Source organism: Talpa occidentalis, unplaced genomic scaffold, assembly GCF_014898055.3.
Source record: "Talpa occidentalis isolate TD23 unplaced genomic scaffold, MPIMG_talOcc4v2.1 talOcc4.4, whole genome shotgun sequence".
NCBI lineage: Eukaryota > Metazoa > Chordata > Mammalia > Eulipotyphla > Talpidae > Talpa > Talpa occidentalis.
Window position 1 is genome coordinate 52,800,648 of NW_023604295.1, and position 288,358 is coordinate 53,089,005.

Sequence of the window (288,358 nt, forward strand, 5' to 3'; positions counted from 1 at the left end):
GGTGGCCACCATACTTGTCACACAATATAAGAATTAACAAAAAATATTGTTTGGACATTTTCAGAAAGGTAAGTAGGCAGATTCCTGCCCTAGACAAACATGCTTAGAATATATCTGATTATAACTCATAAAAGCTTTTATTAATAAATGATGTGGAAATATTAAACCATAGATTAGATAAGAACAATTACTAAAAGCAATTAGCAAATTAAACTATTTTTGTATTCGTATCTGTGATTTCAACTTCCTTTTATTTAACCCATGACCACATTCTTTATTTAAGGAATGCTAAAATAGTTGAGTTTTGTTGAGACAAGCCATAGGTGCATTGTGTCTAACTACTGTTCTGTCCTCAAAAGTAACCAAAGTTAAATAACTTTGCTATTTAAAATGTGCAAAGTACCCAGTGGGGATAAACCCAGTGATTTGAGGTTTGATGTTGTCAACACAGTTTTGCTAAGACTTCAACCATCCGCTGATGGTTTTCAGCTAAAGATTCCACTCTATCCTGATATCTAGTCCTTCATTAACTTGCTGTTTTTAGCAAAATTCTTTCACCAGGAAGCCTAACTTTGACCTTTGATCTGGATTCTTTCAAGTTCAAAGGGAGGCATGTGTGGAAGCAAGAGATACTGTAGGAGATGTAATATGGGTCTAGAGGCTTAGGGGAAAACTATGGAGACAAGTCAACATAATCAGTGATTCAAATCCTGGTTCTATCTTTTCCTCATTCTGTGACCTTCCGCATGTAAATTGGAAGCTTAGTTTTTTGACCCATTCAGTGGAGGATTATATCTAACGTATCATCTGCCATAGACCTTGAATAAATGATATCAAAAGAGCAAAAGGAAACAAAACTCTTTAGGATGCATGGAGAAAAATAATGTGCTGATGTGTCTCAAGACGCAGGGTCATCTGGTAGACTTCAGAAAAGCAGAAATACAAAATGGCCGGGTTCTATATTAGAGTCGTTTACTTGGAAATTGGTCCATCGTGGAAGTTGATTTAAATGTACAACATGGTATTTGTTCAGATCTTATCCTATGGATGTACTGCCTGTCACAAATAGTATATGCTGTTTGTCAGGAACATGTTAAATATAAATTTTTAGCCAAAGAATGTTGTTGTCTTATAATGAAATTTAGAGGGGTTATGAAAGGGAATTGTTTAATAGCAAGAGAGGCTTGGGGGGGGGCTTTGAAGTGCTTAATATTTCTGTATATAATGCTGACCAATTTTTCCACAGATTTCAGGATTACTGATGAAAGTTTGTGTCCCCGCTTCACAGAAAATGCACATCTACCTTCCCCTGCTCCCCCAAGCACACACACACACATTATTTGTACACAATTTCAAGGTGTTGCAGATGCTAACTTTCAGTTTGAGAATCCCTATTCTTCATAAAGAAACTGAGGTTGAGCACTTAAATTGCTCCCTCAAGTCATAAATAAGATTAAAAAAAAAAAAAAAACTCCCCTCCCCTGTGCTGGTCTAAAACCCGTCCATAGCCAAAGTTCACAGAGGCACATTTTACGCGCCACTGCAGGCTCTGTGGTTTCCGTTTCACGTTCATACTAGCACCTATAAATAATCCCTTAGTCAGTAAATAAATCTTATTTAGAACTGAAAACTACCAAAAAAGGGCAAGCCTAGGTCAGGAAAATCTACAGTTAACAACAAATTTGAATGTCATGCTTGTAGGACACCTGGTGTGGCAGGTGCATCAAATATCCTCAGGGGTGGAAGGGCACAGGTAGACAGGCACCATGTGTCACCGGGGCTCCACAGGAATCTGCAGAGAAAAGGAGAGTCTGTTTACATTCATTCAACTCTATTCCTGTCCAAGCCAGCCTCTTGCCTTCAGAAAGCTGTTCGAAAGCCACTTGATTTAAGCATACGTTGGTTCTGCCAACTGTCAAATGGGTCAGTGAGAGTTCCCCCTTTTCCTAGAGAGGGCGACAGGGAAGCAGTGAGTGTCATTATCATCCCCAGAGACTCTCTACAATCTAATGATGCACCTCTCAACTCATCTCTTGGCCCTCACCACTTGTGACCTTGTGGACTCCCACAAATCTGCCCAGCATGAGCTGAGCATGCCCCTGGGATGCCCACCAGGTAGGAGGCCATGGGTGGTGCATGTCCAGTGGGCTAAGAATTGCTCCCCAGAAATGTGGAATCTAGGCTGTTGTTCCACATCCTCAGAGCTAGGCTTCCTAAGTCTAAGACAAAGGGGCTGCCTTCTGATGCTAAAAGTACATAATCTCTCAGAAAAGAAGTAAATGAAGTCCGCGAATGCAACTGCTAGCAATGCAGTTTAAATGTGAATTAATTTGTAAAACAGTATTGGGAACAGAGAAGGGAAAACAGATTTCTCCCACTTTTCTCAGCACTGATCAGATTCTTCATGTCCATATCTAGAGTCCACATCTAAGGGGAAGGAGAGAATGGAGCCTCCTCCTCCTAAGAGATGTGTTAAGGAAGGTAAAACTGTATTCAAATCTCACCATAGGCTCTGGGTTCAGCTTGAGTCCCATGTCCTAGGCACAGCTTCTCCATTACACTATAAAGACCACTGCTTTCTGACCCCCCACAACCTTACAGTTTCTCTTTATCCACTTTAACACCTAGGTTTTTTTTGTTTGTTTGTTTGTTTTGTTTTTACCTGTTTCATCTGTGTTGATCCCTCCCCAGCTTGACTCCATAATGAAGTGACAAGCTGCTTCGCTTTTTATTACAGTCTTTGTCTTCATCGGTCTCTCCTGCAAACACATCATTAGAAAATCTATGAAACTAAACAGACAGGCAATGAAGAGTTGGGCCAGTTTACAGACAGGGCTCAGGTTGGGAAGTTTTATGCTTTCTGTGCATATATAAGTCACTTCCAGAAAAGAGCAGTTTTTCTTCTCAAATCCTTCATTATTTCACGGATGTGTTGAAGCCTTATTACGCAGCTGGCATGCTGCTCATTGTCCAGATGTGTGACCACCAGCAAATCCCTCCCACAGCACAGCCAAGAGCATAGTCTGCTCTTCAGTTTTATTTTCCAGTTCAGTTCTGCACGGTCAATGTGGTCCTCAAATATTACATACAATAGGATATTTTGAGAAGCCACATGTTATTATACCATTTTGCTGTAATTGTTTTATTTTATTATTGTTGTAAATTTTGCCTACTCTACACAGGTAGGGGTATATGTATATATATGTATATATAGGGGAAAACACCTATATAGGGTTCAGTGCTATCTGTGGCCTCAGGAACCCCATGGATAACGGGCGACTGCTGCCTATGCAAGCGCTATCTTTCCCCCAAACCTCAAAATGCTTTGATCACAAAGTTCAGTTCTTTCCACATCACTAGGGCAGAAGGTCAAACCTATAGAAAATCCCCTCTGTGACTTGGAATGGTCAAAACTCCAGGAATTACTTGCACCTTGGTGTTTTCCAAGTGAAAAGCAAAGAGCAAACCCAAACCTGTCCCACCTCCAGAAAGGAGCCAGCCCTTCTCCCAACCCCAAACCCTTTAGACAACGGATTCTGTCAGGGAGAGCGCCAGAGGAAGTGCAAGGAGAGGGGTCTCCCTACTCTCAGTGGAATACAGAAGAAGACTGTCCACCCAACCCGCCCACTCCGGTTCAATCTTATTCACTCAAAAAGGGAAGCTGGCCTCAGGAAAATGGAAAAAAAATCACTTCCAACATCATTTACTACCAGAAAACACCAGCCCAGTTCACAACCCTGGAGAACCAATACTTACGAAGCAAATGTGAATACAACAATGTGGATGCAAAAATAATTTATTGTAAATATTTTTAAATCTTTCTCCATAAAAGTCTTATACTCTGTTCAGCAACGTGCAAACACTATGGTAACATTTCACATGTAAAAAATAAAGAGGAAGAAGGGAATTTCACCTGCTTTGCTAGTTTGAGGAACTATGCATAAATGCATAAAATGAGACGCCAGCTTACAATAAATTTGTCTTTAAGTTAAATAAGAAAGGAAATTCACATTATGCAGAGTCCTGGGTCACAGAGAATTCAAGTCCTGCCCAGCCAGAGACACACTCTCGGGCACATCCCACGCGTGCCTGCCCCTCATACATGTCCTACCAGAGACATAAGTATTAGGGCGGTGGCTCTCACTACATGACCACAAAACTCTCTCCCCTGTAAAATTTCCAGAAAAACAATTTTTACAACAAAACAAATACTCTGTTCCCTGATGATAGGAAATTAGATATCTGTAGATGACAAGTATAGTTACCAACATTTTCCCCATTCCCCCCCCCAAAATTGGCATTAAGCTTCTAATAGTTTATTTCAGACAGAGTAGTTCTTCCTATTTCACAGCCATCCTCAGTAAGACACACGACTGATGCCTGAGGAATCTGACAGGAGGCTGGCAGCCCCAGACAGTATAAATTCAGTGGGCGAGAGCCACAGCAGATGGTCAGCAGAATTAACGATACTCTCATGGAAGCATGTGAAAATACAAACAGGGGAACTATCCTAAATCATCAGAGACTGTTCCGAACTCATAAGGAACTTTCCAAATGAGGCATTCAAGAGAAGAGGGAACAATGTGGAGAGGCAAAATGAGTAAGAAATGCACCTTATTTCTCTAACTGTATCTACCACCATGACATTGCCTGCCAGTCACGTATCTATCGGGAGTGTAGGTATAGGACAATGCTGGTCGGGTCTTGAAAAGTGCCTTCCTTGTCCTCACAGCTTCCCTTAGAGGTAGATCAAAGATAATGGTGTGAGGAAGGCGAGTGGGGGATTTTAGTGGACAGTTGGCTCCATTCTCCCTCACCCGGCTGCCTGACTCCTCCTGTTCTCTTCTCTTCCCCAGCACAGGTTAACAGGATTCAGTGTGAAAGGCACTAAAGAGAATGTCCTCATGTGGGTGGAGACAGGTAGTCGGCAAAGACAGTGGTGACCTCCTGTGCACCCACCCTCTGGGTCACCGTGTCCCATGCGGCTTCCTGCCTTTGCCAAGACTGGCCCCAACTGAGGCAGCACACGCTTGTCCCTTCCTGGACATAGAGCCAGACTTGGTAAGCGTAGAATCATGAGGAAAAGGGCAGTCTACCCCTGTAGTCACTGCTGAGTCCTTCTGCGTGAATGCACAGATTTTTTTCTGTAAAATGAAGGGAATTCTCCTCTCCAAAACTCAGCAGGCTCTGCTTTCAGTCACAGAGCAACTCGAGCACTCATTCTGAAAAGAAAGTAAAGGCAAAAGTCACTCATTTTTTTGGTAATCATGATTAAACATTTATGTTTTTATTTGATTTCACTAGGTTCTAATAGAAACTCTATTTAAAATTGAATTAGTTGTAAATTCCTAACAGAGAAAACTGACCGTCCCTTCAACACCCACACACAGCTCGAAAACTTACAGAGAGGCACAGGGTGTGAGTGCTCTGTCTCTGCCTGTGCTCTTGGCAGCTGTGTTAAACAGGCAGAGTATCTCCATATTAGAGAATGAGAAAAACAAACAAAATTCCTCAGGAATCCAAACTACAACTATTTTAAGGTTTTGACTCCCTATAGATAGACAGAGAGAGAGACAATGATAGATGAATAGATCTGACTCACATCCATACATGTAAACCCCAGAGAATACATGGAATTCTTGAAATTGTAAAATTTAGTGTAGGGGGAGAAGAAATATGTGTATTTTTTCCTGGGCAGAAGGTACAGGCTATCTTTAAGCTTCCTGCTGGGGATATGAACCCAACAATTTTTAGATTCTCTGCTCTCTGAAGAATTAAAACATTATGTTTGTGGAAAACTGAGATGCCTAGTTCATCACGGGGAGTGAGGTTACCCGCCAAACCCACGCTGACATGGGAAACTGGCCTAACACCCACTGGGTTCCACTGGGTCCCTCCCCAAGGCCTCTGCCTATCCCTCCACATCCAGTTCTTCCTACTCTTTGTGTAACAGAGGATGCCAACGAAAAGGGGAGGGCCCAGGGTCCCTGCCCCACCCAATGAGGGCCAGAGCTGACAACCAGGTGAGGATATAGAACACTTGGAGGACACAGCAGGGGAGACACGTGGGGCAGAGCGGCATGTGGAGGAGGGTGTGCTTGCTTCTCAGCTGTGGACATGCATCAGGGACTTGGGGGACTTGGAGAGATGCACAGAGTTGGAAACATGTAGAGACACTTGCAAGAGACGTGGCGAGAGACACACAAGGAGACTGACAATGGCACTTTATCTTGATTTTTACTTTTTCCTCCTCTCATCCCACACTTGCCTGGCCCCTTTTGCTCCTTTCCTATGGTTCCCTGACAGAAGGTGCCTCAGACTTGTGGCAAGCTTTTGGGCCTCAGCAGCCCCACTTTGGCCAACTCTAGCCTGGCATTTACTCACAAGGGGATAGGTTATTTGGGGTGTTTCATTGGGAAACTCTATCCTTTCTCTTCCCTCTGTACACAATCCTCTTATGAAAGATCTTCCACACTAAGAGCACGCTTTGTCTTTAAGTGGTGGGTGGCAGAATCCCTTGAGTATGCAGGTTTGGGAGTCCTGTGGTGCCCTTCCGACTACCTTTACTGTTTGGAGTTTGCCCCAGACCTTGCAGCTCCCTGGTCTGCCTATCTTCTCTGGGTCTCTCTTCTTCCTTCCTCACTTCCTTACCCTTCCATTTGATTGGTGCTCATGCTCCTGAAAATATCAGATGTCTCAGTGCCACAAATTCATGCTCTGGAAAGTGGGACTCGGGTCATAGAAAGCTACCCCGGAAGAAACATCTGGGACAGTGTGCAGTCTTCTGAGGAGCAGAAACCATGTTTCTCTCAGGGCTGCATCCCTGGAAGGCCTCGGCTCTGTGTCAGACCCTGGTGACAGGTTCTTGTGCTGTTTGGTTGAGCTCCAGGTCTTCTCAGATCTCCTCCTCAAGCCCCATAAAAACATGCCCTTTATGCTGCTCTTTACAGCTTTTCCAACCTCTTATCCTCTTACACCTTTCTCACCCCCTTACCCCATATGGAAAGAGCTGCTAAACACCACTACAAAGGGGGATGGAGACCAGTACACCACAGAAGCCGCACCCTACGCCATGGTGCAGGCCCACCTCCCTGTTCTCACCAGCTCACACAGGAGAGTTGCTTTTTCTTTCTTTCTTTTTACAATTCCCATTGAGGGGGCAGAACCTCTTTAACACCACACATGTGTACTGTCTGCCTGGCCCAAGATACACTTTATTTATTCAGAAGCTCTGTAGGGAAACTATTCATTTATGACTCATTCCCAGTGATCTAAAAGTGGGCCTTCTAAATGTCACTCTTTTTATTCATTTGGGGGAAGAAAACTTGAATAACCACTTTATATAATTCTCTGACTTCTTAGGTGGCTATCAGTCTACTTCCACCACCTGTCATCAAGAACTGAGCGCCCTCCTACCAAGGCCTCCTCCGAGCCTGTGGGGAGACACCTGTGCCCTGTAATCTCTCTGTTCACTCCACAGAGGCTGGGGGAAGGGGCTGGCTCTGTGCCTGCTGCTAACCACAGCTCTAAATTTGCATGTGTTATTCATTCAGCTAGTATTGACTGCTCATTCATGTGCAGAAAGGGCCTCTGATGGATTGTGGATGCAAAAATATTATGTCCAAGATGGCCAGTATTCTGGACTACCAGATCAGAGCATCTCCGTGAGGAAGCAGAAGTGAGACAGGAGGAGATATGGGAAGTGAAGGCCAAGGCTTCTGTGCAGATAGAAGAACAGGTGGGTGTTTCAAAGAACGTGTGGGTGTTTCAAAGAAGGGGTGGATGTTTCAAAGCTTGAGGTCATTTCATCTCCCACCTTCCATTTTGCCAGGTTTCTGCAAAGCATTAAAAGTTCTCAGAGCCTGAAAAGTCAGGCATCTTCTAGGCTTATTTAATAATACCAATTTGCTCATTCTGGTCTTCATTTTTAAGATATCTGCATAAATTTATTACCACTTTCTCAGGAAACAGACGAATTTGCCTTTTTATGCCACTCTATTAATTCCTTAAGGAACCTAGTGGCCTTGGACAGAAAAAGAAATCAGTTCTCCATGTTGAGATCATCTTTCTACAATTTTGCTGTGTCATTTATTTCACGTTCTTCAACACTGGCTTATCCTGTGATACCAAGTGTTTTCAGGCACCATGGGACACCAGGCTGAGAATGTGGGTGCACTATAGCCAGGAAACAGCCATCCTCATATTTGTGGTTTAATTATTTTTTTCCATGCTTTTCCGCCCAACTACTCTGTCTACTCCTGGAGGGAGGGGGCTGTATAACAGCCACAGAGCATGGAGTCTCACCTGCACCAAAATCAAATGAACCTGCTGCCCGCAGGCTGGTTCACCCGTTCAACACCACAACTCAGGCTTCTTGACGAGATCGACTCACCATAGGGGAAGAGGGACGTGGGATCAAGTCCCAGGGCCTCACAACCAGGCACGTTCTGATCATGGAAATCCTGTCGCAAGATGCTCAGCACCACCTCATCACTCATCATGTACTGCATGAAACGCTCGTCTCCGGATGGCACCCCAAACAGCAGGTGGTAGGTTATCGTGGCATTTTCACCACTGAAAGTAATGCAAGCAGAGACAGTAAGCAGGTAGAAGCACACTCAGGAAATGGACGTGAGAGTGAACATTTTTTCCTTCTGCTTTTTCCCTAGGCTACCGTCCTAAAAGAACCTTCTTCCATAGGTCCTCATGCAAAGTTGAGGTGATCCTAAGCTCCTCCTTCCACCAAGAACCCCTAGCCCAGGGAGAAGCTGTGGAAGGGAGCCACGTGACCCTGGATGGTGGAGGGTACAAGCTCCTGCCATCTCCCAAAGAAGGTCCATGGCCCAGACCAGTCTTCCCTCACCTCAGGCAGGCCGGGCAAGCCCTTTTCTCCTCACCTACCCCCTTTCCCTTGTTCTCTCACTACCCCCTCTGCTTGCCCCCATCAGCCAAGTTGGAGCTGTTTGCTTGAACTAGGTCATAAATTAACCTATAAAAAGTCTAAGGCAGAGCCAAAAGCTGACTGGTTAGCCCGGTGCAGCTGTCCTGAGCCATCCCAGATGGCCCTGTGTGCAGGCAGCAAATCCTGCTGTCCTGTCCTGTCCCCAAAGTGAGAAACCGTTTCTGTCCCACTTTCACTGCCCAAGGCTCCCAATTTGGCAACTCACAGTAAGAGATCTAAGAAAAGGGAGTTTTCATCTTGCTAGAACATGTTTTTCTCATTTTCAAAATAAAAATAATCACAGGGCTGTCCAGTTAATTAGTAGCTTATACAACTTGTTAAATGCTACCTCAACATTTAGGTTTTCACAGTTACTCTTTGGTTCAAGAAGGCCCAGATTAAGAGTCAGCAATATAGTAATTAAGATTTGGCCACATTTGAGATTCTCATCCCAGGGCAAGTTTTAGAGATGCCAATTAAAGGACATGTAAAGTGCGCCCTCTTGTGGCCAGAGGTGACTTGGCCCATATTCTAACAATAAAAAGTAGGTGACAATTCACTTTATAAACTCAAGCTAGAAGTATGCCAAACCCTGTGCCTTAAATGAATAAAACACATCAGGACTCTGGAGAAACTCATGGTTTTAAGAATGCCACTACACGCAGCAGTTGAGCGCTGGGTTGCGAAGCTGCCCGCAGCCTGTGCAGCGCCAGTTCGATCCCCGGCTGTTCCCCGGCCACCGGAGGAGGGTCCCACATGGCGCACAGACCTCTCCTGCCGCCCGCTGCTCCTCTCAGCAGTGTACTTCGGTCCTTCTGCCTGCTCTGCTCCCCGCTCTGGCTCTGGTGAATTCTCTCACCCTCCCGCGCTTCTGACTGTACCCAGTGCTTGTATAAATCAATCAATCAATCAATCAATCAATCAATCAATCAATCTTTAAAAAAAAAAAAGAATGCCACTACAAACATACTGAAAAATGCACTTTCAAACTCTAAACCTGCTACTCTGGTTTGTAGGTTTCATTACCTCTGCTTCACCTTCTAATTACTGCAGATGGTGGTCACCCAACAAGCAGCCACCCTGCACCCCCACCGGCAAGGACTGGGATGGTGGCCCAGAGGCTAACTTGCAGAAGAACTGAGTGAGAGGATTGGGCTGCCTAACTCAGACTGGCCAGCCCATCCTAGACCCACCAAGTCAGGTCACAGGGCGAATTTACGTCACACAAATTCCATGGGGAGAGAAGGATTTTCAGGGAAGCAGAGAACCCTGTGGCCTTTGCCTCAGTTGCCCCCTACTAGGATAGCTCTAGCATTTGACAAACTTGGCATTTTCCTAGGCTCCTGTTGGTTCCTGCATGGCACTGAGGTCAGTAACCCCTGGCACACAAATGCCTCTACCAGGATCTAGCCCTCTCCTGAGCCCTTTTGGAAGTAATGGCTTTTCTGAACTTAGCATTGGAGAAATTCTGACTGGAATTGTTTTTAATGAAAAACAAAAATGCTTCCAGACCGTATTTCTTTAATCAAAATACTAAAATTCCTGGGTCTTTCTTTCAAATAACTTCAAAAAATAAAACAACAGATACTCTAACATCAAGTCTTCAGATTTAATTTCACATTTCACTCAGTTTCCTGAAAGGTTTTCCCAGCCCCTGTGCAATTCCACCTCCCCAAAGTCCATAATATGGGGCTGGATTCCTGGGAAATTCTTGAAGTCCAGCAGCTTTCCTTTCTCAACACTGTCTTTGAATTGCAAATTGGAAAGCACACAGATGAAAGGGAGCTGGATCTACTGACATTTTAATGCCAGTAACTTCTGATTAAAACAACGATGTCATGCCGCTGTCCAAGATGTCACCAGGTGTTAATGGTGTTCATCGGAGGCCCATAAAGGAAGTGGAATAGGGCTGTGTTTTCAAAATTGAGGTCCATTTGCCCCATTTGCTTCCACCTGCTTTAGAAGTTTCCCTTCCCAGATGGACTAGTATCATGGTTTGGGAAATTTAGGGTTCAAGAGGGGTAACTTCCATATAATGACTATGTGTATGGAGGTGATTAACACATGCAGCATTCAAGGGTGATGGGGAAGGCGGAGGGAGAAGGGAGATTTGTCCTTAGTATATATACATCTTTACATTCTTAGTGTTATTGTATTACTTGTGATCCTCAAAAGCAAAACCATCACATGGACCTCACTTGATTCACACCACTGAGAACTACTTATACTTCGACCCATAGCCTATTTGAGCATCTGCTGTTAAACAGGAATGAGGTACCTGGAGTGGTCATCCTTTCTTCCCTGGCACCTTGTGGAATAATAAATAATCTGGGCTTAATTTTTTTTCCTTTGTAGAATAAGGAGTTGAGCTTGTTGCTCTCCTAACACCTCCCAGCACCAGCACCCCATGATTCTGTCTGTCCTTGGTTCCCTTAATGCCTTGAGACTCAAGAAGTCTTTCTAGGTAAATAGTGATGGGAATTGCTTTCCAGACTAAAAAGAATAACACTTAAGGTTCATGTTCTTACCTGATGTCTGCTATTTCAACTGACATAAAGTAACGACTCAGCAATGGTGATGAATTGTATACATTTGTGAGCTAAAGCAAAGAAACAAGAACAAACAAAACAGCCATACATTATTGCTGGGTCATATTGCCGCTTACCTGACATTTTACCACATTTAGTTCAACTCTTTAAGTAGCAAAACAAAGCTAAAGCTACTCCTCCACACTGTTCTGCTTCTCCTCCCTCTTGCCCCCTGACTGACCTTGTGCTGAAGCTGAGAGGTATGTTTTCTTGCATGTTTTAACAAACTTAATACTTCTTGTGTAGTCATAAAATCTACCATTGCATTTATATTTTAATTATTCTTTGAATATTTAAACAGGAAATATGTTTAAGTACTCTTAGCTATGTTTCCATATTCTACATCATCTTCTATCTTGCTTTTTTTCCACTCAAAATTGCCTCTGAGGGGCCTACCCGGTGGTGCAGCGGGTTGAGCGCAGCGCTGTGAAGCTGTCTGCAGCCTCTGCAGCACAGGTTCAATCCTGGCCAGCAAGAGTTCCACATGGCATGGCAGATCTCTCCTGTTGTGCCCACTGCTCCCCTCGGCATTGTGTTTCGGTCCTTCTGCCTGTTCTGCTCTCTGCTCTGTCTCTGGTGAATTCTCTCAACCTCCCGCACCTCTGGCCTGCACCCCAGTGCTTGTATAAATAAATAAATCTTTTAAAAAAAATTGCCTCTGAGACTTACGTATATGGTACATCTAGATAGAGGTTATCTAATCTGGCTCCTTAACTCCTGCAGATTCCAATGCTCCAACTTATTCATTCCCCTGTTGATGTCCCGGGCACTGTTTCCAACTTTCACCTCTTACAGACTATGCTGAATAATTTTTCTGGAGCATCTCTTGAGCCTCTCCTCCTGGGCGTGCATGTCAAAATTCCCCATGGGGATATGTCAAGAAATGGGCTCGCCGGGTCTATGAGCAGGTGCATCACTAACTCACCTAAATCTTTCTAAATTGATCTGTTTTACTCCCCCAACAATGTGTAAGTAGTCCATTCTCCACAGCTTTGCTGATATTTAGCATTAACAAGGATTCTGACCTGTGCCAATCTGAAGGGTATGACATTGGGTTTCACAGTGTTTTAACTCGCACTGTCCTGCTCGCTGGTGAGGCTGAATGTGTCTTCATGCATTTGTTTAACTCTAGGATTTCTCAGCCTTGAATTGCCTACCACTTTCATTTCCCTCTCTGTCTGAAGTGATTGGTGTTATTCCAGATACTAGTTGTTGGTTTTACATTACAAATATCTTCTCCCAGTCCTTGATTTGTCTTGTCATTATGTTTCAGAGATGTGAATCCTAACCTCACAGCTCTCAGGAACATGAGGCTGAATGTATCTAGTTACACTGCCTTGCTTTGCAGTTCACAATGGAGGGTTATTGTACTTTGTTCTTCAGCCTTTTGATGGGTTCCAGCATAAACTAGGATGGCTCTGGGATCTGGTCACAGTCCCCAGGATGGAGAGCTGGGCTAGAAGGAGCCCACGGCTAGATCTGAGAGATCAGACACTCTCCTTCCTGGCCTGAAGTCTCAGCCCTGATACTGTTCTGGAAACTTCACAGGCAACCAAGGACACCCTTGTGCTAGCCCAGCCATGTCCATTTTGCCTTAGTACCCCATAACTTATCCAGCAGTAAGCAAAACAGACCCAAAAGAGCACTATCCAGAAGGGAGCTCTGTCCAGCTTGGCACCCACCTAATTCCAGAAATGTGTCTCAAGCTGGTGCCCATTTAAATCACTGGGTGACAGTGCAGCCTCGTAAACGTAGAATAGGGAGTCTTAGTGTACCTCCAGTTTATACTCCTCTAATCTTATTATTGCTGTGATCTTTATAAGAACCTGACGTAATGATCTCTCCCTTTTTTAGCTGATAAAGAAAGCAGCACCCAAAAGGTGATAAAACTTTCCCCAGGTCACTCTACTAGGAAATAATTCAATCCTAGGTGTGACAGGCATAAAACCCACCTTCTTCGATTTGACCACACTACTCAGGGAGGAGGAAGCAATGAAGGGAAATGTCTCCTGAATATCCAGGATGAAAGAGGCATAAAGTGCCTAGTAAACAACAGGGTCACTCTTTAGTTCTGAGCCCCAGAGAAGAAAACATTGCCAGTGGGCCATAGTCAGTTAAGAAAACTAGCAAAGTGGCTTTCACAGAGCTACTCAGAACAGGGAGGAGGAGGATACTACAGAAGGGACCTCTTCTCAAGCAATAATGACAATAATGCCAAGTAAATTAGCCAGCAGGAGAAAGACAGATACCAGGCAGTTTCACTTACCTGTGGAAGATAGAGACATAAGCAAGAGTCAGACAACACCAAACCAACACCGAGGTCTAGAAATCTGACCGTAAAGCTGAGGCTACCAGAAGAGGAAGGATGGGCCAGGAAGGAGGGAGGGGGCACAGTGGACTCTGGTGAAGGACTATGGGTGCCTTGGCAGTGGGCACTGGTGTGGTGACATATACATGAAGTAGTAGAATCCTGTATTTATGAATCACATACAGTGTTGTCAACCAAAGTTGCAGTAATAAGAAAATTAAAAATAAACGATAATGATGATGATGACGAGCACGTCCCTGTCTTCCTTTTAGGTTGTTTTGTATGACGCGGATTACGTATGTCCTTCCTCCCAACCTTCCTTCCATCCTTCTTTAATCGTTAGGGCACAGCACTGTGTTTTTATTTTTGTTTTTTATTGGGTTAACATTGGTTTACAATACTGTATGTAATTTAGAGTTTTAGGGTCACACCTTTTAGGTGCATGTTCCACACCCCACCCACCACGTCACCTACAGTTCTCTGTCATAGACCACTGTTTTGTACATAGCAGTACAGTACATCAGTTTAGTGCCTTCCTGTAAGTTCTTTTTTGGTGGCATGGTGCCTGCTATAATTGAACATATTAACATATTTGGAAGCTGTTAATCTACTCTTGGCCCAAGGAAGTAAAATGGGGAAGGTGCTCCTCACCCCTTGTTCTGGTGTACCCCACACTGTGCAGGTGAGGTTGGAGGCACACAGGAGCCAGTCTGCTGATTTCCAGAATGGAGAAATCAGTTTCCAGAGTAAGAGACACTATCCCTGCATTCTCAGAGGTGCCACCACTGACTCCTGAATCAAGCACACCTAGGGCTACACACATGTCTAAAAAGCTGGCTTAGGCAAAGAAAGGACCCGAATCTGAAGAGACGAAAACTCGAGCAGTGAGCTAGGAGAAGGGCTAGGAAATCTGTTTTAAAACAAAAGCAAAACAATGATGGAAAAGAGGGGAACAGTGTTCCAATATCTACACCATTGCCTCCCATATCCAGAAACTTCAAGAAACTGGCTAAGTTCCTCATTTTTGTTCCTGAACATATCTGGTTGGGAAACTGTAGGATAGTCATCTCTTACTTTACTGAGCCTTATCTTTATCACCTGTAAATACGACAATTCTTTTTAAAAAAATATTTTGCACAGTTCTTTGGCTGCATTTCAAATGAACCTGTAAGTATACAGGGAAAGCACAGCGATTTCCATTTATCAGAGGAGGAACCAGCTCAAATAAGCTTGTGAATTTGCCCCTGGAATGACAACCAGCCCTAGCTCCTTTACCCCTAACAAGGCGATGAGTAAAAATACTTGCAGAATCTGTTCACATCTGACCGAAAGCAAGAGATAAGGCTCTTATGTGAAAGATCATATCATTTCCCTGTGACCCAGAAAGTCCAAGCTGTAACATGTGACTCATGTGGGCACTGACTCGTTTCGTTTCAGCTTGACACATGCAAAACCTCCAATGACAAAAGCAAGCAAAAGGAAAGCACCATGAGGCGATTTACTCAGCTATGTGCTCTGAAAGGAAAAAGAGAAAATAGGAACAGCTAGTAAGAAGGAACAAGGAAAAGGAGGAGGATGTGAAACCCTGAAAATCACCCCAGAGTGACCAAAGGCATGGGTGACCTAGAGGGAGCGTCTAGCCTTCTTCAGGAGCTTTTGGATGAATCGAATGGAAGATGGATAAAGAGGTCTCACCACATTCCATCAACTGCAGAGAACTGCGTAACGGATGGCAGGCTGGTGCTGCTTAGAATTTCTTATCAAAAACCTTTGAGGGTGTGGCTATGAGTCAACCTGTTTTTTTTGTTTTGTTTTGTTTTGTTTTTAAATTTATTTATTTATTTATACAAGCACTGGGTACAGTCAGAAGTGCGGGAGGGTGAGAGAATTCACCAGAGCCAGAGCGGGGAGCAGAACAGGCAGACTGACGAAGTACACTGCTGAGGGGAGCAGCGGGCGGCAGGAGAGGTCTGCGCGCCATGTGGGACCCTCACCGGCAGCCAGGTATCGAACTGGCGCTGCAGAGGCTGTGAGCAGCTTTGCAGCCCAGCGCTCAACCACTGCGCCAACGGGGAGGCCCAAGTCAACCTGTTTTTGACAGTCTGACCAGAGCCTCATATCAATAGAGGACATTTACCTTCCAGGAGGATGTGAACATTGACCCATGCGGCCACCCAACCAGGAGCCTGAAGTCACAGTCACGTTCTCCTGCAAACCTACATCCAGCCAGCCATTAGGTCCCAGTAAGGGAGAAGACCTTTGAAGTCTCACTTGAATTTTCTTATTCCCTCTGACACAGTCCTAGTCTGAATCCCCCTTGCTTATCACCTGGACTAAGCTGTCAGCCTCCAGTGTTTCTCCACCACCACACAAAAAGGCTAGAATGGAAAGATGACCCTGGGGACATGCAGATCACAATCTTCAATGCCTTGACAAAGAGGAGGAAAATCTTCATGACCTGACCCCTCCCCTCCTGTTCAGTGTCATCTCTGCCAATCCTCACCACACCGTGCACAGAAGCCATAGGACACGGAGCAGAACCTCCAGTGTCCTCTGCTCCTCGATTTACAACACCTGTCCTCCAGGAGGCCTGCCGCTCCCTATAGATCAGATGTTCCTCCTTCATGGTTATAAAACTATCTCAAAGATGGAACACAGCCCCCTCTGTCATAGTTATCTATATATTGCCCCCTCGCCTTGGACTGTGAGTCCCCAGCAAGGACACAGACTGTGGCCCTAGCACCTGACGTGCTGTTCAGCACATCACAGACCCTCAGTGAAACTACACGTTGAATAAAATATGGGTTGCTTAATGGTGTTTTGGTCAACAATGGACCTCATATATGACAGAGGTCCCAACAGGCTCTCCTATACAGCCTCGGTGTACAGGAGGCTGTCGTATCTGAGTGTGTGTAATTACACTCCGTGACCTTTGCACAACAACTAAATCACCTAGCCACAGGCTTTGCAGGACATACCCCATCGTTAAGCCTCATGTTGTTAAGGTCTTTATAAGGTCAGTGTCAAGAAACAAAACACCTCCCTCCAAGAGGCATAAGCTGGAGGCTGGAGCTCTTTGCCATCACTTTGTACTACAGAAAACACATTACTCAGCATCATTGTCTGCCAAAATCCAGAGAAAGAATTCCAGTTTGGATCTACCTGCTCTTGAAACTACCTGGCAGGTGCAGAGACCACCTCTGCCGACCCTGGCAGCAGGATTCCCAGCCTCGTGTCAGGAACTCAGACCAAAGCATAAGACAGCTTACTCTTTTAGTGAGCAGGTGAGATAACTCCTCTTCAGTTACACACTCATCTGGAATCTTCAGCATGACCAAGAATGTTTTATTGGAGGATAACTCAGGTATTTCGTTTTCATCTTCATCTATATATGTTACTAGAAAGTAGGGGGAATAAAAGAAAAAGTAAAAGTAAACACATGCACAAAGTAATACATGTATTTATTAATTTAGCTGCTATACTTTAAAAGGCAAACAACAAGCATTCATCAAGAATAAAGCCTGGACACAGTTCAAAGAATAAACAGAAAACACTTCTCTCTGTTAGAACAAATAAAGACAGGGCTTACCTCAAATGATACAAATTTAGTTTCTTGGTTTTATTTTAGGGTCCACAGAATATATATTGGGGGAGGGCTGATGACAAGGAGTGGGAAGAGCGTGAATTTCTTTATTACACTGAATCTGCACACTGGCATCAGGAGAGTGCTGGTCGGCAGTCTGGGGTGAACCATCGGTGATGGGGGACAGAGCACAGGTACAGGTAACTTCTCTGAGTCACCTTCAATTCTGTGCACCCGATGAGGAAGTGACCGCCTCTGTCAGAACAGAGCTGGGACTGGCAAACCATGGAAGGAGCGAGACAGGACACGTGGGACGTCATTGCAGGACTATGGCTCATGGAGAGGAATGTTGACACACTATTTGCAGTAGGGAAACCAAACCACACTCTAAGCCCAGAGCACTCCGCTATGTACATTCAGAGACAATGAGTTCTGTGTGTGGCTCTTTGTGTTTCAACAACTGTGAGCTAATTGATTTTTAAGCAATTAGAATTAAAGGAAAAACATGCCAAAGTCAGGGCCAGGAGCTAGAAGCTGGCACTAGCGGTATTAATTACGTTTGCGCCCTTGGCCTTCCGCCAGCCCCAAGAGCTGGCCTGCGCAGAGACCACCTCTTCAGCCCTGAGAAAGGCGTGGGTGGGCAGAACCACACCTTTTCTCTCACCTCTCATGCTTCAGCTATAACATGCTCAGCCCTTTTTTAACTGGACTTTGAAAAAACAGTGGAATCAATTCAAAGCTTTGGATGGCAGAGCAGGTGAGAAGAGCGAATTCTGGTACTTGTTCGCTGAGGAAGTCTGGGAATGTGAGGCTCGAGGGGCAGGCTTGAGGCTGCCAGCTTAGATCTTGTTTTGCCCTTGATCTTAGCCAAAAGTCTGAGAAGCAATGAGAGACCTTATTTTGTTTGACAGTAAAACTTAAGCCTTCATAGTAGAAAACAAGGAAGGTATAGGAAATTGTAGTAAAGAAAGACAAATATATGAGTATTCTTTAATCAGATTCTTCCCCCCACCCCCCATATTGTGTATGTTTGCAGTCGTAATGGGTAGGTAATTTGTATCCGGCATTTTGTAATTTGTTGCTGTCGTTGCTTATTTGTCTTGATTCTTTCATTTTAACACATCAAAAACTCTTCCTCATATTTTAAAGGCTGCATAATGTTCATAGTTGGATCATCTAATTTCTTAAATCTTATAGTCAATGCTACAGTTTTTCACTGTTACGAATAAAGCTGCAATGTATATTGTCGAGCTCCACATCCACCATGTACATTTCTATAGCAGGTATTCACAGTTTTGGAAGGAACAGGGGATACCAGATGATGGATAGAGGATTTGCATAACTCCTGAATACAAGAGCACTGAGAAGAGATGCCAAGTCTGAAAAGCGGTCTCCAACAATATCTCTAATGGCATCTACTTTTTTTTTTTAAGATTTATTTATTTATTTATACACGCACTGGGTACAGTCAGAAGCATGGGAGGGTGAGAGAATTCACCAGAGCCAGAGGGGAGAGCAGAAGGCAGATTGACGAAGTACTCTGCTAAGGGGAGCAGCAGGCGGCAGGAGAGGTCTGCGCGCCATGCGGGACCCTCGCCGGTGGCCAGGGACCGAACCGGCGCTGCAGAGGCTGCGAGCAGCTTCGCAACCCAGCACTCAACCGCTGTGCCACCGGGGAGGCCCCTAATGGCATCTACTTTAACTTTTATCTTCCAAATAATGAATCTGTACCAAGATCTCCCTAAATAGTTTTGTTGGTTAAAGTAACAACAGGTTTACTCAGTCAGCAGAGTGTTCATGTCACTGAGGAAGCTTCTTCAGAGCAACACTTTCCATTTAGAGATGTTGTATTTAAAAAGTTCACACACACAAAGCATACACAGTATAGGGGAGGTGCTCAAGAATACTTCTGTGGGGTCTTCCTGGGGTTAACGTCTCAGCACTATCAAGCAATCACCAGCCACTGTGGCATGAGTTCCATCTCTGGCCAGCGAGGTGACCCACATGGCTCAGCAGACCTCTCCTATCTCACCTGCCCCTCAGCAGTGTATTTCAGTAGATCTGCCTGTTCTCCTCCCCACGCTGTCTCTGGTGAATCTTCTCACCTCCCCCTGCCCTACATCCCAGTTCTTATATGCATAAATAAATAAAAATAAACCTTTTTTTTTTAAATGTAGAGTTCTGTGGATGGAATATAAGAAATGAGACCGGAAAAGGTGGTCTTAAATGCCAGGTATGTTCAGGAGGCAATGGAGGTTGTTAATTGTTTCCCAGGAAGGAAGTGGAGGTAGATCTGTGGTGATGGATGGGATAAAACGGGGCTGGGGGAAACTGAAGACAGAGAGTCACAAGGCACATGATTGTGAGAGACAGAGTTTGAGTGACAGTGGTGGAAGGAAGGACAAAGTCCAGTATAGTTGGTTTTAAAGATAATCATACTTTATTTGAACCATGACAACTCACTTAAATTTCGGAAAGTGCAACACCTATATTGTAGATGATGGCAGAAAGCACCAACATGCTTTCTGTTACCCAGCAGAGTCCTGGCAACAAATGGGTAGCAAGTGATGGAAGTTCCTATCAGGACACTACCCAGGGATGACTGATAAAATCTGCATATTACCAAGATACAGAAGAGATACAACATCACAATGGTTCGAAGAAACATGGTTCCTCACAAAAGGAAGAATAACTTCTACTGTCATGAGCACTACTTACAGATTCTCTGCTATGCGACTGTAGATATTAGCCTCTTGTGACCCTCACATCAACTTTATGAGTAAGATATTCCTATTTTCATTTTAAAATGAGGACACTGAGTCTTAAAGAAAATGCATTAGATGATTAACCTGGGACAAATCCAGGCCTTCTGATTCATCAGGTCCCCGAAATTGGCCATGTTGAAAAGATTTCTTTGTCTACCATGAACCTGATAGACTGCTAGCTTCTCTTCCATGGGGTGTAGGTAGCCCTGGCTCAGTGCCTTAAGCCTGGATTTGCCAGCACTCCAGTGGCACGCCAAGGGCAGAAGGAGGGAGGACACAGTTCAGGTGCAGGCAAAAATAACTTGATATAGCAAGTAACAAAGATAGGAATCTTCTAGAGACTTCTGTTTCAGAGCCAATTTATATTTTACAAATATAGAAACTGAGGCCAAGAGTGTAGAAGAATTTGCCTAATTGGATGGTGGCAAATCCAAGAAAGGAAAGCTGCCATCTTGAAAATAAATGAGGTTGCCAAGGGAACAAAAGGAAAAATGTGAAAAACAAAAAAGTCAGATGATCAGTCCATGCACCATAATATGGAGGCAAAAGCAGAAATAGCTAAAAACCTAAATTCTAGGAGTTCTGCAGACATAGAAGAATATAACACCTTTGACAGAACTGAAGGCTGCAAAAGGAGCAGAAGACAGGAGAGAGGCCACTGGGTTTCATGACCAAGTAGCTTCTAGTGACCTCAGGACAAACACTTTGGGCCCAATGGTGCAAGCATTGAAGGCAAGATCTGAATGCACACCTCCCATTCTAGAAGATTGCTGGTGAAAGAAAAGAGGAAGAAATACCTAAATGAAGTAGCAAGTTTCGGGTAACTGATTGTTCTGGAAGAGTCGATGCCAGCACAGCTGAATAGGTCTACAGTGTGATGAGGCGGAGGATGCTTAGAGAAGAAAGAACATCAGAGGTAGAACAAGCTGGAGAGGTGTTCCAGGGAAAGCACAGTTGACTATGTCGATTTGGGGAAGGTAGAGAAACATGATTTGAGGGAAAAGAGAAACAAGTAAAAATGCAAAAATAAATTTTCAAGGGTCTAGGCCTACACAGTTGCTATTATGTTCTCTTGCCCCAGGAGCTTGGTAGCTTATTACTCACTACGCTGTCTGCTTAGGACATTCCCATGAGTCACACTAAAACCAGGGCATACTGCCCTGTGCAACCCGTCTGTCTGCCAGGACGGTGTGATGTCATAAGATGTGGTGCTAATTCCCAACTCAAAGACAAAATAAATCTATTCAATACAGCAGCGTCAATTAGGAAGTCCAGACTGCATCTCAGTACCAGAGGACTCAAGAATGTCTTTATGTTAAGAGAGCAAAGGGAATCCAGGAATCTATAATGCCAGGGAATACCATATAAGGGTCCTTAGAGCGTTAAAACTGATGATCTTTAAGTCATATTTCTAAGTACCTACCTACTTGTCACAGTGTGATTTTTGCATCATTTAAAATAATTTGCCCAATCCAAGGAGGAGTTTCATTAGTAAGGTGGTTTGGGTAAAAGAGCGAAGAAAGCAGAATCCCTGAAGATTATTAACTGATCTTCCACATTATTCAGAATGAAAATGACTCAGAGAGTGGAGGCTTTTTTCCCTTACCCTTCACTCTGGGAATTTATATGTCCTTAGGGAGAAGGATCCATTAATACCATGTCCTTAGGGAGAAGAATCCATTAATACCATGTCCTAAAGAGCTGGTACAAAACCAGGCCTTCTCACTCCTTGCATCCCCCAAAATGGCCATGTTGAAGAGATTTTCCTTGTCTACTATGAAGCTAGGAGAGTGCTAGTCTCTCTCTCATAGGGCACACGTAGCTCTGGCTCAGTGCCTTGCTCAGTGCCATGGTCCTCAATTTGCCATTGTGAGGACCCTGCCCAAGTGCAGGCAACAACGGGTGCACAGCCTGTAGGGAATTAATACTACAAAATCTACCCCACGTTAATCTGCTTGTATTATCATGTGATGATCCATCTGAACAATGCCACTGATGAGCTACACCTCTCAACCTGGTAGTACGCAATCCCCTCTTCAACTAGCTGCCCTTTCTGTTCTGGCTTATATTACTGTCCCCTTCTATGCCTACTCCAGCTCCATGTTATTAGCTCCTCTCCCTCCGAGCTTCGGTCTGGGAACTAGATGGAGTTCTAAGCCAGGAGGTTAAGGATCTGGGAGGGAGGGAGGACCAAAAGGAAAGAAGGAAGTAAATGCACATGTAGTTCCTCAAGAACCTCACTTCTTCATGAATCCACATGTGCTCAGAAGTTCTACAGATATCTGTTTTGTAACAATGAACTGGCAATTAGGCAGTGCCCAGTTATTGCAGACTGTCATCCCAGAAGTGCCTACAGAGCTGCTTTAGGTGAGGCTGGGACTGTCACAGCATAGGCCCTGACCCCGCCTCTTCTTACCCCCTGCACGCAGGCACAGCCTACCTGACTCTGCACAGGCTCAAATCCCCAAAGGCTGAGGTGCAAAATAGACCACAAGTATTGCCCTGATATTAAAAAAAAAAGTTTGAAAAATCTCTTACAGAATTAACATTTTTTAAAGTACAACTTGATTGCCAACTTGAAAATCAAGTCTGTACTACAAGTGTTACAAAGTTCTCCCCTGAATATTTCCTATAAACTTTCACATTGTTCTGAGAAACTGCTGAAGGAAATACAGTCCCCTTCCTCGGCAGGCAGCTTTGTGAATGAAGAGGTCTGATAACTTTTTGAAAATGAAAACAACTCTTGGTGCTTATGCTTTATAATGCTGCATATTTAACCAACCAGATCTGTTGCATCATCCTTCCTTATAGGCTCCAAATGCAGACAGATAGGTCAGCTTTCAGGATAGCGCCAACTAGTGTGATAGGATAAGACTGTGTGACTCAATCTCAGTTTCAACATCCACATGTGGGAGTTGATGGGAAGAGGGAGTATGACTGTTCATACCATAACTGCTGTCCTCTGCTCGGTGCAGGAGCCGCAACACCTCTAATTAACTTCTCCTACCTCAAAACCAGCCTATGGCCTCAAAGAGTCACCCATCCCACCTCAGCACCACCCTAAGTAACTAAATAAACATGGCACCCGCCTGAGAAGCATCCGTGTCCTCATGGGAGTTATCTGTTCCTGTTTCCCTATCCCTTCAGGAACTATAAAATGTGGAGACAGGAGATAAATGGGTCAGAATGAGGAAGAAAAGGAGGTAAATGGCAAATGTAGATGCTGAGGAAAGTTCCCAGGAACCCTTTGAGAGACTCAGGGGTCCCCGTCCTAGCTCTCATCCTATGACTGGGTTTACTTATAAAAAGCCTAACAACCCAAATCCTTCTCGAGACCTGAATACCCTCAAGAGTATCCCAATTCCCCCTCCCAAAACAAGAGCATCCCAGATTCCCATCACTCCATCACTCCCAGATATAAACAGAATCAATTTTCTTCTTTCTGACTTTGAAATTGAAATGATTGCCCTCTGGATGATATTATATTTATTCATCATGAAAAATAATAGCGATAATTATAAACATTTGGTGACCACCTAAAAAGTTTTTAAATCATGTGGAAGGCTATATTATGCAGTTATTTTTTAAAAAAAGGTGTTCACAAATAATTTTTAATGAATTGCAAAATGATCTCAATATAACATTGAAATCCTAAAGATAGGCCACAGACTATGAAAGGATCTGACCTCAAATGACTTTAGAAATGAAAATGAAAAAAACTAGACTATAACAAAATATTAAATAACATGGATGGATTTTATCGGTAACTGCACATGTATTCTTATATTTATAATAAATAATAAAATATAAAATATGTAGCTAGCACCATGTAAGTATTTGATTTGTATATACATACAACATAAATACAATAATTTTCAAAATGAGTTTAAGTAATGATAACTTACAGATACATGTTTCTATAAAGTTTTTAAAACTTTCAAATATACATCATTCTATCATTATCATAACATACCAGGTATATCAGCTGAAACACAGTAATTATTTTTCCCAAACAAATTATAATGAAAAAAACCTCAAACAAGCAGGTGTTGAGATAGACCTGAATGAAATATAAATGTACATTTAAGTAAGTTAAATATGTAAGAAATCATCATGATCCAATGATCAGAGTTTAAAGTAAAACATTGGTCTCCACCCCTCTTGCAGAATTTACAAAACAAACAAAGAAAATAAAACTAAAAACAAGAATCATATGTATATATGATATTTTATTTATATATATATCTCTCCCACCCAGTTTTAAGTTCGTATTATTTATAAATAATTATAATAATTTATATAATTACGTTTCTATAGATGTTTATGTTTAAATAGCAAATAGTAAGTAGAAAATAATGGGTACATCTTCCATTTCAGTGTATGTCATAAACATTAAACAAATTCTTAAAATGTATGAGCTCAATCATGTTTAAATTCTCTTACCTCTAATAAGACATAAGCTTATGATGATCAGTATAATAAGACCTACGAAAATAGAGGCGATAGCCATCCACAGTCTGCAATTTCCAATCAAAATTCTATTACAGGAGCTCCAGAGGCCTTCCTTTTTAGTCTGGAAAGCAGAGAAAGGCTGTGAGGCAGTCATCTGGCAGCTTTTCTGAAAGCTCGCAGTGGGCTGTCAATACATAACCAGGTAGCAGGATCCTGACCTCAAGGGGCTACCCTCACTGAGTCAAGGTCACTGATAGGCATAACAAGGGACAGAATGGAAACTCACAAGGTGAGGAAGTAAAGTTCTAGGGGCAGCAGGAGGGCAGTGGGGGCTCTGAGGTAGGGAAGGGGAGGAGAGGTAGGACTTTGAACAGCAGAAGAAAAGCAAGAGCATCCCAAACCCTGAGAAAGCACACTTAGTGCCTACTCAGAATGGAGCTGACACAGTGATTCGCCTGATTGGAATGTGAGTTTCAGAGAGTTCAGATTAGATAGAGGGAAATGAGTTCTAGAGCGTTTTGAATGCTGCCACAGAGGTTTGGATTTGATTTGATTTGGTGTGACCTGGGGACTTGCGGAGAGTTAGGAACACAAAACCTGAGTTAAGGAAAAGAGAAAAAAAGAGAGTAGACACAGAAAAAGCTAAGTGGCTACCAGACTCTAGGTAATGAGGGCCTGCGGAGGAAAATGAGGGGAAGGACGCAGAGGAAGTCAGAGGCAGTGGGTATAATGAGGCATGTGGGGTCACAGTGAATAATTACACCTGTATGGTTTACTGATCCCCAAGTTGGCTTCATCCTGACAGCTCTTCCACGCAGGCATCAGCCCATTTCAGAGATACAGTCAGAGTGATCAGCCAGGAGTAGTCCCTGCTGTGTCACTGCGGAGCTCACATGCTGCCTTTCTATTTACCGCCCCCTGGGTCACCCTGCAGACCTCCAGCCACTCCCTCCCACCCCCCACCAGCTGCCACCGCGGTGCTCTGCTCTCAATGCTGCCACCAGCCTGCGAAGTCTGCTTGACTCTTCTACTTCCCCCTAAGCCACCAGGTAATTCCTACATGAAAATCACGGGAAGCAATGGAATAAGACAGGGGGAGGAAAGCATGTTTCTTTATCAGGAATCCAACCCCAATTACACAGCCTAAAGCCTGGGTCAAGATCAGCAAGACTGAAAGTCACTCACCCCAGTGTCCTCAACAGAAACATATTAATATATAAACTAGCTCACGGGACTGTGATAAAAACTAGAGATAATGGGCATGCAGCACTTGCTAAATAAATATTATGTACAAATGGGAGTGATCATTGCCAGTGTTCCCTACTCCCATGGAGTAGCAGGCACTGTGGGGTGCCTCCTGGATCCACTCCTTGTGTTGACTTACTTGATCTCCCAGAGTGATAGTGAGGAGGCCTCCAGAAGAGAACTGCTTGTCCGTATTAGGATCACAGTTCAAACTTTCTCAAAGAGAGGTTTCCAAACCTGATGCCCATCAGAATTGTCTGGGAGGAATTTAAACTACACATACTAGGTCCTCCCTAGACCTAAAGGACCAGATTATAGAGAAGGTGGGTCTCAGCCTGATAAAGTGACTGATCATTTTGGGAGGTGCAGTGTTCCAGCCTGGGGCCTGGGGCCTGCTGGAATCTACACCTCCCAAAGGAATCAGTCACTTTACCAGGCTGAGACCGCTGGTTAAAACCTCCTCACTCTTCAAGAGTCAGGTCTCCTTTCGTGGAGCCTCGCTAACACCTCACAGAGAGAAATCCCTCAGGAGCATGTGCTGTCCACACAGCTCACTGCCACAGCCATGGCCTGCTTTGTCTAGTTTCATGTTCAACTATACACAGATACGGGCCTTATCTCCCTAGGTAAACTACAACCACATAGAGGGCGGGTGGTTCTTAAACTTCCCTGTTCTCATATCTGTACTACTGCCTCTTTCAGGTAGGAGGCATTTCATAAATGTGTGCTCCTTAGCTACAGAGGATGCTGACATTTTTGAAGAATGTGCTTTGAGAAACTCTAGAGTTTCTTACAGTTTGGGGCTCAGCCTTTGGACCCCCTGAATGCATTTTACTGTGACTCTTCGGGTCAGACCTGAGGGGAGCAGTAAGGGTCCTGGTCTATATGGACAGAACAAAACCCTCTTAAAGTATTACCAGAAGTGAAGAAGAGAGCCCCTTCGAACCCCGCCAGAAGAATGAGAACTGTTCCCAAGCCACCAAAGTCAGGAGCATGGGGAAAAGAAGTCCCGGTGCAAGGGACTTTTTCCCCCTTAGGGGACAGGGACATACCTGGCACTCCTGAGACCAAAATGACCTGTGCCATTTTCAGTCCTTTGTATTAGCAGCAGTGGGGGCCCTACAGTTCAGTACAAAATGAAATGGCCCAGCGTCTCAACTGAGCCACAGAATGAGTGTCAACACACCTCTTTGGCCTCTTATGCCTTCACTTCTGCTGTCCCTTGGAGATCCAAAACCAGGACCCTAGTGGTTTGAGGAGACCCCCCACTCTGCAACTTCGTGGGGAATTTAGTTTAGAATTATACAGCTGTTATGTGTGGGAAAAGCCTCTTTCTGTCCAGTCCAGAGCCTTCATCCTACAGCCTGCCCCCCTTTACTGTCCTATCTCAGCCCTAAGGGAAAGACCATTATCCCCTGCATGATTAATATTCACAGATTTTAAGTAATTATCAAACAGTCTGTCAGTCACTCCCCAAGCCACAAATAGAGTGCTTTTCAGTTGCTTGCCCAATGCAACAATTAGAATTTTTTTGATGTGCCCCAGGTGATCCTGGGGTAAAGTGTGATACAATCTGTAGGTATGTGCTACCTGTGCTGAGTCTCCCCTCAAAACTGGATCGTGCAGACACACTGCCTCATTCAGTGGCTTCTTCATTCACTCTTGCTCAAATTCTAGGTCATGAGGAAAGGCCACAGGCAGGTTCTTCTGAGCATGCCTCCAAGAGAATTTTGCAAACTATATCTTACATTCCAAATGTGCATGATATGGTTCAAGAATCTGTGTGGCTTTCCTCCAAACATTCCTCCAGATACTCACATCCCTCTTCACACAAGGGTCCAAATACATGGCACAGGGGCCTGCAACAGTGACTCCTGATATCTTAGAGACAAGAAATTTCCCTCTGGTTGACACCATCAGCAGACTGTATATAAATCTGGGAAAATTTTCTGAGCACATAGGAAAATATGTACTTTGTAATCTTCATTGTAAGATTTAATCTGGGCCTCCCTGGTGGCACAGGTGGTTGAGCATAGCGCTGTGAAGCTGTCCACAGCCTCTGCAGTGCCGGTTTGATCCCCAGACGTGGAGCAACCCACATGGCACAGCAGACCTCTCCTGTCTCGCCTGCTGCTCCCCTCAGCAGTGTATTTCAGTCAGTCTGCCTGTTCTGTTCCCCACTCTGTCTCTGGTGAATCCTCTCACCCTCCTGTACATCTGGCCTATATCCCGGTGCTTGTATAAATAAATAAATCTTTAAAAAAAAAAAAAGATTTAATCTACTTGTTGATCCAAGCACAGAGGAGTCCGTTGATTCTTGTCTTAAATTCTAAGCAGTGTGTAGCAATGGGACTGATTTTTAGCTAGCCCACTCATAAAAGGTTTGACTGCCTCAGAACTGTCAATTATTATTATTTTGAATATGTTACATCCCTTAAAATGTCTCTGAGACTTTCATTTGGAAACCAAGTCGAAGTCCATATTATGAGCCATAAAAAACCAGTCTCAATCTATTCCCACTTGTTTCTTTTCATTTTTAATCTGACCACAGTCACACTGACAGTGACAGCAGGCAAAAGGAAGCACGATGGTTTACTTCCTTACCTCCAAGCCTCAAATCCAGATAAAAAAGGGAACAAAGTTCTTTTTACTAACTATGAGTATATAAATTCTAAGGTCATGAAAAGGTTCTTGGAAACTGCAATTTTAAGTGAAACAACACATAAGAAAGCAAGTGTTGGGATAATGTTGCTTTAGGTCATGTTGGCCTCAATTTTTGTTTTCTCATGAATGTTATAATGAAACGATTTTGAATGAAATGACATTATTGGAGGACCAGGATACTGTCCCAGATTAGCCCTTCCAAGTAGGGAGATACTCAGAATATGGGCTGTCTTCTTCCCAATGACCCCAAACCTATTTTCTACTTCTCCATCTACTCACCTCCTTCAACTCCTCATATTCCACTGAAATTCTTTGCCCTACGGGAATTATAAAACTGTAATTTATGCAATTATACATGAATATAAATTATATATCATATGCACATATTTAGATTAAATGTAATATATAGATACCTATAGGTAAAATAAATCAACAAAATTAGCCAATGTTTGAGATTTAAAAAGACTTGAAATTCGAATGTCAGCACCACCCCTGAGTGAACTTTTGGAAATTCCTCTGGGTCTCAGGTTCTTCTCGCAGTTTCTTCAGCTGTCAAATCAGAATACTGAAACCTTCCTCTTAAATTTGTTGTGATAACTATATTTATGTATCAGAAGTACTGGGAACTTAACAGGTACAAAATAAAAGGTTAATAAAAATATATGGACTTAAACTGTTTCAAGACTGGAAATCATAAGGACGCCTCCACATAAAATTTTTAGAGTCTAGATCCTATGTCTACGTCAGTCAAATTTTACAAAACTCTACACCAACTGACTTCAATTTCAAATACACTTTGACTTAATCTATAGAACCAAAGAGAATGACTAACACATTTTAGATGAGTTTTTCTCCTTTCCTAAAGTTTTGCCAGACGAAGCATTTTGAGAATTCCCCCAAAGTGCTCTTTTAACCCTTCACCATCACGCCATCCTGACTCTCACCAAGCTCTGATTCCATGACCTACAAAGCTAATTCACAAGGAAGTCTAAGCTACCTGTGTACACCTGACCAACAAGTAAGTCATTAGACCGTGAAAAAGCAATTTCTACTGGGTAGGTTCTAGATTATTATAAAGTACTGATACCACAGTGCATGTCTTACTACTCAACCAATTTCAGCAAGGCATTCCCAGACCTCACAAAACAGGTTAGTCACATTATCACCGGTTGATAGCTGGAGAAATACAAACCTAGTCCCTTGCCCCAGGACACACCTTTCAGTGGTAAAGAACTCTGACCTTGGATTTGGTCCTTAACCACAGAGGCTCTGCAGGGTTCTGGGTCTAACACAAGCCAAGTGTTCCAAATTCCCATTCATAGACTCTTCCTTGGAGGCTTGATATAGGAGTCCACTCCTGGCCACTTAACAAGGGACTAACTTCGATATTTCTGTGGTGTTCATCTTTCATTCTAATATAAAGTACCAAACTGTTCTCCAGGGTACTACAGAGATCTATAAAGACAGCTACAGGGTATTTCCAGAAATCAATGCAAAAGCAAAAGCAGTGCTTTCAATGTTTGCATTTCCTGCTCATCGATGAAATCAACCCTTGAGCAGTCAAAGGAGTGGGGATGGAGGACCTGGGACCTACAATGTCCCAACCATGTGAGTGAGTGAGTGTGGGGAGAGGGGTGTGGCAGGGAGCACCCCATGTACTCAATAAACCTCAACAGTCTAAGGGGTTAATCAAAAGGTAGAAGGCTCAGAATTCAAAGTCTCTGCTGTTTTACAAGCATATGATGAGAATGAATAATGTTCATCACTGCTAGGCATGAATCAGAAAAGAGCTCAATCTAAATAAACAACTGAAGGACTCCCTTAAGGACTGCAATGAGGCAAAAGCAATTGAGGCAGAATCTAGCCCTATGGTTCAAGAACCTTGAAATGACTTCCTCCTTTTAAGCAGGGTAAATTCATTCACCACCCCTTTTTATTCTCCCCTCTCCAACTCTCTCCTGCGAAATTAAGTGGCCAAATTAGCAAACAATAGAAGGTGTGTGCCTGGGGATGGTGAGCTGAGACGGGGGGTGGCAGAAGAAGAGAGGGTTAGTGAGCGAGTGAAGGTGGATGGAAGTGGAAGGCGGTGAAGAAGAGAGGAAGTGAGATTCTAAAGAAAAGAGAGCAATCACTCCAGTTCTCCCTACTGAAGGAGAAAAACAAAACAAAACAAAAATACGTTACAGAACTCTTTGAAACCATCTCTATCTCAAGATTCTCTCGGAAGAAAGGCGCAGTGGCACACCTCACAGGTAGGTCTCCGCAAATCCCACGGGGCTCGACGGCTGTGGGTGAGCTCCAGGGGTCTCGGCGAGCTCAGGCTGGAGTTGATTCCCATGTCCTCTCCAGAGAGAACGTTCTGGAGCACACCGCCCGCGCTTGGCACCTGTAGGGCCGGGAGAGCTGGCTGGAAACCCGAAAAGCTGTCGGTGTCCGCCCGGGACCTGGCCGGCAGCCCGGCCCGAGCGCGATCAGGTAACACCGCCAGCGCCCTGGGGATCTCACCTGGGCTGGGCTGGGCTCCTCGGCGGAGGGAGGCTCGCTCTGGTCTCCCGCATTGAGAGGCGTCGCTTCTTCGGGCTGCTGCACCTGGAGCTCCAAGAGCTCCATCGCCTGTGAAGTCCGTAGCAACTCGGCCTCCTCCACGGCCAGGCAGAGAAGGGTTTCCCAGCCCGTCCGGAAGCAGGATGCGCTCGCCGCACCCCAGGGTGCGGAGTCCAAAGTGCGAGCTCGCCCTGGCGGGCGGGGGCAGGGGTGACCTCCCGCAGCGGGGGCGGGGCGGGGCGGGGCGGGGCGCGGGGCTCCAGCTGCAGGCACTCGGGCGCCCGGCGCCCCGCGCTCCCGCTGGCTGCAGCTGCAGGCCGTGCCGTGGGCTCCCGAGCAGAGGAGGGCTGTTTTTCTGGTTTGTTCAGGGCGCTGTCTGCTCTGCCTTTCCCTGTCGGAGCCGATGCAAACCAGAAGCCGAGCGGAGAGCCTGCTTGGATGGTAGGCTGGGAAATGAATGGGCCCGCGAGCGCCGAGCTAGGAAGAAAGTTGGCATTCTACCCGAAGAGCTGCAGTTGCCAGCGCTTGCCCCAGCTTTCGCTGCTTAACAAAAAAGTTCATTCATTTACTCACCAAGCAATGATGAAGCCTCTCCAGCGTGCCAGGCACGGTGCTATGAGCTGAGCATCTGAAGGAGAACAACCACGAACACACTCGTACAAGGTCTGACTCTGGACATGTTCTCCAAGAACTGAAGCCTGAAATCGCCTTCCCTCTCCTCTCCCCTTCCACCCACATCATAAAACTACTGTTTGCTGTCACAGGCACATCTAAACCAGATCTCCCAAAGCCTGCTAACGTTTGTGGTATTCTCTAATCTAGACTCAGAGGCATTTTCAGAATTCCAACAGCCTGGTCCTTGTACATAGTTGACAAACCTGTGGTCGCACAGTTTCTGGAGATGTTTTAGTTTCTGCATCTTTTTAGGTAAGGTGTTTTAATGTCCATGAACTTCCTTCTTTAATGTAAAATGATTCCTCTCAGTTGAATTAGGAGGATTATGTAATTATATAAAGCATTCATTCCTGTGCCAGACCAACAGCAGTCTCTGTAATGCACCCTTATTTTCCATGTTTAACTTTCTTTATTGCTAATACCACTCACACCCAACTCTTAGCACTGGCAATAATCCTTGATCAGGATATAATCTTTTGATACTGACTTTTGTCATGTACTGTCATATTTTCTTGATGCTGACTCTTGCCTGTGTCTCACCTGGAACTAATTTCTTCATCTCCAGACAGCTGACCTAGAATGCACGCCAGTGTCCCACCCCCTACTTGAGGAATTTTTCTTCCCGGCAGTCAGTCTGATTCTGTAAATTCAGAATGAGTTAGAATTCAGACAATGAATTCAGAATGAGTTAGAAAGAAGTGTTCCTCCCTGTAGGTCGACCAAGTTTAACTTAATTCTTGATGAAAGTTAAGGAATGAAGACCCAATTCTACCTATGAAATTTCTTCAGAATCCATATCTATGTTGGTAGCCTTTTCAAACTGCATTTTACTTTCATAAATAGTTCTCTTTGCTTCTTTTTAATGTACTATTCTTACATAAATAGCATTTTTTCATATAATTTGAAATTGTTGCTTTAATTTGTTCAAGGACTCATTTAAATAGCATTAAAAATAAAAACTGACTTTTTATGAAGTATGCATTGCATGGCTGACCAGTATAAAATTTTTAATTTTGCTTTTTTTTAATTTTTTTTTATTTTTATTTTTAAGATTTATTTATTATTTATACAAGCATTGGGTACAGTCAGAAGCGCGGGAGGGTGAGAGAATTCACCAGAGCCAGAGCGGGGAGCAGAACAGGCAGAAGGACCGAAGTACACTGCTGAGGGGAGCAGCGGGCAGCAGGAGAGGTCTGTGCGCCATGTGGGACCCTCCCCTGGTGGCCGGGGAGCAGCCGGGGATCGAACTGGCGCTACAGAGGCCGCGGGCAGCTTCGCAACCCAGCGCTCAACCGCTGCGCCACCGGGGAGGCCCTAATTTTGCTTTTTGTCATAATACTTTGTTCTCCCTTCTTCTTTCCCTAATGGTTATCTTATAACCCAAAATATAAAGTAACATCATCAAGGTGCAGTCACCAAAGTATCTCAACACTTTCAAGTAGATTTGTGCCTCTGAAAGCATAATATTTTATGCCCATAGTTGGCCACAGTACTACTTGAACATCAGCAATTGGGCCAGCCACTCAGGTTAACCAAGTAGGAAACAACTGAGAAATAGTAGGTTGGCTTGTGATGTTTCACTTTGTAGTTTTCAAGGCACTATGAAGGAGGGGGTGAGTTCAAGTTTTCACCCACTGATGCATAGAAATGCTCCAGTCTTGGTTTATAGTTGCCATTACACTCTGCAGGCTAAACCAGTCTTAGGACTTGTCTCTACCCACACCTCTGCAAGAATGAAATGAATATTCCCATATCATTCAGATTGTAATATTGGCATGATAGCCAAATAATTTTGTGAAACACCAAATAGGTTGGTGTTTCTTAACCTTTCCTTTCCCCCACCTCCTGCCTGCACTACTGCAGAACATGGTACACTCACATGAGCATCTGCATGGCTAAGAGTGGTAGTTGGTATATGCTTGAAGAACTCCTTCGATGAATGTGACCAATCATACCAGCCCTCCTCTAAGTCCTAATTGAGATCACAAAGTTATGTAAAGGTTTTGATGTGTTTTCTTGAATAGCAGTTTTTCACCTTAGAAATGACCATAAATAAAAAGTACAATTCACCTTATGCCTAGGTCACAGCCCAGAAAAAAAGTAAACCTAGGTTATATAAAACTATCAGTCTAATTTTCTCTTCTGTACAATCTTTCTTTGAATTCAGTGGTACAAGTGACCCTCCAAATTACACATAGCTTATTTACTAATTCTTGAATGATGTATTTAGAAAGGTATTAATAAAATATTTTATGATTTTTCTAAGGTAATCAATCTCTTGGCAAATCAATATATGTTCTGTGAAATGGAAAATATTCATTACCTTAGGAAAATCATATTCAAGATTTTAGTCTGTTAGCTCTGGAGTTTGACACTGCTTGCTCTCTCTTCTTTTGTTGTTACATTAAAATTTTCCAAGGTCTACAAAAACTATTTTCAATATTCTGGGCCCTACTTTAAAACAGTATTGTTAAAAAAGTAGTATATTACTCCTTTGATTTTGTCACAGGAAAAACAAATTATATCATCCTTCTTCTCCCTGCTCTTTGACCTGTTTGGTGGTGGTATTAAGTCTGGTCTGTTAATGAAAGTATTACTGTGAGAAAGTCAAACTGTCTAAATCAAGACAAAATAAATGCATAACTATGAATTGAGCATGTATAACAAAGCCCTGAAAATAAAACAAAGTCTTGGTTACTGGAGTTTTATTATTAAAAAAAAAACCCAGAAACCAAATGATAATATTTCAAAAAAAATTTACTTTAAAAGAAATTACCAAAATATTTCCTTGCCTTTCAACTGCTGACCAGCTTTACCACAATTCCCTTAAATCCCCAACTATTGGGACTCTCCATTCTATCATTTTAGTGAAGATTACTGTCAGTTTGGTTGGTTGGTTGATACCTTTGCCTATGCACAATATTACCAGGTGCCTGGTCTAAAGAAAATCCACTATGGTGTGATTAGACAAAACTGGATTGGAAAGCAATAATAATCCCTAGTAATTAACTTTATCTTTATTTGCATTTGTGGAAATATTTTTATGCATTTCATTTCATGAGAACCTAGGATCAGGCATGATTTTTAATGTAATTTCTTAATTCAATAAATCACACTTTCCTAAATCCTAATAAATATCTGTACCTTGAATGGGAATATGATATATGGATATGTGAGTATCTCATCTTACTTTAGAGACATGGTTCATGATAGTAGTTTAGGCTCCTTTCATTCCTGAAGCAATGACCATTTAATAAAAATCAATTTAAGGCTATTTACAAGTGAATACAGCTACATAATTGAGGAATTTCTATGGAATAAATACATATTAATTTCTGTCTTTCAATAAAAACCCTATTTATGTAATTTGAAATTTCCAGAAGAAAAAAATTAAATGTCTTATTTCATTGATAATTACGTCATTCTTTTTTAAAGACTCTATCACATAAAATATAATCGAAAGTCCAACTTGTATGATCACAAAAGAGAAGGGACATATTTATGAATCCAGGGAACAAAGTTTGACACCCTTGTGTAAACACCAGGAAAGTTCGGTCTTCCGCATCCATGTCCCCAGCTAACTATACCAGTCAAAATCCATCTTCCATCACTTTTTCTTCGACAAGATAAAGGTCCACCAGAATCTCCCTATACAAGAAGACAATGTCAGTATGAAGTACAGTTACTTTGTCACTAATGTATCTATTGGATTGCTTTCAGAACGCCCATTCTGATGGATTTTGTTTGGCTAATTACTATGCAATCTGGGGAAATCTCAAGAAATAATGTGAAATTCCTAATATCATAATTGTAAAATCATTCTTCCTAAAATCATAAGACTGCATTTACCAAAGAAACTTGATTCATTAGAAGAAGAATAACATTAGAATATTCTTGGAGGGCAAACAACTCTCACACACACAAAGAACACACCTCAAATAGTAATAATCATAAGTGTTAGCATTGAGTTATTGCAAGCTGTGCACTAAGCACAGTGTGGGATCCCTTAGCCTTCACATAACCTCATAAGGCAGGGCTATGCTGGAAGGTCCTCTCTCCCTGGGCCATGCAACTTCAGCTTTATGTTCATAGCCCGGAGGGAGGAAGATGAAGAGACCCTTCTAAATAGCCAAGTCCCAAGAAGCAGCCTAAAGGGTTACTAACCAACAACTGTCACAGACAAATCTCCCTCACTTGAGAGTTCCTACTGATACCTCACCTCCACAAAGCAAAGTCACAAATCGCAAAGTTTACAAATAACTCCTACTGTATTTCTTCTTTACATTGTAATGTCTGGGTTTTGTTTTCCTCTTTGGGAGGATAGGTAAGCTGCATGTACTCAGAGGCAAAGATTTAAAAAGCCTTCCAAATTTGCCCCAAGCCCCCACCCCCACATTTCTAAACTGAGCTAGGTAAATTCAGGCGAGTAGAGAAACTGGGATCTTTTTCATTGTTGCCATGCCAACTCTGCCAACACTAATTTAACCTGTTAACCCTGGTGACTATGGGACAAGACTATGTGAATGATATACTTCAGAAAGCACCCAAAACTTAGTGATGGGCTAGCATTAGAGATATAAGTTTCAAATCCCAGCTTACTATGTGACCTTGGATAACTGGCTTACCCTCTCTTGCCCCAATTTCCTCTTCTATAAAATGGGAATGAAAAAAGGATTTGAATGAATGTACATAAGGAACTTAGCACAGGGCTTGTCACAATGCGGGAGCTCAGAAGATAGAAGTCACCGTATGAGTTTTGAGAGAGGCCACCCAAGGTAGTGGAAAGCTGTGGAACAACTCTTACCGTGTTCCTCATCCTAAGTAATTTGTTCCTTTTATAGGGATCCTATGATAACTTCATATACTAAAATCTGAAGGAACCCCCCAATGTACTATGATCAGAAGGCCCAGAGGCATATACATGAGTGGACTCTCACCCCTCTCATCTCTTCCCTGTCCTCCAGCCTACATGTCAAAGGAGAAAGTGAGTAAAACCTTTGTTATTTCAGAAGATATATGGCTGCCACTAAAAAAGAAAAGGCAATATTCCTGTAACAATGTGTGTGTGTGTGTGTGTGTGTGTGTGTGTAGGTGTGTGTGTTGACTGGCGTTATAATAAAACCATGGAGAATGACAAATGCTTACCTCTTTTTCTAAATGTTGGAGAAAAATGCACAGGCACTAGAAAACAGATTCTATAAATTTAATTTTTTTAACCACATTTCTCTGATTTTAAATAATGGGTTTCAACTAATATCTAAATGCAGGGAACCCCCAGGCCTAGTTATTTCCCAGTGCTGTGAAGATTAAATGTGCCTGCATTTGTGAAGAATAGACCAAGTCAGAGGAGGAAAAGGCAGGATGACTTACTCTGCATGCGTCTCTCTGGCCTGACATGGCGCCCGCGCAGAGCATGCGCGAAGTGATGACGCCATAGGTGGACACACAGAGGGTTTGGTCCATGAGCTCCACCTCTGCTTGCTGCAGAACAGGGGAGCCTTTGTTATCTGGAAAACACATTGGAAATAGAAATCACAGTGATGACTTTACTTATTCAGGGCTTTATCAAACAATTTACTCACATTATCCTCTTTTATCCTGGTAGCAATTTGTTGAAGTAAAGTCTAATAAGGTCCCTATTTTGCTGGTGCAGAAATGGAGGTTTAAAAGTTAAACTCTCCACTGGCACACAACTAGAATTAACAGAGCAGTATTCCAACTCAAGGTCTGATTTGATCATCTGAGCACTGCACCAGATATTTGGCCATAAAGGAATGTGAGGCAGGAAATTATTACAAAATTCACTAGTCTAGGGGACTCCCAGGTAGAGAAGCATAACTGATGTATGGCATGGCTTGGAACTATAAAAACATAACCACTTGGATATAATCTTTTCATTTCCTTTTTTAATCTATCTGGTTCAGATGATTCAGAAAAATAACATGCACGCACATACTCATGTTTATGAAAACAATGCCTCATGATAAGTCAGTTGAGCAGAACCTTTCCTTTTGTGACATAAGATGAAATCATCAAAACTCTTGTAACAGGGAAACCCCCAGGAAAGGGGAGTTTCCAGGTTCCTTGCCCAACTGAAAGGAAGTGTGGAGATGGGCAAGGAGGAGAAGCTAGAAGAGACTGGAAGAGAAAGGAAGACTGGCGGAGGCACATGAAGCAGAGGGAAATGTGAAAAAGCTGTGATTGCTTCTTGTCCTTGGATTTTACCAGGGATTTGGGTGACATGGAAAGAGACACTTGAAAAAGACAGATGTGGGTGAGAGACTGGTGGGGAGGCTGACAATGGTTGCCTTTATTCTTGCCTGACCCCTTCTGCTCCTTTCCTATGTGCCCACCAGAAGATGCCTTAGACTTGTGGCAAGATTTCGGACCTCAATGGCCCTGCTTTGAGCTAACCCTGTTTGACTTGGCATTTACCCATATGGGGGATGAGTAACTTTGGGTGCTTGATTTGGAAATCATATTCCTTTTCTTTCTCTCCTCTCTATTGCACACTAATTATTGTGCACTCTATGTATTAAAGTTCTTTTCCATTGAAGGTCTTATGCACTGGAGTATGTTTGTCTTTATGCAGTGGATGGAAGAGCAGGCAAGTACCCCTCATTCTGCCCTGTAACATTCTAACAGTCAGATGTTCATGTAGGTAGGTTGCCTTCCCTTGTCGGAACCCTGAGATCTCAGCAGACTCAAGCTGCTGGTGAATATTACAACTTCGATAACTAGATGAAGCCAGCAAGCTCTGGAGAAGCCACCCACTGTAAATTTTTAGAACGTCGAAGTGAGACAAGGGTAAGATCAAGATTACGGGGATCTTTCCTAAATGCTTGGACATGACTGAGCAATGAAGGAAAAGGAAGATATCCACAAAACTTTGGATTCTTCCCCTCGCTATATATTTAGAATTGCCCATGAATCCTAGATCATGGAAAATCTTGGCAGGGCATATGTAGCAGCTTTTCCACAATATGGTCTGACCTTGGTGCACATTGAAAGAGATGCCCCTTCTGGGTGGAAGTCTTATAAAAAGGCATCCACTCTGGGTGGACTAATACCAGGCTGGTAGAATTTCCAAGCCTGAGATTACAGTCTGGGAGCTAAGGACAGGCTGCATCCCAGCTCTCACTCTCATTGTGTGGCCACTGCCCTGGGGCAGGACATACGTTGCACAATCCTCTAGATAATTATCAATGAGTTGACATGGTAGGGTATATGTGCCCACACAAGCAAGTGTGTGTGTGTGTGTGTGTGGTGTACCCTTTATAAAAATAAATCACTTTTTTGAATGAAAAGAACCTAAAACAAGGAGGAGATGCTCTTCTATAGCAGAAAGCCTAAAAAACCCCTACAGGAAGAGGGTGGGGAGAAAACAGCCAAGTGGGGGTGGGGAAAGAGAGCACAAAGAACTATGGTGGAGGATTATGGGTTCTTTAGTAGTGGGAGAACTATGGCGACCACACCTGAGGGGAGAAATATATTGTGAAAAATTTATATATATATGTACATATATATAATGTATACGTATGTATGTATATACAAATACATATTTTATATGTAAAAAACCTAGCATTAGTCCACCCAGAGGGGATGTCCGATTTTGAAAAGGGTACATACTATCTCTCCAGTCCTGCTTTACTCATAGACACCCCCCTGAGGAGGGTCCTGTTAGGGGAGAGCATCCTAAAACAGGATGATAACACTCTCCTCCATTCTACTGCTCAAAGCTGGCAGAGGCTCAATGAGATCATGTACACAATCCCTCTCCAGGAAGCCCAAAGCATGACATCAACACAAATGATCCTCTGGAGGGGAAGGGAATTGCTGCCCATTCTAACACACACCTGTTTCATGCCTTCGCCCCCAGCCAGTCACCCAGCACTTCTCCCCACTGCGCACTTTCTGGCTGGCAGGAGGAATGCATATTGGCTGAATGAGCTGTTTCAGGGTCTCAGGCCAGGCCACGCTGAGTTGTAGCAAGGCAATGTCATAGTCAAAGGTCTGGCTGTTATAGTACTCGTGGACAACAATCCTTCTCAATGGGGAGACGAACTTAGAATTGCCCTGCACATACATCCCAAGGTGAGCAGTCCACGGTGTGGGGTCTGACAGCCTGGTGAAAAAGGAGTGAAGCACAGAGTCAGGATGTGAAGGAACCCTACAAGTCCTCTACAGAGACGAGGCTAAGGAAAGACAGGCCTGACTTTTCAGTCCCTATTGTCTTTGCTGACTCTGTCTACAACTTCTCTGAGCCCCCAGCTTGTGTCCTTAGTAAAACCAGACATGAAGTAAGGCAAAGTGAGGATGGCAAATGATATGTTCCAGAACATTCCCAACAATATCTTAAGATAATGCTGAAAATATTCTTGCCACTGGTTTTCATGAACCACACACAGATGAAGACTATCAGTAACTGGAATAAATCTGTTACATTCTTCTTAGTTACACTGACCTTGGTATTTGATGGAGACTGGCAGGGCCAGGAAGACTGTGGTCTGGGAATCCTTTTGCCAAATTCAAATGATACTTGGTATGAATACTAAGATAGACTCAAAACGTTATTTGTCAACAAGAATGTAATGAAATTCTTTCTTGCGAAATACCAGAGCCTTAAGATCACAGCTCTAATAGCTCAAGCATGACCATTCACAGGCACCACTCCCTCTTAGTCCTTCCAGAATTCTCAACTTGACCCCTGGCCTTGCACTGAGTCCAAAGGTCTTGAAGTCTCCATGTGAAGTTTCCATTTCCACCTGCACAACAGCCTTGTTCTGGTGAGGTGAAGAGAATATGAAAGCTTTGGAGGAAAAATAAGGACAGAGGCCACAAAGTGTCACTACTAACCTGTTTAGCTGATGTTTTGTGAATGACACTGAGGAGCCAGGGAGAGTTAAGGTTAACATATTACTCGGGGCTGTTTCACAGTATAAAAAGCTAATGATAAAATGGAAGCACTGCTATTTTAATCATTTATATAAATCCTATCATTTCCAGGAGAAGCAAATACTTTGAAGGCCTCTACTTTAAAATATTAACGATAAAAAGATAAATATTTGGAAGAGCATCTGTTCTTCCCATTAATAAAGGCAGCCAGAGCCTTTCCAGGGCCAAATCTAATGGACTTTTCTGGGATTAGCCTCGAACTCTAAACAGGGATCCCCATACCCCAGTAATCCTCCAATGCCCACTCTTCTCCATATTATCCAAACATTTCATAGATTTATTTCCTCTGACTTGAAAGTCTTACCAAATTTTCTCAACCTAGTAAAAACTTTTCACCCTTGATGTTCTCTGTGTTTTTTTTTTCCTATTATCAAAAAATGTTGAACACAATGTTTTCAAAAGGAAAAGAAAAGTCATCGATTGGATTGACTGAATGCCTGCAACAGGGTGGTTTTTCCTGCAACTCGAGGTCTGTGGTCAGTGTGTGCTACTTCCGGTAAGGATTGATGTGCCTTACCTGTTTCCATGGAAACAGTGAGCTGCAGAGAGAAGCCACTCCCTGGAGATGACTGAAGCTCCACAGTAGGCAGATCCCACAAAGTGGAGGCTGACTTGCCATGGCCACCCCCCCTCCTGGGTGTCAGTGCCCCCGATGATACGGATGAGGGTGGAGGAACTCCTGCTGCAGCCTTAAGGAGGAGAAAGTCACGTGATTTAAAGATGGATTTGGCAAAACACAGCAAAAACAATTCATAGACTTAGTGAAAAAAATAAATACTGGTTACCAGAGGAACAGGGGTGGGAGGAGGAGCCAGGGGAATGGAACAGGACATTTAATAGAGGGTGAATAAAGCATGTACACATGTCGAGGAATAAAAATGTGAGCCTAAAGTTATAGAGATATGTAAACAATGGCCAAATTAAAAAATATAAATTAATTAAATGAATTTTAAAATAAAAGCATATTTGGAAGAAAACCTGAAAATCAAGTTGTGTTTAGAGCTCAATTAAGAATTGACTAACTAGGGCCTCCCTGGTGGCGCAGCGATTGAGCGCTGGGTTGCGAAGCTGCCCGCAGCCTCTGCAGCGCCGGTTCGATCCCCAGCTGCAGGGGAGGGTTCCACATGGCTCGCAGACCTCTCCTGCTGCCCACTGCTCCCTTCAGCAGTGTACTTCATCGGTTTGCCTGTTCTATTCCCCACTCTGGCTCTGGTGAATTCTCTCACCCTCCCGCGCGTTTCTGACTGTACCCAGTGCGGGCGGGCGGGCAGGCGTGGGGAGAGAAAGAAAGGAAGAATTGACTAACAAGATGAACAATTGGAAACTTGCTGCTTATCTATAGACGAGATAATACATGGGTCTGTCTGAAAGCACCTCCTAAAGAGGTCTGGTCACAATAGTGACATGTCTCAGTCTGGTCACAATAATGACATGAGGGGAAGAGGGGACACTACAGACCCATCAGCTTATGGGGTTCGGGCTGTTGGACAGAGAGGAAAAGATAAATTCCAAATTCAACAGAATTAAGAGTTTTTGTAGTGATAATTTTAAAGAAAGCATTTAAGAGAGAATTTCTAAGTCCAAGCCAAATGATAATCTGTTTAAAAACTAATTATCAGAGCAATTATTTTCCAGGGTAAAGGTAAAAAGTATTGATAAGGATATATAATTAACATATTGCCACATGGTCAATTAGAGATCACATGTGGCAGATTACAGTTCTCAGGTCATGATTAAAGAGAGAAACAGCACTTGAGAGTGACCATAGTTCCAAAGTCATTTCTCACCCAGGTTTTTTTTATTACAGAGCTCTCCTGATTAGAGCTATTAAAAAGTAAAAGTTCTCATTACAAATACCTCATCCATTCATGCTTGTTAGCAAGAAAGAAAACAAAATCCACTCTGGAGATTTTATCTCTAAAAAATGATTTCAGGCTCAGTTCACTGATATTTTATCATTCCTCTCTGGGTCTTCGGCAACCTCTGCCAGGGTGGTTACAGCAAAAAGAGAATGAAAATGAAAAACTGACCAAGAGGGACTACAAAGACTCAGAAGGAGGCCATTTCTACTCACTGCAGTCTTCTTCATCGCTTCCATCTGAACAATCCACAGTCCCGTCACATTGTGCATTTTGTTTCCTGAAGCAAATCTCATTGCCACACTTAAAAGTTCTGTTGTTGCAGGGAATGCCTACAAATCAACAAAGAAGAAAGCTTTTCCTAGCCCAGCTGAATGAGTGACAATGAACTCTGCCAGGGATGGCTTAGCCATGGATGGTGTTTGCTGTCCCGGAACCATGGCGGAGAGAAATGAAGCCAGCCCGCAGCCCCATCCGTCACCTCAGCAGAGCCACTGGGAGGCAGGCAGGCAGCCACACCTGTTGGTATCAACCCCAAAGCCTCTCCTTTCTCCCACTATAGGTGAGATGAAAAGCCATATGGGTGACTTTAGACCATGGCCTCGTCATTATTGTCTTATTCTCAAAGAAAATTTTTAAACAAAAATGACCATTACACTCAGTCTGCTTATACATTTAGGATAACAAATGCATAGACTGTGGATTAATGCACCTTGTTCACATCCCTGGTGGTGTGTGTTTTTGCTGTGGCTAGAGTAGACATGCCCCACCCCAGTCAGTGCCTGGCATGTCCCTTGTTATCAAGTCCTCAGTACCCCACAGTCTTAAGCAGAATTATAAATAAGTGAAACATGAAAATATTCCAGTACACACACACACACACACACACACGGAGATGCACACACACACATACACACATCACTCCACTTGAGTTAGAGGAACCAATTGTCCTGTCCTGTCCAAGACTAGTTTCAGGACATGGGGTTTTCAAAACTAAAACTGGAAAAGACCTGGAAAAATTGAGTCAAGTGGATTGTTCTAACCCACAAAAGGAGTTTCAATTGCTTTGGGATAGTTTCATGGGAAAGGCAGCAGGATGCAAGGGCTCCATTCTCACTCTCAGTGCAGTTCTGCTCATCACTGCCATCCTCACAGTCTCTGAAGCCATCACAGACCAGAGGGCTATGCTGTCTGAAGTTGCTGGCATTGCAGACAGGTTTATGGGTCACTGGAATGAGAAGAGACAGGAAGCTTAGGAGCTTGACTTTAGCTGGATTCTCTGATGACCAGAAGTTCTCCCTAAAGTATAATATTTAAGATGATTTAAATAAAATAGAAAGTGTGTTTTCCTCAAAACTGACATCTCTATGAGGCAAAGCACATGTTTAAACTTTGGTGTAATTTCTAATACCTTGAGTTTGTTAGGCCTGATTTTTGCTTCTGTAGAAATATGTTAAACTCTGGAGGGTTGTTTATTTATTTATTTTTAATATATTTTATTTTATATAAATCTAACATCATTTTTCATCTTTGTACAATGTATGCATTTTCATTTTGGTTATACTCCCCATACAATTACACCCCCCCCACTTATTTTGACTCTAGTTCTTCCTCTCCCTGCCCCATCCTCTTCCCCCCTGCCCCATAGTGTCTCTGGTTTATGGTTGGCTTGTTGATTTTGATTATTACTTAGTATTGATTAGTCTTTTTCCTGATTTCTTATTTAGGTTTTCTAAATTCCTGCTATGAGTGAGACCATCCGGTATTTTTCTTTTTCTTTCTGGCTTATTTCGCTGAGCATGATCCCTTCCAGCGCCATCCATGTTGCTGCAAATTGCATGTGCTTATCTTTTTTGAATGCTGAGTAATATTCCATGGTGTATATGTACCACATCTTCTTGATCCAGTCATCTATTTTTGGGCATTTGGGTTGTTTCCAAAGCTTAGCTATTGTAAATAGTGCTGCTATGTGGTGCCCTTTGGAATTACTGTTTCTGTGTCATTTGGGCAAATACCGAGGAGTGGAATTGCTGAATCATATGGAAGCTCTATGTTTAGTAGGTCAAGAAATCTCCACACAGCTTGGAGAGTTGTTTATTTAATCAGAATTAAATAATATTTTTGAAAGAAACTAAAATTTGTAAGCTGTGATCTAAATTGAACTTGTCTACCTGTCTAAACAAAGTGGAATTGTCCTGAGGATGGGGATTTTGTCTCCCTCCTCACTGTATTTCTTATAGGTGTTCACGAAAGTTTTGTTGAATGAATTAATAAATGTGGGATCTTAGTGGACAACAGACTTGTAATCTATTTGCAAGGAAAATTCCCTTAAAAATGACTGTATCCTCAAGGAACATACCTCAACATCATAAATGCCGTATATGACAAGCCCATAGCCAATATCATTCTCAATGGTGAAAAATCGAAAGCAATTCTATTAAGATCTTTTACAAGACAAGGATGTCCACTCTCACCACTGCTTTTCAATATAATACTGGGAGTCCTAGTCAGAGCAATAAGACAAGAGAAAGACATACAAGGAATCCAAATAGGGAAGGAAGAAGTAAAACTATCACTATTCACAGATGATATAATATACATAGAGAACTCCACAAACTCCACAGAAAAACTAATCAAACTAATCAATCAGTTCAGTAAAGTGGCAGGATACAAAATCAACACAGAAAAATCAGTAGCCTTCCTATACACAAAAATAATTCTAAAAAAGAAGTAATCAAGAATACTATCCCTTTTATTTTTGAAACCAAAAAAATCAAATACTTGGGAATAATCCTAACAAAAGAGATAAAGGACCTATACAAAGAAAATTATAAAACACTGTTGAAAGAAATAGAAGACACAAAGAAATGGGAAGATATTCCCTGCTCATGGATTGGAAGAATTAGCATTATCAAAATGGCCATCCTACCAAAAGCAATTTACAGATTCAATGCTATTCCAATAAAAATTTCAATGACATTCTTCGAAGAAATTGAACAAATATTGATGAAATTCATATGGAGCCACCAAAAACCCCAAATAGCCAAAGCTCTCCTGAAAAAAAAGAGAAGGGAATGGAGGTATCACACTCCCAGACTTCAAACTATACTACAAAGCCATAATAATCAAAACTGCATGGTAATGGAACAAGAACAGACACATGGACCAATGGAATCAAACAGAAAATCCAGAAATAAACCCACAGATTTATGGTCAACTAATCTTTGACAAAGGAGCAAAGCCTATGCAATGGAGCAAAGAAAGTCTGTTCAATAAATGGTGCTGGGAAAACTGGGACACTACATGCAAAAGAATGAAGCTTGACTACTACCTCATACCATGCATAAAAACCAACTCAAAATGGATTTAAGAACTAGACATAAGACCTGAAAACATAAAATATATAGAAGGATATATAGGTGAAACACTACATGACATATACCTAAGTAACATCTTTAAAGACACATCACCCCAAGCAGTAATAGTGAAGGCAAAGATAAACAGCTGGGACTACATCAAATTAAAGAGTTTCTGCACATCCAAAGAGACAGTAACCAAAACAAAGAGACACCCCACTGATTGGGAGAAAATTTTTGCACACATCACTAATGATAAAGGACTGATTACAAAAATCTACAAAGAGCTGATGAGACTCAACAAAAACAAAGAAAATAATCCAGTCAAAAAATGGGCAGAAGAGCTAAAAAGAAACTTCTCCAAAGAGAAATGCAAATGGCCAACAGACATATGAAAAAATGTTCAACATCACTTGTAATCAGGGAAATGCAAATCAAAACTACCATGGGATACCATCTTACACTAGTGAGAATGGCACATATTAAAAAAACTAGCAACAACAAATGTTGGCGAGGATGTGGAGAAAAATGAACTCTCCTTCACTGTTGGTGGGAGTGAAAACTGGTTCAACTACTATGGAGAGCTGTGTGGAGATTCCTCAATCTGCTAAAGATGGAGCTTCCATATGATCCAGCAATTCTACTCTGTGTACCCAAAGGACACAGAAACGTTAATTCAAAAGGGCACCTGCACCCCTATGTTTATAGTGGCACTGTTTACAATAGCTAAGCTATGGAAACAACCCAAATGCCCAAAAATAGATGACTGGATCAAGAAGATGTGGTACATATACACCATGGAATATTACTCAGCAATCAAAAAAGATAAACTCATGCAATTTGCAGCAACATGGATGAAGCTAGAAGGGATCATGCTCAGCAAAATAACATAGAAAGATAAAGAAAAACACCGGATGGTCTCACTCATAGCAGGAATTTAGAGAATCTAAATAAGGAACCAGGAAAAAGACTAATCATAATAAAGTAAAAATCAAAATCAACAAACAACTATAAACCAGAGACACACTACGGGGGCGTGGGGGAAGAAGAAAGGAGTAGGATCAAAACAAGGGGGGTAGAAATTGTATGGGTACTATAACCAAGATGAAAATGTATACATTGTGCAAAAATGAAAAATGATGTAAAAATATACAAAATAAAATTAAAAAAATGAAAATTAATAAAAATAAAATGACTGTATCCTGCTTCCTGAATTAGGAAATGCCAGTGTAAACCTATCACAATTTTTCTTTTTTGGAATATTTTCATGAATTACCTTTAGATTAGTGGTGAGTACAGCAGAGTAGCAGGCCCTCAGAAGGCATGGATCTTTAGACATTTCTGATTTTGTGAAAAATTATCATTTTTGTTATCAGTCTTACTTTTCCAGAGGCATCTCTTATGAGTTACAGGGTTAAGACATGGCTACCCTGAAATAGTTTTGACTTAAGTACAGAACTTAAGTTTCTGACTCCTAGAGAATAGCATTCAAAATGGCACAATAAGAAATAATGATCACCAAAAGCAGTCCTTATCATAAAGCAACAATAACCCCTTCTGTTTGGAGCATCATAGTAGGGAATAATAATTTTATTAAAAAACAACCTCAATCATTACATAATGATCAATATTTTCTTAAGAAATAGAAGGTTTTACCCTATGTTTTTTGCAACACTATTTGTAATAGATAAGATAGAGGGAAATAACCTAAGTGCTCATGGAGAGATGAATAAAGATGTGTATATAAACAATGGAACACCAGTCTGCCATAAAAATGAAATCTTGTTAAGTTGTAATCAGTTGTTTGTAGATCTTGGATATTAACCCCTTATTGAATGTATGATGTGCAATTATTTTCTCCCATTGGTTGGGTGTATTTTTTTTAAATATTTATTTATTTATTTATACAAGCACTGGGTACAGTCAGAAGCGCGGGAGGGTGAGAGGATTCACCAGAGCCAGAGCAGGGAGCAGAGCAGGCAGAAGGACCGAAGTACACTGCTGAGGGGAGCAGCAGGTGGCAGAAGAGGTCTGCGTGCCATGTGGGACCCTCCTCCGGTGGCCAGGGAGCAGCCGGGGATCGAACCGGCGCTGCAGAGGCTGCGGGCAGCTTCACAACCCAGCGATCAATCGCTGCACTACCAGGGAGGCCCTATTTGTTTTAATTATAGTTTCCTTTGCTGTGGGGAAGCATTTCAGTTCAATGTAATTCCATTTGTCTATTTTTGCTTTTGTTTCCCTTGCTTTGGTGGTGGGTGTATTGGTATAACATACACCTGAAGAGGTGTGAATAAATAAATCTAAATCACACAGTGCTGTAAGCCAACATTACCTCAATAAAATATATGTACATACATATAGATACTCTCAAACAAAAAAAAATAAATAAAAGGTCTTATACAGTCAATAAACCATAAAAGGGTTTTGTTTTGTTGTGTTGATTTTAAAAAAGATATTGCCATAGATTACTTTTCATAAATAAATGTTTTTTCACATGTACTTATATTGATTACAATATTTTTCCAAGCATATGACAGAAATTAAATAGCTCCATTAACACAATTGCATTTGAATTAAACACTCAATCTTTCGAAGCAAGTGTGGTGAATGGTGTCACATTGTCCAGTGAACTATTCTCTCCATATCACTCCATGAAAGTGGAGATAAATTCAGGAATAAGGTACAAAAAGCAATAAAAAACCAAGACAAAGGTTCTCCACCCAAAATAGGAACATCCAAGACCCTAGCCCTTAGTCACCATCAATATGATGTCAATGCAAACCATATGGGTTAAGAAAAAAATATCTCTTTATTCACAATACCTGTGCTCCATAAATGAGATTCTGAGTTTACGTCTCTGCAATTTTTGAGCTCCTCTCTAGATGCAGGATCTGTGCTTTAAATAGAACTGGTGTCTTTAAGACTGGTGTTGATTAAGTTATTGGCTATAAAACACTATTTACAGTAGCTAAGCTATGGAAACAACAGAAATGCCCAAAAATAGATGACTGGATCAAGAAGAGGTGGTACATAACACAATGGAATATTACTCAGCAATCAAAAAAGATAAACACATGCAGTTTGCAGAAACATGGATGAAGCTAGAAAGGATCATGCTCAGCAAAATAAGTCAGAAAGAAAAAGAAAAATACCAGATGGTCTCACTCATAGCAGTGATTTAGAAAACCTAAATAAGGGACAGAAAAAGACTAATCAATACAAAGTAAAAATCAAAATCAACAAGCAACTATAAACCAGAGACACACTAGGGGGGGAGGGATGGGGAGAGGAAGGATTAGAGTCAAAATAAGGGGGGTGCAATTGTATGGGGAATATAACCAAAATGAAAATGCACACATTGTGCAAAAATGAAAAATGATGTAAGAATTATAGGAAAAAAAAAGTTATTGGCTATAAAGCCTCACTCCCAGCGGCAGTATTTGTATCCCCACTCTTGCCATGGCCCCAAAGTATGCAAAGTAAACTTCCTGCCCCTTGGCCATGACCTCAACAACTATATCACTTGCCTTGACTAATGGATTAGGACTCAAGCAATGGTGTGCCAGTTCCAAGTTCACAGTTTAAGAGAAACCAAGTGTTTTTGATCTCCTATCCTTTGCATCTGCCACTTCCATGGCTCACCCACTAGCTCAATGAAGAAAAGAGCTAGAAGAGTACGCCTGACCCCATCTGGGGAAGAACCAAGCTCAGAAGGACATACTGCTTGAAGCAGAGCCACCCAGCCAAGCCCAAAGTGGATCAGACATAGCCAAGATGAACTGTGAATACAATGGAAAAGATGGAAAATAAATGATTGTTGGAAGTTTCTGAGTTCAGAGGCAGCTTGTTTTACACCACTAGATAATATCACAAAGACCCAGGATATAAACCAGCAGCAACAATGGTCCTGATCAGTTATTTATTCATAAGAAAGTCATAGTAAAACCTTGAATACCCACCACAGAACAGTTCATCGCTTTCATCAAAGCAGTCATTTACGCCATCACACCGCTGGACTTGAGGCACACACAATCCAGAGGAGCATCTAAAAGTTCCAATGGGGCAGGCTAAAGACAATAAAAAATAGAAAATTGTGTGTGGGTTCCCAAACGTTAGTAGACCACACTAACAATAAAATGTAAAGTGTTAAGCTGTTAAGGAGTTGGCAGTGTAACAATAGCATGCTTTAGATGGTAACTAAAAGTCCAAATTACTGAACTAAGAACAAAGAAAGCAAACTCATCTACCAGGAGTTCTGAGTCACCACTGCATCTGGATTGCATGTACAGTCAAACTTCTACTATCTACATCCTTGACTCAGCTCTTTGGTTTTATCATAAACTGGAAGAAAGGGAAAGCTGGAAGTTACTGTAGAGAATGTGGCACCCTTAGTGTGCAGTCTTTAGATTCCCCAAGGAATTAAAAATGGAATTTCCTGTCTGAGTCCTCTACGGCGGGATGCATTATTCTGAAAGAGTCAGTGCCTTTAATTACAGAGAGATTTCTGACTGTCCTCAAAACTCAGAATTCCTACCCCCTACCTTCCAATCCATTTCAGCCAGTCTATTCATCAAAGATCCATTCCCTTGCCCGGCCAGGCCTCAGTAATCCTGGACTTGGAGCTAAATAAGGTTTGTAGCTATATAGAAATAATAGATCCTTTATCCTGTTACAGTTTAATGTTTGTGTCCCCCCTAAATCCATATGTTGAAATTGCAATGCCCATTGCAATGGTATTACGAGGTGGAGCTTTGGGGAGGTCACAAGGGTGGAGTCCACTTGAATAAGATGAATGCCTGCAAGAAACCCTAGGGAGTTCCCTCTCTCTTTCTACCTTGTGAGACTACAAATCCACAAATCGAAGAGGGACCCCACTCAAACATGCTGGCACCCTGATCTAAAGTTTCCAGACTCTGAAACTGTGCAAAATTTCTGTTTTTTATAAGCTACCCAGTTTGTGCTATTTTGTTCTAGCAGTCCAAACAAATTAAGTCACTTGTACAACAGGATAGAGAAGGCTGCATGGTCAGGTCAACACTGTATCATTGGAACACAACATAGAGGGTGCGTTCCTAGAAAATCTTCATAGCTTGAACAAACAATGAAAAATAAGACAGCTTACTATTTACCAGAGTCCTTGTTGGAAATTATAATATTTTGATGTTTAGGGGTACATTATTCTGAATCCAGCAGCAGCTACACTGCAGGAGTAGCAAAGAAGGACATGGTCTAAAGAAGCATTCTCTCAAGTCTTATCTTTATGGACTCCTAAGTGACTAGCCCTTACTTTTTCCCCTTTTAAAAATGGTTGAGAATTTCCTGAGCAAGTCAGTATCTACTCTCTCCAGCACTAATGACTTTCCTATACATAGCCTTTTCTACTGACTGCTTCCTGGCCACAGGTCTGACAGTTCTCAGTGGGAAATTCTCCTGTTGGGCTGATAATTGACTCTCTTTGATCAACCAGCTCTCTCTATACATCACAGGCCAAAGGGAGTCACAGCTGTTGGTGTCCGATCCATAAATGTTGGTTATAAACATCACATTTATAAATAATTATGATAAGAACAAAAAAAAAAAAAAAAGGGGCCTCCCTGGTGGCACAAGGAATTAAGAAGCAACCTATGAAGCAGTCCGCAGCCACTGCAGCACGAGTTTGATCCCAGGCCAGCTAGGGAGCATCCCACATGGCCTAGCAGACCTCTCCTAACTCGCCCGCTGCTCCTCTCAGCAGTGGATTTCAGTCGATCTGTGTGTTCTGTTCCCTACTCTGTCTCTGGTAAATCCTCACCCCCCATACCTCTGGTCTGTACCCCAGTTTTTGTATGCATAAATAAATAAATCTTTAAAAAAAGAACAAATAAAAAATGGTCTTATAGATAAACAATAATGTGAGAAAATATTCTTCAATACAAGTTGATGATAACAAACAGCTCTATTATTTCTTCTCTAATTTAAATATAGCAATATATTTTTAAATATATTTATAGTGCAATATACAATATATATACTTATATACTGCTATATTAAAATATAGCAGTAATATCTCCCCAAAGCTCCACCTCCTAACATTCATATTATTATATATTGTTTATATTATGTATTTATACTTTTGTTATTAAAAACAATTAAAAAATAGTAGAGATAAAACATTTTTCCTTCCTTTTAAGTCTCGAAGTTTAGAGTTATAAAGGATTAGCCTCCCTTTAACCATTTTTCAGTTTTTCTAAGGAGCTGACCCCATTCTTACGTTGACTGATGTTGTAACTGCCATATTCCACCAGAAGTGGTTTGTCTGAAAGCCTTGAACTGCACTGAAACTGAATGTGGACCACAGGGCTGGGCACTCGGAAAATCGTCTGGTGATCCATGTAGGAGCCGCAGTACCTGAGGGGACAGAGTCGGGACACATGGCTTGAAGGCCTGTCTAGGTCATTCCTGCTGATGTTGAAGTCACTAATACTTTGGTCTTTGGGTTCAAAAGCACAGATGCTTGTGAAGGAGCTAACAGTGGCATCCATTTCATGCATTCTGTGCTAAGTGACTATGAATAATTTCCAAGTCTTGATTGATTTTCTCCTCTCCTAACAACAGCAGCACTATCTGCTCTGCTATTCCTCATCTTTCTCAGCAACATTTCTAACCAGAAGAGCTAGGGTTTACTTCTCCTAATCCCTTCTCTTTTTTCAGTGTAAATAACCAGGTAACAATTGCCTGCTTTTGCCCTCATGTCTCTCATAGAGAAGAGTGGAATCCATGAGCTCATGTAGAAATTATGCATGCAAAAATATCCTAGCATACTTCATGCTGAAGACAACAAAATGATTTCATTCTAAACTGAAATCTGATGTTTATTTCTGAGCTTGTCTTTAACAAAAAGTAATGTCTACCTGCAATATTTACCTACTTCGATTTTTCATGCTTTCATAACTTAGACAAAATGTCTCTCCTGTCAGTAATTCTTATATGAGCACTGTGGTTAGTGGAACATGAGATACTATTACACAGGGTCCTGACAAGTGAGGCCTCTGCTTGTGTGGCAAGACTCTCCCAGAGTGAAACCTGCAAGGTTTCCAGGGAACAGCAGACACAAGTCTTGAGGGGGGAGGTCCTCCACTGGAATATGTGAATGCCAATCACTCCAGGACCCCAAAGTACTTGGGAACCACAAACCTTCAATGCATCAGACACCAGTATTCTGTGGGAGGAGCACAGAGGTAACCTGTGATTTTAAAGTTCAAAGAAAGGAGGCATTCATATACATTCTGGAATAATCTTTTTAATTGGCTGAAGTTCAAGACCTGATAGGCCAATTCCTAGAATACAAGGAAGAGAACAGAGCTGCCTGTAGCCACCTGACAAGAGGGAGCCAGGATGAGAGAGGCATCTGAAAACTGAGTGAAGCTTCTGCGGCCAGAGCCGCATCAGAATGCTGTGTTCTAAAAACATGGTTATTGTTACCTGGTCTCAGAGTGATTTCATTCTTGTTCTCCATTCACATCAACTAGAATTTTCCTGTGAAGATGAGTCTCCCTCAGATATTGAGGAGGAATCCAGAGGAAAGAATTTAGAGGGGAACAGCAGGCAATGAGTCATGATGGTGGTTTATGGAACAAAAAATTAAAAAAAAAAAAAAACATTGGAGAAACCCAACAGATTTTGGTTCATAGGGGCAGACCCCTGCAGGTAAGGAAACAGACGAAGTTTGTGGAGCAATTTGTTAAAGTTCAAATAGCCAGTAAGTACAAGCAGGCTCTGGACACAGTCTGCCTGATACTATATGTCTGCACTTTCTAGTGCAATCTGTACTCTGCTAACGGTTTGTGGGAAGGCTATTTGTTCCTTAGGGTTGACATGCAGCACTCTAGTTGTGCTGGGCATATATAAGCACCTCCCTGTTCTTTGAACTTAAGATCACAAGGCTTCCCAGTTATAGACCCAAAACCTTTAGGCTAACTTCTCAGCAAGGTGTCAAAAACTAGTTTAATTAAAGACTTTCCATTTTAAATGAAAAAGACTGATATGGGAAGGGCCGGAATTGTAACTCCACAGAGAACAAGAAGCATCCAAAGTATCTGATAGGATTTCAGCCAGTCCACAAGACAAAGTAAAGAACTGGTCCTTCAGGAAAAGTATTTAGGGCAGAGAGCTTTCCTGGCATTACTTGAGAGGAGGCCCTGGCTTACTTCGGCATCACTATGTGGTGGGTGGTGGGGGTTGTTACTTAAGGAAAAAGTAGCATTCCATTTTCAAAGCACAGCTGTACCTTACCTTTATAAAACAATAGTAAAGATTTGTTTTCCAGGCCTTTAATTAAATATCAAAATTCAGCTTTCCTAAAGCCTTGGGGCATATTCAGTAGCATTTATCTATCCAATTTTATTTCCAAAGCAATCTTATTAATCACAATAATAGCTAATATTTTTTGGTGTGTGGTATGCATTATTTCATTGAATGCTTACCCAAAACCCACCATATTAAGTAGGAATACCTCATTTCACAGACTAAAAATCACAAAGGTTAAACAAGTTGTCCTAGTTAATGTAGTCACTAAAGAATAAGGCTACAATTTGAACCCAAGTCTTCTACTTCCTGAATAACAGACTCTTGGTTCAAAAATATTCCCAAAAGGAGTATAAGTCACATCCTAATAACAGATCAAAGAATGCCTTTAAATCGGATAGGTCCTGTTCTACAGAAGACAGAACCAAACACTGTTTAGCAAGTAATCTGAGTCCAAAGGAGATGAAAGATTGTTCAGGAAAATCTTTTACAAAGATGGACTAACAATGAGCAAGAAATTGGCAAATAACTCCCTTAGGCTAACTTCACAAAGATTCTTATCTCAAAGTAAACAAAGAAGCTAGTCTGCTACTAAAACAGGCATCTTCTATACTTTTAATGTGAAACCTATTAAAATTTCAGATACAAATAAATAATATCAACAAGTAAAGGACAAATTAAGGGTGAGAGCAAGGACCTCCTAAGCTGGCAGAGGAAGCCCAAGCATCTAGATGTCTCTCAGCCTCTTTCTGATAAACCTCAACTCATGTCTGGCCTCAGCATACAGCCAAGCCAACTGGACCTCTCCTACTGCACAGATCTGGCAAATGTTTCTAACGTTTATACCACCAAACTCCTATGTATGATTTTCCTTGATGACTCTGTAGTTTGAAAGACTATCTGCCAGACTATTGAAAAGTATAGAGCATGCACACCAGAGCCCCAAAGCATAGAGCATTGGTGGGCAGGGAGTTGGAAAGTGAAAATTCCTTGGGACAACAAATTCAAGACTTTGAACCTCTGGGCAAGACCATCCATCAAATTTCTAATATATGGAAACCACTTACATGTGTTCATTAATTTCCCACCATCCATGGTCACAGCTTTTCACACTCTTCTTGGCTATTGAATAATTATGGAATTTCAGTGCCACACCAAGAATTGACAGGGGAGTCTGTGGAAAACGTAAGTCAGAAACATGCTTACTTGAAGAATATGTTTCAGACGAAGATTTCCTTACCAAAAACTCATTCCTTTGGCTTGATGCTTGGTTAGTGAGAAAGGGATCTAATAATCTCATTTATACCCTGACTACACTTGATCACAGCAAAGTTAGGGGATTTTCATTTTAAGTTTTATGGCATTTATGGGGTCAATTTTATGTTATGTCAAAAGAATTCCAAACACTTAATAAAGAATGGGAATGGGCCTTTCTTTTTCTGGATATTCTTAAAAAGAGAAATCTACATTTTGGAGAGAAAGAAGAGACAGGTTTGATGTCTTTCTGACTTCCATCCTCAACCCTCCTCTCCTCTTCACTTTCTCTCCCTTTCTGTCCAACACTTAGAGTGGCTAGTCACCCAGGCCTCTGAGATTCTGCTGCATAGAGGCCTTAAGGGTCTAGCAGTGAGCATAAGTCCATCGCCTTTACATTTTAATAATTTTGAAGTGTTTGCAATGACAATAAAAGATCACTTAAAATACATGCTACAGGACATTGACACCATTACAGACTTGGCTGTAATAAAACTGTTAAAATATCTAACTCTGTGTGTCCCAACCATCTATGATGCAGCCAGCACACTCCTGCTTCAGGACCTTTGCCTTAGCTGCTGCCTTTGCCAGCAACACCCTTATCCTAGGTATGTGCCAGTTAGTGCCTCATCTCTCAGATTTCTGTACAACATCCCCATACATTGAGACTTTCCCTGTGGTTCAATTTAAGGTGATAAATCCCTGACTTTCTGCTCTTCACTCCCTACAACCCACTCAGCTACAGAGTCCCCTTCCCTCTTGATTCTTCTGCATAGCATTGTATCACCATGGAACTTACTGTCTACCTTTTATTTCTTTGTCTGTCACATGTCTTTCCCTACTGTCCAGTAAGTTCCTTGAGATTTGTGTGTGTGTGTGTGTGTGTGTGGTGTCTTATAGATCCCAGTATCTACAATGCAGCCAGGCATATAACAGACATTCAATAATAACATACTAAAATGTTGAATGAACAAAAATTATATACTACTTGTCTCTTATAGTTAATTTTCATGCCACACAATAATGATATACACATATATGAGAGGTAATGAGCTATGTAGCTATATATGTTATCTATTTTATATTCCACTATATTATAGATAGTTATACAGATATACTGAAGAAACAAAGTGAAAACTTGTCCTCTCTCTCTTCATGTAGTTACCATTAGAGGAAAAAAATAATACTTTACAGACTAAGATTTTAAAAAAGAAGAAAAGCAGGAATTTTCTGTCTAGCACTAGAGGGAGAGGTATATATTTCATATAAATTTACTCTGGCTTACTTGTACAGAATATATATTGCCTAATCCAATTTATTATTTTGTATTATTCCTATTTAATGTTGATAGTCACCAAAAAATAATAAATGAGCTTCATCATAATAAAATAGACTGTTTGATTCCATAAGATTGCCTTTGCATTTTAAAAATACAAACAAAATAATAAATTAGAAAAATAAGCCCAGTCTGCAAATAAGCAGTACAAGTTGAGATTACAGAGAATTTTTATGTTCCAGATAATGCATTTCAATAAGGTTTAAATACTACCTCAAATTAATATTTTTATAATTTAAAAAAGAACTAATTAAAATTCAAAAATAAATTGCCACTAAAAATAGAATAACAATATTTTTCTAAGATATAGTGGTGAAACTAGGTTACCTGAAATTTCCAGGTACACATGCACTTTGGAGGATAGTAGCTTGGATAATATGGACTTGAAATTTTCCCCTCAAAGCCGGTAGTTTCTTTGACCAGCATTGTGTTTTCACACTCTGAAAAAAAAATACCCAATAACACACAATGATTCTCGGTTGTGAGATTATGGGAAACATGCTACATATATTTCTTTAAATACAAAATGCACACTTTCCAGATCAACAAGCTTATATATATTTTAATTCATTTTTTTAAAGAAAGAAGTAGTTTCCTGCAAGTAGTATCCTGCTAACATACTTGTTTAAATTCTATAATTATTTTCAAATCAAATTTTTTGGCCATATGATGCTATTACTCACTATAAAAATGTAACTAAAATATTTTTAAAAGCTTTCAAGTTATTTTTTTTCAATTGAGTATAGATTTGTTGCTGCAGAAATATATCCAATTTACATAACATTTTGTTCCTTTTAAATAAAACCATCTAAATGTCAATTCTATTGATGTGTTCCTTCTTCTGTTACAACGTAAGTTCCTGGAGAGTAGTGATTTTTGTCTATTTTATTTATTTATTGCTTTTCCCTTTAGATCTAGAATTATTCCTGGAATATAATAGATTATCAATAAATATTTGTTGAATGAATAGACAAATTTCACTGCACTACTTCTGAGGTAGTCATATTTTTAACCTTTGGAGTCAATCACATCTCAAATGTTAGAGTTTTGTTCAATAAATCAATTTTACATTTTGTTTTATAAAACTTGAAGGAGAAAAATCTATCAAAATAAGTCATTGTCCTAATATGTAGAACTTAGAGCTACCACCATCTGTTTAAGCCAAGTCCTCCTCCCTCCCAACCGTATCTCCCATTCTGATCCCTTTGGCTTTGTTGAGACTGATTAAGAAGTTACCAGACACAGCCTGTACCATCTGCCCAGTTGCCAGGCAACAGAAACTACAAAAGACTAGAGTTTTAGTGAAGGCTCATTTTGTTTTGCTGCACTCCATCCATCCAAGTCAAAAGAGAAGAACGAAGGGAGGTTGCTCTTTGCTCACTGTCTACAATAGAAAAATCCTTTAAATCCTCTCAGTTTTGCTTTACAGGCAAATTCTAGGATAGCATACACATGCAATAACTCTAAGTTAAAATTCACCAAAAAACATCTAGCAAGCTAGTTAGTGAGCCATTTCTCTCCACTCCAAACCCACCCTACTCTGTTCTGGAATGCTAGGGCTGGGACTCTGCAAACACTTTCCCTCCTATACCACTTGGCTTCCTGACAAGACATGCCAGTAGAGGGCATTAAAGTCAGGCTAGAGGGCTGGAGGAGGGAAAAAGCCACTTTCTGTCTCTCTCCTCTTTCTGAGAGTGTCACTTTGGGAGGCGTCTTAACCCCTGAAGTGACACTTCCTTTCTAGAGCAGAGTTGTAGCATTTCCCTTCAATTTCTACTTTATCGAATCTTCCTCAAAGATACCGCCCTCAGCAGTCTGGTATCCCCTCTTCAAATATCTGGGTCCCAAGTCCTTAGCAGCTCCCTCTGAACTCAGAGACACAACCCCTTCTCAGAGGTCTGAGCTTCAGTCCTCAAACCCCCACTCCAAGCTCTAAAATTTAATTATTCTAGCACATTCCTATGTTGCCCCAGACCTACATTACCTACATTACATGCTCCTATACATTACATTCATGAAAACTTACAGCTTTCATTTTGCCTTTTGAGTTACCTAAATAACACCTTCATACTGAATTAACAGTTCTTTACATTAAATTCTGTTAGAAAATTATGATCTCTGTTTTGACTGGACTCTGAGCTAGGGTCTCTGAACCAATGCAATTTGTATGACCACATAGCCTCAGGAGAAATCAGATTGCAGCATCAGAATAAATATTTGTAGAAGTAACATTTTTTCCAGTTGGGGATAACTTACTTTGTTCTGGGATGACCTCAAAATATGCCCGGATTCCCAATAGCCTCCGTGTCTGCAGAGACTTAAATGTCACCAACATGAGATTATTGGTGGAAACAAATGACATCAATGTTCTGGTGGGTTCACAAATTCTGAAACCACATAACAAAATAAAAATACATATCTAACAGGTAATTGAGGAATGCACTTCTTCCACCACTAATTCCACACATTTCCCAGACCATCCACATGGTCCCCGTGGTTCAGACTGCCAGCCAGGACTTCACAATCGGTGACCACAGAACACTATAGATGGAGGGATGCTGATAAAGGTACAGAAATTTTTGTGCAGTAGCCATCTAAGAATTCTCCTGCACGGCCATCACTGGGCCCTGCTTGAGAGTACACAAGATATAAAGTTATAGGTTCAGCTCTAAGGAAAACTGGGCTCAAAATACAGCTCCACCGATTAACTGGCTGGCAGAATCTGGGCAATGAAATCACTAAATCTTCATATACATCAGTTTCCTGACTATGAAATGGCAGTAATAATAAGTATATTCCTCATAACATTGTGGTGAGGGTTAAATAAGACAATTAAATATATTTGGAAGGATGAAGAGAAACCAATATCAATGATTGAGGAAAAGAAGTGAGTGACAAACTTACTTTTCACTGCATGGCCTTATATTATTTATGAATTTTTAACATATGCATTGATGCCAAAATATAAATGCCTACATACCCAACAGCAATCCATACATACATAAGCACTATTAAGAACAATAACGTAATTCATGTACTTGTTCAGCACACTGGGTAACAGATAGTAAATTCTTTATGAAATCTAACTTGTTTTTATTTTTAGGTTATCACAATATTGAGCATTATAAGGTTATCAAAATACTAAGCACTCATAAAAATGACTACAAGTCAATAAAAAATATTAAGATATGTATATGAATATGTGAGTATAATTACAAACATTTGAATCCATCCGTAAGGATGGATGCAAAAATATAACAGACATTTGTTTTGGGTAATGGGATTGTGAAATAATTGTTAATGTTCTCTGACCTCATTTTCTAGGATGAACATTGCATTACCTTCATAATAAGGAATTATTTTTTAATTGTGTCACAAAAGCTATGTAATCAGCATAGACTATCTACTATATCGCACTCTATTACAACTATAGATGTTGGGCCTCCCTGGTGGTGCATGGGATTAAGTCTCAGCACTGTGAAGCTATCAGCAGCCACTGCAGCAAGAGTTCTATCCCTAGCCGGGGAGCTACCCACACGGCGCGCAGACCTCTCCTGTCTCACCCGCTGTTCCCCTCAGCAGTTTATTTCAGTCAATCCACCTGTGCTCCCCACTCTGGCTCTGGTGAATTCTCTCACCCTCCTGGACCTCTGGCCTACACCCAGCTCTATACAAATAAGTACATAAAATAAATACTAAAAAAACTATGGATATTATGGTGATGCAATAAAAGTAAAATTAAACCAAAAAACCCTTATATTCCAGAAATACTGACTGCAGATTCTGATGCACTGATTTTTAACTCTTTTCTGCTACCCATGAAAAGCAAGCACTGAGTCTGATAGACTCTGGCTGATATAACGGGTACTATATATGGCATGTATCAATCTTTGATCATATGCATGTACACAAAAATGGTTAAAACAAATCCAGAAGAACCAAACATTACAAAAGATTGTTGTAAAGATCTTTTCACTCCTCAACCAGCACGCCTGCATAAATACCTATATAAGACAGTGCTCCGGATGGGCAAGAGGGAGTCGTAAATAATCAAGGAGTCAGTGACACAGTTGTCAGCTTCAATCTGGATAGACTCGATGGAAAGACGGATCAGATAGCCCACGACAGCCACCAGCTTGAAGTGGCACATCAGCCTCCCTGAGGTTGCAGAGATCTCCAGAGGGTAGCGGAGAGAAGGTTGATCTGCATAGAAGTACTGAGAGCAGCCTCTGTCTGTGGAGACAGCACTTTTGTTCTAAGAATATGACTTCTCTAGAGACCGTTATAAAAGAGTAAAGAGCGGGCCTCCCTGGTGGCACAGCGAGTTGAGCACTGCACTGTGAAGATGTCCTCAGCCTCTGCAGGGTGGGTTCGATTACCAGCCGGCCAGGGAAAAACCTACATGGTGCGGCAGACCTCTTGTGTCTCGCCCACTGCTCCCCTCAGCAGTGTCTTCAGTCCGTCTGCCTGTTCTGCTCCCCACTCTGTCTCTGGTGAATTCTCTCACCCTCCTGTGTCTCTGACCTGTACCCCAGTTCATGTATAAATAAATAAATCTTTAAAAATAAAATTAAAAAAAAAAAAGAGTAAAGAGCAAAAGAGGCATATGGAGGTCGCCAGCTGTCTTTACCAGCCAGGAGTCCATTTCCCTGGCAACAGCACCTAGATTTTACTTTGAGAAACTGTCTCTACCCTTTCTATATGGTTTGGGTGGGGTTAAACTCACCACTAGGCTTAAGATCAAGCATAAGACCCCAATTGGCTGATAGGAGTCAAAGAAGCTGATTTAGGGAGGGCAAGTCCATCAATGCAAGACAATGAGAGACAGATCCAGGACTTCTGTGGGAACTATTAGGAAATGTGTGTGGGGTTTATTCCAGTATGGTTTCTAAATTGATAAACGATAAGCTTTGATCTGCTGGTGACCATTAACACCACCATATTAGAAGGGCATTAGAAGTCTCAACAGAGGAAAGCAAAGATGCAGTGTGCTGATGATATTTCACTTTATAATCAAGTCCAACCATGCCTGAAGCCAGCACACTGCATGTAGTTATAGGAGTCCACCAAGTTTCTTTTGTGCTTAAGCCAGTTTGAGTATATTTTTGTCACTTGCAATTAAAGGATGTAGTGAAAAATATCATCATTTGAAAAGGAAAACTATAGCCGAAAAGGATACATAGTGAATTGGCATACCGGAGGGGGGAAATACACATGACATAATTTACCAGGTCCTATGGTTGAAGAATAGTCTGACCGAAGTCCAGCTGCAATGAAAACATACATTAAAAGAGAGTCTGTTAGTCCCAGCACTTAATTTTGTTGGAATTTTGCTTAGTAAAAACATATTCCTTCCAATAAAAGAAATCCAACATGTCTGGAATATGCTTTAAAATAATCCAGTGAGGACAAAAAGATTGTTTAAGTATTTAGAGCTCAAATAGAATAGCCATGAGTTAATAGTTACTGAAAAAAAAGGATATATGAGAGTTCATTATACTATTCTCTTTACTTGTATATGCTTTAAATAATTTATAGTAACACTTTTAAAACACACTTAAAGGTTAAAAAACAAACCAAACATGATTGTAATTAGCCCTATATCCAAAATAGTATATGTAGTACAGAATTTTCCACTAGAGATTTTCATTCATTCATTTAATAAGTTCTTTGCAACAACCTACTATATGCCTAGCATATATATAAAATTTAAATAAAAAGATAAAGCTATATAATTTTTGGCTTACACAATAAACCATTTTACTGTGAAATGAGATGAAATATGCATTTTGACAGGACTGTGGAGTAGACTGGAGCATTAGGCAATACCAAATAACATGTGCAGTTGTCTGGACATCTAAATGAGATAAACCTCAGCAAAATTCTCTCTTCACTGGGTCTTTGCTCCTTGGAGCCTTCATTTGAAGAGGCATGAAGACAAATTAAATACAGGGAAGGGTGTACTTCAATAAATTCAATTTCATCTATATTGACCCCAATTCTATTGTTCAATCACCATATATGACATGTAGCAATTTCCTTTATTAATGTGCTCCACTCTTCAACTAATCCTGTGCCACTGAAATTGTGCAAGAGAATACTTCATCACAATATTGACTATGATGGCAGCATTATCAGCAGTGCTGCAGAAAGGAACACTAAAAGGAGAATGACCCAACAATCACCATTTAGTACCACAGAGTCCATGTCCACATCCAGGCCCTGCAAGGTCCCCACAGAGGTCCGGTTTATGATGCTTGTCTGGATGGAGTCCTTCAAGATGGCGGCCACACAGTCCTCACAGAAGATATGGCCCTTGGCATGTGGCATGACAAACACAATCCAAAAGTGGATAAGGAGTCCACCTTTGTTGTTGCTGCTATAGTGAAAAGAGAGAAATGTTCAAGGATACCTCTTAGGAGTAAACTTTCACAGGGAACCAGTGACCAGTTGGCAGACTCCAGAGAAGGCAAATAAGCACATCCTTCAACAGAACTTGACTTCCTTTGTTAGGAAGTCATAGCTCCAATTATGGGGGTTGGGAAGGAAAAGCATCATGGGTATGCCTTTGTAGGGTAAATGGTTTTTCAGGCTTTTCTGCCCTCCCACCGTTAGGATTGCCCTATCTAATGGGGGGGTACCTGCAGTTGATACATTGTTTCAAACTGTCTTATTTACTTCTGTGGGCCATGGGCGGATACTGGGATAGCCACCAAGAGAAGCAGAAGCAGAAGAGGTAGGAGAGAGAAAGGAAGAGAGAGGGAGAAGCCCAGAGTGAAGACTTGCCTACTGGCCTGCCCCCCGCCTGCTGTGTACCTGTTTGCCACACTACATGTAGAGCCTAATAAAAGCCTGAGAAAGCCACCAGGGCTCTAAGACTCTCCTTCATGCAGTCTACCAGATCATAGATAACCTGCTCAGTGCCCACCCTGCCCCTACTGCCTTCTTGTATTTGGTGCAAATCTACAACCATTACTGAATCTCTATGGAGAATCTATGGAAAATCTACTATTTCTATGGCCAATAATCAATATTCACAGTTCTAACAAATAACAGCAGTTGTAATTTTTGATACCTCACCATTCCAGGCATTGTGCAAAATCTGCTTTATCCCATTTCATTTAGTGAGGATAGTCATTATTGTGAATATTATTATTATTATTCCAGTTTTACAGATTAGGAATTTAATTCCAACTATGAGTCAAACAGCTAGTAAAAGCAGCAAATCCAGGAATCAAGCCCAATTTGGTTTTCAGTCTGACCCTGGAGTATTAGCTACTAACTGCACAAATATTGTCAGGTTTTATGAGAGGAACATAAGATGGTGCTGTGCAGTAAATAAGTTGGGAGCTGAAAGTAAACAAAACTTACTCTCAGACTCTTCAGCACCTTTAATATACTGAATGGATTATGGATCTCAACACATCTATTAGGGTTGAGGCAGAGTGGGATACAGTTCATGGTACACAATTTCCTTTATGGTTATTTAACAGTGAGATTTTTTTTTCTCCCTCAGATCGCCAATGACCAATTTTTGGCTAAGCATGTTCTAAGAAATGCTGGTTTGTGTTTTACTTTTGCCCTCACGTAGCCTTTTTGTTTGGTGGTATTATTGCCAGGGCCCAGGATCCGGGTTACGGGGGAAGGGCAAGGTTTAGTAAATGAAGAGAAAAACTCAGTCTGGAAGCAGAACAAAGAGTTGGGTCTCTGCTTGTGCTAAAAGGGTATTGACTCACAAGTGCCCCCCAAAAGTTACTTCAGAATGGTGATATCTTAGCTCTTCCACAGCCTTCAGAGGAGTTTACAGCAGTGACTGTAGAAATCCCAAAGCAAGCAGCAATCATTACCTCACATCTGCAACAACAGACTGCTTGTAAAATTTGGAGAAGGCAGATGTTGTATAAACCAAGTTTACCTGAAAAAGAAGGATGTGTCAACAGTGGCTTCCTCTTGTGGTATCTGATGTGCAGTAGGTCTTAGTTACCGAGGAGAAAAGCAAGGTTCAAACTAAAGACCGCTAACTCCAAATGCAGACACTATTGCTTGAATTCAAATAAATTCTGATTTCTATAGCAGTCAAACTCCTCTAAGCACATTTTCAAAGTGCTGGGTTGAATCTCCATTTTATGTCAATGCAGGTACTGAAAATGTATTATTCTTAAAGACACTTTCCTACAGTAGCCACTAGGTGGCAGATGTGCCCACAGCCAGGTCTACCATCCCCCATCACATCTCTCCTATCTCCAAGGAAGCACCCACCCCTTTCAAAATTCCCTAACTGGATCTCTAAAGAGAGCTATTTCAATCAGTTTACCTTCTCTGCCCTCGCTTAGCATTTCTAAAACCAAACGGACTCTGCTGCCAGTTTACCTCCTCCTCTATTCCCCTCCATACATAGTAGCAAAATCACCCACCTAATTGCATGGGAGAGGGAAAAAAAATTAGAAATAATATTGCATTAAAAAAATATAAGCTGTGGAGTTGCAGCACAGAACACTTTACCTAAACCTACTGAGCCTCCATTTTTGGTTTTTCTTTTCCTTCCTTTTTAAAAAAAATTTGTGCTGGGCTAATTTGAGGAATAATTGGTACATATTAAATGTAAAGAGATTAGCAACATACTTATAGATAGCAGGGCTTCAGTAAACAAGAGGCAGTGCTCTCCTCTTGCCTTCCTGCTCTCTCCCTCTCACAGCCTCCCTCATTTGCCTGGCAGCCCGCCTGTCACTGCAGCAGAGTCCCTGCTGTGCCTGCCTGCCTCTCCACTCTGCACAAGGTGGCAGAGACCTTCTGGTTGGCCACATGTACCACGAGCCATGACTCTAGGCGTTTCTATTTGACCAGGTATACTTTTAGGAAATCACCTAGGGAAGTAATCAGAGACACACTCTGCATGTGGCAGTTTTACTGCAGCACTGTCTAAAGAGCTACATTTGAAAACAGCATAAATATCCAAGGAAAAGGGATTTGCCAACTTTTTAGCCATTAAAACTTGTGGTTTTCAATGCCATTTACTTGCATAGATACTTAAAACCTAATGTGAAGAGGAAATGATCTGATTGTAACTGTCAATATCCACTAGTAGCCCAATAATGTTCTATCTCCTGTGTCTAGGTGGTCGAGAATAAAAGAGGTTCTACCTCTGATGATATTAAAGATTGTTTTCTTTCTTTTTCATACTTTTCTGAATTTTATAAATTTTCACAATAAATATATATTAGTTCTATATGAGAAAGTGTTTTTTTTTCCAGTGAAGAAAAGTCAGTGCATTAAGGTTGAATTAAATATGTATAGATCACAGAATCAATCAGTATACATGTCAGTTCTGGAAGACATTTCACTTCCTTTATTTTACACCTATTTCAATACTTAATCACCTGTTTTAGATCCTTTATATTACAGATAAACATTCAGAGAATCATTTCTATTTGTTTTCAGCAGAGAAACACATAAATAAGAAATTCTGTCTGATAGCCAAGATGAGCTGAGTCCCAAGTTTCTTCTGACTGCTCCTCCATCCACCCTGCTCACCAGTGACACTTGTGACCTCTGAATCCTACCTACCCTTCACCCCCTGAAGCCACCCTCCACATCTGCTCACTTCCCCCATCACCTCACCACGCGCTGCACAGTCCGTGCCACTGACAGAAATTCCCTGGACTCCTTCTGTTGGTGTTCAGGAAGAAACTCAATGTTGGTGATACGAAACATTCCAACAAAGTAAAAGGCATCTCTGCTTTCTGTTTTACCTGGGAGATGGAGAGGAAACAGTTAGGAGGCTACCCCTCTGGTTCACAGCCTGTGAAGCTCTGAATACAGTCGATAGCATCTCTTTCATCAGCAGCACATCATCTTGTCCCTTAGAATCCACTATTCTTTCTCTCAGGTTCTGGCAAATACTTAAAAACAGGATCAAAAAAGTGAAAGATAAACCTCTTTGATTTTCCACATATCATAGAGTCAGTCAGGAGCCAAAAAGAACATAAACAATTTTCATGGCTCCCAAGACTGTGTAAGTAAGGTGATAAAAGCTTTACCTCCAGGCTCTGAGGTAAAGTGGGTACAGTGAAGGGCCCCATGCACCTTGGCTGAGTTCCCCCATTATAAACATGTGGCTGGTGCTGAGGAAGCAGGCTGGTCCCCAGCCCTGGGAAGAGTACAAATTCATCCTGCTGATGAGCCAGAGTGTGGACCTCAGTCCAGCGTCAGGACACTACTGCTCAAATACTCTGCACAGTGAGAACTGTGGGAGCTGATGTCAGGTCTGCCCAGAAACTTCTGACGAGACAGACAGAGAAACTGCTGGGTCCAGGTGCCTTTGGGCACCTGAGAATAGCACAGGAGAGATGAAGGAGTCTTTTTTACCTTTTCTTTTTGTTACCAAGGTCTTCATCCTGTGTGGCACCATCCCCTAGGCTCCTGGGAACCCTGGTACATTTATCTCCTGTAGCACCTGCCCCGCTGACTTGTAATTTCTGCCTCTCTGTCCTTCAAGACTGATAATGACTTCCTTTTGACCCTCAGCTCATCAATGTTTGTGGAAAGGAAGGAAGGGAAGAAGAAGGTATGGAAGAGAGAGAGAGAATAGTCTCTCCTAGCACAATGCCCAGCACATGGAATTGCTAAGTAAGTGGTGGCTGAATTAAAAAAGAAAGCACAACCTATGTGAATGACATAGGTTTTCTTTGTATGATGCATCCAAGTCACGTTAGCCCCAAGTAGTGGAGTGTGGCTGTGGAGTTACATCAAAGGGCAAGAGGCCTGAACTCCTGTCCTAGATTGTTCTTTCAAGTTACCTGGCTGTGGAATTGATCACATTGCTCCACATTGCTCCATATAAAACAGTTATTTTTGTTTCTGATTTTGTCAGGGTAGTGCTTCTTAGATTTTTGTTGTTAATCCAGACTTTATAAAGATTGAGTAAAAGCTTTGCCTTCTATGTAGAAGCTTGCACATTCTTCTCATATCAGTAAGTACTCAAGAGCCAGGATAACAACAATGCCAGGGAGACCCAGTTAGCCTTGAACCAGATTACATTTATCTAATTCTTTAGTTCAGCCTGACGTGAGCCCACTTGGCATCCAGATGAGCAGGCCACCTCTGTGCCCAAATTTCACATATCAGACCTAACCTCTATTATTTGTTGAAAAAAATCTTGTTTGTTCATGCCAGTTACCCTTTGCATCTTCCTGAAATTCCCTTCTGCTTCTACACAATTATGTGCAAAAACTTTACACAAAAATGCTAGGGTGATTCAAATTTATCAGTTAGGACTGGCAGAGAACTGATGGGAAGTCAGTCAGCTTGCTCTGGCTTGGGGATGTGTGTGTTGTTTGTCTTGAATCATCCTTGGGCATGACTTTCTGCACTAGTCTAGAAGTTCCTTGAGGACAGATTGTTTTCTTGTCTACTACTCTGTGCCCATGCCTGTCGCAATGCCAGCTCAGACTGGGCACTCCTAAGATGTAGCAAATGAATTTTCATGAAACCTTCATGACAATCAGTTCATGAAACCTTTGGAGTTCATCCCTGGGCATGTTGGATTCCTCTCTTCTGTGATTATAAAGCAATTGCTTAAGAAAAAAAAAATCATCTCACACTCCCTCTTCAGCACTGAACTGTGAGTTTTTTGAAAGAAGAAAATATATCCGTGAGCTTTTGGAAGAGAGTGATATATACTGATATGCTTGTCTTACATGATGCCACACAAATTATGGGTGACTGATTTGAAGATATATAAGTGACCTGAACTGTTCAAAACATTATTCATTCATTCTTTGCCCATCAATCTTGCTTTCTAAACTAGTTGTAATACCCCTGAGAGCACACATAGCTTGCATCAAATATATTCACAAGTATAGGATGGGAAGTCCAGGATAAGTGAGTAAATGCTATAATTACTGAGTTGCATGGTAAGACACTTAGAAGAGAGCTTAATTATTACTCCAGCCAAAACCAATCCATCTAATGGATAACAACGTAACCAATCAGATCAATAAAAACAGAAGAGAAAGATGCCTGAGTAGAATGATGCTCTTGGGGCTGGAAATGTAAGGTTGCCTGGAAACAGGCGGTGGGTGGAATAAGGAAGTGAAGCAGCGTGGCATTGCATTCATTTTTTAAAAGCTGTAAGTGCACTGCATTTCTGAGCTGCCAGAAGCTCCCTCAGCTCTTCTCACCCAACCCCCATCTCTCATCCTCTTGTTGTTCTCCTTTGGGAGGAAAACAGTGGTGGTAAAAGAAGAAATAGAGAAAACAATTCTGGCTGGTTTCTCCTTAAAACACCAACAATTTTGGAAATGGCTACTCTCTAGGTGTAGGGTAAAATGGTTTGGTAAATGGTTTTCAGGCTTTTCTGCCCTCCCACCATTAGGATTGCCCTGCCTGATGGGGCACCTGCAGTTGTTACATTATTGCAAACTGTCTTATTTACTTCTGTGGGCCAGGGGAGCAGTATTGATACAGTCACCTAGCGGAGCAGAAGCAGGAGACAAGCAGGAGAGAGAAGGGGCGAAAAGAAGCCAGAGAAGGGCGGTTGAGCACTGGGTTGCGAAGCTGCCCGCTGCCTCTGCAGCGCCGGGTCCCACATGCCACGCAGACCTCTCCTGCCGCCCGCTGCTCCCCTCTGCAGTGTACTTCGGTCCTTCTGCCTGCTCTGCTCCCCGCTCTGGCTCTGGTGAATTCTCTCACCCTCCCCGCGCTTCTGACTGTACCCAGTGCTTGTATAAATAAACAAACAAACAAACAAAAAGCCAGAGACCCCAGAGTGAAGACTTGCTGGGGCTTGGAGGCCTGCCAGCCTCCTGCCCTCCCTCCCCCCGCACCCCTGCTTGCCATGTAACTGGTTGCTGCTCTGTATGTAACAGCTCAATAAAAGCCTGAGAAACCCACCAAAGGCTCCAAGACTCTTTCCTCATTTACCCGTCTGCCGGATCATAGAAAACCTGCTCAGTGCCTATCCTGCCTCTACACTAGGAAATAGGAAAATTTTATCAGAAACACTCATGAGGCAAGCCTAAAACCAGAGGAAGACAGATTTTTCACTCACTGATGTAGAGCCACAGAAGTGTCCAGGCTATGACAGCTAGGATAAATAAAAATACTGTGAAGAGAACGATTTTGTTTTGGACATTCCAAAAAGGAGTTTTCTTCTTGCATTGTTTCTTGGGTCTGACTTTGCTGATGGGCCTTCGTGGTGGTCGCCTCCCTGGCAGCTTCCCTTGGGCACTGACCACCTGAACTGAAATGCTGGATATCTTAAAAAAAAAAAATGTATTAGCAATTACAAGTAGTCTAGAGCCAAAATGGAACCATCCAGTCAGAGGAGCTTGGTGCCAAAAAATCTAAATACACCAAATTATTTACATAAGCATAATAAATTAACTTGCATTAAATCACACAGTTATGATCAGAAACACCAGGCACTGATAGAACACTAGTGCAATGGTTCCCAGGGTCTTGCTCCAAGTCTTTAATTCTGCTAAACTGATCCTGCAGAAGATAGACCTGAATCTATGTAGAGGAGCTGAGGATCAGGAGGTGGGGGATATACTAAGTCACTTCATGGATAGGCAGCTGTAGGAATTTGTTTTTGTAATGTTTGTATTACATTGCTTTTCTTCCACAACTAATTGCTCTAGGCTTAGATAGGATCCAAAGTAAGAATACAAGTGAGTTCTTCGCAGACACTACTGATTTCCTATTAATGGCTTCGTGACTGAGTGTAGGAAGAAAAAGTTATGGGTGATGTTCTGGTTTGGGCAGGATTGTAGGATAGGAATCAACGTGCTTATTTTACCACTGTTTTACATATGTGCACATTTAAGACTGCCAGTGAATTAATCACGAGTCAGTTTCTCAATCATAAATGAAAAATGTTTTATGGAGGTGGGTGTGGAGTGGTAACATGCATCTGCAGAGGTGTGAATAGCAGCCCTGAATCATACACGATGTTGTAAGCCAATGTTACCGCAATTAAAAAAAAAAAAAAACAATAAATAAATAAATAGAAATCAAAGAATTAGTGGGCTCCTATTAAATTATAAAATTATTGCTTTTAGTATAGTGATGTGCAAAGTGTTATATGTAAGAGGAAAAAATACATTATTTGTTTTTTTTCCCCTCCTCTACCCTCTGTCATTTGATGCTGTAAATTCATTAATAGTGCATGTGAGAGTTTAGCTTCTTTGAAGGAGAGATTTATACATGTCAGGTTAACTAAACTCCAGTGGTGACATATTAGCCACACATTCTTTTAGAGGCAGCAGTCGAGAACACCAACTCCAAAGAAATAATCTCAAGTTCTTGTAAGAGTTTTATCATTTTCTGTTATTGTCCCTTACTCTTCCCTTCAGAGTACATGTTTTCCTGTCTTTAATCCTACCAGTTGGAGGGACAATATGTGGCTAAGTACATTCTGAATTATTCATGGCTATCTCATTCTTTTTGCCAAACACCCTTGTCAACCCCCCTTGTTAATCCCTGGAGTGAAATGTAGCATATTCCGTCCTGGTGAAATTGAACTAGACAAGACCTCATTTAATGGGGTATCCTACAGGACAGAAGATGGTGTTTCTAAAGAGAAAAACATTCTATTGTAGGATGAGTTGACCATGGTGTCAAACTACTTTAAATATTCCTGCAAAGAAGATGAAAACACACCCAAATGCTGGCTCATGTGGACTTGACAAGGGCTAGGTTGTGTCTTAACTGCGGAACACATTATAGGCAGCTCAGTTGGCACTGATTAAATTTTAAAATGGAATTTGTATAGAGATCAGTACAATTTTCCTAGAGTTTTAGAAAAACAGCTTCAAATCAATTGCCAAGTACAGCACTTTAAAAAAACAAGGTCACATTTGTAAAATCCATTAAAGTATCATAGGAGGATAAAGCATTTTGTTATTGTTCTCCTTATTCTTATAAGGAAACATGGTCTTATTTTACTAACAAGGTCAATAATAAGTGGCATTCAAGTAAGAGAGAAGGCTTTCCACACTCTACTTACATCCACATCAGCAGGTTTGGGTGAAGCATCACTCTTTTCTTTGTCCATTTTTAGGTGTTTGTATGTGACCATACAGAGGTATCTCAGAGCCGGTTTTCAACTCCTTTCATTCTCGCTTGAGAAGAACTGGTTGCTGCCTTCAAGCTAGCTTTCAGAGGAAAGGCATCAATTTACATGCACCAGGTCCGGTTCAGAAACTGAAGCTGCCTCATGGCTATATTGTCTGAGTTAAAGGGATCGAGCGGTCAGCTTTGTAACCAAACTAACAGTTTCTAAATATAACTCTAGTATGAGCCAGGCCCCTCAGAGCCTATCCTCAAGGCCTGCTGCTTGCCTCACAAGGCCACAGTCCAACAATCTAAAAATATTTGGGGCCTTCCTGGTGGTGCAGGGGTTAAAGACAGCACTATGGGGCCTCCCTGGTGGCACAAGGGGTTAAGACACAGCACTATGAAGCTAGCCACAGCCACTGCAGCACGAGTTCAATCCCTGACCAGAGAGCTACCCACATGGCACAGCAGACCTCTCCTGACTCACCCGCTGCTCCCCTTAGCAGTGTATTTCAGTAGATCTGCCTGTTCTGCTCCCCATTCCATCTCTGGCAAATTCTCTCACCCCCCACACCTCTGGCTTGTACCCTAGTTCTTGTATGCATAAATAAATCTTAAAAAAACAATAAAGACAGCACTATCAAGCTATTGCCAGCTACTGTAACACAAGTTCGATCCCCCGCAAGGGAGCTAACCTATATGGTACGGCAGACCTCTCCTGACTCATCCACTGCTCCCCTCAGCAGTATATTTCATTAGATCTGCATGTTCTGCTCCCCACTCTCTCCGGTGAATCCTCTCATCCCCCACTACCCCCACCTCTGGCTTACGTCTCAGTTCTTATATGCAAAAATAAAGAAATATTTAAAACAAATAAAAATATTTACAGAATTTAACTTTTTTGCCTGCATCTACTAATCATTAAGAGATCGAATTTAGCCCTTCAGTGCCACTTCTTAGAACTCTCCACGTCTTTTCCCTTGCTCGCATCACAAGCCCCCTCCTGAAACCTCGCTCTCTAAGAGAGTAGCTCAAGAGTGAGGTATTTTTTTCCCCTCCTTTTGCTGTCCTCAGTAAACCCTGGCACTTTCAAGTAAAAACCCTGTTACCATCCTCCCCATTCTTCTCCACATCAATCTGAATCAGGCTCACGTTTGGGAAGAGAAGGCTAGTCCTGAGGCGCATGGTCAGAATTCCCTCTGCATCAAGGACATGGTTTCCACCTGAGCACAGCTTGAATCTATGACAGACTTGCTTCCTGAGGGTACCAGGTGGCAAGAGAAAGCTCATCAGTCACCCTGCAAAGGAAAAACCGCTCTCCAGATCTGAACACAAACTCACCTATAGTAAGAAAACCAGTGAAAAACTGCCTGGTGAAAGCATCAAAGATTAGCTGAATAAAATCAGATTGACAAATTGTGTCATGTTGTACAAGTTGGCTTCACAGCTTTTGTTTATTCATAGCTGATGAAATAACTAATGATGCTTTGTGTTTTCTAATTATAAGATTGGGAAATTTTAAAAAGAAGTCCTCTTTGGAAATGCAGATGGCCAACAGGCATATGGAAAAATGTTCAACATCACTTGTAATCAGGGAAATGCAAATCAAAACTACCATGAGATACCATCTTACACCAGTGAGAATGGCACATATTAAAAAAACTAGCAACAACAAATGCTGACGTGGATGTGGAGAAAAAGGAACTCTCCTGCACTGTTGGTGGGAGTGCAGACTGGTCCAACCACTATGGAGAGCTGTGTGGAGATTCCTTAACCTACTAAAGATAGAGCTTCCATATGATCCAGCAATTCCACTCCTAGGTATTTACCCAAAGGACACAGAAACATCAATTCCAAAGAACACCTGCACCCCTATGTTTATAGCAGCACTATTTATAATAGCTAAGCTTTGGAAACAGCCCAAATGCCCAAAAATAGATGACTGGATCAAGAAGATGTGGTACATATACACCATGGAATATTACTCAGCATTCAAAAAAGATAAACACATGCAATTTGCAGCAACATGGATAGCACTGGAAGGGATCATGCTCAGCGCAATAAGCCAAAAAGAAAAAGAAAAATACCGGATGGTCTCACTCATAGCAGGAATCTAGAAAACTTAAATAAGGGACCAGGAAAATGAATAACTATAAGAAAGTGAAAATGAAAATCAACAAACAACTATGAACCAGAGACAGTCTATGGAGGGTGGGGGGTGGGGAGGGGAGGGATTGGGGTCAAAATAAGGGTGTTGCAATTGTATGGGGAATATAAAAATAAAATTTATTTAAAAAAAAAAAAGAAGTCCTCTTTAATTGGCCATACTTTGTTGTTTTCCTGGTTTCTAGAACTTTCTCATTTCACCTGTATAACTTATGTCCCGAGCACTGGTCCCTGACCAAAGACTCTCCTTGAGAGTCAAACGTCAGACAGGTTGACTGACACTGCGTTCAGCTTGGTTTCATTCTCCAGCTCTGTCCTTGGCCTGCCCAGTTCACTTGTAGCAAGAATCCTGCTCTGCTCATTAGCTGCAAATCACCAGGTCTCTTTGCCAAGGCTGGAATTGAGCTCAGTTCTATTCTGAAGTCTCTTTCCTCTATTGCAATAGTACCAAATAAAATCTATCTTTATAACCTTTCACTACTGTCTGCCTCTGTCTCTTTGACACCACCAAGAATGAGAAGGAACAGTACATCATAAAAGGTTGCACTATATGTATAGAATTTTTTAAAAATCATCAATACAACTACTGGTTGCTTTTTTAATTAATCCCATAGCCCCCTTTTGTAAACAATGTCAGTGATAAATCACTCCTTGAAAAAAAATCTTTGACTTGTGTTAGTTCAAAGCAATTGCTGCCATTACAACTGAGTTTTGATAATATCTATGTAAGCTTAGAGTGAGTGCTTTTTTTTTTTTAAAGATTTTTATTTATTTATTTATACAAGCACTGGGTACAGGTCAGAAGTGCGGGAGGGTGAGAGAATTCACCAGAGCCAGAGCAGGGAACAGAACAGGCAGACTGACGAAATACACTGCTGAGGGGAGCAGCGGGGGGGGCAGGAGAGGTCTGCGCGCCATGTGGGACCCTCGCCGGTGGCTGGGGATCAAACCGGTGCTGCAGAGGCTGCAGGCAGCTTTGCAGCCCAGGGCTCAACCGCTGCGCCACCAGGGGAGGCCCTATGAGTGCATTTTTATTGCAGATCTTTTAATAAATAATGAAAGTCCTATAGAAGTTTACTGGAGAGTTCCCATTCTACAATTGGTCTCAAACACAAGAGAATTTTGACATGTGACATTAAACGAGTAATTTCTAACTGTTAGAATCATTTGAGCTTACTTGAGGCAGATCCCAGTCTTCAACCATCCCTAGAGGACTACATATGCCTGCATTTAAACAGAGGATTCAAAGTAAATAATAAAAGCACAATAATTGTAAAGATAACATCATTATTTAATTTCTGTTATCCTACATAACCACTTGGAGTTCATTTATATTGCAAAATATATTTTCATACATAATATTTTATATGTAATGTTTACTTTGTGAATTTTATTTTTCCTAGCATAATCATACAAACAATTTGAGAGTTTTTCACTGATTTTTCTAGCTATTAATATTCATTTTATTTCAAGATTATTACTGAAAATATTATCATTGTGAAGAAAAGGCTATCAAAAAATAATCCCTCTAGATTATTAATGGTAGAATCTCTGTGTGTGGGTTATGGGTATTTATATTGTAAAATTATTTCAGCTGAAATTTTGAAATTGTTTTTGATAAAGTATTGAGGGGAAATGATCATATCCAGGAATCAAATACTTTAAATAAGTGGTTTTGAGAAACAGTGCCAAAGAAAGTTGGGGTACATGATAAAAGTCTAGGTGACCAAGCATGCTTGTTGTTTTACTGGCATGGAAGTTCTGGTCAGAGCCCATTTGATCCCAAAAACAAGCACAATAGGCTGGTGTTTCTCATTAGAAACAGCTTGACAGACAGTGATGAAAATAGTATAATACTCAGTAATCAAAAAAGACAAACTCATGCCACTTGTGGCAACATGGATGGAGATGGAAGGGATTATGCTGAGTGAAATAAGTCAGAAGGGAAAATGGCAAATATCAGAAACTTTCACTTATATGTGGAATAGAGAGAAACCAAACAGAAGGTCAAAAAAAGACAAAACTTACAAGCTGTCAATAGGTCTGAGGCCCCCAACAGGGGATGGGGCAAAAGGGGTCAAAACAGGGGAGGGAAGAGCACAAGGGACGTGGGAGATGGATCACAGGTGACATGGTGGGAGAGCTACCGGGACTACACCTGAGGGGAGAAACCAATTATTGTGCAAAAATGAACAATGATGTGGGCCTCCCCTGCTGGTGCGGTTGAGCGCTGGGCTGCGAGGCTGCCAGCAGCCTCTGCAGCGCCGGTTTGATCCCCGGCCACTGGCTAGGGTCCCACATGGCATGCAGACCTCTCCTGCTGCCCGCTGCTCCCCTCAGCAGTGTACTTCGGTCCTTCTGCCTGCTCTGCTCCCCGCTCTGGCTCTGGTGAATTCTCTCACCCTCCCGCGCTTCTGACTGTACCCAGTGCTTATATAAATAAATAAATCTTTAAAAAAAAAAATGAACAATGATGTAAGAAAATAAATTGTCAAAAAATTAAAAAGACAGTGAAGAGGTTTCTGTTCCTTTCCCAGGAACAAAAGCCCCTGTGCTGAGGGGAGTGGGGATGTGGGGCAGATGCCTGCTGACCAGTTGAGCAGACAGTGAGCACTGACCTGGACAGAAAGAGAAACATCTCCCCATGGGTTTCAGCAGTGGCCACGGGGAGCACATAACTGACCCAAAACATGAATTCAACACACAAAAATATTGTAAATGTTTCAACCTTCTGTCCCAGTGATGAGGTCTAGAAATTGGGCTAAGTCACCTATCTACCCTGTGCCAGGTTCTGAGGTCTTGGCACAGCAGGTGCTGAGCAGTGGGAATGATACTTCCACCCTTACCAGCTCTCTAGCAACTGACAATTCCATTTCTGCCACTTAGGATCCACTTCTCTCTGCTGTGATAAATGACCATGTGCAAAGTTGCCATCTGATCACCACTCATCACTGAGCTTCTGCAGAGGGGAGTGAATCCTGAGGAATCCCAAGGTCGCACAGAAGGCTGGGAAGCCAGCCAATCACGTATCACCATCCATCTTAGTGCCCTGTAATAATGTGACTCGACAGAGATCCTGGCTTCTCTTTTCCTGCTGACTCACAAGGAGCATGATTCTAATCCTTTGTGTCACATCACGTGGATCTTGCAATAACTGGTAGTGGGCGTCTCAGAGAACCCCTAGATCTGGACAATCGTGGTGTCTCCTTAGCTGGTTTTCCTCCTCTTGGCTCATCCTTTGTGCACTCATCAAGACTAAATAAATCTTAAAATACCTCTCTAAAGTCACCTCTCTCCTTGGCAAATGGCAACCTAGACTCCTTTCTAGTCTCCCCACCTGGACATTCAAGTTCTTCCCCATGGTGGCACCAGGCTTCAAACTGTCCTCCTGTCGCATATACTCAATCTACTCTGTAAATTACACATTTTCAAGCTTTATTCATCCATGTATTCACCCATCCATCTATTGACTCAATGACAACTGCATGCCTGCTAGGTGACAGATGCCTAATATTTTAACAATAAATAAAACTTACCACTGCCCTTAAAAAGTTCTCCACAGAGAGGCCTCCCTAGTGGCGCAGCGGGTTGAGCTCAGCGCTGTGAAGCTGTCCGCAGCCGCTGCAGCGCGAGTTCCTTTCCCGGCCGGCCAGGGAGATTCCCACATGGTGCAGCAGACCTCTCCTGCCTCACCTGCTGCTCCTCTCAGCAGTGTACTTAAGTCTGTCTGCCTGTTCTGCTCCCCTCTCTGTCTCTGGTGAATTCTCTCACCCTCTCGCGCGTCTGACCTGTACCCTAGTTCTTGTGTAAATAAACAAATCTTCAAAAAAAACCATTGTCCGCAGATACAGCAAATATGCAGACTACTGACACACATTATGTAATACACACTGTCAAAGAGTTCTCAACAAAATGCTAGAATCCCAGAAGAGGCTAATATTAACAACCTTCTCCCCAAATACTGTGCTCTCACTACACATTACTATTCAAACTCCAGCCATTCTCAACACCCAACTAGTAACTACACTACAAGCTTTTCTACCCATTCCACAGCAATTTCTTCTTCCCCCTAACTCAAAACTTTTATTGTACATGTAGCACTTGAGACAAAGAGTGTTATATTAATCCTGCAAACACTCCTCATGGCACCTCATGTTGTCTTGCTGGTTATTTAGCTTGTGTGTATATCCTACCTCCAAGCTTCTTGAAGACAAAGTCCCTGTATTAGCCTTTTCAATGTGATAAACTTCAAAAACTAATTGCATCTTATTTACAAGTTAATTTACAAGTTAATAAGTTAGCCTGTTACTATGTCCTAGATGGTGGTAGAAGACATGAGATTCATAGCTCAGCAAGCAGCATGATTGCATTGGTTCTGTTTTCCTGACAAGTCCCCATCGGGGTGATACAAAATGATGCAGATGAATGCAGTGAGCTTATATCACAGTTGAGGAATACTAAACTTGGAGAAGCCACCATTTTTTTTCTTTTGGAGACTATTGTTTATTAAATTATTAAATTATTCTTCTACATAGTAATCATACAGCAGGGAAAACTCTAGCTTCAGTGATGACAACATTAAAAGGTATTAGTGTCAGCACTGCTTTTCAGAATTTTTATGAGTTTTCTAGCATGTGAATGCCTGTGAGCCCATGTTCTATTTACCAAATGAACAAAAAGCAAACCCATTTTCTTAAGGAATTAGAAAATTTCAAAATAAGATTACTGCATGTTTTTATGTGAAAGAAAGGTATTCCAAAATTTCCAACTTCTCAAAGTAGTTAGGCAGATTTGATAGATGATAGATTGAGACATCAAAAATAGATATAAACACACAGAAGCCACCATTTTTATAGCAAGCAATAATCAATCTGCTCATTGTCTAAGATGGAAACATAACTTCATCCTTGAAGGTGCAACCTGAAAACACACCTGGAGAAATGAATAGAGGAGCAGCCAGGACACTGCATCTTTGGCAAACACAGGGTATTCGTTTCCTGCACCTGCTACATCTAATCCCCACCAACTGATGGGTTTCAAACAACAGGCATGTATTGTCTCACAGTTCTAGAGACTGGAATTCCAAGATCCAGGTGTCAGCTGGGCCACAGTCTCTCTGAAATATGTAGGGTAGAATCCTTCTTTTCCTCTTCCTAGCTTCTAGGTAGCTGGTACTCATTGGTGCTCATTGGGTTTCAGCTGGAGGACATGAGTCTCTGGCCCTTATCACATGGGACTCTCTCCTCCTGTGTCTCTTCTCTTCTTGTAAGGACACCAGCCATGTTGAGTTAGGGCCCCGCATTGCTTGGGGATGATCTCATGTTAACCAATTACATCTGCTATGAGACTATTTCCAAATACAGTCATATTCTGAAGCAGTAAGAGAGCACTTAAACTTATCTTTGGGGGCGACACAGTTTTAAGCACATTTCACCCAATAATGTAGACCACTGTGACTGTTGAAGGATTGCCCCTCTATACAGAGTGAATTTGCTTCCAGTGGACAGCACTGCCAAAAATCTAGAGCCTAGTCATAGGCTAGAGCAGTTGCAAGGGCATGAAACCCACCAGACTCTTCTGATAACATCTCCTTCTGTGATGAGGAGGGCGGATGCGATTGTATAACTGAGCCATAGTCCAGGAGGAGTATTTAGCACATCATCCATGATCAGTCACATCAACAGCAAGGATCAAATGTTCAGATGAGATTATCCTACATTAGACCAGGGAGAATAAGGAGATGGATGACTGATGCCTTTCCCCCTTTTGTTCAGTGAGTCCATTACAAAGAGCTCTTTGCTCTTTTTAAGTGTCTGTTATACAGGGTGCTGGTTTCAGTATAAACTGTGGTTGGGATAAACTAGTAAACTAGTCCAGAAGCTATTCTGCAACATACCCCTAACCTAAAACCAAAGGGGTCCAGATTGGTCCAAGTTGGTAAACTCAAAAAGCTAGCATCCTACTGAGCTAGCACAGCATCTGGCTCATGGTAGGAGCTAAATCAGAACATTGCTGAATGAAAGAATATATCTGCTCTACTAAAAATTATTGACCTTGGAAATTATACAAAAGTCTCTAGACTATAAAAGAATACATTTTTAAAAACCAACTCAATTAATCAGATTGAAAGGAGAAGTCTGGCAAAATAACAAGATGAAAAAAGTGAGAACACTTTTGATAGGAAAGATGAAATAATTGGCACAGAGAGGCATCGAGAAAAAGAAAAAAATAAAAACAAGAGGCAGCGAAGACAAAAGGAACAGGGCTAGCTGAGTCCTTTTAAAATGTGTATTAAATTGACCTCGAGGGCAGGGCACTTGTTACAGATTCAAGCCCCACCCTGCTCTGCAGTCAGCTTCTCCACCTACCCCATCTCCATTTGTCTGTGTTGTGCTCCAAGCTTCTGCAGAGTTTAGTGCCTTGTCATGTCAACTTCCCCACAGGTTATATGCATAATCCAGAATCTGAAATAAATACTATTCGACTGTTTGCTCATTATCCTATATCACCCCCTATTAGAGGCCCCAGCAGCTTTGATATAATTTTACAAATGGCAGACAAGATTCAGATGCTTAGGAGCACATTGAAATCCAAATAAAAACATCAGAGATGTGGAACCGAAAATCCTGCTCTCCCCAACCCATTCCCCCCACAGAAGAGAGAAGTGTTTCAAAATTAGACCCTTTACTACTAAAAAATTGCCTTACCTAGTAAGAGAAGCTATATAATGCAGAATTAAGGCTGGTTGGGCAAGAGCAGGATCCTTTTCTTTCTTCAGTTGTAAACCACTTGTAGATTCTGGTTTTGTTCCAACTAACATATAATATCTGTATGGTTTCTACAGCATTAGCTACTAAATTATTTCTTACTCAGTTTACCCCACATCTCTATTTGATTAAGGTTTACCTAAAATCTCAAGGTATCAGAGATAGGTAATTTATTGGTCATCTGGCTGTTACTTTATTATTGATCTCACTTGAGAATTCTAAAATATGCTTGGCCACGCTCATAGGCTCCCATCAGGATGCAGAAGCCTCCGGTGGACTGTATTGTTTTCCCAGCAGGCAGAGCGCATCTGACTTACTGAGGGCGAAGCTGCTGGCCTCCTGCTTTCTCATCAAGCATAAAGGGCGTGTGAGAGGATTCTCTGCTAAGTGATCACTCAGCGCATCAGTTTGCTCCAATGGTCTGGAAAGAGTTTTATCTTAAGTGGTATTTTTGCACTTCTTTCACAAGTTGAATGTCACTAGAAATCCTTGCTATCTCAAACTGACAGTTACCCGCAGCTACTAAATCCCTTTCTCGAGATCTAGGCTCTTCGACATCACTGATAAAATGCCTGAGTCTCTTAGCAAATAGCAAAGGGTGGAATCTATCCATGGGACTGTATCAGACTGTGAGTTACTATAATCAGGATTCTGCTTCCTGACTCTCCTTGTCATAAACCCACATCAGCTGACTATTCCTTAAGAATTCCTAATGGTAGCATGGGGGCTGATATCCAGCACATGCCCCAGAAATCTTGGCTACAGTTTTAATTATTAATAATATCTATTAATTATTATGAATTAATGAATATGACATTGCCAAAAACTTAGTTTCCCTAGCCTTATTCCCTTTGCCACAGAGGGGAATATGATAGATTTGCTTGTGTCTCAAAATTAACTTTGTACCCAACAACAATGCCTCATTCATCTTATACCTTAATCCTGATACTAAAAGATTCCAGAGAAAAGTAAAGGATTTCCATAATAGTTGCATAGCTTTGCAGGAATAATTCTGATAAGAATCATATGCTAAACATTCGTATGTGAAATAAGCTACCTTAAGTATTGCTCACTTCTATATGCCAGGGTACTCTAAACTCAGGATGGAATTAAACACATCCTTTGAACTGGGTGCAGAAAATCATACACATATATGCTTTCCTAAACAATACACAGGTGAGCTCTTCACTGAGTTACTACCAGGGAGTGAGTGATTGAGTGCTAGCTGAATTCAGGGGCCACATATTTACCTGTGTTTACCCAGAGCACAGCACTGTGTCTAAGGTGTAGCAGTTAAGTACAGTGGAACTCATAAAATTCTGGAATGATAATGTTCAAATTCCAGTTCTCTCTCTTACTGACTGTGAAAACGTGGCACACCTACTTCTCTAGCCCTTACTTTCTTTACCTGGAAAATTACATGAATGCTCATCTCACAGAATTATCATAAGCTTTGGAGAAAATGGGTTGTATGGACTACCTGACACTTAGTAAGTGCTTAATAAATATCTTTCAAGTGAAACTCCCTTAGGTCATTGTAGGGGCAGGAAGGGGCCACTGAGCAGGTTTTCTATGATCCCAGCGGGGGGGGGGGGGTGGTGGGGGGGGTGTGGGGTGTGGGAGGGCTGGTAAGGGAGGAGTCAGAGTCCTGGAACCCACAGTGGCTTTTGCAGGCTTTCATTGGCATTTACCAGATACACAGCAGGGTATCTGGGGGACCGGGAGGCTGGCAGGCCTCTCAGCCCCCAGCAAGTCTTCACTCTATCTGGGCTCTCCAGCGTTCTCTGGTGGTCTCTGCTGCTCAGCCTTGTCTTCTCTCGGCTTCTGTTCTGCTTCTCTGATTCTCTTCTCTCGGCTTCTGCTGGCATCCCCGTGATGCCGCCCTTATATACTCAGTCTCTCAGCCCAAGTGTACACTTCAGGTGTCTGCCAGCAGGCATGCACAGGGTTCCCTCATCTATCCTAATGGCAGGAGGGCAGAAAAGCCTGATACTTATACCTTACCCTACAGTCATTATCTCTCCCTTCAATTTTTCTGAAGCAGGATTAGCTCATTATACAATCTATGGGAGTCAGTCTCATCCCATCATAAGACTGATGCATTGTTCTTGCAAAGCAGTATTGATTCAAGAGTGTAGAACCCAAATGCATCTTTAAATTTATCCTACAGAAGGCCATTCAATATCTGTTTCATTAAAATAAAGGTTAGTAGGGCAATATTCATCCTAAACACATTTAAACTACAGAAAGATTTATCCTTGCCCTTTAAAATATCTTCACATTCTCAGTTCAGGGTCATAAAATTTGACTTATTTATTTTGAGACTATATAATGGGCTTCTTGCCACATGAGATGTTTGCTTTCAGGGTGCCAAATCAATTTACCACGTTTCTCCTTCGTTCTCTTGCTTAAGACATTCAAGTTGAATTCTGAATACTATAATTTCTGTTCTATTCCCATATTTTACATTTTTTTCCAGTTACCCTTTTGTCTTTCCTAATCCTGTGTACTTCATAGTCATTAATAAGCATGAACAGCACACAGATTTAATGTTCTCTCTGGCAGAGGTGAAAAATGCTGGGATTTAGGACAAGGACCCAGTAATCATAAAATTCTTTCACAGCTGCACAGGAAGAACACCAAGTTCCATTAACATGCTCATCTGCAGATGGTATCTTTCAAAATATTCACAAATATGTTTTTGAAGTGATAATGCTGCTGAGGATGTGGAGAAGAGGCCACATATTTTGCAAGTAAGACTGTAAACTTTTACTGTGGAAGCTAATTTAGCATCTAGGAAATCATTTTACAGGTAGCTCTAAAATCAATGCGTAATACATTGATTTTAATGGTGATTTTTAGAAACATTCTAAAATTCAACAGTAGAATTAATTAAATGAAATATGAAACATCCACTCAGTGGATTACCAATGAAAAATTATTCAGTCATTTCCATTTAGAAGAGCTTCCTCTTCCTTCTTGTTGAGGCATCCTCGTAAGTCACATCTTCCTGTTTCCTAAGAAAATTTCTATCCCCCAGTTTCTATAAAGCTCTAGTAGTAGTGCTATTAACAGGCTGTAACTAAGAGAAAATAGCTTATTGCCAAGGGACAAAAAAGATGGAGACTTTCTAAAAGTGTTATAATGACTACACATGTATTTTAATATTTTATGATATGCACTAAGTTGTGGAAAATGGTTTGCTCAGATTATGGGATTTAAAAAGGATTTTTCACATCCCTGTATTATTTTAATATTTTACAAAGTTTTATTAGGGGAAGAACTTATTTTGAAATGTATAAAGGATAAATCAACCTGATGGTCCAATGCAAATACCTTACAACTAGAGCATATTAAACATTAAGATCTGTATTATTAATAAGGCAGTAGCAAAATATAAAATAGCTACAAATCAACATCTAGAATCACTGTGTGCTTCCAAGGAGTATTACCTCTGAGACTCATCCACTATGGATTATGTCACAAGCACTTCTTGAATTACAAGGCAACCTTGAATTATCATATACTGCAAAAATGCCTAATGTTAGAAAGTATTCAATTATCTTTCTGTTTGTTTGTTGGGTACACATAATGGCAAAGAATTGTCCTGATATGAAAATGCCCATTTCTACAACTTACAGCATGTCACATCACATGGATAAAAGCTAACACCAGAAACTTAGAAGAATCCAACTCAGTTAGTCCCTAAGCAGTGGTTTTAATGGCTTAGTAGTGTCCCCAAGGAGACACAGGTTTACATAATGACTATCTAGAGTTAACTTTCCCTCAATCACCACAGCTTGTAATTAGAAAGAATACATAACATGCTAAGTAGATCTCTAATTTGAGTGAAGCAAAGACTGCTCTTTTTTTTTTTTTTTTTTGGAAAAAAAAAAAAGGACTTGACATTACTCTGGATCTAATCAAACCAGAAGATTTTATGGAGCTGAAATGGGTAATAAACTATCATGGATCGGTACCTATTTGAAGAGTTTCTTAAACAATGTTTGGGAATAGAGAATCTTACTTTACTCAGGAGATGTAGTAACCTCAAATTTATTTATCATCTGTACAATGTGGGGCATTACCAAACCAGAGATGGCCTTGAACCTACTTCATTAAACAAGCAGCCCCCATAGCCTGTTTAATTGGGAAAATTGAAACTTCAAAATGTCCAAAGGAGCTAGGCATATAAAACAGCTCACAAGAATTATGTGTTCATTTCTGCCAATAATGCTAGAATGATTTAAAATTCTATCTTTGTGCTTTACAGTTACCATAGCAGTGAAAGATTCGTAGTCAACAAGATTATTTCCATTTCAATGACTGGTAAAATTAGCAGTTTTGCTAATTTGAAGCCATGGCAATTAAATTTACTATCAACAATAGTGCTGCAATCTATTATGTCATTAAAACTTTCTGTGCATGATAACTACAATGGCAGCATGCCTGGGAATAAGAAACAAGACATTATGAAGAGTGAGCTTTGTGTTTCCATTGACATAACCCAGCTTCAGTCACAGTTGCTGGTGAAAGGGATAAAAGGGAAAATAAAGAACTCTGGCCTAGTTAGTGTCTCTGGAGTCAGATTTTGCTTAATTCATCTTTTTTTTTTCTTTCTTTGATTTATCAGAGTACCAGGAACAGGACATGTATTCACACTGGTGCCCAGTACATGCCTATCAATGGCGTGTGTAGCTATGTCACTATCCCTCAGCAGGTCTTTTGTTTCTGTCACCTTCAGGAGCCTTGATCTTGGCTCCTGACTTGAGACAAAATATCTGTGAAGTAGAAAATTGAGTATCTTGATTCTGAAACCATTATGGAAAGTTTTGTGCATTCAAATTAAGCCTTTGATACAAACACTGACTGAATTGGGCCATTTGAAAATGACTAAAGAAATGTATGCTCTTCTTGAAGATCCTGAAGTTTTATCTGACCTCCTAGTGGTACCAGATGGAATGAGACTACCAGGTGTGGGTGCTACAAGTATTTCTCAAACCATTATAGTCCTTGCTTACCTGGAAATCCAAGCAACTTCCTTGTTTAAACCCAGTAGGGTTATGTAGGATGTGTGGTACAAGCAGTCAGATACTTGCTCATGATGGCTCAAGTCAAAGGTTCTTAAGTCTAGCCTCTTCTAACAAACATTACCCTAACATCCCAGACCAGAGAAATGTTCCTTCAGAAGATCTTAGTGAACATCACCATCATCTGACCTTAAACTTAAATAGGCAGCTAATGAATAAGGAGTTACATGGTATATTCTGTTTGCTCAACTCAACTACAAATTCATTCAGTGAAAGGTCATGTCCATATTTCTTTGACTCTCCCTTAAATACTTTAGGGAATCCATACATTTTTGTTGGTTGGGAGGGAAAGTTTTATAGTCATTTTCATATCTTGAGCACATTGATAGGTTTTACTAAATACCAGGACAGCCTTTGAATAAGTAAATAAATGAAGCAACAGAATGCAATACTAGGACATTATTAGTTAATAAGAAGTATGAGCAAGACAAAATTAGTGGGGAGTGAAATAGAAAATAATGTGTACTGCTCTGGAAATGTAAGCAAAAAGACTTAAATCCTCTTCCCAAAATCAACATTCTAAATGATGTTGTGGATGTTGTATCACCTTTGTTCTCCAGTATTATTCTACATAAAATACAGAGATTAGAACAAGTGACTTCCCATTTCAATGATGTCAGAGGAGGAAAAGGCAAGGAATAGAACATGGGTTAAGTTGTACTCCTGACTGGATCTGTAAGCTGTCCTCAAAGTGCCCATCTGGTTCAAAAAAAGAGAATAATCTCAAAAAGAGAAAATAGGTCATTTTAACAGACTTTTAAAATCCATTGCTGAAGTTACTTAGATATTTTATTTAGAATTTCTCACATCTGTGTTCCCAGGTGAAATTGGTCTACAATTTTCTCTTCTTACCCGACCTGGGTTTTGAAATCAGTGTTAAACTAAGCCTCAGGAAATGAGTTGAACCTAGTATGTTTATCTTTTTCTAATTTCTTAAACTCATCAATGTCTCTATGTCACTTCCAGACACTTTCCTTATCATGCTCTCAACTACTCCTTTTCTCTGGACCTCTCCAGTCATGTCACACCCATTGGTGGTGTCTGGAATTTTAGTTTTGGATCATTAAAGATGTATTTGTTCTCTTTACTTTTTATTTCTTATTTATTTAAACAAGAATGAAAATTTCTAATTTAATTTACTTACCTTCGCTTTACATGACACATAGCATTTTCCTGGAAATACACTTTTCTTACTGGCATACTTTATTGTTTTTGAAAAGGGTCTTTGTTGATATTTTTGCTTCCCTTTTGGACTTAAAAATTAGCTGTAAAAATGTTTAATGATTTTTGTCCTTTAGCACCTTGAAAATAGTAATTACCTTGTATCATCTAAGTTTACTGTTGAGAAATCCAATGTCAATCCGATTCTTCATTATTTTATGCAATACAGTGGTAATAACATTTCATTTTTAAAGGAACATTGTAGGGCCTCCCCAGTGACCCAGCAGTTGAGCGCTGGGTTGCGAAGCTGCCAGCAGCCTCTGCAGTGCCGGTTCAATCCCCAGACACCTGGCGAGGGTCCCACATGGCACACAGACCTCTCCTGCCACCCGCTGCTCCCCTCAGCAGTGTACTTTGTCAGTCTGCCTGTTCTGGTCTCCGCTCTGGCTCTGGTGAATTCTCTCACCCTCCCACGCTTCTGACTGCACCCCAGTGCTTGTATAAATAAATAAATCTTTTTTTAAAAAAAGGAACATTGTATTATATAGGTTATTATATATTATATAACATTATAGAGGTTTCAGTTATGCATGTTATATATAACTCAATATCTGTATATAAAACATTATGCTTACCACTAAAAATCTGATTCTGTTGTTCACTATTAATGTTTTTTATCCTATTTACCCACACCCTTCTCTTCCTTTCTGAAAACCACAAATTTGGTCTTACATTCTAAAAGTTTATTTCTGCTTTACTTGGTGCATTCATTTTGTCTCTCTTCTACATAACAAGTAAAATCATAAGGTGCTTGTCTTTCTGTCTGACTAAGCACAATAACCTCTAGCTTTTCCTGCCCACGCTTATCCTGAGGTCTGCCAGTTGCTGGCCACGAGCTCACTTTCGTTGACATATCTGCTACCTTGACTGCAAATGCAAAGTGGAAAAAGCACCTCAGGCCCTAGCTTGGACAGCTCCCGATGAGTTTGGGGAACTGGACTATATTGAGGCAGATAGGAATTCCAAATTAGGCTCTCATTCTCTGCTTGTCCAGGTAAACCTCTGCCCTGTGAATTTTTCAGCAGTCTCATCTCCAGATTGTTATGATGATGGGAATGAAGAAATGAGAGCCTAAGTGGGTGGGTGGGAGGGGGAGATGTCCAGGTGCTGGCAAATTACCGGCATTTTTTTACCTGCCCCCCTCTCCGGCTGGCTCCAGTGTTGCCTGAGATTTGGCAGGTTATTTCTTTCTGACTCTGAGACAATTGTAATGTTTTCTGTTCATTCCTTGAACCATTTATCATCCCTACCCCATTCAATAAGATCATCGATCCATTAGATACTAGCTGCACATCTATAGAGAGCATCTTAAAAATGGGGGTTCTGACCTGCTCATTTCTTTGCTCCCCTCAGGGTCCAGAATAATAAGCACAAATTAGCTACTGAAAAATTAAGGTGGGTCAAAGACCTTGTTCTTGAGCTCACAGCTTTGGGCTCTGAGTAGACAAACTCTTCCAAACCTTTCTACTACTAATCCAATTGTATTAGTACAACACATTAGTAAATAACCCAATTGCCAATATGAACAACACAGCCTTGTAAGACCTACCTCAAAGCCAACCTATGTCTACAATACAGCTTAGGCTTAATCCCATTTACTGGCCTTATAAACAGAGTAGAAACCAGCCCTGCCTGCCAAGTCTCTATCACAGCAAAGGAACTTGACACTTGAAGACACAAGACTAATCTGTTTATTCGGTGCGATCGTTACGTTGAGGAGGGAAATTTTTGGCAAATAAATAAATAAATAATCAGACAAACGGAGACTTTTAGGCCAAAGAAGGAGCTCAGGAAGAGGAAGGAAGCGGAGTCTTTGCATAGTTCTAAGGAACCGAAGGTGGCAGCAGTAGGCAACGCGGATTCTCAGCAGAAATGCAGCACTTGCAAAAACCAGGGACAGGAGGCGTTGAGAAAGAGAAGGTCAGAAGGTGACTAACTATTTCTTTATCATAGAGACTGTGGTGTGGAACATTCATCCTCTCTACTGGGGTTGGGAGGTGGCGTCTCACATGATCTGCCTGGGCATCCCATACCCGGTCATGCCCGCCTGGGAGGCACCCTTGTTGCTGCCCATCTGCAGACCTATAACGTTCTGTCCCTGGCGAAGCTGCTCCTCTGAAAATCCTCTCCGATTCTGCTGTGCTTTCCTGGGAAGAGGGAGTAAGTTAAAATATGTCATTCTGATCAGCATACTGTTAACCTTTCCCAAGAGCTGCAGATAGACAGGCTCTACTGGGGTCACCTAGTAGAAGATCAGGTCCTATCATGGACTAGGCTCCTACCCTGAGCTACAAGCCTACTATGAGCTGGGCCCTACTATGAGCTGTGGCTCTTCTACGAACTATTTTCTTACCCTGAGCTATGGGCCTACCATGAGATTGGTTCTATTATGGCTTATTGCCCCACTCTAAGCTGTGACCCTACTATGAGCTATGTCCCTACCTTGAGCTGTGGTCCTACCATGAGCTCTCACCCAATTCTGAGCTGTGGTCCCACCCTGAGCTGTGACTCTAACCGGAGAGATGACTCTGCCATGATACATGAACTCTTTACGCCATAGAACCCCCGAGTTTTCTAGAATTTCAACAAAGAATCAGTGGCAACTTCTCTGGGGATTTCACTCCCAGAGTTTCCTTCTCACTCTCTCCCACAGTTACCTGAAGCCCTTGTGAAAATTAAAATCAGCTCTTACAAAGCATGTCATTAATACCAATCTATCCTTCCCAGCATAGAGCCAAGGATTATGTTTCATTTTGGAGCTGAAGGGCCTGTGAGTTAAGGAAGGGAAATGTGTTATTCTAGCCCAGAAATCAGCAAACTTCAGTAAGGAACCACATAGTAAATAATCTTATGGGTCAGAGAGATCACAGTAAGTCATTAATAAAACTAAAACCAGGGTTTCAAGTATCTAGGATATTTTCAGACCAGGTTCACCTAAAACGAGACAAGCTGTACCTTTTTATAACTGTCAAGAAGAAAAGGGAATTAGGGAACCTAATCATTAATTATCTACCACAACGTTACTCTTTTCATCTCCTGCTTGAACTATTGGGTGGAATTGAAACTCCCTGGCTATTCCGGCCCTTTCCCCACGATAAACAACAAAAGCAAATCACTTTAGGAAGAGACCCGTTACTGACATGACCATTTAATTTAATACTGAGGTCAGGCCACTTCTGAGAGGGAAAGAGAGAGCTTAATAAACACATCAGAACATTTTTCATTCATTAAGTATAAAAGTAAGCAAATTAGTAAAAAAAAGTTGGTTGATTCAGGGCTAGTTGGATCATAATAAAACCAAATTCAGACATCATGCCAGCTCTGAGAAAAGCCACTGGGTCAGTTGAGTCCCAAGAGAAACAATGTGAGCAAAGGCAAAGCAGGCAGGATCTGTAGGTCTGGTGGGTCTGACTAGCAGTTTAAGTCTTTCCTTGTTCCCGGACTCGAGCTGGGGGCTAGGAATGCTTGCTCTGAGAGGTATTGTGTGTAAAATACCCTGAGGAGCTAGAAGGCTTTTCACCCTCCCTCTTGTTAAAATCACCCTCTGCTCCTGGGTGCGGGAAAGAAAATCTTTACCTGTGAAACCAGGAAGGCTCTCCCCGGTAGCAGCCGTCATCCTTGGTGACAGCCACACTCCCTAGAGCCATCAGGGTCCTTTGCACTGCCGCCATGTCCTTCCCTGGAAGCCAAAGAAGAGATTAAAGCCAAGCTTGAGGCAGAGCCAAGTTGTCTGGAAGACTGGACCTCCAAGAGGAAGCTCTGATAGGAAACTGCAGAGAGCACCTTCAAGGCAGGGGGACAGCAAACACTTCTCAAAGTTGCCAAACTTCTCGGAAAGACAAAAAATCACCTGGCTAATCACTGTCTGCTGTTAGATAACACAGGCACTCAGTTTCCAATCTGCTCGTCATTGCTGTATGAACAAAACTTTCTAAATACACAGCAGCTCAGATATAGGTAGTTTCCTGCCCTGAGCAGAAGACCTTGTCTAGAGGGTTCTATAAGCTGTGGTGAGGGGGCTCCTGTGGGCTGGCTGATGTGGCAGTCTTCAAAGGAATTTCCTCAATTCCTTGGAATTGAATGGAAACTGGAGAAAATCTGGTTGGATGGATTAGCTACGTCAAATTGTTAGGGGGAAAAGGATGTCCCAAAGCAAATTCCATATAGGCTTTGTGGACTCCACCCCCACCCCAGGTCAAAGCCAAAGACACTGGGAACTCCAAATCCCATCAGCACCAAAGGGAAGGTGGCTGGGACCTGAGGGTGGGGTTAAGCAGCCAGGTGGATACAAAAGGCAGACACGTGGGCTTTGGGGAGCCCCCATTTTGGCTCTCCACCAGCTCGCAGTGTCCGGCCAGCTCTGAGAGTGACTTTGGGTTTCCAGGTCGTCGGATCGGGTAGGACGCATTAAAGACTTTATTTCCCTATTTTCTCCCTGAGTTGTACATTTTCCTTATTTCTTTTTCTCTTGTAAATAAACCTTTTATTAACCCTTTTGTGTGTGTCTGTAGTAGAGTATTCATAAGTCCCTTTAAAGCGCGCGGGTGAGGACCCACAGCCAGGAACCCGTTTAATATCGGGGTTGCTCTATAACAAAACCAGTAGCTTCTTTCTTATACTTGATCTGGGGTAAAAGGGTCTACAATCAACCATGTACATAAACTGAATACTCAGCTATTTGGGTTAAAGGCCTGTCAAATAAAGAAAAGCAAACCAACACAGAAAACACTCAAAATGAAACATGATAGGCCCTTTATGTAGTGCTGCTTGGAAGGAGAGAAATGGTGGCAATAAGTAAACGGCATGTATGTGAGTAGGGGACGGGTAGGGAGAGGATTTGCCCTGAGATTTAGTCCACACAAAGCACTAGTGTGGAGGGCAAAAGCTAAAGGCACAAGGTCACAAAGAAAGGCAGGACTCAGCCTAGAGGAGACTGTGAAAGTCAAGGGCAAACATTAAAAGGCCTCTTTAGACCAAGGGAATCATCTGTGGTTTCTCCAGCCTGGCTGCTGTAGCTCAGTCCCTGGGGACTACCGAATGCCAGGGGAAAGCGGGTGGAAAGTGAGAATGGAGTCTAACTCTAATAAGCCATTTAGGCCCACAGAGGATGTCCATTTATTCAAAGAGGAGAGACAGCAGACTCTCTTCCCTCATCGCTCTTCTGCACCACCTCCCATATTAACCTCAGAGCCATTTCATGTATCCTGCGGGAATGTGGGGTTGGTGGATGGATTGCAGGATGAAATGTTCTCAATGCAAAGGTGCCCCCCAGATTTGATTCAAGGAACAGCTGGGGTGCTGAAGAATGGAGATGGGACAGTGGAGGGCACAAGGAATACTGAGAATTAAGAGAAAGGAAACACAGAGGTGGTTGTTAGAATGTTTTTTTCTGATGAAAAGTATTTCTGTAATCGTCAATGAATAACATGATCCATATTTTCCCCAATAGAACTGAAGTGATGATATTCTGAAGGATCACTCTGGAAAGAGATATGGGAGAGTTTATACTTAAGCAGGGAGCCATTAAAAAGAACCTAGAGACACAATGAAGTAGGAAGGCTGAGGAAGGGGAGGGTCTATCACTTCTCTGTACAAAGAGCAGACAGGAAATCTGTTTCTCTTATCTAGCGGTATCTGGTTGAAAGTGTGGGTCTGGTATTTTCAGGATCTGGTGAACTGTGGAGCCTGACACCCAGCAACTCAGCTATAGATACTACCCTGAGCCATGAGTACCAAAGCAAGCACACCCTCCTTTCACAATGAATTTGCCACATGAACCCAGAAAGAGGGGACTACGTTGGGTAACAGAACTGTCAATACCACCCCACCCTCATCCCAGGAGAGTAGACTAGGAAGCAAATGCATAATGGGGGCAGAGGAAGCTGGGGAAGGGGGCATTATTTGGAGAAGTTTTCCTTACTAAAGGTCCCAAGGCCAGAGATAAGTTATATTGCCTACATACTTTTATTATTCATGACATCAACCCCATGGAATTGATGTTATTCCTCTCAATGTGTGAATAAGGAAACTTATTCTGGGAGGATAACTAATGTATCCAGAGTCACCCAAAATGTAAACCAAGGCCCAGATTTAGCTCAGGTGCCTCAAGCAAAGCCCACCAGCAAAGACCATGAGGCACACTGCCATGTGCTACGTCTCCCTCCTCCCACATTGTAGGCTGGCTGGGCAGGCACGTTCCTCAGTGATCAGGGATGATTCAAAGATAAGGCCGTGATGCATCAGTACCAGGCCAGATAGATACTCAGGGAATCAAAGTGGGGCACAGCTCTTGGGCCCCACTGGGTCAAGGGCACCAATCCCAAATGGCCAAGTGCCACTGGGTAGAAGGGGGCCATTTATAGAGGCTGATTCCTGACCATTGAATTTAATATTGAGGTCCTGAAACTGAGGGTAAAAAATATTTATTAAATGTCTAAAGGCACAGTACAGGAAGAACTGTGAGGTATGCTAGGTATAAAGCAACAAAAGCTAAACTGTGTGAGTTACCACCAAACGTAACATTGGCCTGCCTGAGAGCAGAGCTTCTTGGACTAGTTATGGGATTAAATTAAGAAGAAATATTTTAAAATACGAATTTTGAGGTCATTCCCTGGATAAATTGATTCAGCAGGCCTGAGATAGGGCTGGGAATTTGTTTTTCATAAGGATTCCAGGTGATTCATACCACCAGGAAAGTTTTCACCCAGTAATCCCACACTTGAGTGATCATGAGAATTACCTAAGAATCTAAAAAGTCAGATTCTGGGACCATCTGCCGAGATGATTCTAATGCAGCCAGTTGGATAGGCAAGCACTGCTTTGATACTTTGATTTTTTAAGAATCACACTATCTGACATGTGTTAAATCCTAAATACATCTTCGTAAGCAATGCCACCTTCTTCAGAGATAGCTTCCACAATGTCAAACAGTAAAGGGCTTGGACCCAAGGTGGGGGCCAGGTGAGAGCCTGGGGGCTGGGAATCACTTGGCTCCCTGAAAGCTAGCCCTCAGCACCTAGGCAAAACAGCTTGAAAACTGCTGCTCAAGGCTATTCCAAAGAAGAAAAAAATGTCCTAAAAGAATCACCAGCAATGCCTAGAGAGCAGAAATCAGACTAAGTCGAGGTAATGATGCAAGGAGACCACCAGGCCAACGTGTAGATGAATGAAGAGGAGCCAAATTTACACCAACAACCGTCCAGAATTTCATTCGGGAGATCTGGTCTCTTCTAACCCCCGTCAGGGGAGGAGGTAATACTACCCTTGTGGTTATAGAAAGAGGTGGTAAGGTAGTAGCTTTCCTTGCTTTCCTGGAAAAACGTTTCAGATGGTCTCAGAGATCAAATGCCGCTTCTACTTGTGATTAAGGCTTCCCTCTTTGCTGCATTATCACAACATAAGGTGTCTGCAAATGCAGTCTCACACCCACACTACTTGGCAATCATGTCTGCGGAGTGAAGCCTGCGCTCCTGCATGTGGGGACCCACCACACCAACCAGGGGGTTCTTCTGTGGGCTAACACCATAAAGATACTCAAGCAGGATTTTGTTCTCCTAAAATTTTCATTACTCTTATGATACCTTTTACAGATCTTTGGAAATAGAAAAATAATGAGAAAGGTAAAGAGAAAGAAAAGGGTCAGAGAGAAGTCAATGGGTGTGTGAAGTTAGACTGGACACTCTCATTCCAATACTAAAGCTATGACTACAGTCAAACTCTGCTTCAGTGCTGCTTCCATTTTATATCAGTTTTACCTCATCCTTGTGACTCCTGGAATACTGGCTCTTTTCATCTCTCTGAGACTTACAGAAAGACAACCAGTGAATGAAGAAACCATTTCCTGTTTTCCTGTGTAATAACTTAGGCATCCCCCTGCCCCCTCCCCCAACCCCAGTTCTCCAAAGTAGAAAAAATACTGGCAGAGTCAAGGGAGAAATATCAGCAGAAAAGGTGGGAATCTCTCTGTGGGATTTATGAGTATTTTGTGGCTTGTTTCTCTGGAGCAACTCTGTAGCTGTGGTTCTCAAAGTGGGGTTCCCAGTCCAGTAGAATCAGCATCACCTGTGCAGCTGGAGGAATGCAAATTCCTAGGCCCTACCCCAGACTTTCTACTTCAGAAACTTGGGGGCTGATGTCCAGCAACGTGTGTTTTAACAAGACTTCTGGGTGATTCTCAGGTATACTGGAGTCTGAGAACCACTGCTGACAGAAACAGTTGCCAGCAGCATGTGGTATAAATGTGGTAAAGGCTGTTCTGACAGAAACGCAGGCTTCAAACAGCAGGCATTTGTGATGACTCACATCACCGCAGGTACCTCACAATATCCCAAAATATCCTTCAAACTGGGTGAACTATCTCTTTTGCTCCTGCCGTTGAGGAACGACACATACAGTGATACCTCCCCAGAGAATATATTTGGTACTTCTAGGCACTCCACACCTCCCTGACTCCCACTCATCAAGCAGAGGGAGTGGGGGGCACGACAAACCAATTGTCCTGGATCCTCATCAGTAGGATTACTGAGAAGAATAATCAGAGTTGGTAGATCCAGAATGTCCTGCCTGACATTCTAGAATTTTACACTGGCTGTTTGGTTATGGAAAGGAACCAGAAATGTCAGTTGCTGGTGGACTTTATAATTGGGGAAAGCAGCTCACACTTGTTCAGTGTCTATTAGCCAGGCACTGTGCTAGACATTTACACACTGGGTTGTTCTAAGAACTCTCCAAGGGAGATGCTGGACCTATTTATCTTGAAGGGAATTGGGGCTCTGAGTTGCTAAGCAGCCGCACAGAGGTCACACAACTAGGATACAGTGACCTTACTCCAAAACTTCTTGCTCTTTTGACTCCACCAAATTCTTTTGGGTCTGGAATTAACAGAGCAATATATTATGGGGAAAGGTATCAAGAGGGTAATGACCCAGAGATGGAAGAAGACAATAAAGTGCCTGGAAAAGCTGGTTCTTCTCTACTGGTCGATCACCGATGAGGTGAAGGCACCGCTGATGACAGAGAGGGCAAAGGTCAACCTTACCAGCATCTGTGTCAAGCCATTAATGAAGTGAAGTCCCTTTGTTCCAAAGCAAAAAATACACCTTCCCAGACTTGCCTCTTCCCCCACCCTCATTTTCTATTAGTCTCAAAAAGCACAGAGTGACGACAGTGGTAATTTCTACACTGCCAGCATTTACTCTACTCTGCCATGACCGGCAATATGCTGAGTACGCCTAATGCACCATCTCACTTATTCCTTGTGTCAAACCTGTGGAATAGACACTATTTTCCCCATTTCACAGCTGTGAAAAACCAAAGCTGAGAAAAGCTAACTTGTAAGTGGTGGAAAAGGGATTTGAACTGGGTGGTCTAACTTCTGACTCAGAAATCTGAACTCTTATCACTTTCCAGGAAAAGCTTTCTGGTCCTTCTGACCAGCACTCTCGTTGGCTCTCAAACATTCTCTCTCTTACACACACACACACACACACACACACACTCACTCACCCTGTCCTTTTTCTCCTCTCTCCAGTACACTCTGCTCTGAGTCACAGCTGAGATACCCCACCCCTGCCCTTTCCAGAAATCCATAGAAAATCCCAAAGGAAGCTGCCAAGCATTCGCCTTCTCTTCTCTTCTCTTCTCTCACCTCCCCAGTTCCCTTCCACTGCTCCAAGCTGCCCTCTCCTCTTCCCCATCAGTGAAAAGAACAGGTCACCCTCAGCTTCCTCTCAGTTCCATGGCTGCATTTTCTGGGCTATATAACCCTGGGTAATGCGACCTAACTCCCAAACTCCAAAACTCTTACTCTTTTGACTCCACCAAATTCTTTTGGGTCTGGAATTAACAGAGCAATGTATTATGCACAAGAGGTTCCATTTTAAAACGCTGACTCTTTTATTCTTGTTGCCTCTGAGTCCATTCCACATAAACCACCTCACATCTAAAAGGGGTTTCAGGATAGTGGGAACACCTGGGGCCACTTCCTTTCTAAATCACAAAGTCTTAATGAGAAGGCACTTGGCAAGTGTGGCTCCTGCAGCTTTACCTGTCTATGACATAAACACAACACGGAGTCGCCAGGGCAGCTGTGCCAGGCAAAGCTCTCCGTGGAAGATGTCAAGGAAGGGAGATGACAGATGGAGAGCTACTGAGACTAAAATCCTGCACAAGAGGAAGAGAAGCACCCAGGCTGGGAGGGCTGGACAGCAGCCACAGCCACAAGCATCGGGAATGAATGTGAATACACAGAAATGTGAGGAAAGCATCACCACCACGGTCAGGTATAGAATAGTTGGGAGAAAACGGGACTAAGCTAAACAAAAGGCTAGCCCAATAGCTGTGTACACAAACATGACACCTTCACATGCACACAGATATGCCCGACCCTGCCTTGTGGCATGGCTTTGATTAGAACGCATACATCCCCAGAGCTCATGAGTGACAACCAGCTCTTGCAACACGGCCTTGGGCTGGGCATGGTCGATCTGTCCACACTGTCATACTGTGGGTCTCACCACTGGCCTCACACAAGACCAGCTCTGCCCCTGGCCCTTTCTCTGCTCATAGCAACTCACTTTCCCACCTCTTGCTCTGTGGCATGGTAACAAGTTTTGGCCTGAGCATCAGACAGTATTTCTGGGGGATATCAAGAATCCCCTCCAATGTTTACGTGAATCTCCCTAAACCTCAGTTTTGACCAATTTCTCCACCAAGGCAGCTACCAGGCCCTGGGGCTTCTAGAGGCATTTTGCAAACTCCCAAGCCTCTGCTTTCCTATTGCCAGCTACACTCCCTATTGCAAGCCCATCTATGCCTACACTGTTCCCATGAAGTGGGTCTCCTTCGTCATTTCCTGTGAAGCTCCATCCTTCTGCCCTAGGGATAACGTCCCTCAATGCCTGTGTTGTTCTATTTCTCTAGGAGCATTATCCTGCCCTGGAGCCCAGCTGTCTTCTACCTCTCTCAGGCTATTGCAGTCACTCTTCTCTTCTCTTCCCTAAGAGGCATCTAACATACAGGGCTGGGGAAGGTGTTTATCAGAGAGCATCACTCACTCCCTGCTCTCCCGCTACTGTCCTTACCTCCTCAGTGTAAGATTCATCTGCGTGGTTTTTGGGGAAAAAATGAAAAGCAAGTGAAAGCATCATCAGCAAAGTAGAACCAGGAAAGCACAACTGGGATGCCCTCTTCTCACAGATCTTTCAGTTTCTTCCTTCTACACATTTTCTGTCCCTGGGGAGCCTCACTAGAGCCCATTGTATAGACAAGGCCCTTAGTACAGGAGCTTTAGGTTTCTCTCCTCAGTCACCGTTATGACTCAACAGCACACTCCTGGTGTCACTAAGAGAAACTAAGCTTCTTGGTCAAAGTCTGACAAGGCAGACTCGTGAAGGGCCTATTCTCTGGCATCAGAGAGACTAGGTTTAATTACAAGTCTGTTTATTAGTAGGCGTGTGATGTGCACAAGCTATCAGGGGCAAGCTTCGGCTTCAGCTTCATCATTCATGAAATGGAGAAACTAATAACACCTACCTCATAGAATTGTTAAGAGAAATAACTGGCATTAGGCTGTAAAACACTTGTACTGTGCCCAGCATATAGGATATTTTTAATAAGGTACAGCTGTCTTTATTAGTTTTATTAGCCACCTTTATTAGGGGGAAATCACCCTTGTTTTGATGCTCTACACCTCAACTGAGATATTACATGGAGATCTGGAGACTAGGATCCATGAAGGCCAAAGGCCTGGACTCTAACTTTGAATATGTGAATTTCCAAGTAATGGCAAAACACAAGAAAAATGTCTGCATTTTAAGATTTTAACAAATCATCTATGGAAGAGAAAAGAAATGCCAGCTCTCTGCCTGACATAGGAGGAGTATGAAGAATAAAGAGGTAATTGTTTCTAAGTTTTATAGAAGGTCCTCTGCTAGGAGTCTGTTTTAGCCATCATCTGAAAAGCGCTTAAAATATCACTATCTCAGATCATAGGAAAGTTACCCCATCGTCACTGTCGGCAGAGCCATCTGGGTCACGCCCTTGCTGTCCTATCAGTTGGCTGCTGATGACAGCCAGAGGCTGTGAGCATGAGCACAGCCAGCCCGGCAGCCGCTTGGCTGGTCTCTACCTCCTGTGCCTCCGGCAGGCCTGGTGTGGAGCAGCTGCATGAGCAGGCCTGCACCTGCAGGCGTAGGGGGACTCTACGCACAGGGACTCTAGGTCCCACGTTCTCTGGAAGTGTCTCCATTCATGTCATTTCCCCCTAAAGTGGTCTTAAATATGTCCAAGAATGTGATTTGATTTTATGCCTCCAAGATATCTTAATCAAGTCAATTCACAAACATGAAAGCCAGCAATCCTATGCATGCTCTGAACAGAACACATCATCTGGAAGGTATAGTCAACAAGCTCTCAGATAATCGTTTAATAAAAGGTTGGAGAGCTATTTATTTCTCAGGGTGAATGACAACATCGAACCAGGCGGCTTTGTCTATAAGCTTGCAGCTGATGAGTCAGCGCAGCGCCCACTGCTCCCAGTAGCTGTCATTTGTTTGGAGAGAGAGTAGTAGGAGGGGGAGCAGGAATGGAAGGCATCCATATAACCATCAGCTTCCTCTCCAGGAGAAGGCTTCTGTTTACTGGTTAGTTTGCTTAAGACCCTGCTGTGCCCTGGGATGTGTGTTCCCTTGAAAGAGGGTAACCCTTTTAATAGAACATCACAAAGGGGAAGGTTAACTATGTCCTCCCTATGACAGCTGATACCCTCCCCCCTGATACCCACCCCTCACGCACACACACCCAGACCCAGGGAAGAAGACTAAGCAGGTTTCACAAAGAGATGGGCAAAGGAGAGGGGGAGGGGAGGCATGTGGGGCTGTTTACCTTCCCACAGATCCACTGTCTGAAAAATGTCAGTTGTCCTGACACCGTAAATCTCTGCTGCTTTTAGGAACTGGGAGATTTGCTCCATCTGCTTAAAAGCCATCTTTGACTCTGAGATCTTGGGAATGGGCTCTTGTCCTGGTGGGTATAGACTGTTTATCAGCTTACAAAGGACCTGAAGGGGGCAAAGGCAAAAAAGAAGTCAACGTTTCCCTTTGTATATACCAGTCACTTAATGCAAAGTAAATCCTTCCTCTCTCACCCCCAGATACTCCCTCTGGTGCCCCTGAGTGGCACAGCTCACAGGTTTGGACACAGGTAAACACTGCCCCATGATGGCATGGGCTCAGGGCCCAGGTTTCCACACCAAACCCCAAAGACCCAAAAGACCCCATTCCTCTTTGCAGAGTTGCTAGCGACTGCAGTAAATCCAGTGGTCTGGGATTCCCTTCCTTTCTGTCCCTCTCTGCTCTTCTTGTCTTTTTTCTGGGTGAGGGAAAGAATGTTGACAGAAAGGGAATGATGGGTGGTGATGAGGCCATGATTCCAGACTTTCCATGGAGGAGCGAATTAGTAGCTTCAGGAGAGGTCAAATGTTAAGACTCTAATATTCTCTCAAAAGGCAGATCAGAATCAGGTTTCAACAACTGGTCCCCTATGTGCTAATGATGTATCAAAGAACTGACTGGGTAGCTTCCTCCCAGATACATATAACCCAAATTCTGGGGGAGCCCAACAGAAGGGTGGAATAGCAGTTACATAACAGTAAATCACAGCCTGCAGGGAAAAGATGGGCTTGTTTGAATCAGCAGAGCCCTCACCCTCCAAAGCCAGGGAGCATCCCTGTTTTTAACTGTTACCAGGTAAGGATTCCCTTCAGCTTCCTAAAAACCCACCCATTCAGCACAGACATTGAGCACCCCCAAGGAGCATGGCTGCCAAGAAGGTTGGGCAGGTGGTTAACCCCCCTCCCCCCAATTCCTTTGTTTTACTATGTTACCACCCCATTCTCCAGAGGAAGGAATGGCGCCAGAAGATCTGAAACACCTAAAGGCTGGACACATCTCAATGAAATACTTATCTCTATTCTCAGTGGGAAAAGCAAAAGAGATTGGAATTTGCCAACTCAGAGGGAAGCTGCCAGGTCCAGGATGGTGGGGAATCCCCTAAGCTAGCTAGGGTATTGTTCAGGGAGCCCTGAGCTTCCCACCCTGAAGATATCGGGCATTCCCTCTCCCTTCCCATGAGATTAAGGGCTTGGCGGCGGCAGCTCCTCCCGCAGCCTCACTTTAAAAGAGAAGACTCTAGAGGGTTCCCTGCCTGACGCCCCAACACCAGGATCGCTGCCAGCCGGCCTTACCGTCCCGTCCATTAACCATTTCTGAAAATGGGCCCTGCCGGGGGGCGGGTGCTCTATGTCCTCTGCGCACTGCAGGATGATCCAGTCCACCAGCTTGTTCTCCAGGTCCGCGTCGTACTTCTGCTCGATCTTCTCCTGCACCTCTCGGCTTAAGCCGTAGCTCGGGCCCCGGTTAGCCATCTCTGCAAGAGAAGAGCGGACACGCGCCGCGCGGCATCCACACAATAGCAGCAGCAGCCCCCGCGCCCCGCGACCGCGGCTGGGATGAGGCTGGGCGGCCTGGCCCAGCAGCTGCAAAGCGGGCAGAAAGCCGGGCGTGGTTTAAATCAAGGAGCCAATGAAGCCCATGGGTTTCACCTACAAACGGCAAAGGAAAGCGTAGCCACGCGCCAGTGACTCCAGAATAAAGTCCCTGCCCGCGGGGGGGTGGGGTGGGGCGCCGGAACGCCCCTCTCGGTCCCGCCTATCGATGAAACGAGGTGATGCCCAGGGACTCACAGTCACGGCCGAACTCCCAGGCAGCGAGGGGGGCTGGTGGTGGTCGCTTCTTGAGCACTTGGCCACGGCTGGTACCCCGAGATGGGAGCGAGCAGGTAATTAACAGGCTGGGAGGAAGACCGCCTCAACGTCCAGCAGCTGCTGCTGCATCGCGGCCGGGAGACTGGTACACTGATTTGATTTTCTCCTCGCTGAGGAGGGTCAAACCAGGGCCGTTGCTAAGGGCCGTCCAAAAAGGCTGCCTTCTCCTGTGTCACTCAAGCCTGCCCCCCTCCCTCCCTGCCTCCCTCCCTCTGGCCGAAAGCTTCTTTCTAGGCTGCACAATTCTTTCTCCTCTGGGGAGACAGCTGATTGTCTACGGAGCCCGCATCCAGCTGCCAGGAGATGGGCGGGGGTGGGGCCTGTGGGAGGGTCCGCTCTGTCAGCTGTCCATCTGTCAGGGGCTGCCAAACAGTTTCCCCATGCCCCGAGGTAACAGTTGTCAGGCAGCACTGGAGGGGAGGGACTGAGCGCTATAACCACTAATTTATTCAGTTGCCAGCCAGAAACATCCAGAAACATCCATTCTGGTGGATAATTGTGGTGCCTCAGTTTGACTAATTCAAGGAATTTAGCTTTTTAATGCTATTTTTCATCGAAAGAACTAAAGAGCAAGTTTTATAAATTAAACAGAGACCAATGTACTAAGAACTCTTAGAGTGAACGATTTTGATGTAAATGTTTCATCTGCTTATATTAATTAAGGACCATGAAGGCATAGCTGACATATTATCAGTGGTAACTGAGTATTTGGTAGTAAGCAAAGAAGACCTCAGGAGAAGTCGCTTGATCTAAGTTGTACTGACATTTTTACAACTGCTAAAGAGCTTGGCATTTTGTTTTCTAGACTATGAGACACTTGGGGGTAAAGAGTGAATCTTGGCATTATGTAAATCGCTGGATACTTTTCATGAGACAGGCACCCCCCAAATTTTCTCGTTGGTTCACTCAACAAATATTTTTGGAGTGCTTACTTTTGACAAGTACTGTACGGGGAAAGAATAAAGTATAATTCTTACCTTTAGAACAGATTGACTAATTAGCTTAGGCACATTAGAGAAAGCAATTCTAGTACATGTGATGGTGATCTTTGTCCCTGTGGGAAATTGATTAGGAGCTTTGCAGGAAGTGACTCCTCAAATAATACTTGTGTGGAGAAAAATCTCTTGCCAGCTGGAGCCTGAGCTAGTGTAAATGCAATTACTTCATAGATATGTGGGTGGTTTGCTTGAGAAAAGACTTAGTGGTCAGTAGCTGAAGGCCTGGGGAGAGAATTCTGAAAAACAAAGGAGTATGAGAAAGTCAGGAGCTGTTATGAGAGCAGCAGGTTTAGAAAAAGGAGCAAAATGGGCCAACAAACGCAGGTCTTGATACTCACGGGATCTTCAGTGTTCTAAAGAAGAAGTTCTAAATACAAAACAGAACTGTCCTCAGAGAATTGGAACTTAGGAGACTAGTTCGGAGCAAAGAAACTGTTCAGCAGAAATTTGGAAGGCACTGAGTTGCATCTTGGGTGGCAGCAATATAGTCAATTCCAACCTGGGATTAAGGGAACAGAGGCCCAAACAGCAAGCATGTTATTTTCTTCATGGTTGGATTTGCTCTGAGGAAGATGGTGGTTTGTTATATAAAACTGGAAGCAATTCTTAAAAATGTACATTTGCCTTTCCCTCCTGCCCTTCCCTCCTATCTCTTCCTTTTTTCCCCAGAGTGTGTTGTAAATCTTTGTACTCAAAGATTGATTTCCTCCCATTGTAACAAGTATCTGGGGTGCCTTAAGTGAATAACTGAACTCACAGTTTTGGAGAGGATTCAGTGTCAAAAAGGGGGAGGTCACAGCAAGACACAGATCAGAAGTGTCCAGAAATCCATAAGAAGTTTTAGAGACAAAATACTTTATCTCCTGGGGACCAACAATGGAAATCAGCTTAACCCTACATTTACTGAGTACCTATAAGATTATAGTGAATTTTTCAATACCTCTTTTATAAAGGTCTGTGTATCTGAAATTCAAAAATGAATGAGATATAGCAATATGGTCTAGTAGCAAAGTTAAACTTGTAAACAATAAATGTCAGCCAGTGGTGGTGATAAAAATATGTGATAAGAACAAGGGCCTCAGATACAATTATATCTAGAAGAAGGAGGTGAGGGGGTTAGGAGAAAGTTTATAAAAGAAATAAATTTAAGTCTTGAGAGATGAGTATATGTTTGTCAGGTGAAAGGGGTGAGGTGTTTGCCAGATAGATGGGGAGAGGCAGGAGGGCTTCTGGAATATTGCTGGCAGAAGCAGCTTATTTAAGAAGGCTATAAATTCAGGCAGCCTTCGTGTTATAAAGCAGTATGCTTGCAAGTAACATAGTTAAATTTTCCATAATTTTGAGAGCCAGTTGTTAAACTCAGCCATTATAAGCAATTGCTGAAGTAAGTTTACACTTAAATTATATTACAAAGCTTAAATACTCAAAATGGATTGCTTCCTGATTTATTCTGCTACATTTTACCATTCCCAATGTTTTTGAGGATATTTGTGTTTATTGTGTCTATTTTGTGTAAATACCACATAGCAGGATGCTACCGGTCATTTCTCCCCAGCTTACATTCAGTGAGGTCACAGCCATAACTTGAAACCACCTATAATGGGAAAAATTATGCCGGGAGCCATAGCATACACTACTGAGGTGTTTTCTTTTTTTTTTTTTTTTAATCTTTCAAAAGGTAGGTGTTATATATTTACCAGCTTTGCCACTGGACTTATATGCAAGAGTTTGAGAGTTTTCTTTTTTCTTTTCTTTTTTTTTTTGTGGGACCCGCTCCGGGGAACTAACTGGCGCTGCAGAGGCTGCGGGCAGCCGCACAGCCCAGCGCTCAACTGCTGCGCCACCAGGGGAGGCCCAAGTTTGAGAGTTTTCACAGGGAAAGAGAACCATCAGACTGATTTGGGTGAAGGCAAAGGAGGTGGGCCAAATGACTCAAATTTGGCTTGTATCACAGGGGTGGTAGTGGCCATTTATTGCAAGAGGGCTTGTAGATGAGAGGGATACATAAAGTGGGAAAGGTAATAAAGTTTGGATTTTCTGCACTTGGGAGGCTTATGGTCTGTCCTATTTCATTCGGAAGTTTGTTTTATGGGTTTGGAGCTCATCTGGGATGGAGAAATACACTTGAATCATCTGTATGCATGTGGTAGTTAAAACCAGGAACTTGGGACGCTTCCTTGGCACTGCCTGTGGAGGTGAGTGCCATCTTTTACTAGGCATCTTGGCCAGACCCTCATAATGCCCAAGATCATCAGAAAGGGCCAAGAAGTTCGTCCAGACCAATAAGTCAAAATTCAGTGTAACTGGTAGAGATCCAGAGCGTTGACAACAGGGTGTGCGGAAATTCAAGGGCTAGATCTCGATGCCCAACTTTGCATCTGAAAGAAACAAGGAAACAAAACATGTGCTGCCCAGTGACTTCTGGAAGTTCCTGGTCCATTGTGTCAAGGACCAGGAAGTGCTGCCGATGTGCCACACATCTCACTGTGCTGAGACTATCGCTGGGTCTGCGCAAAGCCTCCATAGAATGAGCAGCACAGGCAATCATCAGAATCACCCATCTCAACATCAGGGTGCACAGCAAAGAAAAGGACTAGATGGTTCACATTGTATTGTATTCATAAAGCCAAAAAAAGAACAAAAACAAAAACAGGCACACAGGTGAGGTTGCTCAGTGTGAGTGAGTAAGCAGTGTGAGAAGAAAGCTAGGGTCAGAACAAGAGGAAATTAACATCCTAAGGTGAGTGAGTGGGGAGGAGCTGATGGGTGTGGTCAGAGATTCAAGGAGGGCAGCATTAACAATGTGCAAACAAAACTCCTGACCTCAGGGGTCTTTTGAGAGAGGGTTCTCAAAGTAAACTTGTATTTCAAAATATTAAGTTTTATCAAAAAAGGAGAGAACATAATACTGTTCACGAAAAAGCACTGAGTACCCAGCAACAAACTTCTTGGAAACAGAGATGAAGATAAGTAAGGAAGGCTTCACTGAGAAGCTGATGTTTGAGTATTTTTTTTTTAAAGATGTATTTATTTTTGCATACAAGAACTGGGGTACAGGCCAGAGGTGAGGGGTGCAAGGATTCACCAGAGACAGAGTGGGGAACAGAACAGGCAGACAGACTGAAATACACTGCTGAGAGGAGCGGCCTGCAAGACAAGAGAGGCCTGCTGTGCCATGTGGGTATCTCCCTGGCAAGGGATCTAATGTGTGCTGCAGTGGCTACGCATAGCTTTATAGTGCTGTGCTTATTAACCCCTTGCAACACCAGGGAGGACCTGCTTGAGCTTTTTTAATAGAAGTTTATGTCAGCAAAAATCTGGAAGTCAACAAAAGGGATAGCCCACATGAGAAAGGATCATTTCCTCAAAAGATAGATTTGGTTTTAAAAAAGTTAGCTGCATGTTTCCAGGTATGTTCTCTAAATATACCAAAGCATCCCCTTGTTTCAAGTAATGCATACCACGTCTGTTTCAAGCTGAAAAACTTGCTTTAGATCTGTATTTATAGGGAATCTTAAAAGAGTTCTTGGTAGGTTGTTTTTGTCTTTGTGCAGTTACAAATTTAATGAAAACTTGACATATTCCCTTTGGGCACTGCCCTGGGAATGGTTATGTGGCATGTCATTTTCTCCTTGCTCTATCTCCCTCCCTGCTTTATAGAACTCAGCATCCCCCCAAGCTCTTTTCCTCCTCTCCACACAGACCTCTCTATTGGCTACTCAGAGAACAGCATACTGTTTAGATTTGTCTGGAAATGCCTTCAAGCTTAATAGATGCAGCAAAAGCAAATACATTGTGTGGCCTCTCTCAGCCTCTCTCACTGGTATTTGCCTTCTCCTTTTCCACTGCATGTGCTGAGCTTGTTTAGAGAGGTCATGCAGCCTTTAAAATAATGCAGGGCTTTCAGGGGCTGCTGGCTCTCCAAATATTTCCCATGTCACTGAATACATGGCATGGAGTGACTTTAGGGGGAAAAAAAGATCTTTGGGGCAAAATAGGAAAAAAAAACAACAATGTACTAGAATACACTAAACTTCATTTTAAAAAATATTTTGGAATTTGTAATGTTAATTACTTCAAAGCTAAATTAAATTTTAAAACACCGTGTTCTACCTTTAGATAGTGAAGTTTTCTCCCCCTCACCTTTTTCTAACTATTGAACATTTAAAGGATACCATACAACTAACATTTCACTATGGTTTGCTGAGCTCTAGAAGGTCCAATCCAGTTCAGCTTGCAAAGCCCTACTCATCCCTTGCCTCCGCTTACCTTTCTTGGCCCCCACAGATCATGTCCACCAGTGTCTCCCTGGACTATGCTCTGTACACAGTACAAATAAAAAGTGAAAAGCTAGTGGCTTCTAAGTGTCATAGTTCTGGGTGTGTTTTGCTTATTTAATCCTTACCCCTTGTCTAAGTTTATATCATTTAAGAGTTTAACTGTTCAAACTCACAATAAATAGTGATACAGGGTTTAAACCCAAGCTCTGGTCTCTATCCTTAATCACTATGCTATACTGCCTCTACATAGATATTATGAATATCTAAGCATGTTATTTTTATTATATTTAATCCTAGAAAACTCTGATGGGCAGGGGACCCTTTCCTTTTCATCTTTCTTTTCTTTTTTTAAAGATTTATTTATTTATACAAGCACTGGGTACAGTCAGAAGCGCGGGAGGGTGAGAGAATTCACCAGAGCCAGAGCGGGGAGCAGAACAGGCAGAAGGACCTAAGTACACTGCTGAGGGGAGCAGCGGGCGGCAGGAGAGGTTTGCACACCATGTAGGACCCTCCTCCGGTGGCCGGGGAGCAGCCGGGGATGGAACCGGCGCTGAGAGGCTGCGGGCAGCTTCGCAACCCAGCGCTCAACTGCTGAGCCACCGGGGAGGCCCTCCTTTTCAGCTTTCTGATCCTCATGCCCAACATTGTCTGGACAGAGTGGGGTCTACTGCCTCATACCAACCAACACTAGCACTGGGCACCATATGCACACAAAATGATTTGTATATTTTTAATCTGTAAATGACTTCTGTCCAGTATAGACGATAACTCAGATTGTAGTTTAATTGCCCTGTAGGACATTAACCTGTTTTGTGTCAAGGGTCCTCAAGACTACCCCAGATTCAATGATTTGTTAGGACTCACAGGACCCATCGTTGCACTGCTACTCAGCTATAATTTACTACAATGAAGGGCTATAGAGCAAATCAGCAAAGAAAAAGCAGCATGTGTGGTGAACATCAGAAAAGTGCAAACTTCCAAGAATTCTCCCTGAGTAGAGTCACACAGGATGAGCTTAACTCCCCCAGCAACAAGTTGTAACAGCACATGGGAGAGACTGCCCACCAGAGAAACTTGAGACTCAGGACTGAGATTTACTGGGAACTGGTAAGTTAGGATGTCTCTGCTTAACACCCATGAAAATTCCAGACTCCCAGAAGGAGAGCAGGTGCTCAGCACAAACCACACTGTTTGTTCAGACTAGGCAGAGCAAGTCACTCTGATCAGTTGTGGGAGCGATGGAACTCTCCTAAGATCCAAGTTTCTGGCTACCATCCAAGGCTAACCTTGTAAGCAGGTCTCTGTGAGGATAAACAATCATTCCTGCTATGCTAGCTCTTTTAGGCTCTAGAATTTTATCCTAACATTCTCTCTTCAATACCTATAATGTTTCTTGAATTGTCATTTGAACCAGGCTTACGATCTGCTGCTTCCTTCATTAGTTAAATAAATCTTTGACATAAGCTCCTTATACATACATACACACATGCACACACACATATATACATACATATAGTCATGTTGTCAAATTAATACAAATTTTACTTTGACACACATAATCTAAGCAGGCCATATAAAGTCTAGTCAAAACTTAAAAGCCAATAAAACACCAACTCAGTAATATCAAGGCTGACTACTGCATAAGTGCACTTTAGTTGTAATTTTTCTAAATTTGCATTTCATTTTTCTTACTAACACTACATTTCAGATACTCATTTAATTTAGAGGGCAATCAGCTTTTGTACTTAAGATACATATTAAAAAAGTAATGTTTCTCAACCCAAATGCCCAAAAATAGATGACTGGATCAAGATGTGGTACATATACACCATGGAATATTACTCAGCATTCAAAAGAGATAAACACATGCAATTTGCAGCAACATGGATAGCACTGGAAGGGATCATGCTCAGCGAAATAAGCCAGAAAGAAAAAGAAAAATACCGGATGGTCTCACTCATAGCAGGAATCTAGAAAACTTAAATAAGGGACCAGGAAAATGAATAACTATAAGAAAGTGAAAATCAAAATCAACAAAAAACTATGAACCAGAGACACTCTATGGGGGATGGGAGACGGGGAGGGGAGGGATTGGGGTCAAAATAAGGGGGTTGCAATTGTATGGGGAATATAAAAATAAAATTTATTTAAAAAAAAGATAGTTTCTGTAGGTAGGCAATAATATATAAAAATAAATTTCCTCTAGAGGCCTCCCCTGGTGGCACAGGGGGTTGAGTGCAGCGCTGTGGAGCTGTCTGCAGCCTCTGCAGCACTGGTTTGATCCCAGCCTGACAGCGAGGGTCCCACATGGCACGGCGGACCTCTCCTGTCTCGCCCGCTGCTTCCCTCAGCAGTGTATTTCGTCAGTCAACTTGTTCTGTTCACCACTCTGTCTCTGGTAAATCCTCTCACCCTCCCGCAGATCGGGCCTGTACCCCAGTTCTTGTATAAAAAAATAAATCTTTAAAAAAAAATTTTCCTCTTTAGAATATCAAAGTGCTACATTATCAAACGCCCCATTGAAATATATGACTATAAGACAAAATTTAGAAATGCCCTAAATCCTTTATATCACTGTAAAGTTTTTTTTTTTTTTAAGATTTTTTTTTTTTTAATTTATTTATACAAGCACTGGGTACAGTCAGAAGCGGGGAGGGTGAGAGAATTCACCAGAGCCAGAGCGGGGAGCAGAGCAGACAGAAGGACCGAAGTACACTGCTGAGGGGAGCAGCGGGTGGCAGGAGAGGTCTGCGCGCCATGTGGGACCCTCCTCTGGGGAGTAGCTGGGGATAGAACCCTCACTGCAGAGGCCGCGGGCAGCTTCGCAACCCAGCAATCAACCGCTGCGCCACCAGGGAGGCCCTATCACTGTAAAGTTTTAAGCCTTTAAAAGATAACCTTAATTTCAAGCTCAAATAGAACATGAAGAATATAATATATAAAGAAATAGCCTTATTTTTAACTCTATTATGTTTCAGACTTTTCACTAATTACTTTAGATTTCAATAAGCATTTTTCTTTACTTTGTGAACTGCATTTTAATAACAAGTTATTTTACAAATCTCCATATACACTGATACCAAACAAAGCTTTATTAGCAATTCTAAGTAGAAGAGAATACTGTTATGAACTGGAACAGTTAACATAAGCATTCTAACGTAAACATCTCTTAAATAAAAAGTAGGAAACATTTAGATTAAAAAAAAAAAAATCAAGGATTGAAGGGAGGAGGAAATTCTCCAAACAGCAGCTGGCATTTTCTTTACCATTTGTATCACTGTGAAAATACATCATTAAATAAATACTCATGTGATATTTACAAATCAGAGCTAAGAGGAAAAAGCTTTCTAAGTATTAGGGTCTTTCATCTGTTATCCCTCTTCCAATTACCTGCCTCTATTAGTCTTCATACCAACTAAGCATGTAATTCTACTTTACTACAGTTTAAAGCTATCAATTAAGTCATCAATTGTGCAAAGAAGAAGATGAATGTCGCCTTTTTCCTTCATTCGATGATCACCGTGTTTTCTAAGGATTACATCTACATCTCTGCTCATTACTTGGTTAGCAACTTGCATGGATGTATGCCAAGGTATGATGTCATCCTTCATGCCATGGAGCAATCTTATAGGGCAGTTCACAGGAATAGGGCTATGCAACAAGCAGTGGTGTTCAGCCTCTGTAATGAAACTGTATGGAATCTGGTAATCTTCTTCACTGTATTTTGTTGGAACGGTCCACGTACCTTTCATTTCTATGTCCTTTTTCATCTATTGGGGAAAAAATGGGAAAATAAAAGGATGCAACATTAAACATGCACCATTCTTAATCTATCAAAAGTAGTACTTGAGGAAGAGGAAAGGAAATAACAAATATGTAACAATAACGGACAATTAAATATTATGTGCAAAGTGATGACAGGTATTTTAAACACAGTATTTCATTAAGACCCTGGCAAAAATTCTGTTATTTTATTTTCACAAAAGAGGATATTAGAGTTTAGAGAAGTTAAACAGATTGTTCAAAAGTAGTAACTGTTGTGGTTAGGAGTCCAATTTTCTCAACTTTTCTAATTCTATCGTATAACATCTTAAAAATCGGGTGTCATTCACCCCAATCAAAAGGAAAAATGAAAGGGGGGGTGCAATAATTCTTTCAAACATCCAGGTATTTGCCACATTATATAAAATCAAATTTTATGAATAAAAATTATTTAGAATTTAGTATAATAAAACTAAAAACACCTACATAAGAAATAAGTAAAATGGGGATGGGGTAGAGAAAGAAAAATAAAACAGAGACCTGAAAATGAAAAACAAGACATTGGTTATTCTGGAACAATCATCTATGTGCAATTTTAGGCTAAATGTACAAAAACGCATAGTTTTTGCATTCTGGAGTCCTATGGAATGAGAAAAAATATTGTTCGCCGTTTTGGATGACAAGTCTTCCAAATACTTCCTGAACATTGAGCAAGGATATAATTTCTAATTTATTCTTTTAAAATGCAGCACTGGATGTCCTCTGTATACTTAAAGAGTTTCTATTTTCTATTACAGATGGTATTAAACAATTTTTCTAATAAAGTAACATATACTCAACATAGAAAACATGGAAAATATAAAAAGTACAAAAAGAAATAAATCACCTATAATCCTACCTTATGGCCATAACAACCATCAGTATTCTGGTGTATCTCCTTCCAGTATTTTTCTGTACGTGTTTGGTTTACATATACAATCACACACATATGTATATAAAAATAATATACATACACAGTTTTCTAAGCTATTTATTTAATACATATATTTCATATATTCTGGGTTTAAAAAAATCCCATAAAAAGTTTTAAAGGCTGAATAATAGTCCAATAAAAGCAATATAAGATAACTGACTATTCCTATTCTTCTGGCTACTTTCATAGAGCTCTTTAAACTTAAATATTTAGTTGCATATAATACATTCTTTGGAAAAAATATCAGAATTTGAACTAAATAAATCAACATGCTAGTAAGGGGAAGAACATGTTTAAAAAAGGTGATAATTTGGAGTAAAAAAAGAATGCAAACTAAACTAAGCCAGTAATGTATACAATTTTAGGGCTCTTGCAACCATATACCACGAACGGCATTTCTTGACTAGAAAAAATTTGTGGATATCCTATCAAAATTAAAGAAAAATATAAGGAAAGAAAGGCAATGTAAACATATTTGAAAATTTTTGTATTTAAATTTTCAATAAATATACTGATTTTTCCATGTTTAAAGTGCTGTTATTGCAAATATAAAATATGAAAAGAAAAAAATTTAAATTATACAGTATGTGTGATATAATCTATGTTTTTAGGCACTTTAAAATATTTAAAAATTTTTCAATTCCAGAAAGATTTATTGATTTAACAAATAGACCGTATATTTGAAAGCTATACCTGTAAATATGTCTTCAAATGATTTGAAATTAGTAAGATTCTAAAAAAACTATAAAATATGACCATATTATTATAGCGGTCTCTGCATTAAAACATGTGAACCAAATATTTAAAGCAAAAATGATATTCAGTTATCCTCAAATTATAAGGATTATTACCAAATCTATTATTTAAGTAATTACATCTTAGTTTCATGGTTATAAGATGAAGCTAGGCTACTTATTGAGATAGAGAGAATAATTGAGTTTTTAAGCCTTGCCCCCAAATTAGCTGTTATTTGCCATTGCATATAAGTGTCCATTTGAAAAACAAACTCGACTTTACTATTTTATGTCCCAAACCCTCAAAAACAAAAAGTTCAGAAATAATAAAAACAGCATTAACCAAAGAAAATACACAATATATGTAAGTTCTATATGAAGAGAAAAATTGTATTAAGACAATGTGGTTGAGAAACTTGGATTCTAGCAGCTGTGCATCCTGCCTGATGCCCTCTGGTGTCCAAAACATGCAATGATTAGAGTCAGATAAGAGGTGGGTCAAGTGCCTAGACAATGAGAAATGCTGGGTCTTAATATTCCCTCAGGTAAAGAAGAGAAAGACCACTTCTGCTCCCCTGACATTTTTAGAGCTAGATGTTTGTGTGGGAAAGACAGTGGTCTGAGAGTCGCTGCTCTTTCCTTACACATGCTTTTAATTTGACAAGGGCTCAAGGAACTTCTGTTAACAATCATTTCTAGACCAATTTAGGATTAGCAAAGATATGCGATGATTTTAGGCTACACATCTTCTTTGTTAGTTAAGAGATATCTACCAGTCTTACACACTTAAAAAAAAAAAAAAAAAGAGAGAGATCTTGTCCTTTACCAACAACTAAGAAAAACTGTTTTGACTCCTTTCCAATCTGTCATGTTCCTGAAAACATTTCCTACCAAAAGAGTTGACAATTATTATGGAGCTAGATGATGGAGTAATGAGTCCAAAGTTTAGATGCAGAAATACGCAACTAACGGTAGGAAAATTTAGCAGATGAGGACACCGAGAAACCATGTATGAGAAATAACCAAGGAAAAGAAAATGAAACAAATAAAAAACAAATAGCTGATAACTGCAACTGAGACCAGCTATGTAATTTTAGCTCTGAGAAAATCTTAAGAGGAATGACTATGCAGACAATGTCATTACTTACAGTGTTGGGAAGAACAATGTGAACTAAGAATAAACTTAGATGATATACTGCACTGGTATCAACGCAGAACTTAAGGTAAAACTCAGTAATATTGTACTACTCAACATGTATGCTTTTTTCCCTTCATTTTATTTATTTTCCTCCTCTTTATTCTGCTCTTCCACATTTTGAAATGGGGGGCGGGTAAGAATTGGTGTATGTTGAAACAGTTAGCTGGGCCATAACTCCCAGTTTCCAATTCAGATGCTCTTGGGTGAAGCTCAACAACATGCATTTTTAACAAGTTCTCAGGCAATGCTAACGCTGAGGCTTTGCGAATACTTGTTCTGAACCACTCCTCTAGACTTCTTTTCTTTCTTTAATATTCTGTGCCTAAGGTATGTCAGGATCTTTGTCCCATGAGTGATACCTAGATTCCTAGGAAAAAAGACAGTCAAGTAGAACTCAACTGATTGGTGGGGGTGGGGTGGGGTGGGGGGGAACCCACGCAAAAATAGCTACTATCCATTATTTTTTTTCAGAGAACTGAAGTGCTTAAACACACGTCTAATAATGAAGTATAATGAACTAATTACATTCCAATTTATTTCAGAAACCTCTTGTGTAAATATCATTTGCTAAAGAACACGCCAGTGACTAAAAGAAAATTTTTTTTTTTAAAGGTGTAATTAGGAGTAAAAAAGAATGCCAACTAAATCTTCAAGCAAGGAATGGTAACTCATCTCCTGTGTGCTAATTCTGATTCACTGGAGTGTGTGCTGGCAGAGCTCTGCAGAGAGAGAATTTGAAGCTGCTTTCAGGCTAAAAAAAGTTTCATAATTGATCAACCAAGTCTAACATAGTCATAAGAATAGGTACTATTTCTCATACGCTACAAAATAAGAAGCATAAAAGATGATGATGATGATTCAAATAAATAAATGTGATTAACAAAGAAAATTCTGCTTAAAAAAAGAAAAATAAGGGCCTCCCGGGTGGCGCAGCGGTTGAGTGCTGGGTTGCGAAGATGCCCGCAGTCCACAGCGCCGGTTCGATCCCCGGCTGCTCCCCGGCCACAGGAGGAGGGTCCCACATGGTGCACAGACCTCTCCTGCTGCCCGCTGCTCCCCTCAGCAGTGTGCTTCAGTCCTGCCTGCTCTGCTCCCCGCTCTGGCTCTGGTGGATTCTCTCACCCTCCCACGCTTCTGACTGTACCCAGTGCTTGTATAAATAAATAAAAATAAATCTTTAAAAAAAAAAAAAAAAAAAAGAAAATGTGATTTCATAATGTGGCTCAAATATTTGGCAAAGTGATTTAGTACAGGGACTGTGAAGAAAAGGAACCTTGAATGAGAGACCAGATAGTTAAAGAAGGCAGAGATTGTATATCAAAAGGCAAGTAAGACAAAAGAAGGAACAGCATCATGAATCAAAGGTTAAATGACACATGAACAGGGAAAGAAAGAGGGAGGAAGGAGGGAGGGAGGATATATACACTGAGACTGCCTAAGACTTACCTCAACAGGAAGCTGTTTGAACTGTGTCACCAGGCCATCTGCAGCTGTAGCTACACCAATAAGAGCAACCACCTTTTCTGGTCTTGCAATTGCAGCATGAAGCATAAGCCATCCACCAAGGCTAGACCCAACTAGTATCTAAAAATAAAAATTATATAGTTTAAAGATGATTTTTCTTGTCTCTAAGGAGAGTAATTTAATAGACTACATGAACTTTTTCCCCTTTTATATCCACTGGCTACCAGACTTTTAATATTAATGATATTAAAGTGATTTTTATCATTTCAATGATAAAAATAAAATTTGTAAAATAAAAAGTAAAGTGCTACTTACATTTTGAGAATGTGAAATGAGAACAAGTTAAAATCAAACATCAAAATTGATCGTTAAACATTTAAAATCCTCAATAAATTTTCATATCTAAAGAAACAGCTCAATATCGTGTGGTTAATTAGTATCGCCATATTTAACAAAAATGGTCACCTGTGGTCCTACAGCTATGTCATCAATTACAGAAAGAACATCTTTTCTCCATTTTCCCACTGTGCTTTCTTGTAGGTTACCATCTGAACTTCCAACTCCAGAGTAATCAAACCTGGAAAAAGGGAAATGTCTATATTTATATTTGTTTCTGTGATTTTAAAGGAAGACAGCACTTTCATCATCATTTTAATGCCCAAAATACACTAAAATAAAACACTTAAGTTAGTATTTATTTCAGCAAAGCATACTGAACTAGCCTTAAAATAGCCCCAGGATGTGTGCTCACTTATCACCTCTCCATTGCTCCCAGAGTGGAGCAAGTGACTATCCACTCTCACCTGGATGAACACAGTCTCCTAGTAAGTCTCCCTGTTCCACTTTTCACCATGGTAGTCTATTCTTTATGCAGTGTTCAGTTCAGCGATTCTTTTAAAACAAAAACCATGTCCTGCACAAACCCACCAAAGGGTTTCTATTTTTAAATAGAAATTTTTAAAATAAAAATCCACATTTTAAAATAAATCATACTCTGACTTCTAGGTCTCTGATTTCGTTTCTTACTTTACTTCCTTCCTTCCCTATATCCTCACTTTCCTTCTTGAAGTTCATGAAATACACCACCCATATTCCCATCTCAGGAGTTTCACATCAACTTTTCCCTCTATAGGAAATATTTTACCTCCATGTACCCACTTAGCTTGTTCCCCTCACTTTATTCAGGCCTTTGGCTCAAATGTACATCCCCCTGAGACGGCTTCCCTGATTAAAATTACACTTCATCTTTATTTCCTTATCCTGGTTTATTGTCTTCCTAGCAAATACTGCTACTTGATATTATATATTTGATTACTTGTCTGTGGTCTGGTCATCTCGGATCTTTTATCATTTCACCAGAGGAAACTGCGGCTTTAGCCAAACTAATGAAAGTGCTGTTTCTGAAATAGGGTTTATGTTTTTTGCCTGTTTTAAGCCTCAGACTATTTCCTTTACCTGGAATACCTGGTCTCATCTTCTTTACTATTAACCTCTCTTAGAGCTTAGTTGAAACGTGTGGGCGTGCTAGACTTAAGTGGCCTGTTTGGCCATCATTTTTGTTACCTGCAGTTCTGCATTCTTACACAAGGTCAGAACTGCCCAGTCAATCAGTTACAGGAGCCCAACCCTACAAGGTACCTTTCAAATCAATGAAGAGCAGAAAGCTTGATCACCCTGGGAAGGGTCTGCATCATGAGGTATGACCCGGAACACCCTGGGTGGAGTTGGGGGTGGGGGGTGTTGACTGATGTATAACAAGGGGCCCAGAAGCTGATTAGCGGAATGCCTCATTGATAAGATTGGAACCAAGGCCAGGGGTCTGGGGTATGGTTTTTTTTTTTTTTTTTTTAATAGAGGCATGCTTTATTTATTTATTTATTTGTTTGTTTGGTTTGTTTATACATGCACTGGGTACAGTCAGAAGTGCGGAAGGGTGAGAGAATTCACCAGAGCCAGAGCGGGGAGCAGAGCAGGCAGAAGGAAGGAAGCACACTGCTGAGGGGAGCAGCGGGCGGCAGGAGAGGTCTGCGCGCCATGTGGGACCCTCCTCAGGTGGCCGGGGAGCAGCTGGGGATCGAACTGGCGCCGCAGAGGCCGCGGGCAGCTTCGCAACCCAGCGCTCAACCGCTGCGCCACCGGGGAGGCCCTGGGGTATGGTTTTGATTACAACACTTGGTCATCAAGCAGATAAGAATTATCTGGTCAGCAGACTCATGTTTCTCTGAAGCCCTAGATGACATAAACATTTTCAGTTTCACCCAACTTTTTTCTCTTTGTCCTCCTACCCCATGTAACTGATGCTGTATGATTAGTCTATCAATAAAAAGGCCAGGATCTTGCTCATTCGGCAGCATCCTGCATTGGGTAGCCTGCTCCATGGCTTCCGTTTATCAGTGTGGTGTTGCTGAGACAACAGACATGAAGTTTTTTTTTTTTTTTTTTTTTTTGGTGGATAGGTAAATAAAAAAATTCTCTCAAGTGAATTCATTTTTATCAGTCACAAGCAATTTATTATACCCTGTGCTATAAGATAGTTTTTCTGTGTGTATATGATTCCTGTGAGAGTGTAAGATCCTGGAAGGGAAATGCTGTTATCTTCTCTGCCTCTGCATTCTTCATGGTGGCTAACAAGCGAACCTCACACACTATTATAATACATACCAAATTAAGAGAAGTAGAAAGCAAAAATCAAAGCATTCATGTTTTTCTGATTCTTAAAATCTGATGAAAATAAACCCTAGTGTTTTCAGTGTATATGAAAGAATACATGTGACATATAGCATGCAACTATTTTCTTAGAGATAAGAGACTGATAAGTGAGGGAAGAAAAGTGAAATTTCAATTTTCTTTTTTAAGTATTAAGTGCACTGAGTTTGAATCCTTAGAAAACAGGGTAATAAGACAAATGCTGTAGTCTAAATCACAGGGGAAACAGATGACAGACCAGGGAAAGAGAAGGAAAGAGACCAGCTAATACTTCCTCCCTGCTCTCCCCTGAGTGGGCAGACACCTCTACTTGCTGCATTTTTTATAGTTGCCGTCCAAATATATGGTAGTCATACAAAATCCATAGAGAACCCTTTCATTAAGGAAAATACAAACATTTAATAATATGAATAGGTTACAAGTGAAAAATATGTCATTCTTGTTGAACACTAACCACACAAGACACAAAGATAATTCAGATACAACCACCAGTTGAGAACTTTTAGACACAGAGTCACTATCCTAGAATTCTCAATACACTCAACAGTCCCAACTCGAGAATTTAAAATTCTATTAGAAATGGGAGAATACCAGCCCTAAAAACACAAATCATATTCCTAAATTCTAACTTTACCTTATTTTAGGCATGGTCACAGGACATTAGAAACCATTTTCACACAGCTGTTTGGACCTTTTCTTATATAATGGACAAAACTGATCATTTCCTCACTCAAGATCTAAACTTTATAACCAAAATCGTAATGAAAGTAAAGAAACAGAATATAAACAGATGATAAAATCTCTTATAACGAAGTAAAGGCAATCAATAGTGACTAGATTGCAATGACAAGAGCAAATAAAAAGGAACCTTATTAAATTTAAAATTTGTAGTAAAGGCCTAGACATTTTACATATTAACATAGTACCACTAAATAGTCCAAGCACATTATGATTTAATGAGTATTTAACATACCTTTAAAAAGAAAATGTATTTCATATGCATCCAAAATGCAAAAAACGCACATCTTCTAGGGAGTTAGGAACTGATTTTAGCTTTCATAGCCTCCATTTAAATTCAGGAACTGGTAAAATGGTGATTTCTCTATTCAAATTCTTTTGGGGGACAAAAAGGAAGAATGATGACTATATTTCTATTATATTTTACTTAGGGCAGTCCCTCTAGCTGGACTGTTCTTCCTTTTTACCCAAACTTTTTCACTGTCCCTTTATAAAGTCTTCTTCGTCTTTTTTTTTTTTTTTTTTTTTTTTTTTGTGGTAACATTAGCTCACAACATTGTATGGTTTAAAGGTATAGATTTACTTTCTCTCCTCACACAATTAAGTATACTACCACTCTTTTGACACAGTCACATTCTGCTGAGTCCTTCTGCTTAACATATCATGATTTTTGTCTTGTGTTTCCCCACCCGTATTAAAAGATCCTTAGTAGAGTGACTACAAAGCCTAATTGCAAAAATTACTTTAGTCTTCACAATTAAGTCAAAACAGTTTTTAAGAATTCTAACATGAAAGTGAATTCAGTTAACTTGGTAAAAGGGAAATAACCTTCAATCCATATAATTGACATAATTTCAGCTAAGTTAACAAACTTATGGTACATATATGCCTGAATGAAAATGGTTTTTTAATATCCCTTTTAATGCCGAAAATAAGACAGAATTAGAGTCAGGAATGTAAAACATAAGTTTTAGGGCTGGTATTCTCTCAATTATTCCTAACAGAATTTCAAATTTGGGATTTGGGACTTTGCGGGTATTGAGACTGCTAGGACACTGTTGTTGAGTCTAAAAGTCCTCAAATACAGGGCTGTATCAAAATTATCTTTAAAGTCTAAGTTTTATGATAGTTATATTTTTTAGAAATTTTAAGTGAAATTACTCTTCTAGAAATCTAGATAGATTTTTAGGCGTTAGTGTTAGAAAAGAATTCACAAACTGTCTTTGGTTTAACCTCCTTTTTATTGATGAAAAAGAATAGGTCCAGTGTTTAATAAATGACCTATCTTATCGCAGTCACTGCTATGATTGATTCCACGTTTCTCGAATTCTGGGTCAGGGTTCTTCTACTAAACTATACTATCTCTCCTGGCAAATTAGGTATAAAATAAATAATGTTAAATGTACAAATATAAAATGTCATTTTACCAAAATAAGTTTAAGAAATATTGTGAAATGAAGTTTCAGTTAACACATATTCTTATTTATGCTTATACATATTCAGATTTCAGAAATGAGCGGAAAGAGAAAATTCAGTGGAAAGGTGAACTGCACAATATTAATTTTACAATGTTAAAAAATACATATTATTTTAAAGTACATATTTTGAAAATAAGATATAAACAGTGGTCAAATAATTGCCTAAGTCCCCAAAGGGTGGATTACAAGAACCCTAAATTAATTTAAGACAAAAGTTACAGACCATTAAAATAAATTAATGAATAAAGGTGCTGGCATTTGCTTCAACTGATTAGAACATAAGTAATTTGCCACTGCCTTGCTAAATGGCAGCAATATTTTCTTGGAAATGTATTGTTCCTACCTTATATAGGCGTGACCTAGAGATCTACAGAAGTCCTCAATAGCCAATGCTTTTGTACCATTCATATTAGAAAGATAGCCAGGGATGAAGATAATTCCTGGACTTTTGCCTTTTAGCCTCTTATAAGCCAGGCTTGGAAGGTCTGGTCGACTAAGGAAAGAGAGTGATGTCTTTTGTCTGCAAGCTAAACAAAACATACAAAACATAAACTATATTTTGCAAGTACAGTTTTTTGAAAACCACATATATTTTCAATAGTAACTTCTTTAACTCACTAAATTGAAGTCAAATACTATTTCTATCTAATAGGAAAAACAAAAACAGATAAGTATAAAGCCACAAGCCTTTATATTTTAAAATCATGTCAAATTCAGCAGGGTCTAATCTTGATTCTTCCAAATTAGACACGAGGAGTAAATTTCAAGGAAAGGGAAGATGGGGAGTTATCAAAAATGTTTTCTTGTTGCTATATCTATCCTAACGGTCGTCTAGTCAACACGACTGATACCATGGGTCAACACTCAGACTTACCTACTCTAACTTCAGTGCTCTCTAGTGAGACTTTGTCTTTTAATTTTTTTAATATTTGAGGAGTTTTCACATCCTCTACTTTTGGGTCTGGGAGACAGAAACAAGTTTGTTCTGCCAGAGCTGCTCATATATGGCATGTCTTTTGGTTGTGCATAATTACATTCGAATTAAACTGATTACATGTTTAAAATTCAAAACTCAACATAAAGCGTATTTGTACGACATTCATCACCATCCCAACAGCATGGCAAGGGTGTGAACACAACAAAACTAAAAGATCTGAATTCAGAAAAACAGACCATACATATATTTGGCATTTGCGTCAACTGATTAGTGCAGAAGTAATTTTCTATTGCCTTGCTAAATGGCAGTAATCTTTTCTCTGAAATGTGTGTATATATATATGTGTGTGTTTATATACAAATGTACACACACACACACTAAATAAACTATCCAGGTGCTCTGATTTCTGGTCCAAACGCTAGTTTCCTTTGCAGAGTAGTGATTATGGTTTCACTGTAATAGAGAATCGAGAAGACAAAACTAGAAATTATGCTTGATGACTTTCAATACTTTCACAAAGAACGTGTTCATACTGTAAATGCTCTCAAGAGAAAGCAAATCTAAGTACCTTAACAGAGTCACGGTCTGCAAAGCGTTTAGAGTCGCATGGAAAGAAAAAACAACTAGTAATCAAACTCGTTAAATGCACATCTTAAATTTTCCTAGTGTTTGTCCTTCATGTACGGGAGACAAGCAGAGGGCAGGATCCTTCAACTGCAGAGGTACAACGCCAGCAAGGGCTCGGGGTGCCCAGGGTACCCGAGGCCGCGGCAGAGTTCTCCCAGCCTTCACCAAAAGAGCCGAGGGCGCCTGCAACTGCGGGACTGAAAATGGGTGAAGAGAAGTTTTGAATGGGGCGCCAAAAAACGTATTGGACAGGGAAAGACGGAACGCAGAAAGTTCGAAAGAGCGCGTCCTTCTCCCACCTATCGGACACTGACCTGGGAACCACCGTGGCGCCCGATCCGGTTTCAATTCAAGTAATGCGCTGAGGCCGCGCTGGAAGCCGAAGGACACGGCCGCCCGGCCCCACCCTCGACAAGGCATCCAAGTTGCCGCAGACACCAGGCCCACACCCGCCATCTTCCCAGCTGCCCTAGCGCCGCGCTGTGACCTACGGAGACGCCCAGCATCCGAGACTGCGCATGCGCTGCCGGCAGGCCGGTGGGACTTGCTAACAGCTTCTTAAACCGTTTGGACACCAGAGGGCGCGCGTGCGCGGAGCTTCCGGCTCTTGATTTATCGCTTATTGGGCAGTTGATTTTTGTCATGTTTTGGAATGTTTTGTGTGGCCTCCTTCAAGATACTTACTCAGTGGGCTGATGGCTCTCCCAGTGCTGGAAGCCAGAGGGGAGTTGTATCCAACGCTCCTACATAGGAAACCATCTTCATCATCCCGAGGATATTAAGAAGCGAAAGCATAAAATTCTAGGCTTCTTGTTTTTCAAGTGGTTCTTACCCCCTGACAATTTTATTTTTATTTATTTTCTAAGATTGATTTTATTTTTTTATGCATAAAAAGCTGGGGTGTAGGCCAGAGGTGGAGGTGTTGGGAGGTGAGAGGATTCAACACCTGGGGAGCAGAACAGGCAGATCTACTAAAATACACTGCTGAGGGGAGCAGAAGGCAGACAGGAGAGGTCAGCTGTGCCATGTGGGGCAGTTCCTTGGCCCAGGGGTCAAACTGTGCTGCAGTGGCTGTGGATAGCTTCATAGTGCTGAGACTTAACCCCTTGCACCACCAGGGAGGCCCCCCTGACAATTTTAATTTGTGCTGTAAATACTTTTAAGATCTGACCTTAATCTGGTTTGTATAAATACTTGGAGTGGAACCCAGCATTTGCAGCTCCCACTCCCTTTTTTTTTTTTTAAAGTCTCATTTTTTTTTTTTAAAGATTTATTTATTTATTTATACAAGCACTGGGCACAGTCAGAAGCGCAGGAGGGTGAGAGAATTCACCAGAGCCAGAGCGGGGGGCAGAGCAGGCAGAAGGACCGAAGTACACTGCTGAGGGGAGCAGCGGGCGGCAGGAGAGGTCCGCGCGCCATGTGGGACCCTCCTCCGGTGGCCGGGGAGCAGCCGGGGATCAAACGGGCGCCGCAGAGGCTATGAGCAGCCTCGCAACCCAGCGCTCAACCGCTGCGCCACCAGGGAGGCCCTCCCACTCCCCTTTTTTTTTTTTTTTTTTTTTTTTAATGCGTTTTGTTCTAGCTCTTTGTATGCACGACTCTTGAATTCTTCCAACCACTATGTCATGCTATATGCAAAAATATTTAATTTCAATAGATAAAAATCTCAAGGGAAGAATAAATCTGAGTTTAAATACATTTTAGGGAATATTTTATAGTCTGAGAATAGAACAGACAATCTTAAGCAAGATGTGAAGCCCCCAAATCATGAAAAGTAAAATGACTACAAATTATAACTTTTTGAAATGGCAAAAGCCACCCTGAGTGAAATGAGTCTAGAAAAAAAATGATTTTACACAATAGATAAAGCATTAATGCTTCTATTCAGCCTGCTCCTAGAAATAAGAAAAATAAGTAATTCTGTAAGATTGGCCAATGGCTGTAAAAAAGTGGTTCACAATGTAAATGATATTCGACCTCACTAGTTGAAAAACATGAATTAAAATAACATGCTATTTTTTCTCACCCATCAAATTGGCAAAAATGATAAAAAGCAACTATTGGCAAAGATGCTGGGAAACTGGTACTCGTGTGATTGGTGAAATGCTGAAATATATTAAGTAATCTGGCCAAATCTATTAGAATTACATTCCCTGCAACATTTTCAATGTCCTTTGATTAACTGGCCCCATTTTACCACTCATCTATAGAAAGTATTAATAGTTCAAAAGGATTAATATTGTCTACTGCACCGATTTTAGAGACAAACAAGAAAAAAAGGATTTCTGGATTCTAGCACTGACTCTTAAAAGTAACACTGGGGTCTCAAACAGCAAGTAAACTCTTATCTAGTATTTTTTTTCTACTTAACAGTTAACTCTTGCTAGTATAACCAAGTAAAACCACTTCACTAACTTGATGATAAATTTTGGAAGTGATTGGTTCTAGAGTAAAGATGAAGTTTGAATACGTGAATCCAGCCATCTTTGGAGTCTTGAGAGCCAGTGTTATTGGAACATGCTGAAAAATTAAATGGGAGCGATAGCCAAGGATAACTGCTTGACTTCAGGGCACATTCCAAAAGATGCTGAATCTGGCCACTTCTCTACTAGGCCTGTTGTAGACTCCAAAGGGACAAAATTGCCGATATTGCCACCTGCCTGTTCCTTCTCCATGCTTTATAATAGCAATAAACATTTCTTCCTCTGCGTTGGGTAATTGCACATAGTCTCAAACACTTCTGTCCCTGTTCTTTCCCTTTATTTCTGCAGGCATTGCATTTTAACTGCAGCAAAATGAAAACGTATGATGACCTTGCAGTAGGAAAAGCACTTGACAAAAATCAGGGAGTTTCAGGGACCATTTTCTATCCACCCTTATCAGTCTAACAAACCAGGAAAAATTGTGTCCAGTATAAAGTGAAGATGTTTACCAACAATGATGGGCTTGTAGCAAATTTGTTTCCACTCCACTCAACTAATCATCAGTTAGTGTCCCTTTTATTTACAGGGGTGAAAAGACATATTGTTGAGAACAGTTTTTTTCTTTGAAATGTACTGCCTTAGTTCAGGAAGCACCAAGAAAAGTCCTGGGTGTGTGCAAAATACAGTAAGATGTATCAAGTTTCTCTCATTTTGTAAACAAACTAAAAATTATAATTTTAGCACATGAGAACGTTTATGTAGATTCTACAATTGACCTTTGCTCTTTAATTCATTTCTCTACCAATAGTTAACTTCCTAATGAAGAGACGAGTTTATTTTCAAAAGTGAATTCTAGTCAATATTTTAATCCAAACTCAACATATTTCAATACATATATTTAAAAGTTTACTACATCATGCAAGATATAAAGCTGATTAGAATACCTTTACAATTCTATGAAAAAAGTACAGTAGAGAAAATTATATCTTTACATTAATCAACAAAATTTTAAGAATGGCATCTCATTCTCTTAGATCACTATAGGGTTTAGTGGTGATCTCCACAAAAACATAAAATGTCTTCTGTTGTGATTTTGTCCTTCATTATTCAAGTAAAATTGTGTGTCATCCAGTAGCAAAATCTTATTATTGGCATACATGAATGCATGTATACAAACCACGCTGCAAAAATTTGTTTTTTAAAAAAAATTGTACCCAGTCAGGCCTGACAAAGATTTTATAGATACTTCTAATCTAATCATTTCACCTTGTACTAGTAAATAACATCATTATTTTCTACTCCTGTTCATTTGCCAAGTTTTAGGAAAGAACATACTTACAAACACACACATGACAAGGCAGAATAAATGAAAGCCATAATAATAGAGACTTGCCTGAAGTCATTTCATTTTCATTCAACAAAAATTAATTTAACTCTAAAAACAGAGGCTAATGGTAAAGAACTACATAATAAAGTAGTACATTAGAGAGAAGATTAAGTTGAACTTCATTTTCCTTATAATAGAACTACACCACTTCTGTAAATAAGCATTTTATTTGGTCTGTTCTTTGGTGAAAACAGAGCTCTTATTTCATAGTTATACCAGATGAGTCTGTGCTCCACAAAAAAGAGAAATCAGACAATCTAAAAAAAAAATAATCAGCTACTGGTTGTCTTCATTCTTAGCACCGGGAATGGAGAACTCTGCTGTAAGCAATCTTCAGCAACTAACACTAGCCTCTGTATTTTAAATTGCCCAGTTTGACAGATTGCTGTCTTAAGACTGCTTCTTTCTAAAACATAGCTTTTTGTTTTTCCTACTTTTGCAAAAAGTGGTTTTCTGTATACTCAGAGTAGCTTATACTATTGGTGACTCTTCAAAATCAACTTCCTGGGCACTTGATGGCATCAAAATACCATTGTAAAAAATGTAGAGTAATACTAACTGAAGTTCACCTCTTAAAATTACTACTATTAAACAGAAGTCAATTCAAGTCTTTGGTTTTGGTGTAGTACTTAAAAATCATGGCAAACTAAATTATGTTCCCCTCCAAACCCTTATTTACTTATATTTATATAATAACCATCAGCAAAATGTTCCTTTTTTAAAAAGTTAGTTGATTACCAATAATGTCAATGCCAATGATTTGTGTGCTAAAATAACTTCATATTTCCAAGTACATACAGACATTTGATAAACTGTTTATTTCACCAAAATCAGTAATTGATAAAAAAGTTTACAAGAAATAGTCCTATAAGTGATGCTATATATCAAAATAGTGTTTTCTCATAGGTGTTTCAATTATTCTGCTATTTATGATCAAACTTTGAATTAAAACACCATCTTTGTCTTTTACAAATGACTTCACATGGATATAACCTTCATCTGAAAGGAGTTCTAAGTACATAGTTAAAGGGATGGGTCTGTTGGGTCTATTCATCTGGGATTGAATATGGCTTTATTCTTGGAAAGGATTTTATTGCAGTCTGCCCTGAAGTTGACTATCGCACCAGTTCACTACAACAAGAAGTGAGTGTAACCTTCTGCCCCCGTAACTATAACATCCATCCAGATCCGCATGGCTTCTGGCGATGGTGCCACCATGTAGTAGATTCTATCATGTGTCTTGACGCTGAAGGTAAGTGATGGATTAGGACTCTAAAAATCAAAAGAGGAAATGAGCATAAAACAAACTTCTTGGAACTGTAACATTAATAACATATATATGAAGACTACTTCTTCTTTAAAAGTTCCAATTTATGAAAATCTGTGTAGGCATTGCTTTTGCTCTATTATAACATGGGCCCCCACCCCCAACAGCTTTCTCAGGATTGACCATCTTTCTAGCTTCTCTGCACAAAAAAAGCACCTCACATAGAACTCAACAATCCTCTTATTAGTGCTACTTTATAAAGCTCTAGTAGGGAATCGAACTAATAGTGGGTGCTCCATAAATAGCAGCTGTTAACCTTAGCCTTGCTAGGTTCCATCTAGACCCTTCTCATAGATGGGTAGAAGTTCACTCACAGAAGCCTAGCACAGCTGCTTGGCAGGATCTCCTGAGTCAGTATGTCCAGAGTATTTCCTCACCTCACCTCACCTTCACTGTGACACTTTTTTTTTTGCAAAAAAGATGACTGTCTCAATCACTTTTATGTGTACTTTTCCAGCACTATTCTGATCACATGTATCCATTAAGTCAGAACAACAAATCACAATTGCTGAGGATTTTAAAAACATCTTTTCCTCCAACTTAACAAATTGTAGAACTCTGAAAACCAATGATTACCTTATTAGCATTCTTGAGGTGATCATAATATACTTCTTCAATGGCTTGAAAGTATATTACTCCTTTTAATTTAGCTTCATGCTTGTCTGCAATAATAGGTAAGTGTTAAGTATTTTATCACTTGACAGACAGACAAATTATAATTTTACTGTAGTTATTGAAATATTTATATATTATCTAAGATTAATTTAGATAATCTAGGTTGTGCATCAGCCAGGTTCTGTATTAATTAAAGGGGAAAAAGAATGGAATTATCAGCCCAAACTTTAGAGCGACTTTGCCCAAGGCTCTTCAGCAATCCACAGTCAAAAGATAACCCAGAACTACCGTCAAGTTAGCCTACAAAGTATAAACACTGTTGACAGTGACGCAAATTACTTCCCTGTATTCTCTAAGGCTGTCATTATGATAGAAACATTAACATGTAGATGTGTTGTAATGAAATTTGTATTGTATCTGCATTTGTATTTTATTTGTATTTTATCTGATTTTTATAATTTAAAATAATAGTCCACTAATATTTCTTTCTTATCAAATTCCTTGCCTAGCACGTTCTTTTCCCTGTTCCCAGTGGTTATATGTCAGTGATATCCCTCCAATGCAGCATTTTCCAAACTGTTTTCAAACCACCAAACAGGACATAAGACAAAACAACCCACCTAACAAACAGCACTGCTCGGTGATGTAATAAAGTACCTGAACTATCCCATAATTTAAACTCTGTATAGATCATGGTGCATGTGAGCATATAAAAGAATTTTAAAAGCAGGAATGAGGATGCAAAGACACTCTATCATATCCTGTTTGTGGAAGAGCAAATAAGAAAGCACCTCTTAGCAGGCAATTTTAAAACAAACACAGAAGTGCAAAAATCCTCTCAGCAATTACACTTCTAAAACTTCATTACATAAGTTCCACTTGTGCAAGAACAAAAGGATTTATGTTTGTTATAGCACAAGGGGCAAAAGAGCTGTTAAACTTTAAGAAGGATGCAATCACAGATCACAATGGACTCTACACAGCTTCTGCAGGCAGAGCTGCCTGTGCTATTTAGAGAAAAATCTTGAAACGCCATTATATATGAAAAATTCATGAATATAGTGAATAATTTGGTTCTAACTATATTAAAGAAAAATACACACACACACACAAACACAGAAACAAAAATGAATAGAGAAAATCTTAGAGGGCATTTCAGGCTTAACAGTAGGAGAAGGTCAGACCTTCTGTTTTGGGAAAGAGACTTGCTTTCAACATGAAGACCTTGTTGCAGTTTCAATTTCTTTTTTAAACCAATGCATGTGCCTTTTTCCAATAACAACAATAAAAAACTAGTTTGAAAAATAACAGCCCTGAGAAGCTCGGCAGAACATAAATCTGTTTAATTGCATTTAACCTAGTGTTTCCCTAACTTATTTCATTTATTTCTTCTTTGGCAAGAAATATTTTAACTAATACAATGTCCAGCGGGTTTCCACCAGTTTCTGTAAAACAGGTCAGTGTATCTCTCAAACACTTACTGCAAAGATTGGATCCTATAATAATTCATGGGGATAAAGTAATACTTTGTTTTCTGAAAAGTAGATATAAAAATAAAATCTGGAGATAAAAGTAAAATCTTGGGCCTCCCTGGTGGTGCAAGGGGTTAAGATACAACCTACGAAGATGTTCACAGCCTCTGCAGCATGAGTTCAATCCCTGGCCAGGGAGCAACCCACATGGCATGGCAGACCTCTCCTGATTCACCCACTGCTCCTCTCAGCAGTGTACTTTGGTCAATCTGCCTGTTTTGTTCCCCACTCTGTCTCTGGTGAATCCTCTCACCCCCCACACCTCTGGCCTGTACCCCAGCTCTTGTATGCATAACTAAATAAATCCTTTAAAAAAAAAGTAAAATCTTGTCAATGTTTCAAGCAAACAGTAAACTGGGGAATGAAAGTATTGGTCAGGCACTGCATATATGAGGATGGCCCCTGAAGAAGGAGGCCTCACAGCACGTTGTGAGCTAGTTAAGAGAATCAATAATGCTATTGTATAGTGAAAAGATGTTATTCATTTGGTCAGCGGCATTATCCCATTAATTTACAGACATATTTTTCTGTCTCATGTTACTTCAGAGACTCTCGTAAGACTATGTAGTTAATATGCAGAAGGCCAAGCACAGAGGCTAGGGTCCTGAACAAAACCAAGAGCTAAGCCTGCAGTTTCCAGCACCCCACTCACAGTCCCTGCACACAGACAAGGCCATTTGCCTCACTGACAAGCTGAAGGGTCGTGGTCCCGGTTTATTTTTGGAAAATTCTCTATGAGGCTGTGTGTGGATACTAGCACACAGCAAAATTTCATTTATGCCTTAAGACACTAAACCAGCACCTCTTATTAAATAGGTATCTTTTCTACTGTACTAACTGAAGAGAGAACATCTCTGGCTGCTTATAAAATCCAAGGCCAGAAGGCCCTAGAGAGACAAATAGGAAACTGGCTCCAGGACACAAGCTCCTGAGGCTACTAACAAACCATACCCAAAGAGATCCTAACTGAAAGCTATGTACCCCCTCATCCTCATGCCATCTTTGGGACTCCATAGCTAGTGCTTCTTATGCAACCTCACCTCCCTTCATAAACATATTCTGACCTCACACAATAGGTCAAAGGACTGAACTGTTATTTTTTAATTTATTATGCTGCTATACTTTACTATGGCTGAAAATGCTCCAAATGTGACAGTCACCCCAAAACAGAGACCCTCTAGAGCCTCTGGTGTGACACTAGTCATCTACTACAGCTGAAAAGAGAGCAGAGTTTAGCTGTGCTGATAATGGACGTGTTCATTGTGATCGGAGAGTAGGTGGAGGTTTTAAATTCTACACCAGTGGATGCCTGCATTTTTGGAATATTTGGTAGCATAGATTTCTCCTAATCCATCATTTAAAGCATCCAAAAATATTTGTCACTTGATAAATACTCATTTATTCCCTAGTTCACTGATGGGTTTTACTCTGTGCTTAACAGACTGTTCTAGTTTATAAAGTGTGTAGTTAGTGTCTGCCATCCAAGGCTGCCTGATTGTGTGTGACTTAAACAGGGCATAAGCCCCAAAATAAATAAATCCAAGCCATTTTTTTTTTTTGGCTTTGTGCCTTAGGATTTATAAGACAATATTTTGACCCTCCTCCCACATTTCATTTAATACTTATTTGATTTCAGTTTATTTCAGAACTAGAACATACTAATTCACATTTTTAAAGTAACCTATCAATTTCATTATGTTTAGAGAGGAAATTCCTATCATGCAGACTATATACTTTGAATATAAAACAATGTATATCTACAAAGTTCGTTTGCAGTTAGTTCTATAATGACCAGTCTACTCATTTACATCGTTGCCTTTGCTCTCTAGGGAAGGTTCCTGATTTGAATATACCACTTGGATTTTTTTTAATCACCCACCTGCATAGTAAGAGAATGTTCGCTTATTCCGATCAAAAACAAACCAACGTTTCTTCCAAGTTTTAATTTTTCCACCCATTTTGATGAGGAATCCGCGGCAGGTCTTCTCTGTGATTGATACGTGGTAACAGGTATCAATATTGTGGCCGGCGGTCTCCACGTGGCCCCGCAAATCAAAGTCTTCCTTCCGGACCGGCAGGTAGCGCGTAAGGGGGCGGGCCTGGAAGGGGAAACATCTCACCCAGAGTCCACAGCTTTCCCTCATATCACACATGTTTAGAAGCGGAGATGAACTGATAAGCCTAAACTCTAAAATGCCCATGTGGTTGTGAGAACTTAAGATAAACGTTAGCATCGGGAGCCTTTGAGGTGGTTAGTGTTTTAAGAAGGCTGCCACAATATGGGGAGAAAAAAATGAATAAACTCAGCGGATAGATTGCATTGCTTGAAATGAGCAGATGCAAAAAATGGAGAGGATTCCTCCACTATCAATTTTCTGTTAACGCTTCCTGCCACAACTTAACAGCCTTTCCCCTTCAGTCATCCGAGCATGACAAGATGGACTGATTAGTAAACACAGCTTCCACATACAGACCCCTCTCCCCAAGTTGTGCCTGTCAGCTTACACACACTCTCTGATGGAAGTGGAAGGTGGAGATGCATATTTTGAAGAGCGGAACTAAAATAAGTCAAGAAGTGGAATCAAAGCTGGAACTAATGAGCTGTCCAGCACTCAGAGCAGAGGGAGGCAGTGGAGACCTGTCCTCTACTTCACCTTGGTGGGAGTGGCCGTTCATCTAATCTGGGAGCACATGCCACCATGGGTACCATTCTAAAATGGGGTTTTATTTTAGTCTATTAAATAGTCCCACTCCTTTGCTCTGGGGAAAATGATGTAAACATATTGAGGGAAAATGTACAACTGACATTAAAATAGAATTGTGCTTTGAGGTTGGGGATCAGATACCAAACAGACACACTTTTGCTGTGGATCAGAATTTGACAGGTGTTTGGTACAGTGAATTAGATGAACGAGTTCCACTTTCCTTTTTGCTTTCAGTAGTTCGCCATCAATCCTATGGTACTTTGTGGACATATCACAGACTTACTGATATCCCAATGCACACTAAGTCTTAAAGACAGTGCTTGTTATGTTATTAAGATGCCAGCAAATAGAACGAATAAGGGAAAAAGTACCTTTTACCATTCTGTCTAGTCAATCATGGCAAAATGTATTTGAACTTTTATAATTATATGGTACTTAAAATTTTATTTTAATTCCTCAGAAAATGTTACGCAAGAAGCACTGGTGACAAGAACAGAGATTCAAATTCTACAATGACCAAGATAGGAAGCCAAACAAAATGGGTAGTTTTTCTTGAGTTCACTAATTTTGTGCACATGTTTGATATAGCAAAGGTCAACAGGGGATAATACTACAGCTGGAGGAAATAAGCCCCCAACACTAACCGCACCACCAAGGCAGTGGGAGGACAAAAAATAGAACCTGTTCCCTTCTCCAACCAAAGGTTTTAGTTTGGGTTCTATTTGTTTTTATTATCAAGCAGCTGCACTTTTCAAAGCTGCTCAAAAATTATTCTCCTTTTAAATATACTCCAAAAACTGGAGAAAAGAAAAAGTGCCCTTCCACTAAAATTTTCCATACAACATGAGAAAAATGTTATTTGCTTACTCGGTTCCACAGAATTTTAAATATACACACATATTTGCCCATTAGCACACATCTCTCTTAGGCATTACTGTCAGGTTCAAGGTGCGGTGGAAGGCAGCCTCTACAGACTGACCACCAGGGGGCACCCTACTCACATCCATCCAAATTGACCACCAACCTGTGCCCTTTGTTTCTCCCTTATTTTTACTTCTTTTTCAATTAATTTCTGCCTCTGGCTAGTTTCTTCCTGCAATTGTTTTTCCAGGAGTTCTCGGCGTCGTTTTTCTTCTTCGAGAGCTCGTTTTTTGGCTTCCATTTCCCGTTCCTAAATATCGTCATGGGGAACAAATTGCATTTTAAAACATATTGGATATACTTGAATAATTTCAACTATATCAAAATTCTTATTAAACAATTCTTGGTTTTATAATCTAGCTCTTTACAATGTATAACATAAACTAAAACAACCCATAAATGCCTTTCTCATTGCTTTCAAAATCATCCTATACAGAAATGCAACCATTAAATTTAATTAACAATTGAATATGGGCCTTAAGTGAAAATCCAGCTTGTGACTATAGTCATTTTATAATGATGGTCTCAACCTCCTATTTTTAATAAAAAGCCTCCCAAACTGTCTGTAGTCATGTGATTTCCTCCTCCCTTTGACTGTTGCCTGCTAACTGAAGGCCATCCGGGCTTCCGATCCGTGCTGTTGCTGTGCAGCTTCCCAGCTGAAGGTCGCAGAGGAAGCACGTGGGGAAGTCAGAAGAGGAAAGGAGGTGCCCTTAGGGCAGGATGCAAAGGCATTTTGGGGGATTCCTAAGGAAGTTCATATTCTGGCTTGGAATACAGTCACAACATGCGATTTTCAATATCACAATGGTGCAATTAATGCAAGGAGGGAGGCAAGGGAGGGAGAAAGCTGCAGACATGACATTTCTCTTGTTCCTGCCAGGAACACAAAGTGGCCATGGGGGGCAGGGGGAGGGATATAGTACAAAGCATTTATTTCAGTTTATGGTAACATTGCACATTTTAAATTAGAGGAAATTGTAGTGAAGCAAAGAGCCTTAGAAATCATCTAACAACCTTACTGTTCAGATAAGAAAACCAGGCTGAGAAAGTTTGAGTGACTGCTTTAAGATCACACTGCTTAATGAGGTCTGTGGATCATTTCCTGATGCCAAGTGCAGAGCATCTTCAACCATCACTGACCACTGGGGTAAAGATATCAAGCCTACCCTGGATTCAAGCAGCCGTGTCTTCTCTGCATGAGCCTGCTTCAAAAGTCTCTCCATTTCTTCTATTCTTGAAATATTTGAAGTGCTGGCACTGAATGAAATACAAAAGTCTCTCAAGAATATTGCTACAGGTCTCTCTCTCGCTCTCTCTCTCTTTCTCTCTCTCTCTCTCTCTCTCTCTCACACACACACACACACACACACATGTTCAAAGGAAATATACAAGTGAAAGGATGTTACTTAGGAAATTCATTGGCCTGAAGAAGCAGGTCAATTCAACTCTGAAATTTTTGGAGTATTCTGCTTGACTGTATTTTGCTTCTTAAACTGAGGTTAAGCTGGTTGGTGTCCACTGCCAAAATAAAGTGTTTGACTCATAAACAAGTATACCAAAATGAACCTTAGAAAATATCCTCTCAAACTGCTTTCTCCGCAGTCTAAATGTTAGACCCATGGCTAGCTTAATAATTCAGAGGTGCCAGACCAACAAGACTATAACCACAGGTTATACAAAGAACACTTAAACTTTGCAGCCATCTTATTTGGCTTGGGAATTATGTGTCACAAGTTGTTTATTGCTTGTACTTTTATACATGTGGTCATTTTATATCTTAAATAATGACACCACTGAGAAATGTCTTTTCTTATAGGTGTAAAGAATGGCAGTGTTGAGTTATGTCAGTGATATCCATTGAGCATAACCAATGCAAACAATAAAAAATTCAATGGCTATATGGATGGAGCAGGAAGGCATTAAGCAAAAAAGGATGGAGCTGGAAGTTAAGCAAAATAAGTCGGAAGAAAAAAGATAAATTGTTTTATATGGAGTATAGAAAAACTGAACAAGGATTAGGAAAAAGACAAAACTTGCTAGCTGACCATAGATCTGAGACATCTAGCAGGTGAGAGGGAGGGAAAGAGGTCAAAACAGACGTGGGAAGAACCATGATGATGGTTCTCGGGTGCTTTGGTGGTAGGAAAACTACGGGGACAACACCTGAGGAGAGAAATCAAATACTGTTGAAAAATCAACAATGATATAAGAAAATTAATAAATAAATTTGAAAAAAATCAGTGGTGCCAGTGGCTTGGAGTGATAACAAAGAGAGTTGAATAGACAGACCACTGAGGCTTTTTAGGGCAGTGACAATATTCTCTGTGATAAATCATGATGGGTACACTTCACTGTACATTTGTCCAAATGCACAGAATGTACAACATCAAGAGTGGCCATCATAGACTTTGGATGACAATAATGTGTCAATGGAGCGTCACTAATCCTAACGATGTAATCCTCTGGTGGTAGGTGTTGACAATATGGAAGGTTGTGTATCTGTGGTGTCAAGGGCTACGCGGAAAGCTCTACTCCCCTCAATTTTGTTGTGAACTTCAAACTACTGCTAAAAAATTGTCTCTAAAAAATCAGTATTACCAGCCCCACTGCAAAATATATCCATGGAGGGGGAACATCTGTAGGAGTGGGGGATCTGTACAAGTTTACCAATTAGATATTACTTTGAAGGGTCACCTTCGGCCAAATTTTAGTCAGGTTTTTCTTCATGACAAAAGCAAGAAAACAGCAATTTCTTCTCACTATTTTCATGAGTTGTTAGGGAAGATAAAAAAAATAAATTTTGTTTTCTTCAGACAGCAGGAATTAAAGTAAAACATCTTTAGTTTTTGTGTAGAAGCTATTTCTTCCCATTTATCTGACCTCACTGATAGAAAGAAGACAAACTTCATCAGCTCAACTGAGAAAGCCTAAGACAAACAAGCTGTCTATAGAACAGCACGCAATTTGTGTTTATACGTCATGGTGCCCTGTAGACAGCGGATGTGTATATGTCTCCATTTAATTTGGAAATAATTTGAGTTTCACTGAGTCTCGGATCTTAAAAACGCACAAATTAAAAAAAGAAAACTCATCAGTAATCTATGTGTCTCCATGTGTCCCTTAGTCCTTTCTGTGATAGCTACGACAGCCCCATTTTTCATTACATTTTGTCTGAACATTGTTAGTTACAGGACCATCACAGTTTGGACAGGATGGTCAGAATCTTGATGTTTATATTAAGATCGAAATTTCTCTTTCTACAGTTTCCATCCATAGGCCTAATTAGGTCCCTGAAAAACACACACAACTTATTCAGATGAACTGGTTGGAAATAACCTGGTTAGAAACAAATATTTTCAGTTCAGCTTTCAAATATTTGTAATTTTGGCACAACTTAGGGACAAGCTTTCAAACATTTACCTATCTTTAAATATTGTTAAACACACTTTAGAACTTTTCAAGGTGGTTTTTGGTTATTTAAGAATATTTCTATTTAGGGCCTCCCCTGGTGGTGAAGCAGTTGAGCGCTGGGTTGCGAAGCTGCCCACAGCCTCTGCAGCGCCGGTTCGATCCCCGGCCCCCGGTGAGGGTCCCACATGTCGCACAGACCTCTCCTGCCGCCCGCTGCTTCCCTCAGCAGTGTACTTCATCAATCTGCCTGCTCTGCTCTCCCCTCTGGCTCTGGTGAATTGTGTCACCCTCCTGCACTTCTGACTGTACCCAGTGCTTGCATAAATAAATAAATCTTTAAAAAAAAAAAAGAATATTTCTACTTAATATTCTGCCCATTATATTCAATCTGCTTATTTGTAATATTTCCACAAACACTACCTTCTCTGGGTCATTCTGTAATTTTAGCAAAATAGGTATTTTATGCAGATATTATCAATTGCTGTTTTCTAAGACCAAGACCTGTTTCTTAAGTTGTATGTTTGCTTACAGTGTATAATGATGCTGAAAAAGCAAAAGCATCATCTGATGTAAGTAACATTCTGATAGACACAAAAATGGTGTCTAAACAAAAGTGAAAGGAAAACGTACCCACAACTCTGAGTAATTCTATAAATCTACGAATGTTTTTTTGTGACATAATAAACCACAAGACTAAATTTTTATGACTAGATTTTCAGCATAAGCTTATCACTTTAATATATATACAATTTCAGGTTATTTTATATACATCCTTTTTGAAAATCTTAGGAAAAGAAAAATTTTTAGTCCTTTATTTCTCACCTATCTTCAAAAAGTTTCCAATTAAAGATGTGTTGTCAAAACACAAATTCCAAACTTAGTTCCTTACTACCCATTTCCCTGATGTTTATCAGATTATTTTCCAGCACAGCAATGGGTGCAAACTTATCACCACTGGCATGAATTCTTTCAAGGTAGATGGTAGCACAGCAGAGAAACACCTGTTTTTTTCTCTCTCCCTTTTTAGTGCTCCTCTTAGGGGCATCTTCTACTTGGCTTCAAATTTTTGACATTCAGAGGATCTGATAGCACAATGAAATAAATACTATCAGTAACTCTGGCCTCGGCGGTTGGCTCTCCATGATCTATAGCAGCGCTGTGTGCAGGCAATTTGAGAAATGATGGTGGTCATGCCTAACTCCTTCCAGGAATGACCACCCTGTAACAACGCTGTGTTCTTAATGCTTTCTCTTTTTCTACTTTAGGAAAACATTCTAGGAGTGAGTGGGTGAGAAAATAAAAACAAATGAAGGTTTTGCCATCCACTGTGCTTAAGTCCCCAGACTGAACTTGTACCATCTGTAAACAGAATAGAAGCAGTTCTGTTTAGGTACTTTCCTATCCTCACTGCAGCACTGCTCTCTCTGAAGGTTAATTATGAAAGATGGATATATGGAATGCTAATTTGAAGGGGAAGTTGGGGGCTGGGGAGTGGAAAATGGAGAAAGAAAAACACCAAGATAGGAAAATACACAAAGTATATTTATTTTTAAAAGCTGGCTTAAGTAGGAAGGAAAATAAAAGCTCAAGCTAATAGGAGTTCTCTGAGGAATAGAAGTATAAAATTCTCATACTTGAGAAGAGGGGAGAGAAGCCTATTGATATTTCAAAATATCAATACAAGGAGCCAAAGAAACCTAGGACGTTTCTGAGACTACTACAATGGGAAAATTAACTGCATTTTATAGTCTTTTATAATTGTATCATAATTGATGACTATATGTTCCCCTTTCTCAATTTGGTCCACATCTAACTGGCCCATTTACTGCGCCAGGTGTTTTGTCTTGGAGGGGAGGGTACCCTCTGGCTTGTCTGACACCCTCTCAGGGCAGCTGGCGCTACCTGACCCCCCACCACACATACACACACACACACACACACACACACACGCACACACACAGCGCGAGATGCTTTGATGATGAACTGCTGTACACACTCCCTCAATGGAGTCATATAAAATTAAAGAGGAAAACTGATAGTGAGATACAACCTCTTCTACTACTGAATAAATGACATACTAAGCTCTAACATGAAATAATAATTATCTTTATTCTTTAATCTTAAGTAATTTTCTCCTTGCCTCGGGTCATTCCCATGTGACAAGCAGCAGTACAGTGCACATGGCTGCTCTAGTGGTTTTCCCCAGGAACTGCTTTCCTTCTCTGATCTCTGATAACATCTCAACCATTAAAGGCAGAATTAAAACACACTGTAGTCTACTTACCACATATCCTTTTCTCCTTCCTTTGTATATCTTGCCTATAATGTCTGGTTATATTTTGGTCTCTCATATTTATTTATTTATGAAACACAAAACCAAAGCTAAGGATATCTTGCTGACATGACTTTCCTTCTCTGTATCACTCATTGGGGAGGTGGGATGAGAGGAGGAGCAAATTATTCAAATCTTTGTGAGGAAAGAAATTATATTTCCATGATGGTTATTTTCCACCAAAATATTTTAAAATCCATCATCCCCTTGGATTCAAAAGGCAATCCTTCTATTTTGGAGATTAGGAAAGCAGGACAAGAGAAGTCTGTGATCTGCTTCAAGCAGCACAATCAGCTGTCAGGTTGAGCCAAAGAGTAGAGTCTTCCTCTTCCCAGACTGTGGCTTCACTGCCATAGAGGGAAGCCTGTGGTGGAAAGTACCCAAGTGGACATTTCATTTGAGACACATGAGTGTTCAATTTATATTTATTGAATACTGGATATTTCTTGGGTGGAAATCATAATGGTTCTCTGCTAATTGAAACAGATAGGCCAAACAGAAAAATAGTGAAGGTGAAAATATGTCCATTTTGATATCCATAGGTATTTAGTCAGCCAACACTTACTGAATCTCTACCATATCTGAATCTCTATCAATATCCCTGCTAGGTGTAGGAACCAAATGATAGTTAGACAGTCTCCTTGATATAGAGAAATGTACCTATTAATTATTCAAGAAAATTTTTTACCCTTCAATGTTATCAGTGATAGAAAAAAGTATCAAATACCATTAGAACACAGAAGGAGAAACCCTAAATTTCATGATTTTCCAACTTAAGTTTAAGCTTGAAGGATGAGGAACATTTCTCCAGGCTAGGATAGGAGTGGAGGGTTGAGGGAAGGTAAAAATATTTTGTAATTACAGGCGTTATTAGTAGTTCAATGAGTAATGAATAGTTAGACAGTCTCCTTGATATAGAGAAATGTACCTATTAATTATTCAAGAAAATTTTTTACCTTCAATGTTATCAGTGATAGAAAAAAGTATCAAATACCATTAGAACACAGAAGGAGAAACCCTAAATTTCATGATTTTCCAACTTAAGTTTAAGCTTGAAGGATGAGGAACATTTCTCCAGCTAGGATAGGAGTGGAGGGTTGAGGGAAGGTAAAAATATTTTAATTACAGGCGTTATTAGTAGTTCAATGAATAATAAAATGAAAGGGAGAAATGACTGCAGATTGTGGTGTGCTGGTAAACCAGCTCTCAGGGGAAAAACAAAAACCGTATTTATTTACATTTTATTCAATATATGCAGATTTATGTTGAGTAAATACTCTCACCTCACCATGGTTAATTTCAAACTAGCAACACGATATCACTGATCAAAGTTAGGAGATAAGTACAGTTGGCTCTTGGCAGCCAGTATGGGCCAAGTCCAGCCAACTGCTGACTGCAGAACATGCTAAGAAAAGGTGGCTTCAAGGAGCCTAGACACAAATGAACAAACCACATGATTCCAAGGCTAGGACTAATGGAGTCAAAGACACAGAGATCTGAGAATTCATTTCCCTCACAATTAGAACCTCTGTGAAGTATAACAGAAGAGAATCATGGGGAGTTGGGTTAGATCTAGAAAGCTGGGCTGAGTCTGACTTTATTTAAAAGGTCTCACACATCCGGGTAAAAAAAAATCCTTCAAAGTACCTACTCTATTATTGGAAATTATTTTTCAGTTAATCAAAAGCAATCCTAATGATGCCTGGAGTCAACCAACAGAGGCAAATCAATTTTGAAGCACAGTATACATGAGAACTTAAATGTAATAAAATAAAGGAGAAGGGTGGGTTATATGACATGTGACTGGGTAAGCTGCATGGGATACAAAGGAACTACTTTCAGGGGCCACTGCAACACTCAGTTTTCTTCTGCAGTGTAGACTCTATGTCTCAGAAATTTGGTCATAAACATATACAGACTGCCTCAAATTGACACCTTTACTTTTTGAGATCAGGAGGTGCTATTCCAAACCAGAAAACTTACCGATGAATAACTCTTACCTAGAGATATTGTCAGGTGAGCAAGCAGAAATGCTGGTCTCCATGCTATCTGAGCTGTCAAGGCTCAAAGTATCAAAGGCCTGATCTTTATAGCTATGATCGGGGTAGTGGAAACTATTCAGGTAGACATTTGATTCAGATGCAGTGCGGTTGTAAAACTCAGAAGATTTCTGCCTTTGTCTTTCACTCATCTGTTGGTGATTATACCCTGAGGAAAGAGCCATAAATATGTTAGTATGCCTTGTTTTTCAGTCTTAGATCTTCCTAGACTCAAACCAGCAGCCCAAAACATCTGCCTATGAGATGAGGGGCTGGTTATAATTTGTTTTGAAGCCACAAAGATCAAAGCAATAGCATCATGCTCAGTGCAAGCAAAAGTTTCAAAGAAGTGGTCATGTGAGTGATCTTTGTTGTCAACGGATCACTTGACACTTTCCTATTCCATTCCTACATCTCAGCACAGCTGAGAACAATACATCAGCACACGCAGAGACAGACACACACAAACACACAACAAAAACTGGCCTGGTTCCTCTAAAAATAGCCTGGTTCAAAAGAAGGCAAGTGACAAACATTAGGGTCTTAGCATAGTCACTTCTTCATTGGGAAATAAACCCAAGTACTACTCTGTTTGGTTGTAAAACAGCAGGTGGATCATTCAATTATAGGATTTGAGAAGATTATATCTCACTTGTAATATCACTAACACATTTAATATGGTTAAATCTCAAACTGTACATTGTTTTCATGCTATTTTTTTTCAGTTTCCCTTGTCAGCTAATTACTTATTTAAAACACTCACTGTCAACAATTCTTCTAATGGTTATATACCTCTTAATTACTTTATATAATATAGTTCTCTTTTTCCACCTTAGCCATCAGTTTTCAGCTAGCTGGTGATATCAACCACATGAAAATGTAGGGATTATATCAATAGGAGCAACATCTCATCAATGCGGTGTTTCCCTTGCCCTGGCACTTGGTCAGCTGGCTCATTAGGTCGCTGGCTCTACTTGGTGTTATTGCTATAGCCTGCTCTCTGGTAGCAGATTTTGGATGTCACAAATCCAAATATTCTTCCTTCCAACTCTCTGCTAAGCACATTCTTAGGAAACAGGGATCATACTTATAAACATTCCCTAATGCATTAAAGATACTTCTTCAGCTTCAGCCTGCAATCTCTCCCATTCTACCAGACCAATTACGAGTTGACAATGGAACCATTTGAATTTCACATCTTTTCTTGTGCTCTATCTGCTTCCCAGTGAGGCTTAGTTGTCAATGAAATAACCAAAGAGCTTCAGAGGGCAAAAGAAGGCAAGTCATTCCAAACAGCTTCCTCAGCTACATATAAAACATTTCAATTTAAAAACAGAAGCTCCATCTATGGTGCTAGAACAAAGTGCTAGACACCAGAAATTTCTACAAAATGATTCTAGTTCCAGGAGGAGTTTTCATGCCATTAGTATTTGTTTGAAGCAGTTTTAGTTCAGAGTAAGGCATTTCTGGGAAAATAGGTTTCTTAATATATCAGTTAGTTGTGATTATAAATGACAAATGCCCCTCCCCCGACATATATGTGTAAACAATACACATCACTTAGCTTAAGGAAGATGCAACAAAAGCACACAAACTATGGGACTCAAAATAGACTATCATTAATCATCATGATGAATGCATGAAGCACTTAATGAAGCCAAGGCAGTCATGACCACGGAGCTGGTGCCTTTTTTAAAGAAGAAAGGCCAAAGAACTTGTTCCCCGAATATTTACCTTTGATGCTTGAACTTTTGGAATTACTAATTGCTCCTTTTAGATTGTTTCCAATTATTCATTATGAAAAGGAAGGGGACAAAAAAACCAGAAATTATTTGAAAGGGTCATATGAATCTTTCCTTTTCCTTCAAAAGGGGCAGGTGGCCAAAAAAACTTCCACATTGGCACCAAATTACATAGAAGACATTTTTTTGTTTTATTATGACCAACATAGCTCTACAAGGCAGTCGTGTAATTGAAACCAAAAAAGAACGATCTCCTTAGCAATGACTGTGCCACAATCTCCCCTAATCCTTGGTTTTTTCGTAATGAGGAAAAACTAGCCTGCAATGCTACTAACACTTATAACAAAAGCAGAAAAGAGGATGACTGTATTTTTTCTTACAGCAACAGTATACCCTGCTCCTTGGATCTTTCAGGATTTTTTTTTCCAAAAGTACCACAGAATAAGAACATGAACTTGACCTTCAGGTGAGGTAAACTAAAATGACTCCAATAGTTCTGCTGCAGGTACAATTGGAGCTGAGTTCCAAGTGCGCTGTGCTAAGGACGTGAACACACAGTCTCAGGTCACTCACTACTTGTTGAGGTTTGATCTGATGTCCGAGAGAATCTCCTGTCATTCTGGAGGTAGGAAAGGAGCTTTCATTTTTGAGGCACCTTGCAGTAAACAGCCTGCTGCTCAGGCGCATCTCTCTCCAGGTCAGGACTGTAGTTTCCCCCAGAGTCCGTGCAAGAGGGTGTCTGCCTTACAGAGTGGAGCTGCCTAATCCCCATGCACTCAACCCCCAGCTGGCATAGCCTGCTCCTAGCAAACAAGTCCCCAAACCAAGTTAGCCCTGCTATTACAAAAGGGTCCTCTCCACGGGCACCCTGGAATTGCACCAGAGCTGGTTTGGGGATTCAGGATCTGCCCTGACCATCCAAAGGCAAAGGTGTTATTGATAGAGAAAACATGATGGGAGAGCAAGGAGCTCTTGGTATGAGGTTCAAGAAGAAGTGCTGTGTAGAGGAGGAGCCCAGAACAGGAATGAGCCTGCTCAGGGAGGGCATGTGTGTGTCCTGTTCACCACAGGATCTGTATTTATTTAGCATAAGGGTGTCACTGAATAGTCAAGGAATGAATTCATTCTCTCGAATGAATTTGATCAATTCCAACTGTGTTAATGGCCAAATAAGGAACTGGAATGCATCTGTTCTTTGGGGTGGGGAAAGTAACTGAATTGGGAAAAGGAGACATTCCCAACCCAAGACTCCTTTTTTTTTTTCTCTTAAATTATGTAGAGAATAATAAGAGTAATAGTTGTGGGAACAGCAACTAAAAAGTAACAAGGGCCTTATAAATGTTTTAACTCTATCCTTTCCAGACAAAAGCAGCTATTAGGAGAGGGAGTTTCTAAGGTTTATGAAGTAACACCTGGTAATATCTGAGGCTCATCAGTCAGCATAGCACATACAAGAAGCCAGACCCACTCACCTCTCTTCACTGTCTGAGGAGTCAATATAGCGGATCTGCAAAGTCTATTTTTTTTTTAAATTTTTTAATGCCGCTCTTTATGAGCGCTGGGTAACTGGACCTTAACTATCCTTTGTGAGTTAACAACTATGGGATTTGTAATCTTGCCAATATTTTCCAAATGGGTGTTATATACTTTAAATAGTTATCTGTATCTTAATATAGAAAATGAGATGACTTAAAATTATAACTTGTGTTAAAGAGTATAAAATTAATCAGTATTTCTGATAATGCAGTGTCTTATAGCTCACCTGTGGAGAAATTCATTCTTCCTAACCAGAATCCACAGTCAGAAGATGAAGTGCAGGATAAGTCAGGAATGAAGGAGAGTGATAGAAAAAGGGAAAAAGATACAAGATCAAAAAGGATGACAAGGGGACAGGAAAACTATACAACATGCAATCAATGATCATGTTAGCAACAAAGCCAGATAACCAGGAAAGATGGTCACATTTTTATATTAAATCTTAGTTCACAGAGAATGCAAGATGTTATATAAAAAAAGCAAAAAACAATAAGCTGGTGATACATGCATATTGTTAGTTAAAAAAGATTTGTTACAAAAGGAAAAAGACTTTAACACATTCTTTAACCAGAAAATGGGGAAACTAAAAATAAGACTGTATCTGTAGGACAATTCTTTTTTTTTGAGCCAGACTGTAACAAATAGCTTTCAAAAGCTCTGGTTTGTACAATGTCAATTACTTGAAGCACACTACATCAAACTTTCCAATAAGTCCGTGCACTAACCTACTTCTGGACCACCTAACCACAGTAATAAGCATCTTATTTATTCAAGACAATTATTGAAACTGTTCTTCACTCTCCACTAAGCCTTATAAAAGAGGCTTAAAGGGAATGAATAAGTAGGAGCCTCCTAAAGTTTTTCTATCGTCACAGAGTGTGCTTATGCAGACCCAGCCTTCATGGAGGAGAAAAATCATGTTTGCACTTAGCTGATATGCATCACAATGCTCACACTTTTATCTATATCCTAAGTCTTAACAAAACACTGCTTCCATAGCACTCATGTTTCCTGCTAGGTCTGACCTTGTAATAAAAAACTGAAACAAAGGCCATGCAGCTGCCTGTGAATGAACAGCAGCTGTACCCACATTGCGTCTCTAGCGAATGTGCAACATTCTTCCCTAATGATCATTAGACTAAAAGTCCACCATTGTACAGTTTTAAAACTAATCATTTCTTAAAGATGACTTGACAATGACTTTTCACTGTTTGTTGGAAACAAAAACACCACACGGGGAGGTTGTCATACCTTTCCTGGACTTTCCTGCATTTAACAGAAGACACAAGACAAAGATTTCATTCATTCTAAAGCTTACAAAGGAATAGTTCACAAGTTGTACAAAAGTCAATAACCATTAAACTTTAAGATTTGAGTTCCTAGACTCTCTGTTTTAAATGCTGCTCCCAAAGATCCTTGTTTATGTGATTCACATTGTCAGTTCCATTAAAATAGTTCTGATCGAAGAAGGCCTCTACTTACACTGTCATCCTTGACGTATCCATTATGAATGAGCAGCAAAAAAATAGTTCATTTAAAGTTAATTATGTAAGTCAAGAAAAATGATAAGACCTATTAAGCTTGAGTTAATGAAAATGTGCCAGGTCTAATTTTTTCTAAATGATGGAATTTCACTTGCATTTGCTAGTTTATAATGAAGCCAACAAGTGCTAGAATTCTAAATGAAATCATGATTCATACTTCCTGGTCTGTGGGCCACCTGGATGGATCCAGTAGGAAATCCTGCCAATTGTAAATCTGCTGTGTCTGTAAGAACCTAGGTCTCCAGCCCTCCTCTTCTGGGGTGGGGGGAAACCAAGGAAGCAGGTTGGCCTCATAAGAAACATCACATCCCTTTGGGTCAACACACACACAATGATTCTGTTTCTTCAGAAGCTGTCTCAACAGCACCACATGAAACTTTTATTTAAAAGGAATGAACCCCACTTTAAAGCTGTGGCAGGGAGAGACAAAAGCTGCAGGCTTCCAGGGTGTACAAAGGATCTACTAAAAACAAGGAACTTGAAGAACAAAGGCACAAAGAGAGGCCAAAGAAAATGGAGTCTGCAGAGGGCATGTCCCTAGCAGAATTGGTTCAATTTAATTCTATGGATCTAGCACAGGGATTCCCATTATTTGAGGGGAAAGCAGAGGTCAGAAAACTAGAAAGCATCTCCTAAGTTTGAGCACATTCTCACATGAACTCTTAACAGAGTACAAAAACTATAGTGTTGTGGTCAATATAAATTTTGATGTCTTCAGCCAGTGGGGTAAATACATTTAAAAGATAGCTATAAATATTGCAGAAAAATATTTGAACAGAAGATTGACTCACAACTGAACAGTGATAAGGGACAAAATATAATCTCATTTATATTTATTATTATAAGTGATATTTTTAGTTTACTAAGAAATTAGGGTAAGGAAAATAGTCAGTGAAATGTATTTGACTTGAATGTTAATACTGTACATCTCTCATACATTAAAAACCACTCATGAATACTATAGCCTCTATTAATTTAGTCACTTCTAGAAATGCGTTGAAAACTTCCTTCAAATTAAATACATATGTATAATTGTGTATGCATATTATATGTAGACACCATAATTTACACACATACACACACACACACACATATACACACACATGCTTTCTTTTCTTTTCTTTTCTTTTTGCTAGGAAACGATTGCCAGAGAGGTCAGCAGTCAGAATTGAATCCAATCAGCCTGGAGGGAAGGGTTTCAATGCCACTAGTGCATGAATGCTTCAGAGGCCACCCCATTATATCCCCATTTACATCTGGGTGCACCTCCATCACTGCATTTGGCACCTTTTATTGCTATCATCTGTTATGCTATGCATCCTTCTTCTTCACTAGACCAGAAGCATTTCAAGTGCAAGGGTCATGCTGTATACGTACATTCTTAATACCCAGTACCACCTGCCCTCAAAAGTTAGGGCCAGTGTAAGCTGTTGACCTGAACTCTTGTGTTAACACAATAAATCTAATCCTCTTGATGAGCCATCCACCTCTGGAACTGTATCTCACAAAGACTATTTATTTGAGAGCCCCATTATGAATGCAGTAAATCAATACAAATAATTAAAACAAGCTAAGGGTTAAAGTTCACTTGAAACCCAACAATTCAACACAATAAAACCTCAAAGGTATCAGGTAGTCAAAGGTACCTCAAAAGGTATCAGGGAATTCTATCCGGGGTCACTAGTGCTTTATTTATTTATTTAGTTTTTATTAATTTTTTTTCTTACTCACTAGTATCTTATTTATTGTGTCAGCTCAGTGACTTTAATACAAGACTTTAGTGGTTCAACCACAAATTAGGTGCCTTAGTACTTAGTAAGGACTGGTGAAGTAGGACTTAGCAAGTAAGTCCAAGGACTTACTTAGTAGGTTTTTCTGACTTGAGCGTTCTATTGAATTGATGAAGCACATTGATTATGTATGTTTAAAATATACCAGCCATATGTATAGATAGGGAAAATGACCCTAGTACGACACACACACACACACACACACACACACACACAGCTCCGCAGAGGAGACACATTAAGAGTAAAATTGAGGACTCTGGTTGATTCCATCTAACAATCCCCATCCCTGCTCTCACTCCCTCTCCCTGAGAAATCTAATGCTTAATAGAAACAACATTTGATTCAAAAGGTACATACCTCTGAGCATTCGCCGAGATTCTGAGTCTTTGGTCATGGTTGCCAGCGAGGGAGGGAGCACGCTGCCACAGCTGTTGCTCTGTCCCAGGGGCAGGTGAGCCTGTGGGAACCAGGAAGAAATACATGGGGCAAACTGCAGGCCAAGTGGCCTGCTAAATCTCAGGACATGGCTGCACCCATTTCCAGAGTTCCTATCTAAGAGCAGAGGGTAGGGAAGGGAGGTTGTTGCATCCCATTTGGTGAAGCTAAAGGGTAAAAGTCAGTCACCCAACTTACTCCATGGCAACCTCAACATCCCAGAAACTCTTCCAGTTGCGGTAATCCAAACTTAAATACAGATGAAAACACCTTCGAGAACAAGTGAAAGCTCTTCATGCATAAGGAATTGGCAGATTTGGGGACAAGAGCACAGGCGCATCATGCACAAGAACACACAAGATCTACACTTGTCATAGTGCATCACCCTCCATCTACCCCATCAACCTACCCATCTACTCCATCAATCTAGTAGCCTGAAAAGTGAAGAAACCTATTAACTACCCCAGTGGTTTTAATACTTTTTGTTTAACTAGCAAGATCCTTTCTGTAAAATCTGCTAGAAATACCAGTTTATGAAATAGACTAAAAACAAAATTACTCTGATTAAGGGTAAGAGACAGGCCCCAAAGTATGGCTCATTCAAAACCTCTTTGCCTACCCCCTCTTCTCATCGTGACCCCTTGGGCAGGTCTGCAGAGCATGAGTGACGCATCTGAGCATGTGGATTCACATTCCAGCTTCACTCTGACCGGCTGTGTGCACTTGGTCAGTCATGTAGCTTCTACATACCTCACTTTATCCATCCATACTAATAATAATTAAAATCTAATAATTAATAATTATTATTAATTAAATATTAATAATAATTAATAATAATTAAAATCTCCATTGTATAGTGCTGTGGGGTTTTAAAATAAGACAATCCACAAATAAGATTTAGCCTCATGTGAAGCTCAGAGAAATTACTCAATAAACGTGTTGTTATTATGTCTGGAATTCTGACCTTATTTTCTCCAATTTCCTGGTCTGGGATACAGCCAGGGGAGTCCATCACATAAGTAGATGCCACTTATGTGTGGTGGCAGGAAATACCACAGGTCAGTTCCTCAGTCCCAAAGTGTACATTCAAAATATTCTTGAATTGGCTAGCATGTGCCCGCCAATCTAATGGTTCATTGCTTAGACTTTTCTTTAAGGAATTTGCATCAGTCAAACAAGGACAAGAAGACTCACTGAATGTGAAGCCCGTGGGTCTCCACATGGCCTACCTTTGGGGTGGTGCTTCTCCCCATGGTAGCACTGCTGAAATGTGGGGATATGGAAGATGTGGTTTTCTTTCGAGGCAAAGTGTCACTCAGATAGAGGCCTTCTTTATGCTGTTTTTTCCTTTCTTCCAGACTTCTAAAGTGCTTTAAATGCAAATGTAAAGCAGAACAGCAAAACTTGACTAACTGAAACAGGTCACTGAAGAAATTCAGAAGTACGCATTTACCGAGAAGTTTGTCATTTTAACACAGAATATATATCTTTAAATGATTTAACTTATATTTTTGCTCACTGAGAGTCTTGGGCTAGCATTTGACAAGATTTGTAGTCACTGGAAGAATTTATTGCTGAACCTAGAAAAATTGATTTAATTCCACCTTTCACTCTCATAGTTAGTGCCTGCTGCCTTGGGGCTAAGGATAACTTACAAAGTATTATGATGGTCGCCATGTGGATGGCAAGGCAGTCAGTGGACAGAGCAAGCAGGCAGTGTCTCCCCTGTCTGTCTGCACAGTTCTGTGTGGTGGCACAGATCCCAGTGTGAGGAGAACAAGAAAAGGGAGAAGGAAAAAGATGAAGAGAAAAAGCGAGTAAGGAAGGGAAGTTGATTTAAAGTTGGAATATATTTTAATCACATAAACACATTTCGAATCCACAGAAAGTTCATACAAGGCATCCTTCCATGGTGCTCTTCTATTATAAAGAAAGAGCTTAACCAAGGAGCCACTATAGTAATTCCTTACAGTCAAAAATCCTACTGACCTTTTTCTTCCAGATTCCTAAGGCAGAATTTTTGCCACTGTGAAATTTATCCAAATTTCACTTGGGTTCCCTCAAAAATGTCTTAATAAAATTATTCCCTAATTAAAGGGATTTTGTTTGATAACTTTTATTTTTATTTTTTTTATTTTATTTTTTTTTTTTTTGATGTCTCGTTATTTCCTTTTATTTCCTTCTTGGATTCTAATTCTTTTTTTTTTTTTTTTTTTTTTTAAATATTAAATTTTATTTTTATATTCCCCCATACAATTGCAAACGCCCCATTCTGACCCCAATCCTTCCCCTCCCGCCCCCCACCCCCCAAAAAGTGTCTCTGGTTCATAGTTTTTTTGTTGATTTTGATTTTCACTTTCTTATATTCATTTTCCTGGTCCCTTATTTAAGTTTTCTAGATTCCTGCTATGAGTGAGACCATCCGGTATTTTTCTTTTTCTTTTTGGCTTATTTCGCTGAGCATGATCCCTTCCAGTGCCATCCATGTTGCTGCAAATTGCATGTGTTTATCTTTTTTGAATGCTGAGTAATATTCCATGGTATATATGTACCACATCTTCTTGATCCAGTCATCTATTTTTGGGCATTTGGGTTGTTTCCAAAGCTTAGCTATTGTAAACAGTGCTGCTATAAACATAGGAGTGCAGGTGCTCTTTGGAATTGATGTTTCTGTGTCCTTTGGGTAAATACCTAGGAGTGGAATTGCTGGATCATATGGAAGCTCTATGTTTAGTAGGTCCAGAAATCTCCACACAGCTCTCCATAGTGGTTGGACCAGTTTGCACTCCCACCAACAGTGCACAAGAGTTCCTTTTTCTCCACATCCTCGCCAACATTTGTTGTTGCTAGTTTTTTTAATATGTGCCATTCTCACTGGTGTGAGATGGTATCTCATGGTAGTTTTGATGTAAACTCAGACTTTTGACATGCAAAAAATTAATGCAAAATTGAATTTGTGTTTATTATCAATCTTCAAATATGCCCATCCTGAAAAATATCTGCATTTTAGCTTTATGGTTATCTTTTTATATTAGCTAGTATTGATTAACCTAGAAGTAGCGAGGAGATGTAGTCCTTTAACAGGGGACCTTCCAGAAATGCAAGGGCTGCACATAGCAGACCAGAGTTTTCCTAACTTGGCAATCTCATGGCTATGACTCCTTAGGGTTTTCTGGGGCCAAATTCACACAGGAATTGATTACAGTTAAAAGGTGTCTCAAAATAGACTTTTAAAAAATACCTAAGCTAAATATGCACTGAGTGTACTAAAAGGAGGACATTAGTTATTTAAAAATCTAGTCCAACAAAACTGTTGTTCAATGAACCAAATGCACTTCTTGTGGATGAGCTATTTACCCACACCGAGCCTCAGTTCTCTAAATATCACCATGGAGAGAATTCTCATCTCAAAGGATTATTAGAAGGATAAAATGAGATATTTGTTAAATGTTTGGCAACTTTTGACAGAGAGCAAGGGAACACTATCTATTATGGTTTCAGTGATGTGTAAAACTTACTTTGCATTTATAAAGCAACTTTTATACCATGTATTTTATGGGAGTTATTGTTATTTTGAAAAAAGAGCAGATAATTCACAGTATTTTGGCTGGCTGGGAACTGGGGCGTGAGGATGTGAAATAAACTCAAACATATCAAAAGCCCAGGGAGAACTATAAAGATCTTAAAAACTTTATAATAAACCCAACACCCTTAAGGACATATAAAATGTCCTTTAAAAGCAAACCCCCCTTCTTCCCTCCCCGCTGCCCATGTTCAAAAAAACCCTCAAAGGAGTATGTATGCACTTTGTATTTTGAAAAAAAACACCTTTGGAAAAGTTGAAGACAATACTCCACATAAATAACTGCCTTTGGCTCTAAACCAGTTCCTAATTACCTGTTGCTCTTGCTGCTGCTGCCTTCTGTGTTTCTTAGCTGGTAGAGGAGGAGGCGTGTCATTTAAAAGGAAGGGATGGACAGATGGAGTCAGGACTTCAGGCCAAGGGGCTGATGGAGTTTGAGTGACAGGATGAGGAGAAAAGGTAGAAGGAAGAATAAATCCAGAACAGAGAGGTGATCTCTGCTTTAGAGGAGAAAGAAAGTATATATGTGGCCACATGAAAAGAGAGCATAAGACAAAGAAATGAAATAAATAATCTGATTATTTTGTTTTCTTCTATTTTAAGAAGTCACAAATGATGGGCAGTATCTTTCAATTGGACTCAAAAAATCTCAACAGCATGCAACTTGGATGAGCGAAGGTATTTTAATTTACTGTTATGAGCCCCTACCTAAATGTTTTTAAAAGGCATAATACAATTTTTAAAAAATCCATAAGGCAAAAAATAATAGAAAACACAATCAAATTGGAAAGGTGACTCCAACTAATAATTTTAGAAAGGTTTTCGGCCTCTATGAAAATGAGATGGGGTTAGAGCTAAGGTAAGAGTTTATTTTTTGAAACGAACTACCCCGAGTACTCTCTCTGGACCATGTACTTCATGAGTAATATAATTAGTAGACAGTACCTCCAAATTGCTTTGATTTTCAAACTCAGCATCACTCTGGTCAACCACCAACCCTCTGTCACAACACGTGCCTTCATTTTCAGTTAACCATGGGTTAATCTCCGACATGAGGAAAGCAGTGAATGAATGAAATGTCATGCCAACACACCTCTTTATTTTGTGGCTGGCTCATCAGCACAGCTGTGGCAGGCCCAGTGGCAACAGCGTCAGCATCAGCAGGGAACTGAGTGGAAGGGGATAGATTCGTGGAATTGCCACATGGCTCATTAATTTCATTTACACTGATATAGCCCTAAAAGGAGGAATTCAGAAATTAAACATGAAGAAAGCAAAAGCAGAGGCATGCGAGAGTATTAATGCTCCCAGTACAATGGAGTTAGCTTAGAGTGGTTCAGCCAGGTATGTGTGGTGTTATCGAATGTCTCAGTAAGGAAATCATCAGCAATCAAAATGGATTTATGGTGCTTAATCTTGAAAAAGGACATTCTAAACATTAAAAATAATTTTTCTCTGGTGAAATCAAGATGATTATAGCGTAAGTAACCCAACACTTTCCATTTCAAACTATCCAGAGGCATCAGTATTCCTCTGTTGACTGGAAGAGGTTGTCACTCCATAACATTTAAAATAAACACACACATACAAATCCAAGCTGTAAAATTGACAATGCAATCATTCCTCCCTAACTCAGAGCCTTTCCACAAATCTTTATTTTTACATTTTCCACTCTTCTGTTTCCTGACAAATTAGAGTGAGTAACAGTGGCTGAGGTTATTGGTTTTTGCACTGACATTTATAAAGCTGCAATTTACTTGTAATGGAATCTGGCTCTTAGGCATCTCAACTGAATGAAAAGAAAAAGAACATGGGTCCTTAACAGCTTAATGGGTACACACACACACACTCACACAGCCTTCAAAATATATCCCATTCCAGCTACTTCCCTCTGTCTCAGCCACTGTTCTTATCCAAGCCACCAGCATCTTAACATGACTCAGAAATCTGGCCCCTGCCCACCTGGCTGACATTATCTTATTCTAGTACATTCCATTCATAACCACCCTCTGTTCACTTAACCTGCCTGTTAGGCGTTCTAAACAATGGAGAAAAACCATGAAATTGAACGACCTAATAAAGCTCTTGTAGAACTATTTCACAAAGTTCTTCCAAGGTACATATTAGTCACACCTATTATCGTGATGAGCATTTTATTTGACATACCTACACACATGAAATACTTTCTGCTGTCTTTTTAAAAGGAGTTTATAGAGGGTTTTGTGTTATTATATAATTTTTAAAGCTTTTTCTTTAGCTTTTTTAGAAAAAAAATATAACTTTTCTTTCCTAGTTAGGGTGATGGGATCTGGGAAAAGATGGTTATTTATGATAAATATGTGCATAGTTCAGTGTAACCATGAGTTTCCAATTTAGGAAGAAAAATAGCAGAATCAAATAATACTGGGGAAAAAGTAGCAAGAAAGAAAATGCATGATTCTCTCAAATATTCAGAGACATTTTCATATTTTATAAGATTTAGGAGAAAAAAAGGTAGAAGTGAGAAATGAGATGGTAGAAAGAAGAGAATTTAAGATTAATCTTTCTGAATCTTAAAGTTTTTGAAGCTCTAAATGCCACTGACAAGTACACACACACACACACACACACACACACACACACACACACACACTGCAGTAGCTATAAAAATAATCCCTGAAATCCTAAATCCTCCAAACATAAATGAAAGGCAGGAAAACCATCAAAGCTTTGAGTGCTTGCATAAGTCATCTGAGTTAATTTTTTTCCTATTCAGCTAATCACATAAAACTGAGGTACAGCTCCTGATTCTTAAGGTGGTATATGGATAAATAAAATCATAGCTTACCTCTTTTAGAGTATTGGGGTTGACAGGAAACCCTTTCCCTCCAGAGAGACTGGAGTATTTCTTTTCCAAATTACAAAGATTCTCCTTTTCCTGAAAGAACACAAAGTCTATTAAGCTTAGTTAACCTTGGATTTCCATGCTGACCAATGATATTGAGTATTTTTTAAGTGACTTATTGAATCTTCCGATATGCTTGCTATTTATATAGAGATCATTTGCCTGTTTTTTAAAAAATACATTTATTAGGTGTTTATTATTTTTGAGTTATAGGAGCTTCTTATACACTAGAATCAAGTCCTTTGTCATTTATTTTTAAGAATTTTTGGTTTACCCCAAAGCCATGAAGGTGCACTGGTACTACTATGTTTTCTTCTAGAAAACATAGCATTTGATTTTTACATCCATGTCTAAGATCTGTTTTGTATTAACCTGTATGTATGGTGTGAGGACAGATAATGATGAGGTTCTCAGTTTTCTGCATTGCCAGTTTATATAGCACATTTAAGAAAGACATTCCTTTCTCTACTGATTAGTCTTGGAAAGTTTCTTAAAAATCAACAGATGGGGGCCTCCCCGGTGGCACAGCGGTTGAGCGCTGGGTTGCGAAGCTGCCCACAGCCTCTGCAGCACCGGTTTGATCCCCGGCTGCCTGGCGAGGGTCCCACATGGCGCACAGACCTCTCCTGCCTTCCGCTGCTCCCCTCAGCAGTGTATTTTGTCAGTCTGCCTGTTCTGCTCCCCACTCTGGCTCTGGTGAATTCTCTCACCCTCCTGCGCTTCTGACTGTACTCAGTGCTTGTATAAATAAATAAGTAAATAAATAAATAAATAAATAAATAAATAAATCTAAAAAAAAAAGTTAAAAAAAATCAACAGATGGTACATGTGTGGACCTATTTCTGGACTCTGTTCAGTTCCATTGATCTATATGTCTTTTATATGCTAGGATCACCCCCATTTTAAGTGTCCTAGCTTTCTAGTAAACTTTGAAACCATACAACACAAACCCTCCAACTTTGTTTGTACTGTTCAAACTTGTTTTAGCTCTTCTGTTCTCTTCATATTTTCATATATGAATACTTCATATGAATACTGAAGTAATGAATACTGTTCCTAAAGGAAATATACAGCTGGGTTCCTGTGAGATTCTGGTCACAATAGTTTCATCAACTGACTAATACATAATTTTGTTTTATATGTGTTTCTGCTTAAAGCTATCTTTGGTAACATCTTATTATATTTTATATCTGATTCATTAACACTGAACTCACAGCCATCAGCATTACAATTCACATCTGAATGAAGCTTATATAATGCTTGGCTTTCTCCAAAAAGCACACCACAGCCTTCCTGCCCTTTAGCAATAGTGGACAATACATTAGCACTGTGCTTGGAGACCATTTTAAACAACAGAATCATTAACGAAAAGCACAAAATATGAAAATATGGGACTGAACGGTCCACAAAATATGGGACTGAATGGTCCATTTGTTTATAGCATGAGAGCTGAAAGAAGGCAGAGCATTGCCTTGTCCAGCCTGAGCTGGAAAGGAGCATGTCAAGCAAATGAACAATGAACATTTTGACAGCTCTGGGCACATTCATGAATGACTGCATGACTATTGATCTGGGGGTTACCAATAAAGTATAGTGAGTAGGCAAATTCACAAATAAATAATGAAGATCAACTGTAAATTTTACTATCAATTTGTCAATTCTTGAAAAAAGTCTTGTAATTTTTTTTTAAAGGAAGTCTTTTTTTTTTAAAGATTTATTTTTATTTATTTATACAAGCACTGGGTACAGTCAGAAGCGCGGGAGGGTGAGAGAATTCACCAGAGCCAGAGCGGGGAGCAGAGCAGGCAGAAGGACCGAAGTACACTGCTGAGGGGAGCAGCGGGTGGCAGGAGAGGTCTGCGCGCCATGTGGGACCCTCACCCGGTGGCCGGGGAGCAGCTGGGGATCGAACCAGCGCTGCAGAGGCTGCGGGCAGCTTCGCAACCCAGCGCTCAACCGCTGCGCCACCGGGGAGGCCCAGTCTTGCAATTTTTATTGGTAATGCAATGTATCTATAGACAAAACTGGGGAAATTAATATCTTCATGCTTTTTGACCAAAATTTTTACAGTGGGATATTTTATTTATTTGTAATGAGGAAATGGTATTTCTGTGATTATGCTTACCCATGTACAAAAATCTAATAGAGTTTTTTCCTTTTGGGGCTACAATTTCAGAAGTTACTACATATTACACTATCTAATTTAAGCTGTGCCTTTGAATATTGTGGGCAAAGTGTAACATAGTGGTGGCAAGGCTAATGGCACCAGAGTTCATCTGCAGAGTGGTGGACAGAGATGGAAAATACAACCATCTGGAGATTTCTAGGTGCTGAAGAAGGAGGAGGAAGAGAGCTATCAGATCTGTGTGGGCTCCAGAGGCACCATGAGTTGACTCTTAATACTACATAAAAAACTAATTTCTTCTCTCCTCAACCTAAAAATGCTCATATAGGAATACTGCAGATATATTTCCTCTCAATTAGGGGGGGATCATGGTATAGTCTCAAGCTTGAATGCATCATTTTAGATTTGGTCCTTTTCCTGCACCCCTTTTTTGGGTCCACTTCATATTTTCATGATCCCAAGTGAATATTCCTAGATAGTAAATTGCATGCAAGCCTCCGTCCTGAGACTACTCCTATCAACTTCAACTTTTGATGCTTTATTGCTGAAATTAGAACCAGAACTATATCAAAAAATTAGGTTACAGGTTGAGTAAAGGAATGTCCAATATATACAGCCACTTTAGGTGCTGGGCAGATGAGGACATAGTTCCCTTTGGTGAGGATAACCTTTTCTCTCATGTGACATGTCTACCTAGACAATTAAGCCAAACTAAATCCAATGTGGCATTTGTCAGGAAAACCAACATACAGAAAACTGGAGCCCAAAACACCAGAGCAGCTGAGCCAAAATATTTGACAGCAGTAAAAAGAGCCAAATGTATTTTACTTATTTGATGAAAAACATAATTTTTAAAAGAATAAAGTCAGAAAGCCCTCAGAGTTGTCATAGTTTGGATTTTCACACGATGGAAGAAACATCCTTGTTTATTTTCTGAATTACAGTAATTATTCACAGAGTATCAAGAGTTTATTTATATGCAGGATTAAATAACAATGTATATAAAGTGTGTTTTAAAATTATAATTCACTATTAAAAGACACTTGCACTGAAAAAGCAACTTTTTCCAAGTTGGAACCTGTGTTTTATGTTACCAGTGCTGAAAAGAAAATACTTACTCTTTGCAACATCATTATTAAATTATTCTTTTCTTTCACAAAATGATCTTGTTCTCTTTGTGCCTGCTGGACAATGTGATTGGCTTGTTTTTTCAAAGCAGAAATTTTTTCCTGGAGGGAAAGAAAGGTGGTCATAGAAAGATGTACTTAGACATTCAAAGTTTGCCAATCTGCTCTGGAAAAGGAAAGAAAGATGTTTACAAGTGGAAGGCAGTTTCTTTGACCTGCTACCCTTTGGGCTTTTCTTAATCTAAGGCCAATACAGTTCAAGTGATTTTAAATCTATTTGAAGAACCCAGAAGTCAACAGGAAATCTTGTTTTAGACAATAACTGAATTCTTGACTTCATCTTGGGAGACGCCTCATGGAAAAAACAATGGAATTTCTTATTTTAATGGAGAGCTTAAGAGTTCACCATCTCCATTTCCCTTCCCTCAACTTTGTTGGTTTAGTACAGAACACTGGGTATGATTCTAAATTCTGGAATAAGCACCGAGTTCTGGGCTGCACATTTGGATGCTAGGGGTTGGGTGGAGTCAATAACTTACATGGCACTTCATGGGACTGCTTCTAATGCTAATAAGCTGCCAGGCATCAATAGTTTTGACAAGTATTGAGAAAGAGAAACAATATTCTGTTTCCAGAGAAAATTTCAAATTATAATTTGTTCATAGAATTATTCTGAATCTAGTTATGATTGCAAAAGTAAGTAATTTAAAACAAGCACTTAAATTTCTGATTTTCTGTCTTGTTTTTCATATAAAAGAAAAAATGAATATTATAAATAAATGCATCTGCAGTATTAAATAACTGCAACATGTCTCAGTTTATCTAGTTCAGATCTCCGTTTAGTAATATAGATGGCAGCTTTCATAATCTGCTAAATGTGATTTTGTGATTAAATGTCATTATTGTATATTTATCTCATTCAGATATAAGGACAGGCACTCACAGAGCTATATTAATGATATTACTGTCACATAGTAAGAGGTATATTTTGATGTTACATTGAATGACACCTAGCAAAGCACCTTTCTAGTGTCGATGTTCTGTTGATATTCAGCCACTTCACGCAGGAGGTTCTCCTTTTCCTCTTCTAGCCGGCTCTCATGCTCAAGTTGCTGGAATTCCAGATCTTCAAAGTGTTTTTTCTCAACATCCAGCAAGTCCGCATCCTTGAGAAAAGGGAATGAAAACAAGACATGCCAGAAGGATTGCTGAAAGCCTAGAATCTAAAATATGTTTCCCATTGAAAACATAACCAGGGATATTAACTGATAATCCATTCTTTTGGAGCTAACCCCCAGACCAATGACTGTTAATAACAGAATTGAAAGGGATGGGGGACCAGGGCAGATAGGATGTTGAGTGTTTACTTTACCATCAGTTCTAGACTGTTCTGTGGCTATAGCAATTCTTGCTTTAAATCTACTAAGTGGCTTTAAAAGGGATTGTGAAACATAAAAAGAATTCAGCAAACAACCTAAACATTACCTACAGACCATGGGTGTGTCAGTATCTTGAGAAAATATTTCTATTTTCCATAAATTTCCAAATGAAATGAGAATTTAGTATACAGATTAAAGATTCAAAAATTGCTGACTATTAAAAAGAAGATTCAAAAATTGACACACATAACAAATCAGAAGTCTTCTCTAAGACAAATACAGGCTCCCTAGGTGGCACACACCACAATTCACTGGATGTGAAGAGAAAAATACTAGAACTTTTAAAATGTCTTTTCTTTTCTTTTTCTCAATGTTCTCTAATGCACAGAGTTAGCATGTGCTCAATGTACATAATTTAAAATGAATACATATTTGAAGCATGTGTACTGTGTGTATATTATAATCTCAAATTGAGCTTCTGTGCATCCCTTGAAATTGTTGTCAAACCACTTATTCCTAGAATAAGTGAAAGTACAGTGTTCATCAGGCACAAAGAGTTACTCAAAAGGTTAAACACCACTGCTCTGGGAACAATCTTGAAGACATTAAGAACGGTTGGCAATCATAAAAATCCGATTGTCTAGCATAGGCATTTGCAACATCTGCGGTACCTGACAACAGGACTGACTGTATATGTGCAGACACGGGTGTGTGATATATAAATTATTCTTCTATCAACTTTAAACTACCCTTCCCTTATTTTTTGGAGTCTTTCACTGAACTATAAGTGTGGTATGTATAATGATTTCAAATACATAAATAATTTATAAATCATCTATGGCCCAAAGGAAAAGACAGCTGGGTTCTAAGGCTTGCAGCTCTACATAGGTAAGAGTCAGGCTTGTTTTATTTAATCCAAACATCAAAAGGAGTTTTTAATAAAAAATAGATGGTAAAAGATCTATATCAGTATTTAATACCATAACCCCAACTCTTGTTTTTATGTACGTGATGAATCTTTTTGCCTTTTAATTATTTCTACCTTGTGGAATAAATTTTATTCTAGGGATGACTCAGAAGGCTATTAGCTACCATGCAATTACAACCAACACTATAGCAACGAGACTATTATGTCAACACAGTGATTCTCAGAACTCAAGAGCAAGCAAAACAATTTCAAAAACATATTCAGCATTACTTAACACTTCTTATTTTTTTTAAGGTTTATTTTTTATTTATACAATAGCTGGGATACAGGCCAGAGGCGCGGGAGGGTGAGAGGCTTCACCAGAGACAGAGTAGGGAGCAGAACAGGCAGATGGACTGATGGCACTGTTGAGGGGAGCAACAGGCCCGACAGGAGAGGTCTGGGGCGCCATGTGGGAATCTCCCTGGCGGGCTGGGAATCGAACCTGTGCTGCAGAAGCTGTGGACAGCTTCCCAGCACTGTGCTCAACTCGTTGCACCACCGGGGAGGCCCACTTCTTACATTTTAATTGGTCAGATGGAAAGTGGTCTTGGTCTTGGGTTCAATTCATTGATGAGCATTTCAACTTAATCATGCTCTTAACTTCTAAATAAATTAATGAATTCAGAGCATATCTATTTACTATTGAAGGATTTAAGAAACAACAGTGTTGGGCCTCCCCTGGTGGCACAGGCGGTTGAACACAGCGCTGTGAAGCTGTCTGCAGCCTCGGCAGCGCCGGTTGGATCCCAGCCGCCCAGCAAGGGTCCCACATGGCATGGCAGACCTCTCCTGTCGTGCCCGCTGCTCTGCTCAGCAGTGTATTTCAGTCAGTCTGCCTGTTCTGTTCCCCGCTCTGTCTCTGCTGAATCCTCTCACCCTCCTGTGAATCTGGCCTGTACCCTGGTTCTTGTATAAATAAATAAATCTTAAAAAAAAAAAAAAAAGAAATAGCACAGTGTTATGTCTTCAACAAAATATTCACAACAAAATGTCAACTGGTATATTTACTCAGAAGCATATATACTAAAATTTTTGAGATATTTCAACAAAGTTTGATTTGTGACTGAAGATTACTAAAATAAAAAATTTAATAAGCCTTTTAAAAATAATTTTATAAATTATAAATAATCTTCATTCAAAGTGTATATAGGCTTATAATACATAGACTATGGTAGTCAGTCACTTTAATCCACATCTGGTTAATGTGCAACATGTGTTATTTTAACTACATGAAAGTCACAGAGTCACTAATTTATTTGTAGCAAATATTTAAGCCACTGCATTAAAATAACAACAGACTAGGTAGAAAAGTTGAAAATTAAAACTAAGATCAACATTCAGATTCCTCTGGTTAATCATTTCATCAACTTATCTAAATCACTACAATCAGCATACATAAACTTAACACTGTGGGAAAAATAACAACTTGGAGGGGGCAAAACTGTCAAAAGATTTTGGATGAGAGTAAAAATTCAGGTGATGGAATTTGGGGTCAAGAATAGTTTAGTTAGTCACAGAGTAATATATCCAAGGATCTCGAAATCAAGGCATAACTTGGTTGAAATTTTTAACTAAACTTCACTCCATAAAAGAACTTTACACATCTGACTGGCAAGCTCAAATGTTAGGTGTAAAGGAAATGAAAATAAAATAGCTGCACTAAAGAAAACTCGATACAAGTACTTTTTCCTTTTCAATAATTTGTTTTGAGAAAGTATATAGCAGAAGTTTAGATGGAGATCTTTATGTTTTCTTTCCTTAGTAGAGGAACAGAAAGAAAAAAAACCAGAAGTGGATGGTCAGGAGAGTTTAGAATAATAATCTCATGACAGTTCAAAGTCAACACTAAAAGCGAATTTTACTGGAATTCTGAGATTGTTAACATTTCTCCATCAGTCAAACCTTTAACAGTTTATTTTTGGAATCTGGAAAAAGACAATGGAAATCATCTTATACAGGCCCCTTGTTTTATATGTGAGGACACTTAAGTCCATAGAGGTTGGATGGCTTGTTCAAGATTAAATGATTAAATTGATTGCAGCACCAGTAAGAAAAAAAGGGTCTCTATTCAGAGCGCAATGAATAGAATTTTTAAAAAAGAAACCAAAATCAACCATTCAGCTGAATAAATATCAAAAGCATAAGATAACAGCCCTGGCCAGGTGTCTGTTCCATTTAATAGTGAAACCAATCCAGGCAAATTAAAGACTCCTTTAACTTCAGCTTCTTTGCCACACTATTCATATCCCAGGAAACAATCTGCTTGGTGAACCCATGATCACGAGATGCAGTCACAGGCCATGAAATCAATATCTAAAGAAAACTGCATTCTGACTCTAAGGCAATGACTGTGTGTATGCTGCCATTTCAGTTTAAGTATTTGAGAAAAGGTATAGTGTAAGAAAATGATTTTCTTCCTGTTTTTTATTTTGTATTTGTACAACTTGCCACCCGATGAAGTCACTGATAATAAAATCAACATCAATGAATCTAGTTTAAATGCCTTGGGGAAAGTTTGGTAATGAAGTGTATTCTGAACTGTTTGAAGTCTGAAGGGAAATGAGTTGTGATAACACAGGAAATTCCTACTATGAATGGACTTCTCATGAAATGAGTGAGCGTTTTTACTTATTAAGCCAAGGGATTGGCCAGAATTACTCTGGTTGTCATCCCTGGAAAATGGAATTAGTAGGCCTTTTACTATCAGGTGAACAGAAGCTACCACAAGTCAGTTAAATCTCCTAAGGAAAAGGGTTTTATGATAAGAATTCTACACTCCCCTTTGGAGAGGAAAAGAAAGGAGTCTTTGTCTTCAGTTAGTGCAATATGCTGTCTGCATCATTTCCTTTTATCTTTTGTAGTCAAAATCCTTAGAACACATACAAATTTATGAGTTATCCTACAGAACCTAGATTAAGAAAACTATATCCACCTGAGTCCTGATAATTAATAGAATCTACCAATTTCCATTTGAAACCATGCTCAAAAAGAATTCAAACAATAACTGCATAACACGATGAAAGAAAAAACAAAGTTCATAACTCGATTGCTGGCTCTAAATAAAGTAGCACCATGACCACAACAACTATGTAAAACCTTTACCAATAAGGAGAGTTGGAAACAATAAATGAATAAAAAAATTGTTTCCCAATCTCTTTGAGAGCTGGCATAAACACATAAAAATCACAAACTAAAATAATTTTATAATAAATAACCACTCTTTCCATTATCATTTTTATCACATTATTTTCAGAGATATATGACCCTCAGGGACAGAAAGTTTTATCTTTTTACAGTAAATTCAGCTACACACACTAAAATAACTAAAGGGGGTGAACAACACTGAATCATTTTTTTAATCCAACATTGTGAATAATAACACATATTAGGATTATTAGACTGCAGTTTACTTGTCTATATTGGATATTCTTTTTTTTAAAGATTTATTTATTTATTTTATACAAGAACTGGGGTACAGGCCAAATGTGCGGGAGGGTGAGAGGATTCACCAGAGACAGAGAGGGGAACAGAACAGGCAGACTGATGAAATACACTGCTGAGCGGAGCAGCGGGCAAGACAGGAAAGGTCTGCAGTGCCATGTGGGACCCTTGCCGGACGGCGGGGATCGAACTGGCGCTGCAGAGGCTGCGGACAGCTTCACAGTGCAGTGCTCAACCGCCTGAGCCACCAAGGGAGGCCCTACATTGGATATTCTTAAGATACTCTCCACCTCTACAATATGTTCAAGTTTTAACTGATTTTTTTCATTATCTAGTACTTAGAAGTATCAAGTATGGTTTTTAGTAAGGACATCTTAAATATTTTCCAAAGTGTGATATCTTAAAGTTGTTTTTTTCCCAACTCATTCATTCCCAAGAAGGTTTGGGGGTTGTAACATGAATGAAACTAGTCTTCTTTTTCACTTGATTCTATGGAATCATAAATCACCAGTCACGTAGAACAAACCACTATGAAGTGAAGCCCATCATGTCCAGGACTGCTAATGACACTCTCCCTACGGTCACAGTTTCTTCAGGCTACTGTTTATTTAGAAGAAAAAAATCCAGTTATTAAGAAGCTATGAAATATTATGTCAGCTTGCCAGTGTTTATGAAATTATCCACCCAGGAAGCTTTGTTGTCAGAAAATGACTCAGGTGGTAGTGCTCAGCACTGCCAGCATTAAGGATTGGAGAATAATCGGATCAAGTTCATCAAGAAGGTCAACACTGCACTAGGTTGTTAAAAATGAAGAAACTTGTAGGAAAGGATGTTACAGGCATTAATAATACCCTCATCTTAGCTCTTGGTATTTGATGAATATGATCAAGTTAATAAGTTTAATGTCACTCAGAAACAAAATTAAAAAGAAAAGTATAACAAAGAATATGAAAATTTGGGGAGAATACAAAAAAAAGAGTATAAAATTAAGCTAAAAAATATTCAAGGACTAATCACAATGGGACAGAGATTGCAGGGAAAGATGTTGGCTAACTTAAATGCTACAGCTAGTGCTGGTTATGTGTCAGCTCTCTTTTGTTACAAAGAATGACTTCAGAAAAATTTTTGCATTGTAAGTTAGGTGAAGAATTCCAAGGATTAAAAAACAAACAAACTGGTTAGCCTAGAATAAGATACACTGTCACATTCATACTTCTATTTTAAAAGTATCTAATGACCAGAACTTATGCAAATGTATGCTTTGTGAAGTGGGAAGTCATAAGTAAGTAAATTATATTCAAAAAGCAGAAAAAAACAAAAAACAACTGGCGCGTTCCTGGTTGCTACTGACCCTCTTCAGTTGTTCTTGTAACTGTTCCCTCATGGACTCAGGACAATTGTCCAGCTGGGTCTTCTGCTCGGAGTAAAGCTCCTGAAGCCTCTCTAGTTTTTCCCTTTCAGCATCAAGCTTTACCTTCTCCTGAAGTTCAGAAATCAGAAAATAGAATAGAAATTACCTTCACAGCCCAGCAGGTGTTAGCGAACATTTCCCAAGGATAACACAAACAAGCAAACATACACAAACTCTACATATCCCAAGACTGTAGAAACATATCTTGTTAGTGGCTAAGATAAAGGGCATAAGGGGGACGAAAAGGGAACCCCATTAATGCATTCTCAAAACACAGTCTACTTCATTGGACATTGGCAATGACCCCCATCCTTCCTTCCTTCCCTCCTTGCTGCCACCATGTTATAAAAGCAGGGGGAGCAACTGTAATACTGGTAATTGGTCAACAAAGAAGAAAAGAAATCCAACACAACTCATAGGACAGTTTTGCAAAGAGTCACTTGGCAGAGAAACAGACAAAAGAAAGGGAAGGTTGACCTCGAGTGCTGTCATAGAACCAATTCTCTCAAGGCAATTCTTAAGCAAGCTTTGGGAAATTATTCAAGTTTGGTTTTCAGGTCAGAGGCACATTAGGTGCAATAACTCATACTATTAATTATTTGCAACAATTCTATTTGTCAAACATCAGCGCTTAAGCAATTAGAAAATCTGACTCCAAGGGGAAAAAAATCTAATGCAGGGAGTAAGAGAGCAAGTCACAACATAAGATAGACGAAGCAGCAAGCAGAAGATAGATTAGGCAGCTCAGATCCACCAAAATGTGACATTTTCTGTGGAGATAAAGACTTCCCTACAATGACAGACATGCAAAAAATTGAAACACAGATTGTGAAAAAAGGAGAGAATATCCAAGTGTCAGCGATAGGACCATCAGAGAATAGGAAAAAGGGGAGAAGATAATACTAAGTACTTCTCAAATCACACACCCCGAAGTGATCCTGGATATTCTCCAGGGTACAATAGAAAAATACTGTCCTACAGTAATGGCACAGCTTCACAGTGCTACCTCTTCAATCGAGAAACAAAACCTTAATTTGCTTTAAGCCAACCTTGCCAACTAGTGTTTCCTTTATGATGTTCTGAATCCCTGAAGTGGAAGTTAGCCCTATTTCTTTCCTCGTATGATAACATCCATCTAAACAAAAGCAGTTTGTGAAGCACTGTCGTGATTTGACCCTCAGTAAGCAAATGACCACATTTTTCCCTATGCGAATTGGCACGAAATAACATTGGCCACTAAGCATATCATAGAAGGATTTTTATTGTAAGGATAAAGTTCTGAAATAGTTCTATGAATGTATACTTATAATTTCTTCATCTGGTTGACCATGATTTCCTATACAAACATATATTTAAATCTTTATGAAAGATGCTATGATTTAAATCTAAAACTATAGAACATCTGTTTAAAAATTAAAAAAAAATAAAATTATGATTTTGAAATGATATATGTTAAAATGATATATGTTAAAAATGATGTTAAAATGGTATGTTAGAAAAACTATAGAATATCAATACTGCTATCAGCTCACTCGAGTCTCCATTTTTAACTTAAATTTAAAAATGTTAAGGACATTTTAGAAATGTTTATTTAGATTTAAAATGCATTTTTTCTCAAAATGATTAAATCTGGAAGCCATAAAACTGAAAAGCCTACCTCATATGTCAATCTACAGTGATTCTACAATTAAAACTTGAGCAAATCTTCAGTCTTCAGTGGCAACCTGCCTGTACACAAACACCTATGATGCTGGGCTAGAGAAAGCAATGGCATCATTTGCAGAAAAAAAGGATCCTCAAGTGTTAATCCATAGTAAAACTAAATACATGAACCAGTTAGTGAGTCTTTAGTACAGTACTAAAACTTATCTTTTACAAGAAAATGTGTTGTTTCTCTGTGTGCAGATCAAAGACTGCCCTATTTACACAGCAAAAGAATCTTATCCAGTAAGAGTTCTCTTCCTAGAGACTAAATCACCAGTAGAGCAGCAATCCTTGCTCCAAACAGAAAGCTAAACAATAAATCTCTTCACTCCAATTAAGTATCATTGTGCAAAGTTCCAGAATTTAAATTTATATTGATGAAAAATACATTCAATATTTGATTATATAGAAAGACACAGACCTAAAATGCCACTTTTAAATAAAAATAAATTAGTCCTCTCATAATTCTCAATTTTTGTCATTGTTAATAATAAGCCCAAACAAGCAGTAAAAAATACCTTATGTTTACATAATGCTTTCCTTCTGAGGTGTTCAAAACATTTTGCAATTCCATATAGGCGGGCGACTACAAGAATTATGTAAGCAGGCACCATCAGAACTTTCTGCAGCTTCTCTGGCTTATCAGTAAGGCTGTGACCACTACCTGAGTCTCAGAGCAGAAAGTCGGGTGGGGGGGTGAGGGGGCAAAGCTAGAGCAAAGGAAGTAAAGGGGAAGGATGGAAGATGTACTAGTAGCAGGTGGGGCCGGCCATAAATCACAGGGGACACAGAGGTGACAGCTCTCCTGCAAAAGCTAGAGTAGAATGACCTTGGGCCAGAATGAAATTTTCTTCTACTTATTGCCCAGGAAGTTTTCAAAGGAAAGTTAGCTCTAGGCAAGGAGTTAATTAGAACTAATGCATCACCTTCCACAATGAAGGTAAAATAGACAAATTAAATGGCATTTCAGGAAATCCTACATTTTTACAAGTAAAATGTTAAAACTGGATGCTGAAACAACCTAAGTGCCCAAAAACAGATGAGTGGAACAAGAAGATGTGGTATATATACACAATGGAACACTACTCAGTGATTAAAAAAGATAAACTTGTGCCATTTGTGGCAACATGGATGGAGCTGGAAGAGATTATGCTAAGCAAAGTAAGTCACAAGGATAAAGATAAATTCTAGATGGTGACACTTACTATGGAATATAGAGAAACCAAACAAAGTTCAAGACAAACTTTGAAACCAACACTTGAAAGCTGACCACAGTACTAAGACAACCAGAGGTGGTGGGGAGTGGTTATAAATTTATCTGAAATTACTTGAGTTTGTATACAAGAGTTGTTAATAACCTGAATGATTTTACTCATCCAAAGCTTGTCACTGGAACACTTATTTTGTTAGATCTATGCTTAGATGACAATAACATATGTTTTCTCTCAATTTGTATTCTTAAGTGATTGGAATCTATCTTGCTGGCTCTATTTGAATTCCAATACTACAGAGAAAATGCTTGAATATTAATGAAAAAATATTTTATCATATTTAAGTATGAAATACTTGGTAAACAGATGGCTCAAAGTTACTCTGAAAAGATGCTTACTTTATTAGCTTGTATGTCTGCCAAATAAAACAGGAGAACCTGTTAAATTTGAATTTCAAATGAGCAACAAATGATCTTTTAATACAAGTGCATCATAAACAGTACAAGGGGCATAAGTATACCAAAAAAAGTATTCTGTTTATCTCAAATTCAAATTTATCTGAGCATTCTATATCTATCTATATACATATATACATATACATAGATTTTTTATATATATGCATATATATAGCAACCTATTAGCTTTATCAGATTTTTTAAAAAATTAGGATCCATTTTTGTAACTTCTGAACTCTTTTTTTAAAGATTTATTTTTATTTTACTTATACATACAAGAATTGGGGTGTAGGCCAGAGGTGCGGTGGATGAGAAGATTCACCAGAGACAGAGTGGGGAACAGAACAGGCAGATCTACTGAAACACACCGCTGAGGGGAGCAGTGACAGGAAAGGTATGCTATGCCATGTGGGTTAACTCCTTGGTAGGGGATCGAACTCAAGCCACAGTGGCTGGTGATAGCTTGTTACCACTGAGACTTGAACCTCTGCACCACCAGGGAGGCCCACTTCTGAACTCTTTAGCATAGAACCCAGTACATATGTGGTACTTGTGTGTTTTATGGAACACTGGGTCAAGTCCAGCATTTATGCAATAAAGTGTTAAATTCATAGACCCTAAGCCATCATTTTGAAGGGTTCTTCCACCAAAGTCTTCCCTACACCCTCGTGAGAATCCCTTTCCTTCCAGGTTCCTAAAACTTGGGGAGTAGTTTGAGAGGCAGACACGCTCAGAGGTCTATAGACTAAGCAAATTTTTAGGCCCCAAATTGCTTACCAGAAATTCTGAAGGCCATATGTTCCAGATTTCAAAAAATTTTGAATTTGATAGAGGAAGAACAGCTCATATAATACATATTACATGGTATTTCCAGTGAGGCAGGAGCAGGACCCTGTAATCAGCCACATTGCTATTTCTGCAGCTACTTGTGAATTTCATACCAATTGTGTCTACTAGTCAAAGTTAGTTTTTGCAACTAAGTTTTGGTGCCAATCCTCCAAAAGACATTTTTCCCTCCACAAAAGTTTTCAGACTTGGAACTTCGGAGGAAAGGTTATAAACCAGGGTCAACAAATGGTAATTTCTGAGAACCATTCTCTAAAGAGGCAGCCTTATATTTTTTAATTAGGATTTTTCCCCCTTTGGCTTTGGCATTTTAATTATAAAACTGGTAAGTGTTTAGTGTTGAAAAAATTGGAAAACCAGCATATAAAGGATTCATATCATCAAACAATCATCAAAAAACTCTAATCTGAAATCCTGTTGATTTAATCCTCAAATTCCATTTTATATCTCTACTTCCTCTAACCAGAGAACTAACTTTGAAATGTAAGAAAGAGGCAGGGGAAGGGCTGGGTCCCTTCAGAACAGAGACTGTGACTTGGCAAACACTTGGGCCTCCAGTGGCATTAACACTTTGCTGAAGAATTCTGAGCCAGGCTTGCTATCTGTCCTGGCTCTGAAGGAAGGATGGGGAGGAAGTAACAGGTACTTTGGCAAGATAGTAGCGGGGGATAAAACAGAACCACTTAAGATATAATGGCATATGCTTAATGTAGAAAAACAGCCAAATAGTTTAAGTTTTTAATCAGAATCATGTCATGGCATAGAGTAATGTAAGCTTCTATTCAAAGCTTTTAGCCTATTTGGTTATAAAAGTGTGTCAAGTCAGGATGGCAACAGACAAATTATTTGTGTGAGCACGGATCCTTAAATAAAATAATAGTTTGAGCTGTATGATCACCATCTCAACAATGAAAGCATCTTCAACAAGATGAGCAAGAGGAACCTTTTCTTAGCCGTTTTTCACTTAATTTCAGTACAACTACTTTTGACTTTTGCTTGGTAAGAAGCAGAGATGACACACAGATACTTCAAAAGTAAAGGAAATTATTTAAAGTTTTGAATACTTGATGTAGTCAGAAATACACAAAGACTGAAAGTAGACCTACATAAACACAAGCATACAACCATACCTTCTTAGCAGTTCTGCCTTGGACAGCGGGAGTAGCAGGAAAGAAAGCCAGCTCCAACCAGACTTTGGCCCAAATGTCCCAGATCTCACCCAACACATCCATAAAAATAATGCAGAAGTTATAAACAATCTTTTCTCATGTCCCTCACCCCAAGAAGACCTGTTGGGCCCCTGTGGGTTAATGTTTGAACTAGACACTCAGATTTATTTAGGGCTTGTCCATGTTCATAGTGACTATGTGCGATGTAGCCACTGTCTGACAGCACGAAAGATAGGTGGCATTTACTCAGGACGCATGGAAACAGGTTTATGATGCTCTTGACAGTGGTACCTATGGGGGCAGGGAAAGGTCAGTCCAGGAAGCCACTGCAAAATGTTCACCAAACACATAACTAAGTATATTGCATATATTTTAGGTTGTTGTACAATTAGGTCTATGGAGTATATTTTATATGATAATATATAATGAATAACAAGCAATCATCTGCAATATATATTAATTTACACAAAATTCATAATAGTTCCCAAATCAGGTGAAAGAAACAGCACTAAAGAGCCAGACCAAGGAAATGATGTCAGTAATTTCATGCCAGAATTTGAGCCTCAGGTCTTATTAAAAGTTCTTCCTATGACTCCAGGCCTTGTCTCCCAAAATCTAGGCTTACAGGATGTGTATTCACATCTGAATTGGGTTTGCCCAACAAGGATATCTTTTTAGGTTTTGGCTTTCTCATTCCATAGTTAATATCTGACAGCAGCAACAGGTGTGTGGAAAAGGAAACGAGATCCAAAGGGGCAAAGGTCACTTCCTCCTTCTGTCTTACACTCTGGCTCGACTGGCAGCGTGATTACAAGCCCACTAGCAGGTTGTCCCAGCTGTCCTGAAACTTGGCAGCACGGAGTTCTTGGGCAGGTGTCTGGCTCAGCATGTCTGTGAAAGCCCAGCCTGGACCTGCCCAGTAGTAGGAGATCCAAGGACAACATTCCCAAAGCATACTGGGCAGTGTTCTGGCAGCTACTCTAAGATGGATAAAGAGTGGACAACAGTGCCTTCCTCTATTTCACAGGCTAGAGAGGGAAGTAAATATCTAATAAGTCCAAAACAAATGCAGATTTAAAAACATGATGGTGAAAAGAACAACAGGGAAAACATAATCTGAATTAGAAGGCCTGGAAGAGTTTTTCTGAAAAACTAGCACTGGACATAAGCCCTGATAGATATAACCAACAAGGCTCAGCTATGGGGAAGGGGTTTCCAGGAAGGGGAGATATCTGCAGGGGAGCCCTCAGAGAGGGATGGATCTTTAAAGGTCATATACCTAGGATCATAAAGGTCACGGATAAAGGTCACCATGCGAGTGGAGTAGAATGATGAGGGTGACACACAGGCAGGTGACAGACCACAGAGAGGAATTTAGATTTATTAAAAGTCCATGGAACTCCAACCAGAGCAATATGATCTAATATATTTATTTAAAAATATCACTCTGGCTGTTGTGAAGAGAATAGACTGAAGGGAAGTAAATGGAAATGATGCTAAAGAAGAGATTTTGATGATTTAGAAGAGAATGCTGTTAGTGGAGATACAGAAACGTGAAGTGAGAAATATTTTCGTAATTAATTGGACCTGGGAATGATGCAGAAAGAAGTGTCAAGACAACTTCCAAGTTTCTATTTGGACAGACAGGTAGAGAGAGTGCCATTTTCTGGACTGGGAAAGCTGAAGATCAATAGGGTGGAAGGGGAGAAATGTATGCCAGGCAAGAGAAAGGATAAAATCGACAGTTCGGCTACAGAATACTCAGTTAGAAATATCTGTGATGTATCTGAGTGGAAATGTCAGACAGGTTTCAGAATATGAGCCAGAAGTTCAGAAAAAGGCTTTAGGCTAATGAATGACACATTTGATAAGTTACTAGAAACCATGGCTGTAAAAGTATGTGAGGATACAAGAGAAAAGAGTTCAGTGCAAAAGCAAACACTCCAGCAAGTGGTTAGACAGAGGCAGAAGGACAAGCAATAAGAACTGGGATGGAACAGTGAGAGAGAGAAGTAGAAGAGAAGAGAAACTGGAAGACTGGCACACAGAGGCAAGGCGGGCAGTGCCTAGAAGGGCCGGCCCCGCCTCGAGTGCGGCTGAAGAGTCTCATCACAAGAGGACTGAAAAGCCCCCGGCAGGCTGGGCAGCACCTAGATTTTTGGGAGCAAATCTGAGGGAGCACTGGGGGGTTGAGCCAACTAGAAGGCAAGGAATAGTATATTGGGAGCTGGAGCTAAGGAGATGGCTAAAAAATGCAAAAGTTTGGTTATTATAATTTTAAAATGATAATATTGGCATGTTGACAGGTTCAGTAAAGAGGGAGAAGTTGGGGGATGGATTACAGGAGAACCAAAGAAATTGAGACAGTGGGATGGAATGACACCCAGAGCACATCCAAAGGTACTGTCTTTGAGGGGAAGAGAATCTTCCTCAATTGTGAAATGATAGGACGCTTCTGATTTCTCAATGAACCAGGGTGATAAGACCATCTCAGACACAGCGGGGAGAGAGTGGACCAGAGAATTGAACAGTGAAGATATGAAATAGCCAAGTCAAAATATGGCAGAATTTTACTGGAGAAACATGGTAAGGTTGCCAAGCAGTACCGAGTCTATTTGAGTTTGGCTGTCAGCAGTATGTAGTAACATCATCTAGTAGTCTACTTCTACTTCCCTCATCCTCCTCTGGAATCCCTCACCTAAAGCCTGATTCTGCCATTTTTCACACTCTGCTGACAGACAATAATCCCACCTTCCAAAGCAGCTAATCCCCTAACAGCTGCATGAGCTGGGTCTATGCTTCAAGCCCCCACTGCCCCTTCTCCAATGCATAGCCCCTGTCAAGCCAGCAAAACAATAATAGGAAGGATGAAAATGGCCTCTTCTCTACATATTACCATTAACTTACTCAAACTGAAATTTTTTTTTCACTGCTTAAGGGAGAGAAATGGTAAGTAAAGAAGAATGTATTACAAGTTTATTTGCTTTTTCTTCCCCATGCTGGAATTTCATTTTTTTTAATTCGAGGCCTAGTTCAGCTGTAACTAAGAATATGAGAGAATAAGCACAATATCTCCCCAAGAAAATAAACAAACAAACAAAAAGCCAATTACCATCCTGAATTCTAAAAGCTACAAACAAGTTTTCATATTTTCCCTAGAAGCTATGCACTAGCATAAAGGTTGGGGACTGAATTGCATATGCATTTTTTCCAAGAAAATTGTCAACTATATTTTACAGACTATTTCATTGGGCAGTGTGTGAAGATCCCTGAAAACGTGGATGTATTTTTCAAAGAGCAGTGCAGTGCACTTGCATTGAACACAATTGCAAGGCAAGACAGCGAAGATGAATGGTCCCCATTCATCTTATTAATAAACAGAAAAATGAAAGGAAATAAGGCAGCCTCTGCAGGGCACCACTGGTAAAGGCATTCAGTATACTAAAATAATTCTTAAAAAAAAACAACAACGGTAGAATCAGAAAAAGAGACTAATGGAAAAAAGCAATTCACTCATCTCAAGTGGATTAACTACCATGAATATCAGCTGGAGAAATTATACAGGCTTTTCTCTGTCAGCTACAGCCACTGGGCCTGACAGTTCTTTAGTATGTGACAATTTACCTCATCTAAACACTTTTCTTTAGTACCAATGTCTCCAGGAACATGGCACACATATCCAAAACTATGGTTAAGACATTTTTCTAAAAAAAAAATTCCACTCCTTTATTTTCAATTTCATACATTTAAATTCCCTCAAATGGGACCACTCTGTTGCCCATAAAAACCGCATTCAAGTGAAATTTTCTTTTACCTTGGTCTTTTCACCTACGATGGTCTTTTCCAGTTTTGTTATTTTCCGTTTTAGCTGATCCAAACTCTCCTTCTCTCTCATAAGTTCAGTTGTTTCAGATTTCTGTTCTCCATCCAAAAGAGCATATTCCATATCCGACTAAGGAAACAAAGCAAAGCTCAGAGATACTTCACTTTCAGGGAAATTCTCAACTGCCCACTTTTATGGTGTGTTTTTAATGGCTATAAATTTCAAAAAGAACATTCCATAGAATCCATATGTGACTCCTACATGAGAACTGGAAAGCTTAGAAGAGTCTTTAAGAAATTTGGTCATCTTATTATTTGAATGTTATATTATAACCCCTTTTCTGCTCACTTCTCAAGGTGAGGTGCCTATTAGCATAGAGTTGGGCTCAACTCTATGAACCATCCTGGGAGCAGCTAGGTCTGTCTTTGTTTGTACTGAGAGCATGAAAGGTGAAAATTATACTCAGCCCAGCCTGCAAGCACCGAATTCCCAGCAATGCCAGCAGGAAGGGCTTCTAGGATCTGCGTGGAAGATGACAGGTGAGTAGTCCCTTTCCACTTATTGGGCTGTCTGCACTATCTGTGAGTATAAACACCAGATCCATCCTATGCAGAATTATTTGCTCCTTCTCACTCAATGGAGAGAAAGTAAAATAAAAATTGCTACTTTCATGAAAAATTTAGTTGTTACATAATTTGTGCGGTGTCCTTCCTGCTTGCAAATCTCTAGAAAGCTAGGTCTATGTTTGATTCATATGTAAATCCCCCAATAGTCCCAATGTATTACTCAACTCATAGTAAACATGCTCAGAAAATGTTGTATTTGAATTCAAACTCCCAAATACATGGTACCTTAGCTAACATGAATTATATAGCACGTCAAAAAGTAGAGACTAATTAAAAGGACATCAGTTTTATATCAAGTACATTAAAAATGGCTTTATTTTTACCTCATCTGATGTCTAAAAACAAATTCAGAAGAAAAAAAATGTAAGGAAAGTGGCTTTGGCTTTACCCTACACACGGTACCCACTGAGCAAATATTTGCTCAGGTTCATGTCTAGGGACTCTGTTTCCAAGGCCTGTGCCCTAAGAATACGTTCAGCAAAAAAGGAGAATGTAGAGAGCACTCCTGGTTTATACCTCTCTGGAAGATTCATCCATCTGGTCATTTATGTCTTTGATTTTTTGTTCAAGTTCCTTGAGGTTGTTCAGAATTGCTAACCGGGTCTCTTCCATTGCAGCCAACTCCCGAGTCCTTTGTTCTTCACTTACACTCTCTGGGGTCTGCAATGAATCAACACAGGAAAGAGCTAGTCACACTTCCACAGCACAATTTCACAATCCATAAACCAGGCAAAGCTCCAATGTCTTACAGTGTCCATGTCTATTTGGTTTCTAAAAGCACTCTTGTGATTGTTCAGTTGGAACTTTTCATTTTCCCAAAGATCCCCGGCAGTTAGGTTTCTAGGTTAGCTCATCAAATCAAGTTAGGTTTATAAATTTATAAATTCATTACTTTTTAAAGTTGAAATTACTAAGGGGTTATACAGCTGAGTAAGTTGTGCTCTGTAGACACTGTAGAGGCATCTCTAAGTTACAGAGAACGTTTGGCTATGCAGCGAACCACTGACAGAACCTACATGAGACTGTTGACATCTTGCTCAGGGGTCTCTGGGGTATACTGCTCCCTTCAATACAAGTGCCAAATTCTCTCCCATCTCCAAGTAAGTACATCTTCTACAACAACCTTTTGAACCTCTAACCATACTCTTGGGTTATCTGCAAATGGGCATTCATGGTTATTTATTTCCTTTCCAACATAAGGTGGAAAAACAAGGACACATGGCACCTGACCACATCTCATCAAATTGTTTCACAAATTGAACACCAGGACAGTATAGGCTTTATTAATTGTTAAAACTACACACTTACTATTAAGTTAATTCAAGTGTTATTCTTTATGTTAGTGCCTACTTACTGTTATTGTCCTGCAGTACCTTTTTCTCAACATAATGTTCAAGACACTGACTGGGCCAATAGGCTTTTAGGATATGAAATAGGACACTGCCATAATTCATAAAATTATTACTTGAAAACACAGTTCTTTAGCAAGAAATGAGAAATTAAGAAACAAAATGAGTGAGAAAGAGCATATTTTAGTAAACTTCTGAACATATTTCCGAAAAAAGCCCAGAGAAGGAGTATTTTAGATCATACACACAATCAAAATGTGACCATCTATTATTTTAAGAAGACAATCTAGTGAACTGAAAATAAGCTTTTCTTATAAGAATTTCAGATTATTGTGTGGACTGGTAGAGACCAGTCTTTTTCTAAGTCAAAGGGTGCTCGTATGGGTATGTTACTTAATTTTTATTTCTTGTTGAAAAAGAAGCAACGTCTTAGGATCAGTAAGTCAATAATTATATAATTTCACAATTGGAAATTGAAAATAGCAGCCCAACTAAGTAAATTATTGATGATTACTGTGCAATCCTGAAAAGATTATTCAAATTAACCAAAGAAACCATAAAGTTTCATGAATCCCACCAAGTTCATTAAATTTTTAACAATCCTGAAAATAAGTTTAACAAGATAGGCATAGTGTCAGATACTTTTTTCGTATTCTTTATTCCTTACACTACTTTGCTGCTACTTAAGGAAATAAAAGATTCAGAATTTACCTACTCAGTTTAATTAGACAAAGGAGTACAGGCTTTCCAAGCTTTGACATTTAAATTTTTAATGATCAACTTAAATTCAGCATCTGATCAACTAATAAAACAACTTCTAATAGTTAAGTGACTGATTTAGGCATGAGGAGCACCTGTGACAGGGAATGGCATTCCAAAATCACTGACCAGTAATCCCAGCAGGAAAGCCTCCAGCATCCTGTTGGGTCAACACTTCATATTAGGTTTCAACTTCCAACATAGTTTAAAAAATCTCACTGGTGGAAGCAAAGCATTAAGAGAAAATATAAACTGAACAATCTGCAAAACTATAAACTCTGTAAGCAAATAGGAAAGATAGGTAATAGTGGCATAAGTATCTCTATAAATCCAAGTTTCTAGAAATCTTACCACAATAGGCATATTTAATAACAGACAACTTGAAAAGTTGTTTATAGCAATAAATGCTATCTAGGAATTTTTTTTTCTGATTAAGTTAGTTATACAAAGTGAAATCTTTAAAAGCCATCTAAAGCTCTGAATGGTTTGTGATAGAGTGGGGTAAAAATACTGTAATCTCATTCATATCCAAAGAAAGAAAATCAATAGAAAGTCAAGGGTATAGTAGGCATTAAACGGCTTTAGTTTTATGGTAACAAAAACAGAAAATTTTAATCTTTCTGGGATTTTTTTTTTATGTAGTAATGGATAGGGTTGCACTGAGAGTGAGGTTTAAATAAACACATTACTCATGTATATGCATCCCCAAATATGCCATTTTAAGGTAACTTGGCACACATGGAAAAAGAGGAGACAGAGTATGGATAAGACACTTGGCATTTGTCTTTTTAAATATATATATATTTAAAAGTGCAGTAGTGAGAAGAGGCTAAAGAGTAGAACAAGGAGTTGGATCTATAACTGACATGAACAAACAATTAAGATAACTCACTATCTTAGGACTAACCTGCATCTGCCTTCTTATTTGCAGATCTCTCCTTAGAAACCTCTTGCAACCAGAGAAAGTTGTAAGTATAAGAACTTTCCACTAATGACAGAACTACTCAAAATGAGAAGAATGAAAACTTTTTCATAACAAAGAAAAAATGGTTCCTTCTTATTTTCATTTTTTGGGTAACTATATGTAATAAATGCTAACTGAACTTGTGGTAATTATTTCCCAATATATGTGAGTCAATTTATTATGCTATATACCTTAGATTGTTTGTTCTTTGCCAATTATATCCCTAACAAAACATCAAGCAAAAAAGGAGTAAGTTACTCCCAGCTTTCACTTCAGGTGAAAATCTATTTCCCAGGTTATCTGCAGATTAAGTTTTAGGTCAAGGCAGTTCCAGAATGATTAATCTCAGTCTTCCTAAGTCTCATGAAAATCTACTTTTAGTTAAATCAGCATAGTATTTTTCATATTTAATTTTTTCCCATTAGGGTCAATTAATAACAAACACTGTGCTCTGAAATAAACAAATCAGTGAGCAGATTACTCCAAGGAAAAGAACACCCAAAACAAATGGTCAGGATGTGGTTTGTGTTTTTTTTAAAGATTCTTCTGTCCCCTATCTAGAGGTAATGTTTTGTCTTCAAAAATGCATAAATGAAAACCTCTTTCCCTGGACCCATCCCCCCAGGTGCACTCTTGTCCAAGGTGCGGGTGGTGACTGGAGGCGCCCTTGATGAGTTCTGTCTACAGCCACAGTCTTCCACCTCTTGCAACAATGGACACTGCTCCCAGTTTCAGACCCTCCTATTCCATTAAGCGTATTTTAGCAATGAGAAACATCTGTTCTTTTCACAACAACAGTTCTCTTGTCACAGGTCTCTTCAGGAGGATGCCTGTCTCCCAAAAGTTAATCCATGGAGACAGGTTAGTACACAGCACGTTATTTTAACAAAAATATGGCAGACCTCCATGAAGAAAGAACTATGAAAAGATTTAAGATGAAAAGGAGGTCAAGGATATGTAAGGAAACCCAATGGTTGGTAACAAATATATATATATATATATATATATATATATATATATATTTAAGACTAGTCAAGTGCATAGTGAAAGAGGATAGAGGGAACAAGGAGTTGGATCTAAAACTGACATGAACAATTAAGATAACTCAGTACTTTCAGACTAGCCTGCATCTGCCTTCTTATTTGCTGAGACTTTGATGAACAACTTTTGATTCTTTCCCTTAAGATTCTAGTTATTAACAGTTGTCACTTTCTGGCAATAGAAACAGGTGTCTTACGCAGAATTCCTCTCCCTTGTGACACTGTAAGGTAAACATGGTCATCAGGAGAAAGAAGGGATTGAACAGTCCAGCGTCTTGACATCAGAACCCAATAAGGGAGATAAAGACATCTAATCAGGAACATTCCGTGACAAAATGTCTTGATAGGTCAAGTAGGGAATCAAAAATAAAAACCAACATGGACTTTTCTGCATAGCGCTCCAGGTGATAAACTACCTTCAAAATTGAGCATTGTGATAATGTCTTTCTTTAAAGAATCAGTACTTGTTCTTCTCTTATAACAAAAAAATTAACTTAATTTTTTTAATTATTATTTTTGGGCCTTTGGCCATGGTTGCCAAGAATCTCAGTGCTGAACTGAATGGTCAGAGTTACGTAAACTAATTAATCCTATTTATCCTTAAATAAAAATATTCTTGTGGCTATGGCACCTGGTTTTTCTTCTACTTATTATTCTTGGAGTGTTCACTTTATTCTAAGAAAATTTATGTCTTCTATTTAAGCTCTTTCAAATCCTTCCTAGGAAAAGAGAATATTTTTTTGAATTTCATAGAAAAAATTCTTAACCTGTGTGAATAAAGTAACACCAAAAGAAATCCTCGAAGAAATCCTCAAATTTGGAAGACATTAAAATTCAGTATGCAGGGCCTCCACGGTGGTGCAGCGGTTGAGCGCTGGGTTGTGAAGCTGCCTGCAACCTCTGCTCCCGGCCACTGGAGGAGGGTCCCACATGGTGCACAGACCTCTCCTGCCGCCCGCTACTCCCCTCAGCAGTGTACTTTGGTAATTCTGCCTACTCTGCTCTGGCTCTGGTGAATTCTCTCACCCTCCCGTGCTTCTGACTGTACCCAGTGCTTGTATAAATAAATAAATAAATCTTTAAAAAAATAAATAAATAAATTCAGTATGCAATAGGAAGACTAAGTAATAATTAAGATTACATATAGATCGTAAGCTCATATTGACTGAAAAAAGTCATAAGGTCAAAGGAAAGACCACTGAAATCACTGGTGATTTCATCCCACACATCCTCCCCCAAACACTTGGCAAGTGAGGACTTTCCATGATTTCTGATGGATGCATTTAAAGATCCAGATAAAAATATTAATTTCTTTACCACAAATATCTCTTACAACTCAATAAAGACAAGATGAATAAAAAAATTTAAAAATGCTGAACATGAGTAAGTGAGTTAGAATTACAAATAATGCCTAAAAATATGAGCCCAATTTTAGGCATAGTTTAAACACAAGCAAATTAAAATACTTATCAACTTACCATTGAACATTTTTTATAATCTGGAGCCTTAGTAAGATTATGACAAAGAAGATGCCTCAGAAATTATTAGTGGAAATGCCATCAGGAAATACAGTCTTTTGAAAGTGTAGCTTGGAAATACTGATTAAAATGAATAATATGTAAACTCTTTGTCCTAGCAATTTCACTTTTAGTCAGAGACCCTATAGGTACATTACCACAATTGTGCAAATATGCCCAAGAATATTTGCAGCATATAGATTATATTAGGAAAAACTGGAAACAAACAGTATTTTCAAACAATAGAATACTCGCCAGCCATTGAAAAGAATGAGGTAGAGCTGTGTATACTAATATGCAAAGATGCTCAGACATTTAGTGAGGAAAAAATGTACAGAACTCTAAATGAGTGTATACGTGTGTCTACACCCGCAGTATGTGGCCATTTATGCACAGAAAACATCAGGAAGGCACTGAGACACTTCATGTCTCAGTTTATGTCTCAGTGTACAACTGGGAGGGGGCAGGGAGAAGGGAAACTTCCTTCTTTCTATTTTTGTGTGTCACTATGCTTCTTACAGTTCAAATTTGTTGTTTTATCATAAACACCTTATTTGCTGTACCTTATTTAGCTAATTACCTCTTAAATTATAGCTTTACTGAAAACATTTTGGAAAGGAAGCATACTACAGTCTCTAATCTCTAGACCAAATGCACATGCATTGTTCTAGATCCTACATCCTGATCTTGTGCTCTTATCTTTACCTTTGGTAGAATACTTAGGTAAGTGGACTCGCTGGAGGCTTTCAGAAAGGCAGAGGAAGGTGGTGGGGGAGTTCTGGTGAGGTCCCTGAATAGTTCATCGTTTCTGATGCTCCTGGGGGAAAGGAAGCTGGCACTGGTCTGACCCAGGCTCCCAAATGCTGACATGTCCAAATCGTGGAGAGAGCTCTCCCGGTGGCACCTGTATCTGACATCAGGGCTCACCAGGGCTTCTTCAAACACAGACTCCTCATCAGAGAGTTGCAGCTTCTCAAGCTTCTTGTTGATTTTCTGCACATCTGCCACAGTGGTGCCAGTGGACAGGCGACTGTCAGGCCTTGTGTATTCAGCACAGAGACTGAGGATGGTCTCCAGACGCTGTCTCTCCTAGAGAACAGAAGGAGGGAAAGGTTAGGGAGTTTGTGAGAAGGGAGATAACTCCAGATGAAAACACTGAAAAGGCTGGAATCACTGGTGATTTCATCCTACACATCCTCCCCTAGACACATGGCAAGTGAGGACTTTCCACAGTTTCTGATGGATGCATTTAAGGATCTAGATAAAACCCTGGTTAACAATGCTTGATGCTCTTGCAAACTCAATTCTGATTGTTTTTTTATTTGTATATTCCAGTGCTGATTCTAGTGCAAAGCTGCCCGCAGCAAGCTTTTTTTTTATTTATTTATTGATTCTCCAAACACTTCCATTAAAAAAAAAAATCTTCATTCCCCGTCCCACTCTCCACCTATCTACTTTCAGCATAAACTAGTCATTTCATTACTATAAACAATATTTGCACTAAAAATTCTCTTACTTCCTAGAGAAATACCATTCTACTATCATAAACACAAAAGAATCTTTTAACTTAAAAGGTAATTGGGTTTTCAATTTTTTTCTTTAAATGCTTCAGATTTTCAAGATTTTCATCTTTTTTATGTCTTCTTCTATGTAAAACTTCTCCCACCAATTTCTCACATAAGTAATTAAATTTATTAGAGAAAATGTTGCATGAAAAATAATGTTTCAAATACTATCCAGATAGAAAACATTAATGTAGCTCAGAGTTTAAGATCATTAAACCTTAGTTTCATCTAGCTGGAAACAAAAATGATAGTTAATTAAAAAGACAACATATTGGCATTATCATCTATAATAGTACTACAGACACCAAGATCCGCATACAAAAGATGCATTTATGATTTCTGACTCTAAATAAATTTAATATATTCTCGTGAACAACGTGATATAGTTTCCAAAATTCTTATTATAAGCTTAGACAGCACTGTTTGGGGTGGGTAACCTCAATATCTTCAGTTCCCACATTAATTTTAATGCCCAAGTGAAAAAGAAAAACAAAAGAAAAAAAATTCGTGATTACATCTACCACACTGAGAATTCAAAAAACTCCCACTGAAAAACACTTCCCAAACTGATGATCAGAAACAAAATAGAAAAAAATTAAGTAGCACTGGGCTGCTGTTTTCAATTTCTAATTGCAGTTCATTTGTAAAGACAAAATTCTGAAGCTAGTTAACTCCTTATTAGTTGAAGGAGTATCAAACAAAAATGTCAAATAGGAACATAATCCCCTGGTTTCCATTAAATACATTAAACGACTAGATAGAAGTCCCTTAGTTACATGTGACTTTAATCTGTCCTCTAAAGTACTATCCCACTCTCCAAAAATGCAACAGCTTAATGAAAAGGATAATTAAACTGGTCTCAATAAGTCCCCACCTCCCTCTCACTGCCTGAATTTCTGGCCTCCAGCTGCAGCTCAGTCCTCATGGCCTCTCTCCACGACTGGCATGCATAGCTGCACCACCTCATCCCAAGTGCCTCTGCATCCTGTCCATCTAGAAGGCTGGGTGCTTATTTATCTCAGCAGCTGCCATCAGCTGCCAAGCCCTACCCACCTCAGCTTTATGAGTAGGGAGGTGGGGGTGGGGCGGGGCACAGTAATCATGGCCTTCTTTTAAGCTTCTCCAACAATCTAGCAAAGTTGACCTGAGAATATGCAAAAACAACCTTCAAGAACATATGTGAGGAGGAGTATAGGAAGATGTCAGTTTGTACCCCTTCTTAACAGCAACTGCATTAGAGGCTAATTGCTAAGGAAAAATTGTCTGATATTTAGGTGAATTTAGTTGAAGCATCTGAACTCTTTCTTTAGTGATGTTTGTAGCTCAGAGTACGTACATATTGAAGCTTGACATTAATTACACTGGTGATTATCTAAAAATTGTCAATTTCCATTTACCAGGGCTCTAATGAACAGCGTACTCTTCAAAAGCAGGCAAGTTGCCTCTGTCTAGCCTGGAATACATAGCAAAATTCCTCCCACATCTCCTTCCTAAAATAGTTTCTTTTGCTGCCAGTGCTATTGCTTAATTCCAGAGGGAATAAATGATCCCAGTCTTCAGATGAATGCTATTTCAGACAGTGACAGGCAGTATTCAAAGGCTTGTGCACAGGAAGTTTGGTCTACTGGTATGTGCTTCTCGCTATTCTTATCGCCCCATTCACAGCCAATCTGTCCAGGCTTGAATCACACACATGGAGCGCCACTGCCCGCAAGTCTGAAAGAAATCCAACCATACCGAGGCACACTGGCCCCATAAAAGCTGCACCAAAGAAAAATAAACTGTGATGAGAAGTGCGTCAGAAGAAAGTCTGCAAGGCATTTCAGACAGCACTACAAGAAGCCTTTTAAGGAAAATCCTGAACAGAGTCTACCCTCACAAAATAATTCTCCTTCGAGCCCTTTCCACTCGCATCTTGTTGCAGACTCCAGTCTCGTTCTCCATTCATCATACATAGCCTCCACCTGTGTGGCCTAAAGCCAGGGCTCTCAGGGACCAGCACACTTCTGAGAATCAGACCGGGCGCTGTGAATAATTAAGTGAACATCAAGCGCAAACAGGAGAGGTCATTTGAGATGTAGGACTTCAGACCTAAGACTCACTTTTCTTTTTTTTTTTTTTAAGGTTTATTTATTTATTTATTTATTTAGCTATTTCTTTTTTTTTTTTTTAATATTTATTTATTTATTTATATAAGCACTGGGTACAGTCAGAAGCGCGGGAGGGTGAGAGAATTCACCAGAGCCAGAGTGGGGAACAGAGCAGGCAGACTGACTAAGTACACTGCTGAGGGGAGCAGCAGGTGGCAGGAGAAGTCTGCGCGCCATGTGGGACCCTCTCCTGGGGATCAAACTGGTGCTGTAGAGGCTGCGGGCAGCTTCGCAGCCCAGTGCTCAACCGCTACGCCACCGGGGAGGCCCAGGTTTATTTATTTTAATACAAGAACTGGGGTATAAGCCAGAGGCACAGGAGGGTGAGAGGATTCACCAGAGACAGAGCGGGGAGCAGCACTGGCAGACAGATAGAAATACACTGCTGAGGGGGGCAGTGGGTGAGACAGGAGAGGTCTGCCGTGCCATGTGGGTATCTCCCTGGCCAGTGGGGATTGACCCCACACCACAAAGGCTGCGGACAGCTTCACAGCGCTGCACTCAACCCGCTGTGCCAGGGGGGAGGCCCTCACTTTTATTTGCCCTGACAAACTGCTAAGCTGGGAGACTATGCTCTTTGAAAGCCTCCAGTTCCTACCCTCCTCTCCTAACCAGCAATCCATTGTGCATTCTCTTGAAAAGACATCAGTATGGTCCTGAATATACATATGCCCCAACACATTGGTGTTCAGGGTTTAGAAAAGGTCACTTTGAATCAGAAAAGGTCACCTTGAATCAAATGATCTTAAATACTTTTTTTTCTCTCTCTTACTTCCATCTCAGTACTCCACATATATCAAAGAAAGTTTTGAAGGAGACATGAGATCTTAAAAATATACATGAAGAAAATGGTGTGCAATTTTCCCCCTTAGCAGTTAAAAAAGTTTTTGGGGCTAAGTATGTTACTTGACCTCAGTGAGTTCTTTCTTTTTCAGAGGAATGTGTCTGCTGTTGCCCCACTGCAGTTCTCAGTCCTCAGTCAGGGACCTTATCCATTTCCAAACCCATGAAGAGTCCCTGTAATCAATCACAAGACTGTAAATGTAATGCAGAACTAAATTGTTCAGAAAACTACAAAGCAGAATTTCCAGTATTCAATGAATAAATTCTGAACAAATTAAGTTATATGTTGAAATCCTTCTGTTAGAATGAAATATCTTAGGTCATTTATTACAGAAAACAAAGGGTAAATCTTTAATAGTTTAGTTTATTTTCTTAAGACTACCTGGAAGGATGACATTACTTCTCCTGTAACCTTTCAAAAGCTCCATAATCTTAAGTTCAACAAATATCGATTAAGTTATTCTTGGCCCTGTAATGTGCTGGGGATACAAAGATGAAAAAAGACGTCATACCTACCATCAAATTTTTCACAGGGCACACAAGTGGGAATAAATTAAGGAAATAATGATAGCAGAGATTTAAGGAAAACCTACAGATTCACTTCTAGGGAAGCAACACACAAAAATGACATTAAACAGATTTGAGTTGTCTTCGAGGATAAATATGAGTTTGTCTGACAGACAATGAAGCAGGCAGATCAAGTCTGTAAAGGATCCATACAAGCAAAGGCACAGAGCTGTAGATTCTCATGTGTTCAGGCATCAGCAATTACTGTGTGCTAGAGAGCTCGGGGCCTTAGGAGGAAGAGGGATGAGGCACATGTACAGAAATAAGAATAACAAATTTCTTCCTCTTTATATTAGGACTCAAGCGATCCCAACAACCCTAAATGAACCATTGGAATAAATTCTTAGGATCCACCACTGAGAGTCAGAGATCCTAACCTAAAGGTAGATGGCAGAATGAGAAAAGATTAAAGCTCACAGCAACAAAGCAGAATTTCCAGAATGCAAGGAACAAATTTTCATGTCTCAGGTAGGACAGAGGAAAAAACAAAATCAATGGCTAAATTGCCTTTCCTGTGGGTCTGTCTGTTTTTAGAGATAAATCCCCTGGGATGGTAACTGGCTGTATTATGACCAGTTCTCCTCTTTCTGGACACCGGGTAAGTGTTCTACTCCTTACCCCCAAACTAGATCTGGCTGTCAAACTTGCTTCAGCCAATGCAATGCAAGAAGCAATGTGTGTCACTTCTGCCTGAACAGCTAGCATGTGATTCATTACACACCCACTTCTGCCTTGCATGGACACTCCAGATGGCGCTGGGTCCATCAGCCTGAGCCCTGAGTAAGGCAATGTGGAGCAGAGGCCTCGTTCAATCCATGATGGCCATGGAGTAAAAGGAGAAATATACTTATGCCTTTTAAAGTCACTGAGATAAAGCTTTTTTTTCCTTCTCTATCCCAGGGCTCCACAGAAGCCATTATCTGGTATGCCTCACTTAATTTCAGGCAGGTAAGTGGCTCAAAACTTGGAGTTGAGAGACTCAAGGGTCCTACTAAAGAAAGCTTAGCTACTTACAGTATTAAAGAATTTGATCTTGCCTAAAGAGAGGTCTGGTCTTTATTGCTGGTTTCTGTAAAACAATCTATGCCACACCTAATAGGAGTGCTTTTGTTTAGGATAATGTTGGCCATCCCTGATAATCCATCCCTATAAGCTAGGGAGCTAGCTACTCTAGAAATATCAACTGTTTGACTGAGTGTAGGGGCTTCTGGATTATGGTGTATCAATCAACCTGAAAACTGAGATTAACCACATGGCTATTCAATCAATCATGCCTATGTGATGAAGTTCCAATGAACACTCTGGGCACCAAGGCTAAGCTAAGATTCTCTAGTTGGCAGTATTGCAAGGGTATTGCCACACACTAATACTGGACTCCACATGCAAAGAATTGTGAAACTTCACATTTGGCACCTCCTGATTCACCCTACAACTTGTCCTTTGGCTGATCTTTAACTGTAGCCTTTAACGGTAATAAATGAAATCATGACTACAATAACTTTCAAGGGCTTTGTACGTCACTCTGACACATGACTAAAGCTGAGAATGGCTTAGGGAATGCCCTAAACTTAAACAGAATAGACCTATGCCTTAGTGTCAGAAATAATGGTGGTCTTGTGTAGAGACAGCGACCTTTAACCAAATATTGCCTTATGTGTTTTTGGTTGTTGTTTGTTTTTATTTTTTTCAGGTTAGGACAGATGATACAAGAAATTGTAGATAAGAGTAAGGAGTTTTTATTGCTTGGTTTTACAAAGTATCTTCATGGAGGGCAGTTTAATATCTAGCTACAAATATTTTATTTTATAGTCTGGTTGGGAAGTCTACTTTCAGGCTTATGGCCAGGAAAGTACTTCTTTCTGCCACCCTTACCTTAATTACCGTGTGCATGTGTGCCCAACAGGAGGGCCCAACTGGAAAGGGGCACGCTGACAAAGAGCAATGGCTCTGTGGGGCTGTATCTGTTTATAGACAACTACAATTTTTCTGGAGTCTTACTAGTTAATCAACAAACACTTGTTATATGCAGATAACTATTAAGATTTTGAAACACTTATATTGTGTTTACACCCAATATTCTTGCTCTATAACATATATTCTCACTCTATAATAATGGATAGTCATTTACTGAGGGAGAAAAAGACATGAAAAAAATACCTAGGACATTTACCTATTTCTCAAATACACTTACTGTGTTCAAATAAACAAAAATGCTCCCTCAGAAGATCAAGGTCATCCTACTTAAACTTCCCTAAATTTCCCTTTTCTTTCATTCTTTAATTCACCATAGTGACTAAGAGCATGAACCCTGGAGAGGGAGGCTTGAGTCTATATTCTGGTTTCATAGCTGTTTAGGTTGCCTGGAGCAAGTCAATTAGCTGCTCTGAGTCTTAGTTTCCTCACATATAAAACAAAGGATTATGGAATGTCTAACTTAAAGGGTAGTTGTGAGCATTTAAAAATATAGATAGGTGTAGATTTATCTATCATCCATCCATCCATCCATCCATCCATCCATCCATCCATCCATCCATCCATCCAGCTGTGCTGTCACCTAGAATGTTGTCTGGGACATAGTAAACACAATATAAGTATTAGCTCAGTTATCTGAGCAGAGTCCCTCAGTCTTGTGGCCCTTTACCCACACCAATGCACCTATATTCCCTCCTCACTATGGCTTTGTTCTCTCAATTACCTCTTCTCCTACTCTTCTTTCCTCTCTATTGACTTCTTCCCCTCTGTATGAAAATGTACTCAAATTCCTCCCTTATCCCCCCAAATAAATTATCTTTATCAAGTTACCCAGAGGATCTGTTTTTCTACTTCCCTACTTGCCTTATACCACATCAACCCCTCATTTCCTATTTTAAAAGATATTGTCAATGTTCAGCCCTCCCTTTCCCATCACTCCCAGCCCTTTGCAATCTGAGGCAGTGTGCCTTGACATTGTACAGATTTGACACCCTGTAAGAGAAGGGGTATCTCCCATTCCCCAGGAAAATTAGGAGTAAAGTGACAAGAAATAGGAGAAGCACTCTGAAATAAAGCTATCAGTACTCTTCACAAAGGAAGCCTGGTGCCTTTCTCTGTGGTCATATATTTTAATGATTTCTGGCATAAATGAACTTATCTCTTCCAGAGAATCACTGGACATTCAGAGCAGAATCTTTGTCTAAATTGGATTAAGTGGAAAAACACATATTTGGAGTTGAAGTTCTAGTAATCATCACATCTATAACAGAAATTTTTATCAAGTTCAACCTTTTAAGTCTTTATTTCCTGCCCTATCAATGAGAGATCATTAAACACCTACCCTAGATTCTTAAGCAAATTCAATAAGGGAGTGTGTGAGAAAGTTCTGTATACTTTATCCTATAAACTCTAAACTTGGTGTCACATAGCAGGGGCTCACAGTGATTGTTAGTCATCATTAGGGATGTTACCATCAAACATTTGAAGATAAATAAATGTCTTGTGGGTCCTGGGGAAACATCGCCAACACTGGTTAACAAGCAAACCTAAAACCCAAACCCAGTTGTTTCCAGGAAAGAAAATACAGGAAAAACATGTTGTACAATAATGGGTCTCTGAAAAAATGTACAAATCTATGAGATGCTTTTGCCAGTGTGGAAGTAGAAAAAATTCCTTTAGTGCCTGTACTCCCACCCTATGGTAGACCACATGCCTGAGCCTGGGATGAAAGAGCCCTGTCTGTCCAGTCACCATAGTAACTCAGGCAGGCAGGAATCTTTTCAGTGTCTATGTCATTTGGTCCCTCTATCTGCATCAACAGAGAGCAACACATATTCCTTGCAGCACAATAAGCCCAGCAGATGAGCTTCTAGAAAGAACCTCCAAAAAAATCCATTCTCCTATCCATAGCATGGACTTTATCCTTGACATAAAATCCACATCTCTATTTCACCTTGTCCCTGGCTCCACCTGAAAAAGAGCTCAGCAGCATTCCTGCCCTATGAGTGCGCATATCAAATAATTGAGAAGCTTATCATATCCTGCCTTTGCTATTACTTTTAAATTCTGTTATTTTAATCTCATTTCACATAGCAATTCCTCACTTCCAACTGCTTTTCAAAAAATTACTATTACTCACCAGTATGTCAACTTCTCCCGTAAACCCACTTGCTCTACTATTTCTAACTGTGTCCATATTTTAGGAGCTTGTACTTTAAAAACATACATAAATATAAAATAAGCATATACTATATTTAACTATTAACACATTTAATAAATGTGCTTTATATATTTAATAAATTGACAACACATAACATATTTAACATACATGTTGGGGCAATGTTTATGGTTACTTCCAATACTCACGTATGTCCCAAAACACTATCACTTGATTTAATTAACATAGTTACTTTTTAACCCAAGAATGTTTTTTCAGCTCCCCTTTTCCACTTCTGGTTTTACTTGCATTATTTTGGCAAATACAAGTTAATCTCTAACCACAATGACCTTGTCTCTTCTGTGCTAGACCTTTCCCTGATGCCTTTCTGCATCATTCCTGGCTGACAAAAGTTATGAAAATTTTACTTTTATAAAATATTAGAGGTGATGTGAACTGTTCTTAAAATATTAAGATATCCTTTGAAAGAAAATATCTCTTATAAATGACTTGTTCATTATTTCCTCAACTTAGGTAACTCACGGGCAGATAAAATGCACTTTTTTCAATAGACTTAAAAACACTGGTCATAAAAAAAGGAAATTCATGTGATCAGTATAAAACTAATTTCCACAGTGTCTGAAAAAAATACACCAGATATTTTCCTCTCACAGGAACAAAGTTTCAGAGGAATATCTGCAAAGTGCCTGGGTCCCATCTATTAAAAAAATGCTGTAGCGGGCCTCCCTGGTGGTGCAGCAGTTTGAGCACAGCGCTGTGAAGCTGCCCGCAGCGTCTGCAGCATGGGTTCGATTCCCGGCAGGCCAGGGAGCTACCCACATGGCGTGACAGACCTCTCCTGCCTCTCCCACTGCTCCCCTCAGCAGTGCTTTTGGCCCTTCTGCCTGTTCTGCTCCCTGCTCTGTGTCTGGTGAATCCTCGATCCCTCCTGCACCTCTGGCCTGTACCCCAGCTCTTGTATAAATAAATAAATCTTTAAAAAAATAAAGAAATGCTGTTGCTCCAGACTATTAAAGAAAATATGACAAAGTCCAATAATGCTGCCATTTGTTCACACTGTCACTTGGCTCAACTAAATTCCAGAGGAACTTTTTTGTTTCCCTTGAAAAGCTATAATCTACAGAACATAACCCATTGAAATACTTTCAGAATTTTATTTTACTTTGTTGAATTAAAACCAGTACATGAGATTCCAAAACCAAATCTTCACACTGATAAAAATCTATCCTAAAAAAATAAGGAACTAATTTTTTTATATAGTAAGAAGTTAATAGAATGCAAAAGTAGAAAATCTAACATGTACAAAAAGGAAGGTGGGCTATCCACAGAGGTACTATAATACAACTTTTTATGAAAATACTGTCTCATGAAAATACTGTTAAAATTTTAGTAGCACACTACAATTTTATACATAAATGCAAAATGAACAATGACATGGGTTCTTTCTGTTAAGAAAGGAACGAGATTGTCTTTCCTCCCTGAACAATTTAAAATTGCAATCTCTGTTGAATAAGTTTTAGGTTTTAGTCTTTGTGATCAGATGGAAAATACTTTCAATGTCTGGCTCTGTTATCCTATAATCAAAATGAGAAAATAATAAATGAGAAAATTGTTCCTTTTCATTCTACTTAGCATTTTCCTAAAACTGTCTTTTCTCAAAATCAAAATTACAGTCCCAGAGCTGGCAGAAGGTCACAGCAGCGATAAGTGGGAAACATCAATTTTTCAAAACCAAAATTCTTCAACAAAGCAATACTCCCCAGAATGACTTTGCCCTAGCAGTCTATCAGATGTCACCAGGGAAAGTTTTTGGTTGTGTTGAACTTTAAAAAACAAATCTCCCTGACTTCTGCTGCTGGGAAGATGGAATGGAGCTACTTTTCCCTCTTCCTCCCACTAAGAACAGCTATGAAACCTGGACATTTGTGTACAAGACAAAATCAAGATTCGAAAGGGTGGAGAGCTGGCAACAGATTAGCCTGGATGCTAGAGACACAAGAAAAAGACAGAAGTGAGTCTCCTTGCATTTTCTTTGGTGTGTACATCCTGGACACGGAGCTGAAAAACAGCTATCAACATGGTACAACCTGGCTGATTTCCAAAGAATTACATCATGTAAAGAAAGCCATAGCCAAGAAATTACACACAAGGTGATTATATTTATGAAACGGTCTTGAAATGACAAAATTTTAGAAATGGGAATAGGCAGTGGTTGCTGGGGGTTATGGAGAAGGTAGGAGGCAAACGGGAGTGGCTGTAAAAGGGCACTGTGGGGAGTGCCTCCCCTGCTGGTGCAGAGGTTGAGCACTGGGCTGTGAAGCTGCCCGCAGCCTCTGCAGCACCGGTTAGACCAGCCAGGGTCCCACATGGCCCGCAGACCTCTCCTGCTGCGCCCGCTGCTCCCCTCAGCAGTGTATTTCATCAGTCTGCCAGTTCTGTTCCCCACTCTGGCTCTGGTGAATTCTCTCACCCTCCCGTGCTTCTGACTGTACCCAGTGCTTGTATTAAAAAAAAAAAAAGGGCACTGTGGGGAAAGCATGTGGCATCAGAGCTGTTAGTGTCTTGACTGACTCAAGGTCAACATGCTGGTCCTGATGTATGATAGTTTGCAAGATGTTACCACTGGAGGAAAGTGAGTAAAGCGTACGTAGATACTCTCTGAAATATTTCTTAAATTGCATGTGACTCTACAGTGATTTCAAAATAGAGACTACTTTTTTAAAAGTGTCTTTTCATAGGTCTTAGCCTGCACATTGAGATGGCTAAATCAACATTCTCCACTGAAAAAGTGGTGAATCATTTTCTATTGTAATAACCTGTTTTAGCCTTTTTTAAAAAAATCAAGCTCAAACTTTAAAATATTCTTCATAGCAAACATTCCTATAAATTTTTCTAGAACTGGGGAGAACCAAAATTATAACAATTAGCCAATACAGTCACTAAATCTATTATTGGATGTGAAATTTTTTAAAAGTAGATTAAAAGCTTTTAAGTTAGATATACTAAGAAATTTGACAAGCTTTTCCCATGAAGAATCAGTAGTCTTCCCACATCACTCCACCCTCATGTCCATGTTATTATTGATATATTTTCTACTCTTGCTAACTTGTACATATTTCTATGAATTTTAGTATGAGCTTTATTTCTTGTTTAATGAGTCTTCATGCATTGATTTATCATTTTAAAAAAAGAATAAGGTTTTTCCCATAACTGATATAGAGTTGCAAAGGCTTCCTTTTAGTCTAAGTTAACATCTATATTTCAGAATTAGCCCAAGAATGCTAAACCAAGCTAAGATTCACAGCACACAATCCCTCAGCTCTGAGAAGGGATTTTTAAATGTGTGGCACCATCAAGAGGCAATAGCTTGTACTGCCAGTGCAGCAAGACCCTGGGGTTCCCTGGGGTTTCCTCTCAAGCAGAGATGTACCAGCTTTCAACAGCAACTGTCATAATGACCCTGACCTAGAACAGTATTATGTCCTCAACGTGGAGTAACTAGATTATTGCTAAATGCTATTTTGTCCCTCCCCATGCCCTTCCTATCCAGCACTCCAAATGAAGAAAGGAAAAAGGAAAAAAATATGTGTTCACTTTTACTTTTCAGATAACGCAGACAGCTAACAATGATTAATTCCTTCAATCTTTACTGAACATCTTCATAAATGGCATGAACTCGCTATTTAGAAGCTACAGATCATATTTTATTCTCCAATGACCTAAGGAGCTCTGACCATAGATAGCAGTCTCGTTTCTATTACCCACTGGCTACATACATTTTCTCTCATTTTATTAGAAATGAAAGAAATTGCCTTGGAGAATAGCTCATTTGGGCAGTGGGTGGTATCATTAATCTAATCCTGTGTTGTCCAATATATTATAATTCATTCTGCTTTTTTATAGTTTTTCTTAACATAAAAAATTTGAAATTACAAATGTGGTTCACATTTATGGCTTGCATTGTTTTTCTATCTAGACTGTATAAATCACCCAGCAAGGCATAAAAGTGAACACCTGCATAGTGACTACTGTTTTACATATTGGAGCTAAGAAAAGCAGGACTCCACAAAACAAATCAGTTTAAGGCTATGCTAAACCCAAAGATTAAATCGACTGCCGCAACAGTGGACATTCTGACTCAAAATATAGGAAAGTCATCATTTTAAATATCCCTTTAAAAAGCCTGAGCTGCCACATTTGTTTGGTTTGTAAAGCAATCTCTCAACCTCACTGGCAGTTTGACTGGCTTACATTCCACTAGTGCAAACTTTTTTCTAAGTAACACTAGAGCCAGGATGTAGCAAGAGGAAGGGCTGAATCAGGAAGGTGATGCCTTTCAAGTCATATTGAAGGACAAAACAGTTTTCAATACTTAAGCTTTCTTCACATATAAAACAAAATGCTTAATACAATAGTAGGCAACAAGAAGTACTCTCTTTACACTGTCCATTCCGCTCTCAACCAAGAAATGCTGCCAAGCTTACAACACAGTTCAGCATAATCCCCAAAAGGTCTTTTGGGGTCAGGAGTCCATAGGAAGTGGAGGCATCAAGAAGCACGTGGAGAAGTAAAACATATCTACAGATAGGGTAACAATATTATTTCCAAGCTGGTTACTCTCTGGTCTTTAAATAGTATTTGTGTCCCACCTTAAGGAGATTATTAAGCAGATTAGTGAGCATATACACTTATTTGACAACATCAATATTCTAATTCCTTAAATATGCTCTAATACATTTCTGTTTTAATTTTAGGAACACTCTGGGCCCTGAGCCTGGGATTCTGTATGACCTTGGAGCACACCAATTCTTACAAAAAATATTATAAAATTTTCGGGCCTCCCTGGTGGCACAGGGGTTAAAGACACAGTGCTATCAAGCAATCGCCAGTCTCTGCAGCATGAGTTTGATCCCCTGCCAGGGAGCTACCAACATGGTGCAGCTCCCCTCTGCAGTGTTTTCAGTCAATCTGCCTGTTCCGCTTTCCTCTCTGTCTCTGGTGAATCCTCTCACCCTCACACCTCTGGCCTACACTCCCAGTTCTTGTATGCATAAATAAATAAATCTTTTTTAAAAAATTACAAAATTTTCAAAATGAAGAAAAATAACTCATTTTTACCTTTTTGTTTTTAACTTAAAATTAAAAGGGAATTTCCTCATTTCTGGAAGTAAAAAGGAATTTATGCTGAGATACTTGCATTCTTTTGTACAGACACTGTTACCTAAGCTACATACTTGAGTTTAAATTTGAAATATTTGAGAACTAGGGGTACAGTCACAATCAGAATAAGGAAAAGTCAGGTTGAATGTCATGAATGGTTATAAAAAACACTCATTCTTTTGAAAAAATAAGCATGCAATGCTTCCCATTCTCCAGACATTCTAGTCAATAGTTCCATTCTATTCTTGCCTAATTTGTACATATTTCTAAGAATTTTATTATGAGCTTTATTTCTTGTTCAGATGGATGTACAGTGGAGAGTAAAATAGCCATGATCCCAGCCTCTTGCTACTTAAAATTCTTTAGTCATAAACTGCTTTCAGAGAAGCTATTATAACAAAACACCTTCCAAACAGAAGAGAATTGCTAACCCAGACATTTCACCTTTTCAAATAATAACTGCCATGGAAATATTAACATGTGCCTTGAAAGGAAGCCAACCTTATCTTCAGGGTGGTAGAGTATGTGAAAAATTAGGAAACTTGATTCAGCAGTGCCTCGTGAGAGCTGGTAACGCATTACAACATGTTTGAGAAATGAATATCAAGTGTGGTCCTACATAGTTTTACATGGCGACAATGCTGTTTATCAAGGCACCGCAAATGACTGTCACCAGCCAGAAAGAAAATACTGGACAGCTACAATGCAATTGTGGGAAGCCACTGGTTTTCCACAATAGCACGCAGATGCTTTTGGCAATCATACTAAATTAATACTCTCTCACAGCAGTAGGGTTTGTTCAAGTTTTTTATTTGCCTCTTTTCTTTCAAAAATGACTTTAACTGCCCTGGAGCATAAGACGCACTGCTAGATGGTAATCGCTGTATAACTGGGGGCAGATGGGGAGAGAGACACAGGAATCAAATGATATGAATACGAGAATATCCTGTTTACTTTATGATAATTTTTCTAGCTTCTAGGATATTTAGTTTGCCAAAGGAGCAGCACCCCAGGCCTACAGAGTTACCTTATTCATTGAAGTCCCTTTCTCAGAAAATAGCTCAGAACTAGATTGTAACAACCACTGACTGACTACCCCAAAAAGATGTCACAAAGTCTAGAAACAGAAGTGCCCACACTTCACCACGCAGGACCTTCTCAAGACCTCACTTGCACCTAGTGACTCTTAGTTTGGAATATTTTTAAACAAGCCTCAATATCTGGTTTCTAAAAGAAAAGAAAAAAGGGCTGGCACATTGACAAAAGCATGATTTGGCAACTGAGAGCAAGAAAGAAGGGGAAAAAATTATAAACTACACATCTCAAATAGCTCAGCAGTCTATTTAATGGAGACTCAAAATGGATTATGATACCTTATTATTAGGTCCTTGGAGCTGATAATTATGGTTCAGTATTTGGTACTCAACATAATTACCTTGAATTTTCAAATAAAGAGTGAACAACTTAAAAACTCCAGATGAAACAATGGCATAATGATCACAGTTAAAACACTACTGAAATTTTGCTTAAGTGAATCAGTCTAGTCCTGCCTGGGGTCCTTATTAATAATAAATCTTTGGCATCTATTTATTCTTTTTTGTATAAAGATTACGCGTGCTGTTTGAAAATCATGCTTTGAAAATTTAGAGTTCCCAGTGAGCTATCCAAATGGACTCAACCCTGCAGAGTCAATTACATTGCATTGCTCACCAAGTCCAGCCCATGGGCTACAAGCCCAGCTTTTCTTGGCTCCTGGAGTAATTCCCAAAGGGCAGAACTTTACCTTCCCTGACTTGCTATTCTCTGCAGTTTTTGTTTTCCTCACTCTGTGCTTTAGTTTTTGTTTCTGATTCTTCATGGCCAGTGTAGCTGGCCTTTGACTTGTGCACACCCAGTCGTTAACCCCATGGGGGCAACAAAGCCTGGGATTGTGGTCTTAGATCTTACAGCCAGGTGATCTGCCAGACAGAATGGAATCTAGCCTTGCTCAGGTGAGGGGCATCTGTCTGTTGTTACTGCTGTGTTTAATTTGATGCTGTTAATTTCTTTGCTGTTTTTCTATCCGTGGGCTCAAATCAGGACCAGAGTATGTGCTAAGTAGAAAAACAACCAGTTTTTTGAGACCTGGAACTGTGAGCTTTGGGGTTATAGTGTTTTATTTAGACCTGCAGCTTCAGTTATAGAACTTATGCCATATAAGTTCTTTTTTTGTGTCTCTGTACTTGAAAAAAAAAATCTCTGTGTAAAAGTGAAATATTTTCCTACCTCCTGGGGATAATGATAAATTAAAAGAGCTCAGTTCTGGTAAGCCAAAAAGACTGGTTTATAGACACTAATAACCATTTAAATAAATTAAATATCTTTAATATTCCAGGAAAATAACATGAAATTCAAATTATTTAAATGTGCTCTCCTTTTAAGGAAAAGGCTTTTCTCATCAAAACAGCTGACTTCAAAGCATTTTGCTTCAGAAAATAAGTTTAAACGATCAAAGTGAATCTTTACACAAATCAGACTGATTTAATTATCAGGCTTATAAAGTTATATGTCTTTGCCTTGTTTTATGAGTGTGCAGTATAATACAAATGTAATTTCATTTAAAAAATAAGCTTTGATTTGCTTTTCATAGAGATTAGTTTATAAGAACTTCTTAAATGTCATATTAGCTTACTAAAAAGATAAGCTAAGATTACTTCTAAAGAATGTCTAAGATTAGGAAACATATAAAATTTTTGCTCCCCCAAACTGAACTATAATTGTGACAAACCTTTTAATATCAACAATAACTATGTTCTGTCATGTGTCAGCTTAAACAAAATTTCCAATGTCTTTAAGTACTTTTGTCTTAAAGTGTGTGGAAAATGTGAGAGAAGACTGGAAGAACAAAAGTTAAAGACTTGGAGGAGGCTTGTGGAGCAGAGAGACATGCAAAGAAGCTGCTGCACTCGCTTCTGGGCCTTGGTCTTGCACCAGGGACTTGGGAGATTCGGAAGGACACACTTGGAAGAGATATAGGTGAGAGACCTGTGGGGAGGGTGACAGTGGCAGCCTTTATCTTGACTTGTACTTTGCTTTTGCACTTTTCCTTTCTGACTTGCCTGGCCCCTTCTGTCCCTTTCCTATGATTGCTCACCAAAAGGTATCTTAGACTTGTGGCAAGTTTTGGGGCCTTAGTAGCCCTGCTTTGAGCAACCCTGTTTGGCTGGATATTTACCCACAAGGGGATGGATAACTTTGGGTGTCTCATTGGGAAACTACATACTTTCACTCCTCTTCTTTCTATGCACCCTAATTTTAATAATCCCTTTTCTACTGAAGGTCTTAAAAGGTTGAACTTTTAAAAATTGTGGGTTTGCCAAAGGGAGCTTTTTGGGACTTGCTTTGTATTTGCAAAAATAAATATATAAAGAGGTACCAAAATTTGTTAAAGTTTGGGCAAAGTTTGTATAATTTTAATGGGTTTATACATGAAATATTTTTGAAAATGCATAGCATAGTAAGAAATTTATTAATGTAAACTAAATTCAGTGTATGCTTACAAAAAGTAGTAAAAGGTTACTTATGCTCAGAAAGCAGATATTCAGTACAAGAGTAACTTTTTTGCTTTATAATGACAGGGATAAATCCTTCATATTTACAATGACTAAAAAGAGTTCCTCATTTCTGAATGAATTAAGGTTTATTTTTTTTTATAAAATAACATACTCTGGCTTTTCAAGTTGAGTAACAGGAAACACTCATTGTTTTCAAGCATCTGTGGTGCTTTATTATTTAAATGGCAAAATCTACTTTGATTAGTTTTGATTTTGCCTCCCCAAGATCAGATTCTAAACTGCAAAAAATAACTTCTTTCTACGATATCTTTTATATCTGAACAATTTCAAATTTTCCCCAGAGGAGCCCATTCAAACACACAGATTTGTTCCTTAACCACACAAAAGGAAGAATGTTAGAAATAATTGGGTATGTCTGCAATGCCCCTTACATAAAGATAGCACACTATCAAGAATTGCACAGGAAGAAATTCAGCTTTTCAACCAAGCTAATTCTGTACAGGTAAAATATGAAGTTGAGAGACTGCACACTTGACAGAATGATCCTGAATACAAAACAATATTCTCACTCTCTACAATACATTCTTATCCACAGGGGAAACACTGATTAAGTAAGACCAATGCCGATGCTCTGATTGAGGATTTTTAACTCTCCTTGAAAATACTGTTTGTTAAATTAACCACTAATTAGCTATAGCCACCTACCTTTATTTTTATCAGTTTCTCTGCTTTCTTCTCATGTTTACCTAAATACTGCTTAAGTTAAAACTAGAATGTGCCTTCAACAAGGCAGTCTGGGAGCCTTGTGGACAGAACTTCACCAGGCACTCTTTCCTCTTGATATTTCATAGATCAACTCCTGAGAAGATACTAGGGCAATGAGTGAGATAATTAGTACTAGGCAGCTAAATCAGATTTTGAGGATTCCTTTGAGTCCAGAAAAAGGTGATTTCATGAGATCAAGTTAATGTCCCAAGATGCAGAGGAATAAGAATTATGTAAATCTAAGTGGACGATACCAGAAATAATTTATAAATGTGAGTATGTGTTTGACAAATTATTGTTAAATATTTTAATTTATTTTCTTATGGGGGAAACTTTAGCATTCATCTTGATCTATTTTTTTTAAAGATTTATTATTTATTTATTTATTTATTTACACAAGCACTGGGTACAGTCAGAAGTGCGGGAGGGTGAGAGAATTCACCAGAGCCAGAGCGGGGAGCAGAGCAGGCAGAAGGAAGGAAGCACACTGCTGAGGGGAGCAGTGGGCGGCAGGAGAAGTCTGCGCGCCATGTGGGACCCACCTCCGGTGGCCCGGGAGCAGCCGGGGATCGAACCGGCGCTGCAGAGGTTGCCGGCAGCTTCGCAACCCAGCGCTCAACCACTGTGCCACCAGGGAGGCCCCATCTTGATCTATTTTTAATGTTTTATTTTGTTACTCTGATTTTGTTAACTAAATGAACTTTCTTTTAATAGTAGCTTGTTCTCCTTAGTAGCTTGTTCTCCTTAGCCCTAGAATTCAGGAAGAAATATTTTTTCCTGTTCACTTTTCTTTTTAATGACAATATTATACATAGGCTCAATAAGGATCTGTCCTCCCTTTTCCTGGAATGTTAATCAGAAAAACTATGCAACTGAGGTCAAAATGAGAGTGTCATATTTAAAAATAAGTTTCATTTCACCAGATGGGACAAAGCCCATTATTAAGGAGAGTTATAATTTTTATATCTGGGGCCTCCCCTGGTGGCACAGTGGTTGAGCGCTGGGCTGCAAAGCTGCCCGCAGCCTATGCAGTGCCGGTTCGATCCCCGGCCACCGGCGAGGGTCCCACATGGCGTGACAGACCTCTCCTGCCACGCCCGCTGCTCCCCTCAGCAGTGTATTTCGTCAGTCTACCTGTTCTGTTCCCTGCTCTGGCTCTGGTGAATTCTCTCACCCTCCCGCACTTCTGACTGTACCCAGTGCTTGTATGAATAAATGAATCTTTAAAAAAAATTTTTTTTTATATATCTGAAGCCAATGTCCACAAAACTCTTCCCAAAAGTTAAACTAACACAGTACTAACCTAAAAGGCAGTAAGGAAGGTCACTTCCTGGATTGTCAGGAGTCTTAGAGAATATGGGAAAACTAAAGGAAAGAGAAATTCATCAACACTGACCAGGGCTAAAGATGAATCCTGATGAAGACAAATTTCTTGTGTTTGGAACAAAAGAATAAATAAGGGCATTTAAGGAAGATCTCTGGAGTAAGAAAAGCCATTGAAATGTTCTCAGTTTCCTTAATAAATCATCAGATAGAAATTTATTCTCTGGCTTTAATTTTTTTACTTTATTTTAGCCCAGATCAGGACTAGGGGATGGTGAACCAGGAGGCCGAGTAGCTTGTGAATTGAGCTTGTATCCCCTAGCTCTCATACCCAGAGGCACTTTCATCTCCCTCAGCCTTAGCTTCCTCCTCTGTAAAACTGGCTCAATAGTCCAAGCTTTGTCTCCTGCCTTTATAATAAATAACATCTTGTGTTCGTTGCAGGTCCCCATGTGCTGGGCACTGTTTCAGCATAGCGTGTACTTACTACAGCAGTCTTCTCTCTTGTTAGCACTACTATTTCAGAGGGGAAGAAACTCCAAAGAGGTTGGTTGTTTGCCTAAAGTTGCACAGCTGGACAGCAAAGCTGGCCAGACAGTCCTGGGCAGACTGGCTCTAGAATATGCTGGAAGCTTATTACTTGCCAAATACTAAAGAAGAGGAGGGAAGGAAAGGTGCTTTTTAAAAATTCTCTGGCTTTATTAATAATATTTGTTCAGCACAGTATAGTGCTGGATGTTTTCCAAATACAGAAAGGCTTTCATATGCTCATTAAAATTTCTTTTGAATTTATGTCAATGAATCAAGCCCAAGTACAGTGTCCTTTTGTGACCATTAAAAAAAATCTTTGGAAACCTATGGAATGCTACTTCAATACAAATTTTTTTCAGATCTTTGTATATTATTTTTGATAACAAAAGGACCTATCTTACTGGAGCCCCATCTTACAGAACCACCTACAGAATGCCAGTTTCTCTAGGGATACACACAATTGTTTTCATTCACTATTGTTGATTAGGATATTCGGAAACTGTTAAGTATAGACATTAACTTAACAAAACCACTAAGTGATGCAAATAGTTATTTCCCCAAAATTTCAAACAAATTCTGTCCTTTATATAATAGTTGCAAATATTTATATAATAGATGCAAACCACTAAGTCATGCAAATAGTTATTTCCCCAAATTTTCAAACAAATTCTGTCCTTTATATAATAGATGCATTATAAACTAAAGGTTATCATTTCATTAGTCCCACAAGGCATTAACTAGTTTTGCATGTGATTTAGAATTTTATTCCAGGATACTTTCTTTCAGTAACTAAAATACTCTCGATAGTCTTACTTAAAATCAACTTTACCATCCTGAATGGTACCCTCATTAAGGAGATAATTCACCATTAATCATTAATGAATAAAAATAATCTTTGCCTAATCCTGATGAATCGTAGTTTCACGGATTATTTCTATCACACCATGCACAAGCAAATTTGATGATACAAATAACACAAATCTGTATTTCCTCAAAGTCTGAAAAGAAAAGTCTGTAAGACTTAGAAGAAACAATAAATTCACAACTACCTTTGTTAGAATTTATACTTGTGAGAACTCTTCAGAGAAACTTAACATTAGGCACGTAGAGGCCTTCGAATTAACCATGTGTGACTAATAGTGATCTGGAAAGAAGGAGAGCAGGAGAACTTCTACAAAGGGACAGTAGTAGCCAATGACATGGAAATCTGACATGCACACATATCCTTGAAGTTTGCTACCAAGAAGCTATTCAATGAAACTGAGGGCAAGTGAGGTGAAGATTACCAATCGTTCCATCTCCTGCTCCCTGAGTCTCTCTTCCCTCTGACGGCGGTGATAATCCATCAGGTCGTCCTGTCCTGAAATGGAGCTGATGCTGCTTTTCCGTTCCCGAAGAATAGGCTGCGGGGTTCCCGAGGCCTGCCTGAGGCTCTCCAAATCTGCATCATCCAACTCGACAGATCCACAAGAGAAGTTTCTCCTGGTGCCAAATACTCTGTCTGATTCTCCAGAAGGAAACAGAGGAACTGGACTAGTCCCAGAGTAGGAAGCCCTGTCAAGGTCATCAGAGGCACAGGAGGAGGTGGAGGCCAGGAGCATCTTTCGAGCCACTCGGGGACTTGCAGGGACGCTGAGGGTGGAACTCACATAAGGATTTCCCTCAGACACAGAGGTTTTGTAGGGTAAAGCCCCTGAGCTGAAAGAAGAAAAGTTCAGGTAATTGTCATTGTCTATAATGCTATGAGGTAGATCCTTTTCTCCCAGTTTCATCCGCTTGGAATTGCCCAGAGAGTTTCTCGGGGGCAAACTGAGAGGTGTCAGCTGGTTCTCATTGGCCCGGTACAGCCTGGGGAGGGATCGGCTATAGGCACCCATGTGACTCAGGCTGCTGCCTGAGTACTTCCTAGTTCTTAAGCTGACGTTTTCAGACGCTGGCTCCCTGTGTCTTGCCAACTTGTGCTGAAGTGCCAGGTTGTCCTGGATGCTCATTTTCCTGGCTTGCTTTGGGCTGGAAGGCATGCTGGCCGCTCCAGATCTGCTGATGGGAGAGGAGCCAGTGTCACTCAGGGAACTTCCATTCCACATGGCCAGGAGCGAGCCGGACACCTTGCGGCCTTCCAGCCCTCCGAGAAAGTAGACATTGTCATGTGACTTATTCCTTGTGCTATATTTGGAATAGGGTGGCTTCTCTGAGAGTCTCAAGGACCTGTCACTGTCCCGGCCAGCATAATGATCAAAGTCCACTCTCCCGACGGAATATCCGCTGAGGGACTGTGAAGTGCCAAGCAAAGGAGCGGGAGATTTCATGGAAATATTCTTGTCAATTCCATCACAAGAGAACTGCTTGCTTCCCTGTATTTTGGCCAAGGAGGGGCTACTTCTGACACTGGTTCCCAGAGGAGAAGGGCTTCTCTTAGCAGGTACAGATTGTGAGAGGGTTAAATAAGAGCCAGAATAGTCTCCATTGGCTCTAAATCTCAGACTGGAAGAATATTTCTTCGGACTTAGACTCTCCATTATGTTTTGGGAATCGTTCTCGAGGGGATTTGTCACCAAGCTTGCCTCTAAGCTACCGTTTTGTAAATCCAGTTGTTTTTGTATGTGGCTATGCTCTGCCATAATCTTGTTGGAATCTGTAAAAGAAACAACAGAAAGTTTTACTTATCAAAAATGACTTAAAAAGGCCAACCACTTGTCAGCACAGTCTTGCAGCTTGGCCCAATGTAATTAACAGACACAAACTCTGTTATAGTAATAAACCTAGTAAAACCATACTGTAAAACGATGACAAAGACCACTGATCTGGAATCGTTTTTATACAAAAGAAAAATAATTTGAGAGGACATCAATGAGATTTGACACAACAAATCCCTAATCAAGTACAGGTGCAGGATTAGGTTGATACATAAGAAAGGTAATTCCCCTTTAGGGTTCGAGCAGGACCACCTGCTTCCTGAGTACCCTGCAAACATCCAAAGGGGTGATGCAGTGAACCTTCCTTTAGATGTCTCTGCTAAAATCATTAACTTGGCAGAAGTAAAGTCCTAAGGAAACAAAACTCTGGCAGAGAAAAAAAAGTTGGTTGGACAATGATCAATAGCATGAGTGTCAGATAATGACTCTTTAAAAGGGGGCTTTAAGAATTATCTTCTTAACAAAAAGACTTAATAAAGCTCCTGCACCCATCAGAAAAAAAGCAGGTAATAATAGACCAAAGAGTTTTTCCCATACCAGGGTGAGGGTGAAGTTTTTAAAACTTAATCCTGATGTCTCTTTCAAGTTCCCAGGAGCCCCAAATGCGCTACATTCACCCTGGATCTCAAACTCTCTCCTCTAGTGTAGCATCTTTCCTCTCTTCAGCGCCTATGCGAAACCACCACTTCTCAAGATTCTGTCCTCCATGATTCTATAAAAAATATATGCAGTCCTAAGATAGTGTAAGGACAGGAAGAACACAGTGCAGGTTTTCTGATCCAGCAGACCGGGTAAAGGAGGAGTCCTGGAACCCTCAGTGGCTTTTGCAGGCTTTTATTGGGATTCACCATGTACACGGCAGGCCTCCCAGCCCCCAGCAAGTCTTTACTATGGGCTCTCCAGTCTTCTCTCACATTCTCTCTGCTCTTCTCATGGCTCTGCTTCTCTCTCAGGTTCTCTGCTCCTGCTGGCGTCCCCGTGATGCCGCCCTTAAAAGCCTAGTCTTAGCCCAGGTGAATCCCATCTACCTACCTATGCCCACACCCTACTCCAGATGCCTGCCATCAGGCATGCATGCAGGACCTCAGGGTTCCGTCATCTATCCTGATGGTGGGAGGGCAGAAAAGCCTGATACTTTTTACCTTACCTTACAGATAGGTTTCAAAGTCTAGTTTCAACAAATTAAGAAGCTAAAGGTTCATTCTATGAACATATCTTTTAATTACAAGTTATCACTGCAAACATGAAGGTTTATTCTGATAAAGACTTTGTTTTTATCATTATCAAAGTGAAAACAACTTAAACATTCCCATTGACTCAGGTACTGTAAAGACTGTCCTCCAACTCCTCAGACACCTCAGACACTAGTTATTACATCACTGGTCTGTATAATGTGTCACTTATGTTTAACCATCAATTTCATAATGTTTTTGTCTCTGTAACTAGGACACACACTTAAGAAGAGGACATGTCTAGTAATTCTTGCTTATCTTCCATACCTCCTGATCCCACAAATTGAAGGTTCTCACACTGCCTCCTAAGATTTCAGGTGCCTGTCAAAAGCCCAAGTTGCCACCCACACTTCTGACTGAATGGCGATAAATCAAAGGTTGCCAAGACCTCCTCCTCAGGTTTGATTAATTTGCTAGAATGGCACAGAGAACTTAGAAAACTCATATACTCACTAGATCACTTATTTATTTCAAAGGACCTATCTCAAGAATAACCAGAAGGAAGAGATGGATAGGGCAAGCATAGGAAAGGTTAAGAGTGTCCATGCCCCCTCCAAGTGTACAAATCTTCACAGGCTCATCAACCCAAACACTCTCTGATGTCCCTTCCTCTTGACTTTTTATGGAGGCTTTCATAGTCATGACTGATTAACTCATTGGTCACTGGTGAGTGACAGTTAATCTCTGGCCCTTCTTCCCTGTCCCCTCTCCTGAGGGTGACAAGGCAGGTGAGACTGGAAGTTCCACCTCTCTAATCACAGATGCTTCTATGGAAACCAGCACACAACCTCAGGTGTTTTCTAAAACTGACCTTCATTAACCTAACAAGAGATATCTTTATCACAACACATAGGAAATTCCAGAGCTTTTGGGAGTTGTGAACCAGGAATTGTACACGAAAACCAAACTAGCATGGGAAATATATTTTGGTCGGCTTAATGAGCAAATGTATATTTCTTACAAATCACAAATTCACAGGCAAAAATGTTAAATATGCAAATTTACCTTTTCCATATGTAACACATCTATTACAGAAAACTACAAAATCAAACACAACATCTTCCTTAATATAAAGGGAATGAAGTCGTTATAAGTGTTCAGAAATTTGCTAAACATAGTTTGGACAATATTAATGTCCTTAGTTTTTTTTTTTTTTTAGAAAAATGTAGTTACTAGCATATTTCATTATTCCTGCATATTATATGGAAAAAAATTAAAATCTCCAAGTAGTTGTAGGTATTTCATTCATTAAATAGATCCCAAGTGCCTACCACACATCACACAGTGAATCGGCAGCTGTCAACATTATTCACTATTATTCTTGTTTTCCTTCTTTCAGAAACTATAGAGTTGCCATTCTCATCCCTGTGACATTAACTGTGGCTATGTCCCTTGCTTTGATCAGTGAAATCTGAGTGACATGGTTGTTCCAAACTGAAACATCAAAAGTTAGAGCATGATCCATTTCCACTCCCCTGCAAGACGACTAGCATGCAGCTCCTCAGGGGTGGAGTCTGTTAGCCTGCATCCCTCCAAGAGGGTAATATGAAACAAGGACATTGCCAATCCACCAAGGTCTAAAGGCACTAAGTCTCAGGAATCCCTTCTTACCATGAAGACGTTAACCTTCATTAATTGCCCCCCATAAACCAGATTCTGGGGTTGGCACTGGGAAGGACGTAGTCAAAGACACCATTTCCTGCCTTTTAACAGCTTACAGTCCAAAGGGAAAGACTTACACATGAACAAATGATTGTGATACACTGAGATGCTTAATATAGGATTGATTGACAAATTGGCAAAAGAACATGGATGGTTGCTAACCAATAGGTGTGCTAGTCTGAGGATGTTAAAATACAAAGAAAGGACAATTAAGATAAGTCTCGCTGAAGGAAAAGGGGTCTGATGGGTATTTTTCAATGATATCAAAAAGTCACTTCCACACCTAAAATTTTATGATTTTAAAGGACATAAACAAAATCCCAAGCCATTTGAAGTCTGACTATGGGTATATCCAGTAAACCTCTTGTCTCTGACAAAACAGGTAACAAACATTGTGTAGGAAAAAACGAGTTATTTTCTATACAATCATCCTTAAGTACTAGGATGTAAGTCTCCTAGAATAAATTGTATTTTTAAATCATATATTACTCTCTTATAGAATCCTTTCCTATTCCACCATTGTGTAAGATATGCCCTAGGGGGCCTAGCCCTATGCCTACCTTAAGAGTGGTTAAAATTGCACCGCAAACCTCCAACCATTTGGAATGGTATAGGCAAAGATATAAACAAAAAAACTCCATGAAGGAGATGTTAAAATACAAAAGAATAGAATTAAAACCCTGAGTGTGGAAGATTTGGTTTGAAAATTATGTATAAGGGGCCTCCCCGGTGGCGCAGCGGTTGAGCGCTGGGTTGCGAAGCTGACCGCAGCCTCTGTGGCGCCGGTTCGATACCCGGCTGCTCCCCAGCCACCAGAGGAGGGTCCCACATGGCGCGCAGACCTCTCCTGCCGCCCGCTGCTCCCCTCAGCAGTGTACTTCGGTCCTTCTGCCTACTCTGCTCCCCGCTCTGGCTCTGGTGAATTCTCTCACCCTCCCGCGCTTCTGACTGTACCCAGTGCATATATAAACAAAAAACAAACAAACAAACAAATAAATAAATAAACATGCCTCTATAAAATTAAAAAAAGAAAAAAGAAAATTATGTATACAAGATGGGAAGCAGCAGGAAGTTAGAAACTATGTTTCCACAGTGTGCAGAGACAGCCATCCAGAAAGCAAGCCAGAGCAGACGTGATTAAGAGAAAAATCAAAGCCGTGCACTGAACCCAAACTCTGCATTTTACATATTTACTTCCATAGAACGAAGTTGAAGAGTTTAACACCTTATATCAAAATGGACTTAAAAGTTTAGTTTTTGACTGAGATGATAAAATATTATATTAGAACTTGTTTGCAGTTGCAAATGCTACTTAATCACCCAAATATTACCAGATTGTTTCATCTTTATTTGGATCAATAAAACCATAGCATTCTCAAACTACTACAGATTTCTTACCACCCTACAAAGTGGTAACACTTGGTTCCCCTCTCCTCCTCACACGTTTTTTTTTCCTAAATCAAAAAAATATCTAATTACTGAAGCAGTTTGCTTCATTAAACAGAACGTCAAAATATTTCAAAGCAGTATGGGCTGAAAGATCAGCTTCACAGTTGCTACAAGAGACAGCAGCAGAGTTATAAATTATCTACATGGGAGGAAAAGGGGTGCAACAATTCTATACCATACATAATCACAGAAAAAGGTTATAAGTGACTTGAACAGACAAACATCATAAAACATTTTAAAAGGAGCTTCATATTTTATATTCCAAATTTTCAGTTTAACTTTACTGGGTTTAAGGATGTGTAAAAGATTGTGCACCGAAAGATTTATCATCAAATACAAATAGGGTATTCACTCATTCTCCTTAAGTTAAGTTTACTTGCTACAGCTAAGTGCACATGGACACGTCTCAACTTGGTATCACTTAATCCCACAAATAAATCCACCTCAAAAAGTTAAAGAATTGTCACACAGATGGCCTTTGTGACCCCAGGAGTAACAATAGTGGCCACTGATATAGCTCTCCTTCTCTACTTCCAGGATATTCTTTACATTTCAAGTGAGATCACAATTAGAGGACAAAAAATGGGAAAAGCATAGAGAAAAGTACACCAGTAATGAACTCATCAGCCCCTCTCCCCTTTGACTGATGTTTCAATTTCTGTGACATGTTAACCATGACAAACCAGATTCCAAAAGTACTCTGTACAATTAGTAGTTTGTGAGAGAGAGAAGAGAGAGAGAAGAGAGCGCGCGCACATTCATATAACTTTCATTGTAGTTATCATTGTTATATTTTATTATTAGTTATTATTGTTAATCTCTCATTGTGTCTAATTTAGAAGTTAAACTTTATGATAAAGATATACGTGTGGGGGGAAAACAGTATATATATATATATATATATATATATATATATATATATAGGATATATATATATATGTGTGTGACAGAAGGAAACTGAGCCACAATATATATACACACACACATGTATATATACATATATACATATATGTATATATGTGTGTATATGCATACACACGTGTGTATATGTATATGTGTATGCATGTATACATATATGTATATATACACTTATACACACATATATACACACATATGTGTGTATATGTATGTGTGTGTGTGTGCATACATATAGTTCGGTATTATCTGAGGTTTCAGGCATCCACTTGGGAGTCTTATAACATACCCCGAGGATGAGGACTAGCAGGTCTACTGTCAATGAGGATTGGGGTGTGAGCAAGCACAGTAGAAGCAGGAGGTGGAGAACACAATGGAAAAGTTTGGGGTTAATTCCCCAGCAATGAGGGAGCACTGGTGTGAGGGGAGCACCGGATACTGAATGCATCAGACTGCAGCTGAGTTCAGAAAAAGTAAGAAGAAGCAGCAGGACTGAGGCGAGTGAAAGACAGCACCACAAGAGGTATCTCTGAAGTGACCAGCCAGGAGGAGGTGGTGGGGGTGTGAGGTCTGTGTAAGAGAAGAGGCAAAGAGACTCTGAAGTTCACACAGCCTGGCTTCTTGATCTGCACTGGTGTATTTTTTTTTTTTTTGGAGTTTCCTGTACATTTTATGTAAACAAAAAAGAAGTCTCAGTGAAATGACAAAATCAGTGCATTATGTCATTGTGGCAGCAAAACAGTCCCAAGGGCTTGAAAGGTTCACATATTACATGCACATCCACAAAAGGGCCTGCAGAAGGGGCGCAGGCATCTGGTGCCCATCTGACAGAAAAGACAACACCTGGAAGTCTAAACAGGAAAGAAGTTAATGTGTGTTGAAATGTCGGGGCTTACTTACCAATTCATAAATTCAATCCCCCCAGAGCTCTTGCTATTTTATCATCTGAAATATATTTCATCTCACTGTCAATTAAAAAACACAAGAAGTCATGAAGAGATCTCTGAAAGAAAGTCGGGATACTTTTTTCCCTGGAGAAGAAAAGGACTTGAAAAACCAACCTCGGGGATTATTTTTAAAAGTGTCTTCTGTGATTCTTTTCTCTCTGGCATACCTTTTAAAATAAAACTCTCCAGCTCTGTTAAAACCACATAACACAACACTAAAGCTAAGCCCACTCAAACTGCAAAATTACCAGCAGGGAGTTTACAGCTTGTAAGGGCCAGGCTGTGGTGATCTTGGTTTCAAGATAATGAAGACACACCCAGGTAGCAAAGAAAGCAAACAAATTAAAATGAATTGTTTGCTGTGCTGTGTTGTGACAGAGGAGAGGAGCTTCAAGTCTGGCCTATGTAAATACAATCTTCCAGGTAATTTCTACCAAAGAGTTTGGATTCTAAATTATACAGGAAGGTATTTTATACAGGAATTATACAGGAAGGATTCTAAATTATACAGGATTCCTAAATTATACAGGAAGGTACTAGTTGTTTTACACGGATACTCTTAGACTACCCAATATAGCAGGATTAATCAATGGAGGGCTACAAGAGCAAGATAGAAAAATGGAAATCATTTCATATTGCTGGAAAAAGAGAGGGCTGTGGATTATAGAAGCAAATTCAGGGGACATAATCCACTTTCGCTCCCAATTCTAAATCTGCACATTAAACTTTCTACTTTATGATAAAGTCGGAGCATCCGTGTAAAACAACTAGTACCTTCCTGTATTATTTAGGAGTCTTGCAAAGCCATGTGGGGCTGGCACTCGCAAGCACATTTTGCTGCTTGGTGTTGAACACTCTCCCAGAACACTGGTGGTCCACAGGCCGGTCTTCTTAGCACTGATGTTTACGATACGGCAATGTTATAAATAAAACATCTCCTGATGACATGTAATTGAACTCAGACCCCAGCTAAAAGCCATCCCTCAGAAGCAGTGCCGTTCTTTATGAATCCAGGGGGCAGGGGAGGTGTGGAAGGGAGGTTTGTATTTCTGTGGCCACCAAGGGAAGCAGATGGGGCCTGGAGAGAACACTTTTCAAGAATGAAAGGGAAAAACTGAGAACTCTATTTCAGCCTCAAACTCCATGTTTAAGAATGGGGAACAATAGATACAAAACTCTCCTTTTCCACTAATTCAAACATGAAAACATGATGAAGTGGCTAATTAGAAGTTTTGGGAACAACCATTTCCTTCTCTAGCAATATTCTCATTTCAGAAATCCAAAGGCAGCCTATTTTGCTCATTCTCTGTTATCCAAACACCATCCTCAGTTAAATCCTTAGTCCTCCCAACTCTGGCTTTGCAAACATACCCCCTTCTTCCACAAATATTTCCTTTCATTACAAAATCATTCTCAGCCTCCTTGATCCCTGCAAATAAGCCTCACCTCTACACACAAACCCACACCCATCAGCAAACATCATCCTCCCAGCAAATAGTCCCAGATATTCTCCTTCAAATATCCCCTCCCATGTATCTTCTGCAAGCGTCTCAAATCTTGGACCTTCCCACTGTCTCAACATCCATCTCCAGACAACTTGTCATTCACTCATCCCAGCTTCAGAAACTCTGTTCCCTTAAACTTCCTCCACACTCAAGATTTTATACCCCAGTGCAGAAAGGAAAAAAAAAAAACTAATCATAGATATAGGACCCTTACTGTTTTTTGCAAATAAACTGCAGCAAATGGATTCCCTTTGTACTGTGTTTGCTGTCATTTAAAGATCTGCCTGTTTGAACAAAATCATTATTATCCAACTAGGTACATACAGGCAAGTTGATAATCCCCCAGTGGATGCTTGTAGCTCTCAAAAAAATCCAAAAAAGCAATTCCACAGGAATAAATGTGTTTTAAAGGCAGAATAAGGGGACTGTTTTATTCTTGCTGATTAAGTCTATTGTGACAATCCTAATTGACTGTCTCACCTGCGCGCGCACGCGCGCGCACACACACACACACACACACACACACACACACACACTCAGAGATGTACATTCTATGCCCACAGCACGAATGCTTTTTGTGACAGCCAGAAAAAGCTTTTCAGAACCCAGGCAATGTGAGGTCGCCTCTGAATTCCCCAGGTGTCAGGATGATGCCCGGCAGCTGGGGAGATAGGTGAGGCCTGCTGGAACGTTACACGATGTCTCCAGATGCTGATGACACTGTTTCTCTCTTGGTTTCTTTTGTTTTCACTTTTGAGTTCTTACTTTATTACATGCTTAAAACAGCTAAAAGAAGAGATAAGGGTGACCTGCCAGGAAAAATCAAAAGTACTAGATGATGGTACAGGGAGGAAAGGGAGCTGAGTGATGGGGATGAGAAGAACTGATGCAGATGGCTGAAAGGGGGACAAAAGTAAAGATTTCAAGCCCATCCTTACAACAAAGGACTCTAACTCCAGGCTACCAGCACCTTCTGTCATTTCTATCTGTATTGCAAACCAGGACTGTCAAAAGCAGGCCTCCAGATGCACTCGGGGTTCCTAAAAGTAAATACAATCAACAGCAATAGCAGTACTTCAAATGAGGAGCTTTATCTCCTATGATCAGAAGCTACTTTTAAATAAGTCAGAGGTTATTTTTAAATAAGTCTAGATTGTTTTCTATTAAAATTCTTAAGATTTTACAGGATTCTTACTGAAGATATAAAACATCAACTACAGGGATTTCGAAAAATTGTGTGCTGGTCCTCTGAACAAGACTTGTCTGTATGAAATTTAAACAGTCTTAGACTATGCAAGGAATTTGGCTGTGTGTTTCCTGTGATAACTCTTCAACTAGTGAAGAAGGCAAGGGAGGGAGAAAGAAAGCAGAAACAACTTCAAAAAACCTTTAGGTTATTCAAAGTCCCTCGCCACGAGCACATTCCTGAGCTGAACCTAAATAATCGAGACTTAACTTTTATCAACTGGACTCACATTTGTGTTTATGCCATTATTAAAGCAGCTTTAGCATTATTTAAAGAGCCAATGTTAATTATTGTTATTTACATAAATGTTATGCATTAAGTTCAACACAATGATGTAGTAGGAATGGCCTCAAATGAAAAGCACACTGCCTCCAATTACAGAAAATACATGGGACAGAGGAACATATTAAAGAACACTAAGTTGATGCCAGCACTTAAAACTCAGAATGTGGGAAAGTCTACAGGAAAATAGAGGAACCAATGTCTAACCATCAAATGGCAAGGGAAGGAAAAAAACTAAGAGAGGAAACTGCTTTAGATTATAAGAGACTTGGAAGACATACCATGAAATGCTAGTGTAGACGTCATTTGGTTCCTGTTTTGAACGACCCAACAAAACAAAAACTTATCAGATAATCAGGGAATGTGAACACTGACTGGAAACAGAGATGCTATGGCAATTGCTAATAATTTTTTAGGCAGGATAATATAGGTATATATATATATTTTTTTTTCCTAATCCCTTGGAGTTACACTTTCAATTATTTATGAATGAAATATTATTGGATTTGAAATTTACTTTATAACAATCCCTGTTGGGGGAGAAGGTAGGTCTACAGATGAAACAAGACTAGCATATATAGAAAAACTGTTGACGCTGAGTGATGGATACATGGAATTTCAGTGTCTATTTTCTTAACTTTTGTGTACATTTAAAAATTTTCCATAAAACTATTTAAAAGGTAAAAGATGAAAACCTAAAAGTCATTCTGAAACTCAAAATGAGTAAAAATAAACAAATATATACTGGCTTAAAATTATAGCAGCTCACTGTACAAAGAAGGGTAGGATTCACAGCAGGGGCTCCTAGCTGATGACTTTTTTAAAGTATAAAATACTAATCCTCTATCATAGTGAAGTAAGCTCCTAAAAGCAGAATTTTCTAGGTAGTTGGGAAAAATTTGAAAGGAAATGCATTATCCAGATTATGAATATCAGGCCAGTGTAGTATACTTTTACTATAACGCTAGGTGTAATAACTAAATGTCACCACTACATGTGCCCAAATAAAACCATCCCTTCAGAAACTTGAAAAGTTAGTTTTCTCAAAAACTGCCAAATTTGCCTTACATATCTTGAAGAATTTAAGCCTCAAAAAATGTTACACATACACACACACCCCCCTAGGTGTTTGTGAGAAGAGAGAAACTGGCATATTTTATAGATTATTAAATCATGTTACCGCTTCGGGAAAAGCTTCTGGGCAGAGTTCTTTAGGTAAGAAATTATAGACCCGTATTTGTGTGTTCTTCCAGAATCCTAAAATAGTTTTAGTTCAAGAAAAGGATTTCCAAAAATTTCCCCTAAAATCAAATGTTTTCAGATGCTCCTTATTCCGGATCGCTGGTATATGTCATCCCCGGGTTCAGGCTGACTCTCATCAATCGCCTTCAGACCTGGGGAAACCTTGCTCTGTTGTATGTGATCACCACAGAAGACGAAGTCAGATATAACACAAGTGGAAGACTTGAATGTGTGTGTGTGTGCACTTGTCCATCAGCTACACTCCTAAACGAGGGGAGAAAGCACCCTGCAAGCTAATTTCAAGCAAGAGAAATGTTCACTGTCGGATCACAATGGGATAAAGATGTTTTTTCATGATGCTGTAACCACTACTGTGGACTCAAATTGGCAGCTGAGAGTCTTGGGGAGCAAATTCTGATCTGATCACCATCCTGTCCTTACTCTACACTACTCATTAGAAATACACTTTCTTAAGTATCACCTTTTATCTTTCCAACATAGCATTCCCCCAAATCCAAGCATACTACATTCCCCATTTTCTTGCCCAATATTAATGAACTGGGAATAGGCAGAACATAAGAAGGCACAAGAGAGAAGGATCAAACACAAAGAGAACACATCACCCAGGGTCATATTGTTTTCCCCTTTGATTAAAAGGCTCAGTGGATGGTTTTTTTTAAATACCATGAAGTAAACAAAACAACACTGACACCATCACTTCATTACTTAATGGCTGATTATGCAGAGTTGGTGTTATAAGATACTTAACCTTTCCCTTTCCTGCTACCTACCTTTTGGCCATTTATTGCTTGAAAGTATCGGGAAAAGGATTTGAACCAGTAGAGGCCAATAAACTGACTAAATTAAATGTAATCACTGTTGTTTTCTGTATCTGGCCAAAAGACCACCTAATAAAGGAAATGGTTACATTAGGATGTTATTTTTATCGTAAGGGCCAATCTGGTATGAAGAACACTGGACAGGATGCCAGGAACATGAGTCAGGAGACCAGAACCAGTGCTGGTTCTGCCAAAATAACCAACAGAAGTGAGAGCCGGAGCAAGTCAACCTTGCTGGTCTTCACCTTATTTTAGCCAAGGTTTCCCCCTATTTAAAAAGGGGATGGTGAACTAGAAGTTCTTGCTGTTCCAACTTTCTAGGCTCTCATAGATACTGGTTAAATAACACAGGAGTGCCAGTTATACAATGCAGGAAATGGAAATGACCACAGAACAGAAACATGTTTTAGAGATAAGGTGGCAGCTACCTAATTGGGAAAAGATTTCACCGGCACTGTTGCCGGTGACATTCCAAGGGCATGGTAAATTGTTTCAACATAACAGTGGGGAAAAGGGCTAATCAGTTAACCTTGATGCAACACAGAATGGGTATTTGATTTAATGTGATGTATAAACAATATTCTGCCTGGATTTCCATGGCTTGCCATTTCCTGAGTAAATCTTACACTGTGAAATTCTAATTCTGCAGTGACATAAGCAGTGTGGCAGACAGACATCACTTCTCAGTCCTCTCTGTGTATCTCTTGGCTACGAAGCACTATTCCATCTGAGTCTGAACTGATTGAAAGAATGCAGGAGCTGGCTTCCCTCCACTTTTACCTGCCCTTGTTTTTGCAGTACAGTAGTCAAGACATAAGTCTAGAAAAAATCCTTTAGCAGCAGGCTTTTCTACTATTTCATATGATAATTATACAAGCATATTGCCATCTGGAGAAGTCACCCACAATGTACAAACAAAATATTCTAAGGTGATTACATAGCATCCACTGAACTTCAGATTTAGCAGCAGTCATAGACAAGGTTGACCATGCTTAAGGTAACAATATTAAATATTAGTATGTATAAACTTTTTCTTACCTTTAATTTGCAATATAAGGAAAATCAGTTCATCTACTAAATCAACCAACACACACTAATTTCTTTTTAAAACTTCTCAAAGACTTTTTCATATAATTTAGCCTGTTACTCTATATCTTATTTATGTTTTGTTGTATAGGAAGCTTCTCCAGCCCCTAGCTTTCCCACTCACTTCAATAAAGTGATCTTTATACTGGGTTTCTCTTATCAACCACTAGCTGTCACAGGTAACAATTTTGCCTTTAAAGCAGATACAGCACGAAGTTTCTTCCCCACTTGTAGGAAGCATCCTTAAATATCATGAAAACAACTATGTGCAAATTAGCTTCCAGAAAATTCAAACAGAAACAAGTTCTGCCTTACTAAATGTTTATTTTAAAGGGATTTGTAACTGTGCGGCCCTTTTTCATTTTATTTACTTTTTTTTTTTAATAGAGGCATGTTTTATTTATTTATTTATTTATTTTTTTTTCTGTTTGTTTTTTTTGTTTATACATGCACTGGGTACAGTCAGAAGCGCGGGAGGGTGAGAGAATTCACCAGAGCCAAAGCGGGGAGCAGAGCAGGCAGAAGGACACTGCTGAGGGGAGCAGCGGGCGGCAGGAGAGGTCTGCGCGCCATGTGGGACCCTCCTCCTGTGGCCTGGAAACAGCCAGGGATTGAATGGGCGCCGCGGAGGCCGCGGGCAGCTTCGCAACCCAGCGCTCAACCACTGCGCCACCGGGGAGGCCCCATTTTATTCACTTTCAAAACACAAGCAACACAATAATCAATACCAATAAATACTTCCAGTCAACAGTTAAAAAAACAAAAACCAAACAAACAAAAAATCAACTCACGACTTCTCTCCAATCTGGAAAAATGTCTCAAGAATAACTAGATGAAAGGTATAATGAAAAGGCTGCTACACCTAATGATTGCAGCAACGCAGGGTGCAGGCCCCTTTAAAAAATCAGCACTTTCAAATAAATCATTTCTAAATATACTACTATGCATTGGCTTGAGGTGCACCCATTTGGCTGGCAGTCCAAGATAAGAACCTACCTCAGTTCAGTTCAGAGAGCTGACCTTTCCCAAGGTCATAATAAAACTCTCCCATACTACCAGAAGCTCCATATTTGAGGATTTTTAACTTCTGTGTCAGAATCACTTGGCCCACAGAACTAGAATCCATAATCATTGGGGCTAGTGGGTGAGATGTAAACATGTGAATATGTATGTTTGTAATTCATCAGAGTATCACAACTCTGTGATAATCAAAAACTCATTGAAATCAGTCCTTTAAATAAATAAAGCCCTTCATAAATTTCCTGCTTTTAAAACTCTCCTAGGAAACTGACAATAACTTTATATCATTTCTTCCCCATTAGGTAAACAGATGGAATGGCAGTGCCAGTACAGTGTCAGGGGAAGTGTGGTAGAAACAAAGAGATGGCGCGTGCAGGTCAGGCACCATGTAGCCAAGTGAATTATAGGTGAGGATTCAGACAAGAGGATTTCTGAGGTTCTTTTTACCCCAAGAACAATTCTGTTCTACTCCCTTGAAGAAACAGTCAATCCTGAGTTTTCTTCAGATTCCTAACCCAAGTTCTATACAATCAAATTTATCTTAGCCACTCCTCAGTTTGAGTTTCCCCCACAATTGCCCCAGATGCATACTCATTTTCTTGCATGCCAGGTGTCTTTTAAACTCCATGCTCAGGAGACCTCTCATTCTCCCTTTTGTTCATGACAACCTTATCCATTCATGCACTCTACTCAACACAGAAGGCAGGGGGGGATAGAAAATCTCAAATGTTCTGTTTTGTACCTGGATTCAAAAGCAACATCTGCTATGTCTATGGAACCATCTGTTGCCTACTCTGCCAAGGGAAGGATGGTACAGGCCCCAGAAGTGGAGTGTCACAGGTCACACAAAGGAATTATCTCCTTCTTGAGGCAGACACACCCAGGCATATGCTCCTGTAACCATGGCTAAGGCCACCCTTCCCCCGTCAAAGAGTTTATTTCCTCATGGAGATTTGTCCCTCTAAACTCTTACAAAGGGTGAAGTCCAGTTTTTTAAAAACTACATTTGCCTGAATAGCAGCTTCTACATTCTCTAATACTGGATTGTACCTAGAACTTTGTCTGCCACTAACTCACTTAACTTTACAGTCATTACATACTTCAATTTTTATATCTATTAAATGAAAAGGTTCAACTCAGTGATCTCTGAGGCTCCCTTGTGCTCAAAACACTCCAAAATTCTGTGATCGTAAGCCAACTCAAAGTCATCAATGAACAGAAGTTTCTTCACTTCTATGGTATATTAAGACCCTTAATGCCAAGGGCAAAAGAATGTGCTGCAGACAAAAAGGCTTCTATGACATGGTTCCTTTGTGTTGAGAAAGAATACAGTTGGTTTCTTGAGGATCCAAATTAGATTAAGATCCCTAATCTTGTTAACATATGCCCATGAGGTAGTATTCTAGTAAAGAGTTTGGGGCTGAATAATTCTTTGTTGTGTGCCCGGTACATTGCAGAATATTACACAGTCTTCAGGGCCTCTGCCCACTATCTGCCAGACCCAGCTGGTCATTGGGACTATTCCCTAGCCCCCAGTTGGGACAACCAAAAAATACTTCCAGACCTGGGCCAATATTCCTTCGGTAGGGGTGGATGGGCGGGTGCAAAATGCCACCCCCACTCCACTGAGAACCACTGCTGTAATGTACAAGCAGAGCTTTAAAATAAAGCACATATTCAAAAGCTGTTTTTGTTTCAAAGGGGTGACATTCATAGTCAGATTTTATAAAACACATGGATTCCACTTGGGAGCTGTATAAAACCATTCTCTATCCAAGTCATTCATAGCATACCTTCCCCAAGAAGGGCTGGGAATTAGCATACAAAGTCACAACCTCAAGGGGATTTTTAGTGTTTAAAAAGAGTCACATTTTTCACAGGAACTTTTCCAGTATACTCAAGTCAATCCTTGCTTTTATACCTCAAAATAGAGCTTAGAAAAAAATACTGAAAAAGCAGTGTTTGATTTAATCACTTCAGTTTTTCTTCTCTTTCCTGTGCAAAAATCAGTAAACAATATGTTTCAGAAAAAGTTGCCAAAGAGTTCGATGTATCCTGTGTCTGGGTTCTTTAAGACAGGAGTTAGCAAACTCTTAGCCCAATTTCCCAAGTGTCTTTTACTTCAAACAGGGATCCAAAAGATACCCTCTATATGTAAGTTGGTCTTCAACCCAAATGAACAGCAGCTTCAAGCTGCATGAAACAGACAGAAGTCTGCAAATTGAAATGATGACTATTCTTAACCAAACATCTCATTTTTCCATTTGTGAGAAAGGCTGCGATTTGCAAATCTCTGGGACTCCGGAGGTGAAGGTCATCTAGGGGCAAAAACTCAACTCCCCCTTTCTTTTAAAGGAAACAGCAGTTATATGCATTTGGGGGAATTAAGTACATGTAGTGTTTAAATTTCCATATTAAATATATGTAGGGCAAAAAAAAATTCAACCAAAAACCCTTTTAGGTAACTAAAACCAGGATTTGAAAAGGGAACCATGAATAGCCACAACTGTTACTTTTCAAAGAACCTTAACTCTTTATTCAAACAAATATTTGCACAATTGAGGGCAATGGTACCAGGGATATAGCCATTCTGTTAAAATAAGTAGACAACTCTGAAGGTTTATTTATCCCAAATCCAGCTGCTCCGTTGCTAGCCTACCAAGAACCAAGAATTCAAGTGCTCTCAGGGCAAAAGTTTAACACTGAAACTGTGAACTTCATTTAGACCTTCCCCGACAGAATTCAGATAAATGTTAGACTCTCAGAGACATTATCTCACCTAAATTAAACCAAACGAGGAAGCTTAAAGTTAGACGTCCAAACCTGAAAAATAAATACCTGCAACGTACACGTTATTATAATGAAGGTAAACAGGTCTGACAAATACTTACACTGCAAGGATTCCACATCTGTTTGCTTCTCCCCCTAGTTTCACTCCCTGCTGCCTCTGGCTGCGACTAGCTGTGCATCTAGCACTCAGAAAGATCCTTCTGAGCTGCAGAAGGAAGACTTCTAGGGAAGCGGGCAGGGCAAGCCAAGAGAATTTCCAGCCCCGGGCAAGTCTACTTTCCAAAGTCTACTTTTCAAAGCGGGGTTCCTTCTTTACATAAGAAAGCAAGCTGGGTAGGGGCTGGAAGCAGGTTTGACTTCCCAAACTCTTTTCAAACAGGAAACCCCAACCGTGGAAGGGACAGCCTGTCAGCCTGTTAACTTCCTGACGGTGGCGAGAGTTCCCAGGTCCTCGGCACGTTAATCAGTGATGACCGCTAGGGCTGTTATTATTAATAAACGTACCAGCAAACATTTCAGCAGCGCCTCCGCAGATCCCGGTGCGGACGAAACAGGGGTTCAAGACTTTTCCTAACGCTTCTACTATCTCTAGGGGCGCAAAGACTGCCACACAAACTTTTGTGGGATCCACGGCCAAATCCAATTCTTGGGGCTCTGGATGGTTCAAACTCGCGAGCCCCACTCTAGAACAAAGTAGAATCAGAAGGGCAGAGAACCAGAGATTGGGGGGCAGGGAGGCTCTTCTGTGAATTCAGGGTCCCACACCACGCAGCAGCGGACTTGTCTTTCCTCTGTCCACCGCGACCTAGCAGCTTTATTCCGACGACACTGATCCCTCTTTTCTTGGGTATTCCAGAGTCCTCGCAAAAGTGGTCTCTGGTCCCCCCCAAAGTCCCCAGCTCCCTACAATCGATCTGTGAGCTTTTCCTCTACCCCGACACTCCCTCTCCAGGTCCCTCTCAGCCAGAAGTCCACCCAGCCCTCGAGATTCAGGGCCCCCCAAAGCTGTGCTGCCCGGGCTCCTCTCACCCCAGCCCGGGCTTTTGTCCCTGCAGCCTCCAAGAGAAGTAAAGCAACTCTGCGTGCCCGGCGCCCACTCACCTTCTCATCTTTCCTCCGAGCCGCCGCTCTCCACGGTCCCGCCGCCCCCAACCTCGTCCAGACCCCCCTCCCTCCCTCCCTCCGGCCCGGGCCCCGGCCCCGCCGCAGCTCCAGCCGCAGGCACCCGGCCACTCCGGACTCGCCGCGCGCGCTCGGCGCGCCCCTCCTCGGCCCGGGCGGCCACGGCCTCCTCGCCGCCCCCACCCCTCAGCCGCGCGGCCGGCGGCGACCAACTCGGCGGCAGGGGAGGCAGCGCTCCAGGGGAGCGGCCGGGACCCGCGGAGCCCGCACAGCCCCCGCCTCCCCACCCAACACCGCCCGCTCCTCACCTGGCGCCGCCGCGCGGCCGGGTCCCCGCAGAGCGGGAGCAAAGGCGCGCTCCGAGTGCTGCGCCGCGCCTCGCTCTACCCCTCGGGCCGCGGCGGTGGCTCCACCCAGCTCGGCCCCGTGCCCCTGGCCCACCGCGGCGGGCACCGAGGACCTGGAGCGCTGAAGGCGGTGACCCGCCCAGCTGCCCAGCAGCTTGCAGCTGGGGCTTTTCCTGCCGCTGGAGGGGCCGGGCGCTGCGCCCTATCGCCGCGCGTTTACAACCGAGGAGTAGAGACTTTTGTGGCAGGTTTTTTTTCTGAGTTAGAAGAAGGGGGGAGGTTACAAGTCCTGGGGTGATGATTTCCTCACCCGACGTTGAAGTTTGCACTGGGAAAGTCCAGGTGACTGCACCTCCTCCCGACAACCTGCCCCCGGGCAGGTACAGATGCGTCAGAAGAGAACTTTTCAAAGTTGTTGGGGAATGGCCTTAGCTAAGGGCTGAGGGCTTTAAACTAACTTACACTGGTTTCCTTCCAGACATTTCTCTGGAAAGTTTCTGTATCTTACAATTTTTATTTGTTGAGTTGCTGCAACCAGTGAAAACAACGCCGGGGTCTTCCAGCTGGAGGCAGTGAAATCGACCAGGGGCGGCCCACAGTCTTTTCAGCACTTGGGGATGCCAACCTCTGCGAAGTCCCCTGCTAAGAGCTTGTGGGGTGGCAAAGCCATCAGCCCTTGAACTCACAACAGCAAGAACGATCACAAAGAAGTGCCAACTGTTTAACTTGTTGATCAACATGACTTCGGAGAAGTTGTTGTAGCAACAATTTTTTCATCTATAATAACACTGATTTGGCATGGCGGTTAATAAACTGCTGGATAATGTATCGAAATATGTGACATCACTTAAAAAAATGGCTCATTAAATGCACTTGTCATTTTTGCAAGTAAAAGTCTGACGTAATTTCAAGGACTGCTTGGTGCTTTATAGGACACACACACTTAGCCTGCACCCCTGCCCCTCCTGATTCTCTATCCCACAGCAACATACAGGGATCTATCTAGCAGTTACATGTGCCTGGAGTTCTTCTCTCACATATTATCAATTACCCCTCATTTTTTTTTTATCATTCCCATCAACGTGAAATTATGTTGTATTTCTCCCATCTTAAAGACAAAAATCTCACTTGACCCCACTCCTCATTCAAGCCACTTGCCTTTTTTTTCCTTTAAAAAATTTTTTTTTATGCATATGTACAGCAAGAGTTCTTCAAAGATTTGTGAAGAAAAGCTGTCTCCTCATCCACGCTTCCCATCTACTCCAGTCAGGCTTTTGCTTCTACTGCATCCCTACAAGTCTTCTTGTGGAGGTGAAACTGCTAGATCAGGTTTCTCTGTCCTCATCTCTCTTGAACTATCAGCAACAATTAACAGTTGATGTCTTTCTCCTTCTGAGAACGATTTTATTTGTCTTCCAGGACACCCCATTTTCATGGTTTTCTTCTACTCCAAACGTCTCACTCTCCTCTGCTGCCTCCTCTCTCCTCCCTGCTTCTGAGCAGTGGAGTACCCCGAGTTCAGACTTTGGACCTCTTGTCTATCTAAACTCACTTCCATGGTGATCTCATCCTGTCTCATGGTACTAAATAGCTTTTATGTGGTGACAACTCCCCAATTTTACCACCCACCTGGGCCATTCCCCTGAACTTCAGGCTCCAGGCAGCTGTGCACTTGGATGCCTTCTGGGCTTCTTCCACTTATCATTGCCAACACTGACATACAGCAAGTCCATCCTCAGCCACCCTGTCCCAACAAAAGTCTTCCTCACATCAGGCCTAAAAACTTGGTGTCATCCTTGACTTTTGTGTCTTTCTCACATTTCAAATCCAATCCATCAGGAAAAAATAAATTCAAGCTACAGCTTCTTACCACATCCTCTGTGATTACACCCAATTTAATCTACCACCACTTCTAAACTTCCATTGTCCTTCTTTGTTCTTACTTATGCTCCCATGGGGGCTGTTCTCCACACAGTAGAGATCCCTCTTCAACAGGAAGGCGGCTCCTATCACTCCCCTGTTTCAAACTCAGCAGAGGCCCCATCTCAATTAGAACAAAAGTCTACCTTCATAGAATGACCAAGAAGGACAATGCATGATCTGTTATTCTCTGACCTCGGCTCCTGCTTCCTTCTCTTTACTTACTTAGATCCTGCCACAATGGCCTCCTCAGCATTCTAAGACAGATATGTTGCTATCTCACGGCCTTTGTGCTGGCTGTCCTGTTTGCCTGGAATTCTCCTCTGTCTGGTGTCCGCAAAACACATGCCCTCACTTCCTTTAAGACATAGCTCAAATGTCACCATGTTATTCAGGCCTATACTTACCATGCTCTATTCAAAATTAAAAATGCATTATCCATACCAGAAATCTTGCTTTACTTTTTATTAATAGAACTATCACCTTCCATCATGTTATAAAATGTACTATTTTATGTTTATTGTCTGACTCTGTAGGAGAACTATGTGAACCAGTATTTCCTTTTGTATACTGGTTGCCAAGAAGCTCACTGTCAACTTTACTATTAAAGTACTATGGTAATAAAAATTGTGTCTCCTATTCCTGTTTTTTTTTTTTTTTTGCCTCTGATACATCTTGACTTCATTTATTAGATTTTGCTCTATGTTCTCAAATAAATATTCAATATAAGAAGCATAAATAACACATTAGTGCTTCAGTTAATCAAAATTCAATTGGAAATTTATCCCCGTGCACTGTTTTGGGTTTAAATTATTAAAAGATCTCTCCTCTAATTATAAGAATAATCTAAATATATTTGGAATATTGGATTAATTTCTGCATGAAAATGTTCACTATCTTCCCTGCTCTCAATTTTTAAGAGTTTGTATAGGATATAAGTCAGGAAAAGGATTTTGTGTGTGTGTGTGTGTGTGTGTGTGTGTGTGTGTTTGCTCTTTAGATTGCCCTATCTCAGTTTTTTGTATCTTGTTCACTTTTCTAATCACTGGAAGATCCAAAGTAGATTCACTTTTCCTTCATGGAAAATTTAAAACAAGGAGTTTTCTTTATAGCTTATCTGCTCATCACAGAAAAAATAAAAAAACAGTGCTCTATCTTCTGTACTCCTGGATATTGCTGGGAACTCAGTTCTCTTCTTGTTCCTTATTTTTCTTTTCATCTGACTTTCACTGTCCTTTCAGTTAGCTCATACCTTGACTTTAAATTCCTCCATAACACAATCATATAGTATAATGTAACATCATAATACAGTGGTATGGTATGATATACTACACTATAATAAAACATAGCATAACATAATATTAGATAATAAAATAAAACATTTTTGAGCCATGTTGGGTAGGGGTAAGTGTTAGAATTGCTGTGTCAAATGTATACAAACCTTGCTGCACTAAAGACTGCTGATAAGTCTCTATTGTGGGAGCCAGAATTCCGAACATGAGGAATATTAAACACAAAGGCAAGTTTACTAGCCATCTACTGTATTCACATGATGTGTCTAGGTGGGTGGAAGATGGAGATAAAATATATGTCTACACAGAAGGAGTACCACTTAGCGTAATACTGTAATGTGATAATGTAAATAAAACACACTGTCAAAAATGATAAAATGCATTCAGTGAAAGGGATGTATCTACCAATGAATCTGTAAGAGAAGAAAACTTATGTGGATTTCATATGGAAAAAAGTGCTTCTAGGCAAAGGAGACAGCACAGACCAGGCAGGGGACAGCAAAGCCAGAGCAGGTTAGGAGAAAGGTGAGTAGCACATCCTGCCTGAGCCTATGCACACAGAGGGGGTGTGAGATGTAAAAACCAGAGCACTGGAATGATTTGAGGGAGGGGGGAAAAGATGTGGCTTTGACTTTTGGATTTCATGTCTGATACCATTTTAATTGTGTCATTTCCTTGCTCTAAACTTGTACTGACTCCTGCTTGTCTGATAAATACAGGAAATGGAAACTGATTAATAGGAATAGGATGAAACAGAAAGATGAGCTCCAGTCACAGAATTTAAAACTTCAATAAAGTGGGTCCACATTTTGTTTCCTAACATGGTAAGCAAAGGTATGGATCCCAAGTCAAAGGTTGCTCAATATACACTAAGGGCCCAGTTAAGCTGCTCAACCTCCCTGCCCACTCCTGATATTGCCATTCTTTTTTTCGTTGTGATGATTCCACAGTCACAAATTCTAAGATTCTCATAGAAATAAGCAGGAAACCACTACCTTTTGGCTTGTGAGTCTAGTGCTGGGCTAGAAATCCAATGACTTAACATTCTGATAAACTGATTGTGTCACAAGAGCCTTGGAGCTACTTACTTGACCTTTTTTAATGTTTCACATGATGGTCATAACTTCATTGTTTCTCACAGAGGGGCTGTTAAGGGAGCTAATAAAAGAGCTATTAGATAGCGCCCAGATCTGACAAGGGATTTAGTCAGTGCTCTATAAGTTCTAAATGATTATTTGAAGCATTTATTTCTGAGATACAGACAGTGGTATTTATGGTTACTATGGTTCTTTTAGGCTTATTTGAATTTCTGATCATCTTTAAGAACGAGGAGTTTCTATAAGTTACAAATAGACTTAAAGAAGATGATTGAAACGAATTTGCTGTTTCTCAAATGGCAACAAAACTCCACTTAAAATGTCTTTCTGTTACTGAGGTAGATTTTCAAAGTGTTGGTATTGTATTTATAAGATTGACTTAAGAATCTCCAAAACTTGAACATGGGTAGATAACTGGATATATTCTAGCTTTAATGTCAAAGACATAAAAGTTTATCAACCCGACAATGCACAAGGCAGGTTACTTATATTGAAAGGGACTTGTTAGTCAGGATGTTTAAACAGTGCAGTTCCTTCCCTCTCTCCCAGGTCTGCTGGTACAGTTTTCTATGACTGTCCTATTTCCTCTGGGAAAAAACAAACAAACAAGGGGCCTCCCTAGTAGTGCAAGGGTTAAAGACACAGCCCTATGATGCTATCACCAGCCACTGCAACATGAGTTCTATCCCCGGCCAGGAAGGTGACCCACATGGTGCAGCAGACCTTTTCTGTCTCACCTGCTGCTCCCCTCAGCAGTGTATTTCAGTAGATCTGCCTGTTCTGCCCCACTACTGTGTCTCTGGTGAGTCCTCTCACCATCACCCCCAACTCTGACCTACACTCCAGTTCTTGTATACATAAATAAATCTTTAAAAAAAAAAATCAAAACTCCTAGACAAGCTCTTAAGGCCTTCCAATAATTGGACTGCTGGTGGGGAAAAATCATCTAAGTACTTTCCATCCCTCTAGTCTGTGGAGCATTCATAGGTATTGTAACCAAGGCAAGACCTGGTGTGTTTGCTGTTTTCCTATGGCACAAACTTATTTTGTAGTGCAACCTAGCTGGCTTCCAAAGTTGTCAAAATGATGATGCAGGTGGAAAATGCCTTACACAGGCAATTTTGAAGGATCCATAAGGATGGAAGGCAACACTACCCCTTAATGTGTAATTTTCTGGTAGTTAGTTCTCAAGAAAGGAGAGTTGAGGGGTCCATATGGGGAAAGGTGGTGACCACATACTTTGTACCTTCACAGCAATGCCCACTGTGCACAGAGCATGTCCAGATCACTGTCTCCTCCCCCATGCACACCTCTCAACCCTCTTTATTTGTTAGATTCCATAATTAAATAAAGGTCATCCCCTTTCATTCAGACAACTAATCCCTCAGTTTGGAGAATTTTTTCACTGTCTCATTTTTTCAACCCCTACTACTAATCCATTGCCAACCCACATCATGTTTACTTCTTAAATATCTATCAATAGTACTCTTCTCTCCATTCACTTTCATTGATCACCTAATGTTCTTAACTTACATTCCTAGAAAGGGCCAGGAAAGAAGCCCAGGGGTCAGGGTGAGAGAAAGTTTCATTAGGCCTGGAGCCAGAGGGACGTTGGCTGTGTAGTAGGCAAGAATCACTCAAGTGAATGGAAGAACCTAAAGTGAAAGAGCTAAAAAAATCTACATTTTGGAGTCAGGAAGTATCAAATCCCAGACCCGGTGTATTTGACTGGGAGATAGGATGGGATCTAGTACAGTGGCCGAATGATTACTCAGTATTCAAAGTTTATACTTATAGCAAGTATGTGATGGATGGAATAGTAGTAGGCAGACGTTGAAATGATAAGCTTCTGACTCAAGATTCTGGTCTCAATACCACTAACTAAAAATATAATTATTTTATTGGTCTTTTTTCTCATTTCCCCACTAAAGTATAACTTTTATGAGGTCAGGAATGAGAGATTCTATAAAATACTAGGAAAATAATTACAATAATTGGTCTTGAATATTGAAAATGTAGTTTCATTACTTTAATGTTTAAGAATTCTTCAGTCCAAAATGAAAATGCATGCATTATGCAAAGATGAAAAAGATGTAAGAATTATATAAAATAAAATATTTAAATTAAAAAAAAGAATTCTTCAGTGACTCCTCCAAGACTTTAGAGTAAAGTAAATTCATAAACTTCAGCTTAGTTTTAAACAAATGAATGATAAATTAGGTCATTTGGCTACTCCAGGTTATTTTTCCACTTAGTAACTTATCATTACTTCCTGTTCTTCCTGTAAGAAGACAAAATTTCAATCATAATAAACTAGTCGCAGTTATTCACATTTGTCATTTTTGTCCACTTCTTCCCCTATAACCAACAGTAATAAGTTCAGGAATCACACTCTCCCAGAAAGTTTTCCCTACTCTATCTCTGTTCTTTGTTAGATGCCAAGGCACTTCCTATTATTGGATTGCAAAATTTCTGCTTTATTTTTCATCTACTTAAGATATAAACTCCCTAATGTAAGAAGGCTGTGATGGTTAATTTTGCATCAACTTTAGCTAGGCTGAGGTGCTTAGCTGTTTGGTCAAATAATCTGTATGTTACATTGACGGTATTTTTTAAGACATGATTAACATTTAAGTTGTAGGATTTGTTTAAAATAAAATACCTTCCATAATGTGCATGAGCCTCATCCAATAGTTGAGACATTAAGAGTAAAGACTGATTTTCCCAAAGAAGACATTCTCTTCAAGACTGCAACATAGAAATCCTGCCTGATTCCAGCCTACCGTCCTGTGGAATTCAAATTTAAGAGGACAGTGTTAACTCTTACCTGTGGGCTTGCCCCACAGATTTCAGACTTGCCAGCTTCCACAGCTGTGTGAGATATTTCTTTAAAATTAAACACCCCCCCACCCCCATTACGCTCCAATGATTCTTCTCGGAAAACAAAACAAGAGCTTTCTATTTTAACTCCTGTGTCAGAACTTAGCACAAAGAGTTAATGAAAAATTAAATCTACCTTAAATCAATCTCCTTTGATAGAAGAGGACTCTGCAGTGTAGAGATGATTACCTGGTCACAGGGAAATATAATGATGTTGACTGAAACCAGATTCCCAGCATATCTCTGAGAACCCTTCCCTTAGTTTCTTGATCATTTGAGGTATAATAAAAAATAATGAGGACATTTTAACTTTCATGAGTCTTTTTTTTCTATTTCAAATGCTGGGGAACATATCACAAGATTCAACCAGTACCACAAGCCTTGGGAATTGGAAATAGTTTGTTAGGAGCCTTGTGGCTCCTGAAGGAGACAGCAGGATCAACTATTCTTCTAGAGAGACTAAAAACTTCATGTCTTCCTCTATGCGTCCCATTCCACCCACTGTTGTGCAAGCTTTAGTTTTGAATGACAGATGAGTCACTGGAAAAGACCTCTCCACATCAGCTCCATTGGCCTGCCAGCCATTCAGCATACAATGTAATTAAAACTTCCACATGTCTTCAGTAAGGCAAGTAAGCACACCGCCAAAGCTCTATGCAGGGATTGCCAGCCTGTGGCTGTCTTTCTGGGGTTTATAGGAGTCCTAAGTTTATACTGGAAATGCCAGGTCATTCTTGTTATGTGTGGTAGAGAGTAAGTACTCAGGAGTATTTACTGGAAATCTCTGAGAATGAAGTGCACACTAAGACAGTTCTCACCAAAATGTTTACTGTCACCAACTTCATCCTCCACGGGCTCCTCTTTCTGGATATTATCGTCCTCCATCAAGATCTTCTGCTGAATTTCAAAGGCAAAATGGGGATTGCAGCCAACCTGTACTCAGCAAGAAAAAAATAAGGATGATGAATAGGAAGCTGAAAGCTGGGGTGACCTCTGAAGACTGAAGGTCAACAAAGCTAACATTGGGGGAGCACTACACTTGAATGTGAAAAATGCCACACCCTGAGTCATCCTTCCCAACGACACAACTTAAACACCCTCAGCACTAACGATCACCAACAAAAGCACATTTTTGGATAGACTACAGATTTAAAAACAACAACAAAACAATCACAGATGCCAGTAACAAGCAATGGATAATTTGGGCCAAAACAAGAATCAGTTGTTCAGCATAGTTGTTTTCTCTTGTGGTTTGTTATTATTTTCTATTTTCACCCCATGTTTATTATTTACCAGTCATCCTGTTAAGTATATTGTCTATTTTTTCATCTAATTTTTACAAAATCTCATATTATAGAAAAGGAAGTCAAAGTTTTTTTTCTTAAGAACTCTCCAAGGAGCTTCTGAATTTCTGGAGACATGGCTCTCATTTGTCCAGTTATCTCTGAGTCTCAGGGGCCCTGGGAAATGATGTGGTCCCACCATCACATAAAGGATCCTATTTATTGTGCACCTAGTATGCCAACTATTATTATTTGATTTTCACAATGACTCAAATACTTAATATTATCATTTCCATTTTATGGATGAGAAGACAGAGGTGCAGCAAGAATAAGAGTTGTTAAGAGTTATTAAAAGTCACATAACCAGTACAATATAACTTCATAAGGTAACAACCCCCATCTCCTATTCAAATGCTGAAAATGTATTAGTTAGATGTGGTTTTAATTACTCTTGAATTATTAAGGAGGATGGATTTTAATGGTGGCAGAATAGGAGCCAGAAAACTAGATAGCAATTTATACCATATTTCAGGGTAGAGATAGTAAGAAACTAAACTAGGGCATTTGTTTAAGATAACAAGATTCATATTATGATAAATTTATGTCAATCATAAAAGTTATCAGGTCAGATCAAGACAATTTATTGGTACTGGGAAGAGAAGAGAATCTGGTGTGAATTTGGTTAATGGTGGATGATGGTGTCATAATCAATAATGACACAGGAAGTGGAGCAGATATGGAGTGAAGGGAAAAAGGGAATTCAACTTGGGAAATGTTGATTTGGAAAACATCCATAGAGCAACTAAATGAAGTACAGGGTAGAAATCATAAATGGGGATATCTGGAGGATGTGGCTCTGAAAAAGTTTTGCTTTACCTAAAAATGGGAGGTAGCAAACTAAGCAGATTTGGAGACTCAGAGAAGATAGAGAAATGGTAAAGATCTAGGAGAGATGGGGATTAACTGACGGGGCAAGGCCTAGGAGAAGATAGGATGGTGTAAATAATTCAGCTGGGAGGGTCGGCCTTGATGAAAAGAAGAATTCTCATTTTAAGAGAAGGGATGGAGAAAAAGAGGCAAGAATAGATGCCTGTGTAAATTATTAGCTGTGTGGCAGGAAGAGTTGGTGTATGTTTCCATACTGAGGGCTCCTTTACTGTGAGTGGAGTACAAGGCAACTTCCATTGAAAATCTATGAAAATGGATATTATTATAGAAGACAAATGCTAGCTAGAACATAGACTTCTGCAAGTTATATTTCGAAGAAACTTGAAAAGCTTTTGTGCTGCCAATAACATCAGCAAGAAAATGAAATGATAAAACCCAGAATGGAAAAAAAAAATTTGCAAATCAACTATCTGACTTGTATGTAGAATATAAAAAGAACTTTCAAAAGTTAAATTGGTCACAGGATCTAAATAGAGATATCTCCAAAGAAGCTACAAATGACAAATAATCACATGAAGATGCTGAATATCATTAGTCATTAGAGAGAAAACATAACAATACCATGATGTAATACTACTTTAAACCCACTAGGACAGCTATAATGAATAAAGACAGATAAGAACACATATTGGAGAGGACACTCATGTGGTATTTCAGAAGGTAAAATGCCACTCTGGAAATCAATCTCAAGAGGTTAAACCTAGAACTGCCATAAGTCCCAGCAATTACTTTTTCTTAGGTATATACCTAAAAGAAATGAAAGCATGATTTCATATAAAAACTTGAAAAAAATTTATATCATCGTTACTCATAATAGTCAAAAAGTGGAAACAACTCAGGTGTCCCTCAACAGGTAAATAATGTGGATATTCCTATAATGAAATATTGACTTGCCATAAAAAGTATTGACAACGGCTCCAATACAGCCAAACCTCAAACAAAGCTAAGTGAAAGAGGCCAGTCATAAAAGATTATATAGTGTGTGATTCCATTTTTATGAAATATCATAACTAGAGAGAGCAAGTAGATTGCCTGGAGCAGGCGGTGGGGTGGGGGAGGAGGAATAGGTGATGATTGCTAGTGATAATGGAGTTTCTTTTCAGGATTGATAATATATGTTCTAAAATTAGATTATGGATAACTCTCAATACAGCAAAAATTGAATTCTATGCTTTATACAATATGGGGATTATATCTCAGTAAGCTGTTTTAAAATGAGACATGAGGTCCATGGCATGGATTACTGACAGAGGCAAGAACAGAAGAACACTGCTGAAGACCAGATGATGATAAAAATGGGGATTATCTTTGAGACTCACAAGCCAGACCCTGTGCTAAGTGTTTTACCTACATTATCTCCCTTAATCTTCACTACAAACTCATCTCTATTACGCGCTTGCCCTCATTTTACAAAGAACACAATTAAAGCTCAGAAAACATAGTATCTTGTCCAAGACAAACAACAAGAAAGACGCACTCAGTGCAGACATACAAAGTGGTGCCTGTGTCCATATGGAGCCTGTTTCTTGAGAGCTTGTTTGGAGGTTCTGGCAGGGAAACCCAGTTGCTCAGATACCTCTGAGGGAAGAACGAGCCTTCTCTAGGAGGAAGTTTATCCCCTTTGAGGTCAGCTGACCTTTGAGGTCAGCTTTGGTGAGGGGCTCACATGGAGCCACGAGGGAGAAGGGGGGACAACTTCCCAGCCAGCAGATCAACCCAATCAACCCCCATGGTCAGTGAGGTGACAGATTGCTCCCACCTCCTGGCGGCTGCTTCTGAATATCTGAATATGCTCCACAAGTTTTGCTTTTCCATTTCACTCCAACTTTGGAGTTTCAGTACAACTACCCATTTGTTAGGCCTCTTTTATTTTTCTCTGGCACTCCCATAACATCCTGTGTCTACCAGGCTTTAAGAGTGGTAATTAGTATTTCCATCTCTGCAATTTTAATAAGAATTCTAGAATAAATGCACCCAAAATAAAACAATGTGAAATAAATGTATCAATAAATTAGCACTGTCCTTACCTTCAGATCCTCCGCACTCAGGACTCCTAAGAAGCTCCACCACTGACCTCTACAGAGTGATTTCCTGACATTCAGAACTCAGCCTAAGTGGTAAAGCAGCCAAGAGCTCAACCTGGAGATAATGTCTGTCTCCATTCTCCTCTGTTTGAAGAGATGATGGGAGAGAAAAGAATGCAAGCTAATCCAGATCCTTACATGGAAAGACAATGCTCAGACCCGCCCACTTCTCAAGGCAGCTCTCTCAGGTTCTGAGATCTTAGTGCTCTCTTCCAGCTTCCATCACTTATTAACTGCAGACATACCTAGATTAGTCCCTGGCATGCAGTGAGGATTCCAGAAATATTATTATCTTCCTTTTCCATTCTTTTCACAGTCTCCATACTTGGCATTCTACAAGAGCTTTTTGCTTATATTCAAACTTCTAGTCTAGAATGGAGTAACCATAAAAGAAGAGACAGAACACAGACATGGTTCACTAGACTGGCCTCTCCATCTAGTCTGTGCTGGGTAATCAAAACCAAAAGACAAGGGGACATTTAAACTGAGAGACACTAAGTAGCTCCTGAGAAGCTATGATAGCTACTTTGTTAAAAAGCATACTTAAAAAAAAAAAAAAAAAACAACTTAAAAGGCAACTTAAAAAAGGTATTTCTCTGTAATCAATATCCCAAAGTTTGTGTGGGCTTTTGTGCCAAATATTGTACTGAAGTCTTTATAGAAATCTTGTCATTTAATCCTCATGCACCCTGTTGTGGTAGCTTCTCCTATCTGATGGACGAAAAAAGACAGGGTGGGAGAGAAAGAATAACTTCTCCAAGGCCACCTGGCAGTAAGGAGAAGGCCAGGAACATGTCCAAGGTCTCTGTGACTCTAAAGTCAGGTCTCTCCATCTCCCCATTACAGTGATTCCCACATCCTTTCTGATAGCACCAAGCATGGGGATGGTTCTAAAAACAGTATGGACCGACATGACCTTAACATGAAAATATATTTACAAGCAGTCATCCAATAACAGTGCGGAATTACTAGATTAAATATTAGAAAATTGAACCCAGGGCCTCCCCGGTGGTGCAGCGGTTGAGCGCTGGGTTGCGAAGCTGCCCGCAGCCTCTGCAGCACTGGTTCGATCCCCAGCTGCTCCCCAGCCGCCAGAGGAGGGGCCCACGTGGCGCGCAGACCTCTCCTGCCACCCGCTGCTCCCCTCAGCAGTGTACTTTGGTCCTTCTGCCTGCTCTGCTCCCCGCTCTGGCTCTGGTGAATTCTCTCACCCTCCCGCGCTTCTGACTGTACCCAGTGCATGTATAAACAAACAAATAAACAAAAAACAAACAAATAAATAAAAATACATGTCTCTTAAAAAAAAAAAAAAGAAAATAGAACCCATTATTGCTTTCCAAACATACCATGACCAAATGGGATTCATTTTTGAAAAGCAAGGTTGAGTCAGTATTAGGAAATCCATTCATATAAACACCACATGGTAGATGGAAAAATAGTAATCTTATGATTATCGCCTAGATGCAAAACAAAAAGCTTTGGACAAGTTTTCTGGCAAAATGATTCAACAAAACAGAAATTGATGCATATTTCCTAAAGTCAGCATAATACTTAGTGGAGAAATACTAAACACATCTCAACCAAGATTAGGAAAGAGTCAAGAATGTTCACTATCTCTGTCATGATGGAACTTTGTTTGAGAGGTATTAGCCAGAATAGTTTAAAAAGAGAAAGTAATAAGAACACAGGAATTGGAAAAGAAATAAAGCTATTTTTTTATTCACCTAGTTTACTTAGGCATGTTAATTTACCTAGAGATTTTGAGAGCATCAGTGAATACAAATCATTGAAATAATAAAATAAATATATCACTTTTAACTGCTGAAGATAATGCTAGTTTAAAAATAATTTCAAACTTCAGAAAACCTACAAGAATAACACAAAGAAGTTTTTTCGGGAACCATTTGAAAGTAAGTTTAGAACAAGGTGCCCTGTGTATAGTCTTGTGTATAATCCTTCAGACAAGAATGTTCTCCAGATAACTGAAAAATAAGGATCTAAATCTGAAAATTATCAATGACACTTACTAACATTGAATTCACAAACTCCATTCAAGTTGAACCAATCCTAACAGTATCCTCTATAGTCTCCAGTCTAAGGTTATGTGTTGCATTTAATTGTCAGCTCTCCTTATTCTTTGTTCAGTCTGGAAAAGTGCAGCATGGGTGGCCTTTCAGACTAATTTATCCTTTCTCCCATTCTCTCTGCACCAGGGGTGATAAAGAAGGCAGAGATTGACTGTAGTCAAAACTCATCCTGCCAGACATATAAAATGGATAATTGCTTGAGTATGTAAAGAAATGCCTGGGAGTGATGTCATGCTTTTATCTTCTTTCATTTTTACATAAAAGTTTTAAAGCAGACTGTAAAAATAGAAATATGTTAACCCATTCCCTCTTTGATGAATTCTGCCTAGACAGAATACACACACACACACACACACACACACACACACACACAACTGTATTGTTTTTGAAATGTTAGATTTAACTGTGTATCTCTTGGGTCAGAATCTTCTCAGATGTGATTGGTCTTCAAGTAAATCTCAGTTAAAAGACTGTTTGGTTTTATTTTAAACAGGCCTAGAGAGAACATGACTCTCTGTATTGTGTAAAAGATGAATTCTAAGTAAGTTAAGAAAAAATTGACAATGTCTATGACAATTAGTACACACTGATTGCTTACTACATACCAAACTCCATTCTAAGTACATTGCTGGCATGTACCATTTAATCCACATTCTTACAAAGCAGATTTTATTATAACAATGGACAATGAGGTGCAGAGAGATTTAGTAGCTAAATCCAAGAAAATGCACAGTTAGCATGTGGTGAAGCAGCTATTACAGACCATAAGCCCAGGTGTTTAGACTCAGAACCTTGGCTATTAATCACAATGCTTTTGTCCATACTTTCGTTCATGCTCTTCCTCTACACACCCATCCTCGGTAGCATCATGCAGCTGGAGAGTCACCTTTGACCATAATTTTCTAATCTCTTTCTTGAACTCTTGCTCTCTCTTCTGAGACACAGACCCACTTCACTAGCAGCTTTTTAGACATTTCAATGAGGAGCTGTAATTCAACATATTCTAATAGAATCTCATCTTTCCCTCCCTAAACTTACCCCTCTTTTACAATTTCTTCTTTTCTAGTTCATGTATTTATTCATATGATAGATACCAGCATCCATTAAGTGTTTGGCACCGTGCCTTATGAAACTTCAGTGAGAACCTGCTTCATTATGCCTTCTTCCTATTTTTCCATATGTCTTTCCAGATTAATCACCAATACACTTGAATTATTCCTAAATCATATTCACTTGAAAGCGAAGGCGTCGTCCTATATTATCTTCCTATGACAGGTCACAGGCACATTTTGGAGGCTGTGGCTGATTGTATTCTAAGGATGGCCACCCTATCTCACACTCTTCTGGCAGTGTGACTTTTGACAGTTTTGCATCACAAAGTGGAGTCTATATTTCCTTCCCTGTGAGCAAGGTGGAGCTACATCTGCAGTGCAAATGATATGATGTGCTCTCAAAAGCTAAGCCCTAGAGGGCAACACAGTTTCTGCCTGTCTCTTTGGGGATGCTTGTGCTTGGAACATAGACCCCACACTGTAAGAAAGGAGAAACACTGAATGGAAGATACACTGGGCAACAGTCCCCTGTCCCCACTGAGAACTCAGCCGACAGTCAACAACCTCCAGATTAGCGAGTGTGAAAAATTTCATGTAATCCCCACTCCTGGCCTTCAAGTCCTTGTAACTGATACCTAGTGCAGCAGAGACAATATACTCCTCCAAGTCTTAGCAGCATTATTATTGTCATTTTTTAAGGACACTGAGTTTTGGGGTGGCTTGTTTAGCAGCCATGCATAACCAGAGCATGTGCTTACCCTTGTTTTAACCAGCTGTTACCAAGGGCAAGGTTACATGGCACAAAGAACACTGCCTGGAAGGAGTTGCTGCCAGGGAGGGAAGCAGGTGCCATGATTAAATGTCAATTATGTGCCAGTCTTTAAAAATGTTAATCCTCTATAGCACATAGTAAAGTGATTTTGTATGGAATATATGTAGAACAATTATTTACCAAATTGAAGTATGGTATGGTAAATAACATGCATTTTGCTGTCAGATATACTATTGATAAATTTCAAACCACAAGTCTAGATGCTACAGCACTGCGTTAGAGAATAAATTGCCTCCCTGATGTTTTGCTCTTCTGAAACTGATGAGGATTAAAATATTTAAGGCGTGAGTAAGTGCCTGAGAGTATTTGGTTCATGGTATATCTCTCCCCCTTCCCTTCATTCTTTTTCAAAAGTTTAAATAGGAGAGATAAGGATAAAATGAGAAAGAGTGAGGTCTGATTGTGAAGAATCTTCACCATATCGTCAAAGTTCATTTTTTAGGCACTTGGGACTCTTGGAAGATATAAAGATGTGATCCACAAAGGTAATTTTCGAGATGAATGTGGCTGCAATGTATAAAATGAGATACCAGATACACAAAGCCAGGAGGAAACGAAAGCCAAAGAGTAAGCATGTTAAGATCTAAAAAGTGTACCTAAACACATGTCTAAAAAATGAAGCTGGAGGATAGCAGTTCAGGATTAAAAGGCAGGATGAAGTTACAAAGACGTTTCTACAGATTTTGAAATGCACTTCACAAAGGAAGTTAGTATAAAGGAAGAGAGAAGTGCAAAATGGATCCCAGTCATTTGACAGCATCTATTAAAAATTGGTTAGATAGGATATTCTATGATCCAGCAATCTCATGTTTACAGATCTGTTTTTTGAAAAATCTGTCTTAAAAAGGAATGCTAGCAAAAGTACTTAGAGCTACATGTGACAAGATATAGCAGTCTTGTTTATGATAGCACAATGTTAAAAAAACTAAAATAACTATCAATAAAGTAACTAAGTAGACTAAGGTATGTCTATAAAATGGAATAATACGAAATTGAGGCAAATCTAAATGAATATGTTACAAATGAAATGATTAAGTTGTAAACCCATGTATATATTACATAATCTGATTTTTGTTTAAAGCAGAAGAAAAACCTAAGCTAGAGAAAGGAAAGACATTAAAATTACTGCTATTTTCCTCTGGGACTGCGTATTAAAATATTTGGATAATTGGTGTAATTTCACGTTTTGGAATTTTTTTTCTTTAATAACAATATTTTAAGTTCACACCATTACTGTTACAAGCAAATGGTACCATTAACAGAAAAAGTAAAGTCTGATTAGACTTGTATTCTGGGAAAAGATGATTCCCTGCACATTAATGTGTATTTAGATAAAGGGGTGAATCGTGGTTGGGTTATGGGTATCAAAGGAACACCTGGAAGATGGGCCTTGCAACTTAATATGAATGTTGGAATGTAGTACAATATCCACCCTGTGAGTTTTCATCACAAATTTATCTGTTTCCCATCTTGAACCCATTTATATGTTTAACCTAGGATATATTCATATCTATACCCATATTTATATGTATATTCACATCCTCTATATCATCCATCTGTTTAGATAGATTTAGACAGATAGATATCCCCAACTAAACATTCCCAAATGAAGCCATAAGCATTTATTTCAATTTAGCCTGAAACAATACTGGGTTATGGGTCATAATAAATATAAGGTAAACATATTATAGAAATGGATCCCACATGGGGTATTACAGTGGTATGTTATAAAGCCAGGGCTTTGTTTTTTTTTTTTAAACAATTTTTTGTAAGATTTATTTATTTATTTATTTATTTATTTATTTATTTATTTATTTATTTATACAAGCACGGGCTACAGTCAGAAGCACGGGAGGATGAGAGAATTCACCAGAGCCAGAGCGGGGAGCAGAGCAGGCAGAAGGACCGAAGTACACTGCTGAGGGGAGCAGTGGGCGGGGATCAAACCAGCGCTGCAGAGGCTGCGGGCAGCTTCGCAACCCATTGCTCCAGCGCTGCGCCACCGGGGAGGCCCAGCCAAGGCTTTCTTACAGGATTACCGATTGATTCTCCAGATGGATTTAAAATGGTGACTATGAAAATTTTTGCAAAAGGGCCCCTTCTAGCTTATTGATGCTAGAACTGTGTTTATCTCTGCACCCCGTGACCCCCTTTCTCTTTATGGCTTCAAAATGTTTTGGGCAGGAAAAACATTGTGTATTTTATTAATTAAATATTATCGCCAAAGTTCAATAATTAAATTTTGTTTTAGTACAGGAAAGCTTTTTTAAAAAAATCTGCTCAATATTGAATATACATCAGATTGGATAAATATTGAATAATATATTTAAAAGGTAATAAATGCATATGAAAATGATTTGCAGAGTCCCTACTGTGTATAATTTTCTTTTATTTGTCCTATTTCCTGTGGATTCTGAACAGATCTAGTGTTAGCAAACAACTGTGTCATTATGTTTTTCTTGTCCTTTTCCTTTACACATCTGGAACAAAAAGGGTGGAACCATAGTAAGTTGCCTAAGATCCCACAACCTTTTAGGCTGTAATGATATTCCTAATCTCTAGGATCTGTTGCCTCTTTTTGCTATTTTCCCTATTTATGACATTTAGAAACAAAGGCATACCCAAGATTACAAATATTCATTTTTTATCACTACTATGGACCCATGTGCTATCTCATAAATTAATAGAAAAATTGTTGCATGCCAGGTAAAGAATTTTAGATTGCTTTATCGTTGTCAGTCTCTTTTTTCCCAAGCAGAAATACTGGCCTCAGTTTCCCTGTATTTCCCCATGCAATATGTCTGCCAAGCCATTTCAAAGTGAAAAATGGCAAGTTCCTTAGAAATTACTTCACCCTCCTGCTATTAATCAAGGGGGTATGGAGAGGGAGGAAGGAGAGAAACTGCTTTTCTGGGAATCAGAAACAATGCTGAGAATGTGGACATTGGCTCTGAATTTTAGTAGCTTTATAGAAATCATGAAGTGTTGCTTGGGGAAGATGAAGAAAAAACTACAATTTCTCTAGAACGGTTTAAATCAAAAGTTGAAGTTGGGAGTCTGAATCTTAGGAATTAGAATAATGTCTAATAGCTATTTCTTTTGAATCAGTCTGTCATTTTGGTGATAAGAAGATAAAAGCTAAAATGAGGTCTAAACAAAGTGGAAAAAAAGTATTGTGAGTTTAAGTTCTAATAAAAAAGGTTATTAGTCTTCCAGAATTTAGTCAAATTAAAAAGATAGAATTATTAGACATATGAGATGTGAAACTTTTTTTTCCAGAAAAGAATAATGGCAGGTCCAGGAATCCAGGAGAAGAGAGGAGTAAGTACGATGCTTTTACTCAGAGAAGGGAAACAGGCCACTGGCTTGTTCAAGTTGTTTTTCAGTTGTGGTGATGGATTTAAACAATTCATCCAAACCCTTTCACCCCATTCCTCTCTTGGCCACTGGCAGGCCTTTGTGAAATGGGGCAGTGTGGGCAAGATGGGAGAAGATGAATGGCTCTCTAGTGGCGTCCATGACCTTTTTTATCATTAGTATCCTGGCTTTAATTAATGTTGATGATAGAAGAAAAATAGCTTGCATTCTGGGTGAACAGTCACTTAACTACTCAGATAAACATTTGGAAATTAGGAAAAAATATAAATATCTCCATTCCTCTTGATTCCATAAGTGATGTTCCTTTTCTCTATTTAAGACAAAAGATCCAGCAGATACTGACTAGACTGTAAACTCCAGAAGACTATTATGATGTTCTCATCTTTATTCTCCACCATCTTCGATACTTGACAGAGTCACACTACGTGTTTACTAGGTTTCATTGAATTAACTGAGTAAAAGAGGAGGCATGATCTTTTAGAAGCCAAAACAACTTTAAAGTCTTGATCAGATGTTTATCTAAGAATGCCTGTGTTCATAGATGAACTGAAAAGGGGAGTTACAGATGGGAAGTCCAAGATAATCCATTGACAGATATATAATTTGGGGGTATCTTTATGATCCATATTTCCATCACTAGTGGGAAATGCAACAGCATCTTAACTCAGTCAGTGCACATGAGGATATTGGGGTGGGAGAGAGCAACGTCCTCTCCTCTGTCAGTATAAGTCCAGTTTATATCAATCTTCTAACCCTCTGACCTGTCTCCTCACCTGACTCAGAGGAGAAGGGACAATTCTTTCATTGGCATGTTTGAGAAATAACCTGGCTCCATGTAGCTGGAAGCCTGCTGACCTCAGGAACTGCACATTTGCTTTGCTACTTCCCCTTTTGAGCTGTGCAGAGGCGAGTCTCTGTGGGCAGGTGTGCAGTTCCTGGAGGCACCCCTTCACCTAACTCTGCAGTGAGTGCAGTTTAATCTGTTGTCATGCACCCGAGTCATCTCTTCTTCACCTGCTTTATCAGTAATGAAGACGACATTTTTTTTTTAATCTCCATCTACCAGACTTCCATGTCTGTCGTTTCATTGTTATCAAATATGATTTGGGAAAGAGTGCTGTTTTTTGGCCTCGTCTAGGGGTACTTGGCTCCATCAACTCCACCAAGCTCTTTTCTTTGCATTTGGTGATTTAATGTGACTCATTTATTCATTAGGAAATCATTATTGAGCTTCCAAAACATGCCAAACATGATCGCAAGCCTGTGACCCACAGGAGTTTACAGTATAGTACAATGTGTTTGTAAAGCGGTCGGATAAGAAGACCAGCACAAGTTTCCCAGGAGGTAACAGAATATGAGCTGAGTTAGCCAGTTGTTTTTGGTATATAACTGTGTCATAATCCAGTAGGATTGGGCCAGGAAGCATCCAGGTCTGATCAGCTGTGAGGCTGAAAGTGCAGGCAGGGGTCAGTTCTCAAAAATCTTTCATAAGGACCATAATAAAGGCCCTGGAATCTGTCTAGCAGGTAAACAGGCAACTGTATAAGAGATTAGAGGACCAATATGGTCAAGTTTCTGGCATAAATAGGTCTCATTGATAGCATGCAGGGTGGAGGGACCAGTTCACAGGTAAGAGATTTTAAGAATTTGTTAGGTTTGTTCCATCATGTAGAACCTAGCTCAGTGCCATCCTACAGAGGTCCTCAATATCTGCTTTCAGAACACATAACTCTAGTGAAAGAAAGCAAAGGAAATATATTATATAGGTCCAAGCATTAAAATAAAATCATTGTACTACTTTACAGGTATTATTCCTTGGAAATTTTCAGACTAATAAGGTTTTTTGAAACCTAGTCAATGTTAATAAGGTAAAGTTTATCATGTGGTTACATTCACTTGATCATAACATTATATTCACTTTAACTTTAGCTTAGATAAATAAAAGATATTTATTTAATATTGTGAGTGTATATTTGTGTTAGCATTACTCATCTGAACTTACTAGTTTTGAATAGAAACCCCAAGGTACCATAACAAACACTTTCTCAATGAATGGCTTGTGCTTGTCACAGGTAAAGGAATTAAGGACAAAGGCTTGTTCCAAACCACAGAACCAGTCCAGGCTAAAGTCATGATACAATTAGAAATTACAGATAAGAAGCCCTGCCTTGCTCCCAAAGATAGGCTGTCTCGCAGAGGGTTCTGGATCATCTGAAGGTCCCTTTTTGCCCCATTCTTACCCCTTCACCATAGGGCCACACCTCCCTAGACAGAATTGCCAGAAGAGTATGGGATAGCAGAGTTCCTGCATTCTTCCCTGGAGCAAAGTTATGGTATTGCTGCCGGGCTTTAAGGATTTACCCTTTGTTCTTAAGTTTTCTCCAGTCCTGATTCTACCTATTTGAGAGAAAATGTAGGCCCAGTTTTTGTTTGAGTTACCAAGATTCTTCATGTTTAGGCAAAGTAAGAAAAAATGGTACATGCATTTAAGATTACCCATGCACCTCATGCAACTGTGCTTTCCAGACCTGCCTAAAAGAGAATAATGGTGGACTTACCCAGAATGTGCCAGATACTTCACACTGAAAAATTATATAATTCCAGTACATATCATATCGGAGGATTTTTACCTACTGGTAAGTTTTTTGAGGACTTATTTTAAAGACTGTTTGACAAGACAATCAAATATTCAGTTTCATATTACATTACTATTAATAAATGTACTAAGGAGAAATGACAGAGGTGAATTTAAAGCTAACCCCAATTTTTGTTTTATTCCAGAAAACTCCTAAATTAAGTTTCTCGTAACAATGAAGACCAGCTAATTGATGATATTTCAATCTTTCTTTCCTTTTCCAAATCTATTATAGGTTTTTTTTTTTATTTAAATGAGCCCCAAACTAAGAACTTTCAAATGAAAAAAAATTCTTCATAATAATACATGGTAGCTAAAGGGTTATTTAAAAGGAAGTATGGTTTGTGTATCTTTCTAATGGAGAAAGCCTATTTAATCTTGCTTTACTCCAAGTATTTGCCACTACACTTGACTTCATTAAGAGTTCAAAGAGATGAGAATCTTTTGAAACTAATATCCTAATGTTTCCCTATAGATCTTTCCTTTTGATGGTATAAAAAAAATCTTTAGAGTTAAGAACCTGGATCAAGCTTAGCAGAGAAAATCACAGCATTTTATATGCTTGTTGAATTGTTCCACTGATTTGTTTTTGTGACAATTGCCTGGATTACAGAAATCTGTGGGCATAAACAAAACTTTTTCTTTTCATTATTTCTGCTTTTTCACTTGTGCTTTATTGCAAATGAGAAAACCAAAAAGTATCTTCCTGGGATTATAACGCAGAACAGCCACTCAGTGAATTTAGAGATTAAATGTTAAGTTCATAGTGGGTGCAATTGAAGCTCTGATGAGGTTGTGGAAGAGATGGTACAGAAAACTAGAGTTTAGATGTAGAAATATAACAAATAAATCTTCCATGGTTTTAAGAAATTCCAAGCATCATGCATTCTTTGTATACCTACAACTTAAAAAGTTTAACTGATTAGTGACTTTCCCACATTTACACATATTTTAAAATGTCCAGATCAAGTTAGTATCTGTTATGATACTTTCAGTTGCCAAGTCCATTAAATCAGCTTAAATGGCATGGAAAGTTCTTGACTCACATAACTGGGCATCACGGACTCACTGGGCTTCTGCTCAAGGACCCAGAAATGTTTTGGCTCTGAGCTCTGACAAGCTCAGGATTCATCCCAAGGACAGTTTTCATCAGGACTGTAAGACAGCTGCTACCTCAAACACGCAATCAGACTTAACTACGTTTACTTCCACTGTAGGTGTGGACTTCTTCCTGAAACTTCCCCTAAGGACAAGGAGGTGGGTGTGGAGTAGGACAGTGTTAAAAGGGGACATTGAGGAGGGTCTGTCCTGCTTCCTGATTGGGATGTTGGGGGAAGTTTCCCTCACAGGACCCAAGAGATTCCAACTCAATCTTGGGGTGGTGTACTTGTATCCCAGGGTGGGTATAACAAAAACAAAAAACAAAAAAACAATCAAAACCCTGCAAACTGGGTGACAAAAAAACAATAGAAAACTGTTTCACAGTTCTGGGGGCAAGGGGTCCCAGATGAAGGTTCCAGCAAGGTTGTGTTCCCTCTGAAACCAGCAGATGTACATGCATCCTTGCTTCTGCCTAGCTTCTGGTGTCTGCTTGGCAATCCTCTGCATTTTGGTTTGCAGTTACAGCATTTCAGTTTCTGCATCTGTCATCACATGGTCTCCCCTCTTGCGTCTGTGTCTCTGTATCTCTTCTCTTTTTATAAAGACATCAGTTATACAGACGAGGACCCACCCTACTCTTGTGTGACCTCATCTTAACTAACTATCTCTGCAGCAACCCTCTGTCCAAGTAAGGTCACATTCTGAGGTACTGGAGATGAGGACTTCAAACAGTTTTTAAAGGGACACGATTTGACCCTTAACAGGTGGTTGCATAAAAGTAAAAGCAATGCATATTAGACAGAGACAGGCCTGGAATTTAACTGCATTTCTAAGTGTCATAGACAGACTCAAAAACTCCCACTTGTTCTAGGTGGTTACAGTTTGATGAAAGTCACCAAGTAAGGGCAAAGAAACTACAGGTCATAAAACCCAACAGGTGACCTGGGAACCATTTTAGAAGAACAGTCAGGACCCAGGGGGAATACACAGCACCCTGGAGGACTCAAGAATTGAGTCACTAGAAATTCCTGGGCCCAGATGAGCTAGGAAAGCAGACCATAAATTGTGAATTACACTGGTGGTGGTCTTCAGCAGCAGATGCCAAGAGACTCATCATTCAAAGGAGAAGCTGAGAGCAACCACTCCACAGAAAGCACCAGCAAAGATTCTAGAACCTAGGCAGAGCAGACATCCTAGAACCATGCCTGCTCTCAACTCCCTTGACCAGCACCTGCACATTTAGCTGCCATCTTGGAGGGTAACAGAATGAGGAAATGACAGTCTGAAAGACTGAGCATTTTGTGAGTAATTCAAACTGATCACTTAGGGATACAGTTAAGACTGCTGGGACCTCCCCTGGTGGCGCAGCGGTTGAGCACTGGGCTGCGAAGCTGCCCGCAGCCTCTGTAGTGCCAGTTCGATCCCCAGCCACCGGCGGGGGTCCCACATGGCGCGCAGACCTCTCCTGCCATGCTCGCTGCTCCCCTCAGCAGTGTACTTCGGCCGTCTGCCTGTTCTGTTCCCCACTCTGGCTCTGGTGAATTCTCTCACCCTCCCATGCTTCTGACTGCACCCAATGCTTGTATAAATAAATAAATCTTTATTAAAAAAAAAAAAAGACTGCTGGATTGAAGTTGATCTCCATCTCCACGAATACACACACACACATACACACAGCTACACAGAGGCCTGGAGCTAGCAAGGAACATCAGGTCAATTACAGAGAAATGGAGAACACACATTTTCTTTATACCTTTTAATAATATATGAACTTAGCATATATTTCTCTGCTATGTAATGGGAGCTCATCCTGAGGATCCAAAGGATGCTCATGCATACTAATCAGGATTTTACTTTTGTATCCAAGTTTGGATACAAAACTTGGATACAAAACTATACAAGTTTGAATAATACTTTTGTATTAAGTTTGCTGTGAATTTATCTGTATAAGCACAGATATAAATAGATAGGCCCTTGCTGGGTTTATGAAAGCCTGGCAAACTGATCAGTGTGGACCAAAGTGCTAGCAAGAGAACTTCATGGAGACATCATTACATGGTTCTACATGGCACTGAGATCAGCCACTCTGCAAAGGATTCTCCTGACCAGTGATGAAGGGCATTATTTGTCTTAAATCTGTTTTATCGATAGACATACGATTCCACAATTCTTTCAATGATACACACTTGTTCTATAAGCACTGGGATATAGTGTTGTTCTATTTGAAGTTTCTGAGTTGATTCAAGTGAAATATCTGGAAGTCTTTAAAAAAATCAGAACAAGTATTTTCTTAGACATGCAAGCCCAGAGTAGAAATGGATTACAAATTGCAAAGCACCTATTTTACACCTCAGCACTCATCCCTGGGAACTGTTGGAACTGTAGCTCCTTCAAGTCAACAACTCTGGTGTGAGATAGAAGGGATGATCAGGCATTTTATTTATTTTTTTAATTTTTAAAAAAGATTTATTTATTTATTTATACAAGCACTGGGTACAGTCAGAAGCATGGGAGGGTGAGAGAATTCACCAGAGTCAGAGCAGAGAGCAGAGCAGGCAGACTGACAAAGTACACTGCTGAGGGGAGCAGCGGGCGGCAGGAGAGGTCTGCACGCCATGTGGGACCCTCACCTGGCAACCGAGGATTGAACTGGTGCTGCAGAGGCTGCAGGCAGCTTTGCAACCCACCGCTCAACCGCTGCGCCAACGGGGAGGACCCATCAGGCATTTTATGAACCCTAACTTCCTCCGCATTTCTGGGGACACCTGACTGGCAGACTGCTCTGGAGGCTGTTCAGTTTGAGCATACCAGCACTGCCTGGAGAGCCCTAATGCCAACACTACCACTGCTGTTCAAGCAAACATCTGACAGAGCCATCATCTGAGGCTCCTTTCAGGAAAGGAAAAACGTTTGGTACCTTGAAGCCTTTTCTTTGCTTTCATACTGTCCATTATGTAAATCTGGTGCTTTACTAGCCAGATAGATGGCAATTGTGCATACATTTGGTTTTCCCCCAGGGTTTGACAGCAAATTCTTCAAAGGTAGGGAATGTGCCTTTCATCTTCTTATCTAAAGTGTTATATCTAGTATATAGTATGTGACCTAAAAATGAAAGAAAGAATAAATGAAGGAGGAAAAGTTTGACAACCTTTGATATTGATCCTGCTACTTATTTGCACCAAGGAAGGGAGGTAGGAGTGAAAGAAGAACTCAGTGTTCACTTAAATCTTAGACTTTCTTTTCTGCAAGTCGCTCACATTCCTAGAGCTCATAGGAAAGATTCCATGTCTTGACTTGGACTTTCTCAGATGTTTTTTCCTGCATTGGGAAAAATTCCCATCCTTTAAAATAGAAGTGAGAAAATTCCAGAAATTATAGGTGGCCTGGAGACCTCTTGAGGAGATTTCAATCCTGGGCACAGAGGCTACTCAATATGTCCACTGAAAATTCCTGAGTTTCCTTGACACTCCAGGAATTGAGAATTGTCTCATGGGGGTCTTCTCTACCAGACATTCATTTTATATAATGAAAACAGATGCCTAAATCTTCGCAGGTCAGCTGTTTGCAGTGTACCTTAGTAGGTCACTCAAACTTTCTGAGTTGTAATATTACTTTTAAAGTGTCAGAAATGACACTTATTGTCTCACAATTAGAACTAGATGTAACATACACATAATGAGCATGGCAGTGTTTAGCATATACAGTTGGTATTTAATCCATGTTGCTATCATTACATTTAACATTGCCATTTTTGCATTTGTACATTTCTTTCTTCTTTAGTTTACACTACTGAACAGATGACATAGACCCTTGACTTTTCATTTGAATTCTTAGTCTTTTCTGAATCCAGATTATTTATACAGATAAGCTAAAAGGACTTTCCTCATTTCCTAGCATTAAATTCACAAGTATTTTACACATATAAAATGGGTGAGGTTCTTTTTTTTCCTCTTATGTAAAGTTCAAAAGAAAGAGGAAAATACTATGACGGAAACGAAATACCTAACTTTACTTTTTAAGGTTCTGGCACCAAAAAGTGGACTGGAAAGGTAATCAGTACAGCTATAAGGAACACGCCTGCCTTTATTTATGGGACTTGATATATCACCCCAATTTGCCAAATATAGGATTTCCTGAAAACTGAAATTCAAACTCTTCCTGTGGAAATATGGTCATGCCTAGTAAAGCCGTTACCCATGGAAGTTATATATCTTTTCAGTACTGACATCTTTGCCTGCCAACAGCCCAGAGTGAAAATAAACCCTGGAGTTTCTGACCCACTAGACAGCCTACTGGGCCTCTCCTAAATTACTTATATTTTCCTAGGTAGTAAGTTGGACATGTTAAGTGTAGCCTTAAAAAAATGTAAAAGCACTTGGCAAACAAGGCTTTATTTTCAGAATCAATCCTGCTGTTATTGGCCCTACTGTAGATTTGCTGTCAGGAGCCCCTGGTGGTTTCTTTTGGGTCCAGTTGGCTGCCCACAGTATGCAGATATCTAGTCTGGATGTTGATGTAAAGGTGTTCCTAAAGAAGAATTTAATGTTTAAATAAGGAGACTTAGAGTAAAGCAGCCTTCCTTCCATACTATCAGTGAGTCTTAATCAGTTGGAGGCCTTAAGAAAAAAACATACAGACTTCTCAAAATAAGGGAATTCAACCAGCAGAGTTGGAGTCCAACTACAGCATCAGTTCTTCCCTGGACCTCCAACCTGCTGGCCTACCCTGAAGTTTTGGAACTTGGCCTTCTCCAAGGTCACATAAACCAGTTCCTTCATATATATTTATACTGAGCTCCTTCCTGTGGACTCACCTGCCAACCCTGAGCTGGAGGCCTGACTACTGCCCCTTAAGTCAGTGCCTCTAAACACTTCTTCATGGTACTCCACTTGGTTGGCTGATGACGTGGCTATTGGCCACATTGGTGCTCAACTCTACCTCCTGTCTACAGGCGCCCTCTCTGGGCCTGTGAGACCCTGCATTCTGGGACATAAGTCTTCATAGAGAGGGTCCTGTGGTGGGTGTGACCCAGGAGCCCTAACTCTACTTTCTGGGAGGAAAGAGAGGATGAAGACCAAGACTGGTGGATGCGCCCATTATACACATATATTTTCCAGTGGTTCTGTTTCTCTGGGGAGCCCCAATGCAGAACCTTTACACATTGTCTCCTTGGGACCTTGGAAATAACAATATCTTGGACAATCTGGTCCAGTGTTTTAGGTATATTAGAAGAATTATAAATCTGGTCTGGCCCCAAAAAGGCATGTAAAATCCATCTGTTTCTTTGAGTATTATCTTAGGAGAGTTGCTGAAAGTAGACCTGGTTTAGCTCAAATTAACCCTGGAAGTTCATTGGGGATCCTAAAAAAGGGGTCCAAGTAAAACCTAAAAGGAATCTTTCCTTGAGGAATTCAAGGAGGGAGAACTTCAGAGACTATTTTGGACTAACTCTGGTTCTAGAATTGCATTCTTTCAACTAACACATTTCAGCTGCCAGAAATTTGCCTGACCCTGGAATTTGTTCTAGTGGTATGCTGCTTTCTTTCTTTTTTTAAAAAAAAAAATATATTTACGATTTTTTAAAAAAGATTTATTTATTTATACAAGAACCAGGGTACAGGCCAGATGCACGGGAGGATGAGAGCATTCATCAGAGACAGAGCGGGGAACAAAACCAGCAGAGGGACAAGATACACTGCTGAGGGGAGCAGCGGGTGAGACAGGAGAGGTCTGCCACACCATGTGGGACTCTGGCCGGCTGGCCAGGATGGAACCGGCGCTGCAGAGGCTGCGGACAGCTTCACAGCGCGGTGCTCAACCGCCTGCGCCACCAGAGGAGGCCCTGCTGCTTTGTTAATTCAAAATTGAGTTAACATCCTTGGTGCTGGTAAATTACAGAAGCATCTTTATTTTTGAGAGTTCCATTCTAGGCATATTCCTTGACTCTGCTCTTCCAAATTTACTCATCTTTTCCCCATTTTTTCTTGACAACAAAGTGGATACTCCAGATCTGGAAATTTCATGCTCAACTTCTCTGTTCATGGCCTGTAAAGATCTGATCTCTCAAAGATACACACATCCAAGTCGAAGAAGAGGACTTGGGGCAACTATTTGTAGGTAATGTAAATTAATTTATAGATGAGGACTTCTATGCAATGGAACACAGTGTTAAATTGGCCTATGATTGAAAAGAGAAACAGGGCTTCCCCGGTGGTGCAGTGGGTTGAGCGCCGTGCTGTGAAGCTGTCCACAGCCTCTGCAGTGCGGGTTCGATCCCGCCCAGCCGGCGAGAATCCCACATGTTGCAGCAGACCTCTCCTGTTGCACCCGCTGCTCCCCTCAGCAGTGTATTTCTGTTGTCTGCCTGTTCTGCTCCCTGCTCTGTCTCTGGTGAATCCTCTTACCCTCCTGCGCCTCTGGCCTGTACCCCAGCTCTTGTATAAAAATAAATAAATCTTTTTTTAAAAAATGAAAAGAGGAAACATCTCAGACTGGGACAGGGCTAGTTTTATATGCATTGCTATATCCAAGGAGTCTGAAAATTCTAAATCAAGGAGTCTGAGAATTCTAAATCAAACCTTGTTTTCCAGGTAATTATGAAGGCATTTTTAAAAATCCAAGTTGGAGGACAGAACATATTTACTTAACTAATTTTCAGCTTTCTTTTTAGCTTTTAAATATTTAGACATAAGTATTTATTTTAACTCTACATTATCTGTGTCAATCATTATAATAGTGAGCGAATTTCTAACTTGAATAAAGGTTTAGACTAGCCAGCCACTAAGTCCCCTGCCAATTCTGTGATTCTGTTGTAGTAGGCTATGGGCAGAAGAATATGATCAGACTCTCCAGAGAGCTCAAGAAAAACAATGAGCAACAACCTCAAGCCACTAGGTCAAGGATGGTTTGACCTTAGTCAAAGTTTCCTTATGGTTAGCTTTCTATTTGGATAATACTTTTTCTTCAAAGTTTCATGACCACTAAAGCCTAAGAGACATTTCATTCCATGCCAGATGTGGTTGCTAAATGAGGTCTGACAGCCCTCACCAACCTTGCTTGGTTTCCAGCTCCATCATTTATTGATATACATGGATGCAACTTGAGAATTGAATGTGTAGACCCCATTGAGGTTTGTTTATCTTAGGGGTACACAGATAAAAGAAAATCAGAATGAGCCATGATAAGATAGTTGGGTATCTTATAAAGTATAAACAATATCACAGTTGAGAAAACAGTGGGTTTGTTTCCTGAAAGGAAGTATATCCATAAGAGAACATACTAATTAAATTTCTAGAACACTCCCTTTGGTTTCTTGGACATTTTTGGCAGCTTCTCAAAATCCCCTGTTATGTAAAATCTCCAAAAACAAACAAACAAAAACCAACCAAACAAACAGACAAACAAACAAAAAACTAGAACTTGAATGAAGCTCTCTAATGTCTTGTGTCTCCTAGGTGGAAGTAGCCAATGCAATGGGATATCTCTGGCTGTGCTTGCACTAAAGATGCAGACAGCTTTCCCACTTCAGATTACTTAGACATGGAAGGAACTAAGTGACCTTGAATTCAGATGGGTTATCTACCTTGGTATTTTATAGGTTCTCCTGAAGAACAACTGATTATAATTCTACATCTCTGATGTTAAAAAGATTTTATCATTGTGAACAAAGAACAGACTGGGATGTGTTGGTGAAGTGGTAAAAGACATGGCACCTGTGTGGGACCTACTATCAGAAGGTTAGAAAGAGAATTGGAAAGGATCTTGCTGTGTGATTCATTGTTATTTCATGCCACATGAGTGAGCCATTTGAAATCATCTCTCCCACTGTCAACAGCAAGCACATTCCCTTTTGGGAATCACTGATGGGAGCCTATTGCCTATTACCTTGGAATATTGGTTATATAAGCTATAAGCACATCATAAATTACTAAAGTTAGTTAAATTGGCTAGGTGCCAATTTCTGCCTTAGGTTTTTTGATGTGCAAAGCAGTTTTAGTTGATCCATGGGGTATCTACAGGTAATGGGAAAGGATGCACATATACTCTAATGGGGCTTGAAAGGTGGCAGAAGCAGAGCCCTACCCTAAAGCCCCCGGCACTTTTCTCTGCCCACTCAAATACTACCCTTGGTTTAAGGCCAGGCTCTGCATACCTAGGAATCATCTAATGAGCTTGTTATAATGTGAACCTCCAACTTCTCTCCCACAAATTCTGATTTGGAAGGTCTGGCAGAAAGCATTTTGTGATGTTGTGTAAAAGGCAGAAGAATAACACTCTAAGAAATTCAGTAGAAGGCGAAAGCTGGTTACAACTTGGAGATTGGAAGCAAATATTACTCTGATGGTAAGGATGCAACTGACCTGAGAGCAGGTCAGAAGGATACCTCAAGGGAAGTAAGAACCAGAACTGACAGTTGGAATCCTGGACATATATGGTCTTGCCCTTTAAGTGGGCTTCAAAAGCTTTCTCCAACTAGAAAGAAAAGGCATAAAGTTCAAGAGAAGTGTTCCTAGGGACTTGCATAACCAATGTGTAAGGCTTCAAGAACTCAAAAAAAAAAATGTTTAGGATAAGGTAATAGGTTATAGTCTACTGAGATCTGAAGGGAGACAGTTTAGACTGCTATTTGGAACAGAGCAATTAATGTTTAATGAGGGGATTATCACATTATCCTATATTTTTAAACAAGATTTATTTTTATTTATTTATGAATACAAGAACTGGGGTGTAGGCCAGAGGTGCAGGGGGTGAGAGGATCCACCAGAGGCAGAGTGGGGAGCAGAATAAGCAGATGTGCTGAAATACACAGCTAAGGACAGCAGCAGGTGAGTCAGGAGAGGTCTGCTGAGCCATGTGGGTAGCTCCCTGGCCAGGGATTGAACTCAGGCCACAGTGGCTGGCGATAGCTTAATAATGCTGAGACTTTACCCCAGCACCACCAGGGAGGCCCCAAATCCTGTATTTTCTTAAAGTTTACCCTAAATTGCCATAAGTAATGACAACCTTTGTGTTTGCTACTTTCTGTACTTAAGCCTGACATCCACCCTGGAAGCTAAGTGCTGCAATTCCAGTTTTATCAGTGAGAAAACAGGCTCAGAGAGGATAAGTGATTTGTCCAAAGTCACATAACTGCCTGCCTTTAAGATTATTTTAGAAAATGATTTCCTAGTGATTAATTTGTCTTTAGGTAGCTGTTTGAATAATTAATTCCAATTTTAATAGAAGTTTAATTCTTAGCTTAGCTAAGAACCACATGCCTTCAAACCAAGGCAACATGGCCCAACAATTCCCTCCATGGGGTGGGTGCTGATTCAAACAGAGAAATTTAAAAGCACATAATGTCAATGAGACAACTCTTGTGCACAAAATGAGCAACACAAAATGTGTCCAAACTCACCACTGTCTAAATCAGTTTTGATCAAATTCAACCCTTATTAGGGCTCTTTTGCATTGACAAACTGATCTTTACCTCCACTTTCCACAAGCTTTCCGAGGCACTCACCTCCGTGTGGTTACTCTGCTGGTCTGAGCCACAGCGGTATGACATTCTCACTGCCCTCTTTGATGCCCACCTCTCCACCTCTCCTGTCCAGAAAGGCCAAGCCCTGGTGTTTCTCAGGTAAATATTTGTGAGCTATGGCAAGTGCTGCTACTCACTCACTCACCGGCTGCTGGTTATAGTGGGGATATCATGTGAACCCCATTCTTGTCCTCGGAGAGTTTTGAGTCTGAGAGGAATTATAAAATACATAATGATATTGTGTGATGGCAGCTCTGGAAAAAGTAGGTTATGAGACTATACATCAAGGGCACAGGTGATGTGGGAGGGAGTTAAGCCAAGAACTAAACAGTAGAAGTTAGCCAGGCCAAGGGAGGTTGCAGGAAGGGGTTCCTTGCAGCCAACCAGGGCACGGGCAAGGTGTCTGTGGTGGATGCAGAGTACAGATTCCTCCACTATCATGATTTCCATCACCACCAATGTGCTGTCGATATCTAAGTTCTAAAATCTCATTTTCAGCTCCTATGCCTCTCATCACATTTCAGTACTGAAAGATACCATTTCACTTATACATTAACTTTTCTCTAAAAGATGAAGGGGTAGGAAATGAAGTGGTTGTTAAGTGGTGAGCAGTGTGAGAGCATCTGGGTGGAATGGTAGGTGGCAAAGACATTTATCCCTTTTTGCGCCAGACCTTTGTTGAAGGAGGATTCACAACAATGTCTCCGTGACAGACTTCTTTCTGAGCCACCCACCCTCACCTGCCAAGCACCTCCCTCTGCCATGTTATTCATTCCTCACCATAGACTTTGGAGTGTTTCTGTTTCTGTTCCTTCCTTCCCTCTCTGTGTTATATAGGGTTGAAACACATATGCCCAACCCAAGGGGGTTGGTCTCCTTTGGTTTTCAACCTCTGCTTCCCCTTGGTCAAGTTTTTGTGTCACCTTGGTGTGTTCAGATGACTTTTCTTTAGCAAATGTTCGAGCTTTTCTCATTTCATTCTGGGATTGTTTGGCTATTTCTTTCTAATCTATGTTTTTTTTTTTTATTTTTAGGGAAAGGGCTAAGATAGGGGTAAATTCTTTTGTCACCCTTGAATCCCAGGATTTTTGGGGGTAGGACTGAACCTGTTGGATCAGAACTCCTAATTCTTCTCTTACTTTGGCTGTGAGTCTGTCTTAGAGATTTTAAAAAATGATTTCTTTTGTTGATATCTACTTATTGCCTATAATATTATGTAGTTCTTGTACTATTGGAAGTCATTTTTAAGAAAAAAACATTATGATAAATGAAAACAGATCATCTAAAATAAACGTAATGAAAACAAGGCAACAGTGTTTAATTTTAGTTCTAATAAAAGCTGTGTGTTATTTCTGTTAGAATGAAAAACTAATAACTGATAGAAAGACAATTTAGCATTGAAACTTTCTCCCTGCTGTGATGAGGACACTTGTGTTCTCCTTTTTTGATATGCTATTTTGGGCAGCAAACTTTGTCACTAGTGAGATTCTCATGTGGCCGTAAATTCCAACTTTTGGGACAATAGTCTGGGCCATGTCCTCACAGCTGGGCTGAGGTTAGGTGTGTTTGAAAAAAAATTATGTTCACTTCAGGCTGGTACACCCTGGGGTGTCTAATTAAGATTTCCCTTTGGGCAAAAAAGTGGAACATTTTGAACAAAATGTACAGAATAATAAGAGGCCCCCTGAAGTGGATGGAGAGTAGAGCAAATATATGTGTTGGGTTGTCTGAGGCCAACCTGTTCACTGGCCCCTTTCACTTGCATAAGTGTTCCAATTTGGATGATAAATTATATATTCACCCTAATTAAATAGCTTAAGTATCACACTTATGGTATGAGTCATGGATTGTAGAATACATTACTTCTTTACTCAGCTCAAAAGCTGATGGCAAAGAAAAGAAAGTCCAAACTAGGTTGGGGCCTCCACTCTGTTTTATCGTTTTTCCAATTGGTTTAGAAGTTATTAGCAATTTCTGGCATTCTTCCACCTTCCTTTCCTTTGACTGTTCTTTCCGCATGTTTGTATAATTTCCAACTTTGTGTACTATGCTGTTGTAGATTTTCAATCAAAATATTTCCATTCCCATAGATGGAAAAATGTCATAAAAACAGAATGTTTGAGAGATTTGCTTGAGCCTTAAACAATAAATCTCCCCCTGTTCAATTATTTAACACTTGTTAAAAATTAGCTGAAGACCAAGAGGATAGGAAACCAAAGATAATGAAAAGGCCACTTCCTTTCCCCCTTTTCAAAAATTTCTGAGGCACCAAAATACCAAAGAAAGTATTGCACACCTGTTTTCTTTTTATTATACTTGAATGAAAAGTTTCTATGCAGCAGGAGGCCTTCATTCAACTCTGATATAATCTACCATTAAATGCAAAAATGCTTTGCTGGATCCAGAAGGTGACTGAAGGCTCCACCTCTCTTTAAAGAAGCTCCCAATCTAATGAGTGATCATTAAATAAATGAGTCAAAAAGCAATGTGATAGGGCCTCCCTCATGGCACAGGCAGTTGAGCACTGCACTGTGAAGCTGTCTGCAGCCTCTGCAGTGGGGGTTTGATCCTGGCCGCCCAGGGAGATACCCACATGGCACGGCAGACCTCTCCTGTCTCCCGCTGCTCCCCTCAGCAGTGTATTTCATCAGTCTGCCTGTTCTGTTCCGTGCTCTGTCTCTGGTGACTCCTTTCACCCTTCTGCGCATCTGGCCTGTACCCCAGTTCTTATATAAATAAATCTTTATTTATTTATAAATTAAAAAAAATAATTAAAAAAAAGCAACGTGATAGGTTATTGGAAAGCCGAGCTTCCAGTCTTTGTAACATCATCTCTAACTCTTTCTAGGGCCCTGTTTCCTCACCCCTGTACTTTGGCCTTGTGAGATGCCTGACATTTCTCCCTCTCTCCAGTCTCTAAAATTTTGGGACAAAAGTTAATAATAAACAGAAACTGTAAAAAATTAATTTGTCTGACTCCAACCTTTATTAATTAACCTTCTGTCTAGAAAGCAAGTGGTATTTAATGGCACTCCAGCTTGAATCCTTCCCTCAGGGACCTGTTTCCATGAAGTTGCTTGGAACATTGCAGCCAGGCACCATGTGACTGTCCTGGCATCCCCGTGGTAGTGAATTCTTATCCTAAGTCTGGAGATGGTCGCCAAGAGAAGAAAGAGACCAACCAAAAATGGCCTAATGAAACTACTGTCCTTCCCTCCCCTCAGTGATGGCTTCTAAAGTTCAGCAGCTCCATCACTAAACCTTGGATTATAAAAACATCAATTTCCTCTTCCTTCCATTGGGATGTGACTGAATTTGGGTTTCATTAGATAAATCAGAAACCAGGTGTCTGTGCTGTCTGACCTCATTCCCCTTTCAGATTAGTGTTCTTATAAAGTAGTAGTTTTTGTGCTCACTGTAACTTTTCATAAAGACACAACCCATACAGAGCATCCCCCCTTCAAGGGACCCGCCTTCAGTTCCATTCAGATCAACCAAAGAAAAACAATATTCACAGACAGACATACTGGGCATACAGATGATGCTTTAAATGACTGGAACATCTTAGAAGAGAAGTATTTAAAAATAAATCTTTCTGACTGGAAACACATTAATGACCTTGGAAATGGAATTGGACATAACAGACAAAAAGGAACCTACTTTCTTATCTGAGTACTGGAGGGCAGATTCTGAGACCTCAGAGGGAGAAGGAAGAGAGCAGAGATTGCTAAAGAATATTCCAAGAGTCACTTCATGGCATCATTACAAACTGAAAGTGGAAAGTCACGAGTCTACACAAGTTGAAAGTTGCAAAAATGAGTATTGCACAGGCTTTGTTATTTCCTCTCTCTCTCCTGGAATGTCTCACCATGGCATGGTCCAGTGTGCTCAGAGTGTGCAAAAATTGTTTGTTTTTAATAATTATAATGCAGACAGAAGGTCAGGAACGTAGGCCTAATATCTCACTTTGCTTGCATGAACTGAGAAACATGGAATGAAGCAAAAGGAAAAGTAGATCACTAGTTTTCTCAAACTGATGTGTGTAGGGAGGAATATCCTTTGAATGCCTGTCAAAACCAACAGGCTGGCCATAAATAAAGCAAATTTCTGGATCTTGCCATAGACCAGTAGCATCAGATTTAGGGTGAGAAAATCTGTATTTTAAATAAACTACCCAGATAAACCTTATATACACTAAAGTTTAAGACTCACGAAACTGGCTTAATCCAGTCCTTCATTCAGATGAGGAACCCAGGCCAGTTTTCCAATAAAGCTGTGGTAAAATATGCATGAGACCACCGATCTCCTAATGCCATTCCAACACTTTTTTTAATGATTTGATGAAGACACATTGACTCTCCTCTAGCAGTGCTTACATCCTGTTTGCAAAGCTTCCAGTTTTGCAGGTACTTTGATTTTATCAGTAAGATGCTGAAGGGTGTACATTCTTTCAGGAGGGTTTAACTTGCAAGACCAGTTGCTTAAATTCCCCTGAGAAATACTCTGATGACTCAGGATGAGACACTCTCTGGTTGAGTCTTTTCATGCAGCCAGGGTCATGTTTGGCTCCACTCTGTTCCCTGGTAACCAGGCAGTACAGCTGCTCTGACAGATTCTCCCGTAGGCTAGCAAGGAAGATGTTTTCCCTGGAGGTTTCCTGGAGCGTGTATGTGAACCATTCACCCAGGATGACCAGCAACTTGAAATCTCCTAGGTGCCTACTCAGAGAGCTGATTTTGTGCAGAAGCAACTGTCCACTCCTTCCCAGGTTGAACACATTTTCCAACCTCCCAGTTCATTTTAGTTTCTCATTTATTTTTATACTATATATTGAAACCTTTGTCAAATTTACTTTGGACAAAGTGTTCCGTTATCAAAAATAGGGCATTTGTAAACATTGTTTTAAAGAGCAAAACTGACTTCTGTATTTGGGGATAGTCTGTGTGGGTTCCTGGGTCTTTGCTCTGGACTGAATTGTGTCCCCCCCAAAGTCATATGCTGAAGCTTCACCCCCAATGTGACAGAAGGCTTTGAGAGGTAGTTAAAGTTAAATGAGATCATATGGGTGAGTCCTGATCTAAGAGTTTTGGTGACCTAATGAGAGGAAAAGACCTCACTCCTCTGTGTTTGTGTTTGCCCCTGACTGCATCTCTCTCTCTCTCTCTCTCTCTCTCTCTCTCTCTCTCTCTCTCTCTGTCTGTCTTTTTCACCCATGCGCACACTTTGTGGAAAGGCAGTGTAAGTACATAGCAAGAAGGTGACCATCTGCAAGGCAGGAAGAGGGTACTCACCAAAAACTAATTATGTTGGCATCCTGATCTCAGACTCAGAGCTAGAGCTGTGAGAAATAAAATTCTGTTGTGTGAACCATCAGCCTGTGGTTTTGTTATGGCAGCCTAAGGGGACTAAGACAATCATAGAATGTAGGACTGGTTTTAGAGATGCACAAGAAGACACACTGTACTAGGTAGACCCCCTTCCAGTAACACATATTTTCTACCTCATATACTCCTTTGATTGGTGAGTGCACCCTCTGTTTGAGGAAACTTTCATTTGGCTTCTTAGTCTCCAGCTTCTCTCAGCTCCATGGCTGTGTGATGATGACTACTCACGGGGTTTCCTTGAGCTTGCTGACAATGAGATGATACATGGAGTCCTGACTTACTATATTCTTTTTTTAATGAAACCTCTTACATGTTTTTCAAGTGTACAATATAATATTGTTAGCTACAGGTGTAATGTATATAGATATCTAGAATTAATCTTGTGTAAGGGAACATTATGAATTATGACCCATTATATTTCTTTTTTTTTTGAAAGGGGGTACAGGCCAGATCTGCAGGAGGATGACAGGATTCACCAGAGACAGAGTGGGAAACAGAACAGGAACAGGAAGACTGACGAAATACACTGCTGAGGGGAGCAGCGGGTGAGACAGGAGAGGTCTGCTGCGCCATGTGGGACCCTCGCCAGCTCGCTGGGATTGAACCACCACTGTAGAGGCTGCGGTCAGCTCACAGCACTGCGCTCAACCGCTTGCACCACCAGAGGAGGCCCCCCATTATATTTCGCAGGCAGTATTTAACCTCCTGGGTTTCTATACATTCTTTAGTTATGTCATGACCATTGTTTTCAAACATCTAAAATTAAACTCCACTTATTTCACTTATTTCATGTTAGTATTTCATTGCCTCACTTTTCTTCCTTCTTTAGCGTCGCCAGAAAGTAGAGCTTCTGCAAGACAGGTCAGCCTGCCTGGCCATATCTTGGGCCATATCTTATGAATGACATCTCAGGCCAGAGATCTGATGTATAGTTATGAAGAGGCAATGAAGAAAGAGGGTTTATCTTAAAAAATGAGGGAATTAGTGCGCATGTGGGCTTTTGTGAGAAAAGAGGAGAGGATCTGGTCTGTGTGGTTGGGAAGTGGCCCGTAGCCGGACCACAGAGAGACTCGCTGGAATTGCCAACATGCCACAAACCACAGGCTCGGAGACAGCATTCTCATAGGAGAAGAGATTGAGTAGAAGGTCACCCAAAGGCAGAGGAAAATATTTATTTTACTATTTAAAGTTGTTTTTCTTTCTTTAAACAAACACTTCTTTAATTCCAAAGCAAGAGCTTTCTTCTGGCATTTCTGGTTCACGTGGATTTATAGTGATTTTCCCAGCAAATTGCAGCATCACACAGTCTTCTAATCGTTTCTCCAAATCATGGAGGTAAAATTAACGTGACGTTGCAAATTTGCAATACTGTAGTTGACCAATTAGTAAATCAATTAAGGTTATTATTACTTTATCTGTATAAGGGATGATAATTTATTAATGTAGCTGGATCACAGCTTCAGTTCCTTCTGGAAATTATAGACAGAGCCATTGCTTTTCTTGGGAAATGTAATTTAAGTATACCTCTCAAAGATCAAATTATCATTTATGTATATGTGCTAATGATTTTAAGAGACCTGAATCCTCATTCTCCATTTTCGGAGTTGTTTAGTGTTAGTAATCAAGCTGTAAATCGATCCCTAAGTAGAGAATTTGTTATATTATATTATTATATTAGCCTTGAGAATTACAACCATTGAATCTAGTGATTGGAAAATACTTTAGAATTCATAAGATGAGCTCCATTAATTTTACAAATGAAATATTTATAGGCCAGATAGGATAGAAGACTTGATCAGTCTTCCAGGATCTTTAGAATTTTTTAAATTAGAGCAACAATCCATGCAAGTTTTACTTGTCACTTTGAAAATGTCCCTCAGGTGAGATGCACTGACTGCATAAGAATATGTGATTAAACACCCAGCCCTGACTGGGGAGTGAGAAGCAAATTGGGCATGGGGAGTGGGGCTGGAGGACAGTCTCCTCTTTTTGTGGAGAAATAGCTAGTATAGTCAAACAAAGCCCTCACACTTGATTGCACAGATATCTAATTCTGTTTATAAAAACAGGCAAATATCACTGTGGCTGGACCATTTGTGGGGGGTAGGGCATGGAGGCTCTGGCTACTTTCCGCTTCCTAAGGTATGGGTAGAGGTATATGCTAAAGACAGTTTAATCCATTCCCTAAAACCCAGAAACAAATCAAATTCTTAGCTTGGTGAAGACTTTTCCACAGTAGTTGTACATTAACATTGCTTGGGGAACCTTTAAAATCCATGCCCAGGCACCTCCTCAGACCAATGAAATCAGAATTTCTGGGCTAAGGCCCAGGCAGTGGTAGTTTTTAACACTCCCCAGGTGACTTTAACATACAGCCAAGACTGAGAGCCATTGAATCAGGCACGTTAGGCATAAGAAAAAAATTATTCATAAAATATTCTTCCTAGCATAGGAATAAAGCAGTGTTTCAGCTAACTACCTTTAGCAAATTCGTTCTCAATCTTGCCACAACACTCTTTGATCAGTGGACTTCATTTTCCTCACAAATTTAAATAATTTGAAACTCTAATTTTCAATTACTAACTTACATTACTTTCCTTTTCTATGTCCTCTGTCTCAAGATCGTATGTGCTTTCAGTGATTTTCCAGTCAGCTATAACTATCATATATTAAGTTTTTAATGTTTGCCAGACCCTGTCTTATGCATTTTGTACACTTAATCTGATCAGAACAATGGAGCTACGTATTAGGTATTGTTGTCCTCATTTTTGTAAGGGAAATAAGAGAATTTCTCAGCGATGTTGAGTTAGTTGCCTAGCTTCCATAGCTAGAGATAGTGACACCTGAACTGCACCCTGAGGTGGCATGATGCCTTGAGAAAGGGCTGAATCCAGAACTGGCCATATGAGCTCTTGTCCTGGATCTGCAGCTAGTTGGGAGCTAAGATTAATCCACGCCTACTCTGGACTGAACTTTCTCCGTCTTAAGAAAATAAATAGAAAAGAAAAAAAAAAGGCATCAAAAGAATACATAAAAAAGATACCAGTCACAGAATTATATTTTGCAATCTTTAAAATTCCATTTATATGAAATTTCTAGAAAAGGCTAAAGTATATTGACAGGTGGTGTCCTGAGGCTGAGGGTGGAGTGGGGATTAACTGCAAAAATGGCATGAGGGGACTTTTTGGGCTGATAGGTGTCTTCTAAAATGTATTGTGGTAATGGTTACATGACGTATACATTTACTGAAAGTCATCTAACTTTACTCACAATGGGACTCTGTTATGGTTTGTAAATTACATCTCAATAACGCTGTAAAAAATAGTACTGGGACTTCATTACAAGGTGACTGCTGAAAAGATGCTGTGAATACCACCTGTGGCATTTTCATAATAGCTGACCTTCATTAGTGTGACTTCAGCAATATTTTGCACTTTTTTATGCACCCATTTTAAGTTAATGAAACTCTTGACAAATGTATATAGTGATATAGCTACCACTATGATCAAGATACAGAACATTCCCATCATCCATGTCCTTCCCTGTCAACCCCCACCCCTTCCCCCCAAGCATCATAGCCAGGCTTTCCGTCACTTTGGATTAGAGAGTTTACCTGAGCTCCAAAACATGGAACCAGGAAAAGTGCTCTTTTGTGCCTGCTACTTTCACTTAAGCATATTGTTTCTGAGAATCATCTGTGCTGTTGCACTTCAGTCATTTGCTCTTCTTGCTGAATAGTATCACATTGTATGGTCAGATCACATTTCCTTGTAGGCTGTTATGAATAAAGCTGCCATAAACATTTGTGTACAAGCCTTTTGTGGATATATGCTTTCATTTCTTTTTGGAAAATAACTCTATCTAGGATGGATTTGCTGGATAACACAGTAAGAGTCAAAGTATTTCCCAAGGGGTTGTCCCATTTATATTTTTACTAGCAATGTACAGTGTTTCAGTGGCTCCATAGCTTTCCAATTCTCAGTATTGTTCTGTTGTTGTTACATTTTATACAATTACCTTTCATTTGGCCAAAAGTTTTAACTTTTAGCCAAAAGTTGCTATTGTTTTATTATTTGTATCAATAAAATTTTATTTCTGTATAAAATTCTTTATTATAAAATTTTGAGGTTTTCTCAAAATAAGAACTATGTGTGGTCTGTTTTATAAGCTCAGTGTGCAATGAAGTCTTACGGATTGTCATTGGATTTACTTAAAAATTCAAACAAACGCTACATTTTAGCAAAGCTCTCCCATTAAGTTTTCAATTACATGTCCTAAGACGATAAAAGTGGCCCCTGCTATAATTTTAGGTGAGGCATACAAGTTTAATTTGGAAATATCTGGACATCCTTGTGGAGAAGAAACCATTAGTCCACTGATGTGAGATGAGGTTTTGGTGGCTTACCCTCTTGACCTTTCTGCTCTTGCTGCAGATGGCACATCACAGTATCCTCTGAGTAGGAAGAAACATCAGAGAGTGGGGCCCTGAATCACTTAATTTCTTGCACTACAGGCTTCCTCCTTTATTTCTGAATGTTTACCTGAGCCTTGGAGGCTAATCATAGAAATAAAAGAAATTTTTACATTTGGACTAATTCTCTTTTGCCTCTAATGCTGTAAGATGATGATAGGAAGAGTGTCCTGAAATATAATCTAATAACATCTTCCCTCACTGGCTTTAGAAAGTACCTCCTCATAAATTCTTCTAACACTTCCACAAAATACACCAAGCATTCTCCTTGAAGGCAAAAATCACCCACAAGGGGGTGAAATCAGTTGTGGGGGAGGATAATCTTTTTTGCACTTTTTTTTAAAAAAGATTTATTTATTTATTTATACACGCACTGGGTACAGTCAAAAGTGCAGGAGGGTGAGACGATACACCAGAGCCAGAGTGGGGAGCAGAACAGGCAGACTGACGAAATACACAGCTGAGGGGAACAGCAGACGCGGCAAGAGAGGTCTGTCACGCCATGTGGGACTCTCGTCTGGTGGCCGGGGATCAAACCAGCGCTGCAGAGGCTTCGGGCAGCTTTGCAGCCCAGCGCTCAACCACTCTGCCACTGGGCAAGCCCTTTTTTTGCACTTTTTTATGTAAATAGCAGAGATGTTCATGAGGCATGTAATTATATACAGTGATGTATTTGTGGTATTCAATTAGAAAAAATGATTAATGAAAAAAGATATCTAAGCAGGCCCTTTAGAGGTGATAATGAACCAAGGGTTTAGGAATACTGGGTAGACAGAAGACCAGAAAGGCCATTGAAAGAGTCTCAGTAATGAAGAGAAATGTCTCCTAATGACCATATGTGTCTGGCATGGGATTGATGTGCTCTCAGAAATACCTTACTCTCAAGATACTGCTTGGTCTGAGGTCATTAGCTTTGAAAGAGAAAGGAGGAAACTGAAAATTTGTTAAGAAATACTTGAATATTGAGAATTTTCAGTCTTTATCTCATTTTTTCTTTAACACTTGCAAAGAAAGATATGGGCAGTAATTTTTATGAGTGAGGAAATGAAGACTCAATCAGAGCAAAACTTTCAGCTCTATGAAGAGTACATGGCAGAATCAGGAGAAGTTGCTGGGATTGGTTCATTTCTAAGTCCATGATTTCCTGTTCCCTACATGATAACCTCTGCTTGGTGAGATGGTGGCCCATTTGGTGACCACCCCCAGCCCCCGCCCCTGCACTGAATATCACCTCAAGTGCCTGAGTCAGGAATTGATGTGTTTTCTCAGTTCCAATTCCATGGGCAACTTATAGGTTTAGGAGAAAGTTGTCTGGGGGAGATCCTAGAAGTAATGTCAGGAAGCGGGTGGCATAATGGTGAGGGGTGGATCCTCAGAGAGGATCAGCAGACTGGAACTAACAGGAATCCAAGAGGCTAGCACAGACCCAGTCTCAGGACTGCAGAGAACCCTTAGTCACAACCTCACATTCCATTCCATATTGGTCAGTGAGGGAGAGGCACTCTGATCTCTACCAAAAGCTGAAGAACCACATGAGCTTTGGCTAGTGGCCTAGTCTGCTTCAGAGAAAAAGGTGGACCTTTTGTTCTCTGTGTTGTTCCATTTTCCACTCCAAGTTGCACACATATTAAGGAATGACTGCTGATTTCAAAACAGAGTGATGGTCATAGAGCCACAATGTGCATGTAGACATTGGTGCTTTTTCTTGCATGCCTAAGAATTCATAGGACACTTTTTGTACAAGATCTTCTATATACATCTAGAGTTAAATCTTTGATCTCCTTGATGCTACCCCATATAACATATCTGCTTTATTTTATGTTTCTGTTGCTTCTTTCCTTTTCTAGTGACAGGTTGCCACTTTAACTGTGATTAATTAACTTTGGAGGCTGGTCTTAACCTTTAACTTTTCCTCTGAGGACAAAAACCACATGTCCCCTGCACCCGACCCCCTTATATCTCACTGAAAGCTCTGGGAAAACAAAGTTAAGTGCAAGAAAGACTGCTGGATGCACTTGGTAGGGAAGAAGAAAGGCTAGTAAAGGATGCGTCTGAAGATGGAGGCTTGAGTACTGTGCTCATTCCCTCTCCTTTAAAAGCGGTAATATCTGGCGCTTGTCTCAACCTTCTGTAGCAAATGAATGCACACAGGAAATAAAAAGAAAACTTAAGAAACTTTCACATATCACTCACAGGCAAGGGCAAGCTGTGGTTGTTATTATTTTACTATTAGCCAAATTCATAGGCCCAACATTTGTCCTGAAGGATGAATACCAAGCATTTCACAAGAGGTCAGGGGTCATCTTGCTCTATGCTGGCCTGGAAATTAATTTGACTAGAGAAAACAGGAAATAAATATTCCTAGGTGTGGAACCGAGCGGAGGCACAAGAGAGACGTTGCTAATTATTTTAACAAGACCTGAGGCACGAGGACTACTTGAGAGGCTTCCAGAACAATGGAGAGAGTGTGAGAGGACTCTCTGAGAGTGTTCTCCCCTGCTCCTCCTCCCCTTTGTTTTAGGCCAGCAGGCCAGAGTCTCAGGAGTCAGTGTGCAGTTCCTGCTGGGGAAGTGCTGTGATTGGTGGCATGTGCAAGCACAGCAATCTGTGCTTTGGAAGGGACATTGCGCTCTGCACGCTCCTAGCTTGTAGCTTGATGGCTGAGAGAAGCTCTCACTAGGAGTCAAAAGCAGACTCTAGCTCAGCTTCCTGGTCCTCATGGGCCCATAAAACTGTCCTTTGCATAATTCAAATTCAGTATATATTTTATAATTAAAAATGCCAGATCCTAGAACTGCTCAGATTAAATTTCATTACAGAGTTATGGTCCAGATAATATTCACTTAGTATTACTTGATTTCAGAAAGAGATATGAAAGTAAGAACAAACAAGCCTAAAGCATGTGCAGGTTTTCCTGCACAGAATAATTTGATTTTTAGGTCTTATTTTTTGTTTTATTTTTTTTAGCTTGATACTAACAATTAAATTTTTAAAATTAATTGAAAAATTAGAGCACTCTCAGATTTGAATATTCCTTGTTCTTTTTTTTAAAGTAGAAAAATTCAGAGCCAATTATTGGGACCTATTTTTATAAGCTAATCTTGTTACCTTGCTTTCCATTCCTCTGCAATTGTGTAACCATCACTGAATGGTCTTGGGCAACTCAATTCATGTTCCTGAGTTTTACTTCTGCTATATGTGAAGCTAAAAGGATCTTGCATGTCCATTCCAGTTCTAAAATTGTGGACTCCAAAGAGGAAGTGGATGAGAGGAGAGGTGTTGTGAAGGAGACATTGGTGAAAAGGGAAAGATTGTGGGATGTGCCGGAAGAGGATGATCCCACTTAAAGCTGATGAAATGCGAGGACAAATATTTCTCAGTTTGTGCTTGGAAGTGAATAAATATTTATACCCACATATTTTCCTATTATATCAGCTTATAAACATATTTGGTAGATTTACAGATGTGTCCCAAGCATCAAAAGATGCCACAAATAGAATGGATTTAAAAGGCAGAGATTGTAGCAAATATAGAACCAAGGCATTTTTGCCTTTGTCCCATGACAGATTGTCTTATGGAATCTCTACACATGGATTGAATTGTTTTCGAGTATGGCAGTCAACAATAATACGAAACAGAAATGCTGCAGCAGTTGCTGGGACTCTAGTTACACAGTATCTGAGCTAAGAATTAGGGAAGGGTGAAGCTGTTCACCCTTGACACAGTAATCCATGACTACTCTGTGTGTGTGTGTGTGTGTGTGTGTGTGTGTGTGTGTGTGTGTGTGTGACCTAACTAGAATCCAAGTCATTCAAGGTTCCATGTCTTTCTCTTTTATTCATTAGCTTCTTGACTATTTGTTAGGCATGTCACATAGGTGATATATAGTCTATGGGGGAATCAGACACTGAATAAATAATCACATCAACATATGGATAATGATAAATTGTGGTAATGGGCAGTAAAGGACAATAAAGATTATGATGAGAAATTAAAGCATGGTCGGTCACTCATTTAGGTTATGAAATCAATAAAACATATCTCTAAAGAAGCAGGTAGGATATGGGACCTGGACAGGAGACGATTAGGAAAAGATTTCAGGCAGAGGAATAGACTAAGCTTGAGGTAGTAAGGAGTTAAGGAGGATTTAAAAACAAACAAACAAAGCCAGTTGTGTCAAATACCTAGAGAAGAGTAGCTGGAAGACTTATAGAATCTTACTGTTGTATATATTATTAATTTGGAATATAACAATCCGATTAGTGCTTTTAAATTTGCCCCTGACTATCTGTGGAGAAGCCCTTTTTATGTGAGAAAGTGTGAATTTGAGATTTGTTTCTATTTGTTATATTGCAGCAATTCATATAACAATTCATATAATGGCTTGAATTAGGTAACAGCTAAAGCACTGGAGACAAGTGGATAGATATTTGGCATTTTTAGGGTAGAATCAATAGGATAATATCTTAACATCTCCTGAATTAAAATGTTCTTTAAAGATAGTAGTTTACTTTTTCATGACTGTAGAAGACTGTGGCAAGACAGAAGCATTTTCCCCTTTCCTCTCAAGAAAACAAGCCTTTATTTATGAAAGTAGGGGAAACAGGCATCTTGAAGTAAGTGGGGGAAGACAGTGTGTATGGGTAAGAGAGTGGAATTTTCCAAGACTTAAAGATGAAGAGAGGCGGGTAGTTTTATCAAATGCATATTTACTTTCTAATAAATATGGTGGGGACTGAGTTCTGCTCTGATACTGCTCACTGGAGATAGATTGATTTTGGGTAGAGGTCATTGTGGACCAGTGTTAAGGAAAGGTCCCCATCCCCATTCCACAGAGAGAACAGAGGCAACAGCATTCAAATGGACTCAGAGCTAACACTGCACACTTTGGTGATGAACTAAACTTGTTAGGATACCATTCTTTTGTCAGTTCTTTCTATTCTCATGTCATCTTTGGGAGAGAAAGGGAATCTTACATACTATTGTGATACAATTTTCCATGACTGGAGGGTGGAGGCCTAAGCATATTTAAATGATTTAAAGAAATAAATATGTGTATCTGAAGATCTAGGATCTATTTTTATTTATGTACCTGACACTTATAGCACCTCAAACGGAAACCAGACATTAGTTATTAACTGTTAATGATGATATGGGTGGACAGTAGACAGTTTGTAGAATAATATTGGCAAATGATTTTGCCAGTGCTTGGAAAAGAACTGTTGCTGTAGTAAATGTGGAAACAGCTGGGAAGCATGTGGTTTTCTTCACATCTGGGAACTATTGAAAGCAGTGGTAATAGCAGCATTCCATATGGTGCTCAGTCAAGTGCTATATAGTTCCTGCTTCACATCTCATCTTCTAACACCAGACCACAGTGGGCAGCCCTTTAACAAAGATGAGAGCAGTAGAAGTCTACCAAATGCCTCGCTGTTCATGGAGCAGGGACAGAGGTTCCAGTTTATGTTGTGTATCATGGCCCAGGTGGATCCAATCCAATCTTTGTAGCCTTCCAGAATAATTCAGGACACAGTGAAATAAGCATTCATCATTTTGGTGGGATATAAATGATTTAATTTTACTTGAGGGCTGATCTGCTGATTGCTACAAATAACTTTAAAATGTGCATTTCCTTCTCCCTTCTCATTGGAGATGAATAAATTATAGCTTATCTTCTTTGTTTTTTAAAAATTCTTATTTATTTGTAATAATTCTTTAGAATGCTCCCAGAACAAATGCTCAGTTCCTTATAATAACCAACTTCTAACTATAAGGTCTCTGAATTTTGTTCTTCAGTGTTTATTTTATCGGTGGTGTCCTGGATCTTATATTCGTCACCCCATGCTATCACTTTTATATAGTTTTTTTGATAGTATCTGTATTTCTAAAATTTTATTTTTGCTTAATTTTGTTATATAAATGTATGTATATGTATAGTATAGATATGTGGATTTGTGTCTTTAATTTTTATGTACTTATTTTTTCATTTAGTAATATATTGCTAAGCTCTCCATAGTGTCAATTATTCAATCATTTTGGCTGCTGAATATTCTATTTCGTAAAGCACAGCCCTCTCCTCTCAGTGGGCATTTGGGATATGTTCACTTTTTGCTGCCTTAACCCAAACATGCCAATAGAAAATAGTCAAAAAGTATATGCAAGTATGAACAAATATTTCAAAGGAGAGGAAATATACATGACCAACAAATTTATGAAATGATATTTAACAACAATGGAGATCAGGAAATATATATATATCATGATTATAAGAAACATATTATAACCATTTGGTTGAGAAACATGAAGAAAAAGTCCAACAATACCAACTGCCAGAGAGGCTTCAGGTCCACAGTATCACTTACATATTATTGGGGGAGTCTGAGTTGATGCAACAGCTTTGGAAAACACTTTTGCATTCTCCCTTGAAGGTGAGTGTGCACCTACCTATGGCTAGGATGACAATATGGTGCCTACACTAAGTCATGTTGCAGAGTAAGAAGATGCACTAACAGGGGAAGTCCCATGGTCAGCAGGTTTCAACTGGGACTGATCTGGGAAAACAGAGCCCTGTGTTCATTTATCTGACCCTCAAATTCCACTCCTAGGATACAGCCCGCTGCATCTGCTCAATAGGACTTCTATGTAGGAATGTTCAGAGCAGCCTTCTTCACATGAGCAAAATCCTGAGCACAGTTTTTCCTTCAACAAATGCAATATCTTGAATTATATTTTAAGGAAATGATTCTGGCTAAGAATAAACATTTATCCACAGTGTTATTTATCAAAGTGTGTCTATCATATCAAAAATATAGAAACTATCCAAATATTGACAATTTAGCCGTAGTTAAAGGATTCTGGTATATTCATAAAATGAGTTATTGTGCAGTTAAGATTATATTACAGAGGAATATTCATGAGAAATGTTCATAATATATGATGGGAGGAGCAAATTATGAATCAGCATGCTTACCATCACACTTAAAGAATATGCTCATTAAAAAGGGCCTACAGGGGTGTATTTTACAGTTATAATGGCAGATATCAGTGGGTTTTTGTGGGAAATGTTTAATTTTTAAATTTGCCTCTCTGTATTACTACCCTATAGTAATCATGCAATTTTTTTTACAAGTAAAAAGAAGCAAATCACGTGAAAAAAAATCCTATTATACCAGGGCACCGATGGGCTGGAAGCCTTTCTTTTATATTTTTCTTCATTTAGGTCACTTTATGCCCAGAGTGGCCAGGATAGGCAGCTTTCCTTACACTGTGCTCACCTCACCAAACAAAAGTTTCTCTACATCCATGAAAGATATAATAAAGAAAAATCAAAATCAACAAACAACTATAAACCAGAGACACACTGTAGGGGTGGGGAATAGGATCAAAACAGGAGGGGTGGGAATTGTATGGGGACTATAACCAAGATGAAAATGCATCCATTGTGCAAAAATGAAAAATGATGTAAAAATATATAAAATTAAAATAATAAATAAATAAATAAATAAATAAATAAATAAAATACTCATAATACTAAAAAAAAAAAAAAACCCTATCTCTCTTGGTCAAACACTGTGTTTAGGTGGCCACAAACACAAGTTAGTTCACTGTTAAAGTTATTTCCTTAATTGCAATCACTCAGCAACCTCCTGAGAGAGAACTAATGCCTTAAGTGCCTTGAAGAGAGCTAGAGAGTCTGCTAATCAGTGCATTTGGAAACTTTTCAAGAACTTTAGGGCTTGGTTCCTTATCAGAGGAGATACTTTTTTTTTTTTTTAAGATTTATTTATTTATTTGTACAAGCACTGGGTACAGTCAGAAGCCCGGGAGGGTGAGAGACTTCACCAGAGCCAGAGGGGAGAAGGAGATATTTTTATCTGAGGAGTCTGAGTAAACCTTCTTCCGTGGTATGAAAGGGGCCATTTTTTTTTTTGTTTTAATATTTATTTATTTATACAAGGACTGGGTTACAGTCAGAGGCGGGGAGGGTGAGAGGACTCACCACAGACAGGGCGGGGAACAGAACAGACGGACCAAAGACACTGCTGAGGGGAGCAGTGGGCGCGGCAGAAGAGGTCTGCTGTGCCATGTGGGAGTCTCCCTGGCCGGCCAGCATTGAACCCGTGCTGCAGAGGCTGCGGACAGCTTCATAGTGCTGCCCTCAACCGCCTGCACCACCCAGAAGGCCCAGAAAGGGGCCATTTTGGAGACTGCCTGGAATCAAAGGGCAACAACAGTGTGAACCCCATGTTACTACAGTAGCAGAAGTGTCTCTCTTGGCCAATCTGTAAATGGAGAGTGACCTTTATTTCTGATAGGTAAGACTGAATATTCAGGACTATTTTATGAGGTCTTCAGAATTATGAAAACCCAGGAGTTGGCTAATTTCTGAGCAGAAATGAACACTAGGGGAGGCCAGGCTACTACCTCTGGAAGCTGACTGAACTGAAACACTTTTGAAGAGATTCTGAGATTCAGAGCAGTTTGAACCCCCCCGGACTCACAATCCCACCCCAGGAAACTTCCTCAAGCCCATGGAGACACATTACAGCTGTTGATAATGCTCCACTTGAAAGTTCTGAGGTGGCTTTCATTGGTTAGACTCTGACTGTCCATATCATGGACTTCACAGTATGGGGGTACTGAGAATCTAAGACATCATTTTTTCCACAGCTTTTCAGGAACCTGGTCTTGCATTGTTCTGTTGGCTGAAGATAAGTGTCAAATAAAAATGCTAAAGGCATATAGCCCCAGTGAGGGAAATTGGGTCAATCTAGACACAGTAAGTGTCATCAGCACTATATTCACCACAACTACTGATCCATTCCTTACAGGGTGAGACAATGTATGAGCACAGTACACATTGCTCATGTAATTCTTAACAACCCCAGGTAAGCTACAATCATTCCCATTTTAAAGATGAGAAAAGTGCATGTCTGAAAGGTTAAATAGCTTTCACAATCCACAAACTTAGTAAAGAAATTTGAACTCAGGACCAATGAGCTCAAAGCTGTGCTCTCACTGTGATATGTAACTTCCCATGAGTATATGACAAAGCATTCAATTCTTTTATGTGCGTGTGTGTAGAACTGTGGTATAAACCAGAGGCTAATGGGGGTGGTGGTGGTGGCAAGAGGGTTCACCAGAGACAGAGTGGGGAGCAGGACAGGCAGATCTACTGAAATACACTGTTAAAGGGAGCAGCAGGTGAGACAGGAGAGGTCTGCTGCGCCATATGTGCATTAGTCCCCTGGTGGGGGATGGAACTCAGGCCACAGAGAGATAGATAGCACTAAGATTTAACCCCTAGGCCATCAGGGAGGCACAGCATTCATTTTTTCTCTGGAGAATGGATTTAATTGTACTAACAGAAAATCCTTTTTATTTTTTTCTCAAAAATATCCAGACATGAAGATATATATACTAACTTGTAACTAAATATGAATGTTGTTTCCTTAATTGTTGGTTGACAAAATGACTACCCAGTTCCCATAGAGAGTATATTATTATACCTTCTAAGAAAGAGGGCTAATAAAACGTTCCAATGAAGACAACAATCTTTCTTCAAAGGAATTCCTAATCTGATAGCAAGAATGTGATAGAACCTTGAACAACAGGCAAAATCTGTTGTTTAGCAGAATCCTCTTTGGTTGTGGGGAGCATTGCTTTGTCCAGTGCCTTTGTCTAAACCCTGCAGTGATGACTGGGAAGAATAAAGCTCAGTCTGCAGAAGAGTCACAAAGGGATTTGCTATGTGAGCATTGTGTTTTTTCTCACCAATTTGATTCCAACAAAAGGAAGAAACTAACATAGTTATTATAACAACATCTCTCGGCCCACTATCTTGCCATATTTTCTCTCTACCAGCAAGGACAGGAGAGAGAGTAACCCTTATATTAAACATTGACTATGTGTCTCTTCCCATAAGTTATCATTTAATCTTTAGGTTATTCCTTTGTAGTGGGCTTATCCATTTTAGTTTTAATGCTATCCTCAGTCTCTTCAAAGAGAAAGAATAAAAGGTAGATGAATCAGAGAAGTAAATAAGAGAAGTGCCAGAGAAGTGTTTTAGAGGAGACTTTTCACTCAAAGAATATCAAATGAAAGTCATTTAAAATAATACTGACGGGCCTCCCCGGTGGCGCAGCGGTTGAGTGCTGGGTTGCAAAGCTGCCCGCAGCCTCTGCAGTGCCAGTTCGATCCCCGGCTGCCGGGTGAGGGTCCCACATGGCGGGCAGACCTCTCCTGGCGCCCGCTGCTCCCCTCAGCAGTGTACTTGCTCACTCTGTCTGTTTTACTCTCTGCTCTGGCTCTGGTGAATTCCCTCACCCTCCCGCGCCTCTGACTGTACCCAGTGCTTGTATAAATAAATAAATACTTAAAAAATAAAATAAAATAAAATAATAATATCCGTTTCTTATTGGACTTTCCCACCTATAGAGGATGAAGACCTTGACATTAAATAGTAGGACTGATGCCCCAAGTTCCAGATTCCACTTCTGAGCTGGACTGATTCTGTCATTATGTCAATCTTAGTTTTGTATCAGAGGAAGATAATCACTTAGTTGTGGCCCCTGGGCTTCCATGTGACAAAATAACACCTATTCAAATGAGCACTTTGAATGACATAAAAAAGAAATAAGCATAGTGATTCAATCCACCTGCTAGTTCATTTTGTCTGAGTTTTTTTTTTTTTTTTCTCTCTTGTTCTTTAACCACATGAAAGGCTGAAATATCTTACCATTTCTCTTCCTGGAAAGTAGTGACCTGCTTGGGTCAAAATGCGTGAAGTGATTACATTGGCGAAAGCAGGGAGCCTATTTGTGACCAGGAGTCTTGGCCCACTTCCCATCAAGTTTTCCTTCTAAACTTTACCATATTGGAGGATTCCTTACCATTTTTAACATATATATACTGAAAAACTTACTGCTTTATTCTCAAAGGTTTATTTTGGGGCCCTACAAAGTCTATGTTTATTTTTAAGCTGTAGAAAGAATAGTATTTGGTGTATCTTCAACTTGACATTCTATTTTAGAGAAATACGCACTAGGACTGGCTCTTCCTCAGAATAGTCTGGGTGGGCTGACAGTGACTTTTCATGGGGAGGTCCTTTTTTCTTGTTTTTTAGCTGTTAAATGCCTCCCCCTTTTCCCATAGAGGCCTAAGACTTCTTTGAGGTGAGGTGGACCAGAGAGAATGGCAGGGGTAGAAGTAGAGCCCTGGAGAGTAAAGGAGAGAAAACTAGGGAGAGAAGTCATGTCTTTAGAAATAGATAGACGCAAACTGAGCACTATAATACAGCTTGAACGTGTTCTCATTTGTGACCACAGTTGTACAACATGGAAATTCAGGAAAAGAGTCTGTTGATGACACAGTGGAGACAGCCTCTATGTCTAGTCTTTGAAACCCAAGTGCAAAGAAGTATCTAAAAAGAAAGAAGAAACTTTTGCCTATAAAGGCAATTCAATTTTATTTTTATTTTATTTTTTTTAAGATTTATTTATTTATTTACACAAGCACTGGGTACAGTCAGAAGCACAGGAGGGTGAGAGAATTCACCAGAGCCAGAGCGGGGAACAGAACAGGCAGAAGGACTGAAGTACACTGCTGAGGGGAGCAGCGGGCGGCAGGGGAGGTCTGCCCGCCATGTGGGACCCTCGCCCTGTGGCCAGGGATCGAAATGGCGCTGCAGAGGCTGCGGGCAGCTTTGCAACCCAGGGCTCAACCGCTGCGCCACTGGGGAGGCCTGGCAATTCAATTTTAAATGAACTGCTCTCTAAAGAAATTCTGATTGCACAGCTTGCTATGGAGAATACAATAAATATTCAACCCTCGATCCCCTCCCCAAGGAGTAAATTATTTGAACTGCTCAAATAGAGAACATGTTCACTTTGAGTAATTTCAAGTCATGAGGATAAGAATTATAACCTGAAATTTCTCAGATTATTTATGGAGTACTTAAAGGTCAGGTAGTTCAACCTTAATAGGCATCATAATTACCAAGAAAACAGGAGAACTAAGATATTCCTGAGGAATGGGAAAAATAGCATCTTCTAAAATGTAACCTGATGGACGGCATTTGTCTTCCCCATGCCGATTCACATTGGGTCACTGGTTTTATCTCTGTGGAGCTGCCCTCTCCACTATATGTCAAAGATTCTATACATATTTCTTCTTCTGACCTCAGGAGTACTTTTAATGTTATTAATTTCCAGTCTTTCCTTTATTCCATTTCTGAGAGGACTCTCTAGGAAGCGCTTTTGTGGAGAAAGAAGCCTGACTTGTCTTGGGAAGTTCTCTGATATGGCAAAATATTTGTCAAATATCAACTAATTGTCCTTTAGGGCAGTGGTTGCAAAGCATTACTTGGGAACTTGCTAGAAATACAAATTCTTAGGTACCATCCTAACCTACATGAATCAGATATTCTGGCCTCCATGTGATTCTGAAACCACTGATCTAGGACATGTTATTCTCCTTTAGGTTGTTGCACACCTGAGGATGTGTTTGTAATAAAATCTAGTAATGGCAGAAACAATTCACGTGTCAGGGTCCTGTTGAAATGTTTGGTACTGTGCGCAAATGTATATTCTCTTTCTTTCTTCCTGATAAGGTACTTCCAGGTTATTCCTAATGAAACAAAAACTAGAGTTTCATTATGTGGGAATCTAAGGCTTAGTGCTCTTCAAAATATAATGTAAGAAACCTGTCCCTTGTTTAATAGACTCCAAATGGCTGATCATCTGACTACTTCTGCAAAGGCCAATTTTAGACTAGATGAACCACTTTTTAGCCATCACTTACATCACTACATTTGGCCATGATAAGCACACACTAAAACTTGGTCACTTGTTAGTGATACAGATGTGTCATGGGCCCTCTCCTAAAATAAAACGCATGTTCAGTGACAGGTTATGAAAGCACAGCAAGGATATCTCTCCAGGTTTTATTTATACCATACTAGCAGATCTTGATGAGCTAACACCATGGAAATTGCCCACAGAAGGTAATTATTGGGGGAATTTGTGGTTTTCTTGATTGAGACTCAGAGGCATCATTAATCTTTAAAAGGCAGTTGTGATTGAGTTGCTGACTTGAGCCTTGAGGGTACTGTTAAGCCTTTGTCTTTTCATAACTACTATTTGGCCCTGGTGATGTGAGTATGGTGGCTAGTTTTCCTTCTGCTTTGGAAGCTTGTGGAAGATATAGAGATGGTCAAGTCTTTGATCTGGATCCATAGTTTAGAGACTTGAGTACAGGTGTACATCTCTGACACCATGGCAATTATAGACACTGGGCACAATTACCACATTGTATGGGAATCATTCTGCTAGGCTGTTGTCACTAAACTGAGATTTTTGAGTGCACAGACTTCATTTTAATCACTTTAGAATTTCTGGTATCTAGCATAGAGCCTGGTACAAGAGATTCTTAATTTTTTTTAAACTAATGAATATATAACCCTTGGATTTAATCTCTCTTCTTCTTCTCTTTCTCCTTCTCCTTTTCCTTCTTCTTCTTCTTCTTCTTCTTCTCTCTCTCTCTCTCTCTCTCTCTCTCTCTCTCTCTCTCTCTCTCTCTCTCTCTCTCTCTCTCTCTCTCTCTTCTGGAATCCCTTGGTAAGCAAAGACATTGAAATAAGCAGGGTTTTTTAGAACAGGCATATGGGTTTCTATCTGGAAAACTGATTCAGCAGGTAATTCCATCTACTTATTAAACATGAAGGGATAGTATCTTAGACTTTAATGGGACCCTTAGGTGATCTAGTCATGATATTTTAGTCTACCTCTCTCCTTTTAGCCTAGCAGGTAACGTAAGTGATTTACCTAAGTATCTCCTGCTTAATACTGGGTGGCCGTGCCTGAGATAGTCTAGCAAAGCCCTAAGCTAGTGGTCCTGTCCCAGACTCATACTCTGTCTTATCCTTTCAGTGATGCCTTTTACAGACCTATTTTTTTTATAAGTATCCAGGGTCATTTATTAGGCCATTTTAAAAATGTAGTCCAGAATCATAAAATCCTAGAATTTGAAGGGACCTTAGAGATCACTTATCCAACATCCCAGCTCAGGCAGAATCTCCTCTCCACACATTCTGACACAGTGACAAGGAGTCATTATCTGAACTGCTCTAGCAATGGGGTTATCAATACCATATTCAAATAGATCCATTAGGCACTAAATTCTTTCCTGTGTTTAAGTGAAATAGACGTTAAAATTTTGAATGTGCTGGTTGCTGACATCTAGATCTGCACAGAATGAACCTAACACTTCTTCATGACAATCCTTCCTAATGTGAATACAGTTTTCTTTGCCAACATAAATCTCCTCTGAGCAAAACATTCCTTGAGTTTTTCTTAAAACTCAAAGCCCTTTTGGTTGCCTTTCCTGTTTTTCATTTTGCTAATGTCCCAACTTAAATGTAAAACATGGAGCCAAGTATTTTAGATGTGGTCTGATAGAGAATAAAATAAAATTATTATTTCCTTTCTCTTGTGTCCTAGATTTTTGTTAAGGAAGTTTAATTGCATTGATTTGTTTGTCTGCTTTATTACTGCTTCTTTTTACATTTCAGGTCAGTAAAAACTTTAGGTACTTTTTTTGGAAAGGGAAGAAAAGATTCCTATTATGGTCAATATTTTTAACTATATTCCACATGGATTAAAATACATGTGTGAAAAGAAACTGATAAGAGTAGTAGAGGAAATATATTCTCTTTGGTGATTTGAGGCAATATTCTAAGCAAGAATTACAAAGATATAAGGTAATACAGCTACATTTTGCTAACTAAAATTTAAAACTTCAGTATGGAAAAAATCATAAATATTAAGAATAAATTGAAAACTGAGATATATGATTACAAAATATATGGAAGGCATCAATAGACTTAATATCTCAAAAGCCCTTGTAAAGAAACTAAAAACAGTCTAATATCAATAGGACAATTGGAAAATGAACAATTACGTAACAAAAATTATGTAATGAAATGGCCTGCCAAACTAGCTATGACGGATGATGGCAGAATTAGACTGGTAAGGAAGAAAAGAGTAATAAATATCTCATGTACAAAGTATCTGGAAAAACAGGATTTCTTACACACAGCTGGTGGGACTATATATTTGTCTTACTTATTTTAGGATAATTAGAAATATATGATAAAATCCTGGAAAGCAATGACTTTTTACCACTTTTCTAAATTTATCCAAATGAAAATATGAAAGATATGAGCAATGAGTTGTCATCATAACATTAATCATAATATAACAAATAAAAAAAGCAAAGCTCTAACAATAGGGGCATGGTTGGTTGATGGATGGCATGTCTGAATTGTGGACTATTATGATGATGATAATGTAGTTACAAAATTGATGCTGTAGAAACACATTCACAAGGCAATGAAGTGAGCCAGCATGATACAAAATAGAAGGGTGACATTTTTAGAAGTTAGGTGTCTATGATACACATGTGTGAAAATATATAAGAATTAACACAATGTAAACACATTATTTTCCTCTCTGTGTTTAGAAATGCTAGTTTTGTCAGTCAAAATAGGTTAGGCTTTGTGTAGTAACAAGTAGTCACCAAGTCACAGTGACATAAAACAACAAAAGATCAGTTCTTGTACATGCTGCACACAGACACAGGTTGTGAGAGACAGAGCCTGTTTATCGTGCATCCTCAGACACAGATGGAAGCTCCAGAAGTTTCCATTTATCACCAAAGAAGGAAAAAAGAATGCGCCAACTTGCCCACACTGCATGACCCTGCTGCTGTTTTGTTGTTCAAATAAAATCACAAGATCATGTCTTACTTCAAAGGGAGCAAGGAAGTATGATCTTACAAAGAGCTTGGAAGGAGAACAGCAATTTTTGCAAACTGTTCTAATAACTATCACATTGCTAGTTTTTCTTCCATTTGTATTTTCTGATTTTTCTAAATCAATATACAGAATATTTGATTAATAAAAGTTACCGTTAAGATACGTGTCCTTAATCATGAATTTGTGGAATGTTGGCTATTGTACTTACTGTCTGTTAAAAGAGTTCTCAATATGGAGCTTGATTTTATTAACCAACGTATTTTCTCTCCCAGTTTTCTCTAAATCATCATCAACATGATACCAGGAAGGCCGAGAATTCTGACATATCAGAGAGGTTACTCCTTCCAAAGAACATGGATCCACTAAACAATTCCCTGTAATAGATTTTTTTTCAGTCCACTTCGAAATTCACTGAACAGTGTTTCCATATAGAGTTCAGTTTGCCATCTGGTTCTTAGCAACTTGGTAACAAACTTTGTCAAAAGCCTTATTAAAATCAAGCTTGAATTCTTTTTTTGGTATTCATATGATGTAGTGTTTTCAGTTTGACATAACTTGATCTTGGCAATATTCTTTTGGGACCCAGGCAAGATATTTTGACCTGCTTGTCTACAAATCGACTATCTGATGCTCAATTCTAGTACTGTACTTGTTGGGAACAACAATTTTACCAATCTTTAAATCAGAACAACACTTTCCTGTCCCTGGAGTGCTGGTACAGTTACAGTTGTCTCTACATGTTTCTTTCAAACATGTTTCTCTGCCTGGCGCATCCCTGATTAATCTGCTACTTTGTCCGGAATTAACTGAACATACTTACAGGAGATAATTTGTCTTATCTCCTAACCATGGTCATGCATCAGTTCCTTCCTAGCAATGTGTGTTTTATTTTTTCTTTTAAAGAAATTCTCACTTCTAAGGAAAACAGAAGTAAATTCCAAAGCAAAGTGAGCATATTAGAAATAATCCCATTTGAGAATACACATTTCGGAGAGAACCGTTCTAAGCAAAGGCAAGGCCTGGTTCTTCTATCATGTAGTAGAGGATCTGCACCTATTTATTGGAGGGCTCTAGAAATCTCTTTCTGAACAGGAAGACTTTTCCCAGGACCTTGATGCTGACCCCACATATCCTGCAAGCAGAGTTTCTAGAAATAAACATGTAAAATAGGAATTCTCAAAATTTTGAAGCACAGATAGCCTTGGAATTTTAGAAAGTGCTGTCCTGGAGTAACCACAGGGACAGAAAAGGAAAGAGAAGAGAAACAAAAACTATATATAAGATAAAATTATATATGGCACAAAGTTAGTATGTAAAGACTAATTCAAACTATATAATCATATGCAAATACATATGTAGATAACTCTAAAAAAAGAAGACACCAAGTATAGAAATATATGAACAGCTCTCTTCTTTCTGAATAGACTGAGAATAAAAATGAAGTTCTCTCTATCACCTCACATGTGCTAAGCACATGTGTGGAAAATAGCCTCATTGGCTTCATGAAGTTTACCACTAGGCAGAAAAACAATCACTAAGCAGGGACAGGAGGGTGGTAATAGTCTGCTGGGGTGAGAACTTGGTGCTGTATAAGCTCTGGCAGGGGTTCCCCTAGTTTAAAGGGGAGTAGTGAGGGTCATGGAAGGAGGTCTGGCATAAATGCTGTTTAAAAGAAACCAAAAAGATAAGCAAGAATTTGCCAAGGTGAAGAAGATGGTAGAGGGCACTTAGATGGAGGAATAACAACAAAACCTTCACAAAATCAACTAAGTGTTTAAGTTTCAACTTGAACTAAAAAAGTGGTCAATATTTCCTGGGCCTCTTGCAGGCACATAACATCTCTCCTTTTTCCCACTCTTAGTTTACCTTTCGCAAGTAGGGCTATGAGAGATATGAGACTGGCTCAGCATCTGACACAGTAGTTAGGGACCTAGCATCCTTTCCAAGACTGATCCTTCAATTTGAAAGTGGAGGCTCCATGTCTACCTAAGATTGTTTTCAGTAGAAATCTGGTCCTTGCCTAGGAAGTGCAAGGGAAATTATTACTTAGTGCCAATTCTATTATTAGTGCTGTCATTTGGATGCAAGTAGTGATGTTTAGCTTTATTATTTATCTCCTTCCTTCAGATCCTACCAGCATATCTTGGTCCTGGTCTTGGATTCTGTCCTGCTCCTGAAATACTAAATGAGTAAATAGGGTTTTTACCTGAGGGAGACACAGTAATTCTCTCCTGCTCAATAAGATTCAAAATAGACAGATTGTACCATGGCCTTTAACTGGTGTAGTTTGGAGCTTCAAAGCAATACTGCCTCTGTCCGCAGCTGCTACCTCATACTTCAAGTACAGAGGACTGTCCTTTGTCTGCACAAGGGAATACTTAACTATTAAGAAAACCTTGCAAAGTTTTCTGGATTCTTTTCTAGAATAAAAATAAAGTCAATCAAAACTGTACTTTCTGTGTTTAAGAATTTTAGAGCTGAGAGTGTGGGGAGAAAGGAATGCATCTGCTTAGCAGAAGGCTGAGGAAAACTCCTGTTTTTAAATTGAATCATATCTGGAAAACTAATAATCATTTCTACCATCCATATGAGCCCAATCTTCTTGTTAATGGGCACAAAGAGGAGATACAAGTGTGATTTGATAAAAATACTTAGAAAGTAGAAGCAAAGTATCCTAGAAGAATTAGACAAACTTGCTTTATGACAGCTCTTGATGGAGAATGTGATATAAAAATTTGATACAAAAGTTAGAGAAAAGGGAAAAAGAGAGAGGCTGAGAGGCATGTGGAATATAGTTGTGGGAAAGGAGCTCTCTGGGGAGTGTAAAAGAGGTTTGGGAACAGCTCTGCCATTATGAGAAAAACAGGTGGAGAGAGATGACGACATTTTTAAAAAAGTGATCACAGTGGTCAATAGACCCCCTTCATGAATAAGTAAAGAAGTTACATTTTGAAAGTTTGTTAGCAGTTACACTTTCTTTGTGATATCACTTGCTCTGTGACTGGGCCACAGGTTGTCGCTTTGAATCACAAAAGTAGAAAAACAACTTCAGAGCAAATTCCATACATTTCGATGGTGACAGAGATAATGCCCATGGAAAGAGTAGACAAATATCAAGGATGATGACCCATCCATCCATTCATTAATTAATTTATTCATTTGATCATATGGGTCCAACAGTAAACATCTACTATGTTTAGTCCAGGAGGAAAACCTGCTATAGCGGAACAGACAATCTCTTGTAAATATACAGAGATGATTCTGGATTAATACTTAGTAAATATGACCACAAGAAAACACCTATCAACATCTCTGACAGATTTTGTTTCTATTTCTGGTGCTATCGCTGCAATTAGGTACATCATCTTACTGTCAAAGCTGAAAGTCTCCCACAGACTATCATGATTTTACTTGAAGAATATCCATGTGAAGAATGTTCTAGAAAACCTGATTTAGAAATTAAAGGATATTTCATAGGTGAGCATGAGTTGCATTTCAATCATTAAAACTATGTTGTCAAGGGCCTCCCCAGTGGCGCAGTGGTTGAGCGCTGGGTTGCGAAGCTGCCCGCAGCCTCTGCAGCACCAATTCGATTCCCGGCTGCTCCCCGGCCACCGGAGGAGGGTCCCACATGGCACACAGACTTCTCCTGCCGCCCGCTGCTCCCCTCAGCAGTGTGCTTCGGTCCTTCTGCCTGCTCTGCTCCTCTCTCTGGCTCTGGTGAATTTTCTCACCTTTCCGCCCTTCTGACTGTACCCAGTGCTTGTATAAATAAATAAATAAATCTTAAAAAATAAAAAACAAACTATACTGTCAAATTCAAGTGTCCCAGAAAGAGCAGTTTCAGCCCTGAAGCTGCGTTGGACACTGACATATTTTTTAAATCCTTAATACAACCTAGTAAATTGGATCTGTGACTGTATCTACATTGGTTTGCTAGGAATACCAATAGAAAGTACCACAGAGTGGCGTAAACAACAGAAAAGAATTATTGCTGCATGGGTCTGGAGAATAAAAGACTGAAATGGAGTTGTTGGCAAAGTTGGTTCCTTTTGAGGACTGAGAGGGAAGTATCTGTTCCATCCTCTCCTGGTTTGTAGATGACCATCTCCACTGCATGACATTCTCTTGGTATGCAGGTCTGTGTCTAAATTTCCCCCTTCTATAAGAATATCAGTCATATTATGTTAATTCACCCCAATGACCTCATTTTAACTTGATAATCTTTGTCAAAACCTTATCTCCAAGTAAGGTCACATTCAGAGGTATTAGGAATTAGGATTTTAGCACATGAATTTTTAGGGGCATAATTCAACCCATAACTATATATCTATTTTCAAAATGAGAGGTTATATGACTCCCCCAAGGAAGTAGGTTGGTTGTCTGGTGGAATGTAAGTCCAGAGCTCCCCACAAGATTCTGCTGACTCTTTTGTTTATAAAATATATTTTCTAAGGTTTGTTTAGTGGTCTAGATTTGCCAGATGCCCATTCATTTAGTAGGAAAAAGGGAGGACAGTGATGTAGATGAACGTGTATCACCTATTCTGGGTAAAACACATTTCACATCTGAAACTAGTTGGAAGATTTAGAATCCATGATTTTTTCCCAGTAGAATAGTGCCATATATTTCTTTGGAGGGGGATCAGATAAAATTTAGCTGACGTGATAGGACTCCTAATTCTTTTCTACTGTGTTAAACAGATGGCATCAAACAACAAGTTGAAAATATGATGCATACAGGGGTTACCACAAGTCAGCCTCCTTTTGAAGAGAAAAGATGTGCATAATTGAAGGAAATCACATAAAGATGAAAAGAGAATGAAAGAGCTGTTTCTAGTACTCTGGAACCAGTGCCTTTGGCTTTTTTGTTCTTCTAAATATTCACATTTGAGAGAAGATTGGTATGATTTACAATAATGTACTAAATGTCCCTTTGTTAGAAAACAAGAGAAAAGAAATACCATAAATTCTGAATCATGTTTTGAACTTCTCATAATAAGAAAGGGGGAGGGAGGAAAAGAGAGAGAGGGAGAGAGAGAGAGAGAGACAGACAGACACAGAGACAGAGAGACAGAGAGGAAAGCATAAATCCTTGTATAGGGAAGTCATAATGGTTCCATTTAAAAAATTAATCCATTATTACTGTTGTATAGAAGAGATATATATTACGCAAGAACCAATATATAGTGAGAGATCTCATTTTCTCAGAACCTCTTGTGGCAAAGGATGTTGCTTTCTCATTAAAGTCCTTCTGTCTGGGCTTCCAGTGTCACTGTATGAGACTGCCTCTTGGCTCGCCTTTCTGTCTTCTCTTTCTCATGCTGTTTGGTGGTTTGTTTTTTTTTTTTTTCTGGCTCCTGAATAGTACACACTTTCCAAATTTTCTTAACTTGACCATAAACTCTAACTGTTAATAATTTATCTTCTATTTCTTTAGCAATATACTTAAAGGAGTTCAGCCTAAGCATTTTTAGACAGTATGTATTTCCATCTTCTTTACTTGAGAAAGATTAGACAGGAGCAAACATATTAATTAGCATTTACTCCAGGGCCAGTTGCCAAATGTAAAGGAAATGCATATCATTAAACCTGCCAGATGACAAAGGGAAGGTGAAGGTCATTTGCAAGATCAAAGGTGAATTGTAACTGCCTTGTATTCGACAGGTTCTTTGAGTTCTACATCTGGGAGTATGAGCCATTTACAAAACCCTTCCTTTATATTTTCCAGGTTTATAAAATAGGGTGCATTTGAGTTAGTATTTTGTCAGGGAAAGATTTGCCTTCAGGAAAATGAACTTTTCGGGATGTTGATAGATCCCCAAAATGGATCCCAAATGTATCAACGTTGAGAGTGAGGTATAATGGTCGGGATGTGGACTCAGATAGTAAAGTAATATTTAATTTATGAAATAGATATCAAAGCCCATATATCATAAATATTTTGGAAATATAAGACTAGAAATGGACTTTCCATAAATTGAAATGTTGCCCAACGTCCTGTACTAAAGAATGAGTTTACTTTTCTATATTCCCTCTGCCCTCTTCAACCTTTAATTGACAAAGAGACTCTTAGATGAGGATTTAGGAAAGTTTATATGATAAAGGGGATTCTTCCCTAGATCCATCTATACTCCAACGCTATAGGTAATTCCCCAGTCCATGTTCAAATAAGGCCAATTTTTCAAGAGTACCTTCTCAACTATCAGTTACCGGGCTTCTCATTCTCATCATTCAGAAATGTTAACATAAGGACTTGCTAGGCACCATCCCACTATACTTAAGGATCTCCTGCATTGGGCATTGCATAATAGTTCTCCCCAAAAGCTTACAGTAGCATCTCTGAGAATTCTTCAGGGCTAATTTTATAGCAAAACAACGAAGAAGATTTAAACATCTTATTTGAGAAATGAGTGCCCATTTCCATGAATTCATTGTAAATTCTGGGCTTTCATTGTAAATTCTGGGCTTTCATTAATTAATTTAGCAATAAGATAAAGATGGCTTCCTGGATATGCAATTGTAGAAAAATATAAAAATTCTGCTTATTTGGAAAACCTAAAACAACTATTCTCTAGGTCAAATTTTAAGTCAAAATTTTATATCTAGTTTAAAAATGGCATTCCTTGCTTCCTACCTTTAAGATACAGCAGATTCCATGCATACGAATTGCAAGACATGAGGGGAAAAATGTACAATTAGAAGGTAAACTGGGAGAGACTGCCAAAAATCTGGATTAGCGATCATTTAAGATTTCCCAGGCCCTTTCTAACCACTTTTGTTCAGTCAGAGTGCTTTGGGATAGATCAGATTCAGATCATACTTTATGTTCACTCCAAATCTCCCCACTCTGCTCCCTGGCATGCTGCTAGTCTCTCTAAAGTAACATCTACATGTCCTGCCGTGATTTCCTCCATGGTTACTCATCTTTTTAATCTATGGGGTGAAATTGTCTTGACTGAGTGGCTTAGAGCTGGATTCTTCAGGTTGTTTTTTAAGGGTGTGGACCAACCATGCATCTGGCAAAATGATAGGCCAAGTCACTTGCCTTTGATCTGTCTAGTTCCTGGTTTCATTAAATGACAGTTTTCATATAAATGATGATAATGATGGTAGTAGTAGTAATAGCGATGATGATGATGACGATGATGATGATAATAATAATAATGAATAATATCTACTCACAAGGTTGTTGGGAGGATGACTTATCTACAAAGCTACCAGAACAGTGCCCTGTGATAGAGTTAGGGCTTAAGAATTGACAGCTATGATTATTATCATTATTAGGAATTCTTATGATAAATCCCTCATATTTTCTTTATATCACAATAACACTATTAAATATAAGTTTTAGTCTGATTCCCCTCCTTCTCATTCTCTTGGCATGTGTCTCCCATCAGATGCAGGCAGAAGCCAATCTTTGGAGGGTATTTTTATATTCTCCAGCCTTCGTGTTTGGTTTCTCTGCAGCACAGGGGGATGCTGAACTGGGGAATGAAACCACACCCGAGCTGTGGAGTCGATAAAAGAGGCAGATAATGAAAATATTTCTCTTAGGCCTAGGTTTGGCAAAACCCTCTGTTTAAATTAAAAACACCGTGAAGTTTGGGCCTAGTAAATTGTCAGTGTTCTTTGAAATAAAAAGAAGTTAACATGACAAAGAATGTGCTAGAGTTAGGATATACACAAAACTGAAATTATTTCAAGTGAGGGTTTTTTTTGTTTGTTTGTTTTTTTAGGACAAAAACAGAAGGAAAAAATAAAAGAACAACCCAAAACACCACCCCCAGCCTGGCAGCAGTGCCCTTTCCCAGGACCCCATATTTCTTCTCACATTTCTAGTCCTGGCACTTCTTCAGTCAGCACATCTCAAACCAGATGTGCCAAGCCACTCAGCACTTTCATCTCCAGCATTTTCCTGTCTGATCTCCATCAATTTCCTGGAGAGTGAATGTTCATTAGCACCAGGACTTATGATCAAATTTGTTTGTTTCTTTCTGACTTTGTTAATTTCCTAAACCACTAAACCATGCCTGAAGGGTCACTAGTTGGAGGTAACTCTGCAGCCTAAGAATATGCTTGGAGAAACACCAGCTGTGAAATTCGTGTTTGCAGCACATCACCCAGATGTGGTCACAGCTTGTCTCAGGCCCTGTGGAGAGCAACAGGAGCACAGAGCAGGAAAGGGGGATGCTCCCCTGGTGGCCGTTCTCTTCCCTGTGCACTGCAACAGCCAGACACAAGAGTCTGCACCCTTGTTGAGAGTCCCTGGCAGGTGTCGCTAGACCTTGGCTAAAGGGAGCGCTCACTTTAGTACCAAATATGTATAAACCAAACATAATTTGCAATTTCTTTCTAAGTAGGCCTGTTTGCTCTAGCTGCCTGCTATCAACATCATTTCCTAATGAGGAGGGAGAAGACAGAGCATCCACAAGATTCCAGCTCAAGAGATGACAAGGCAGCATTTGTGAGGAAACTACTGTTTTGGGACATTAGGAATAAAGCCAAAGGTCCAACTAGAGCTGGCCTCATATGAAACATGTGCTGTAATAAACCTCAGTAGTTTATGAGACCAAGCATGAAGTCCTTGCTTGCTAAGCACCCGATGGGTAAAGCAGTTATGTTTATTTAATCAACAAAAGTTTATTAACCATGCACTCTGCCAGGAGGGGATTTATAAAGAATAAAGATAATAAGCTATTGTCTCTGCCTGACAGAGAGGATCAGATAAGCCGATTAAGACTGATGATTCAGTGGCACGGTGCCTTGATGCCTTGGGAGGTGCTGCAGAAGCACAAAGGGCTAAAAACCCACTTTGCAGGGACAGCAGTAGTCAAGGAAGGTCCTGCCTAAGCTTTTGCTAAAGCTTGGGTCACAAATCACACTTTATCAGTCCTCAAAGGACCCCCAAATACATGTTGGGGTTCACATTCACATAACCCTTGCTCTTCTCACATATTTTGGATCATGCAGTGACTTTCATAAAGTGCACAGAAGGCACCTGTGAAACTTGAGAAAAATGAGGTTCCTGAGTCCCCACTCCAATATTTTTTGATTATGTTGGTCTGGAGCAGAGCCTGGGAAATCTTGGTAATTTGTATTATAAACTGTACAGCTGATTCTGCTGAACTTGGTTCTCAGATTGCATTGGAGTAACCCTGTTAGAGCAATGAATTTCCTGTTTTGTCTCCTTCACCAAGGTGTCCTCTTAAACCTTTACAACTTGAATCCTTGTAACAGAAAGGTAACTACTTAACTGTTTACTGTGGTTGTTTGCTCCTTATGCTTAAACCCAGAAAAGATATGCTGGGAATCAGCAGTATTTGTTTTACACATGAAGGACATGGATGGGGGAGGAAGTTCTTGACCTCAACTGAGAGTTCTCATTTCCCTCCAAAAAAAACCCAAAAAACAAAAAACAAAATGCACTTCCCTCAACACTCCTGCAGGGGTGCAGGCAGGTGGGTCCTCTGCCGAAAGCCCAGGAAAGGGCCTTAGGGGGTTGTTTCCTTTGTGAGCTCTATTCTTCCCCCAGGCTTGGGATACACAAGACAAACAGATTAACTCTCCTGGTAAAGGGGAGCCCTTTGATGAAGAAAATTACCTGGCATGTCCTTTTGTGGGAACTTTACCTATA

At 40.0% G+C, this 288,358-nt stretch overlaps 5 protein-coding genes across 10 annotated transcripts; all 5 read right to left on the reverse strand.

The window, feature by feature from the left end:
• Positions 1-3,786: 3,786 nt before the first annotated feature.
• On the reverse strand, positions 3,787-31,186 carry CUNH3orf52 (chromosome unknown C3orf52 homolog). The gene is made up of 7 exons (XM_037525569.2): positions 31,052-31,186; positions 30,792-30,932; positions 24,629-24,758; positions 17,107-17,234; positions 11,470-11,540; positions 8,393-8,574; positions 3,787-5,222 (listed from the first exon to the last, which is right to left on the reverse strand). Exons 1-7 carry the CDS (start codon positions 31,154-31,156, stop codon positions 5,218-5,220), a joined length of 762 nt encoding a protein of 253 aa, XP_037381466.1. The 5' UTR covers positions 31,157-31,186; the 3' UTR covers positions 3,787-5,217.
• A 3,981-nt stretch (positions 31,187-35,167) lies between these two features.
• TMPRSS7 (transmembrane serine protease 7) lies at positions 35,168-73,029 on the reverse strand. 3 transcript variants are annotated; one of them, XM_037525570.2, is made up of 19 exons: positions 73,018-73,029; positions 71,816-72,038; positions 69,857-70,064; positions 66,427-66,557; positions 64,656-64,723; positions 62,994-63,187; positions 62,037-62,075; positions 60,813-61,041; positions 59,065-59,195; positions 57,136-57,248; positions 55,286-55,392; positions 52,186-52,322; positions 49,895-50,002; positions 43,697-43,807; positions 42,795-42,911; positions 41,238-41,409; positions 39,622-39,890; positions 37,136-37,272; positions 35,168-35,413 (listed from the first exon to the last, which is right to left on the reverse strand). In XM_037525570.2, the coding sequence occupies exons 2-19, from the start codon at positions 71,885-71,887 to the stop codon at positions 35,243-35,245; spliced, it is 2,514 nt and encodes an 837-aa protein (XP_037381467.1). In that variant the 5' UTR covers positions 71,888-72,038; positions 73,018-73,029; the 3' UTR covers positions 35,168-35,242. The 3 variants fall into 3 exon arrangements, with proteins under 3 accessions (XP_037381467.1, XP_037381468.1, XP_037381470.1); XM_037525571.2 differs by lacking the exons at positions 62,037-62,075; positions 73,018-73,029 and having other exon boundaries at positions 71,816-72,063; XM_037525573.1 differs by lacking the exons at positions 35,168-35,413; positions 37,136-37,272; positions 39,622-39,890; positions 73,018-73,029 and adding an exon at positions 40,411-40,548 and having other exon boundaries at positions 71,816-72,063.
• Positions 73,030-88,782: 15,753 nt separating this feature from the next.
• TAGLN3 (transgelin 3) lies at positions 88,783-101,728 on the reverse strand. Its single transcript, XM_037525574.2, has 4 exons — positions 101,352-101,728; positions 99,992-100,166; positions 90,686-90,788; positions 88,783-89,256 (listed from the first exon to the last, which is right to left on the reverse strand). The coding sequence occupies exons 1-4, from the start codon at positions 101,529-101,531 to the stop codon at positions 89,115-89,117; spliced, it is 600 nt and encodes a 199-aa protein (XP_037381471.1). The 5' UTR covers positions 101,532-101,728; the 3' UTR covers positions 88,783-89,114.
• Positions 101,729-109,175: 7,447 nt separating this feature from the next.
• On the reverse strand, positions 109,176-122,323 carry ABHD10 (abhydrolase domain containing 10, depalmitoylase). The gene is made up of 5 exons (XM_037525575.2): positions 122,143-122,323; positions 120,608-120,791; positions 115,808-115,919; positions 115,325-115,462; positions 109,176-110,981 (listed from the first exon to the last, which is right to left on the reverse strand). Exons 1-5 carry the CDS (start codon positions 122,282-122,284, stop codon positions 110,649-110,651), a joined length of 909 nt encoding a protein of 302 aa, XP_037381472.1. The 5' UTR covers positions 122,285-122,323; the 3' UTR covers positions 109,176-110,648.
• A 3,659-nt stretch (positions 122,324-125,982) lies between these two features.
• Positions 125,983-229,066, reverse strand: PHLDB2 (pleckstrin homology like domain family B member 2). Of its 4 annotated transcripts, none has more exons than XM_054700605.1 (19): positions 220,577-220,616; positions 201,851-203,199; positions 180,662-181,045; positions 174,844-174,987; positions 173,693-173,830; positions 164,434-164,562; positions 158,315-158,458; positions 157,284-157,394; positions 153,984-154,073; positions 152,250-152,393; positions 148,803-148,943; positions 147,496-147,595; positions 144,031-144,051; positions 140,488-140,695; positions 133,911-134,001; positions 132,845-132,991; positions 130,995-131,214; positions 127,545-127,630; positions 125,983-126,913 (listed from the first exon to the last, which is right to left on the reverse strand). In XM_054700605.1, the coding sequence occupies exons 2-19, from the start codon at positions 203,183-203,185 to the stop codon at positions 126,773-126,775; spliced, it is 3,774 nt and encodes a 1,257-aa protein (XP_054556580.1). In that variant the 5' UTR covers positions 203,186-203,199; positions 220,577-220,616; the 3' UTR covers positions 125,983-126,772. The 4 variants fall into 4 exon arrangements, with proteins under 4 accessions (XP_054556580.1, XP_054556581.1, XP_037381473.1 ...); XM_054700606.1 differs by lacking the exon at positions 220,577-220,616 and adding an exon at positions 219,577-219,957; XM_037525576.2 differs by lacking the exons at positions 144,031-144,051; positions 220,577-220,616 and adding an exon at positions 228,952-229,066.
• Between the last annotated feature and the right edge of the window lie 59,292 nt (positions 229,067-288,358).

Excerpts from the sequence above, each read along its gene's own strand:
- PHLDB2 (XM_037525576.2), bottom strand. The coding sequence starts at position 229,018 with ATGGAGGACGATAATATCCAGAAAGAGGAGCCCGTGGAGGATGAAGTT. Across the intron at positions 131,215-132,844 it reads GGGAGAAACAAAGGGCACAG|GCCCGCCCCCTTACGCGCTA; the intron begins GTTGGTGGTCAA and ends TTCCCCTTCCAG. Across the intron at positions 127,631-130,994 it reads AACATTCTCTTACTATGCAG|ACAAGCATGAAGCTAAATTA; the intron begins GTGGGTGATTAA and ends CTATTATTGCAG.
- ABHD10 (XM_037525575.2), bottom strand. The coding sequence starts at position 122,284 with ATGGCGGGTGTGGGCCTGGTGTCTGCGGCAACTTGGATGCCTTGTCGA. Across the intron at positions 120,792-122,142 it reads GGCGCCACGGTGGTTCCCAG|CTTGCAGACAAAAGACATCA; the intron begins GTCAGTGTCCGA and ends TGTTTTGTTTAG. Across the intron at positions 115,920-120,607 it reads CTAGGTCACGCCTATATAAG|GTTTGATTACTCTGGAGTTG; the intron begins GTAGGAACAATA and ends CCCTTTTTCCAG.
- TMPRSS7 (XM_037525570.2), bottom strand. The coding sequence starts at position 71,887 with ATGGTCACATACAAACACCTAAAAATGGACAAAGAAAAGAGTGATGCT. Across the intron at positions 66,558-69,856 it reads ACTTCTGTGGCTCTACATCA|GTAAAACAGAAAGCAGAGAT; the intron begins GTGAGTGAAAAA and ends TCCATCTCCCAG. Across the intron at positions 57,249-59,064 it reads TGAGGTCATCCCAGAACAAA|AGTGTGAAAACACAATGCTG; the intron begins GTAAGTTATCCC and ends TTTTTTTTTCAG.
- CUNH3orf52 (XM_037525569.2), bottom strand. The coding sequence starts at position 31,156 with ATGGAGCTCTTGGAGCTCCAGGTGCAGCAGCCCGAAGAAGCGACGCCT. Across the intron at positions 30,933-31,051 it reads AGGAGCCCAGCCCAGCCCAG|GTGCCAAGCGCGGGCGGTGT; the intron begins GTGAGATCCCCA and ends CCGGCCCTACAG. Across the intron at positions 17,235-24,628 it reads AAGCTTATGTCTTATTAGAG|TAACATATATAGATGAAGAT; the intron begins GTAAGAGAATTT and ends CCTACTTTCTAG.
- TAGLN3 (XM_037525574.2), bottom strand. The coding sequence starts at position 101,531 with ATGGCTAACCGGGGCCCGAGCTACGGCTTAAGCCGAGAGGTGCAGGAG. Across the intron at positions 90,789-99,991 it reads GACAGTGGATCTGTGGGAAG|GGAAGGACATGGCGGCAGTG; the intron begins GTAAACAGCCCC and ends TTTGGCTTCCAG. Across the intron at positions 89,257-90,685 it reads GAGCCTTCCTGGTTTCACAG|GAAAGCACAGCAGAATCGGA; the intron begins GTAAAGATTTTC and ends CCCTCTTCCCAG.